Genomic DNA, 250,338 nt, shown 5'->3' on the forward strand with positions numbered 1-250,338 from the left:
CCATTTTCACAGAAATAGTAAGCAAGACACATAAACTCTGTGCCATTGTCGGTACGGACTGTCTTAACAGTTTTACCAAACTGTCGTTCAGTGTACTTCAAGAAGTTAGTGAGAACACCACGAACCTCTGATTTTTCGAGCAAGAGATAAGTCCACACTGCTCTCGAAAAATCATCAACAATTGTTAAAAAGTACACAACACCACAAGAGGATGGAACACGGTATGGTCCCCAAACATCACAATGAATCATTGAAAAACAATCTTGAGTTTTATTAAAACTATTGGGAAACACTTCTCTTGTCTGTTTAGCTCAAAAACACACGTCACAAGACGTAGAACTAACAGTAGAGGAAACACGGTTGAATTGAGGTAAAGCTGAAAGAACAGAAAAACTCGGATGACCTAAATGCCTATGCCACAAAGCTTGATCAGGGACCCCTTTAGCCATGTGAATCTTTGCAGTAGCGACATCCATCAAGTAATACACACCATCATGCTCTTCACCGCTTCCAATCAAAGTCTTCGAGAAACGGTCATGTAGAAAACAAATTGTGTCAGTAACCGTAGCAAGACACTTTGTTTGTTTCAGAATTTTAGAAACAGAGATCAAGGTGCAGTTTAACGACGGCACAAAGAGAACATTAGTCAACTTGACATTGTTTGAAAGTGGGAAAACGCCCACACTAACAGCAAAGGCTTGACTGCCATCAGGAAATCCCACCGGACTATGTTGGATAGGTACTACATCGGTTAAAAAGGATAGCGTCCCAGTTATATGATGAGACGCCCCTGTATCCAAGATGACATCGCCAAGGTTAAGCTTACCATACAATTTATCGGAAACCGCAGGACTTGAATGGCCATTGATGGACTTGTCTTGGAGAAGCTGAGTCAAGGCGCGCAAGTGATCTTGAGTGAATTCTGGGAAAACAAGGAGTTGGAGCTTGTTGCGTGAGCAGCAACAACCTGACCACGTCCACGACCACCACTTGCAGGACCATAACCACGACCACGTCTTCCTCGACCACCTGAACCACGACCACTGTTACTCTTCTCGTTCCGTTCTGTCCACCAGCCCGGAAAACCAACAAGTTGCCAACATTCGCGCTTCTCATGACCGGTATGCCCACAATGAGAACATGACAAACGACCCTTGCTTAAGAGAGAGTCTGGTCTGTTTCCACCAGAAACATCGGTACGGGCAAGAAAACCCACTGCCTCGTCCTTTTGTTCAAGAACACGAACAGAAGACAACCTATGTTCTTCACGTATCACTCTGCTATAAATTTCACCAAGGGAAGGGAGAGGATCCATAGCGACAAGGGTAGTACAAAGACCACCATATCTGGATTCATCAAGGCCTAACACAAAATGATGAATCTTTTCTTCTTCCCTTTCTTTCGTAGGTGCAGAGATTGCTCCATAGGTGCACAAGCCACAAGATCACACTGTGATCGGCTTGTAAAGTTGAAATTCCTCCCACAGCGAACACAATCTGCCATAATAATCTATGACAGACTGTCCTTCTTGACGACACGAGGTGAGTTGGGCTCTAAGCTGATGAACACGCACCTTGTTTTCCACTGAGAAATGTTGCTTCAAGTCGGTCCACAGCTGATGAGAATTAGCGATGAAAGTGACAGTAGATCTCACCTTTGGCTCAATAGAGGTTCGTATCCACCCAACAATCATCGAGTTTACCGTCAACCAATTCTCAAAGTTGGGATCATCACGAGCTGGTTGCAGAATTGCTCCATTGATGAAACCAGTTTTCCGTTTGGCTTGGAGAGCATTAAGCATCTTTGTTGCCCACTCATTGTAGTTACAGCCGGTTAACAGAACAGACGAGATCATAGCCCTTGGGTTGTCGGAACTAGACAAAGTATACGGGGACACCACCGGTGTTTTTGATTGCTGTACCACAGTTCCAGATTTGGGTGCGGAAGCACTGCTTTCTTCTTCGTTGACCATTGTAACTTTTCACGCAAGATACTGTTAAGCAAGAACAAGAGAAAGAACGAAAAAGAAAAGAAATTAAGTGTTGTTTTAAACAGATCTTAGCTCTGATACCATGTAGATTTTGATATCAAACCAACTTGTTTTATTAACATTCACGACTTGGGTATTTATACACGAGCCTCCTTGAATAGGATAAGCTCCAAGATACTAAACTATCGGACTACATGTCCTTATCAAAATACAAAGATAGAATCTACTTATACGATTATACGATCTTATACGCAATACTTTACAATGATAGAATCTATTTATACTAAGAAAGAGTTTGTTGCAGATATTTTGATAACTCAAAATATCTTCTTCTTCTTCAAGTAAGCTCCTCACATGCTCCTCACATGTTCTCTTTAGTCTCATATAGACTATGAGCTTATCATAAACGTAGACATAAATATATCTCTTGCAAACGAAGGTCGAATTTGCAAACGATCACACCGATCTGGAAAGGTTACAACTCTGCCCACTGATATGCTCAAATTTAACCCTGAGCTACTCTCTCAAATTAAGAGATCACTGTAATACTTAGGGGTCGAATTCCACAAGGACTCATGACTACACAATAAATTATAGAGTTTTTCAATTATGCTAAACAGATTAAATTGAATTAAAATAAACAATACAAAATATTAAATAAAAGCTGTGAAAATTCAGAAGATCAAAAAGCTAGGCCTAGGGAATTTCTCAGGAAATTATGAAATATTAAATCAGGAAATAAATAGGATTCAAGCAATTAAGAACAGATCTAGAACTCTAAACACTTTTGTAAATTAAATCAGTTCTCACTGCAAATAATATCTAAATTTAAAACCAGAAAATCCAAATCTCTTTGCAAAATTCTAGGTTAAAAATCAGCTTTAAAAACAAGTTTAGTTTGTTCACAAAATTATTAAATCAAATCTCTTTGCAAGAAATAATTTTGCTCATCAAAAGGTTTTATCAGGAAAATCAATTATATTCTCATATCAATTTATTTTCCTAAAGTATTAATTCTAGGTGATCAATCAAGAATTAATATAAAGAACAACCTAAGATAAAGATCTAGATAGATAAAGAATCCTAAATAAACAGATCTAATAATTCATAAAATCCCTGTGAAAAACCCTGAACCTAACAAGCAAACTACTCAGACATAATCAATGAAGAACAATACATGATTCTGAATAATAAGCAATAGATATTAAAAGAGTAAGAAGGAGTTCAAGAAATTCTTCTCTACAAAGCAGATCTCTCTCTCTCCAAAGCTCTCAAAATCTCACGGGGTTGCAGAAAAATAAAATTTGCTAGAATACAACTTAATGGTTTGGAAAACCTAAAAATACTATTTATATGTCCTAAAACACGTCAGGGACTTGTGTTGCAAATATGGAAAACTTTGGGGCAGATTAGTAAAACTTCCAAATTTGTGATTCTTCATCGCCTAAAGAGGGTGTCGATCGATGCTAAGGCAGTGTCGATCGACACTCCCTCTCTGTTCTGACTCCAAATTCTTTTCCTCCGAATTATTGCTCCAAACTGATCCTAATTGCTCCACTTTGCACCATTCATGCTAAAATTCTAGAAAACCTGCAAAGACTCCAAAACATCCTAGAAACACATCAAAAGACACTAAAAGACTCCTTATATCATGGCTAAAAACCACAAAAACCATGATATATCACCCACTGTTCCTGCAAGTAAATATTTATCGCTGGTCAAGAAAGAAATATACTTTTTGCACACTCTGTGCCTAGTTAGGAGTCTTAAGACAAACATGTAACCACTACAAAGGAAACATTGGTGAACATAACCTTTATCGGGAAAATGCAAAGAAAAAGAATGAGGGGAAGAGTGAATGCAGAAAAACAAAACAATTTTCACAGATGAACACAGAAATCATAACCGCAACTTTAGATTGTGAAAACTCTGGTAGTAGTTGTTGACACAAAAATTATCACCGCAACAACTCCGAAAGTGTTTTCTTCATCATAAAAATCAAATTAGTGACTCTCTTTCTCTTCAGCTCAAATTAGAAACATTAAACTCAAAATACTCCAAACATAAACATGCAAAGATTCAGTTTTTCATTTGGGGAAACACTAAGCCCAGTCCCCAAATCGATTCATAATCAAAATCAAGACATGCAAATTCAAAATCCAAAATTAAAAAAAATGGTAAGAAGTCAAATACCCAGTACTGGAGAACTCAAAGAGCTTGCCAGACATGGAGAAGACAATAACAACAATCTCCCGAGAAGAAAATGATCCTATTTGACCGCTGTACATTGCTAACATCAGGAAATGAAATAATCGGGAATCCCGAGTAACTGGAAAAGCCGCTAAAGTGGCTAAAGTAGTAATAAATCCCGTCAGTAAAATCGTTCCTATAGAAAGTCCATCTATTCCCATTCTCCAGTAAAAATCAAAAAAATTGATCCATTTATAATCTTCAAAAATTTATTTTAGTTTGGGGTGCCCCCTTTTTAAGTGTGAAAAGAAATGACAAAAAGATATTGGTCACATTTTATTCATGAAATGGGTTGGATTGGTATTAGTCTGGATACAGCAAAATAATTCTTAGGTTTTTTCATGTTGTCAAAGAGTTGAACAATGGTTTTTTCGTGTTGTCAAAGAGTTGAACTATGAAAATAGATGGCGAGTGCCTGATCGAATACCCAGTACTGGAGAACTCAAAGAGCTTGCCAGACTTGGAGAAGACAATAACAACAATCTCACTCTCACCGGCGTTTTCATCCGCCAAAGAGACGAAGAAGACGAAAGACACCGAAGAAGATCGACCAAAATTTTTTTCCTTTTTTTTTGTCTAATTTTTTTAACCAACCAGAAACGGACACGTAAGCGTCTCTAGAATTATTTTTAATATTTTTTTAGTCTTTTTTTTGTAAGAACACCTCTTTAAAAGCCAGCTTTGGCGCCAACCTTCGAACAACATGTCAACATGTAATGGCTTTTACAAAGGCTAAGAGTGATAATCACCGGAAAATCAACAAAAATTCCAAGAACCGCAGCAATCACAGCGCAAGAGTTGCGCTAGAAGCAGGCAGAAAATGATACCTAAACAAAGAAAGATGAATTAAGTAGAAAAAACATTTTATTCCCACGAAATTAGTAAACATTAAAACTAGTAAAAGAACCAAAAAAAAGTCATGGATTTGGTGGTGTTTCCTTCAATTAAAAAAAGGGCAGTTTATGATGGTATTGAAGAATCCTAATTAGACGTCGTTCATTCACCAGATGAAAGTGAAAATGCTAATTACATACATCATTCACTAACTTGGGAAGTACTTATGAATTACGAAACAATCAATTACTCGTAGATAAATCCTAAGCCACTGAACTAGGAGTAATATTTGTAAAACAGAACAAAATTCACGGATTAATTAGGGGTTTCCTTCAATTAAAGAAGAGCACTTTATGGTATTGAAGAAACCTAGCTAAAAACTAAACAAGACTCAACTGGATAACCAAATTGGCAGATTCGAAGGCCGACTAGTTTACTGGCTACTGGCAAATTTTGTTAGAAACATTACCATGTATGAATGAATGAACTGTAGCGAGAAAAGAGCAAGATCACATGAGCAAATTTGTTGGGAATTGATCTGAGAATCAACCTTGTGTTCAAAACCATATTTAATCTAATCAGTTCTAAGTTAACTGTGCAATATGAAAATAGCTTTTGTTACGCTGCTTACTCTTTATATATTTCATATACACTGTTAATCAATCAACTTTAATTGTTTTTGTGTGTCAAGTGATTGACATCGTCAGACGTTAGTGTTCTCTATGTTTCACGTTTGGAATTATTTTCGAGTATTGTCAAAAAAATTTAAATATCAAACTCTAATATCCCAAGATCTAATACAAAACATCGTATAATTTACACATCGCTCAAAAGGTGTGTATCAACCTTTCCAATCGAAATTGATCTTTCATGTTGACAACTAAACACAGAACTTACTAACTACTTGATGATGATTACAGTTAAATTACACAAGACTAAACCATGCTACATAAGCTCGACTAGTTAAACAACTAAACAAGCTAAGTAGTACCAAATAATCCTCTTTTATAAACATGATTTTATTTTTACATACAACAATTAGAGTAGTGCATAACGTGCTTGCATTAATATCACTCGTGTACTCTCTGCTTTAGATTTGTAAAATAACATTTTGTGTTACCTGTCGTATGATTCGTATCTAATTTGAGTCCTTTTCTGGAGTACAAAAAAAAAACTTTTATTTAAAGAAAATAAAAGTACTCTTTGAAACCTTTGGAATACGTATGTTAGTGAACCAAAAATAAAAGAAGAATAAGTATGTTTTTTTCCCCGTCATATGTTTTAGATTTTACGGTATGTTTAATTAACAAGTAATAGTTGAATTTTCTTGGTAATCGTATCAAATATATTGACATGCGTAGTGTATCTCTCGTCATATATGTCGGTTGACCAGCTAGAAGACTTTTAGATTTGAAAAAAAAAAAAAAAGAAAGAAGACTTTTAGATTTTTTATTCTTTTTATTTCTTTCGTGAGACTCAATTTCAAGTCCACAATTAGTTATGTTTACGCTCCATCATATAATTCTAAGTTATATAATGGGTTTGGTAACGTAGCCAAAGCTGTACAAAAAAGCTGTAAGCTGAAGCTGTAAGTTTTTACGGAATAGTGCAAAGCTGTAAGAAAGAGCTGTACATGAAAGCGGTACAAAAAAGCTGAGAGTAAAATTTTTAATAAAGTTTTTGGTAAAGTTTGTGTGATTGGTAAAATTCAAAGCTGTACAAATTTGTAATACTTTGTGTGTGTTCACCAATCAATACCAATATTGAACTGGTCTCTTGAGAACATCGCATGATATATGTGTATATAATTTCTACTACTATAGGGTATAAATTTTTTGGACATGGAGTTCATTAATATTAATTTTTATCAAAATTGTTTGGGAAAAAGGAGTATGGGGCATATACCCACCCTTTTCTTGTCTTAGATCATCCTCTGACTGCAAAGAAAACATTATTAAAAAATAAAAATAATGGTTGTAATATCACTTATATGATTGGTAATTATTAAAGTGGTATACTCCATACTACAACATTACAAAGTTACCAATCAAAGTCATAAGCAAACTATAAATGTAAGTTAGAAAAGAAAGAAAAAAAACATGATATAGTAACTTAAAGAATGCCATAGACCTAGAGGTTCCATGTTTTGGTTAGTTATGTTATTACACTGTGCCATAATTCTATAAATTATTTTTCCAAAAATCGTGGAACCGAATTGATTACTAATAAGAGATACTCGAGTTTATATTATGATTATAGTATGTACAATTAACATGACATGTCGTATAATTCAAATAGATTTTCCTTACACTTATATATAGAGACTTCAAATCGTTGTTGCGTGATTTGAAGGATATAGTTTTGTACATTGCAATGATTTAAGCAAAAGAAAATTATATCGTTGTTGTTTGAAATTTATGGAGACTTCAAATCAGTATATAACCAAAAACAAAAAAGTGATATCTATATGCCTTTTTCGACCCACGTGGGTTGATACCCTAAAGGATAACCAAACCGGCCTTCTCTATGCATAAAGTATGCCTCAAGGGACATCTTTAGAGGCAATATAAAAGATTTTATTCACCTAACTATAACCATATCTTATATAACTAACACAAAAATCCACACGCTTTGCGATGACATGACACAAATTAATGAATTATATAGGTTTAGAAAGTGTATGCAAAGTTGTGAAAATTAAGTTTTTCCCTTTGACAACGAATTTTTAGAAGAATACTCACAACCATTATAAAAAAGTATTTAAGCACATTTAAGTATGTGTTATGACTTATGAGATCTGATTTTTGTTTATTTTTGATTCAGATATTTCATTTGTAAAATATAAAGATGGAATAGCAATAGATTTGTAATAACAAACAAGTGTCACTTATAAGTTATGTATCATGAATATATCGAAACTTATGGAAATCCCCTATGTTTAGAAAAATAACTATTCAAATAAGTAATGAGATAATGAAAAATTGTACAGATCACCACAGACAAAGAGACAGTTTGGTAGTCATCATTATATTTAGACAGTTTGATTCTATTGTGGACATTAGACTAAAAAACAATCATTAAGATATTTGACTCCTAAATTTAAACAAAACCATGTTAAAAATGGACAAGGATAGGAAGTTCTATAATGGTTATCAAATTCCGAGAAAGAAACTTCTTAAATACTAAATTAAACTTCATAACCACTTGCTAGACTTTTGTTAAAAATTAGTTGACATTTTCTAATATTTATTCTTTTATTTACGAGAAATTGCACGACATATATCTATATATATAAAATTAACTTTTCTTTTTTTCTTTCATCCACACATACATCTAAGCAATGCTATATATTTATTTTTGCATTAGAAATATTTTTTAAATATTCATTTATTGTATATTTATTACTTATAATTATTAATAGTAAAAAATAAATAAAAAATAAATTAAGTAATATTAATTAAATTTTAAAATAGTAAAAACAGTTTAGTAAATAATAATAAAAAATAACTCTATAAAAATGAAGTAACATAAATGAAAATTTTAAAATAGTAAAATAATACTATGAATTTGTTTTAATAATAATGTTATTATACACATTTTAACTAAACAATGATCATATTCAAAAATTTAGAATGGGTTATTGAGGTTTAAAATGAAAGTAAGATTATAATGCATAGTGAAGTAAAAAATAATTTATGTAATTATATTTATAAAATTCTAAACACAAAAATAAAATTGAAGTGAAATATTAGTTTCTAAGTAACATATAATACAAAGATCTATTATGAAATTTCACTTAAAAAAATAAAAAATTAATTACGCAACTCAACTTAAAAGTTTTGATCTAAAATGTACATTTTTTTGGGAAAACTATGAAAAGAATCTTGAAAAAACAATCCATCTGGCCTATGGAGTCTCTGATGGCGGCTGGCGTTGATTGTTCCCTTTTCGAGACTGACTGTGCAGAGCTAGTGGCGATGGTGCAATCTCCGGATGAATGACCCACATTCTCCAACCTGCTGGATGACTTCAGTTTACTTAGATCTTTCATCCCCGGCTTCACCCTAAGCAGGATCCCGCGTTCAGCAAATGTGAGGTCAGATTGTCTTGCCCGTTCTTCGTGTTCTTTAGTCTCTGAAACTACATTTGTAAACTCTGTTCCTCCGGTTTGGGCAACCAACATTGGAGTTCTTTTCTAATTTAATGTTTGGTTGACAAAAAATAACAATCTATTTAAAAATATAAAATCAATGATCATAGAGTATAAAAAAAAATGATATGCAAGCCGTTACAAAAAATGACATGTGATGTAGCATATCTCATAAGATATATTATCAACTAGAGCTACAATTCTATAAAATGATATATATATATATATATATATATATATATATATTACAAGCTTAAGATTTCATCAATTTTATCAAAAGTTTTTAACCCAAAATATTGGCAGAAACAACATATTTAAAGTACGATATGTTTTTTTAAGAAGACGAAACTGGGATTGCATCACAAAATTGATATCTTAAAATAACATATGAATGTAACTTGAATTACTGAATGGATATTTATTGTCGGGTTTAACCGTTTTACCATTTACACATTCTTAACTTGGTCAAAAAAAATTTATGGCATATGATGCACTTGAATAACCCCGTTGTAACGACGCAGTACTAAAAATGTTCATAAAACTTTGTAGGGGTAAAGTTCAATTTCCATTACAAAAATATCGAATCATTTTACCACTAATCTACCACACTCTCGGCAAATTAGCAGAACATTTGTATTTAATTTTATCTATTTCTTTATTAACATAGAACTGTGCTTTTCAATATTAAAGAATTCTATTAATTTAATAGTAGAAAGTCCAGTAAGAAATTAGAGCTATTTCTTTTTTAACTTATAAACAAATTCTTTCTTTTTTATAGTAAATTAATAAAGAACTAAAATGATTATACACCCTAATTCCCTTTACTTGTTTACCTTTATTGTATACGATAATTTTGTTTAATAATAATTTATCATTATGTGTACCAAACCTCATTTTCTATAAATATAAGCCAGCACATTTCTCTTCTTCTTACAAGCAAAAAAAGAAAAAGAGAGAGAGAATGGGGAAGTTAATGGCAAAGAGTTTTTGCATTGGATTTGGATGTGGAAGAATTGGGACTACGGGTAGCAACAAAAGATCATCATCATCATCATCATCCTCATCATCATCTTCATCATTATCATCATCATCTTCATCATCGTCATGTAACAACAACAACATAAAATGGGAGATGAGGCCTGGAGGGATGCTGGTTCAGAAGAGATCAGAAGACTCCAACACTGAAGATTTAATCAGCCTTAGAGTCTCCACTGTTTCTCAACTTTCATATGAAATCTCCATAGATGCCAACTCTACTTTCGGTAATTACATAGCTTTTTTTCTCTTTTCTTTCTGATTGAATTCATAGCTTTTTCATATCTATAACTCCTCTGATTTTGATGAAGCACATATATAAATATTTACATTAGTATAGTTCATAAATTAGTATATATAGTAGGTGTATATGAATATAATTATGAAGAATGTTTTTTTTGTTATCATTGTTGAAACCAGCTTACAAAAACTAAGTACTCACTCATTTTACCATGGTAAATCTGGTTCTAGAAATTGATATATGTAAAAATTCATCCGTAATATATAATGTTATCACCGGTCAAAAAGTGCCAATATATAAAATTACTTCATCAAGATTTATGCATGCAACTATAAAGGATGGTTTGTGTATACTGTGTATATTTAATATAACGCGTTTGATATATTTATTCTAGTTTGGTTGGTTAATTACAGGACAACTAACTATATTAACATTTAAATATATATGGTTGGAACTTGGAACATCTTTTGATACAAAACGGTCACTAATATATAATTTCTCATTTGATGTATATTTTTTTCAGGTGAATTGAAGATGATGATAGCAATAGTGAGTGGAATTGAGGCAAAAGAGCAAAGACTCGTGTTCAGAGGAAAGGAAAGAGAAGACAGAGAATACTTACACATGATTGGTGTTGGAGATGGAGATAAGGTCTTTTTATTACAAGATCCTGCTTTTAAGGAGATGAAACCTACTCATCTCCCAATTACTGTCTAATTTTAATTCCTTACTTTATTAATTTGATTAAATCAACCGATTAGTTAGCTCTAATCCACCCTTAAAACACTTTCTAATCGAAGTGCTATAAGTTCTTGATTTTTTGCAAGAGTATTTTGGTTGCTATTGTATTGGCTGACATTTAGTTTGAGCCTGAGTAATTATGGTTATATATATTTTGCTAGTCATTTGATGGATGATTGAAGTTGGAATATTATGTCGATTATATTTCTGAGTGTAAAATTGTCTGCTATCCGGATACTATTTTTGAATTTCAGTTTTTAAATAATGTGATTTCGGGTCTGATTGGTAACGTAGCCAAAGCTGTACAGAAAAGCTGTAAGCTTAAGCTGTAAGCTTTTAATGAATAGTGCAAAGCTGTAAGAAAAAACTTTAAGTGAAAGCTGTACAAAAAAGCTGAGAGTAAAGCTTTTAATAAAGTTTTTGGTAAAGTTTTTGTGATTGGTAAACTTTAAAACTGTATGTTTGTACAGCTTTGTACCGCTTTGTAAAGTGGTTACCAATCAATACCTTCATTTAAGTGTCAAACTGTCAATGGAGTGTGTGTGGTGTAAACAATTATCCTATGTGAGTGTTCAAATATTGCTATAAAAAAAAAGTGGTTCGGGTTTAAGAAAGTAGCTGCAAAATAACGGATGGTTAGCTTAGAAAAATTAACTTCGAAGGTTACATCCTAAATTGCTACTAGTAACAGCCGTTTGCATGATTTGTAAAATGTTTAAAAGCGATGTTTTAGTTTTAGGCTTTTTTTTTTTTTTTTTGTTAGAGTGAAAACTGAAAACAAGCCATGTTTACATGTAGGTATAACAGTTGTAGCCTTGTAGGGTTAATTAGCTTTTACAACTAATTAATTAACTTTGTATGTGTTACAAACTTACAACTTATAATCATTTGCCTACTTTTTCATTATAATATAGGGATAATGACAAGTTATTAAAACGGTAATATCACTATATCGCACGCGTGCAAGCCGACAACACAAAAGCAAGTGGTGTTTAAAAGTGGTTGTTGAAGTACAAAAAGACAATTATAAATATTAATTAAAAAGTTATATACTCTTTATTTTAAGAAAAATAAGAAAAAGTGCACGACAAAAAGAAAAAGAAAAAAAAAAGAGAAACAAGAAAAAGTTATTGATGAAAGGTTTTTAGAAGGGTTTTGTGAAAAAAACCCTCCAATTAGTTTTTTTTTGCAAGATAACCTTCCATATCAAGGTATTGCAAGTAAATCCTACAAACTCGAAAGTCACTCGCAATACAACCCTCCCCGTGTTGATGACGTGGCATCCGTCTATACCGTTTAAAAACGTAACAGAAGTCAAAACGACACTGTTTTGTTACTCTTGAAAAATGACATAGACTTAAAAAATCATGTTGTTTTACACTCAAAAAAATGACACAAACTCAATCTTCTTCAACAAAAACCCGATAATCGATCTTTTCTTTTGTAAATCAAAATTAGGGTTCATAAAAAAGATTTGGGACAAACAGAGAGAGATGCTGCGAGATGTTAGAGTGTTCATCATTTTGATATAGATTTGTTGTAGTTTTCGGTTAGTTTTAGGGTTCATCATTCAATTTCGGAAATTAGGGTTCGTAATTGTTCGATTTGGGGAAATAGAGATTCATGAATTAGGAACCTTCAAACATATTCGGGATTCGGGAATTGGGGAATTCGTGAGAAATGTGAGACTTCATCGTTTTATAAGAGAGCATCGGGTTATTGTAAGAGGGCTAAAGATTCGTAATTGTGTTGGGTTCTATTCAATTGGAAGGGAAACGTGTTGAGGAGGAGGATTTGACTGTTGGAGAAGCATAAGAGGTCAACAATGAGGTAATAATCGAAGCTTCTATTACTTTGATTACCAAAAATCGAAGCTTCTATTACTTTGGTTATATTCAAAATTTGGAAAACTTAGGTTGTTTTTATTTTGTGTCCAGCTTCGATTTGTTTATACGTGCTGGAGGATATTGGTCTACTGATGACCAATATCTTGGAAGAGAGCCACATACAGTGGGTTTGGTATCAGCTGAATCATTCAAACTAAGTACGGTTTTAGTTCTCCTTGACCAATACCTCGGGTATGAAGAAAACATGAAGAAAGTGTCTTGGTTTCCATCGGAAACTTCTGAGAAGAAAGAAGATGTTGATAACGATGACGTCTTACAAAAGGTGATTCATTACGCAATTGGATCTGGGGCATTAACTTTGTTTGTTGTTAGGGAAGATGATCCTTACATAGATAGGCATATTGATTATCATGCAATGAGATACTTGTCAGAAGATGAGACTGAGGAAGTATTGGCAGCTGCTGAAGATGATGGTCGTAGTGGCTCTGAGTCAGATGATGATGGTGATGAGAATCAGTTGGAAGATGATGACTCAGATGATGGTGATGATTATGATGACAGTCGACATGTTGAGGTGGATGAGGGTAAGTACAAGAAGTTTTGTATAGGTGATCAATACAATACAATTGATTCACTTAAAAGAGCTATTAATAAGTATGCTGTGAAGAAGAGGAAGGACATCAAGTATGAGAAATCTGATGCGAAACGTGTAGTTGCTATATGTTCTGAGAAGAAATGCCCATGGAGGATTTCGGCATCCATCAACAACACCTGTAACCGAGTAGTCATCAGAAACTTAAATGATGAGCATAATTGCACTTGGCAAGGAAAAGTGTCATTGCTTACTAATGCTCGGATTGCTGATATCTACATAGAAGAATTCAGACTGAATCCAAATCTCTCAGCAAATCAGTTCCAACAGAGGCTTCTTAGACGCAACATCAATGTTCCATGGACAATTTGTGAGAGGACACGACTAAGATGTCTAAAGACATTTGATGAACAGCAAGAGGAGTCTTTTGCAAGGCTATTTGATTATGTCGCTGAGTTGAAGAGAAGTAACATAGGATTCACAGTTGAATGCGAGGTGAGGGAAGCCAGATTTCATAGATTTTATGTGTGCTTTGCTGCATTAAAAAATGGGTGGAAACGAGCATGTAGGAAGATTCTTCATCTAGATGGAACATTTCTCAAGTGGAGAATGACAGGTATTTTCTTAGTAGCATGTGGAACAGATCCGAATGATCAAATGTTTCCTGTTGCTTGGGCCATTGTAGATTGTGAGAATACTCCGAATTGGTTGTGGTTCCTCGAACACTTGGTGGATGACTTGGGGTTAGAGAGCGGCAATGGATTAACTCTAGGTAGTGATCAGCAGAAAGGATTGATTGCAGCAGTGAAGGTAGTGTTGCCTTTTGCTGAACATAGGATGTGTGCAAGGCATGTTTATGCAAGCTGGAAAAAGAAGTATGCTTCTGCAGAATATGAGGACATGTTCTGGGCTGCTGCAGATTCTTACTACCCACAACAATTCGATAGGCATATGCAAGTCCTAAAAGAGTACAATGAAAATGCTTTTAATGACCTGAAGATATCTATTTCTTGTCCATGGTCAAGGTATGTCTTCTTCCTTGTTTTGTATTTTATACTTGAAAAGTATACTTTTTTAGTTTTTTTTCTTTCTAATGTGGTGTATCTATTGCAGGGCTTATTTTACAGATTGGTCTAAGTGTGCTGCTGTAGAAAACAAACTTGGAGAGTCATTTAACGCAGAAATCCGGATTGCAAGAACCAAACCAGTTGTTGAGATGCTTGAAGAGATAAGGAAACGGGTTATGGTGAGCAATGACAAGAAAAGGGCTGAAGCTGAGAAAACAAAGGGAGAGTATACTCCAAAATCAGTAGCTTTGCTAGAGCAGCAAATTGATTTAGCAAAGAATTGCAGACCTTTAAGCTGTGGATTAGGAAATTATAAGGTTGGCTACTTTAACTACAAGACTAATACGACTGTTGAAGGATTTGTGGTGCAGATGCGAGGTGAGATCAAATGCAGTTGTAGGATGTATTTGATCAGTGGGATTCCATGTTGTCACATTGTCTCTTGTCTTAGACATGAAAAGAATACTGACCAAGACCCAAAGAAAATGATATCTCCATGGTTCAAGACTGAGAAGTTGAAGTTGAATTATGCTGATGGACTTTGTGGTGTGAATGGAATGAATTTGTGGGAGGTCACTACAAATGTTCGAGTCTTGCCGCCTCCTTACAAGAGACCCGGTGGAAGACCACCAGGAAAGAAGCGAAAGAGGGAGAAGGGTGAACCAAGAGAAGCGACCAAAGCTACCAAACTATCTAAAAGGGGAACCAAAATTGTAAGAACGCAGCAATCTCTCTCTGTTTTTTTTGTGTCTGTAGTTTCTCTGCATTTTTAATTTTTTGACTTTGTTGTCCCCATTTTATTAACAGCATTATAGCCTATGTGGACAAGAAGGCCATAACAAGCTGAAATGCAAGAATGGACCAATGCCTAAGCCGCCAAAGAAACCACCAGGTAGACCAAGAAAGAGAGCTGCTGCAAAAACACCATTTGCATCAGCCTCTACTTCTGAACTTCCCAGCCTTTCATCTGTTGTTTCAACACGTCCTGGTAGACCTCAGAAAACTCAGCCTTATGGTGCATCATCATCCCAACCACTTGCAAATACAGCTGAAGAAGATCTTCCAACCCTTTCATCTGCACTTCCAAAAAGACGTCCTGGAAGACCTCGTAAAAGTCAGCAAGATGATGCATCATCTTCTCAACCAACTCCTAAGAGACTGCCTTTGTATGACACAGGGCCCATTTATCTACCAAGAGTGAGATTTTCCAACTTTTTGTTTGTTGATTCTTAGTACTGGACTGTTTTGTTTGGCCAAAAAACGAAAAAAATTGATGTTGTCTTGTGATTGTTGCAGGAAGGTTATGGTGTATTCACCAGCCCTGTAACTGGTGACGACTACATTCAGGTAGGTGTTGTACCCACGATTCGCCATCTCGGATAAACAGGTAAAAGGCCTGGGCCGGGCACATTACACGGGCTAAGGATGCAGCTCGGGACGGCCCATCAGGCCCGTAGAAAAGAAGAGAGCGGAGATGTGACATATCAGTTAGCTCGCAGCTCGAGCTCGGTCAAAGATTCCCGCATTCAAGTGTATTAATTAGGACGTAAAAATCATGTAAAATTAATTACCCAATTAATGCGTAATTAATTTGTCTGTATAAATATGTAAGGGGGGAGTCATTTGGAAGGATCGAACAATTTTTTCTTGAAGCAATACAATACAAATTCTAGTACTCAAACACTCTCAATTCAGTTTGAAACTTTAAACGGTGTCAAGCTCCTCCACACTTGAATCACTTTGGAAAGAGAGAATTTATTTCAGTTCTCACATTTGGCGCTAGAAGGAGGGGGAGTTGTTCCCTAACTCTTGCTAGTTCCGACTTCGCAACCGAACCCATTTCATCCAACCACCGCTATGGCTACCGATTCTTCCAATCAGGTAACTCTAGAGGCTATCCAGAAACTGTTGCAGAACTTGTCTGAGAAGTCTGATCGCCAGCAAGCAGCCTCGGCCGCTCTTACCGAGCGTTTTGATAGCTTGGAGGGTCAGGTCTCCACCCGTCTGGAGGCAATCACTGCGTCGGTAACCGACCTCTCAGCCTCTCACCGTGCATATGCCGATCGGGTCGATCTCCTATCTTCCGATCAAAACCCTCGCCGACGCGCTCTGGACTTTACCGGCGTCATTCCGCCTCTCACCACGCAGCCTGCAGCAGCAAACTCCACTCCGGGGAATACCTTCCCACCCCAGCTGAGTGCTCAAGCAGCACCTCCGCCGGTCGGCGATAGTCATACTCCGGGGCAGCTCGACGTGGCCGGATCCTCTGATGCCCAAGTTTGTTTTCCTCCCCCCGTGGGCGGAAACACTTTGACTCCTGGTTACGTCACCAATCCCGAGATCTTCCGCATGCAGAGCGAAATCTGGGACATGCGGTCCGTGATGCATAGTGCAACCACCTCGGCTCCGGATATTTTCCGTGTGATCGAGGAGTCTAAGCAAACTCCTTTCTCCGACCAAGTAGCCCGAGTTTGCATCAAAGATACTGGCAAAGTTAAGTTCTCGAGCTACGAGAGAAAGGGAGACCCGACCAATCATCTCAAGACCTTCTTGTTAACAGCTAGCCGCGTGGACCTCGAGCCTCATGAAGCAGACGCAGGGTACTGCAAGTTGTTCGCATAAACATTTTGCGGACCGGTCCTACTTTGGTTCGCATCTTTAGCAGCCGGATCCATAAACAACTTCACCGAGCTGTCGACCTCATTCGTTAAGTAGTATTCTAGCTTAATCGAAACCGCAATGAGAGATGCTCAGCTTTGGAACTTGAGCCAGAATGCCGGGGAATCTCTCCGGTCTTATATAAAGAAGTTTAAGGAAATCCAGGTTCAGATTCCAGGACTCTCGGACTCAACTGCTCTGGCTACGCCAAAAAATGGCCTTTGGCATGAGTCTCGCTTCCGTGAAGAATTATCCGTAAATTGGTTCCCAACCATTCAGGACGCCTTACACCGGGCTTCGAACTGGATAATCGCTGAGGAAGATAAGGCTCCAGCCGCACTGAAGCATAAAGTTCCATCTGCGGGCAAACCCCGGTTCAAAGCACCCGCTAAAAAGACTCCGCCTGCGACTCCGAAGTCCGGACCTGGCACATTCGCAGTCAATCAATCTCCCAAGAAGAATTCTCTAAAGAGTTCGCCATCGAAACCGCCATTTTCACCACGTTCCAAGAGTGGAGTACTCCCAAGTAACAAATGGGTCCGAGATGAGGACACGTACTGCGAGCTCCACAAAACCAATAGCCACTCCACTCGTGACTGCAAGAAGCTGATGCACCTTCTCGCAGAAAAGTACATGGCCGGAGAGATGCCAAACGTAACAATCGAGGAGTTGGAGCAGAAAACAACCCACGAGGTGGACGAAGACGCTCCACCTTCGAAAAAACCGAAACAAACTGAAGGGAGCGAAGCCCCCAAGAAAAGAATAGACGTCATAATGGGGGGATCGCGCCTCTTTCGAAACTCCATCACTGCGATCAAAGACCATCAGCGGAAGCTCGCGAGCCCTCAGCCGAAGCGAGCTAAGGTCACAGTAAGCGATCTACCTGAAGTTACTTTCTCCGAAAAGGAAACTGAGGAGCTGGACACTCCGCACGACGACGCCCTCGTCATATCACTTGACGTGGCGAACCACGAAGTGTGCCGGATCTTAATCGAGACTGGGAGTTTGGTGGATTTGATTTTCCTCGAGACGCTTGCTCGGATGGGTATCGGGAGAGAGCACATCGTAGGACCACCCTCACCTTTGGTCTCGTTCACCAGCGAGACATCGATGTCGTTAGGCACAATCACACTACCGGTGTCCACTCAAAGAGTGGTAAAAATGGTGGAGTTCACGGTCTTCGACCGACCTGCGGCCTATAACGTAATTCTGGGAACCCTTGGCTTTACCAGATGAAGGCAGTGGCCTCCATTCACCATCAGTGCGTCAAATTTCCGACCCCACAAGGAGTTCGAGAGATTCTAGGAAGCCAAAGGACGGCGAGGAGCTGCTATCTCGCGAGTCACAAGCTCCTGGTTCAATAGCAACCACAGCTCGAGGTCCCGAAGAATCCGGTTCGTAAGCAATTAAAAGGCGACCTCACTGAGTCCATTTTTATCAATGATAAGTTTCCGGATCAGGAAATCAAGATCGGAATGGGTTTGGATAGCGAGCTCCGCGCCAGTCTGATAACCTTTCTGAAGGAAAATATGACCACCTTTGCGTGGTCCGTGGACGAAATGCCCGGTATCAGTCCGGAGGTAATCTCCCACGAGCTGAATGTGGACCCAATATTCAGACCAATAAAGCAGAAGCGAAGGAAGCTGGGTCCTGAGCGAGCTGAAATAGTTAACAAAGAAGTGGAACGTTTGCTAAAGGTAGGGCAGATACGCGAAGTGAAGTACCCTGAATGGCTCGCAAACACAGTGGTAGTCAAGAAGAAGAATGGAAAATCACGAGTTTGCGTCGATTTTACCGACCTGAATAAGGCGTGCCCCAAGGACAGTTTTCCACTTCCGCATATCGACAGGCTAGTTGAGTCCATGATAAGCTCAAATTAATCCGTAGAGCTACTCTCTCAAACAAGAGATCACTGCAGTACTTAGGGGTCGAATCCACAGAGACTCAAGTTCAAACACAATAGATTGTAAAGTTTTGTAAATTACGCTAAACAAGTTAAATTGAATTAAAATAAAGCAATGCAAATATTTAAATAAAAGTGTTGTGAATTCAGAAAATCAAAAGAGCTAAGCCTAGGGAATTTCTCAGGAAATTATGAAATATTAAATCAGATAAATTAATTAAGGTTCAAGCAATAAAGATCAGATCTAGAACTCTAAACTTTTGGGTAAATTAAATCAGTTATCACTGCAAATAATATCTAAATTTAAAACTAGAAAATCCAAATCTCTTTGTAAAATTCTAAGTAATAAATCAGCTTTAAAAACAGGTTTAGATAAGTTCACAGAATTATTAATTCAAATCTCTTTGGAATAAACAATTCTGCTCATTAATGGTTTAATCAGGAAAACAATTATATTCTCATATCAATTTATTTCCCTAAGATAACAATTCTAGGTGATCAATCAAGAATTATTGTGAAGAACAACCAAGGATGAAGATCATAAAAGATTAAGAACCCTAAAAATCTCAGATCTAATAAATCATAAAAACCCTATGAAAAACCCTAAACCTAACAAGCAAATTACTCAGACATGTTTAATGAAGAACAAATCATAATTCTGAATAACATGCAATAGATATTAAAAGTAAAAGAGGGAGTTCAAGAAATCTTCTCTCTACAAAGAACTCAGATCTATCTCTCCCAAAAGCTTTCAATATCCTTCTCTCAAAAACTGCTAGAAAATAACTTAAGGGTTTCTAAAACCCAAAAACAATATATATACATCCTAAAATACGTCCAGGGGCTTATGTTGCAAATATAGAAGACTTTGGGCAAATTTGTAGAACTTCCAAATTTGTTGTTCTCTCGTCGGGTAAACACTAGTGTCGATCGATTCCCTTTAAGTGGTGTCGATCGATGCTCGGTCTCTGATCCGACTCCAAATTGATTTCCTTCGGTAAAATGCTCCAAAATGATCCAAATTGTTCCATATTACTCCATCCGTGCCAAATTCCTAGATAACCTGTAAAGACTCAAAAATAACCTAGAAACAAATCAAAAGACTCAAAAAGCACACTTATATCATGGTTAAAAACCGTAAAAACCATGATATATCAAGTCCCCCAGACTTAGCTTTTGCTTGCCCTCAAGCAAAACAGAAACTTAAACCTGTGAAAGAGGTTTGAAAACATAGAATTCACTCAACTGCTGGTAACTGATCTTCGCACTCTTTATCGCCTTGACTCTCAAGAACTTACTTCATATACTTTGTCAATTGAAAAGCAATAACATTCCTTACTCAAATCCCACAATCCTCTGGAATCTCTAGTCTCACCATTACCATCTCATTACATAAATTAAAGCAAGTACAGGTGAGTTCTTACCTTGGTGTATTCAAACAGTGGCATATGGACTCTCTTCAGGCCAAGACATTCTTCTTACATCTCCTTTCCTCTCCCTTTTCTCACTTCCTTTTTTTTTTTTTTTTTTCTTTTCTTATTCTTTTTTTTTTTTTAAGCAAAGGTGTAAGCGAATACCGGGGTCATCGGTAATTTACCTACCCCTCGCTTCCAAGTTTTGTGTGATCATTTGACTCAAGAGTAGAATAATGAGGTCACTGGTAATTTACCTACCTCTCTAAACTGATCAAAATCATCTCATCTTTTATTTCTCTCTTTTTTCTGATTTTTCTTATCTTTTTTTCTTAAACGCTGAAGGGAAGAGAGAGGGGAGACATACTTTGAAAAATTGCACTGTCTTGTATGGCCTGAAGAAGAAGTCTAGTCCACTGATTTCCAACCCCAAAGTAAGAGATTAAGTCCGGTTAAAATCCTGATAAAAGTTGAGACAGCATTAGTTGAACTAGATATCCTTTGAATAAGGGCTTTCAGGATTGTTGATACAGCTCATAGTCTTTCCACACTTCAGTTCTGAGGTCAAGCTTAGTCAAGAATCATTAGAGTGTTAGCCAAAAAACAAGAACCATCAATTAGAGATCATAATTCAACAGAAATTTTTGAAAAATTTGACTCAATAAAAACAAAAATACAGTTTTGACACAAGACACAAAAACCAAGTAAGTAGTTAGTACTAACCTCCCCCAGACTTAAACAACACTGTCCCCAGTGTTATCAAAGAAGGGAAAGTCAAGAAACAAAAATGTGTTGAAAAATTGAATGAAAAATTTGAACAGATTCTCGGGTTACCCATTGGTGTCGATCGATACCATCAAGGCAGCATCGATCGACACCTTCGGCGAATGGTGAATTGTGGCCGAATCTCCTTGTTTGTTGCAGTTAGTTGTGTTTTGTTGGATCAATCTTTTGATGTTAATTCTGTTAAGAAGCACTCAAACACAAACACAGGTTAAAAGCAACATGATAGATAGATAGTTCATAAATCCAAGCAACTTTCAAACACAAACTGACTCAAAGCAAGAAGGAAAATGACTCAATCCTAAAAAGGGAAAAAGATAAAGAGAAACCATGATCAGAAGCTAAAATGTAACAGAAACATCATCAGGACCATCATCACCATCAGTATCCTCAGCATCCTCAGCATCCTCAGCAGCCTCAGCATCCTCAGCAGGTGGTGAAGATGGCGAAGGGGACATGCGCCTAGTACGCCTGGTAGGACGAATGCAGCCACACTGTGAGAGTCGAGCCATGCCATTCCAGATGGCACGCAAAGCAGAAACCACATAAGTCTGATGAGCTCCCTGGTCCATAGTAGCAGGATCCTTTGATGGCTCTGGAAACTCAAATGCCGCAGTCCCAGAGGAAGAACCAATCTCAAAACCCCCAGCAGGATTAGTAGCAGCTGCAGCATCAGAAATAGTCCGCGAAGTGCGATGGCGACGGGAAGGAGCATAAACAACATAGTCATCTGGTGAAGGACGAAAACGCAACTGCTCAGGATCATCACTGCGGAGTGCGATGGTGGTAAGATCAGGTCGTGGAAGGCGGACAAAGTGCTCTCCTGTCTCATCAACAAACCTCCACAACAAACCCGGTTTCAGCCAATGTGCACTCCTCAAATATGGCTCATCCATAAGCTGTCTCCTAGTGATAACACTATAACCAGTAATAGGAATCTTCTTGAACTGAAGGATAGCAGTAATAAGGCTCCCCACAGCCTCTCTCTTAGCTCCAGTACCCGAAAATGGTTTGGTCTGCAGCTCAACCAAGTGATGTGCGAAAATAGCTCCAAAGTTAAGGAGCTGAGGGTCGCGAGGCTCAGCAGAAGCCAAAGAAGGGATCATGGAACGCAAAGCAATGTTCAGAAAATAAAGCTCTGCTGCTCGCATCTTATTAGGCTCCATCTTACACTGAAAAGTGGTAGCAACAGCTCTAAGAACATACCGAAGTATAGGATGGCGGACCTCTGATTGAAGCATCCTCTTGGAATTATACGGACCAAGTCCTATGTAGGACCACAAAGGAGAGAGATCCTCATAATGCTTGGGCAAAGCAACGTTCTGAACAAAACGGACCCAACGAAATACATCACAAATGTGAACAAAAGTGATACTGTAAGGCATTCCGTTAATGAAGAAATGTAGCAGACCGTCTCTGGCCATTGGTGCCTGCTCATTCTCATAAGTGACCCTAACAGATGCCATGAACTGCCGCACTAAATCCGGGTACAAATCATACTGCCTAGTACAAACTGTTCCTAAATCCATCCTATGAATCAAATTCAAAACCTCATCATGAATTCCCAACCTACGAAGAATGATAGGATCAACAAACCTTGTAGGCTCAATCTCAACTCCCAACCATGCATTGTAAAGCATTGTTTCATACTCTCCCCAAACTCCCACTGATCTATTGATGAATTCAGGCTTGTTAAACTTAGGAAGCTTGTGTTCAGACCATTCTCTCTCTGTTGGAATTGGTACACCTTCTTCTTTTGGCCATGGGAACCTTGATGGAATGGGAGATGGAAGAGAGAGGTCTGGTAAAGTGGTGGGAGCCGTCGTCGACCGTCGTGGAGGCTGGGGAACACTCGCCGGAGCTGATGGTGGTGGACGGCGGCCGGATTGGCGAGGTGGGCGAGCTGAAGAAGAAGCTTCGCTGTCGTTCGTTCGAGTCCTCTTGTTGGCTGTCATCACTCCAAAACACAAAATTGACACTAGATCCAGGTAGAGGAGAGAAAATCGAGTGGATTAGAGCTTGGAATCACTCAAAACGGAGCTGTATTGAGAGAGTTATGAGCAATTTAGGGTTTAGTCGATTTGGGGGTGAAATGAGGAAGAAGACGAAGTCTCGCGATTTTAGCTTCCTCTCTCGGGTTTAAGTGGTATCGATCGATGCTCATATAAGGTAGCATCGATCGATGCTTCCTCTATCGGACCCGGCCCATTTTCGATCTCAAGCCCACTCAATTGAAACCCAGCAAAATTTAAACCCGATGGCCCGTTGTCTCGTTTCTGTCCATAAGAGCGTCGACCGATGCCCATTCTAGGCAGCATCGATCGATGCTCGCTCTGATCAATGGTATCCGAAAATTTTCCTGAAACAATGCAAACTCAAAACCAAAAATTAATATGTTAGTAATCCTAAAAGCAAAAATTCAAAAATAATTAAATCCTACCAGTGGGTTGCCTCCCACTCAGCGCTTGTTTTAAGTCATTAGCTTGACTTGGTAGTGGATTTAGGCAGAGGGTGCATCATCCAAACGCACAATGTGTCCGTCTGGTATCTCAGCTTTTGCCCAATAATGTTTCACCCTTTGGCCATTAACAGTAAATTTCTCCCCTTTTGAGTTCAACAGCACAATAGCTCCATATGGTCTGACTTCTTGAACAGTAAAAGGACCAGACCAGCGGGAACGCAGCTTTCCAGGAAACAGCTTCAAGCGGGAATTGTAAAGGAGAACCTGGTCATTTGGCTCAAATTGTCTAGAGATGATCTTCTTATCATGATAAGCCTTGGTCCTTTCCTTGTACAGCTTGGAATTCTCAAATGCATGAAATCTCAGCTCATCCAACTCATTCAACTGCACTAACCTTCTCTCTGAAGCTGTCTTGGCATCAAAATTCATCAACTTAACTGCCCAGGCTGCTTTGTGCTCTAACTCCACTGGAAGATGACAGGCTTTCCCATAAAGCAAATGGAAAGGAGTAGTCCCAAGTGGTGTTTTATAAGCAGTTCTATATGCCCAAAGTGCATCATCAAGCTTCATAGCCCAATCTTTCCTTGTAACACCCACTGTTTTCTCTAGAATCTCCTTAATCTGCCTGTTGGAAACTTCAACTTGTCCACTGGTCTGAGGATGATATGGACTAGCCACTCTATGTTGAACACCATACTTTTTCAGTAGCTTCTCAAACACTTTATTGATAAAGTGCTTACCTCCATCACTGATGACAATTCTAGGAACTCCAAACCTTGGAAAGATAATGGTCTTAAACAGCTTAAGAACCACAGCAGAATCATTGGTTGGACTTGCAATTGCTTCAACCCACTTGGAGACATAGTCAACAGCCACTAAGATGTATTCATTCTTGTAAGAGGAAGGGAATGGTCCCATAAAGTCAATGCCCCAGCAATCAAAAACTTCAACCTCAAGGATAAAGTTTTGTGGCATCTCATGCCTCTTACTAATCTGACCTTTCCGCTGACAAGCATCACATCTGGAAACAAACTCATTAGCATCCTTGAACATTGTTGGCCACCAAAACCCAGCTTGTAGAACCTTAGACATTGTCTTGAAAGTAGCAAAGTGTCCAGCATAATCTGATCCATGACAGTGAAAAAGAACATCAGGAACTTCTGTCTCAGCTAGACATCTTCTGTAAACACCATCACTGCAATGCTTATATAGATAAGGCTCATCCCAATAATATCTCCTTAGCTCTCTCAAGAACCTCTTCTTATGATAGCCTGTGAATTGATCAGGTTCTACCTCTGCAGCAAGATAATTGGCAATATCAGCATACCAAGGTTGATTGGAGCTAGCCACAACAGCTAAATCTCTATCATTCGACCAATCTGATTCGGGAAACATAGGGTGTCGATCGATGCTACCTGGTTGGTGTCGATCGACACCACATGCATCCGAAGACAAATTTGTGGAATCATCAGTCCGAAACCCAGTATCAACAAAATAAACATGCTCTTCAGGAAGACAATCACGAATTGGAACATCATCATCAATCCTAATCCTGGACAAGTGATCAGCAACACCATTCTCTATCCCCTTCTTGTCCCTCACTTCAATGTCAAACTCTTGAAGAAGAAGAATCCATCTCAAAAGTCTAGGCTTAGCATCCTTCTTCTGCATCAAGTACCTTAATGCAGCATGATCAGTATGAACAATGACTTTTGAACCAACCAGATAAGATCTAAACTTCTCAAAAGCAAACACCACAGCCAACAACTCCTTCTCTGTTGTTGCATAATTTCTTTGTGCCTCATCAAGTGTCCTGCTTGCATAGTAGATTGCATGAAGCTTCTTATCTTTTCTTTGTCCCAGCACTGCTCCCACTGCAAAGTCACTAGCATCACACATTACTTCAAAAGGAAGATCCCAATCTGGTGGCTGAACAATAGGTGCACTCACAAGCTCATGCTTAATCCTCTCAAAGGCTATGCGACATTCATCAGTGAATTCAAACTTGACATCTTTGCACAACAAAGCTGAAAGTGGTCTTGCTATCTTGCTGAAATCTTTGATAAAACGCCTATAGAACCCTGCATGTCCAAGAAAGCTCCTTACTGCCTTCACATTCTCTGGTAGTTGAAGACTTGTCATCACCTCTATCTTAGCGCGGTCAACTTCTATTCCAGCTTCTGAAACCTTGTGGCCAAGCACTATGCCATCTCTAACCATAAAATGACATTTTTCCCAGTTTAGCACCAAATGCTTCTCTTCACACCTTGCTAGCACCTTACAGAGATTATCCAAACAGCTTTTGAATGAAGATCCATAAACTGAAAAATCATCCATGAACACCTCCATATAATCCTCAATCATATCAGTGAAGATTGACATCATGCATCTCTGAAATGTTGCAGGAGCATTACAGAGACCAAAAGGCATCCTGCGGTAAGCGAAGGTACCATAGGGACAAGTGAAAGTGGTCTTTTCTTGGTCATCAGGATGAATGGGAATCTGGAAAAAGCCTGAGTAACCATCCAAAAAGCAGTAGTATGGATGATTAGCTAACCTCTCCAACATCTGGTCAATGAAAGGAAGTGGGAAGTGATCTTTCCTTGTTGCAGCATTCAGCTTCCTGTAATCGATGCACATCCTATGACCAGTAATTGTCCTTGTAGGGATCAGCTCATTCTTGTCATTCTTCACCACTGTAACTCCACCCTTCTTAGGAACAACATGTACCGGACTAACCCAATTGCTGTCAGATATTGGATAGATGATCCCAGCATTCAGCAGCTTCATGATCTCCTTCTTGACAACATCTTGCAGATTCGGATTCAGCCTCCTCTGATGCTTAATGGATGTCTTAGCTCCTTCCTCAAGATGAATCTTATGCATACACAAGTCTGGAGAGATTCCTGCAATATCATCAAGAGAATAGCCAAGAGCCTTGCGAAATTTGCGCAGCTTGCTTAGCAGTAAAGTGAGCTCTGCATTGTTTAAGGAAGCACTAACAATAACAGGATAAGAAGAGTTCTCACCTAGATATGCATACCTTAAACCTGCAGGAAGTGGCTTGAGATCAACCTTTGGAGCTTTTTCAAGACTCCAATCAGAAACCTTTGCAGCTGGTGGAGAAGTACAAACTAATTCCTCTTGTGCAACCAGCTTCTTCACTTGTTCATTAGAATCAAGCAGTTTGACATACCCAGCAGCAATGTCATCTAGATGCTCAGCTTCTTCAGCAGAAGCAACCAATGCTCTCTCTAAAGGATCCTCAGGATGCAGCTCCTGGAATATCTCTTCAGCCAGATTAGACAATGTGTCTACATAGAATGTCTGGCCATCAATGGTAGGCCTCTTAACCAGCTTCTCCATGTCAAAACGCATTTGTAAGTCACCAATGTTGAGACCAATCTGACCCTTCTTGACATCAATTATAGCTCCAGCAGTAGCTAAGAATGATCTTCCCAGAATAAGAGGGTCCTTGGGTTCCTCCTCATACTTTAACACCACAAAATCAGTAGGTATTGATATATCATGGTTTTTAGGTGTTTTTAGCCATGATATAAGTCTTAATTATAGAGTCTTTTTGGTGTTTTAGAGTCTTTTTGAGTCTTTTATAGGATTTAGCATGAATGGGAGCTTAATGGAGCTAAATTGGAGGATTTAGAGCTTAATCAAGCATTGAGGCTGAGATATGAAGTTGGGAGATGAAATTTAGAGAGTGCATCGATCGACACAGTATGTGCATCGATCGATGCTAGGCCAAAGTCAGAATTGGAAGTTTTCCCACAAGTTTTGAAGATTTACAAAGTTGCCCCAAAGTCTTCCATATTTGCATCATTGGTCCCTGGCCGTGTTTAGGAGTATAAATAGGATTTTTATGGTCATTGTTTAGACCTAAGCTTTATTTTTCCCTGCAACTTTTGAGAGCAAAACCCTGTGAGAGATTTTTGAGAGTTTTTGGAGAGAAGAATCAAGACTCCTTCAGAGAAGATTCAGAACTCCTTTACTTCTTCTTTAATCTCTTTCTTAATGCAATTTATTCAGAAGATGTTTTGTGTTTCATTGATTATGTCTGAGTAGATCTGCTTGTTAGGTTTAGGGTTTCTCATTAGGGATTTCATGGATTGTTAGATCTGTTAATTTAGGATTCATTATCTTTCTTGTTCTTCACCATAGGTTGTTTTTAATGCTAGATCTTTGATTAGTCATCTGGATTTAGATCTTAGGATTATTGATTGATATGAGAATATAATTGATTTTCCTGACAAAAACCTTTGGTGAACAAAATTACTTCTTGCAAAGAGATTTGATTTAGTAATTTTGTGAACTTATCTAAACCTGATTTTATTGCTGGTTTTTAACTTGAATTTTGCAAAGAGATTTGGATTTTTAGGTTTTAAAACTTAGATAATATTTGCAGTGAGAACTGATTTATTTTATAATTGTGTTTAGAGTTCAAGAACGGTGCTTAATTGTTGAATCCTGCTTACTTAATTAATTGATCTGATTTTCCATGATTTCCTGAAAATTTCCCTAGGCCTAGCGTTTATTCCTTCTGAATTTTACAACTCTTTTATTTTCTGTTTTGCATTGCTGTTTAAATTACAATTTCTGTTTAGCATAATTAAAAGGTTATTAAATCTATTGTGTGAATCTAGAGTTCTTGTGGATTCGATCCCTAAGTACTACAATTGATCTCTTAATTTGAGAGAGTAGCTCAGGGTTAAATTTGAGCATATCAAATTTTGGCGCCGTTGCCGGGGACTCTTTTGATTCACCATTAGATTAAAGTCTTTGATTTTGTCTAGATTTTTATTTTTCTGTTTTACTCACACGCTTTTGTTTCTTTTCTCTTGTGTGTTTCAGGTACATGCCTAAGCCTAGCACCAGGAAAAATCCTACTGGTCCGGTTGTTAAGCTTACAAACCAAGAGTTAGGACAACTAGAGCGTGATAACACAAAAGCAGCCAAATCAGCGAAGATGGCCAACATAATCATATTGAGACCTGATGAGGCTGGGGTTTTGAAGGATCAAGAGGGTAATGTGCGCAATGAACGTGGCCAAAAACTTGATGCTGAAGGCCAGGTTATTCAAGAAGAACTCGTCGTGGCCGATGGCAATGCACATGGTGTCGAGCGACGCAACGATGGCGTCGATCGACGCAACCAGGACGGCATCGATCGATGCAATGCTGGCATCGGTCGACGCAATGCCGGAGCCGGTGCGAATGGTGCAGATTTGGGTGGCAATGACCAGCAGATTGTTCAGCCTAGACGGGACAACAATGGAGAGCTTGTCAAGACTCTTGCGGACTTCAACAGACCAGACTTATTCTATGAGAACCGCTCCGCAATTGTCCCTCCTCCATTCCCAAGGAATGACTTTGAGTTGAAGCCTGCCTACTTCGCTCTTGTTGGACAGAGGCCATTCCAGAACCTGCCAAATGAGAAGCCTCTAGATCACATTGAACACTTTGAGGACATTGTCACTAGCATCAAGGCTAATGGAGTCACTGAAGACTACCTCTACTGCAAGCTTTTCCCCTACTCTCTTGCTGGGGAAGCTTCTCATTGGCTAAGGCAGCTGAAACCAGGATCCCTAACAACCTGGCATGACATCAAGGTGGCGTTCTTGAACTATTTCTATGATGATGCGAAGTCTGATGAGCTGAGGATCAAGATTTCCACCTTTAGACAAGGATCTGCTGAATCTTACAAAGCTGCTTGGGTAAGATTCAAAGCATACCAGAGGGACTGTCCACATCATGGGTTTTCAGAGGTGCAATTGATCAGTATTTTCTTTAGCGGGATTGACTGGAGGTATCAGATGGCTTTGGATGCTGCTAGTGATGGGAACTTCAAGACAAGGTACCCAGATGATGCTGAGAAGTTGATAGAAAGGCTAGCATCAAGCAACAGTACCAAGAATGCAGACTTAGAGCGGAAAAGAGCACATGAAGGGCATGATTCAAATCAGTTTGCTACGGTGAATGCTAAGTTGGATACAGTGCACAATCTTCTTATGGGAAAGAAGTCTGTTCATTTTGCTGAAGATGTTGAGACATTTGAGCCAAAGCCAGAGACAACAGAAGAAGATGTCAACTATGTGTATGGAGCTGGATATCAGGGTCAGAAGTTTGGAAATCAACAAAGCAATAGACCTTACAGTGGGAACTCTACAGGCTACATGCCTAAGCCAGACTACCAGAAGCAACAACAGAACACCGGCTTTACAAGGACCTATGGTAATTCTTCTTATCAGTCTCCACCTCCACAGACTTCTGAGAGTCGAATGGAGGCCATGCTTGATCAAATTCTTCAAGGACAAGAGCAGTTGACAGTGACATTCAATGGGAAGATTGATAATGTCTACAATGAACTGACTGGGAAGTTTGATGCATTAAACACTCATGTCAAGAAGCTGGAAAATCAAGTGATTCAGACTGCTGGGTCTGTTAAAAGACAAGAGGAACTTCTTTCTAGAAGAACTGAGAACTCCAAGCATGCTTGTAATGCGATTTTGGTGAAGGAAGAAGACAACCATCCGAGAGCAGATGTTGCATCGATCGACACTACACAGGAGCATCGATCGATGCAATCATCACCAAGTGTCGATCGACACAATGTCAGCATCGATCGACACCCCCCACAGACAGCTACGGTTTCTGTTCCAGTTCAACCATCCGATTCAGAGCAAGCCTACAAGCCTAAGGTTCCTTTTCCTAAGCCTAGGAGGTCTAAGCAGGAGATTGAAGAAGCTAGATGCAAAGCTATGATGGATAAGGTAATGATTGAGATGCCTTTGATTGATGCTGTCAAGTTTTCTCCTAGTATTAAGAGATATGTGAAGAGGATGGTCACCAATGGTTTGAGTCCTGAGGAAGGAGCACTGCTTACAAAGGATGTCAGTTCAATTCTGTTGAAGCAGCCTCCACAGAGGAAGAAGGATAAGAAGCAGGAGGTGGTTGTCTCTAAGGAAGTAAGTGCAGTGATTCAGAGTAGGATTGCAGAGAAGTTACCAGATCCTGGAAGTTTTGTACTTGATTGCTCTATCTCCACAGGAAGGTTTCCTCACTCTCTATGTGATCTTGGCTCTAGTATTAACTTGATGCCACATTCTGTTGCTGTGAGACTTGGGATGACAGATTTCAAGCCAACTAAGATCTCTCTTATCTTAGCTGATCGATCTAGAAGGATTCCTGAAGGTGTCTTAGAAGATGTTCCAATCAGGATTGGAGATTGCATGATTCCCACTGACTTTGTGGTGCTGAAATATGACCAAGAGCCTAATGATCCTCTCATCTTAGGACGCTCTTTCTTGGCTTCAGCTGGTGCCATCATTGATGTTAAGAAAGGACACATAGCTCTGAATGTAGAAGATTTGGTTATGAACTTTGAGATGGACAAGCTGAGAAGGGTTCCCACCATTGATGGTCAGACATTTTCTGTAGAGGTTGTTTCTGATGACAATCTGATCATAGAGCTTCAAGAAGACATTACTGCTGGGTGTGTCAAAGAGTTGGAGCCTGTTGAGAAATTGACTAAGCAAGCTGCTAAGCTTGAAGATTGGAGTGGAGATCATCTAATCAGTACCAGAGACCATGATGAGGTTCTAATGCATGACAAGTCTCTGGAAGATGACGTTTTTGTGATGGAAACACATATTGCTGAGGAAAGCTGCAAAAAAGTTGAAGAAACACGAATTGCAGACCGAGCATCGATCGATGCAGCTGTTGCATCGATCGACACTCCTTCCAGAGACGGCTCGGACTTGTCCACAACTACAGATTCTCGTGTTGGATCCTTAACTGCAAGTCCTAGACCAGTTGTAAAGCTGAAGTCTCACCATTCCACAGTTCAGAAGCCACAGGTAAGGCCAAGGTATGCATCTTCTTCACCCAAACCTTCTCCTATCATCAATAAGAATTTCAAAGGAACAAAAACTGTTGTGCAGTTAACCAAGCCGCGAGATTATCGTAGTGCGCTTGTTTCTTCTGTTGATGATTTTGCAGGACTTAAAAGAAAGCCACCCATACCTAAATCTCGCCCTGGTCCTGTTCCTCACATCCTTGGCAAACCTCATGTAGCTACAGCTTATACACCACCTTGGATGAAGAGGACATCCTCTCAGAAGCATTCACTGCAATGTTCTGATCCACCGGATGCCTGAGATCCGACACAGTCAAGCTAATGACTGAAAACAAGCGCTTAGTGGGAGGCAACCCACTGGTAGGTTTTTATTTTTCCTTGTTCTTTTGAATTATTTTTATTTTTATTTTTATTCGCCAAACTCTTACTTGATAACACTGGGGACAGTGTTGTTTAAGTCTGGGGGAGGCAGTTACTAACTACGTTTTTGTTTTTGAAAAAAAAAAAAAAAAAAAAAAAAAAATGGTTTTATTGAGTCAAAATTTTGTTGGGAACTATGACTTTTCTTTTTAGTGTACTGCCTTGGTTGATTAATGCTGCAGATTGAATCCACAAATCCGACTAATGAAAAATCCAATGGCTGACCATTGCACCAGAAACATCCAAATTTCCAACAGAATCCATAAAAGCTTGAGGTAACTTCTGTACTTTCTTTTTACCTCATCAAGGAGATTGATTTTCATAGAGCTTGACTCCTTGTTCATACCTGACAAGTAAGACTTCAGAAAGAAAATGGTACTCCTCTCCCTTGTTCAAGTTAAAAAAAATCCTGAGAGCTTTGTTAAAAAAAAAAAAGAATAAAAGATGAGATGATTTTGATCAGTTTAGAGAGGTAGGTAAATTACCTGTGACCTCATTATTCTACTCTTAAGTCAAATGATCATACAAAGCTTGGAAGCGAGGGGTAGGTAAATTACCGATGACCCCATTATTCGCCTACAACTTTGAGAAGAAAAAAAAAAAAAAAAAAAGAAACAAAGCAAAGCTCTGAGGAAGATGAAAAAGAATAAGTCTGGGGGAGAGAAAGAGTACTAAATGTGGTAAAAGATATGTCTTGCTTGTTATGGTATAGTACGGGAATGAGTCTAGAAGGTTCTTGATATTGATCAAATTGATGAGACTCCCGATGAAAGCTTAATGGAGGAAGTAGTGGAATTTGGTTTGAATTTGGGATGCTATGAAAGTCAACGGAGAAGTACATGGTGGTTCGATTTGGATTTATCTGCTAAGCATGTGGATTAAGGTTTGGATGATCATGACATTACTTTAAAAAGAAAATGAGTTCCTGTGTTTTCAAACCTCTTTCACAGATGAAGTTTATGTTTTGCTTGAGGGCAAGCAAAGGCTAAGTCTGGGGGAGTTGATATATCATGGTTTTTAGGTGTTTTTAGCCATGATATAAGTCTTAATTATAGAGTCTTTTTGGTGTTTTAGAGTCTTTTTGAGTCTTTTATAGGATTTAGCATGAATGGGAGCTTAATGGAGCTAAATTGGAGGATTTAGAGCTTAATCAAGCATTGAGGCTGAGATATGAAGTTGGGAGATGAAATTTAGAGAGTGCATCGATCGACACAGTATGTGCATCGATCGATGCTAGGCCAAAGTCAGAATTGGAAGTTTTCCCACAAGTTTTGAAGATTTACAAAGTTGCCCCAAAGTCTTCCATATTTGCATCATTGGTCCCTGGCCGTGTTTAGGAGTATAAATAGGATTTTTATGGTCATTGTTTAGACCTAAGCTTTATTTTTCCCTGCAACTTTTGAGAGCAAAACCCTGTGAGAGATTTTTGAGAGTTTTTGGAGAGAAGAATCAAGACTCCTTCAGAGAAGATTCAGAACTCCTTTACTTCTTCTTTAATCTCTTTCTTAATGCAATTTATTCAGAAGATGTTTTGTGTTTCATTGATTATGTCTGAGTAGATCTGCTTGTTAGGTTTAGGGTTTCTCATTAGGGATTTCATGGATTGTTAGATCTGTTAATTTAGGATTCATTATCTTTCTTGTTCTTCACCATAGGTTGTTTTTAATGCTAGATCTTTGATTAGTCATCTGGATTTAGATCTTAGGATTATTGATTGATATGAGAATATAATTGATTTTCCTGACAAAAACCTTTGGTGAACAAAATTACTTCTTGCAAAGAGATTTGATTTAGTAATTTTGTGAACTTATCTAAACCTGATTTTATTGCTGGTTTTTAACTTGAATTTTGCAAAGAGATTTGGATTTTTAGGTTTTAAAACTTAGATAATATTTGCAGTGAGAACTGATTTATTTTATAATTGTGTTTAGAGTTCAAGAACGGTGCTTAATTGTTGAATCCTGCTTACTTAATTAATTGATCTGATTTTCCATGATTTCCTGAGAATTTCCCTAGGCCTAGCGTTTATTCCTTCTGAATTTTACAACTCTTTTATTTTCTGTTTTGCATTGCTGTTTAAATTACAATTTCTGTTTAGCATAATTAAAAGGTTATTAAATCTATTGTGTGAATCTAGAGTTCTTGTGGATTCGATCCCTAAGTACTACAATTGATCTCTTAATTTGAGAGAGTAGCTCAGGGTTAAATTTGAGCATATCAGGTATCAAGCACTCACCAATCTTAATTGGAACATCTTCAAGAACACCATCTGGAATGCGAACAGACCGGTCAGCAAGGATGAGAGTGAGCTTAGTAGGCTGGAAATATGTCATTCCCAGGCTGAGTGCTACTGATCTTGGCATAAGATTGACACTAGAACCAAGATCACACAAAGATCTAGCAAATCTGTCAGTGAAGATAGTGCAATCAAGAACAAAGCTCCCTGGATCAGGAAGTTTTTCTGGGATCTTGTTCTGAATGATGGCACTGACTTGGGCTGATATCATCATAACTCCTTGCTCAGCATTAAAATCTTTGGTTACCATCCTCTTGACATATCTCCTAAGCATTGGAGAAGTCTTAACAGCATCAACCAAAGGCAACTCAAGAATAAGCTTATCCATCATAGCTTTGCACTTGGCATCATCTAGCTCTTGTTTAGACTTCCTTGGATTCTTGGGGAATGGAACCTTAGGTGTGTAAACTCTTTCTGCAACTGGAGTAGAAGACTTCACATTCGCATTTTCTGTCCGTGGTTGGTGTCGATCGATGCCACCTAGTTGGTGTCGATCGACGCTTTGTTCTGGGATTTTGTCCGAAACTTCGCATGGTTTGGGTGTCGACCGATGCCCATGTGTGTCGGTCGATACTGGCTCGGCAAAAACATCCTCTTCATCGTCTATATCAATCAGCTCCTGTAGATCATCAGTTTGATTCTTCTGGGGTATAGGATGGAGTTGTTTGCCACTTCTCAAAGTCACTGCATTGCAAGAATGTTTAGGATTTGATTCAGTTCTTGAAGGGAGATAACCTTCTTGCCTTTTCACAGACCCAGCAGTCTGCGCAACCTGACTTTCCAGCTTCTTGACATGGATGTTCAAAGCTTCAAACTTCCCATTAAGATCAGTGTAGACATTATCCAGCTTCCCATTGAAAGTCACTGTCATTTGTTCTTGGCCTTGCAAAAGCTGCTCAAGCATAGCTTCCATCTTACTAGTTTCAGCTGACTTAGGAGGTGGAGACTGATATGAGTTGTTGCCATAAGTCCTTGTGAATCCACTGTTTTGTTGCTGCTTCTGATATTCAGGTTTGGGTGTGAAACCAGAAGAATTTCCCTGAAAGTTACTGCGCTGACTGTTTCCACTATAAGGCCTACTACCTTGCTGATTTCCAAACCTCTGCCCCTGATTCCCATAGACATAGTTTACCTCTTCTTCCTCATAATTTCCTTGATCAGGTTCTGGCTCATATGTCTCAACTTCAGCAGCAAAATGAACAGATTTCTTACCCACAAGGAGATTATGCAAAGAATCCAGCTTAGCATTAACAGAAGCTAACTGGTGTGAGTCATATCCTCCATGTAATTGCTTCCTTTCAGCATCTGCTCTCTTAGTACTATTGCTAGCAGCTAAGTTCTCAATCAATAATTCAGCATCTACTGGCAATCTTGTCTTGAAATTCCCATGACTTGCAGCATCTAAAGCCAACTGATACTCCCAGTCACACCCTCTGAAGAAGATACTTAGCAATTGAACTCTTGAGAAACCATGGTGTGGACAGTCCCTTTGGTAAGCCTTGAATCTCACCCAAGCTGCTTTGAAAGCTTCATCTGGTCTCTGCTTGAAGGAAGACAGCTTGATTCTCAACTCATCTGACATTGCATCATCATAGAAGTGGTTGAGGAAGGCCACCTTGACATCACGCCAGCTTGTCAATGATCCAGCAGGCAGCTGTTTCAACCATTGAGATGCCTCTCCTGCAAGTGAGTAAGGGAAGAGTTTGCAGAAGATGTAGTCCTCAGTTACACCATTAGCCTTGATGCTAGTCACCAGATCCTCAAAATGCTCAATGTGATCCAAGGGCTTCTCATTGGGCAAAGCAGAGAAAGGTCTCTGCCCAACTAGTTGAAAGTATGCAGGTTTCAACTCAAAATCATTCCTCTGAAAAGGGGGAGGAACAATAGCAGACCGGTTCTCATACACCAGATCAGCCCTATTGTAGTCAGCAATGGTCCTGATCAGATCCTGGTTGTTCTCCTGTCGTCGAACAGGGTTCTGTACGTGGTTGGCAGCTCCACGCACGTCTGCAGGTGGATCGATGCCACCTGGTTGGTGTCGATCGACACCAAGGTCCGGATCATCAACGACACCACCTTGCTGGTTCACAACAGCCTGCTCGTTGACAACAGGTTCAGGAATCACGTTTCCTTCTGCATCAAGCTTTTGGCCATGCTCATTGCGCAAGTGGCCCTCTTGATCCCTCAAAACACCAGCCTCATCACGCATCAGAATGATTGTATTAACCATCTTCAGAGATTTAGCTGCCTTTCTGTTCTCACGTTCAAGCTTTCCCAACTCTTTGTTTGACAAATTCACAGTAGGACCAGACTTGTTGTTCCTTGTGTGAGGTTTAGGAGGCATGCACCTGAAACACCAAAGAGAAGAAAAACAAAAACGTGTAAGTAGAAAATAAAAAGTAAAGTTTAGACGAAATTAAAAACTTAAATCTAATGGTAGATCAGAGAATCCCCGGCAACGGCGCCAAAATTTGATAAGCTCAAATTAATCCCTAGAGCTACTCTCCCAAACAAGAGATCACTGCAGTACTTAGGGGTCGAATCCACAGAGACTCAAGATCAAACACAATAGATTGTAAAGTTTTGTAAATTACGCTAAACAAGTTAAATTGAATTAAAATAAAGCAATGCAAATATTTAAATAAAAGTGTTGTGAATTCAGAAAATCAAAAGAGCTAAGCCTAGAGAATTTCTCAGGAAATTATGAAATATTAAATCAGATAAATTAATTAAGGTTCAAGCAATAAAGATCAGATCTAGAACTCTAAACTTTTGGGTAAATTAAATCAGTTATCACTGCAAATAATATCTAAATTTAAAACTAGAAAATCCAAATCTCTTTGTAAAATTCTAAGTAATAAATCAGCTTTAAAAACAGGTTTAGATAAGTTCACAGAATTATTAATTCAAATCTCTTTGGAATAAACAATTCTGCTCATCAATGGTTTAATCAGGAAAACAATTATATTCTCATATCAATTTATTTCCCTAAGATAACAATTCTAGGTGATCAATCAAGAATTATTGTGAAGAACAACCAAGGATGAAGATCATAAAAGATTAAGAACCCTAAAAATCTCAGATCTAATAAATCATAAAAACCCTATGAAAAACCCTAAACCTAACAAGCAAATTACTCAGACATGTTTAATGAAGAACAAATCATAATTCTGAATAACATGCAATAGATATTAAAAGTAAAATAGGGAGTTCAAGAAATCTTCTCTCTACAAAGAACTCAGATCTATCTCTCCCAAAAGCTCTCAATATCCTTCTCTCAAAAACTGCTAGAAAATAACTTAAGGGTTTCTAAAACCCAAAAACAATATATATACATCCTAAAATACGTCCAGGGGCTTATGTTGCAAATATAGAAGACTTTGGGCAAATTTGTAGAACTTCCAAATTTGTTGTTCTCTCGTCGGGTAAACACTAGTGTCGATCGATTCCCTTTAAGTGGTGTCGATCGATGCTCGGTCTCTGATCCGACTCCAAATTGATTTCCTTCTGTAAAATGCTCCAAAATGATCCAAATTGTTCCATATTGCTCCATCCGTGCCAAATTCCTAGATAACCTGTAAAGACTCAAAAATAACCTAGAAACAAATCAAAAGACTCAAAAAGCACACTTATATCATGGTTAAAAACCGTAAAAACCATGATATATCAGTCCACTTCAGGCCACGAGCTGATGTCTTTCATGGACGCTTTCTCCGGTTACAATCAAATCCTGATGAACCCAGATGACCAGGAAAAGACCGCATTCATTACGGACCGCGGGATTTACTGTTACAAAGTGATGCCTTTCGGGTTGAAGAACGCCGGAGCAACTTACCAGAGACTTGTAAACCGAATGTTCGAGCAACAGCTTGGAAAAACCATGGAAGTTTACATTGACGACATGTTGGTGAAGTCTATGGAAGCAAGCTCGCACCTCGCAGATCTCAAAGTTTGCTTCGACATCCTGAACCAGTTCGGGATGAACCTTAACCCCACAAAATGCACCTTTGCAGTCCCATCCGGGGAGTTTCTGGGATACATCGTCACAGAAAGAGGAATTGAGGCAAACCCGAGGCAGATCAACGCTTTTTTGTCTATGAGTTCTCCTAGGACTTTACGCGAAGTACAACGTCTTAACGAACGGACCGCAGCCCTCAACCGCTTCATCTCTCGATCTACAGACAAGTGCCTCCCGTTCTACCAGTTGTTGAGGAAAGGGGGGAAGAACTTCCTCTGGGATGCGAAGTGCGAAGAGGCTTTCTCTCAGCTGAAAGCTTATCTATCTGAACCGCCGGTCTTGGCTAAGCCCGAGCTCGGAGAGCCACTTTTCCTTTACGTAGCTGTCTCGGACAGTGCAGTAAGCGGAGTCTTGGTTCGGGAAGAAAGGGAGGAGCAGCGACCAATTTTCTATGTCAGTAAGTCGTTTACTGGGGCAGAGTCCAGATATCCTATGATGGAAAAATTGGCTTTGGCGGTCGTTACTTCGGCAAGAAAACTGCGATCTTACTTTCAGTCCCATACAATCGTAATCCTAACGACGCAACCACTTCGGACGGTGTTGCATAGTCCGAGCCAGTCTGGGAGATTAGCTAAATGGTCTGTCGAGTTGAGTGAATATGATATCGAGTTCCGGACTCGAACCTGTGCTAAAGCGCAGGTGCTGGCAGATTTCCTGATCGAACTCCCACTAGCCTCTTCGGCCAGTGACAATGTTGAGGCCCCATGGACGTTGTATGTGGATGGAGCATCTTCCAAATCGGAAGCAGGAATAGGGGTCCGTCTCACTTCTCCTACTGGGGAAGTAATCGAGCAGTCGTTCCGCTTGGCTTTCAGTGCGTCAAACAACGAAGCCGAATATGAGTCATTCCTCGTTGGTTTGCGCCTCGCAGTAGGGATTGGTGTCCGAAAACTCCAAGCTTTCTGCGATTTGCAGCTGGTCACCAACCAGTTCTTGGGGGAGTACGAGACAAAGGACGGTCGTATGGAGGCTTATTTGTCCGCAGCTCGGGAATTAGTAACTAAGTTTGAGGATTTTGAAATCACTAAGATCCCACGAAGTGAAAACTCCGCGGCAGACGCTTTAGCAGCTTTAGCGTCCACTTCGGATCCCGCAATGACAAGAATTATCCCTGTTGAAGTCATCGAGTTTCCAAGCATCCACTGGAGAGCTCGAACGTGGTCACCCGAGCAATGAAAAAACAGTTGGCCGCTGAGGAGGCAGCTCGCAAGCAGGCTCCGGACTCTTTGCCACAGGAGGAGCCAATTCCCGTCATGCCTACTCCAATGGATATACATCCGTCTCTGGTCGAGCAAGACGCAAGTCAAACTCTGGAATCACCAAGCTCGCCGGTTCACGACCAAGCTGTTATCCTGCATTCCACCTCGAGCAGTGCGAACACTAACAATTGGGTGGCAGGAGATTGGCGGAGTCCGATCTGGGCTTACTTGGAAAAAGGGGAACTCCCAGCTGACAAGTGGGCAGCCAGGAAACTCAAAATTGTCAGTGCACGGTATTGCATCCACAACGGAGTACTCCTACGCCGAAGTGTATTTGGTCCCTATCTCACATGTGTTGCTGGTAAAGAGCCCGCGATGCTAATGCGAGCAGTTCACGACGGCCCCAATGGAAATCACTCCGGAAGACGGACGTTGGCTTTCAAGATCAAAAGGCAAGGATATTTTTGGCCTACTATGGTCACGGACTGCGAAAACTATTCTCGGACCTGTGAGAAATGTAAAAAGCATGCCCCGTCAATCCATCATCCTACCGAGCTCCTGTCATCGGTGTCCGCACCTTACCCATTCATGAGGTGGTCCATGGATATCATTGGCCCTTTACATCGGGGACCAGGAGGAGTTCAGTACATGCTCGCTCTTACTGACTATTTCTCTAAGTGGGTAGAAGCAGCGGCCTATGCGAAAGTAACGAGTGAAGAAGTGGAGCAGTTCGTGCTTAAAAGCATAATCTATCGCTACGGTGTCCCTCACGAAATAATCACCGACAATGGTCCACAGTTCATCTCTTCGCAGTTCGAAGGATTTTGCGCAAAATGGAAGATTCGACTCAATAAGTCAACTCCCCGTTACCCACAAGGTAATGGACAAGCCGAGGCGATGAATAAGGTCATACTGGCCAACTTGAAGAAACGGCTCGATTCTCGCAAAGGACGCTGGCCGGATGAACTGCAGGGCGTTCTTTGGGCTATCCGAACAACACCTCGTCGGGCCACTAATGAAACACCTTTTTCCCTTGTTTACGGAGTTGATGCCGTAGTCCCAACTGACATAGAGGTTCCTGGAGTCCGTACTTTGCTAAATCCACTCTGAGCTGGGGAGAATGAGGAATTTCTACAGGATACCCTCGATACAATCAATGAGCGTCGGGACCAGGCCTTAGTTTGGATCCAGAATTACCAGAACGCAGTAGCCCGGTACTATAACTCCAAAATCCGAGGCAGGCCCTTGGCAGTTGGTGATCTAGTCCTCCGAAAGGTCTAAGAGAACACCGAGGAACTCAACGTAGGGAAGCTGGGAATCAACTGGGAAGGACCGTACAGAATTACTCGCAAAGTCCGAAACGGAGTTTATCAGCTCGAGGATTCTGAGGGAAAACCAGTTCCGAGGTCCTGGAACTCTTTACACCTTAAACACTTTTACAGTTAATTATATTTGTATCGAACTACGTTTAGCTTGATCCCGATAAGGGTACGTAGGCAGTCCATTTCGGGTCCAGTTATCCATATTAATAAAATCTAAAGTTTTCTTAAACTTATTTATTAATAAGGGTTCAAAAAAAAAAAAAAAAAAAAAAACGCGGAAGTCTGACTTCGCACATATCATTTTTAAGCCGAGGTCCATCCTCGCAAATCCTAAACCGAAGTTTTCACTTCGTACCCAGCTTTACTTGTCAAATTAAAGTTGTTCTCTAAACCGAAGTATTCACTTCGTACTCAGCTTCATTTATCAAACTAAAAGTTGAGGTTCAATTTTACCCTTAAACCGAAGTATTCGCTTCGTACCCAGCTTTGTTTATCAATATTAAAGCTGAGGTTTAATTTCGCAAACTCTAACTTAAGCCGAGGTACACGCTTCGCATTCAGCTTTATTTATCAAATTAAAGTTGAGGTTTAATTTCGCAACTTCTGATTAAAACCGAAGTCCTCACTTCGTACAAATTCTTGCAAGTTAAAAACAAAGTTGTGTACTTCGCATTCTATCTCATTCTAAGTTAAACTAAGAGTTGTGGGAATTGAGTTCGCAGAAGGTGAAAATTCTTTGTTTCAAAATATGCGAATACGGAGTGGTCACCGCGACCAAAAAGCTCCGGAATAAGTTCAAACAAAAAACAAACGGGGGGCAACTTTTGCCAAAACAACCCCAGGGTAAAAACTATTGAGTTCGGGGAGCGGGGTCCGACGCCGCTTTGGAAAGGGCCAGTCCCATCTCTGCAAGCTCTCCTACCGACTTGGTGTTCGCCAGAAAGTCATCCATTCCTTGATTCAACATTTGCCCGAGATTAGTGCCGGACTCGTCGATTGTAACGCTCAAAGGGTGTTCGCTGCACAAAAGATCGGGCGTATCCGCCAAAAGGTCTGAAAATCCAGAGAGGTCGAAGTCACGGGGAGTTACCTTCGAAACCTTTTCGTCGGCCTCTTCCTCGTCGGCTTTCAGAAGTCCGAGCTCAGCTTCCATGTCTCGGATTTCTCCCCTCAAGATCTCCTCGATCAGCATCCGGTTAGCCCTGATCTCAGCGGCTCGGATCTTGGCCGGGGCCAGCTTCTCCCTCTCTTCGAAAGTGACCTTCACCTCCTCGACCAATGGACGGAGAGTTCGCCTCATTGCCTGCCTCTCTTCTCTCCGCACCCTCTCAATCTCGCAGCTGTTGCCAGCCTCGAGTAGCTGGTTGCGGAGCTCGATCTCGTGAAACCTGTTCTTTGCCGCCTTCGCGTCCTCTGCCGCCTTGAAGTAAAGGTCCCCTGCCTTCTTCAGTTTGTCTCGGAGGTCCTCGTTAGCAACCCCGAGGTCCAGTACCTTTATCTCGGCTTTTTTCATCCGAGCTCGGATTTGCTCGGCTTTCGCCACGGTGCTAGCGTTCTCAGCCTCCAGCTTGGCATACTCCTTTACCTCAGCTTCCAGGTCAGCAATCCTCTCTTCAAGAAGGCACACTTCGGAAGACGAGGGGGAGGCGAACAGCTGGTCCTCGTAGGACGCTACCGAGGAGTTAAACTCGATCATCAGCTGGAAAAGTTTAACTTGTTAAAAACGGGAAGGATGGTAACAAAATAGAGCGAATTCCGGAGTGATATTTACTACTAACCTCGCCAATCTTATTTGTGAAGCAGAAGAAGTTCACACGGTTAGTCTCGGACATATCGGCGAACGCCGGGATCCGGACTCCTGGTTGCGTGTAGCTCCTCATCAGATCAGTTGGGGAGGTAGGGGGAGCTGAGATATTTAAGCAGTGTTATTTTACTCGGTAACAATCTAAAATTTTTTCAAAGCAAAAAAAAAAACAACACTTTGGGTTATCGTTACGTCGGGAGGAAGGACGCTGTTCCTTTGAAGGCAACCTCCCAGAGGAGTCCCCGATCTCTTTCAAAGGGGGAACCTCCTTAGATCTCCTCTCCGAGGAGGGACCCCCATCTTTCAAGACAGACCTACTTCGGTCGTCCCCCGATGAACCAGTCCGAGCTCGACTCTTCTCGCGAGAAGACGAGGAAGTCTCTGGCTCCTTCCGTTTCTTAGATGAGTCGGCGCGCTGAGAGCTGACTTCTCCGGAAGACTTCCTTGTAGATTGAGGGGGAGCTGCAATCTCCCGTGGCTCATCACTAGAATCAACTAGGACAATCACGGGGGATTTGGTCGGACTAGTCGAAGGTCCGGAGGCGTTTGTGAGAGGCTCGGAAGGGCCATCAAGGAACTCAGGAGTCTCGTCGACCTCAGGGACGGACGAACTGGACTTCTTGGTAGGAAGGCGAGCTTTGCCCTCAGCAAGGGCCGCAGCCATGTTTAGCTTCGCCTCCTTCTCAGCAGCCCGGCACGCTCTTTCTTCTCGATAGTTCATCTCCGAAGTGCTTATAGGGTCGGAGCAGACGAGAGAGCGTCCTCTGAGCCTAACCGAGGACTCCCTAATCCTTTCACATGAGAAAGAATCCCAAGCGATCTGTTCCTGACTACAGAACCTCGAGAAAAACTCGGCAAACGTAGGACAGAGCAATCCGCGCTCGAAGTGATCTGAGAAGAGAATGACAAAGAGTGAGAAGCAAGAAAAGATATATATTACGGTTATACATAACAAAGAGCACTATTCTTCCAATTTTCGAAGTCCACTTCGATACGTGCGAACTCAAGAGGTGGCCAAAAGTGAGTTCGTTAAGCGGGAAGAAAAAGTAAGACTTCCGCCACTTCTCGTCCTTCTCGGTTAGGTCATCATAGACCTTCAGTCCGGAAAGCGGACTTACATAGAGCGTGCCCTTGGTGCAACATGTCTTCACCGTGTACACTTGAAGAAAGTCGGCCAGGGATAGTTTGTAGTTAAACTCCTCCCCCAGAGTTTGAAGGCACACAACAATTCGGACGAAGTTCGGGCACATCTGGGGGAGAGCAAAGCCCAGTTCGAACATCATCTTTACGATGAGTTCGGGGAGGGGAAACGACAGACCACACGCAGAGAAGAATATCTTGAACGCGCAACAGTACCCTGGAGGAGGGTTCTCCGGGGATTCGTGAGCCTCCGGGAACTTGATCTTGATCTCCGGCGGAATCCCAGTGGATCCTCTAATTTCAGCTATATTCTCCGCAGAGAGAATTGACAGCTGATGGGGACCATAAACGCCCGGAATCAAAGGTTTCGCAGTTTTACCCGACGAGGATTTCGGAGGAGACATGCTTTTCGAGTAATATCAGTAAAAAGTAGAGGAAAAACGAAGAAATTTCCGGCGAAAGCAAAGAAACTAACAGAAGAGAGAGAAATCGCAGAGCAAAACGAAAAGAAAACTGAAAATTAAGAGTAGAAGGGAGAAGTCGGGTGAGTTTACCTTTATACACGGAACCGGCTAGTAATGATTACCTGGGGAAGCGAAAGGTCTCGAACCGCTATTCCTCTCTCTTATAGCTTACACGCTACCCGGTGGGCCTCGAAGCTTGTTCGGGAAGGCAAATCTCATCGTTATCACGATCAAATCGTGGAGATATGGGGAATATTCAGTTTCCCGAAATTGCTCGGTTGGAGATCAGAAGTCCCCCGAACTGATCAGCTCGGGAGACTTGGGGGGCAACTGTTGTACCCACGATTCGCCATCTCGGATAAACAGGCAAAAGGCCTGGGCCGGGCACATTACACGGGCTAAGGATGCAGCTCGGGACGGCCCATCAGGCCCGTAGAAAAGAAGAGAGCGGAGAGGTGACATATCAGTTAGCTCGCAGCTCGAGCTCGGTCAAAGATTCCCGCATTCAAGCGTATTAATTAGGACGCAAAAATCATGTAAAATTAATTACCCAATTAATGCGTAATTAATTTGTCTGTATAAATATGTAAGGGGGGGAGTCATTTGGAAGGATCGAACAATTTTTTCTTGAAGCAATACAATAAAAATTCTAGTACTCAAACACTCTCAATTCAGTTCGCAACTTTAAACGGTGTCAAGCTCCTCCACACTTGAATCACTTCGGAAGGAGAGAATTTATTTCAGTTCTCACAGTAGGGAGGTCTGTGACTGATGCACGAGACAAAACTATATTACCAAGCAGTCTGTATCAAGCTAGAGAACGCAAGAAAATGGAGGTTTCACGTGGAAAGAAGAAATGAGTTAAGGCATCGTGTCTGTGTTTTTGTGTGTTTTAAGCATCGTGTGTTTTGAATATTTTCAGTTGACTTGTGTTTGACAAACCTTACTTTTGTGTGTTTTAAGCATTGTGTGTTTTAAACTTGAGTTTATTTCTTATTAATGCATTGTGTTTGTTGTCAAAATTGTCACAAAAATACAGTGTTTTTGTCATTGTCAACGACCAAAATATATGTCAACACCAAATTTCACAAACGAACACATTCTTCTACACCAACAATCAAAATACAAAACCATACACTTAAACTAGTTGAAGAGCCTTTCAAAAACAATCAAAATTGAAGGATCTCCATCCGCAATTACTTATTATTCTACTAAAACAAATAGATTATCATTGCAAGCAATTTAAAAGCCGCAACAAACACATTCTTCAACTCCATAGTTGTTCCATTGCTTTTATTTGCAATCAACACCTTAAGGCTATCCAACATCATCTGATTTTTCGATTGGAGATCATAGAGGTGAGCAATCTCATCTCTTTGGACCTGAAGCATTTGACGCATTTGATTCAAACTAGGACAGCCATGAGTTTCTTTCTTCAATGATCTTAGTTCTTCCATCATAGCTTCATCCCACCATTTCCAAATACGACATTCTCCATCCTACACATAAATATTTTTATTTAAACCATAATTCAAATAATATTTAACCATAACTCAACCAAATTCACAAAATATAACCACATTATAGAAAAACTTACATCTCTATTTTGACATGTGTAGAAGAGCCTTCCTGGGTTTGTCCTTGTAAAAGAAGGTTCAAGCTTTGGCCTTCCACCACAGTAACAAATAGTTGGAATCCCATACTCAGGTTCGTTATATTCAACTTGACTTGTGTTGGGTGAAGAGTATGAATCAGACATTGTGAAAGAGAAAAAAATCAAGGGGGAAACAAAAGACTAAACTTTGAACTCCTAAATATAATAGAATCCTCAACCCTAATCAAAATCTATAACCTAAATCTCTCTTTTCCCCAAATGTTACCCAAAGATGAACCCTAATCCCCAAATCAAATTTTATGCTTCACAATCTCGTTCTTTGAGACTTTAAAACAACGAAGATGTTAGAGTTTGTGTCGTTTTTCAAGAGTAACAAAACGGTGTCGTTTGACTTCTGTTACGTTTTTAAACGGTATAGACGGATGCCACGTCATCAATACGGGGGAGGGTTGTATTGCGAGTGACTTTCGAGTTTGTAGGATTGACTTGCAATATCTTGATATGGAGGGTTATCTTGCAAAAAAAACTAATTGGAGGGTTTTTTGCACAAAACCCTTTTTAGAATTATCAAAGAATATGATCGACCACACAATTTCATTATAAAAACCTAATTTTCTTTACACGCATTTTAAAAGAGAATTTAAGTTTTTTTTTTTCAGAAAAGAGAACTTAAGTTTGCATCTATAATAATACTAGATAACAACTCACACATATGTAAAATAAATATTAAATAATTTTACTATAATTGTTATTTATAAAATCTATTATACTTATCGATAATAAATATTATTTGAAATCTAAAATTTGTTTGTGTAATATATTATTTTTATTTTTATTTGAATATATAAAATTTCTGTATATTAATTGAGATTTAACCTGTATAAATTACTATAATATTAATTTTATATTATCATTCAATTTAAATCAGAAGTTCTTAAAATTTATTTAAAATTTTTATGAAAATGTAATTAAGGGATACAATTAAGTTAGAAATATTATACAAATATTTAATTTTGGGTGTTATTTACTTTTTTGGAAAAAAATAATGACATATAAATGTACATATTATTAAAAACTGAGAGCAAATTAAAAAATATTGTCTCAAACTCTCTACCGGTGAGACATCACTTTTTTTCTTTAGAAAACGATTCTTTACTAATATATCAGAATTACCTAATATAACAAAGTAGAGTTCTCTTTTAAAATTTGCTTCCAGAACTTGTGGCACTTCTAAAGTTGACATGTGTCCATGAAACAAATTAATGGTAGGCGTAATTATTTTATCTTCTCCAACTTTAGGGTAAATTGTATGTATTCCTAATTCTATTAATGAGACATTAATTTTATTAGATACAATGCTATAAATTAGAAACACAAAAATATTTCCTTCTATGAAAGTATTTTATTCAAAAAAATATTATCTAATATATTATTTGAAACAGAAACTGAAGCCCTTCCTCTCTCATATCCTACAGAATTTTTCTACTTACTCAAAATATATAGGCTCTTCAGTTATGCTCTTACGAAACATGAATAAAAAAATGACTTTGCAATAGAACCAGATTAGTTGTAACATGTTTGGGTGGTAGAGTCATTGAAGTAGAGATCTTAACTAGTACAGTAGTTGGAAATAAAGTTATCATCGCAAGGATAATACTCTCTCCACCTGATTCTAAGTAGCCGCTCAAATTAAGAAGACGTCAATTTCCCTTGCATTTGAGCTACGCAATGACTATTAATCAAAGTGAAGAAAAAAATCTTAGAAAAAGTTGTTTTATATAGTTGCCAAAACCAGATTTCAGTCATGGAGAATTGTATGCCACATCATCTAGAGTAACGTTAGAAGCAGGTTTGAAGGTTCTGAACATGGTGAACATGGACGAAGAAAGACATACAGTTATAGAGAAGTATTCAACAATGTCACCAAGTCTACGTAAAAGAAGGTATCCTCTCAATTAAAAATTAAATAGGATCATATCATAATCTCTACAACTTAATTGCAAAAAAAAAAAAATCTACAACTTATTAATAACATACACAATAGAAACATAAGAATTAGAAACTTCGTGTTTGTGCTGTGTTGATTAGGATAAGAATAAAAATAAAGATGCTTCATCAGCCTTCATAGTCTTCATATATTACTTAGCTTACAACTGAACGTTTGAATCTTTTTAGGATATGACGATGTCCGTATGCGGCAAAAATAGCACTAGACAATTTCTTTGCAGGAGAACCACGAGAAATGGAAAATAACAACACAAAGTTATTTATATAGTCAAATTGTATATTATTATTTTCAAGATAAAATCTCTAGATATTCAAGTAAATGAAAGACGAAAGAGTAAAGACAAGAAAATAAGAAAAAAAAAAATCAATCGAAAAGATAAATGACTCAAATATTTGGAAGTCACTTTGTCTCTAAGATAAAAGACGATAACAGACTAAGGCAATCATCTTGGTTACATATGAGATTACACATTCAAAATAACTTGGACCAATTTATACATATGCAAGAGACGGCTTAGTAATAAATGACTCTCTTCGTTCTTTTTCTAAAACTAATAAATCAGTATCTAATCAAATTTGTAATAATAGGCAAAATATCTCCATATCACTAACTTTTGGTCTCTCCCCAGACGTAGCGGTGAACTGGGTGAATAATATTTTTCCGTCTTTGCTTCTTTAAATAGATAAAATTAGGGATAAGTTCATAAGAACCAAATAAAACATTTCACCAAATACATACACTAGACTCTACATTTAAAAGAATACAACTACCTTTAAATTGGTAACAAAAAAAAAAACCCAAACAAGACAAATTAATATGTGGGCCGTAATCCGTAAGTTAATATTTTCAAATTGGACAACTAAAGCATAAATTATCCTATAATTTCAATGAACTTTTGACTATTTAAAATTCATTTACGTAACTTGCAAAGCTTTTATAGAAATTTTTTAGGTTAAAAAATGACCAATAGATATATACAAATATGAAAGTCTTTAATTTAGGGAAAAACGATGGCGGCGCTAGGGTTAGGTTTGGGCGATTGTCAAGGCGATTTTCAGTAAGCTTCTCCGATAAGGGTAGGACTTTGGGGTTTCCTCTAGTTTGGAGTGGCCTTTTCTTTCTAGCACACTGCTACGAGTTTCTAGTGTCGATTTTGTTCTTGCTATCGTTTTCGGGTCTTTGGTTTGGTGGTGGTACTGCTGATTTAGAGTCGATGTCTCGATCGGAGTTTGTAAGATGGAGTGGTAAAGAGCCGATGTTGGATCGGGATTGCGAGAAGGAGGAGAAAGGAGTGATTAGAATTTCAAAGTTTGATTTTTCAGATCTAATCGATAAATTCAAGACCTCTTTGGTGGGCAGAATGTTTCATACTGAAGGGAGGAGTACGGAGGCTCTCCTAGCATTCATGCCGAAAGAGCGCATTTGGGATGTTGAAGGAAGGGTGCACGGTACTGATCTTGGGAATGGAAAATTCCAGTTCGATTTCAATAACGAAGAGGACCTTTTAAAGGTCTTTCAACGGAGGCCGTGCCATTTTAACCGTTGGAGTTTCTCCCTGGAGAGATGGGAAGCAAATATCAAGGAAGATTTCCCAAATACTATGTTATTTTGGGTTCACATCAAGGGTATTCCTTTGATTTATAAAAAGGAACAAACTTTCAGAGGAATTGGTCAAGCTTTGGGATCTGTAACTGCTGTTGATGTTGAGGGTGCAAAAGTTCAGGTCTCAATAAATGGAGACAATCCTCTTCAATTCGAGAGTAAGGTGGTATTCGATAATGGGGGGAGTGTAAATGTAACTCTCAGATATGAAGGACTTCACCGTTATTGCTTTACTTGCAAAAGAATCTCACACGAAGAGAGGTCTTGTCCGAAATTATCTGATCTAGAGAGGTTGAGGAATAAAACCTTAAGAGCCTCACCTTCCCTCCCGGATTTCCCAAGAGAGAGGAGTCTCGGGACCTTGGATTCAAGTGAAGAACATGCGGAGTCTTCTGCTCAGGTTCGGAGAAACTTAGCAAGGGAGTTTGATCAGAGAGGTCAAAGACGGGATTCGGATCTTCGCCAAAACCTGAAGGAAAAGCAGGCTTATAGGAGCAAGGGTGTTTGGGATAGATTGGATCAGCATGATTTGCAAGGTATTCCCCGGTATCGGGAGAGATTCCATCCATACGCAAGGGATAGATATTCGGGGAGAACTCCTCAGGTTGATGATAACGGTAGAGTAATTGATGACAAGCAAAGGAGGCATTGGGACACTTATCCTGGGAGTCGTGCTTATGAGAGGCGAGATGACAGAGGAACTAACAGAGATTCGGTTGGCACGGTGGATTCTCAAAGGACGATCTCTGATATTCAGAAGACTGGCACTCAGTTCACGAAGCTAAGGAGTGATAGACATTCAGGACGGGAGGAGCGACAGTATGGCTCTTATGACACAAGGAGGAGAGACTACAATGTGAAACAGAGATACAGAGCAAAGGAGGCTAGGGAGAATGAACCAGAATGGCGAGAGAAGTCGCAGAACCTCAAGCGAACAAATCAAATTGCAAAGCCAGATACCCAGTCTAGGGGTCGAACGGAAGGCATTGTGGTTACTAGAACGCAGCAGATGGGAGACCAGGTGACACCGGAAAATGCTGGGGGGGTCCCAGAGGATACTAACAAAGAATTTGCATCGGTCGTAGATGACCAGCACATGGAAGACCCAAAGGTCAGTAGCCCAATGCGAACGGACCACAATGATGTCTCACTTTCACAGGAGTTAGATTTGGAGGCTGATCTGAGAATGGATGACGACATGATAGACAATGATGATCTGCTTGATGAGGAGGAACCTTCGGTGGATGAATATCTTCGCGAGGCAGGGATTCTTATTGACTCTGCAGAGCATGGTGAATGCCCGAAAGAGGATGCTGAGCAAATTGAAGCTATTTCGCAGATGTCCCCGGTTATTAAAACAAAGCCTCGGGTGAACACAAAGAAGACAAATACTAGAGGTAAGGTGAAGGAGAAGATCTGGAAGGATAAGAGTAAAGCTGAAGCTTCGTCTTCTCAGGGGGCTTCAGTTACTGAGCGTCCAAGACCTTCCTCGCGGGAGGAGGCTGAGGAGAGAAGAAGAGTTCCCAGAAGCCCTGATATCTCTGGAGTGGCTTCCAGGAAGCTGAACATACTGAAAGCTCGCCCATCACCAAAAAAGAAACCGGGCTTAGGACGTACAAGATCAAACAATGTCCCTCGTGCTGAGGTGTTCCCTTCTGCTCTACGCAAGAAGTCTACTGCTAAATCAGGTTCGGTGGTGTCCCAGAAACCACCCAGTACTCAGATATGAATACAATTGCATGGAACTGTCAAGGAGCGGGAGCTTTCTTGACCTCAGAGCATCTCAAGGAGCTCAGTAGATATTTTTTTCCTGCTTTTCTTTTTCTTTCAGAAACAAAAAATAATTATGCATTTATGCAAGACATTCAATTTTCTTTAGGTTTTGATAATCTTTTTACCGTGGATCCAGCTGGGAGAAGCGGTGGTTTAGCGCTGTTTTATATGAATTCTTCTAATGTGATCATTCTGTATTCTGATAATCGTTTGATAGACATTGAAACCACCATCGAAGGACACAAAGTCTACATGACCTTTGTGTATGGAGATCCGGTGGTTGCAAACCGTGAAAACGTTTGGGAAAGGTTGACGAGAATCAGTTTAACAAGGGAGGGTCCCTGGTTCATGATTGGAGACTTCAACGAAATCATTGGGAACCAGGAGAAACAAGGAGGTAAGAGACGAGCGGAGTCAACCTTCCTTCCCTTCCGCAATATGCTGGCTAACTGTGGTATGATAGATTTCCCTTATAGAGGTAATTCCCTATCCTGGGTTGGTAAAAGAAGAAACCGTAAGAGGGTACGCTGCAGACTTGATCGAGCCGTCGGTAATGAAGATTGGCACAACATATTTTCCCACACTAAGGTGGAGTATCTAAAGTTATGGGGATCGGATCATCGGCCTGTTTTGGCTAGAATTTCCTCCAATAACCGGAGAAGGCAAAAAAGCTTTAAATTTGATAAAAGATGTTTTGGGAAACAAGGTTTCAGGAATGTTGTGAAGGCAGGATGGGGAGAGTTGACTACGGATGGACCGGCTGATATTTATGCGAAGATTGTCGCTTGCCGCAAGGCAATATCTCTTTGGAACCGTGAGAATCCCAACAACGCAAGGCTCAATATCGAGACTTTGAAGGCAAAACTGGAAAGAGCTCAAGACGATGACTCTCTGACCACCGAGGAGGAACTGGAGATAAAGTGGCAGCTTTGTGCTGCTTTTCGGGATGAAGAACTTTATTGGAAGCAAAAAAGCCGAGCTAACTGGCTAAAAGAGGGTGACAGAAACACAAAGTTCTTTCATGCCACTACAAAGCAACGACGAGCAAGAAACCGGATCTGTAGCATTAAGAACAGCGGGGGTTTACTGGTGGAATCAGAAGACGGTATAGAACAGGTGGTAACTCAATACTTCCAAGATCTCTTTACTGCGTCGAATACCACAGGAACAGAGGAAGCTCTTCGCTTTGTTACGACAAAGGTTACGCCTGAGCTAAATGCATCTTTAGTCCGTCCCCCATCGGATGGGGAGATTAAAAAGGCTATTTTTGGTATCAACCCTGATAAAGCGCCTGGTCCTGACGGGATGACGAGTCTCTTTTTCCAGCGCTTTTGGAAGTCCATCGGTAAGGACATCATTCAGATGGTGAAAGGCTTTTTCGAGTCAGGTACTTTTGACCCAAGATTAAATGAAACAAACATCTGTATGATTCCCAAGACAGAGAGACCCAGAGAAATGGGGGAGTTCAGACCAATCAGCTTATGCAATGTAAGCTATAAAATCATCTCGAAGGTGCTCTCTAACAGACTAAGGAAAGCGCTCCCGAAGCTCATTTCGGAGACACAATCAGCCTTTGTGGCTAGACGTTTGATCACAGATAACATTCTACTTGCTCAGGAAAACTTCCATGCCCTCCGAACAAACACAACATGTCGCTCAAAGTTCCTTGCTATCAAGACAGACATGAGCAAGGCGTATGACCGAGTGGAATGGTCTTTCTTAGAGAAACTAATGCGTAAGCTGGGTTTTGACCCAAAATGGATCTCAATGATGATGTTCTGCATTTCATCAGTCTCCTATAAAGTGCTCATCAATGGAGAAGCAAAAGGAAATATAATCCCTACAAGAGGATTACGCCAAGGCGACCCGCTCTCCCCATTTTTGTTCATTATATGTACAGAGGCTTTGATTGCACAACTTCAAGGGGCGGAAACAGAGGGCCGTATTACATGACTGAAAATAGCACAAGGGAGTCCCCCGGTGTCACATCTTCTTTTTGCTGATGACAGTCTGTTCTTCTGTCGTGCGGAGATCCAGCAATGTGCTGAGTTATTAAAGATTATAAACAGCTACGGGGCAGCGTCGGGCCAACAATTGAATAAGGCAAAATCGGCTATTCTCTTTGGAAACAAAGTAGACCAGATTCTCAAAACGGATATAAAGAGAGCCATAGGAATATCCAAAGAAGGCGGAATGGAGACGTATCTGGGTCTTCCCGAGACGATCTGTGGTTCAAAGCAACAGGTTTTTGCCTTCGTTCAAGACAGACTGAATGCTAGAATAAACTCCTGGTCTGCAAAATTTTTATCAAAGGGTGGTAAAGAAGTTCTGATAAAGTCGGTTGCACAAGCTTTACCCACATATGTCATGTCCTGCTTTTTACTCCCGCAGCAAATCACCAACAAACTTAGAGGAGCTATAGCACGTTTTTGGTGGAGCACAAAAAACAATAATAAAGGAATGCACTGGGTGGCGTGGGATAAAATCAGTGTCCCTCTGGAGCAAGGGGGGCTTGGCTTTCGGGACCTCAAGGAATTCAACTTAGCTCTGCTTGCTAAACAGCTTTGGAGGCTCTTACGGTACCCTGATTCTCTTCTCTGTAGAGTGTTAAAGGGACGGTACTTTAGATACCAAAACCTTATGGATGTACAGAAAGTTAGTTCCCCATCTTTTGGGTGGCGCAGCATGATGGCAGCGAAAGATTTACTACATCAAGGACTGCGGAAAAACATTCGGTCCGGCTTTAACACTCGGGTTTGGTTTGATAATTGGATACCTACAATTCCTGCAAGAGCAGCGACGGCCCGAGATGCAACTAGGGACCCACACCTTTATGTGAACCACCTGATAGACTTTGATACAAAGAATTGGAAGCTGGACAAGCTAGCGGAACTGGTGGAACCAATGGATATACCTCTTATAACTTGCCTCAAACCTAGTAGGAGGTTTATGGTAGATGACTATGTTTGGAGTTTCACTAAATCTGGCCAATATACTGTAAGATCTGGTTACGCTATTGCTACTCAAGCAAGTTTGGATGCTGCGGAACCAAGCACGAAGAAACTGAAGAGCCAGGTGTGGAAATCGAAGACATCGCGTAAAATCAAACACTTTATGTGGCAAGCTCTATCCGGCAGTATAGCAGTAAACAGTAGGCTAGTAGAACGACACTGTAGCTCGGACATGTCGTGTCATCGATGTGGAGCAACTGAGGAAACAATTAATCACACATTATTTTGCTGTCCGCCTGCCTTGCAGGTGTGGGCTCTGTCCAATATCGCAACCCCTCCGGGTGTCTTCCCGAGTAACTCTATCTTCACAAACTTTGACTATTTACTAGGACAGGCTAAGGAACAAGGAATTTTATCAGAGCATCTCGAGGTCTTTCCATGGATCCTATGGTACATATGGAAATCACGAAACGAGAAGATGTTCAACAATAAGGACATTTCTCCAAAAGATACCCTTGATCTTGCATCCTCCGAGGCTTTGGCCTGGAAAGTAGCACAGGTGATTGAAGCTTTCGAAGAATCTGAAGACGGCCAGGAAGAGGAAATGGTGAATGAAGAGGTGTTCATGGGAGAGGTCAGATGTCAAATTGATGCTTCGTGGGAGACAAACGACCCGAATGCTGGTTTGGGTTTCGTCCTGTTAGGTCTCCCTATAATCTACGGTCTGAAATGCACACAGAGACATCTCTCGGTCCTTCATGCTGAGCTAGAGGCTTTAATCTGGGCAATGGAGTCGGCTCTACAACAAGGTTTGACATCAGTCCACTTTGAGACTGATTGTCACACTCTTACAAAACTCATAGAGGAGATTGATGAATGGCCTAATTTTTCCACGGAGTTAATTACCTTCTCTGATTTAAAATCAAAGTTTTCGGTTTTTTCAATTTCTTACTTTCCCAGAACTTTGAATGTCCGTGCCGATTGCCTTGCTAAAAGGGCTAGAGCACGAGGTTCTTTCTTTTCCCATGTAGACTTGACTGCTCCGGAGTGGTTGGCACTAGAAACCAACCTTTTCGAACATGAGTAATAATAATATGGGGTTTTGAGGTCAAAAAAAAAAAAAAAAGATATATACAAATATGTAACAACTGATAAGTCCAACGACTCAAAGAATAAAGAATACAACAACAATGAAAAACAAATAATAATGACAGTTATACTAACATACTAGATTAGGACTTGTGCTAGAATACAGGTTAAAATTTCTTTTATTTATATTATAATTTTAGAATAAAATATAATTTATATGATTGTTTTAAAAAGTTTGTTTTATATAACATTATGCATTAAAATCATATGCTAAATATGATGGCTTGCAAAAACATCTATTTTGTAAGTTTTATATTGTTATGTTTGTAATTTTATGTATGAGAAATTGTTATGTTTGTTGTTTGTTTTTATTTTAATTTTTGAACATGTTTGGTGAAAGGTTTTTTAATATGAACCGTGCTTAGGTAAGATTTTATTTTCAACTGTACAATAAAATCTTGGAAATCACGATTAAGTGTGATAAATTGCCAAGATTTTTTTTTTACGCCTAACAATATATTTTTATGCCTAAAAGTATATATTTTGTAACAATACATAAAATACTAAAGATTTTATTTTGAAAATTGTATAAATAGTTGGAAATTCTCTTTTTAAAAATTCTTTAGGATATTCTTAAGTGTATCCATATAGCCCACGAATTGACTAATTAATTTATAACTTTTCTTGTAACCAACATATTAATATATAACCTATTTTGTAACTAATTTATAAAAATTATATAGTTTACAAAAAAAGTTATGTACTTCCATTTTATTATATAGAGGATGTCTGAATATATGCATAGCACCAAGCATCAACAAACAATCACTCAAATCGCAAAAAACAACAACATTTCAAAAAAAGTACCGTAATATAAATAAGCTCTATACATTATAATATAAAAAAAGCTCAATAGCAACACTCACACAAAAAAGAAAACAACATCAACTATACAATCCCATATTCTCTAACAAGTAGATACTACAACCAAACAATACACATTTCAGAAAAATAAACTAATTGTCATTTACTCTAAACAAAAAAATAAAATAATAATATGAATAACCTCGTTAAATGCACAGGACTATTCCTAGTTTATATATAAAATAAAGAATAAATTAAAGGGAATGATAAAAATAAGAAACTATTATGATCCAAACAGTGATATTGGAATGAATGATGAGTTGTGTAGTAAAGCGTTTTTTTCTGTTGTCAAAATATTTAAGCGTTTAAGTGTCAACTAATTAACAGAATAAGCTGAGTAGAGCAAAATAATAATTAATCAAATTCTTAATAGTTTTTTTCTTTCTAGCATCTCATATGATCAAAACGATATGATTCCGATTTCTCAATTTAATATAATATTGCATAAAATTATGCAAGTGTAAATCGATTCGGGTACACATCTCTAAAGGAAGTCTTTTTTTTTTTCAACTAATAATCAAACGCAGTTCTATTGTGTTACATGCCGTATTTACGTAGTTGATCGATCAACGCCACCATACATAACGGAAAAATACGAAAGAAAGAAAAAAAAAACTCAATTAATTTACGTTGCATGAGCATGCATATACAATTAACGGATTATGAGCCGAAATAACATCGGGTTTATATAATTTATATCAAACCTCAAAACAAAAACAATCCAGCCGCAGCAACAATAAAGACGGCGAAGGAGGAAGAATAAGAAGAAGAAGAAGAAGAAGAAGAAGAAGAATCTGAGTCCTTAGGCTGATTTGTGTTCTTATCTGAGTCACCTTCAGGTTGAGCTAAAGCGTCTTCATCGTTACTTTCGTTTACGGTAATTGGCACGTAATCTTCCACGACTTCAACTCCATCCGGCGCTAGATCCATCGGGACTTCGTAGTCCGAGTAATCTTGACCGCTCGTCGTTGAGTTAAACCCGTCGAGAGTCGTGGCAGGAGATTTTTCTGTGGTATTTGACGATGTCGCCGGTGGAGAAGGTGAAGATGAACCGGCAGCATGAGCTCCACCGGCTAGAGCAAGACCTATGAGAAGAATTGCAAAAGAGAAATGTCGTCGAGCCATATACATATCTCTCTGTGTGTATAAATCGATGTCTTTCTAATTTAATAATGGATCTTGTGGTTATTTAGTATATATGTAAATGGCACAATTTTGTTTTTTTTGTACGATGATCTTGGAGATTAAGAGAGATAGAGAGAGATCGATAAAGAAAATTTGTGGAGGATGAATGAAAAAAGAAAAGAAAAATAAATTGGGAATTTAAACCTAAGAGAACATGGTGTGTTCGGTAAACGAGGTGTTTGTTTGTTTGTTATAAGTGTGTTTTTGTTGTGCTATCTAAAATTGAATCATAGGCTGTTCTATGTTATACTGTTTCACAGTTTTAGAATATGGTTTAATATTTCTTTTAGCGTCTGCTTTTGTTTTTCTTGACAACTTTGAATCGTAAGTTGTTCTTAGACTTGAAACAACTTTGAATTGTGAGTTGTTATTAGGCGTGTCCATTGTTAGAGACTTCTGATTTTTTTTTAGATATAAGTTTGTTGATTAGTGGTAATCTCGCAAAACCTCCCAAACAATTCTTTAAGTTTGACTATATTTTCATGATTTTATTTTATGAATAAAAATGCATAAAATTAACATAATAATTTAATTTATTAACAATCACAGATTCTTTGATTTTAGCTGAACAACACAATTTTTTTTTAATTGACTTTATTAACTTCTAAATCCAATAACTCTAGATTTAAAAAATTTTAGATAATTTTTTATAAAAACTAATAACATCAAACATTAATAGAGTTAATAAATTTTGATTGAATAACAACATAGTCTAGGTAACATTTAAATCACAAATCAATAACATCCCTAAAACGTTTTGATTAAAAAAAAATTATGTTACAAATTGACTTATGGAAAACTCATTAATCATTATCAGAAATTATTTATTTTTGGGTAAACAGATTAATTTTTTTTTTCACTGAACGGATTATATTTTTTTTAGTGACATATTAATTTCATAAAGTATTTTTGGAAGACATTAAAAAAATATAAAAGGAAAAATATATATATGAAAAAAAAAAAAAAAAAAAAAAAAAAAAAGAGAGAGAGGATCAGGAAGTAGTAGAAACATAGAGCAAATCGCCAAGATCCAACCATCCAAACATGGCGGCTTATAGAATTGATGAAGACATTACTCCTCCACGTACCATTCTCTCTCTCTCAACGTGTCCCCCCCCTTTCAAATCTCCTTCTTCCATGCGACTCCGATCATTCTTCTTCTCTTCTATCTTCTCCCTTTCACGTTCCCATTCTCCTTCTCCTTCCCTTCCTTCCTCTCGTTTATCCTCCTCTCTCTCTGCCGCTATGTCTCCTGCTCCTGAGAAATCCCGACAAGGCAATGGGGAATGTAATAATGATTTGAAATCTAAGGTTACGGTCGTTGGTAGTGGCAATTGGGGAAGTGTTGCTGCTAAGCTCATTGCTTCTAATGCCCTCAAGCTCTCTTCTTTCCATGGTAACGTCTCTCTGACGCTCCTCCTTGATTCATCAAAATCGAAAATTTGATGTGGCTTTCTCTTATATATATATGATACGATGAATAGGGTTCGTGTCATTATCATCTTCAATGCTTGTTTTTATTCGAAGAAAACTGTTAAAAATTGAAAATTTGGGAAAATTTTTGTACTTTCATATTGTTCAAGTGTTTGAATGGTTGAAGAAGAAATGGGTTTGTGATGTATGCTTTAAAGGTTTGTAATGGATCTTTTGATTGAAACCCAATAATTTCAGATGAAGTGAGGATGTGGGTGTTTGAGGAGCTTCTACCAAATGGTGAGAAGCTCACTGATGTAATCAACAAGACCAATGTAAGATCAGATGGATGATTTTGATATAGATGGATTTTTCAATTCTTTGAAACACTGTTTTATATTGGTTTCTTGAGTAGGAAAATGTTAAGTACCTTCCTGGGATTAAGCTAGGAAAAAATGTTGTTGCGGATCCTGACCTTGAAAATGCAGGTTTGTGACTCTCACTTATGAAATCTTTCTCCTTTACATTGATCTGGATTAGATTCTTGAAATTGATGGGTCTCACTGATGATGCAGTGAAGGAAGCAAACATGTTGGTTTTCGTTACACCGCATCAGTTCATGGATGGTATATGTAAGAAACTAGATGGAAAGATCACAGGAGATGTTGAGGCTATATCTCTTGTTAAGGGAATGGAAGTGAAGAAGGAAGGCCCTTGCATGATCTCAAGTCTCATCTCCAAACAACTCGGTATCAATTGTTGTGTTCTTATGGGCGCAAACATTGCAAACGAGGTTTTTTACATGATCCAGTTTCACTACTTTGGGTAATTTCTTCTGTTTTTACATTTCTCTGGCTAATAATGTAATACAGATAGCTGTGGAGAAGTTTAGTGAAGCAACAGTTGGATATAGAGAGAGTAGAGAAATAGCAGACACATGGGTTCAGTTGTTTAGTACTCCGTATTTTATGGTCACACCGGTAAGAAGTCTTGATGCTTCTTTTTAGTTTTGTTCCTGTTTGTTAAATGGCTAAGTCGTTACCATCTAGGATTGCAGAATTTGTTAAAAAAAAATCCTCATATAAAGAATCTTGTGTTAAAAACAGGTCCATGATGTGGAAGGAGTAGAATTGTGTGGGACATTGAAGAATGTAGTGGCTATTGCAGCGGGTTTCGTGGACGGTTTGGAAATGGGTAATAACACAAAGGTAAGTTAAAATGAATTTTTTTTATAGACATACATAGTTTCTAGAGATCTCCAGCTATTTTACTTTTAAATCTGTTTAGGCTGCAATCATGAGGATTGGTCTAAGAGAGATGAAAGCGCTCTCAAAGCTTCTGTTTCCATCTGTTAAAGATAGTACTTTCTTCGAGAGCTGTGGCGTAGCAGATGTCATTACAACTTGCTGTAAGAACTGAATAAAACCTGAGTTAGTTTCGCCCTTTTTGTCCATTGTTACAGTGATTCCAATTTGACTCTTCTTTTACTGACTATTACAGTAGGAGGAAGAAACCGAAGAGTTGCGGAAGCATTTGCGAAAAGCGGAGGAAAAAGGTATTACCTTTCGTATTCAATTTGATCTCCAGTTCACTTTAACTGCTTCTAGTTAGTGTTTTGATGGTTGTGTGGTGTAAATGTCGCAGGTCTTTTGATGAGCTTGAAGCAGAGATGCTACAAGGGCAAAAGCTACAGGTAAACCACCAAATATATATAGAGAAAATTTATGAAGAGACTGTACTCTTAGTTATGTCTGTTTAATCTTTCATTCTGCTTGTGATGATTCTAGTCCTAAATTCTCTGTGTCTATGTCTGATTTTGCTTATTAAAGGGGGTATCAACAGCAAGAGAGGTCTACGAGGTGTTGAACCACTGTGGATGGGTGGAGATGTTTCCGCTCTTTTCAACGGTTCACCAAATCTGCACTGGTCGCCTTCAGCCTGAAGCAATTGTCCATTACCGCGACCACAAAGCTTGATATATATCTATTGGTTGTCCTTCATCTTCAAAGATTTGATGAATTGATGTAGAGAGGTTAACGTTTTTTTGTGTGCGACTGTTTACTAGTCAGTGAACCTTCTAGTGAGGGTCGAATCCATACCACGGAGCTCATTCGTATATGTGTTCAATGATGTAAGCACAAGTACCGGTTTTTGTCTATCAAGAAATTGAATGTTTCCACATTGACTATTTTGGAGAAAAATTTTGGGAAGTTAGAATTTGATTTCAATTTGAAGTTTCTTATGGACTTAATAATTTAAAATGGATTTGTAATACAATGGCCTTCTTGGACAAAGTTGACTCAGTTACCAAGTTTTCGAATTTTTGAATATAATCATAATATTGTGATTTCAAATAATTGTGTCTTGCTCCTCTTTTTTCCTTGCTAATGAAGAATCTAAAGCTATAAGTTATAGCTATATTAGATGCTTCATTAGCAAGGAAAAAAGAGGAGCAAGACACAATTATTTGTAGTCTTTGGATTCAACTAAAGCTATAACTTAAGATATAAACTGATTTTCTGAAGTCATAATCACCTTCGAAGGGAATGAAAACACCAGGAAGATCTTCCCTAGAGCTTTTCACCCCTTGGCCCTTACGCGAAGCTCTTCTCTCTTGGCCAGTGGGAAGTACTTAAGACAAAAATAATCATATAGTGGTTACAACTTACAACAAAGAAATTGAACCAAGATGCTACGTACATCAGCCAAATAGTGAACATGTATAGCTAGACTACCAGCTCACAAACGCGGGAGATAGTGATTTCGATATCAGCAACTTTGAGCTTCCAGTCCACAGAGAATCATCTAATTTATTTTTGTGTGTGTACTTCATAATCATGTAAATTATTTTAAGGTCTTTAAATTCAAACCTAAACATTTTTTTTTATCATTTGCTTGTTATTATTTTATTCTTATGTTTTACTTATTTTGTTCTTCTTACTTTTCTCTCTTTTCTTTTTGCTTATTTTTTGTTTTTTTTGTTTTTCTTACTGTTTTGTCGTTTTATTATTATTTTTAAAAAAGTTATCATGAATTATCATAATTCTATGTTTTTTGAATTTTTCTCTCTACACTTGTTTAATTTTATTTCCCAATAATATATCTAGTTGGACACGTGTGAGTGTGATGTGCGTGTCTACACCAAAGACGGCATGTAGTTTCTTTACCATCAGTCATGAAAACGGCATGCATTTTAAAACCCGCAGCTAAAAAGAATAGAAAGATCACTGAGATTGGGAGAAGATTCCGTTGGAACTTTTGTTCCCTCTTCACTGTTCTATTTTCCGCTGTGGTGCATGATTCTAAATCTCCGGCGACTTCTCCGATTTCACACTCAGTGAGTTTTTTTTCCTACTCGCTCTTTCATTTCTTCTTCAGCATCTAGAAAGTAAACCTCGCTAATTAGACAATCTTGGGGTTTTGAAATCGCTCGTCTCGTCTCGTCTCGTCTCGTTTTCTTGGACCTAACCTAGTGTAGTTACGCCGATGCTCCTATAGGAAACGATTCCTATCTTTCTCTGTTGTGTTCATGGTGGATTCGATTTCTTTCGAGTTTTTTTTTTGCAGGTCTCTGTGATAAAAATTTCATCAATCTTTCGAAATCTTAGAGTGTTTTTACATCTGTGAAATTGATGGATGAATAGTGAAACACTTGCATGTTCTTATGTTATGGTCACAAATCTTGCTGCATTAGGCTTTCTGGGCTTCTTTTTCAACCTTAGGGCTTAGAATTTGGAATTTTACAGTCTTTCATGGTGTTTGTGTCAATCCCTAAAATCAGTGATTTTGATATATCTCGTAGGTTTTGTTTTAGGCTTTGAATTATCATATAGTTTGAACTGATCTTGTTGATCTCAGAACCAAGAATGTGGTTATAAATTAAATTGGGTTTTTAGGGAAGATTTGTGTGTTTGTTTTGTGATTAAACACAGAGACAATGTAGGTTTAGTGTTAGTATTTCTCAACATTGTGAGTTTGCTTTTTTTTCTACATGTGGTTTGTTTCTGAGATTTTCATTTGTAATATCTCCTGAACTGTCAACAGCTATGACTAAAAGAAGAGCAGAAGAAACGACGCCTCCTTCATTGGAGAGCAGCAGAACTGGACAAGACCTTTTTGGCTACTTTAGAGCTCAAGTAGAAGACCTCCTGTCTCAAGAAGAGATGATCCCTCATCATAAACATGGGGCTACTCACAAGTCTTCTACTGAAATTATAGGAGCTGAGTTGTCAGATCTCAAAAAGGAGAAGTTGAATGCCTTGTTAAGGCAGTGCGTGTCGGATTCCATTCCAGAGGTTGAGGAGGTACACTTACTCATTCTTGAAATCATATTTGGTTTGATGACGCTTTAGCTTTAGCTTTTAATTAAGAGACATTAATGTTAGTTACACAATTTTCGTTTGCAGATGCAGTCGCGTGTTGAATCAATGCATCTGATGTCTCAATTGAGTAACAAGAAACCGTCAATCTCACCAACAGAGTCTGTGATTCCTAAGGATCCTACGTTTAAAGAAGTGAGATAATATGGTTCTTGAATTCTTCGCCTGATAGATGTTTTATTAAACCCTTTCTGTTCCTCACATTTGGTTCCTTAGGTGGAAGATGATTTACAATTACTTATGAAGTCCGATCCTGATCTTGTCAAGGAAATAGTGAGCAAACATTCAAGTGATCTTCGTTCCAGAGTAATTCTCTACGAAAATTTCTTCTTCGATTAACAATTTCAAGCTCCCGAAACATCTCTAATGTCATGCTTTGATCTCTGCTTTGAATAGCTGAACGATACGCAGCAGCAACTTGAGAAAGTACTTGACAACGTGGTCACCACATGCAGGTATAATATAGTTTCTTATCTTTCTGTATCTTCTCTCTAACCATAAGTATAGTTAGACATTCTTCTTTCAACTGTTACTTATGTGTTTGTTTGTTAAGTCTTATCAACAGACCTATGAGCCGTGGAGAGAAGCGAAAACTTCAGAATTCAATCAAGGAGCTACCTGGACCAAATCTTGAACGCGTTGCTGAAATCATCAAAAACCACTATGTAGCTTTGGGGAGAGAAGTGCCTGATGATGTTACCGTCAACATGGAGGAGGAAGTAAGGCATTAGGAAATCTTTCGTGACATAGACTCCTGTCCAATACTTCATATGGAAAACTATAACACTGTTCAAAACAAATGTCTGTTTCAGGACAACATTTTGCTCTGGAGATTGCATTACTGTGTCGCCGCAATCGAGAGTGCGCGGAAACTTGCTAGCTAGATAGTACAGGTACAGGTACATAGATCCTTAAATCCTTGTCTCAAGTTGTGAGTATGTTAGGAAAGGAGAAGGAGATAAACATGGTAATTTTGATTAGAAAGATCCAACCGGTTTTGTTCAGTACATGGATTACAGGAAAGAAAAAAGGTTATTTGGTCTATTGTTTTGACCTTTGAGGATTAGCAAAGAAACTGCAAGATTGTGTAGTTTGCAATTTGGAGTTTTAGTTCTTTACTACCCTTTGCTTTCTACATTTTGAAATCCTAATAGTTTATTGCAATGTGAAGGAGTTAGAATTTATGATCCAAAAAATACTGTATTTTTCACAAATTAGCAGACACATATTCTACTTTAAGGGTATGTTTTCTCAAATTCATTGATAAATACTCTACTTTCTCATTAGACATACATAGATAAATAGGTGACAGAGATCGGAAAATATATGCATGCATCACTTGACTTAGAATCCCAAATGTGAACCATCTTAGTCCGATTGACGCAAATCATTCTCTTCATGGTTGCGCCAGTCTCGTTCTGGGCAAGATTCTTCATCATGGCGAAGGCTGAAACAAGAAGCACAGTAGCCGAAAAGCTTTTCGTACTCCATCTCCACCAGCACATCCTCACCACCCGTTTCAAACTGAACAGGCATTTCGAAGCACAATGGCATAGTACTATCGACAGTCACGTTGACCATGGCGTTCTCTTCATCAACTTCTTGAACAGTGCCCAGCTGATCCCCAATCATTCGGAAATTCTGATCAGTCCAGAGATCCTGAGGAAGACCAACAATTCTGACCCAAAATGTGATGGCCGACGGGTAGTCCTTGTGTATAATGGGTTCCCAGCGCACAATCGAAACCATCCAGTGATTGAAATTGAAAGGCTCCATCGTCATCACCTCCAGAAGATCTTCCTCTCTCTCAAAATCAAACCTGAACGTTCCTGATCCCAAGCCCATCCCTTTCACTCGGTCCTCTAGTTTCCAGAGTCTGGGTAACGTCATAACCAGTGAGTCAACATTCTGAACCTCGGGGTTCATAATCCTACCGATGAGCGTCGTCCTCTTTAACCTTGTGATTAAATCTGAGTTGTCTAACGCGGGAAGTCGAATTATATCTGAGTCGTCGTCGGACGCCATGAGCTTGATCTAGTCAAACATAAAGAGAGAGAGATACTAATCAACATTGGAAGGAACCTCATCAGCAACATTAACAAAAAAAGATTCAAGAAAGTAAGTAAAACGCGTGAAGCCGTTTCATATACCTCGCAAAAAGACTAGATCAAAAGAGAAGAGCCGAGAGATAGAATCTGACCAAACGTATGAGGATCCAGCGGTGAAGGATAGCTCGTGAGTTTTAGGGTTTTCAAAGTGAGTCGATGAGTGAATGAGTGAATGAGTGAATGAGTGAGTAAGTGAGAGAGAGATCTCGCCAATAAATTCCCGTGAGGGTCACCTCAATTGTTTGGTGGTTACTTCATGTATTTCTTTCTTTCTTTTTTAAAATTTTAGTTTGTGATATTTCTTATTTTAAATATTTTATCAAACGGAAAGACCACACGTAATTCACGATTGTTTTTTATATTTTATTTTAGTGCACTCGAAAATAAGTAAATGTTCATTTTAATAGACACAAATTAAAATGAATAAATAATATTCTTTGTTAGTTTCTTTTGAGAATTGTTTATTTTTAATACTATGATGTCGGTTTGAGACAATCTTTGGTTGTTTCAGTATAGATAGAGCCTAGAGGATATATAGTTACTTCACACAGTTCAAAAGAAAAGAAGATGATTGTCAAACAAAGTAACAAACATTTATAGTTTTTAGTCAAAGGTTTTTATTTCTCAAAATTATTAAAACTTTAAATACCCTGCTTTCTCATTAGAGATACAGTACATAATAAAAACTCGTGAATCGTTTTATGCATCTCTTGAGTTGACTCTTGACTCTTGATTCCAAATATCTTAGTTCGTTTCTTCATGCGCCATAACATGTTAGTGCAAGTCGCTTTGTGGGCAAGATTCTTTATCATGACGAAGACTAAAACAAGAACCACAGTAACCGAAAAGCTTCTCATACTCCATTTGCACCAACACCTCCTCACCACCATGTCCAAATCGAATCGATATTTCGAAGCACAATGGCATAGTGCTATCGATAGTCACTTTGACCATCGCGTTTTCTTCATCCACTTCTTGAACCGTGCCTAGCTCCGCCCCAATTCCCCGGAGAGTCTCACGGGTCGAGAAACGCAAAGGAACACCTACAATTCTAACCCAAAACGTGATGGCCGATGGGTAGTTCTTGTGTATGATTGGTTCCCACCTTACAATGGAAACCATCCATTGATTAAAATTGAACGGCTCCGTTTTCATCATTTCGATAATATCTTCCTCTCTCTCGAAATCAAACCTGAACGTTTCTAACCCCAAGTCCTTCCCAACCACTCGACCCTCTAGTTTCCAGAGTCTAGGCATCATCAAAACTAATGATCCCACACTCTGAACGTCAGGATTCATAACCCTACCGATAAGAGTCGTCCTCTTTAACCTTGTGATTAAATCCGAGTTGTCGAACGCGGGAATCCGAATTTTCCTTGTCATAACGCTCTTCCCATTGTTTCCTCCAACCTGCGACATGGTACCGTATGAAAATCGAGTTTGATCGTATGTAATGTAAGTGAAGGCCTTGTCTGGAAATTTCAATTTATACACAATAAGACCTATCGGTTATTATGATGTCTGAATCATGCAAAATATTCTACATAATAATGACATAAATTGACAAGTTATGATTGAGTTTCCATTCTTTTGTTCCTCAGTGATTCTAATCTCCATGGGCCAAATCAATCGAGGATTCTTTAACTAATTGTTTTTCCAAAACTGTAAATGATGATGACCATTTCTATTCCAGATCTTTTCATGATTCAACCCACATGAAGATTTCAAACTTGTGAACGTAACATAATCGAATCAATTACAAAGATATACTAAATTAAATAATTATTTCTATTTTTGGTTTTTCTCATAAGATGTTTTTAGCAAAATCTTTTGCATATTATTTGCATGATATGTATATTTTTTTTTTTTTTTTATCTCCACTGATTCTCTTACCATTTTTAGCATTTCTTATAAAAACTGTAATTCAATCACATTACAATTTTTCAATATTTATGTATTCCAAAAAATATTACTCCGTAATTAAGGAGTAGACGGTGGATATGGCCTTAGAGTCAAGGCATTGCAATTAGTTTGACATTAGCATCCGTCATTATGTCAACGTTATTGTATTTATCTCCAACTTGATAATAATAATCCAGTTTTTTAATATGTTAAAATTAAACTGGTATAATTAGCTAATTATAACATTTAACTAAAACTCAGATGCGTGAATGAGATCGGAAAATAGTTTCATGGATTATGCATTTCTTGACTTTGAATCCCAAATGTGAACTATCTTGGTACGTATATACTTGTATATTAACGTAGTTACATAGACCATGACTTTGTTCTCCTAATTATATAGTTAATCACTATAAACTACAACTTGTTATCATAGTCAAATCAAAATCAAGACCATTATCAATAAGTCTTGTCCATCTTTCGCTATAAATAGATTGAAAATCAAGGCTAATTACAATCACAAATACAAACAAAACCTCTCAAATAACTAGCTAAATCAATAACCTTGAATATTTGCAATGTCTTCACGACAAACAGTGAGGCACCCAAGTCACAACCATCCACTACGCGGTCACAAATGCGAAGCGAAAGACGAAATCATCTGCTCGGGTTGTGATCTCGATCTGGTTGGTGCAGCTTTCAAATGCACGAAGTCATCAGATTGTGATTACTTCTTGCACAAGTCATGCTTTGACCTTCCTCGTGAAACCAACCACAAGTCTCACCAATCCCACACTTTGACTTTGCTCTATTCTCCAAAGTCAACGTACACGTGCAATGCTTGCGGCGAGTACGGGTCAAGTTTCACGTACAACTGTTCGGCATGTCAGTACGATGTACATGTCGGATGTGTTTCAATGCCTGAGACAGTGAAGCGTGAAGATCACGCACATCCACTCACTCTTCTTTACCGTTCTCCTTATAACCAACCCGGTTTAGATTCCAAATGCGATGTTTGTGAAGATATTGTACCGGATAATATCTGGTCGTATTATTGCAAGGAATGTGATTACGCTACGCATTTACACTCATGTAAGAAAGAGGAAGAAGCAAAGAAAGAAGAAAAAGGAGGAGGAAGCAAAAGCTCGGTGAACTCAGAGCTAGCTGCAATGTTAGAGGCTCAAAGAGAAGTAGAGAGGATGCAGATTGAGATGCATATGGCGATGCAAAGTGCTTTGATTTCGAAAAAGGCGAATAAGGCGGCTCTCAATTGCATATAATTTCAACAAGTTGGGATTTATTGGGGTTCTTCAAAATTCTCTTCACTCGTATTTCTGTTTTTCTTTTTGTTGCTTTTTCCCATTCCTTGATTTGGTCATGTTGTTGTTGCTGCCAAGTTTTCATGTTGTTGTTGTTGTTTATTGTTCATTGAAATTGTTATCTCAAATAAAAGAATTATCAGTTGTTTGATTTTGAATCCATCATCCATGCTACTTTTATATATGCTTCAATAACTACAATTCATTTTATAAGTTACTTCCAAATACATAGGTAATGGAATAATGTGATTATTCGAGAAACTTGGCTCAAAAGATACATGTTGTTAGTGGTTTGTATTGGTGTTATTGATGTGTTAAAGATAGAATCTAAGTCCGCATATTAGATACTGATCAGTGATCATCACAAACAAAACTCTCAATTTTATAACTCGGAAAGCTATATATTAGGATTCTTCCGATAGTAAATTTTATAGTGAAGAAAAAAAACCAAAAAAAAAGCTAAACTTGGTTTGGTTTTAGGGGAAAATAACTAAAAACAGGGAAGAAAATTTCAAACAAAAAACAAATCAATCTCAAAACTGTATTAAAAGAAAACCTAACCACACCTTGCAAATAAAAATTACGAATGGGCTAGTTTTGACAGAAATAAAGCCCATTTAATAAAAATAGGCCCATCTATATGGTAGCCTAAAAAAAAAAGCAAAAGGGGATTAATTGAAGAAGAAGAAAACTCTGTTCTGTTAACTCTTTCTTCTTCTCCGAATCGAGCTTCCTTCCTCTCGCTACATCTTCAAGTCTAAGGTAACATCACCTCTTCTCTTTTTCTTCACTCTATCGTCTCCGTCGATTCTATCTTCTCAATTTTGGTGACGATTTAACCCATCCTCCACCGATCTCGATCCGAGCTATTTTGATTTGATTTGTTAACTTCACACTGAGTTTTCGTAAATTTGTTGTTAGTATGTGACTATTACCTTCCCCAATCTGTTCTTCTGATTTCGATTCATCATCATCTAGCTTTGGTTCTCGAATTCGAAATTTCACTTCGTTAATTAAAGACTCTTTTTCTTTTTTTTTTTTTTCTGGGCTGATAAATTTGATTTGTTCCGTGATTTGTGTAGAGTGGTGAGTCGGAAAATGTCGCAGGCTTTCGTGGAGTTACCACCAAAAGGTGGGTTCAGCTTCGATCTGTGCAAAAGGAATGATATGTTGACACAAAAGGGTCTTAAAGCTCCCTCGTTTCTCAAGACTGGAACAACTATTGTTGGGTTGATATTTGAGGTCTGTGTGTTTCTATCTCACATTCTCTATAAATGTATTAGCTTTTTGGTTTGCCTTCATAAGCTTTTGTGTGATTGTTGTATAGTGAGTACTCTCTTTTAGTTATGCAAGTTAAAAAGTGACCTAAAGGTTCAAGAATTGTGGGCTAAGGATGCAAATGTTAAAGAATAAGTTAGCTTAAAAGTTAGCGTTTAAGGTTATCTTAGATATTTGCTTTGATATTTCCCACAAAGAGTTATGCAAGTTAGTGTTGTGATCCTGTGTTCTTTACGTTCTCTTTCAGATTCTCAGTAGATGATTGCTGAAGATATACAATGCTGATTTCCTTTACTTGTTTGTATAGGATGGTGTGATACTTGGAGCTGATACACGGGCAACTGAAGGGCCCATTGTGGCTGATAAGAACTGTGAGAAGATTCACTATATGGCACCAAACATTTACTGTTGCGGTGCAGGAACTGCTGCTGACACTGAAGCAGTAACTGGTAATTCTCACCTACCAAATTTCTATACTGTTATGCCAGATCGAAGTTTATTCCTTTGAATCCCTGTTTAATTTAAACCAGAAGTTAACAAACACTTGCTCCATGAAACCCGCTGCGTAGTTAATTTGATTACCATTTCACTGTACAGATATGGTCAGCTCACAGCTGCGGTTGCATAGATACCAGACTGGCCGAGATTCTCGAGTCATTACTGCATTGACCCTTCTCAAAAAACATCTTTTCAGGTATTTTTTGCTTCACCATGCCAGAAACTCGTGTTATGTTAACTAAAATTGGTATATGTAATTGAACTTCTGAAGTATCATTCAGTTATCAAGGTCATGTCTCAGCTGCTCTTGTGCTTGGTGGAGTTGATATTACCGGGCCTCATCTTCATACGGTGAGTTTCTAACTCCTGGTCAAAGTTCTCAGCTGTAAAAAGCTTTTATAGTTCAGGTTCTTTCATTTTGTATTCACCTCTAACGTTCTGACTAAAATGAAGATATATCCTCACGGTTCCACTGATACTCTACCATTTGCTACAATGGGTTCTGGTTCCCTTGCTGCCATGTCAGTGTTTGAAGCAAAGTATAAAGAAGGTCTAACTGTAAGTAAAACAGAGGCATTTTTATCTTTATATTTTGTTGATTTCTTCTCGCCGTATGTTTGACGTTTTGACTCAAATCTTGCAGAGAGACGAAGGAATCAAGTTGGTTGCTGAAGCCATATGCTCTGGTATATTCAACGACCTTGGCAGTGGTAGCAATGTGGACATCTGTGTGATCACTAAGGTTTGTCATACTCCATCTTCCTCTCCTTTTTCATAAAAAAGATGTACTATCTAGAAATTTGTTTGTTTCATGACTGACAAACATATTAAGCTAAACAAAGGTGATTCGCTACAAAACCAATACTTTGTTACCTTTGATTTGAAACTTATTGTGTGAGTCGATTTTGTGATAGGGCCACAAGGAATACTTGAGGAATTACATGGAACCAAACCCAAGAACCTATGTTAGCAGCAAAGGCTATTCATTCACCAAGAAAACTGGTAAGAAGCTACTTGTTGCAACACTTCAAATCGTTTCTGGTATCTGTCCTGATTGTGGAAATGTGAGTTTGGTTTAATTAGATCTTTTTCGTCTTCTTCTTGCTGTTTTTGTTTCTCTGTAAAAACAGAGGTTCTACTCACCAAAATTACACCATTATCGGAGAAAGTCGAAATTGTAGAAGTGGCTGGTGAAGCTATGGAGGAATGAAATCATTGTGTGAGAGACACTTACGAGTGAATTCATTGTTCGACCTCACTTTTACATTTTCTACTTTGTTTAATTTTAAGTTTTAAAGATGTAGTTGACTCCATTTGATCTTTATAGATTTGGCTTTTGAATTTTAAGTTTTAATGATGTAGTTGCCTCCATTTCATCTTTAGACTATGGACGATTCGGTTTTGACATTTTGCTTTCAAAAGAGCTCTTTATTTTATATCCGCAACAACCTCTTAAGAGTTAAGACGAAAGCTTCTTAGTCCAATCTCTGTTGACATTCTCTTTGTTCTGTAGAAGAGACCAAATTGAGTTATTATTATGAGACACATTTCTCTATAGACCAAATTGACCGCTTGATCTTGCGCAATCAAATTTGTCAACATCAACACATTTGAAAGCCATGAATTACAGGCGCAAGACATATAAGACTTATAAACAGAGCAAACAATAATCTTTTCAAACTGGGGTCAAAAATAAACATCAACAATACTAATTCAAAATAACCAATAGATTATTATTATAAATATTATTTTATGTTCCACACCATAATCATTATATCATTAACCAAACCAAACCACACAGCATATCAGCTGTGATGTTATAGCACAGGATACATTATTATGTCTGCTTGAAATTACTTGGTAGGAACCATCGAGCTCTGGCGAGTTGTTGCTCGGAGGAACAAACAAACTTGTGGCCATCTCCTGTGTCTCGAGATTATAGACACAAATCTGAGTAGTCTTTTTTTCATACCAAATATCATTGAAGTAGATGGAGTTTCTCTTAAAACCCACAATGTCATCATTAGCGAGGACAGTGATGCCTAGATCAAGAAGCATTGCCTCGTCGCCCAAAGACTCAACTTTTTCATCATGCTTGTTACAGAAATCTGATGAGCAAACCTTGTAGACGCGGAAGGACCAGAGTTTTACATGTTGTTCCCACTTGAACAATTGTTCAACCTTGAGGACATCTCCGGTTACTGTGACTACAAGTTTTGTACGCCTTATTCGCCATGAATCGCTTGTTGTTGTTACTGGATGAAGTAGAGAAGGGTCGACAGCAACACCACAGTGAAAAGTCTCCTGCGGAATCTCTCTGGAGAAATCGAATATTTTGACACAACCACCAGTTCTACGATTTAGGAGGAGGTAGTAAAGCTTGTCATCTTTGTAAACCATCTGAGAAACATCAGCAAAATAACCTTGGGGAATTTGAATCTGACTCCAGAAGGTATCTCCTTTCTTGGAATAAACAGATTCAAAATGTAGAGATCAGACCAATGATCTGCCATAAGGAGCCAGTTTCCACATGTTGCTAAACAACAACTATTTGCGAATTCGAACACATCAGCTCGCATTCTGTAAAGCTTGCCATTCTCCTCGGGATTATACAGCGTGCACCAATGGTTTTCGATCTTGTCGTCTTCGTCTGGCAAGATTATCAGCCAAGGGGTCTGCTTTTTGGCCAAGCATCGTCTCGCAGCGGAGTACCAAGACCGACATACGGATCCAACTCTTCGAGAATCAGCAAAGCCAAGGCGTTCGAACACTGAATTCAACAGATCTGAAGGAATCTCCGACCATGGTTTCGATGAATCTCGTCGTCTCCGTAACTTGTTATGCTGCTGCTGCTTCATCTCCATGCCAAATTGACTAAGAAAAATACTTAGGGTAAAATACAAGGGTGCTATTGGATGACTTTTGATATCTTGTAAAATCTCCAAAACAATGTAAACTAGGGATTGGACCCGCACATACGTGCGGGGTTAATTTAAAAAAAAACTAAGTTTGCAATTCGGTTTGGACTATGCAGAGTTATTATTTGTTCAAAATATTATTAACATTCATAATCCAACTTTGTGCCAATTTATTTTTAGTTTGATTTAGAAAAGAGGATGATTAAATTTACGTACATTAAAAAGTAATAAAAGAAAGATAGTATGTCTGTTTCGGGAACCCGTCCCGTCTCATATACAGTATGTCATGTGTTTTGTTCTATCTTATAACCGTAGTTCTAATAAGATTTTATCAATTTGAGATTGTATATTTTAGTCCAACAAATAAGGAAGTAGGTAAATGATTCGCATCCACATACATTTTATTTGTAAATATAATTATTTGGTACAGCATTTATAACATAAACTTATATTGGTTTTCTTTCATCAAATTTCTAAATGTTTGAAATAGTAATCGCTTCACCATAAATTTTGGATTCACTTGAAATTTAATTTAACTATCCAAATTTTATAATCCCATCTTGATATATATATATATATATATATATATATATATATATATATTTCTTGTTCTTTTTTCTCTATAAAAATAGTTTATATAATGTTTTTCAAAAAAATTATTCGTTCCCGTCTCTTACTCGATCTTCCCTATACATTAGTATTTTTAATTAATTATGTATTAGTAAAACTCAAATTATTTGGGGTTAATTTCTATAAACTAAATCTATGGATCAACCCGCACTTTCGTGCAGGGTTTTTTTTTAATTGTTTGTATTTTATTAAAAATAGTGAGAAGACCTATTATACATAAATTTTGACAGAAAATATAACTTTGTCTAATTTAACTTTGTTTAATTTAATTTGAATATAACTTTGTCTAATTTAAATTGATAAAGATATGAGAAAGCCTCAGAACATCTTTGATATTTTTTAGTCTCATTAATCTTTTCATTTTGTATATTAGAAAGATAACAAAATTGATGATAAATGTTTTAATATAATTATTGTGTTTTGTTTTTGTATAGTTATATAAATTTTAAAATTATTTTTCATATTTTTCAAAATATTTAATTAATTTCAACTAATTAGCATCTCACATCAATTTAAGTTATCATTTTAAAAGAGATTTAATGTCATGTTTTAATTTGTAATCGTGTTTTTAAAAAATTGTATAAATCTCTAACTTTAATTATTAGAATATTTGTTAAAGATTGAGATCTCTTATACTTAATCATCAATATAGTTTCCTAAAATATTTGAACTTATTATTTATACTGAATATAATTTCATAAAATATAGGATGTATTATTTTTGTAGTTAATATAGCTTCCTAAAATACTGGAATAATTTGAATCAAATTTAACACACGAAGACTAACTGGATTTAGAAAACTATAAATGTTTAATATTTAATTTAGAAAACTATTTAGAAAACTTAATATTTTCGAAATTAATTATTTATGGGTTATTACCCTATCCAAAATTAGATTTGAAATCTAAGTATCCATCGTTTAACCAATTATGAAAAGATTTAATCATTTATTTCATTAAAAACTGTTACCATTAGTTTAGGATTTTTTTTTTAATTATGTAGGTAAATGGGTCTGTTTGGCAACATGGATATATATTATATTTTTGTCTTTTTTTTTTAAGCCTAAGTGTACTCCCCAATTAATAGTATAGATATACCCTATATAATAAAATGAAAGTACACAACTATTTTTTTTTTAAAACTATATAATTTTTATAATTTGGTTATAAAAAAAAAGTTATAGATTAATTGGTCATGTGCTATATGAATACATTTAAGAATATGCCAAAGAATCCTCTTAAATAGAAGGAATATTCCAATGATTTATACAATTTTTAAAATAAAATCTTTAGTATTCAATATATTGTTACAAAATATATATTCTGAGGCATAAAAATATACTGTTAGACATAAAATGGAATAAAATTTTAGCAATTTATCATATTTAATCGTGATTTCCGAGATCTTATTATGCAGTTGAAAATCAAATATTACCTAAGCACGGGTCATATGAAAAAAACTTTCACCAAACATATTCAAAAATTTAAATAAAAACAAACAACAAACAATATTTCTCATACATAAAATTACAAAATTAATAATATATAACTTACAAAATAGGTGTTTTTTCAAGCCATCATATTTAGCATATGATTTTATTGCATAATGTTTTATCCAAAAAACTTTTAAACAATCATATAAATTATATTTTATTTTAAAAATATAATATAAATAAAAAGAATTTCAATCCGTGCTATAGCACGGTTCTTAATCTAGTTTCAATTTTATTTTGTAAGGAAAATGTATAAAATCATAAACCAATAACAAAATAATTGAATTCATTAATAATCATAGATTCTTTTGTTTTAGTTGAATAACATAAACTTTTCATGACTTTATAACACAACTAGAATTTGTACCCGCGCAAGCGCGGGATTTTGATTTAAATTTTTTTATATATATTAATATCAATTCTTGAGCTCCAATATAATCATTCAAAGTTTTGAGGGAAAATCGTTATAAATATATGTCATGTGGTAATATTAGGATAAATAAACGATATTGATGACTACTTCAAGATCTTTTATCTTCTATCATTAAGAGATTTTATTTCTTATTTATATTTTATTAAAACATTTTTTAAAGATTTTGATGCTGATCCATTTGTTGATCTAATTGTATATATTATTTATGATTAGATGTTGATACTAACATAATATTATTCTGTATAAATTTGAATATACGGAATCTCATGAATATTGCTTAGCGTAAAGGTAAAATATAATATCATATCGTTATAACATCTTTACCGAGCTTGCTTTACCCATCGAAGTAATTGCAACGTCCCATAAACAACCAATTCATGAATGTGCCTATCTTATCCCACTTTTCATGATTATATGGTTAAACTGTTAAACCCGACTTGAAATGATAATCTATTTAATAATGTATGTCATTTATTTTTCTACAAACTCATTCGTTTCACACAATTAATGAGTTGTCAGAGATTTTAATTTAGTCATGTGTAGTTGTGTATTATTATCTTTTCAAGTTTTAATAATTTATTTTCAAACACTTTTAACTATAATTCTTTCGTCATTATTGATGATGCACTCCTTTTGAAATCTACTTTTTTTCTACCTTCTATCGGCTAACATATAACACATATTAGACTGTAAAATGATTTTCAAGATAAATTATAACTATTTTTTTTTAATTACTATCTTTCAATACTTCAATTTGGATTAAAAGCATTTGATTCAATTTATGAAATATCAAATTTGTTTTCCTTTTTGATCATGTTATAAAATAATATTTCACTTTTAATTTTATTTTTCCTGTTTAAAATCTTATAAATAAAATTACAGAATTTTTTTATTCTACCATAATTTTAAATTTTACTTCCATTCTAAAACTTAATAATATATAATTACATTAAAAAAATATTCTACCATAAATTTAAATTTTACTTTTATTCTAAAACTTAATAATATGAAATTACATAATTTTTTTATTATATCATAAATTTAAAATTTACTTCCATTCTAAAACTCAATAATACATTTGAAATTTTAAATTATGATGAGTTTAATAGAAAATTTAATTATATTATCACCGCTAATAAAAATTATAGTATTGTTTTCTTATTTTAACATTTTATTTATTTTACATAATTTTTTTATTATTTAAACTTTCTATTAATTATAATTAACATAAATATGCACTAAATAAATATTTTAAATTTATTTTAAAGTAAAAAAAGTATTGCTTAGGTGGATGTTTTTGTAGATAGAAATGATGATATATAATTACAAGATCAATGGAGATTCTAGTCATAGTTCTTGTCTTCTTGACCTAGGAAAATATTTTATTTGTCTCTTATAATTATGTGTCTTAACCATATGATGCATGCATATGTAAAAGAACTAAGCATAAACGATACATGAAAGAAAGTTAGATACAAATAGATAATAATATTATTCCAAATTCAGTGTTTTACTTCATATATATCGGGTATATGCTCTATTCTTTTTTACTTTTCTTTTTATGGTTGAATAATAAAATTAGAGTCTCGTTAATCGCTATTTTGTTTGCTCCTTGCTTAATGCTTTTTCGAATTATGATCGAGGGGTAGATGTTCTCTATAGATAGAATATTTGATTTTGGAACAATATAATTAGGCATTACAAACGAAGCCGTTGCACTGGTGACGGAAGACATGAAAGGATGTGTGGAAAGTTTAGAGGAGTGGAGAAATAAAAATTGAATGGTTAACATCGGATGGTGAAACTACATGGATCGAGGGTTAAGGAGGAGAGAAACGTGTGAAGGTGGACCGTCCTTCACACTGTCGTCGCTAAGCTTTATCAGGTTGAATCAATATGATTTAGATATAGTGTTGGGTATAGAGACTTTAGATGAAATAGTGTTGGACCTACAGAATTTGGATGAAATCTAATGGATCAGTTTATCATTTTTGTAATTGTTTAAAGGGCTTATTAAAATCTATAAAGTCTACAAAATTAAATAAGAAGTAGCTGATGTGGCAGCACCAGGAGTGAGTAAAGTTAACTATATATAGATATTCACTAAGTTTTTAAGAAGACTCATCCTTCTTACTCTTTTTCTTCCTAGAAGCAAAGCTACTTGGTCCAATCTCTATTGACATTCTCTTACGTAGAAGAGACCAAATTGAGTTATTATGAGACACAATCAAGAGGATTGTGTAACTGTTATTTACAGTTTCCAGAACTTGATTTAAGCATCCAAAAGTCGGGGGTTCTTGGTTTGGTTACTTATCGAGCTTCTCTTTGCACTTGCTCAATCAAATTTATTATCAGCATCAACACATTTGAAAGCCATGCATTACGACATGCGCAAGACATAAGATTTATAAACAGAGCAAAGGGTCAAAATACACCTCAACAACACTATTTCCAAATAACCAATAAATTATAATTATTACTATTATATTATGTTCCACACCATAACCATTAACATCATTAACCAAACCACACCGCACAGCATATCAGTTGTGTTGTTATAGCAGAGGAACCAAAAAAAAGAAGAAAAAACAAGCTAGATAAATTATTATGTCTGCTTGAAACTACTTGGTAGGAACCATCGAGCTCTGGCGAGTTGTTGCTCGGACGAACAAACAAACATGTGGAGTGGCTCCTCCATCTCCTGTGTCTCGAGATTAAAGACACAAATTTGAGTAGTGTTTTTCTCATGACAAATATCATTGAAGAAGATGGAGTTTCTCTTAAAACCCACAAAGTCATCATTAGCGAGGACAGTGATGCCTAGATCAAAAAGCATTGCCTCGTCGCCCAAAGAATCAACTTTTTCATCATACTTGTTCAAGAAACCTGCCTTGTAGACGCGGAAAGACCAGTGCTGTACCCGCTGTTCTGTCTTGACCCATTGTTCAACCTTGAGGACATCTCCGGTTACTGTGACTACAAGTTTTGTTCGCCGAATTCGCCAAATTCGCCATGGATCCCTTGGTGATGTTAATCGATTAATAGGAGAGGGGTCGGCAGCAAGACCACAGTGAAAAGTCTCTTGCGGAATCTCTGTGGAGAAATCGAATATTTTGATACAACCACCAGTTCTACGATTTAGGAGGAGGTAGCAAAGCTTGTCATCTTTGTAAACCATCTCAGAACGAGCCCTAGAAAAATCAGTAGAATAACCTCGGGGAGTTTGAATCTGACTCCAGAAGGTATCTCCTTTCTTGGAATAAACCAAACACCATTCGCCAAGTCCCCATACAACTACATACTCTTTAGTTTGCTCGTCAATCCAAAACACAGGGGAACGCATAATCGTATTAATACCTCTCAACTTGCTTGGGCAGTGCTGAGGTTGATAGTTTCCGTTTGAAATACAAAACCAACCTTCCGAGTTTCGCTCCAGCTTTGTCGTTCCAAGTTGTGACTCCACCGGAGGTAAAACGATCCTCTCGTGGGTAAACAGATTCAACATGTAGAGAACAGACCCATGATCTACCATAAGGAGCCAGTTTCCACATGTCGCTAAACAATAGCTCTTTGCGAATTCGAACACATCAGCTCGCATTCTGTAAAGCTTGCCATTCTCCTCGGGATTGAACAGCTTGCACCAATGGGTTTCGATCTCTTCGTCTTCGTCTGGCAAGAGAATCAGCCAAGGGATCTGTTTTTTGGCCACGCATCGTTTCGCAGCGGAGTGCCAAGAGGAACATACGGATCCAACTCGTCGAGAATCAGCAAATCCAAGGCGTTCAACCACTGAATTCAACAGATCTGAAGGAAGCTCCGACCAGGAATCTCCTCGTCTCCGTAACTTGTAAGAAGATTTAGGGTTATGCTGCTGCTGCTGCTTCATCTCCATGCCAAATTGACAACCCTCTCTCAAAGATCCCTAACCACCCAGTTGATATAGAAAAAAGAGGGTAATAAGAAGTAATAGACACGCGGAGGGTTACAGATTATAAATTAGAAGTTGAATCAATCAATGGCTGAGATCAGTTTGGAGTTCAAAGACGGTTCGGGGATTATAAATTTTATAGTAATATTAAATTTTGAAAATTGTTTGCTTAATTTTTCTTTTTGGAAACTGTAAAATTGTATGCCTCCAATGGTATACCCTAATTTTGGGTCTTTAAATACTTTAAAAAAAAAATATTCTGAAAATTATAATTTTAGAAGTAGAAATTATTTTGTATAAATTTGTAAACAGGTCAACACCATAAATTAACAAATTCATTCTTTATATATTAATTCTCTATATATTAATAGAGAAGCATTATAAAAAAATGTCGATGTGTCATCGTTAAAGAGCTCGAAAAACCATTGAATTTATTGTTCTCATTTTTATGGATATTTACACATAATTGCTATTGAATGATTAAGTAATATTTCTTTACAATTAATTAAAAAAAACATTTCAATTTGTGAAGTGACCTTAGTGCAGTGGCCAAAGGTAAGTCCTTAATGCACAAGGCACCATCACACCAGGGATCGAGTCTCGCTCCCTACAAATGTAGGGATTAGGCTAATGGGCCGGCCTGTTGTGGCCCAATGGTTGACAAAAAAAAAAAAAAAAACATTTCAATTTAAAATTTTATTTTAATCATTTTTATAACATATTAGATTAAGACCCGCCCGATATGCATTAAACAGTTCATCATACTAGAGATTGTGCATCAAATCTCTAGACAGTGCACATCAGATTTTAAAAACACTAGGTTGGTACCCGCACTACGCTGCGGGTTATAATTTTTCTTCTTTCTAAAAACTTATTTTTTGGGTTTTTTTAAACTAAATTGAAATTCAAACTGTTAAACATATATTTTTTGGTTTTTGTTTTCTAAAATTATAATTTTTGTACAATACAATAAAAGAAGAAAAACAAAAATTTGTACTCTGTACCTAAATTTGTTTTTTTAAACCCCACTTTAGTATGAACCCTATTTTGCAAGAAAACATGCTAAAATAATTGGAATTAATCAAACCACATCTAAAAAAGAAGACCACAAAAACTACACTAATCAAAAGAGAGTAAAATGATCAAACTATTGACTTATATAGTTTTATATAACAATGAGAACCCCAAAAAAAACAAAAAATTTTCTATATATAATCTGAGTAAAAACTGTAAGAGTTTTTTTTAATGTTGTAGTCTCTTTAGCTTTCCTCTGCACTAAACTTGGAATCACACTACTTCGTTTTAATCTCCGGTTATTGCCAATTCGATTCCGAGTTGATGAAGACCGGTCGACCCAATTCTTGTCTTCTGCAACAGCTTGGTTCCACCGTTCTTTAAAAGATCGAAGCTCCCATGTTGATTGCCTCCTTATCTGTTCCAGAAAACACACACAAATTACACTCCTGCGCTACGGGCAAAACCATTTTCATCATCGAGAAATAAACTCACTTCTGTTCTTGAATCAAAAGCCGGAGAACCTCGTTTCTGTTTATATAAGAAAAAAAGGTGATCAAAGTTGTGAGACGTCTGTTTATTTTACAGGCAGGAAATGAGTAACTGGATGTTAAAATAGTGCTTACCCGAGTTACACCACTGCGAGCTGAGTTCTGTAATAATTAGGAAGAGAGATAATTCAATATTTGGTATTTTACTAGGAGAAGATGGAGGGGGAATTGAAGTAGAGTAGCTGACCTTCTTATCAGGATCACCACTTCCACCTAGTGTTTGAATGCCTTGATGAAAGATATATTCGCTATCGACAATGCCTACTTTGTTGCTACGATCACCTATAACAACATTTAAAACCGATTCATCTAGAGAATGCAATCAGGTCACAATGCTAATAATGAATGCTAGCGCTGTTGTGAGGTCTTAATGACGAAGAAAACAAGAAATGGGGACTTTACCTGAGCACAGTACCCAAGTTTCATATCCATTCCCCAACCATGAACCAGATCATTCTGCAAACTGCAAAAAAATAACAATAAGTTGGATGCAATTTCATTTAAAAGTTAACAGATTATCTTGTGTATAAATGCAAGTGCAAAACCAGGCAGATCTCGAAAACACTGGAGCCATTCCTTCAACAGATCTGGAAAAACAGAGAAACAATGACATTAATGCCTGCCTCTTGTTATATAGAGAAATCTCCCCGTTAGCTTACGATATAAACCAAGTTAAAAGAACCAGTGGGTAGACAACAAACCCTCCCTATTTTTGCAGGCATTACAGAGCAAACGAAACCCTCCCTAAGACCAAATAAATTGACAGCCTTTAAATCTTCCTTAATCCCAAAAATAAAAAGATACATAAGCATATAGTTATGGTAATTGAAACATGAAAACTTATGTTAAATCTCCAAGGAACAAAACGCATGACAAGAAACGCTTCATAGTCTAATCCAAACGTTGAGAGATTCATGGAACTGTCGAACAAAGCAATACTCACCAACACTAAAAGCACGACTCACTAACAGCTCATATGAAAAAGCACAACTCAATTCAATAATCCGAGCCTTATTTAATGCCTGATTTCTTACAATGATCAATAGGAACCGGATGTGAAGAAACAAGATTTAATTCAATGAAATCCTCAATATAACACATTACAGAATCTTGATGAAACTAACAAACAAACAAATATCATGCACAGGAAGTATTCCCCAATATAACAAACTACAAAATTTTGATGATTCCAACAAAGACAACAAACAAATTGCAAATTCCAAGTACCAGAAGAAAGAAACCCGTCGTCTTCGATTCAGAAAAGAAGAAGTTGAGAATCAATACCAGAATGACACGTAAACTGTTTCTCTATCATTACCTCTCTGTTAACACAAACCAGATGAATCAAAGTCGAACTGAATCCGGAAAGAAAGATTTGAAGATTCACTTACCCAGAATCGGAGAGGAGAAATATACATTGAAGCATCTCTTCCTACGATGCACAAATCTAAGATTGCTTCGTGAAAAGTAGAAATCTAATTAGAAAGAAGAAGAAGAAATCAAGCATCGAAGAAGAGAATAAATCAGCTGACATGTAGATTCTGGTAGATCGAAGAAAAACAAAAGACCACGTCGAAGAAGAGAAAACAAAAACGACGACGGAGAAGAAGAACTCGAAGAATAGAAAAAAACACTCACACGTTCACTTCTATTTTCGTTAGTAGACGTATGACTAAATTTAGATGAGCTGTATTAATTAAAATGTTTTCATTGGTTACCTGTTTTTACTGATGTGTCAGCTTCTGGTGTCAACTGGAGAGAAACTCCCTAGTACTTTTATAGTATTGATTTTAATTTGTGTGCAAATCTCTATAATTACAAATAAAAAAAAAACCGGATGAAGTATATATTATACAGATAATATATTAGATATATGGTTAGAGTACTTAGTTAATTTTTGTTTTTTTCTTGGTTATTCTTGCCAATTCCTCATTAATATAAGTCTATGTTAAAAAAAAAAAATCATTCCTTCCACTCAAGTTCATTATCGGGAGGGTTAAACAAAACTCGAAAAACTCAGTTTTTTGTGATCAGCCTCACTGTCTTCAGATTTTAATTATAGGTTGTGATGAACTTCATTATGCTGCGGAAACCGACAATGGGCATATTTGGCGATCTAGCCGAAAGGAGATTTGACTTCTTTATCCCCGTGTTGATGTGTTGTGACATGTAATGCAGTTGTAACATGGGAGAAATTTGTCATGTTCAAAATTAATGTTAAATTAATGTTAAACTTGGGGAACCATGGGCTGAGCTTCTTCTTCTTAGATTGACTAGCTATCCATTTGTGTCTTTAGATGATTGCCTCCATTTCGTCTTTAAATTTGGCTTGAACTTGTGATTAATGGTTCGGTTTTGCAATTTAGCAGTCATGAGATTCTGACATAATTTTCAAAAGAGCTCTTCTTTTTACAAACAAAATTGTGCTCTTTCTTTTTTGTCCACATGAACTTCTTAAGAAGACCCATCCTTCAATTAAAGTTTGGATAGAAGATAACAAAAGGGTCTTAAAAGATGCGTCGTATCTCAAGACTGGAACAACTATTGTTTTGTTGATATTCAAGGTCTATGTGTTTCTATCTCACATTCCCTATAAATGTATTGGCTTTTTGGTTTGAGTTTTTGTGTGTGTAGTTTAGTGTGATTGTTGGATAGTGACTATTGAAGTTGAAAAGTTAGCTTTTAAGGCTATGTGCTTTGATATTCCACGAGGAGTTTTTTTTTTTTTTTTTTTTTTGGATTGAACGTTTGGAGCACGGCTTTGTACCTTGTGGCAGCTTCAAATGAAAATTGGATTGCTCTAATCATTGTGAAAAATATGTTCGGTAGGAAAATGAAAGTATGAAGTGTTGTTGCTTTCTAAACCCACTACAAGAAAAATCATTATTCATAGCACACGATAAACGCCATCATATGTGTTTAATAGCGTTTTCATAAACGTTATGTTCTCGACAGCTATCTTAGGTACCACCTATATTATAGCGTTTTTATTGTATGTTATTATTGGGTCTATCTACCATAGCAGTTTTGTTATACGGCACTATAATATATGTAACCCTATCATAGCGTTATTCACATGCCATAATTTGTTTTATCAATTATGCTCTCATTGCTAGAATTTGCATTATTATGACTCTTATTTTATGCAATTGTATAAAAGTTCACTTGAGCGGTTGAATCTAAAAGTTCTAAAATTATGCTCTCATTGCTATAATTTGCAAAATATCCAATTTATATATAATAAACATCCACAAGATACATATCATTTCACAAAACAAACATTATTCACCCATAACACAACTACATAAGTCTCGAAAAAATACTTAAAAACTATCATCCTTGGCATGATTCAAACTTTCTCAGAGAGCTTGGAACCCACTACTCCAAAAGCTGGAAGCTTCTTTTTTTGAGGAAATGGTTCTGAGTATCACAAACCGATCCATGTTGGAAACTCCAGATAGTCACGGTGGAGTCTGTGGCGGAGTCGAGAAGACCTAGATTTCAGTTTGGGGATTTTTTTTTTTTTTTTTTTTTTTTTTTTTTTTGTTGGTTCATCGTATAGAGAAGGGAAAGTATAGGGGCACTTAAAACTTTTAGATTCAACCGCTCAAGTGAACTTTTTTTTTTAAGTATTGACAGAATAAGTGGTTTTTAGATTTACTTTCTAATGAATTTTTATCATAGCTTTTTCCAGCGCTATTATATACTAACCAAAATCAAAAATCTATCATTTATAGCAGTTACGAAAATAGTGCTATCCTCTTTTACTTGTAGTGACCCTTGATGGTGTTGATGACTTTTTGCCTTTCTCTACACTTAAGTACACTGTGCGAAACGTGCGATGATGTGTGTTCTTGACGTTCTCTTTAAGATTCCCTAATAGATGATTGCTGAATATATACAATGCTGATTTCCTTTACTTGTTTGTATAGCATGCTGTGATACTTGGAGCTGATACACGGGAAACTGAAGGCCCTATTGTGGCTGATAAACTATGAGAAGATTCACTATATGGCACCAAACATTTACTGCTATGGTGCACGAACCGCTGAAGCAGTAAGTGGTAATTTTATTATATACCAAATTTCTCTACTGCCACCCAAGACCAAAGTTGGATTTCTCTGAACTTCTGTTAGCTCGATCAAATTTATATTTTGTAGATTTCTTCTTGCCCTATGTTTGACGTTGACTCAAATCTTGCAGGGAGACGAAGGAATCAAGTTGGTTTACATTTTTCTGAGAGACTGAGTGAAATCATTGTCCTACCTTAACCTCACATTTACATTTTCGACTTTGTTTAATTTTAAGTTTTAACGATGTAGTGGCTTCCAGATTTGGCTTCAAACTTGTGATTAATGATTATGGATGATTCCGTTTTGAAATTTTGCTTTCAAAAGAGCTCTTTCTTTTTTATCCGCAACAACTTCTTAACATTCTCTTACGTAGAAGAGACCAAATTGAGTTATTATGAGACACAATCAAGAGGATTGGGTAACTGTTATTTTACAGTTTCCAGAACTTGATTAAGCATCCAAAAGTCGGGGGTTCTTGGTTTGGTTACTTATCGAGCTTCTCTTTCCACTTGCTCAATCAAATTTATTATCAACATCAACACATTAAAGCCATGAATTACGACATGCGCAAGACATAAGATTTATAAACAGAGCAAACAATAATCTTTTCAAAGCCATGAAATACACATCAACAACACTAATTCAAAATAACCAATAGATTATATTATTATTATTATATGTTCCACACCATAACCATTATATCATTAACCAAACCACACCTCACAGCATATCAGTTGTGATGTTATATAGCGGACAAGATTAAAATAAACCAAAAAAAAAAACAAATATCATTATGTCCGCATATCAGGATTTTCATCAAATTAACCAAAAAAAAAAAAAAAAAAAAAAACAAGATAAATTATGTCTGCTTGAAATTACTTGGTAGGAACCATCGAGCCCTGGCGAGTTGTTGCTCGGAGGAACAAACAAACTTGTGGAGTGGATCCTCCATCTCCTGTGTCTCGAGATTAAAGACACAAATCTGAGTAGTCTTTTTTTCATACCAAATATCATTGAAGTAGATGGAGTTTCTCTTAAAACCCACAATGTCATCATTAGCCAGAACAGTGATGCCTAGATCAAGAAGCATTGCCTCGTCGCCCAAAGAATCAACTTTTTCATCATGCTTGTTATAGAAATCTGATGAGCAAACCTTGTAGACGCGGAAGGACCAGAGTTTTACACGTTGTTCGCACTTGAACAATTGTTCAACCTTGAGGACATCTCCGCTTACTGTGACTACAAGTTTTGTACGCCTTATTCGCCATGAATCGCTTGTTGTTGTTACTGGATGAAGTAGAGAAGGGTCGACAGCAACACCACAGTGAAAAGTCTCATGCGGAATCTCTCTGGAGAAATCGAATATTTTGATACAACCACCAGTTCTACGATTTAGGAGGAGGTAGTAAAGCTTGTCATCTTTGTAAACCATCTGAGAAACATCAGCAAAATAACCTTGGGGAATTTGAATCTGACTCCAGAAGGTATCTCCTTTCTTGGAATAAACCAAACACCATTTGCCAAGTCCCCATAGAACTACATACTCTTTGGTTTGCTCGTCAATCCAAAACGCAGGGGAATGCAGAACCATATTAATACCTTTGAACTTCCTTGGGCGGTGGTGAGGTTCATCGTTTTCGTTTGAAATACAAAACTGACCTCTCGAGGTGGTTCGCTCCACCTTTGTCGTACCAACTTGTGAATCCACCGGAGGTAAATAGATCCACTCGTGGGTAAACAGATTCAAAATGTAGAGATCAGACCAATGATCTGCCATAAGGAGCCAGTTTCCACATGTCGCTAAACAACAACTATTTGCGAATTCGAACACATCAGCTCGCATTCTGTAAAGCTTGCCATTCTCCTCGGGATTGAACAGCGTGCACCAATGGTTTTCGATCTTGTCGTCTTCGTCTGGCAAGATTATCAGCCATGGGTTCTGCTTTTTGGCCAAGCATCGTCTCGCAACGGAGTACCAAGACCGACATACGGATTCAACTCGTCGAGAATCAGCAAAGCCAAGGCGTTCGAACACTGAATTCAACAGATCTGAAGGAAGCTCCGACCATGGTTTCGATGAATCTCGTCGTCTCCGTAACTTGTTTGAAGATTTAGGGTTATGCTGCTGCTGCTGCTTCATCTCCATGCCAAATTGACAAGAAAATTACTTAGGTTGTTATTGGATCGTGATTTATAAAGAATTTTAATAAATTTAATAAAATGGGAATAAGTGAAAGATTTAGAAGAATTATTGGAGAGTTTTATGTAATTTTGTAAAATTTCCCAAACAATCTAAATATTTTAATTATACTTTCTTGATTTTATTTTATAAGAACAAATATATAAAATAACATAGCGTAAACCCCATTGGTCCAGTGGTTGGCAAATGGTTTATTAATGCTTCTACAATGAATCCAAGAGCATGTACAGTGAGAACAATTATTTGAGAATTTTCTGTATTTTTGTAAAATTTCTCAAACAATCTAAATATTTTAATTATATTTTCTTGACTTTATTTTGTATGAAAAAATATATAAAATCATAAACCAATAACGTACTGGAAGCCCCAAAAACATGTTCAAGTATGACATGAAAAACAAGTTCATTCACGTCAACAAACTTCCTAGACAACTAGTCTTTTAGGCTAGGAACGTAAGTCTCTGACACTAGTTGGTTAGACATTTCATCGAACACCTTTTAGGTGCGGAAATGTCTAAAACCTAGTTCCAATTGATCAAAGAGAAACAAGTATTTCTAACTCTAGTCCAGAAGGGAATCATACAAATCAAAGCTTATACACTCTACATCCTAAGACCCTCCACCTAATCTATCCCATCCCCAAGAACCCTAACACTACTCATATCCGAAAATCATCATCAAGGATGCAAACCCAAAAAACATTGAAACAAGCATTCTTAGATAGATTAAAAAGTGAAGAACAACTTTGTAGAAGAAATCAAATGAAAATACTGAATAAACCCAAAGGTGTCATATTACAAGTCTCAGAACGTTTTTGGTGGCTAAGTGAACCTTAAGTAAAAGAAACAATACGAGATAAAAGATGTCCTCAGCCAAGACTTAATAAAATGTATTTATGGTAAAAACATGTAAAATCCCTAAAACTTAATACGACTAGGGAATTGACTTAGATAATACCATTGATATAATATTTTAGAGGCGAAACATATTCTTACACAAAATAGAATTTTTTAAAAGAAAAATAAAAAATCTTGCATAGATTAAGAAAGAGCTGGTTATACATATATTTAATTGATACATAATCATTTGATTTAAACATATTTTCACGGGTTATATATATATTTTGTACACAAATAAATTTTAGATCCTAACAACTAAATTTACACATAATTCTAATTTTATTTATCATGTACTATGTGCGGGTTGTTACCTACTTGGTCTTTATATATTGATTTTGAAGCCCACGTTCGTTAATCGTTATCATGGTTGATAAAAAATATAAGTCCACACATAGTTTGTTATGTCCAATTAATACAAGTCTATGTAAAAAAAAAAAAAAAAAAAAAACATTCCTTCCACTCACGTTCATTATCGGGAGGTTAAACAAAACTCGAAAAACTCAGTTTGTTTGTGATCAGCCTCACTGTCTTCAGATTTTAATTATAGGTTATGATGAACTTCATTATGCTGCGGAAACCGACAATGGGCATATTTGGCGATCTAGCCGAAAGGAAAGTTGACTTCTTTATCCCCGTGTTGATGTGTTGTGACATGTAATGCAGTTGTAACATGGGAGAAATTTGTCATGTTCAATTAATGTTAAACTTGGGGAACCATGGGCTGAGCGAGCTTCTTCTTAGATTGACTAGCTATCCATTTGTGTCTTTAGATTGACTCGCTATCCATTTGTGATTTGTGTCTTTAGATGATTGCCTCCATTTCGTCTTTAGATTTGGCTTGAACTTGTGATTAATGGGTTATGGATGGTTCGGTTTTGCAATTTAGCAGTCATGAGATTCTGACATAATTTTCAAAAGAGCTCTTCTTTTTACAAACAAAAATTGTGCTCTTTCTTTTTGGTCCACATCAACTTCTTAAGAAGACTCATCCTTCTTATTCTTTTTTTTCCTAGAAGCAAAGCTACTTGGTCCAATATCTATTGACATTCTCTTTGTTCTGTAGAAGAGACCAAATTAAATTGAGTTATTTTGAGACAAAATCAAAAGGATTGTACCAAAAAAAAAAAAAAGAGAGAGAGAGAGAGAGAGGAAATGTACACAGTACATACCTTTCTGATAGCTCTTCAGATTCTTTGGCATCACAATGAGAACCTGTACTTAAATCAGATGCAAATCCAGTTAAAGTTTGGATAGGAGATAACAATGGAACCAACAAAAAAAGAAAAGAAAAGAGAACAACCTTTACAGTATCCTTCATCAATCTCTTCATCTGACTCTGAACCAGAACTTGACTTAAGCATCCAAAAGTCAGGTTCTTCGGAATCACTACTATCTTCCTTATCGCATCTTGGTTTGGTTACTTGTGTTTTCTCGGTCCTTCCACCTGATCCAGCCCCTCTTTCTACTTGCTCTATCAAATTTACCAACATCAAAACATTAAAAGCCATGAATAACATGAGCAAGATTCATTACAAAATGTCAATGAATTATCATGACCGGAAACCAATTTACTGAACCTAATTTGTTAAGAAATCTTCTCCCATTCACGTGTTTCCAGATATGTTCCTCGTTCTTGTTCACAGTATCCCCAGTAAGCTTGCACACAAGTTTCGAGCTGCGAACATAGCCAAAAAGCAAGAAGAAAAGCCTTATAACTTGTCATCATTTCCAATGCTGAGAACATAGCCAAAACCAGAATAAAGCTTTGAACTTTAACCATTTTGGATGCTGAGAAAAAAGCCAAAAGGCTCAAAATCAAAAAGAAAGATTATAACTTTTAACTATTTTCAATGCAATTCAAACTGACTAAATACAACAGAAATTAACAACCAATGCTCCTCAGTGATTCTAAAGAACAAAACTATAAAAACAGAGAGAAACATCATAAACAACTAAACAGATTCACCTTCTACTTCTTTTACATATCAAAAGTTAATAACCAATGATTTGTTTGAATCGCAATTCGTACAAATTTGTCAATTTGATAATACTGAAACCTGAAATTAGTAGAATTGGTGAATGATTTTTAATCTTTACACTCTTATGAACCCTAACCCCAACAACAACAATCTCGAAAATTTTGATTTTTTTCCCAGAAAACATAAAAAATTGAGAAACTTTTTTTTGTGACTAACCGAGAAAATGGGCATTGGGAGAACATGTTGAAAGGATACTTCCCCTGAGACAAAGCGTGATCGATGAGTCCTACACGACACCGTTTCTTTAGAGCGTAAGATTCTTCGTCTCCAGCTAAAACTTCGTGACCAGTCTCGACGCATCTGAGCCGTCCGTTCCCAAGATCAACGAACGTCGGTGAACCAAACAGATTCTTCCCTTCTTGAAGGTTTTTGTAGGTTTAGCCACTCTTAGCTTAAACTCTCATACTTCCTTATCTTGTTAATACCACAATCTTACATATTTATACTAGATGTTATCTTAACCTAATTGTTATCTCTTACCACAAAATAACCCATTAACATATATGGGCCTTTAAATAAAACAGCATGGCCCATAGGCCTTTTTCCTTTTTCTTCTTTTCCTTCTTCCTCTACGACACAACATACTTCTTCTCTTCTCTTCTCTCACGATCCTCTCATCGTCTTCACCACACCACTTCTCTTCATCACCTTCTTCCTCTGATATCATTAGTACCATGTTAGGCAAAGGATCAATTTCCAATACTTCTTCCGTCTTCTTCTGCATCATCGTCTCCGATTCACCTTCAAGCTTAAGCAAGCATAGACTTCTCTCTCTTTAGTTCGTGGACATAAAACCATAACCGAACCCAATTGTATTAAACCAAAACCAAATTTGTTGGTTTTGGTTTTGGCGGAAACGATAACTATACCAAATAAATTAACCGAACCAAACCAAAAAAAAATAATTTTACTTTGTTCGTTTAAATATTACAAAATAAATCTTAAGAAAATAAAATTTTTATACTGAGAATGGAAAATCTTTAAATTTCTTGTTTGTTTTGTATAAAATAATAGTATACAATAATTTGTAGAGAGAATCAATAAAACCAAAACCGAATTTAGTATAACCGGTATAGTATGAATAAACCGAAATTTAATTTTTATACCCTCGTACTCGAACATGTTGATTGACTAATCATGAGATCTTTGGACATTGTTATTAACTAATAAGAGTAATCATTTGATCACAAAGCCACAAACCTCAGAAATAATGACAATTTGATCACCGGCTTTTTTGGGCTTATTGTTGTTGTTGTTGTTATATGCTAGTTTTTGCATAGCGTTGGAACTTTTGATGTGTTGTTTACTGAGAGGCACAAAGACAAAACCAGCGAATATGTAATAACTTGAGTTGTTATCAACTAGCCGTTGCACCTTCATAGAGTAGATTGACCACAAATCATCCGTTAATTTAGACTAAAATGTGATCAAATGATTCAGTGATTCACAAATAAATGAATAATAGTATATGACTTACTGGCTTTAGAGTGATACTGAAATCATGCATTTTTCCCTCTCTTAAGACTTTAAGTAAGATTTTTTCACCTGATTGCTTCATAGAAACCAAATCATCCAATTTCATATCATAAGAACGGAGTTTTCTACATTCTCGGAAGCGAATGATACAAAGGCTTCTCTTTTGTTCTCTCATTCAACATCTCCTTAATTTGACACAAAGGTTACAGCTTTAACTTATATTGCACACACAAACATGAACGTTATCTTAATCTACCCCTCTGAAACTACATGAAAGAGACCGCGGTTTTTTCTGATTGGTCTTGCCATGGAGACTGATAACTGAATTCTTCGTGAATTTCTCGCTTTTCGGTTTATTTACAAGAGACTGATGTGATCAATGGATACCGCGAGTTGTTTTCTTTCACTGACGATGACCTTCTGGTAAAGCTACCACTTTGTGGAAAGGTACTGTTCTTTGAGGCAATGCTCCATCTTCCTCATCATCGTCGAATTCCAGCAAGTACCTAATCAGACGAACAGTTCTTGTTATACGATAGATAGATAAACATGAGTCCAGTTCAAGGGGACTACAAATTCAAGACAAAGCAAACTGAAAAAGGTTGAAGAACTTACTCGTCAGACTTCCTCTGATATTGCAGGAATTGACATCCATGTAAAATAGCTCGAGGTTAGTGTTTTTGTTCAGACAGAAAGACAAGTTATAAAGATAGATGCGTATGGTTGTGACAAAATACTAACCTTTCGTGGGGTACTTACTACAGTTGCTTTGTAGAGTGCAGTTGTCCCGGGATATACAGCTAAGACGTGTTTACCAGGTTGAAACTCTTGGGTGGTTAAAGGATCATTTCTTTTGGGAAATGGTAAAATGCATGACATTGGTAACTTATAGGTCCTAAAGATTCCAAGAGAATAAATCTCAGTATACTTCCCAAACGCCAAATCACAACTCAAAGTTTTCATATGAGTTTTTACCTCTGACCGCTTCCTTCTTCATCATCTCCTGGTTCTTCATCAAGTACTTCAACTCTGTGATTAAAGTTTGAAACATTTACAGACTCATTAATGAAACAGGACATAACTTATTAAACTTCAGATATGACCAGAAGAATGCATTTGTATGAGATTCAAAAATTAGGCATAATATTAGGCCATCGACAACTAACTTATGCAGAAGAAAGGTTAAAGCTTACTCTTTTGTTTCTCTGTCGAAGTGGATTACTTTAACCACAAACCATTCATCCTTATCAGCACTCTCTGCTGTAACTCTTGCAGCTACCTGCATAAATCAGACAGACATTGTGAGCATTGAACTGATCCAAATAAAAACAGATATGAGCATGGTACTGAAAAATGTAAATGTAGATGTAAAATAGTATTTACCTGTTCACCCTTTAGACTTGCATATGCTTCAATTTGATTCCTCATGGAAGGAGAAAGTCTTATGACATCAGAATCACCTTTCATCCTCTTCCTCTTCTGGTCATTGCCTTCTGCCACTTATGTGATATCATTACAAAGCATCGGTAAAAAATTCTTAATTCCTTTGTATCACACAAGCCTTGCCAGAGAATAATTAACATTACAGTTCAATTAAAGTAACTTGTTGTGTGTACCTCCTAATTTTCTCCTTTGCTGCCCGGTTGGTCCATACGGAAGCATCAAATCCAACTGAGTAAGCAAAATGTTCGACACGCTGCGTGTTTATACACAAAGCCAAAAGGGTCTTATTGTGTTAGATACAAATTTGGTCATTTAGAGATAGCATTAGTCCAAGAATCAATTCAAAGTCTTTAACTTCACAACTATGACTTACGTTACTTCATTTTCGGAGAGCTCTTTCGCTTGAATGTACAAATTTTTAAGCTTTGACAATGAGATATCACCAGGCTTTTCAACTATCTCAGGAGCTGCACACAAAACAAAGCTTTCACGATTTTGATTTCGTAGATCGCAGCAATCTAAATTAGAATTTAATCTGTAGATTCAATGGCATTGTATAACCCCTAATTCAGATTTAATTTCTCTAATTACTCCATGATCCAAAATCGAAACTTTTCACTGATACTAATAACTAGTCAAATCACAAAATTTTCCCCAGAAAAACAAAATTTTTTACTAGTCTCAGATCAGATCAGACACAAATTTTGTTAGAACAAAGAAAATAAATTACCAAAATTGTTCGAGGAGTATTAGTAGGAGTAAATGGGAAAAACACTTACAAGCTTGAAGCTTCTTATGCATCTTATTGATCTCAACCAACACTTCTTCTTGTTCTTTCCTTAACCGATCAAGCTCCTTCGTGTTTTCCAGAATTCCGACAATGTCCGGTGACGACATTTCCAAAAAAAAAAAAAGCAAAGTATGTAAGAAGGAGAGAACAGAGACCTAGTAGTAAATCTAAATTAGATGTCCGAACGTATTACAAAGTTTCAATCTCTGGAATCTGAGAGAATCCAACAAAAACAAAATTTCAGTTCTCAGATTTTTCCTTAAAATAAAAAGATTTTTAAGTTTTTTTTTTTTTCGAAAATGTAAATGTCATAGGTCATGAAAATACGACGTCGCTTTGAGACAAAGAAGGAACATCTCTTCCTAAATAATCTAATTTTAAATACTTTCACACATATTAAAAACTACTTATAAATGGGGAATGCATTATTCTTGTGTGATTTACAAGCCTAAAACTATAGTATTCAATTCTTTATTTTATTTTTAAGTTTACAATTCATCAATAATAATTAATAAATATTATATAGAAAATACTAAAAATCTAACTTTTGAAAAAAAAAAATCTCCTTGATATTGGATTAATAAGAATCATATGAAGTATTAAGAACATCTTTATTGCTACAAAGTATAAAATCTTTCAGCTTCTCAATATATACTATTTTAATAATTTTCTTATTTATTAAATTATAAAAATGAATTTAACCAATTATAATATGCCATATGTCAAAAAACTTAAAATTATATTAAAACTATAATAAAAATATTTAACCAATGATAGTGTATCATATGTAAGAACAAAGAGAACAAAGACAGAGTAATTCTAAATTAGATTGCGCGAATGAATCACCAGGTTTCAATCTATGCAGCTAGAGAGAATTCAAAAAAAACAAAATGGTTAGATTTTTTAGATTTTTTTTTTGAGTGAAATTGGAACCGTTGATGTATATATTTAATCCAACTAATCCATCTCTTCCTAATTCATCCAATTTTACATATTTTTACACATATTAAAAACTGTTTATAAATGGGGAATGCATTACTCTTGTGTAATTTACAAGCCTAGACCTATATAGTATTCAATTCTTTATTTTTTTAAAAAAGTTTACAATTCGTCAATTATAATTAACAAATATTGTACAAAAAAATTAAAAAATCTATCTTTAAAAAAAAATTCTTTGATATTGGATTAATAAAAAACAAATGAAAATTAAGAACATTTTTATCGCTGTAAACTCTTTCAGTTTCTCAGCATATTATTTAAATAATTTTTAATATAATTTTTTTATTTAATATAATAAAAATGGGTTTACTAATTATAGTTTGTCATATGTCCAAAAAAACGTAAAATGATAGTATTAAAATTTCTAATAAAAAAGAATTTAATCAATTATAGTATGTCATATGTCAAGACACGTAAAATTATATTAAAATAATAATAAAAAACTTAACCAATTATAGTATGTCATATATAAAAAAAAAATGTTTCTGATGAGTTCTCAACTGAAAACCGTTTCTCAACTTTTCTCTTACTTTAGTATATTTATTTTACTTTTTTATTAGTGAAAGTTCTTGTTAGAAACGATAAATTAAGATGCTCTAAGAAAATATTTAAGACATTATTACAACAGATGTTTTTAAAAAATGGTAGACTTTTGTGTCATTTGTTATATCATCTTGTAAAAAATGATGAATGCATTTTACTTTTTTCATTTTTTTGCTTTATTTTAACTGGAAATACAATAAATCAGAGAATTGTGTAACATAGATCTTTACATGTATAAAAATGGTTTTACATGTATGACATATGCAGGATTTTGAATGAGATCACTTTCAATATAAATGGTTTAACATGTATTTATGCTCGATTCTGAAAGTGTTCACAATAAGATCCCCTTCAAAATACATGGTTTAACATGTACCTATGCATGATATATAAGTTGCTCATGATGAGTGCACCTTGATAAAAGAAAAGTGTTTAAAACTTTATTACAATCACCTTGACAAAAGTGTTCTTGCTTCTTTTGACATGTGATTTTTTGTATTTGCACTAAATTTTGCTTCAACAAGGTCGTTGTAGTATAGTGGTAAGTATTCCCGCCTGTCACGCGGGTGACCCGGGTTCGATCCCCGGCAACGGCGTCTTTTTGTATACATTTTTTTTTTTTGGAATTTTAAGTTTAAAACACTTTCAACTCCCTTAATTTCGGTTAAATTCATTAGTTAAAAATAGAAGCTAATTAATATTGAAACTAATACATTATTAAATACATTACTTTTCAGTTTTTCACTCTATAAAGCAGCAGAAGAAAAAGCTTCCTCTAACTTGTTTCTGCTGCAAGTTTGCATCCGTAGGAATCTGATCTCCGTCTCTAACAGCCATCAATGAGCAAGTTCCAGGCGATTCTGGTGGCAATACCGCATTTTCGGACGAGAATACACGTTTAATGGACGGAGGAACAAGCTCAGGTGCTGAGAATGTGGAGAGGCAACGTAGAAGCATTTGAATAATCTCTGTGAAGTTTGGTCGATCGTTTGGATCTTCTTTCCAGCAAGATGTTACGATCATTGCTAAATCCCCTGGTAAATCGTCTGCGCTAGGCCTCAAGTTCTAACCGGCAATATGAAAGCATACAACAATTAGAATCAAACGGTTTGAAACTTAAAGAAACAAAATGGTTTGGATTTAAGATTCAAACGGTTAGAAAACAAGAATCAAAGTGTTTCAAAACACAAGAACTAAACGGTTAGAAATCAAGAATCAAACAATAAAATATCAAGAACCAAGAATAAAAATCAAGAATCAAATGGATGAAGTCTAGAACTAAACGTTTAAATTACTATCAAGGTTAAAACTTTGATCAAGAATCAAATGGTTGAGACTTGAAAATCAAGAATCACATGGTTGAGACTTCGAAATCAAGAATGAAACCTTAAATGCAGCAGCGTAAGCAGCTTGGAGATTTGACATGCCTTCAAAAGGTAACTTGTTGTGGATAAGCTCCCACAAGACGATGGCGAAGCTGTATGCATCTACCTTATGGTTATAGTGTTTTTTCTCGCCATGCCTCAATGTGACCGTACTATAAAGCTATTTAACCGTAACTTTTGGATTCAGCAAATTGTTGGAGCCAAAAGGCAAATGCAAAACACGAAAAATGATTTCATTGAGTATAGTATTAGTACCTCGGGAGCCATCCAACGATATGTACCAGTTTCTGCGGTCATCATCTCGGTTAATGATTCTTCTCTAGCTAAACCGAAATCTGCTAGCTTAACCGTCTTATAATCTGCAGTTAAGATTAAGTTCTCTGCAATCCAACAAAAAGATAGAAATAAGACCAAGATTGTAACTTTTAGAATGTCTTGACGTGTGATCGGTTAAACTGTCACCTGGTTTGAGATCACGGTGGATGACTCCATGAGAGTGTAAGCATTCCATGGCCCGAGCAATATCAAGAGCAAACCCAACAGCTAAACGCATGTCCAAACGCCCTGGACGCAAACTCACAAGGTATTTACGCAAGGTACCACCGAGTAAAAGCTCGGTGACTATAACCATGATTGGTTCTTTGCAAGCTCCAATGAACTACACAAAGTTACCGAATCAAAACGTTTAGCCTTGTCTCTAACCAAACTCTCTAGAAATATGAACCAGAGATTGGTAAAAGATAAGAAGCTGAACCTCGACCAAGTTTTTGTGTTGAACTCTAGACAACATAGAGACCTCTCTTGCGAATCTGCTCTCTCTTTTCGCAATCTCTTCCGGAGATTCTCCTCTTTTAACAATCTTAATAGCAACTGTTTTGTTTTTATACCTAAACAATTAAACAAAGAAACCACACATCTCCTTATCAATCTCACTACTCTTCATCAACAATAACACGTCACCAAACCAAAATTCTCACTTACACCAAAAACTGATTCACACTAAATTTCCAGTGGATGCGTTAGCAAATATTGATACAAAAACTACCCTTTTGATCCCTTAACTCATTGAACAACCCATTAAACTAAAAATTATATTGCTAAAGACTACATATTTTTCAGAAAAAACTTTCAATCTTTTCTTCACAATATGCAAAGTCTCAAGTTCAAGAACCAAGCAAGAACGATCCCCGAGAAAAAGGGAATCAATAATGGATTTAAGAATCATAAAGTAAAACTGAAGCAAAAATTAGAATTTTTATGATATTAATCTGATAAATGGAGCAAAATTGAATTAAGTAAACTTACTTTCCTTCATAAATTTTGGCATGAGCACCTTCACCAATCTTGGGACCAACAAAGAGATGTTGAGGATCAACGACCCATTTAGGATCTAATTCAAACACTTCATTAGAGTAACACTCAGTTACAGATCCCATTACCAAAAGGTTTAGATTTTGTTTGATTATAGAGACTTGTCAAATCAAAACCCTTTTGATGATCAATTAATCATTCTTGGTACCATCAAGAAAATATGCTTTTTGGGGATATAAAAGCGAAATCAAGAGACTTCCATAAATATAATAAAACAATAAACTCAGAAGAGACAACAATATCAACTTGTGAATAACAAAAAATACAAAAATAAGATATTCTGAAACTGAGTTGTGTGACACAAAAAAAAAAACAGTGAAGATAATTAAACCCAGATGGAGAAATGGTCAAAAATGTGATGATAAAGATGGTCGTACTGCTGGTAAAGATTTGAATTTAATGTATTTGTAAACTTTTTTGTTTTTTGGATTTTGAATTAGTAATAAGACAAAAAGTTCTGAATTATCAGAAAAGATGTTTGCTATATCCGCCGCGTAAGTAAAGTGACAAGAAAATTTCGTATCTCTCTCTCTGTTTTGTTCTGTCCTTTTTTGGTCGGCCAAAGTTACAGAAGCGTAAAATTGACTAAATAATACACAAACCGAATAAAATCAAATGAATAGAACCGGACATAACCGGAAAAAGTCAAAGTTATGAACAAAATATATTAAGGAAGTTTCCTAGAATGTAAAGATAGAACGGTGAAACAAATATATATTTAAAAATTAAAATAAATAAATAGTTATATAAATATTGAAAGAAAAAAACAAAGTCTTTTATTAATCTTTAACGAACAACACTCTTTTATTAATTGACATAAAGACAAAAAAATGTGCATGAATTTAAAATTTAGAGATCGTGGGCCAGAAAAAGAAAACTAAAAAAATCGTCGGTGCGGAGAGAAGGCGAACTGGCGAACCTTTTTATTACAAGATCAAGATCAGTACTTTTTAGTACTTTAATTTTGTGTACAATGTTTTTTTTTGTTTCATAACAATTTAGTATTGTATTTTGAATTTTAGTAAAATTTTTATAAATTTACAATTTAAATGTTATTTTATAAGTTTTTATAATTGTAATATGTTTAAAAATATTATATTATTAAATCTTATGATCTTAAACATGTTCTACAAATAACTAACTTCTTAACAAAAGATTTTAACTAGTGATCTTACATTATTTTCATAATATTTTTACTCTAAGAAAACCCAAAATAGTTTCCCCTATAAAGATGCCCTAAGTGAGATCATATGATTAATTAGTGTAAGAAAAGTAAAATATTGGCTCTAAAGCAGTAAAGTCTTTTGGTATTTTTTTTTTTTAATCAATTTGAATAATTCATTTCATTTAGTAGAACAAGTTTTTGCATCACTTAGCTCAGATCTTGATTTAGACTTCTTTTTTTTAGACATCAATATGTTCATGTTGTGTCCAATTTTTTTTATTCTATCCCAAGACTAAGAAATCAAGCAGAAGTAAGTAGATGTAGGCATGTAGCAAACCAAGTGAACAGAAGATAGTAACAAATGGAGTATAGGGATCAACTCATACAACGTATTGCTCTCAAATATTATGATTATATTAATCAAAGAGGTTTTGTAGTATATAAAGTGACAATAAGTTCCTAATCGAAAGTGAAAAAAAATTCTAATTGACTGAGATAAGTTCCTAAGGAAAACCAAACTTCATTAAGGGAGAAATTTGTTGAAACAAACCGAATTTTTTTTGGATATATGACAAGTTAAAACTAAAAGGGACGCATGACACATTCATGAACTAAACCTCTATGTTAACAAAAATCTGAAAACTTATCTTAACACTTCAAAGACCACAATGTAATTGATTTACTCGTACAAAATTTCATAAGCAAAGGGTGCAAAACTCTGACTTTTTTTTTCACCGAAGATAAAATATGCCTAAGTGATACAACATTGACAAACCATCATAAAGTCATCATCGACGTTTATATAAACATGCTTTCAACTCTGGCCACTTTATAGTCTTCTGATTTGAATCCAACTGCTCCTATACAATAACAAGATTAAATAAAAAGGTTATTGCTAACAACATTGAGATCCAAGTTCTGAGACTAACCAAACCTAATGGAAGCATTTATTCACTAACCTTTTTCTTGAAATGCAATAAGATGAACATCTTATTCGAGACGTCCTGCAAAAAGAACAAAATGAGTATCTTTCTCATAGGGGAAACTAAAAAAAAAAAAGAAGGAGAAGAGTATATAGAGACAAAAGATTTTACCTTTAGAACCGAAGTAAATCCAAGATCACAAACTGCTTTCACAAAGTCTATAGGGTCTGCTCCTCCATTGTTTGGATCAAACCTGCTTTTTACTTCCGCTATAAGAAGCATACCGCTGTTGAATACACACCCACAGGAACTGTTATTCAGAATCATGACAGAAACCAATATAACGAAGAAGAAACTGGCAATAGTAAACAAAAGCTGACCTTGGACGAAGAACTCGATGTGCCTCTTTGATGTAACTAGAATAGTTTGTTCCCATTAATGAAAGACAGAAAACAGCAACATCCACTGATGAAGACTCAAGTGAAGTCTACACAAAGTAAGCCCCAAAGATACCAGTTTAAGTCTGAGCGAACAAAGAAATCAACAAAGTAATATGAATGCAGTAAAGAGTCTGACGTACATACATTTGACATATCGCAGGCAATAACAGAAGGGTTCTTTGAGACAAGATCAAAGGAAAAAACTTTGTTCTTCACACTTTTAGCAATCCTTGCATCACCTGAAACAGATTTTATCATATCGGTAAAAGCTATTTCAGCGGGTAAGAAAAAAACACAGGGATAAAAGAAAAGCTCACCACAGCCAAAATCAGCCACAACTAAAGAAGAGCTTCTAGACAATAGCCAATCTATAATGGAATTAACAGGAAGCTCAGGCCAGTTTGACATTTGTTGCTGATACCCTGTATGATACTGAAAACAAAATTTAAACAATTCAACTCAAAAAAGAATCAAACTTAGAATTCTTGTTCTATAGCTAATGGTGTGAGTTTTAATTACCATATCAAACATTTCTGGATCTTCTTTAAAGTAGTCTAATGCTTCTTGTCCACTGAGAAAGCAAATATTTTTTTGAACTAAGCTCAAGATTAAAATCACCAGAAAGAATTTTTAGTAAATCAAAACTTACGAGCAAGTGTAGAGTTTCTCATTGAGCATCCTGAATTGCCCACCAGATAATCTCTCTCGAAGCTGTATAAATTGATCAAAACCTCCATAAAACTTCAATCATAAGACAGCAAAACAATATCAAAAATGTAATCGAGAGAGAGAGAGAGACCATATCGAGGAAATTGGAAGGTTTAGCTCGTTTCTTTGAAGCTGAAGAAGAAGAAGAAGAAGAAGAAGAACCTCCATGCTTATTGTTTTTGTTGATTTTGGTATCTTTTTGACTCTTCAGTTTCGACTCTATAGGTTCTTCTTTAGAAGAAGGTTTAGGATTCCTTTGTCTCTTCTTGTTCCTCTTCCTGTTTTTGCTGCTTGTACTTTCGTCTTTCATGGCGGTCGCCGTCATTGTCGCCGTCGTCTTTAACGTTCTTTCTCTCTGTGTTTAGGTTTTTTAGTTTCAGAAGTAGAAGATGATGGAGTTTCTTATCTTTTGGGCCATTAATGGGCTTTTTGTATTGACCTAATAAGCCGGTACACTAAAAAATAATAAAATCTTCGAAACCGGTTTAAGTTTTTTGGTAGTATGACTATGAACTAGTAAACGATGCAAAAAGAACCAAAATCGTCGTTCCCAATTCCTTTGAAGAACATCATCTGCTACTGCTATGGATGATGATGATGATGGTTTAGTGTTCTTCAGGAATGATTGTGCTTCGATACTTTCACAAATTAAGGATCAAGATGAGCAGATTCGTCTCAAAAGAAGGTTTCTTCTCTTTCTGGTTTTATATGTTTGTGTGTGAATTTTAGGAATATAATTTGTAACTTAGATGGAGGAAACAAATGTTTTGGTCTTGAAGCAATCTCTTTGCTTATTAGGCTCTGTCAAAGTTCCAACCTTTAATGTTCCGAGGAGAAAAGTTTTAGACTTTGTTTTGTCTTTTGCTGTCTTTGACACCCTGAAGTGAACGCTTTTTAGATGGCTGTTGGGGTTGTAACTTAGATGTAGGAAACGAGTGTTTTGATTTCGAATCAATCTCTCTGCTTATTAGGGCTTTGTGAAAGTTTCAACCTTTCATCTTCCTCTGAAAAAAAGTTTTAGACTTTGTTTTGTCTTTTGCTGTCTTTAGGACACTGTAAGTGAAACTTTTAAATCCTTGTAGGTGGCTATTGGGTTGTGATATGTCTGAATCCAAGGACCATACTCCGGGAAAGACTGAGTGAGTTCATTACCGAGTTTCTATTTTGTTATTCCCTTTGGTTTAGCTGATTGATTGACTCTTGTTCTTGGTAAAACAGATTCGTCCCTGAATCTTTGCTCAGGAGAGATGATGTATGTCTCTCTCATTCACCCTCTTTTTTTTATAGAAGTATTCATAGTTCCTTTCAGTGAGATCTCTTTTGTGATTCCAGATATTCTACGAGACCATTAAGTCGCGAGTAGAGGAAGCATTTGGAATGTGCAAGAATGAACAAGTATGCAATGATGTTCCACAAAAGGAGTTAAAGTTCAGCAGTCTCGAAGTTGCCAGAAAGCTTGATTTCATGACGAATAAAGGTCTTTATCTTATTGCAATGATACTCACAGGAGGCTCTACTGTTTTTGACAAGACTCGATGGAAAATGAAAGAGATTATCAGAGATTCAATCAGTAGAGATTTCGGAAAAGGAAAAGACGGTATTGGTAAAGAAGACATTATTAATCAGCTGCATCAAGTTCTGAGTGATCCCGCAAATTTCCGGGAAGATTGCATGATGAATTTGGCGAGAACATCCACTTTGCAGTCCCATCGTGATGCTGCAATGAAGGTACTTAATGAGCTAGATGGTTTGTCAACGCAGACTCTACGTGCAATGAAAAGAAAACTTAAAGGTTCAAGAGTGATACCTCAACTGAAAACCAGTAGATTTGGTCAGAGTCGAAGTGATCTGATAAACCAAGTGCGGCAAACTATCGAGAAGATGCTCTCAGAACTTTCTGCAGGGGATAAACTGCAGGAGCGATTGGCTAAAGCGTTGTCGTTGGTAGATTTGTCACTTAAGCTAAGTCCTGGCTACAAAACGACTGCTGCCACAGATTTTTTTCGGTTCTCACCAGAAACAAAGAACCTGCAGAACGAGATAGTGAAGGCAGTCTGGTTACTCCGTAAGGTCAGGTTTCCTGAGCTGAAAAGATTGCATCTTTGTTTAGACCCGGAAGCTGAAGTATCAAATGACAGCTTAAGATCAGCGGTTAGAAAAATGTTGATTGAGTATCTGTTTGAGTGCAGTGATATGGACACCGTTCCAAAGTCTTTGATGGAAGCTCTTTCATTGGTCAACAGGAGGACGCGGAATGTAGAGCATAAGGTTTTTCCAAGGGAAGCAATTGAGGAAGAGACAGAGTGTGTATTAAATGTGAGTGCTCAAGTGAAACAAATATTTTGCCACTGTATTCCAAATTATGAGCTTGATGAGGACTTTGATGATGCTTATATGGAGGACTTAGAAGACAGTGATGATGATGATGATGATGATTTTGAGAGTTGTAGTTTATTTGATAACGAGAGTAGATGCCGAAACATAAAGCTTGAAGTCAAAGACACTCAAGAAGATGCAATGGGGTCCGCTGATTCGGATCATGAAGAAAGTGGTGCAGAATGCTTGGTTTTGGACCCGACTGATTCTACACACGCAACCAACCAGCATGATTTCAGCTCTTCTGTCAATAGGATTGTTATAAGAGACCTGACAGAGAGTATTACTAGAGATCATCCTAGGTCTCTTTATTTCACTCCCACGTCCAATAAATCAACACTTAGGAGTGATAAACATGACATAGGTACGAGCAATATCCGAGTCAAGGTTGAGAGGGATATTGAGATGGAAGGAGATCACCAGTTCAGCTCTCGGTCTTTGTTTTCTGTTGAAAATATAAAGTCTGATGATCATGGTGAGCAGAAGCCACGCAGAAGAAACAAAAACCAGTACCTCGCAGTCCAAGATATATCTGATGAGACAAGCTTGGTTGCACATAACCTGATCGGCTGCTTACTAGAGAAATTTGCAGACCGTCAAGGTCTAGACTTAGAAGCGGATGAACGTTCATATCTTGGAGGCGAGTCGAGGCTTCAAGAAGATATAGAAGGTGAGGATAAAAACGTTTAGAATCTTGTACAAATTCACTCTTTAAAGCTTTCTTTTACTGTTAACCAGACTGTGTTCCCAAGAGTCATCTTCTTACTGAATTTCCACTTGTGTGTTGCAGTGAGTGAAGAAAAGCAAGCTTCATCGCAACAGAAGTCAGATGAGTCGATCATTGTTTCTGCTGTCAAAGAGCTAATGCCATCCCTTGAAGAGAGGTATACATTTATTTGCATCTGTTTTTGTTTTCGGTATGAAAGTTTCATGTTGCCTACTAAGCGTAAGGATATCAAATCTCTAATTACCGGATATCTGATTTTAACAGTGTCTTCATGAAATTAAAAGAGTTGATGAATGTGAGCTAGCATCAGTAATCTCAGTAATCTTGTCATCTTTCCAACCAAAGTGAAGTAGCAATGGAATGGAAAGAGAAACAACAGAGCACATTGGGATGAGCACAACAAAGAATACGATTTTGCATAGCACTGTAACCCCTGGCTAATGTAAGAACTTAAACTGTTCTCCTTATTTTTCTTTCATATGAAAGATTATATTTGCCCTACAGAACAGTACAACGATCGCCAACTAACTTTTGTTACAATCTATCGACAGTAATTGATTTCAAACATAAATATAACTGAACCAAAATAACAAACCAAAATCAACGTTTAGTTAATGCATCAAAGCGAGAGAGCTTAGACCAATCACAAAAGATATGGCCATTACAACAAAAGCACATAATGTGAGAACATAAAACGCAAAAACGCTCACAGAAACCAAAAAGTTTTTATGTTTCTTCAATGGTAGAATCAATCAATGACAAAAACAAGAACATAATTCCTCGATTCTGTTTTGTGGTCGAATCAATGGATGTTTTCTTTGTCTATTGTCTTGTGGCAATCTCCAAGAAAACTTCTATATGAATCAAATTGGTAAGTAAGTAAGGTTAGGTTCTTATCCTGACCTCCTGAAAAAGGTACAAGCCATGGCTATAGTTGCAATGGCTCCAACCACAGCAGCTCCAATGTAGAACTCTTCTTTGTCAAGACGCTGGAACCATATGGTGCACTTTCTTCCTTCTTTCTTAATTGGCTCTGGCTTTGGGGTTTCTTCTTGGCAACACGAAACGCCTTTTGTTCCCTTACAACATCCTCCTGTGAACCCCTTGCTCTCCTCTTTGTTACCGTTTGTTATCATTTTCTCAGCTTCAGCTTCAGATAAGCCCATTTGGCCCCTGAAACAGAAGTAACTTAGCTAAGTCCGAGGCATATACAAGCTAGAAACATGAGTCTTTGAAATCTAATACCTCCAAATTCTTTGTATGATTTCTCCTTTTGCAATATGCTGGTCAAGCAATTCAGGCACATCATCAGGAGTCACATAGCCATACCTACATTTAAACCAGCACTGTTACTCGGCAATGCCATAAACTATATAACATATCCAGTTATTGATCCAACCAGTGACTTACCAATTGCCAGAAATCTTTCCAGCAGAATCAGGACTGAAGATGATCAAATTACCAGCATACTTGTGTTGTCCAACGTGAGAACATCGTTTCAGAGTAATCTGGTCGGAAAGTCCACGAGAGCCAATCTCCTTTTGGAACCTCTCTAAGATCACTGGTCCACAAACTCCACATCTCTTGTCTCGACTAGTATGAGTACACACAAATACAAATGTTCCAGATATCTCTTCTTGTGTCCCAGAGCTCCATGCCTTCCCATTTACAAGAACATCTTCAACAAAACCTTCTACATCCGTATCCTTAACCCCCCTTTAGTCAAAACCAACACAAGAACAGAGTTTTATATAAGTCACTAAACTCAAGATCTCCAGATTCAGATCTGAATCTCAGGTTCAACAAGCTCATCTAGAGTGTAATATCTAAAGTTTCTAAAGTTAGCTTATACAACACTCTCTAGAAACCTATAACTACAAGTCAACCATGTTCTAGTCAACTTGTATCATCAAAACATAGACGAACTCACTTGTATCGGATCATATCTGGAAAAACCAACACATCACCATCAGATCCACCACCTTCACATACATTAAGCTTCGTCTATAACAACACCAACAAGCACACAAACAGACAAAAAATGTCAGCGTAATGGTTTTAAGAATAAACTTTCATAAGAAAGAGATACAACGTAAGAAAATGTATAACCTGAACAAGAAGATCAGATTTGCGATCTTTGAGCAAGGTAGCGAAACGCTGAGGTAAACCTTGTTCTTCGACATGTGAGGGCCAAGCTTCAGGTGTTTTGTAAAGAACAAAAACATGACGACCGTACGAAGTAATGGAATTGGCTATGTTGGTGCTGTACATCTCCGGCCGTTTAAATCCATACTCTGTGTCTTCCGACGCCGGAACAGAGTTCATGTTCTCAACTTCAGCCATTTGACGTGTTAGCGACGGTTTCTTCTCAGATTCAAATTGAGAGAAAGAGAGAAAGAGTTCTGACTTTTTGAAAGAAGAGTGCAAAAATATTTTATGTTTCATAAACACGTCGTGAGGCGTCCACACGAATGTGACAAAGCGGTGACGCAAAATTAATCTCACAGACGGATTCGTTTCGAGATGTCTACAAATCTACTTGACCGTCTTGCTGTTTTTTGGTGACAGGCAGTGGTTTTTAGTTAATCAGGGCACGTTGGTCAACTAAACTTATATATTATGTGAGTGATCGAATTTTAATTGCCTGAAGATGACTCAAATATTAGTTTATAGATCATAAGTAAGAAGAAGAAGAAATTTTTTATGTATTTGGCTTCAATTCTTTGCCACATACATTTTGCTTAAACGTGTAGTTTAACGAAGTCGTCAATTTAATTTTATACAGTATTTGATTCATCCGTTCAATGTAGACATGTCAAAAAGCATACTAAAACTAATTTGTAAGCATTTTATACGGATTATATGAAAAAACTATACTCAACTAGAAGTGTTATTAATGTGGTGTGTCAGATTAACAAGTGCATGATACAATCAACTAACTTACAAAGGAGAAAATAAAGACACAGTATGTTGCCTAATCTACACAACATCCGGGTCAAACTACACAACAAAGTAAATAAGAAGCATGAAAGCTAATAGCATCAACTAGTGATCTACCAAGGGTAAGAAAGATACTCACGGGCTGCACAGACATGAACAACACGCAACACCCGGCTATTAAACTACAACTAGAGTAAAGATAGAGGGATCGAAAGATCCTGAGGATAACGCAAACCACCGCGGAGGTAAGCCTCTCGATAAAACCCGAAACTAGTCGATGACACGAAGTTGCCCCCAAGAGATAAATTTCCTCACTAGACAAACAACTCTATAAAAATTATATCATAAAGTTATTGCTGTTTGAGTTGTGTTCTTTTTTGCTTTTGCTCTGTTTTTTTCAGTGCTTGACCTATTGCTCTTGTTCAACTCACTTTGTTTACTTAATAAAATGATGGCAAAAACAAAACAATACAAAATTAAAGAGAAGCACAAATCCTTGATTACAAAAAATTCACAAGAATTCACGGATATAACTAAAATATCTAGACCAAACATTTGGTTAAAAACAGATCAAGAGTTTTGAAGTAAATTGTCGAAGTAAAGGTTTAAGACGTATCTAGCGGCGGAGAGAACATCAAGCCTCCTCTCACTCGGCTCGTACTTGCCTTTCCTGAGCTGATACCGATGAGTCACTGCAGAGATTGTGTACGTTTGCCCTTCTATCATAACGTTCTCACCGCACTGAAGGTTCTGCCAAAATCAAAGAGCTTTTCATCAAAACTCATCTACATATTGATAAGGCCTTATACTTGTCTTCTGAAACATTCATTTCCTATCAAAAAGTTAAAAGGAAAAGAAGAAGAAGAGTTGAGACTGACATGAGGAAGACAACGAACGCCAAGAGACTTGGGAGGAGGAGTGATTTCAATGACTTTGTAAGGGTAATTGCTCTGATCTCTTCCTTTCTCTTTCTTTCTGCAAATTATCTCCAACCTCCCTCCTCCTACCTGCAAAATCAACTCTTTATACCATCCTTTTGGGAGAAAACTCAAAAAAAAAAAAAAATATCTGTGATTTGACTTCGCTCTAAAAATCGTTACTTTTCCGATACAGGCGAGATCTGATGCAAGTGTTGCCATTTCCACTAGTCAGATTATCAACCCAGAATTTTTGATATGAGAGAGAGGGACAATAACTTAAGAACCCAGTGTTAAAAGTTTCTCTTAATTTTGTGAAAAGGAACACGAGATACAGAGCAGAATCTAAAGAATTGAGACAGATGATTGACCACCAGATATCTTTTTTGGTCTATTTGTGGCTCTCACTTAAGGGAGAAAGAAGACAATCAAACCTTCGGGCACATAAAGAGGCTTCTAATGATAATGTTACAAACAAGACTACATAAGAGTCTATAACAAGATTCGAGTCAAAAACTCAAAATCGATGTGATACAAGCTAAGTCTAAAGTTGCCAGACGAGTTCTACGTAAAAAAAAATAATAATCTGGCACACTGTTACGCCGAGATAATTTTCTAAAAATGTATGTAAACTACTCAGGGGGGGAACCAAAAGCCCTAAAAGCCTCCTCTCTCTCAGAATACAATATCTAGCTATCATCAATCTTGATAACCATTACACAAACTAAGCATGACGGAACAAGTAAGAAGAAGATTGGAGCTTTTATCAAAAAACTCTCTACCTTCCATAAGGATGGTACCGTCCGCTGCCACCGCCTCCATATCCACCTCTACTTCCTCCTCCTCCATAAAATGAGCCTCCCCCGCTTCCTCCACCTCCATTGTAACCTCCTCCGCCTCCACCTCCAAGTCCACCCATGTCATAGCCACCACCTCTATAGCCTCCGCCACCAGCAGCACCCATTCCACCCCCATATCCACCAATACCGCTACTACCATAACCGCCACCATAACTGCCACTTGGTCCACCATACCCACCTCCAGGTTCACCGTATGGCGGGCCATACATATCACCAGGTCCACCACCGTACCCAGCGCCTCCTCCCATACCGTAACCACCTCTGTTGTAACCACCACCGCCACCTCCTCCATAACGACCAGAATATCCAAGTGCTGGTTCTCCTCTATAAGGTCCCACGCCACCACCGTATCCACCACCACCATACCCACCGAATTCTCCTCCATATCCTCCATAACCACCAGACCGGCCACCTCCATAGCCGGCACCACCTGATTTGTAAGGACCACCTGGACCACCATATCCGCCACCATGTCCGCCACCATAACCATCTCCATAACCTCCACCAAAGTTAGAGCGAGAGTCACCAAACCGCTTTGACGGGGTTGTAACTGAGTTCGGTTTTTTTGGCTCAGCCTTCTTTATCTCAACCTATACGAGAAAATTTCCACAGACAATTCAGCAAAGTTACAGGGCAGATGAGAGTGTCCTGATTATAGCTACAAATTCTTAGAATATCAATAATATTTGTAAGAGCGTGCAGTTACCTGAGTCCCTGAGAGCTCAATTCTGTTCCCTTTGGCCAAGAGATGATCTACCATATCTTCACTTTCATATGTAACAAACCCAAAGCCACGTGATCTTCCAGTTGAATGATCACGCATAATCTGATGTTCCTTCAGCTCTCCAAATTGCATAAAGAATTCCTTGAACTCATCTATTCAAACACCAATCAGCAGATTAATATCTAAGTCTAACATGTCTCTGAAACAAAAAGCATATGATAGAGATAAAAATGGGAAAGTTCTTACCATCATCCACAGATGAAGGAATCCCACCAACAAATATCTTCTTGGTTTTGAAATCATTAGAGCTCACGGATCCTCTTGGTATTGTCCGCTTAATTTCAACCTGAAGAGCCAAAAAAAAAAACATAGAGTGAATATTATCACACTGTAAGGCACAACACAAACTTTACAAAGTAAGGAACAGCTCAATGTCACCTGCTTCCCAATGATAATGTGATTGTCCTCCATAACTTTGTCGACCACAGAGACATCAGCATATGTGACAAACCCAAACCCACGAGGCTGTCCAGTTTTCCTATCCTTCATAATGACAGAATCAGTGATCTCTCCATACTTCTCAAAATGCTTGACGAATTCAGCTGCATAAGCAAATCGAAAGCCAGAGTTAATTAAAGTATTGAACTTTACACGATAACGAGAGCGCTAACCTCATACAATGTTGCAACCAGACACAAGAGCTAACCTGAAGTTGTCTCCCTGGCTAAACCTCCAACAAATATCTTTCTACAAATTCCACAAAACATCGTATAAGTACACTAAACACTAAGTATTAAGAAACCAGAGAAGAGCACTAATCTTATCCTCCTCCACTCTATAAATCACTTTTATGCTAATTCGTAAGAAAAGCTATGACAAGTCTGAATCTTTCTATAGCAAAAGACCCTAACAAGCCATAAATCTCACAGAGCTTAACGAAAAAGATTAGTAATTTAGAAAACCCTAAGAGATTCGAAACAAAAAAGATTCTTCCTTTTATCAAAATTTTCATGAAATAGAGAAAAGAACCAAACCCTAATTCCTGAATCTAGAATCTTTTCGGAAGAAAGCGAAGAAACGTACCCAGCACTATCGACGCCGCCACTAGAGTGAGGCTGAGATTTGTCGTCATCGTCTTCAACATCATCGGATGGTTTAGGATCCTGGATTTCATCTTCGATAACTGTTTCCGTTCCATAAGGATCCATGACGGCACAAGCGAAACCCTAAAACCCTTGGGAGAACGAAGAAGAAGAAGAAGAAGCGGCAGACGCCTAAAAGCGTGCAGTGAACAATCCCTAAAACCCTTAGAGAAGAGAAAGGGGGTGGGGGGATACTTATTGTACTCTGCGTAGCACTCGATCTTAATCTTGTTTCTTGTGTTTAGAAATAAGGACGGTTGATCTCACTTTTCTTTGTTTTGTAATGAGTGAATCTTACCCGTTAGATTGTCTTTTGGTTTCTTTTGGCAATTTATGAATAAAAAATGGATTTTATCAACCAAAAAAACAAAAAAAAATAATATACATCAAAGTAAAGTTTAACTCTCTCCTTATTAGTACATTTAAGATTCTGGTGGAGCTCTGATGAACACAAACAGGGGATGCACTGGTTGTCATGGGAGAGATTGGGATATCCTAAAAATTTAGGGGGCCTTGGATTCAGAGATCTGGAACTTTTCAATTACGCTTTACTTGGAAAGCAAGCGTGGAGATTGTTACAACAGCCCCAAAGTCTAATGGCAAGAGTAATCAAAGGGAAGTACTATCCGGATACCAATATTCTCCATGCAACAAGAAAAAGAAAAGAATCATATTTTTGGCGATCAGTCCTCCATGGAAGAGATTTACTGAAACAAGGTTTGAGACCTTTAGTTGGCAATGGACAGTCGATAGATGCTTGGAATGATCCTTGGCTCCCAACAAACCCACCAAGAGCCCCAATTCCGAGAGGTAACCCCACACCAACAACGCTAAACAATTGGATTGGGTCTGAGCCAACAGCATGGGATGAGGAGAAACTAACAGAACAGGTACATCAAGATGACATTGAAATAATAAAGAAAATCAAGCTATATTCGAACCAGGGTGCAGATCTTATGGGATGGCATTATTCAAAGAGTGGTTTCTACACAGTCAAGTCAGCATACTATCTTGCAACACAATTACGGGATCACACCAACCATTAATACCAGGCAACATTGAGATCAAGAAGAAAATCTGGAAACTGAAGACAACCCCAAAAATTAAGCATTTTTTATGGAAAATGGTGTCACGAATCTTACCCACAGGAGAAAATTTAAGAAGGAGACACATAACTAACCAGAGTATATGTCGAAGATGTTGCCAATCAGAAGAAACAGCAAACCATTTGTTTTTCACCTGTTATCATGCACAATACATATGGCGAGCCTTGGGACACCCGATTACTGGTTTACTAAATGCAAATTCATCTTTGGAGGAAAATCTTGATAAAGTATTGAGTTGCAGTCTGTCTAACACCACTGATTACAGCCACCAACTTCCTATCTGGATCGTTTGGCGAATCTGGAAAAGTCGTAACCTTCTAGTTTTCCAACAAAGACATCAAGCATGGACTCACACAATCAAAGCAGCAAGACAAGATACTGAAGAATGGATAAATGCAGAGGCATATTTATCATCGCTAAATCCTACATTCACAACAGCTTCATCAGCAACAACAAAGAACTGGGAAAAACCTGAGATGTTATGGCTCAAGTGTAACTATGATGCCTCATTTGTTAGTTCAGATAGGGAACCACAAGCTGGATGGATCATAAGAGATTCTACTGGAACTTACATGGGAGCAAGCCAGGCAAAAGGGAAAAAAGTTCAGAATGCTCTAGAGAGTGAATGTCAAAGCTTAATTCAAGCAATGCAACATTGTTGGATAAAAGGTCTGCGCAAAGTCATATTTGAAGGAGACTGTCTCGAGCTTACAAAGTTACTACACAGACAATCTTTCAATTTTGGAATGCATAACTGGATCAGAGAAGTATTACATTGGAAGGAAAAGTTTGAAGAAATCAAGTTCACATGGATTGGAAGAGAGGGCAACAAAGCAGCAAATCAATTAGCAAGAGACCCTCTAATCAATAATAATTCCTTCAAGTTTCATTATTATGTTCCGAACAATCTAATAAGGTTCCTCCATGAGGATCATTGTAATATACACGTTTAATAATAATTACAATCAGATGTTACAAAAAAAAAACTAATATTTATATATAATTAAATAAAAATATAATAATTTACATTAGTCTATACTTTAAATCCACACTTTACTACTAAACTAGATGAGGATCTGCCTGATGTGCGGGTTTAAAGTCTTATAAATTAAATTAAATTTAACAAAAATATATTAAAATTTGTATACGTTATTTATAATTTTTATTTTTGTTATAACACACTGATTTATATCGATTTACAAATCTTTTATGTATGTTACTATTAAAAGTGTATTCTTTTTATACCTAAATATACTCTATGTTACAAATATATTCTTTATCACCACCTACAAAATGTCTATATGAACACATTAAGCCAACTATTTTACTTTCACTTCTGCATAGTTTTTTAATTACTAAAACTATTGGCTCAAAAACTATTTTGAATAAAAAATATATTACATAATATACTAATCAGTGATGTACCATCACAATAATGTATGATCACCATGGAGAAAACCTCGGCTCCGCCCTCATCCCTTATGGAAATAACCTTGCGTCCAATCTCCTCCACCATGGAGAGAACCTTGGCTCCACCTTCTTCCCTTAGGGAGAAAACCTTGCGTCCAACCTCCTCCACCTTCCACCCTTGGGAAGATAATTAACCTTGTGTTCAACCTTCTCCACCATAGAAAGAACCTCGGCTCTGTCCTCCTCCTGTTTGGAGAGAACATGTTCACGTCTTTTTGCTATCTCAAATGGCTTTCTCCGAGCCTCTGAGAACCAATGAAAGTAAAAACTTTTTTCTAACGTCACAAAGTCTTTTGATAGTAACTAATGTTAAATTTCCCAATGTATTCGTGGAAAGGTCTTTGACACACCATGATGTAGCCTCTATCGCTGTAATGCCTCAACCACCACCTTGATTAGTGAGCATATGTCCACTCTCAGTCTATGGACCCACCTTTCTATAAGTGAGCCCTACATCTATTCCTGGCCCGTGGACCCATCCATATTTGATGGCAGGTTTTTTACGTCTGGGAGGCTTTAAGAACTTGCACAGTTCCAACAATCACTTCTATGAAGGTCACCCATCATGAAGTTCTCTCAAGACTCTTGACCAAAAATAATTGCATTTTGGTGACATATGTGGTCAAATCAATTCTTTTAAATCTTTCCGCAAACCAGGGTGTCACAGTCTTTGAGCTCCTATGGATCTATCAACAACGATTTATGTTTTTCCAATCTATCTATCTATGTTTGTTGTAAGCGTGTGTTTGATTAGTCTATTTTATCCATCCATTAGGTTGATGAGCTTCTACTCGTTATCTTTCTTTGGGATTGAATTAATAATAGTAAAAATTATGTTTGCAAAAAAAATAGAAGGGTTTATGACCAACCAATCAAGGTTGATAAATTAAAAAAAAATTAATTTGAGATAATTAAAAAAACAATAGAAAATTATAAACACGTTAATACATGAATCTCAAATAATTCAAAGATGAAAATAGAAATTAAATAAAACAAGAGGCATTTTCAAAAATGTCCCTTTTTCCATACCCCTTTTTAAAAATAACCTTTCATGTTGACCATTTTTAAAACTATCCCTCTTTATATACAAAATGACTAAATTACTCTTTTGTGAGTGACAGCAAAAATGTACAGTCATCAAAATCGAAAATATTTTCCCGCCAAAAATAAAAAAAATTGCCTGCCTAATTTTTTTTTTCCCGCCAAAATCAAAATTTTTTCCCGTGAAAAGTTATTTTTTCCGCAAAAAAAAATTTCCGCCAAAAATATTGAAATACCTTATAAAAACATTGTAAACACTTTTAAAAACCTTTTAAAAGCGTTTACAATGTGTTTAAAAACCTTGTAAACGCTTTTAAACACCTTGGTAAAACATATTTTTAATGGTAACATATTTTGGGCGTAAGAACATATTTTTAATGGTAAAACATATAGTAAAATTGTACGTGGTTACTTATTAGATATTGATTTGATGAATTTGTTGCATGTAAAATATTTTGTGAATAAGTTGTGAAACGTTTTTGAAATTTGACAATAATAATATTTGTAATGATGAGTATTTGGCAAAAGTTTTAGTGGGATGTAATTTAGCTGTAAATTATTTTAATAATTGTTATAATATATTAAAATATATAAATATAAATAAATGTATGAAGGTAAATACAAATATTCTCTAATTTAAATTATTTATATATTTATTTTAGGAAATAAATTTTTTTATATATTTTTTAAAAAATATTTAAGGTTTAGGATTTTGTTTTTTTTCATCAATTTTTAAATCCGTACATCGTGCGGGCCCTTACTTAGTAAACTATAAAGTCCAATATCCAATAGAATCCCTATATTAGTAAAAGAGAAATACAAAATTGATTATGGATCGGGTCAAAATTAAAAAATGACCCGAAATCAAGGTACTCGGATTATATGTGGACGGATGCTTCATCTTTAATGGATTTAATCCAGGATTAATAATACGCAATCGAATTGGAAATATTAGGAAAATATTAGGGGGGTTATTGGTTTAGGATTTAGAAAGAATTTTAATGACTTTAAAAGTTATGTAAAATATGTTGTTATTCAATCAAGACTTTTTAAAACTCTTTAAAAATTTGGTGTTATTGGTTGTGGATTTGTAAAAAGTTATCAAAAATCTTGATAAATCTAGTGTTATTGGATTAAGAGTCTTATAAAGCCGTTAAAAGTTTTATGTTATTTAATTAAAACAAAAGAATCTTGGATTGTTAATGAATTCAAATTTTGTGTTATTGGTTTAGAATTTTATATCATTTCCTTCATAACAAAACTCATGAAAACTCTTTCATCAAATAGAAAGATTTTATGAAAGATTTTACAAGATTAGGAAACATAAATCAGCAAGATTTAAAATAACTTCCTAAACAATCTCTTATAGAATCTTTCATTTTTACTTTCTAATTTTCTATAATTTTAAAAATCAGCAAGATTTTTAAAAACACAAAGTTATTAAAATTCTTTCTAAATCTTAAACCAATACCCCCTAATATTTAAGGAATATTTTGTATAGTTAGTTTACGTAAATATCAATCATTAATAATATAAATATTAGGTAACCAATAATGTTAGTTTAAGAAATCTAAAATTCGTTTAGATATTTTAACTAATTCAGATTCGAAATCTTTTGAATAATTAAATCATATATAAGTTACAGATATGTTAATCGTCTAAGCGAATATATGGAGCATATTCCCAAAACTAAACTAATTTACTATAATATTGATTGTTTGAAAGATTGTGTATCAAATTCAAACCTAAAGACTTATTTGTAGTGTAAATATATCCTGCATCGTTCTGATTTCTGAAAAATCTAATAAACGTAAGAAACCTGATTACAAAAAAAAATGGATCAAGCTTTTCAACGCAACTTTGCGCATCTTAGTCAAAATCCTCCATTCCTAGAAGCAATACACTTCACAAACTGGGGAAACATTGAGTGATATGTAAGTTGCTCCACCAATTCCATAGTCATATATATGAGTATCTTATTCATATTTTTATTTTACATGTATAAAATTTTGTTTAATATTTAAGTTTCCAAAGTATTACAAGCTTGACCAATTTTGACATATTGTACCTAATATTTTCATTGGAAAATTTGCAGCTGAGTTTGATGCAAACTAGAATTCAGCTACTGACGATGTAGTCATTTATGTTTCAAAAACATTTGCTTTACGGTAATTCCATTTTTACTGAATTCAAGTGTTGGTTCAAAGTTATTTTATAATCATTTTTAATGGATACATAATTTCAAAATTGTTACAGGTTGCATAAAGGTTAAAAGAGAAGGTTCTCAATTTATCTTCGATCCATAAATTCCAAAATATTACTGAGTTTACGCAGAGGTAAATGTATTATGTCTAATGATATTTGTTATGGAATTTAAATTGATCATTTTTTTTTCCAGTTTTCCACTATCAAGAGATCATCCGGAATTTGTACTGTGAGGTTAATGCATTTTTGTTTTCAATTTATCTATTGTCGGACTCAGTGGCGGATCTAGAAAAATTGTTTGATGGGTTCAAAATGGATTCAAACTCATAATTGGTTGGGTTCAAACTGATTTCTATTGAAAAAATTGGTGTAAATTAGAAGAATTTTAAAATTTTATTGGTGTCAATTGCACCCATAAGCTTCAATGTGCCTCCGCCACTGGTCGGACTATAAATCATCTTAGCGTTTATTTAAGTTATTCTCGACTTTCTATATATTTTGTTTATGCGTAGCAGTGTGCACAATTTTGTTTTGAATGAACCATTGGCTTTAATAATTTTCTATATTTTGATTATTATGTGTACAATTCAATTTATTAGCTTTGTTTAATATATTTCCAGGTCTATGAAAGTCAAGTAATGGCACAATATAGAAATGATTGATTTACTCATATGCTCTTCGATTTCCGGATATTATCGCATGAATCGGGCATCAGATTACTTGTGCTCGACTTTTTTTTTGTTGCTTTTATCTGTTCTAGAAAACTCATTTAATGTCATGATTTTTTAAAGAGTAGGCTGGTTGATGCACGAAACTCACAATCATATGTTAAAACGGGTTAAAATTAGTATATTTTTACAAATGCAATCGTGAATGTGTAATTTTTATAAATGCATCTTTTATAATTTTAACATATATTCCTACTTGCCACAAATAATGTTTAACAAGTATATAATGATAATTATTCTCCGTAGCGCGGGTCCGATCTTTATATAATAATGTAAGAGAATATAATTCAAAAGAATCTATATTAATATGTTTGGAATTAGAATCACTGTAACTATGAGGTCGTGCGAAGGACTAGAATTCTTTTTCTTTAAAGTCATTCCTTACTTTTTCGTATCAAATAGGTAATCTGATGTTCCAACTCAAGTATTATAAAATCCAACATCCATCGATGAGAAAAAATAATTTATATATTTCTCTGATTTTTCGTTTTAATATACAAATATCCTGCAAAAGAAGAAGACAAAGGCGTAAAGGCGTAAAGTCGTGATGGGTTTCCTTGTGTGTGTCTACAGTGTAGTTTCATCATCCATAGATATTGCACCCAGTTGCCACGTGTTATACGTATCAACCGTCATGAACATCGTGTCTCTCATACTTATTCTCTTGGTCCTGGAGATTGGGTATGCGGGGTTTGTCACAAATGCATTAATAGACTTTATGGGGCTTACTCCTGCTCCATTTGTCGCTATGCCGTTCATTCAAAATGCGTGAAACGAGACAATGTGTGGGATGGGTTCGAATTAGAAGATGAACCTGAAGATGATTATGAAGATCTTGATCCATTCAAGGTGGTTGGTGAAGGGGTGATCATCCATTTCAGCCACAAGCATCATCTTAGACTTACTGACAACAATCATGAAAGTGTTAATGATGGAAACAGACACTGCTACGCATGCACATTCCCCATCTATTATGATCCTTGCTACACGTGTGAAAAATGTCATTTCGTTCTACATGAAACGTGTGCTAATTTACCCAAGAGAAAACAACATGAGGTCCACAATCGCGAACTCATTTTGAACGGCAATCCTAACGGACTTTGGTTCCATTGTGAAGCATGTAGGCGAATATGCACTGGTTTCAGTTATAGGAGAGAAGGAGCGGAAATAGATGTTTGTTGCGCCATGGTTTCTAAGACATTCAATCACGAAAGTCATCAACATCCATTGTTCTTCCTTTCAAATATTTTTTTCAATAGTTGTGGAGCTTGTGACGAAATACTGCTGCCTTATCTGATGAGATGCATTGAATGTGATTATGAATTGTGCTTTAAATGCGCTACTCTGCCAAAGAAGGTTATAAGACACAAGCATGATCGACATCCTCTTTCTTTGTGTTATGGCAAAAATGCTAGTGGGTTGTATTGGTGTGAGATTTGTGAGGCAACCATAAATCCGAAAGGGTGGTTCTATGTGTGCAATGATTGTGCCTCAACTCTTCATGTTTGGTGTATACTTGGAAACTTCATACAAGTTAGACCCGGGCACATTTTCATCACAATAACCGGCGAGCATTTTGAAGTGGTTGACAACATTCATCACAGTCGACCCTTTTGTAGCGTGGACGAATGCAGACGGCGTTGCATATATGAATATGTTTTAGAAAGTAAGGACAACAAAAATACATATGCTTGCGATCCAAGATGTTTGATGTTCAACAAGCGGTAATCGTAGTATGATTGTATGAGCATTGTGGATGTCGGATTCCATACTCAATGATTTTAGTGGTAAAAAAGAAATTGAATCTCTTGAAAATATCAAATAGTGAAATTACTCGAAATATAAATTAAAATAGAAAGTAAACAATAATTGTTTGAGAAATGAACTATATTAATCATATAATATGTGTAAGAATATATGAAAATATGGAGAGAAAATGTAATTTATTGGAAAAGGGAAGAAACAATGCTTAACATGATCATTGGAAACAACTATGTTTGTGTATAAAATGGTGCTGAAAAATGTAAAAGAAGAGTCCATCTTCTTGGTGTCTTCACCTCCTCTTTTATAATGTCATCCTTCTTCTATGGTGTCTTTATTTGGCCATTTAATCATTTGACTCTCAGTTAATGCTTATGTTTTGATGTCACATTCATTCTGTAACGTCTTGACTTTGTATTGAATTGGTCTCCTTCTCGGCCTTCCTTCAGCAGGCCCATATGCGAATTATATCGTTGTCCCCCTCAACTTCCCGAGCTCCTTCGTTGTTCACCTTTCTTTCCCGAGCTCCTAGGGAGTTTTTGTTCTTCTCAAACTCTTGAGGTGTTCTGCTAGCTAGATCACTCCGGTACCGAACTGTCATTTATTTACCTTGAACTCTTATAAAGGTCCTCGAGATGAATCCCTTGGCATCGAATTGCTCTTCTTCGGGTACCAAAAATGGCACGTATTTTTCGGGTAATGAGTCCAACAGTTGACTTACAAAATAACTCCCATAATCAATTCATAGATTTGAAAGACAAAATTTACTCCTTTTTTCGTAGGGGACAGGGAGACAATGTCTCCTTTAGTTTATTAAAACAAAAAATTAAAGACAAACACGGCGTAAACTAGCCATGCCCTGAGTATCACTCGACAACAAGAACTCAATACAACTCGAAACAACATCTAAAGCATGAAAAACTAACTCCAACGAAAAGGCATAGTTCGCTAAACCGTCCGCAAGACGATTTGTTTCCCTATACACATGTGAAATGGACGCACCAGTCCCTAGAAATGAAGCCATGGCACAAGCATATCAGGAAAGATAGAAGATGAGCCTCGCTAACACCTGTCTTGAGAAAGCCAACCACCACTTTCGAATCAATCTCCAACTCCAGCCTAGTCGCTTGCTTCTCCCAAGCCATTACAAGGCCATAATAGACTCCCCACAGCTCCGCCAGAGGAGCTGAACAGATCCCTATCTGGAGAGCAAAGCCTCCTATCCAAGCCCCGGAGCTATCATGTAGAACCCCACCTGCCGTCGCCATACCAGGATTCCCTCGAGCTGCTTCATTCAACCATCCGGAGGAGCAGTCCAAGCAATCATTCAGTCCACTCGTGCAGGCAATGATCTGAGACTACCATTTATCTGGTATGCACATCTATAACTTCTTTTGCAAGATCCTTGATAAATTTAACTCTATCCCCACACTTACCGATGCTGCCAAAGACATTACCACAACTCCACTTCCATCCCCACCCAAAAAAATTACTCCTTTAAACATCGCATTAATTCATAAGTTCAGTTACACATTAATGGACAACCTTTTTTTTATGCAACATGAACATTCTTAGAGTAAACAATGATCTGGTACAACAAACATCCTTATCTCTCTAATTTCAATCATAAACTAAATCAAATAATAACTATTGAAATTATTTTATGTTGACGTGCGAAAAAAACAAGAATTTGGCTGAAAAATAATCGAATCCTTCATCTCGTCAAGATCTTAGAGTATAGTATATTTTAGAAATGTCTATTTTCATTTACATATCTTCGAATTGTATTTTATTTTGTGTCAAAACTGAAATTTTGAGATGAACTAGGTAATACCCCGCGCATATGCGCGGGTTGTTGTATTAGTTTTTTAGTTTATGTAATAATCATAAAACTATAAAAAATTTATGAGAAGATTTTTTAATAAAGTTTTTTTAATAATATTTCTGAAAAGTGGTATTTAAAAAGATGTTTTTTTGAAATTCTCCCCAAAAATACATATATAACAAACAAAATTTTCTAAATGTCAATAATATACTTTATTTATTCAAATCATACAATATTAAAATATACCACTTATTTAAAAAAATATTGTTAATGATAAAAAATAATATTTAATATAATATTCAAAATTTACCTTAAACATTTAATAATCAAATTCCAAAATTATTTTTGAAGTATCAATGAAATATATTTCTTATAAAATCATATTAAATATAAGATAAATCTAACAAAATATAAAATCACACTCTTACCATGAGTTTTGAAGCCATGCAAGAACATAAACAAAACAACGAATTTGAGATATGGTGGATGATGTGAAAATGTTTATTTATAAGATTTCAAGGGATGCAAGTTACATTTCTAAAATAATTTTATTAGAAGAGTTACAATTATAATTTATAGTGTAAATGAAAAAAATAGTCAATTCATAATTAATGTAATTTCATTTACAATTTAGTAGTAAAGTGTGGATTTAAAGTATAGATTAATGTACATTATTAAATTTTTATTTAATTAAAAATAAATATTATTTTTTAGAAATTAAATGCTAAATGGACAAATAAGGAGAGAGTGACACCTTATAAAATCATATGAAATGCAATAAAAATATCAAAAATTAATTTAATTTTTAATCTCTTTTATATTCACCTTAATTTAAGCTATATTGCTAGGTTAAATTCTAATGATTTCCTCTTTGTAGTAAAATTTTGGAAATGAAATATCAAAATTTTTTTTTATATAGAATATCATTAAATTACAAATTTTGAATTGAATAAAAATTATAATGATCTTTCTATAATTATATTTTGGATCACAAGAACTAAATATAATGATGAGTATACAAAAAAATGTATTACAAACTTTTTGGAGGTAAGAGAAAGTTAAAAAATTGATTTAATAATTTATGATAATAGTTTATTTTGTTAAAACATTACATACTTTTTAAAAATAATAAAATAAATATACATGAATGAAGATGATTTCTTTAGCTTGATTCCTTTATTGGGATTTGATAGAGAATTAGTATTGTTGAATCTGTATCGATAATTGTTTTTTACAATCACCAAAATTTTATTATACATATGTTATTGAAAATTAAAAATAATAAGAAGACAAAGAAGGAAGGAAGAAATGGATGAAGACAAAGAAGGAAGGAAGAAATGGATAAAAACAAAGAAATAAAATTGAACAAAATATAAGATAAATCTAACAAAATATATAATCACATTCTTACCATGAGTTTTGAACCCACACAAGAACATAAACAAAACAAATAAAATATTTAAAATTTGAGATATGGTGGATAATGATGTGAGAATAGTTATTTATAGGATTTCAAGGGATGAAAGTTACGTTTCTAAAATATTTTATTATACAAATGTAATTGAAAATTGAAAATAATAAGAAGACAAAGAAAGAAGGAAGAAATACATAAAAAAAAATTAACAAAATATAAGATAAATATAACAAAATATATAATCACACTATTACCATGAGTTTTGAACCCATGCAAGAACATAAACAAAACAAAGGAAATATTTAGAATTTGACATATGGTTGATGATGATGTGAGAATGGGTTATTTATAGGATTTCAAGGGATGAAAGTTACATTTCTAAAATAAATTAATTAGAGGAGTCACAATTGTAATTTCTAGTGTATTTGAATGAAAATGAATGAAAAAAATAGTCAATTCATAATTAATGTAATTTCAGTTACAATCTTATTATATAAAGTTGGATTTTGAAAGTTAGTCATTAACAAGATTTTGACATGTGTCAAGTTATCAATCTCAGATTTTGACATGTGTAAAAATTAATATTTAATAGGAGAAATTTGATTAAAACAAAGATAAATCTTTTTGTTTTAAAAAATATTAAAAATGTGAAAATATAATTATCAAAAATTACATAATTTATATAAAATACAAAGTTTTTTAAAATAATTATAAGGAGATTATATATATATATGATAAAATTCGAAATTTTAATATTATTTACTTATTTCTAATTTTAAGTTATTATTTCTACAAAAAATTAGAAAAAGGGATTAAGGAAAATATACAGTTAATTATTAATTCTAAATTTTGTAAATACACACTTCTATAAAAACACTGGATAAGGACCTGCCCGATGTGCAGGTTTAAAGTTTTGTAAATAAAATTAAATTTTTAAAAATATATTAAAATTTATTGAACATTATTTATAAATTTTCTTTTTGCTATAATACTCTGAATTATATTCATATACAAAACTTTTATGTATGTTACCATTAAAAGTGTATTTTTTATACTTACGTATATTGTATGTTACAAATATATTATTTACCACCGCCTAGAAAATGTCTATATGAACAAATTAAGCCAACTATTATATGTCTCTTTACTTTCACTTTTGCATAGTTTCTTTAATCACTCGAATAAAAAATAAATTACATCACAATAGTATATGATCAACCATTGAGAGAACATTGGTTTTGCCCTCCTTTCTCATGGAGAGAACCTTGCGTCCAATCTCATCCACCATGGAAAGAACCTTGACTCCGCCTTCCTCTCTTGAGAAGATAATCTTGCGTCCAACCTCCCCCACCTTCCTCCTTTGGGGAGATAACCTTGCGTCCAACCTCCTCCACCATAGAGAGAACCTCGGCTCTGTCCTTCTCCTGTGTGGAGAAAACATGTTCACGTCTTTTAGCTATCTCAAAGTGGCTTGCTCCAGCAACCAATGAAACTAAAGATCATTTTCCAACGTCACAAAATCTTTTGATAATAACTAATGTTAAATTTCCCAATATATTCGGAGAAGTTTCTTTGACACACCATTATGTAGCCTCTATTTCTGAGCTCCTATGGATCTATCAACAACGATATATGTTTTCCAATCTATCAATGTTAGTTATAATCTTGTGTTTGATTAGCCTATATTATCCAACCATTAGGTTGATGACCTTCTCCTCTTTATCTCCTTTTGGGATTTGAACGAATGGTAACAATTATGTTTGCACAAAAAAATATTTATATGACTAACCCATTAAGGTTGAGAAATTAGAAGAAAATTAATTTTATATAATTAAAGAAATAATCGAAAGTTATAAGCATGATAATATATAAACCTCAAATTATTCAAATATGAAAATATAAATTAAATAAAACAATCTAAAACTACTCCGATAAATTTTAAAATACAGTATTAGAAAAAGAAGATGCATATATTAATCTTCCATTTTTTGGGTCAAAATATTAATTTTACCAATTCCAAACTGAAAAAGGAGAAAGTAGGAGTATATTTTAGTTTTAAAAAATAGGAATATTTGCTTTCCCATTAAAAAAAGTTTCACCAATATTCAAAAATAGAACAATGTTAAAAGCAATATTTTTGAATAAATTATTTTGTTAGAAGAAAAATATGAGACGATATATGTTTATATAGAAGTGAGTATTTATATTTTTTAGAATTAATAATTTACTGTATGTTTTCCTTAGTTTCTTTTCTATCTTTTTTTGTTAAATTCATAACTTAAAATTAAAATAAGTAAATAATGTTATAATTTCGAATTTTATGAATTATATATATATATATAATCTCCTTACAATTATTATTTTTTTAAAAATTACATAATTATCTTTTTACATTATTATTATTGTTTAAAACAATTTTTTTTTGTCGTAGTCTTAAATCACCTATCAAATATTAACTTTTACACATGTCAAAATCTCAGATTTATAATTTGACACGTGTCACGATCTGGTGAGTTACTAACTTTTGAAACTATACTTTATATAATAAGATGGATCGTCTCATATTTAAATTATTTATTCAAAAACATTGCTTTCAACTTTGTTTAATTGGGCAGTTTTCTTTAATGGAAAGGTAATTTTTTATTTTATTTTTTTAAACCAAAATTTTCTCCTACTTTTTCCTTTCTCAGTTGGGAATATGTAAGATTAATATGTTGACCCGAAAAAAGATTAATATATGCGTCTTCTTTTCCTAATACTGTATTTTAAAATTTATTGTAGCATTACTAGATTGTTTTATGAGAATTTGTTAAAAATACCCTTTTTGGTATACCCCTTTTCAAAAATATCCTCTTTTTGGCTATTTTTATTTTTGCCATCCTTTAATTTTTAATAACCATTTTACCCTTAGATGAAAAATATTTTAATCAATAAAAAGAGGAATATATTTTAAATATATAAATAAAAGGCAAAACAGAAAACTTAATAGTTTTCTTAATTTTTGTACAAAAACCTTAAACGACAATTAAAAAAAATTAGAGGGATATTTGATACTAAAAACGTAAGGAACAACTTTAAAGAAAAGTAAAAGAGAAACAAGATCAGTATATGTGAATTATTCTCTTACATTATACTAGCTAAATCTATAAGACATTGTATTTTATATTTTAATTTTACTTGAATTAGAACATTAGTTTAGGTATTTGATACCTTTTTTTTTTGGGTATGAATGTAAATTTTATTTAAACCAAAAACATTGTGTTACATTAAATGGATCCTTTTGTGTAGAATGTTTATAGAGTTTGAAAAACGGAGTGTAGAAAACAAAAAAGCCAGAGCATCACAAATCTTGAATTCAGTCTTTAAGCTCGTGAGTGAAACCAGATGCGGAAGCCGTCATCTAGCTTCATCGATCCGAGCTGTCTATTGAAGAATTTTTGTTGTAAACAGTACGGTCTATTCCTATTTCATACTTAAAAGTAAGGAATATCTTTAAACGAAAAGATAATATATTCCATTTATGGACACAAAGAACAGATTAGAACACTCATAGTTATAAAGACTCTTAGTTTAAAGATATGAATATTGTTCTCATGTTTACATGGATGGAAACTGATCTTTAAAATATGAAAATCTATATATACATTTTTGAAGTACATTTTGGGTTCTACCCTTTTAGTTTTGCTTATTTACAAAATTAATCCCTAAAAGATTTCCAAAAATAACATTAATTTAGATTTTGTTTCCTAAATAATTTACATTCTATAAAATAACATCAATCAATATAAAACATAAACTATGATATATTTAATCACACTTTCTATTGTGTTTTGAAGATATTCTATCTCCGAATCATGTACAAACAAACAACAAAATTTAATTCCCATTTTGTTTTCTAAAACCTGTGAGCTTTAATTCTTAACGTAAGAAAAACTTTGATTGATATTTATTTAAATATAATAATTAACAGATATCTATATATACATTTTTGAAGTACATTTTGGGTTCTACCCTTTTAGTTTTGCTTATTTACAAAATTAATCCCTAAAAGATTTCCAAAAATAACATTAATTCAGATTTTGTTTCCTAAATAATTTACATTCTATAAAATAACATCAATCAATATAGAAACATAAAATATGATATATTTAATCACACTTTCTATTGTGTTTTGAAGATATTCTATCTCTGAATCATGTACAAACAAACAACAAAATTTGATTCCCATTTTGTTTCTAAAACCTGTGAGCTTTAATTCTTAACGTAAGAAAAACTTTGATTGATATTTATTTCAATATTATAATTAACAGATATAAACTTAATAAAATTTTAAAATATTACGAATATGTAAAATTAAAAATTTTAAAATATTATATAATGTGGTTATATAACAGATGATTTATAAAGAGGACATGTTGAAATTAATAAAATATTATTAAATTTATGCTAACACGGGTTAAATCCTTATTTTATTATTTGTCAATACTACTAATATTAGAGTATTTGATATATAAAATCAAGTTGATTTAACTAAGAATATGTAAAATAATTAAATCATTAGGATCAATGTGACTTAATCACAGCGTATAAATTACTTATTATGCATTTGGATCCTTTATTTTTTGTTATAATAGATTAAAAATCAAAATAGAATCTCAAACACTAAATAAAAAAAACTAAATATAACAAACAAATGGTCATGAAGTGTATTACGGGTGAAAAAAATTAATATAAACATTTAACCGCATAAAGACCAAAAATTTAGCTATTCCTCTATTTGCAAAACATTTAATATTTAACAAATAAATACAACATAAAATAAAAATTATAATAAAAATTATATGCCTGCGGTGTACTGCGGATTAAAATCAAGTGATAATAATATTGAAGTAATAGTAGATACAATGTAGAAGTACTCAAAATTATTAAAATCATATAAAAACTCATTAAAAATTAAATCATATAAAATACTATATTCAATACACCCATACAACTCAAATCATTCAAAATACTAAATTCAATATACTCCCCGAAATTAAGTTTACCACTCATAGCATTGGTAACTTTTATCACCAATTAGTATTTTCACTTGAGTAGTGAGAATTTACAATCATTGAGCATAGCCAGGTGTGTATAAAACTATAATATTTACCTCATTATTTTTCGATTATAAATTAATGTGTTGCATTCTTGTCACAAGAGAATTGAGACAGTCTAATTGTAAAGTAACTTAAATATCCTTATTTTATAATACATCATGTTACTTAAGTGAGTACAATATTTTATGTTTATAAATTAATTACAAGAGACATAAAAGTATGTATTTACAAACTATAAATTAATTTTCAAATAAAAATTCATAACTAAAACCACAAGAACAGCATATGAATATATTTGAATCTGCTTTTTTGTTGAGAACAAAATCACCCATACAACGGTTCTTGCATAAATAGCAAATCGGCCGAGAGAGACGATTATTTGGAAGCAAATCAAATGACCCCTTGTTAGCCATCACCAAACTGTATCCTGGTCTTGAGTGTATTAAATCTTTAAATACACATTTAGTATGAAGAGTGGAGCCACATTCATTGCATTTGTAAAACCAAAACTTTGAATATACTTCCTCTTCGCATATCTCGCAACAATATGTCACATTCACATTTTTCTCACCATAGCATAAGGAGAGAGGATGATCATCATATTTGTGTCTTACAGATGTGGGTAAAGTTGCGCATGTGAAGCATAAAATGTAGCCACCACAATCATATGTATGCTTGCAACGTAGAAAAAAACGACAATCCGAGTTACAACTTTCACACGTCGAGTAAAACAAATCAAAATATAAAAATAACCAGTGGGGATGACTTTCATGTTTAAATGCGTCAGAAATTGACGCACATCGCACATCAATGCTGAAGAACGTGGGGTTTTCAGTAAAATATGAGAAATCTGTGTAAAAACGCTGAACACCTTCAATGCTGAGGAACGTGGGGTCCTTTTCAGGAAAATATGAGAAACCGGTGCAATGACGCAGACAAGCAACACAAAAAAACAGGTTGTTAGGGTTTGCGCCATGCTGGCTTTTGGCACACAACGTAAGTTTTTGTGTGCTTATCTCGTGTCTTTTCTTCAGAGGGAGATTAGCGCATTCATTATGCAGAATAAAATCACATTGTGTACATTTGTAGCACAATTCAGAATAAAAAGGAAGAGTGCATGCATCGCAGTGTTCTCTTGGTTCTTCGAGTCTTGATGATGATAATGAAGCCTTAAGATGGTGTTCATGGCTAAAATGTTTTATTAGCTCTTCATTAATCACTTCAAACGGTTTGCTTTCTTCTTTTTCATCTTCGTCGGGTACGCCTTCAAGTTCTCTCCCATCCCAAACTTTTTTATTTGTTGCACATATTGAATGAACAACGTAAGAGCAAACTGAGCAAGAATATGCTCCATAGTCTCCATTAACATGCTCATAGCATACCCCACAAATCCACTGCCCATTGGCAAGAGAATAAACATGAGAGATACGATGGTCATGGCGGTTGATGTATATGACCCGTGGTAAGAAGATGCATGCTCGATGGGTTATGAAACAACATTGAAGACAAATGCACGGGTATTCAGTACTACTCAACCCACATGCATCACAAGTGAAGGGGAGTTTTATAGTTACTTGGAGGAGTGCATGGTCATGCACCTTTGTTTGGTCAAAGATCAGAGGTGTTCTCGCACAAGGGATACATATATTAAAAGAACACTGTGAACAGTGATAAAGTATCTGAGGATACCTTGGGGTTTCACAAAGACGACATAACTCTTTGTAATAGTCACAATTTATGACCTTGAGAGGGTGTTTATGACGAGAAGGCAGGTTGGCGATGAGGCATTCCTCGTGGATACAAAACGAGCAGCAATCACACTTGTAGCCTTGCTTGTTCTCATGGTCATCTTCGTAGCACGCATAACATTTCGATGAGAATTTTGTATATTTTAGAGGAGATTTACATTCGTGGCATTTTCTTAGATCCATTATTGCGATGTTGGAAATTTCTTCTTACCTTTTTTGGAACAAAGTTTCATCTTTTCTTTTCACTGTGGTCTTTTTCTTTTGCGGGATCTTTTCGTATACTAAAAAGAAAAATGAGAGAAACAAGATCAACTAATGAATGATTCTCTTACATTATTATACTAATTCTATTAGATATTTATAGTTTTACTTGAGTTGGAATATTAGATTACCTATATGATACTAAAACGTAAGGAATATACTTTGTAGAAAGAAAAAAAAAAGATCAATATATGAATTATTCTCGTACATTATAATAGCTAAATCTATTGAACATTGGATTTTATAGTTTAGTTTTATTTGAGAACATTAGTTTTAGAGGAGATTTACATTCGTGGCATTTTCTTAGATCCATTATTGCGATGTTGGAAATTTCTTCTTACCTTTTTTGGAACAAAGTTTCGTCTTTTTCTTTTGCGGGATCTTTTTGTATACTAAGGTGTCGACTGGCTCTCCCGGTACCTTCCGCAAACGTTGCGTTTGCCGGTGGTAGCAGTTGCTAGAGATTGGTGCCAATCACACAAACCGCTTTCAATCGTTCCCAGCCGCTCCCAATCGCTCCCAACCACTGGATTCCAAAAGCTGCTTCCCGCAAGCGTTTGCGGTTGCGGGCATTTGCGTTTGGATTTCTTTATTTTTAAAAAAACTTGAAAAAAATCAATGATAATGAAATATTTTTTATATATATCTTTTACCTAACTATTTTATTCATTAAGGATGGGAGAAAATGAACTACGGATATGATTGAGAATATTAAAAAATAAACAATTGAAAAAAAATAAGATTTCAATTAACAATAACCCGGAAAACTTGATGTAAATTTAATGGCACACCGCAAATAAGTTCAAAAAAATATAAATAAATATAATATTTCATCAGAAATTTAAGAAAATAAGATTATTTGTGAAAAATATAAAAACAAATCACGAGTGACTCTTCTCAATTCTCGCTTGATCATTACTATAGATGCAAATACTGCCCCACAGAACTTATTGAGTGTGTGAGATTTAAGAAAGAAGATCTACGATCTAAAACATATGTTAGTTTTTTTTATCAAATTACTTGATTAAAGTTTTGGTAAAAAGTCAAATGCATAAAGTAATAAGTATTTCACTATGAAATTTATTTGTTTTTTAAATAATTATTTTAGTATTTTTAATGAATTTTAATTATAAATCAAGTTTAATAAAGTTTTTGATATTTTAAAACATTTATATAATTATATATCACATTTATTTATGTTCCAACCGCTATTGCACCCGCTGGTCAACCAGTCGTAAACCTTCTGCAAACGCACCAATTTTAAACCGCTAATCCAGTCGTTCAAAACGCTTAATAACACTTGAAACCGCAGTCACCCGCTTCCGCAATCTCCCGCAACCGCAACCGCAACCGCAGCGTTTGAACCAGTCAAGCCAAAAAAAATGAGAGAAACAAGATCGGTTTTACTGTATGTTCCACTTGGGCTTTTACATTATATTATTATACTAATTCTATTGGATATTTATAGTTTTACTTGAGTTAGAATATTAGACTACCTATTTGATACTAAAACGTAAGGAATATACTTTGTAGAAAAAAAAAAAAAAAAACAAGATCAATATATGAATTATTCTCGTACATTATAATAGCTAAATCTATTGAACATTGGATTTTATAGTTTAGTTTTACTTGAATTAGAACATTAAATTACCTATTTGATTCTTTTTTTGGTATGAATTTAAATTTTATTCAAACAAAATTAAAACCTTGTGTTAGATTAAATGCATCCTTTTGTAGGTTTATAGTGTTTGAAAAACAGTGGGTAGAAAGCAAAAATAAAATAAATAAAAAGAATAAGGCTATTACAGGTAACTATTAGAAGGCTAATATGAACTGTCTAATTGAACTATTAGAAGGCTCACATCTATATGAACTGTCTAATTGAAGGCTATTACAGGTAACTATTAGAAGAACAAAAAGAAAATAAATAAAAAGAATAAGGCGGAACGGAATAAAAAAATTTTAAGAAATGAAAAGAAAATATGTAGAGAGAAACAAAAATATAAATGGTAACCAACACCAATAACTTTTAAAATATATTAAATATTAAATAAATCAAACTTCTACTTCAATGAAAATAATAATACTATTTTTAATGTCTATATAATAGATTTTACATTTGATTTTAAAATAAAATTTATGAATTAAATCTATATATGCCATGTTAAATATTAATTTAATATTAACTTACAATAAAATTTTAAGAGTAATTTAAACAAAAATTAGGTTTATTTACTATATAAACATTATTTTACTATTCATACAATTTTCAAATAAAACCTTCAAATTAATTTAACATGAAATTCATCTTAATTTTCTTTTGTGAATACATTGTGGAAATAGAAAATTTTTATATTAGAAAATTGAAATATTATTCATAAACATAATTTTTTACTTATGTTAAAATAAAAATGAATTTTAATATTATTATTTTTTTGTTTCATTTGTTCCTTGTCAATTTTGGAGAGGAACATTTTTGTTCTATTGTTCTTCATTTTGTTAGGATTGAGATGGAAAAATTATTACTTTTAAATGATAAAAATTTTGAGAAATGAAGAGGAAATCATATTTCTCTTTGTTCTTTTCCTAAATCATTGTTACCAATTGGAGCCGAAGAGTTCTGTTGCGAACTGTACGGTCTATGCCTATTTGATAGTTAAAAGTAAGGAATAGCTTTGAAGAAAAAGAGAATCTATTTCGTTTACGGAAACAAATAATAGATTAGAGCGTTCATAGTTTATAAAAACTCTGATTTCAAAGATATCAACTAGGTTCGGACCCGCACGTACGTGCGGAGTTATTTTTGTCTTATTTTTTAAAAAATAAAATTGTCAAGCGATCAAACTCGTCTAATATGTCTGATTTCAACGTTTAAATTTTTTTGACTCGAAAAAACCCTATTTCTCGTAATTCAAATGAGTAAATAGTATGTCCGTATATGTTCTGCTTGAATTCTTGTTCTCAAAATTTGTGTCCCGTATTTTGTCATACATGAATATACCCACACAAAATTCTCATAACCTGATTACTATGGAACTAATTTGAACGATTCCCTAAAATATAATAAATCTGTTGTTTAATTTTTTTTTCTTCTTAATATGTAAAATGGGTCAGTTTGGCAACATGGATATTTGATATGATTTTTTTTTTAACCCTTAAATGTATTCCCTAATTAATAGTATAGATTTTCTTCAATTATTGAATGAAATATTCCTTAGTTATACTAATGACAATTTAATGTAAATAATATAGTAAGAGAAGGGCAAATAATAAAACAGGATAGAAAGTGTGAGTATTTTATATAGGAGATACAATAAGATATTTTATTAAGGAGAATTCTATTAATTTGGATATTATTAGTTTTTTAAGTAATATATGTGTCCGTAATTGATGGAGAAATAAAATTACAAAATTGTTTCGTGAGGGGGAAGACTATAATTGGTCATTAGATCCCTTATATAATTGGTCTTAGTTATGGTATTATATCACTGAATTTTATAAATTTTAACTGGTAATTAGATCCCTATATATCTCAGCTATTAGTATAATATTATTACTTGTTTTCATTTTTATTTGACTGGATTATCTAAATTTTAAGATTTTTGTAAAAACACTATAACTACATATTTATATATAATGTTTAACTACATAGTTATCCAATTTAAAGTATCTATTCATGTCATTTTAATTGGTGATCATATGTTTTTTGGGCAAATATAGTTATTGTTTTTAGCAAAAGAATAAACATTGAGCCAGTTTCAAATGATCTTCGATTATTTTACCATTAGAGCTTTATAATATTATTAGAAAGATAACATTATTTATATTTCTGAAGATATGATTTTAAATATATATTTTTACATCTCATAATATAGTTATATTATTATATTACAATACATAGTGAAATTAATTTAATTTTGAAAATATGTAGGGGATAATATTTATCAAATTTTGAATAATATTTACCAATTTTAGAATTTATAGGAGTAAAATATTGTGTATATAAATAAATGGAATAGCAGTGGCAATTGACCAAAAATATATATATATATATATATATAGCAGTGGCAGTTTTATGTAATTTTATGGAATACTAAGAGTAAACAATAAATTGGCTACGGAGCGCTATGGTGACGACACATCAGCTTTTTCTCTAGAATGCTTCTCTTTTAATATATAGGGGATATTCTTTTAATGTTACATATGGAAATTGATCCTTTTTTCTTTTCTTCAAACAACTTGTTTCCAGTCATTTATCCAAGAGAAAACAAATTTCAAAGAAGCCATGTGTACAAAAGATAATAAGACTTGAAACAAAGTAGAAATACCATACAATTGCAAAGACAAAAGCTACACAAAGATAGCTAAAGTAGTTCGACGAGGGATCCATGAGAGCTTGGAGACCGCGGTTCAACGAAGAATCATCCACGGAGAAAGCAGTAGATGAAGCAATGGTCACGGTCAATAGACTAAGTGACGTTGAAGAGGGTTCCAAGGCCAAGGTTCTCGTTGCATGAGAAGGCTGAGCTGGATTTGTTCAATGGCAAGGAGGGTTAGAGTGGTGTTGCCGTCAATCGGGGTTGGAGTTAAAAGGTTGAGGAGATCACAATGCCGATAACCTTCCATCCATTAACATACCTAGGATCTAGATAGAACAATAAAAATAGCCTAAAGCTTAGATTAAAAGATGAAGTACTAGGGGATTTGCAATCGACCAAGGTTCGGGAAAGACAATTGCAAACCCATCACAATGAACACGATGTAAGACTTAGCTGGAGTCTTTGACCAGTCAAGTCGTTGTATCAGTAAATTAAAGATAATGGGCAAAGCAAAGGTTCAAGAAGGAGTTGGATTGCAACTTTTTTTGTTGAGCCAAAAGATAGAGGCCACTAGGCCCAAATGAAACCATCCTAATAAGAAAAAACCTAGGTTTTTTTTGGTTTGAGTAGATATGTCGTACACTATAGTCAACATTATCAGACGAGAAAAAGAAACATTCGTCGACATTTGTTTGTGTGTGGAAGCTACTCGGAAGTTTTATACAGGGTAAGATCTAGGATTGTTTGGCAAAGCAAGGAAACAAGGCTCCGATTTTTTAAGATAGAGCACCTTTTGGAATGCATAGCTTCTTTCTTCAATTTTGACTTTGATTTGAGAAGAGGGTAAGGCTGGATGAAGGTCGTCGGAGAATCATCGAAAGATTAGGTTTTAGGAATGATTGAGAGGCTGGGCAAATACGGAAAAAAAAGATAGAGAGTAGCGGAAGAAACAATATCTCGACGCCGGCAAACAAGAGCTTAGCTGGTCTCAAAAGGGTCAAACTTTTTCCTCGATATTCGTGTCTTGAAGCGTTTTCAGATTTTATAAACGGGTTTCCTGTCCCATCATGAAATCTATCTTTAAAATCTTAAAATTATAACAATATTGAAGTAATGTATTGTACGATGCCGAACATTAGATATATTGATTGAAAAATTATATGTTGATGAAAAAATGTATTACAATAGATATATCTAATGCAATTGTTACATCTAATGCAATTGTAACTAGTGCAATTGTAACAATTGGATGAAAAATATATCTAATGCTAACTAGTGCAATTGTTACAACCAATATATATCAACCCTTTTATGTGGAGAAAATTAGTTAATAATCAACAACAACGGTAACATATGAACAAGAAAGAACTAAGTCGCTTTGTAATTGAGCATTGAAACAGATGAAAGCTATAAAGTGAATCACAAGAGGTACTACTTATGATCTATATCGATCTTTCCATATTCTTAATTTTTAAAGTCGTTGGTGTATTTACAAGTTAAAAATTATTATTTATGTTATGCTCTCATAGATATAAGGTCTATTTGGTAAAGCTTCCCAAATTGATGAATCAATGCGTAGAGCATCGATTAAACTTATAGTATGTAGCTGTCAAGCTTTGACAGTGGGCCTGATCTAGACACACAGGGAGAAATTGAAAGCAGAGACATTTAGCAATACCACTCAACTATACTAAATAAAAAGATGGGGAGAATGTTAATGGATCTTGAAGAAAAATCCTAGCATCAAGATAATTAAAAGAGGCAAAAAAGAAGATGTTAATGTAGATTTAACACAGGAGATCACAAGGCTGAAGGATGTGATTGAGATCTTGACATTTGAATTGGACGAGAAGAGAAAATTAAGTATGGAAGCCGAGGCATCTTTGTGAGAGGAGTTTATGGGAATCAAAGAAGAAATAGAAGCACTCATTACAGTTTTAAATTCAGAACTAGATCCGCAATAGCACAACGTGATAATCTAAAGCATTATTTATCCAAGAATGTAGAACTTGAGAAAGCAAACTGAAGAAGCAAGAAGAAGAAATGGCATCTCAAAAGAATAAAGAAGCAGCTTTTACAGTTACGATCTTCAAGATTTGGTTAATGAATTAGCGTTGCTAAAAGAGCGAAATTGATTTTCAGAAGCTTAAAGTAAGAGACAATATGATACACGCTTTGGTATTATGTACCAGAGAAGGAAGTCACGAGCTTGAAGAAGCTTCTCAATGACTCTTTGATTTCTATTCTATTTTTAAGAATTCCTTTAGTTGAAGTTTACTTTTATTAGTTGGGTTAGGTTTTAACTAAACGCTTGAGAGTCGGTTTGTAACCTCGTGATTTCAATAAGAACTCATCTTCCAAACAATTAACCCGATTCTCTAGAAAGAGGCTTGGGTTAAAAGGAAGTTAGTTTTTTGAGCATAAACTGTAGGGGTTACTACTAGGGCTAATGCTAAGGTTTTGGCTCATAACAATTTGGTATCAGAGCCTTCTCATTCAATGGGTGAGAAAGATTGGTTGTGGCACAACTTGCAAAGTTTACTGCACAGATGGAGCTTATGAATACGAAGATAGATTATGCTAAGAGGGACATCTATGAGAGGCTTGACCCGATGAGCGAGACAATGGAATCTCTCTAGAAGGCTGTCACGATTCAACAAGCGGCGATAGCCAACAAAGTGGCCACTTAAGAAGAGCTGCAAGAGCAGAACCAAACCATGGAAGATTTAGTCCAAAGAGAATAGAGGAAGTCGAGGAGGGGCTTTGAGGGGCATACATCTCCTAGGCCTGTGACGGGTGATAAGCTAACTACAACTTTTCAGGAAGGGAAAGGAAAGGAAGGAGTCGGTTCAATGCCCAAGAGGATTGTTAACCATGGCCAGCAACATACCTACTTAGGGAGACTGGGTCACGACCTACAGTGGGAGGAGAACGAGGTCACCGAAGGACTGATGGGGGAGGAGATTGGAATGTGCATCCAGTTGGGGGAGTAGCTGGAGATTCTTATTATGACTTTCCGCATGGAGATCACCGGGAAATAGAGGAATTGGAAACCAGAGGAGAAATTGAGCCATGGAAGGGCTTAAAAAGACAAGTCTGGTTCTGTTGGATATACGATAACGCCTTCCAAGATCGAATTTCCACCATATGATGGCTCCACCAACGCCATGGAGTGGATACAAAAGTGTGAGGATTACTTTGAGGACCAGAGGATTTACAACAAAGATGCTAAAGTGAGGCAAGCGACTTTTGTGTTGACAGGAAAAGCCTATCATTGGCATCAAAATCTGTAGAGGCTGATCCAACATCGTCTTGGTTGGACTGAGTTCAAACGAATCTGTAAAAGCAGGTGTGGAGAAGCGGATTTGGTGAGTCCAGTGGTAAAATTGTGTAACCTCAAACACAAAGGAATAGTGGATGAATACTGTAATCAATTTGAAGAATGTTTGGGTTGGTAAACGCAATTGTCGGGAGATCAACAACTGTGGCAATTATGTGTTAGTTTGACGGACAGCCTGCAGAAAGAGGTGGATTATCTTCTCCCAGAAAAAGATCTTCGAAGCTCTGGAGTATGCAAGGGACAATGAGTGTAAGATTGAGGGGGAAAACAAGACTAGAATCTTTGGCAGACATCTTGTTCCACCCACACGCTACACAAAAACCATGGCTAGACCTAATACTATGGGAAGTCATGGACCTTCAGTAGATAAAGATGCAGAGATTGCAGTCTTGAAGCAGGAAGGACCAAAGAACTTCCCGAAAAAGATACAAACGGTTGACGAGTTTGGAAATAGCAGGGAGAGGAGGGAAGGGACTCTTTTTAATTGTGACAAGATTTTCATCCTAGGACAAAAGTGTCAACCAATTTTATTTCACATCAAGATCACATCAAGACGATTGAAGATGATGAGGATCTGAAAGACACATCGGGTGAGGATGAGAATATGGAAGTCTCACTCCACGCAATGAAGGGGGAGAAAACAGGGAGCACATTCCATGTGAATGCTGTTTTGGCAAAGGGAACCGGTTGGGTGTTATTAGGCACATAAAGCACCCATAACTTTATCAAAAGCAGTGCGGCTGAAAATCTAGGTATACCAATACATAGGAGACCAGGCCGCTCTGTATCTATGCCTGATGGAGGAAAATGTCATGTGGATGGGGTTTGTAAAGGGCTTCAAATGGTGGTACAAGTTCATAGTTTCACGACAGATTGTTTTGCAATTCCTTTGGGTGGGTTAGATGTGGTACTTGTTGGAATCTCATCTTTGATTAATCTGTTACAAAGAATCAAGTACAAGAAGAAGAGAGTTAGAAGAAGAAGTTGCAGAAGGAAAAAGGAAGAAGAAGAATCGTTGAATACATGAAGAGTCAAAGGGGAAGAGAAAGTCTTATGTTTTGTGATGTCAAAGAAGGCAAGAGGCCAACTGGGCCAGAAGCATGTCAAGGCCCAAACTAATTGGGTTATGTTGATTAAGGCTTACAAAAGCCATTGTCTAAGTGAAGTAATGTTGTGTACTGTTTAAGTAGGTTAAACCTCAACTGCTATAAATATGTTGTTGTAATGATGTTATCAATTAAGGAGAATGAGAGGTTAAGCAAGTGGCTGACCAAAATCCTACATGGTATCAGAGCTCCAAGGTCTTGGTGGCCTGGACGTTTGAAGAATCTGCACAAGAAACAAAGGAAAGTCAGAGGAAGCTGGTTCGTTTCAACACAGTAGAAGAAAACAAAGAAAGCAAAAAAAAAAAAAAACAGGTACAAATCTGAGATTTAAACTTGTTGTTGGGTGAAAATGCAGAATCAACAAGTAATTTCGGTGTTTGACGGGAAGAAATTTAACTTGTGGGTTATAAAGACCAGAGTTCTACTTAAGTCTAGAGGGTTATGGAAAGTAGTAATTGAAGGAATCCAAGATGAGCATAAAAAGAATACAAATTGGGAGGAGTTAAAAGAGAAAGATCAGGCAGCCTTACAGTTGTTGTGTAGTGCTGTCTCAGAAGAAATTCTTAGTGATTATTTGTCTGATACTAAGACCTCAAAGGATGCATGGGACGTGTTAAAGCTGAGATTCGAAGAAGATTCAAAAGGATCAGTGACACAAGCTGCAAAGACAAATAATCAACAAGAAAGTTCATTCACTGCCACACATGATCAAGATGAAATTGATAAAGATATTTGGGTGATAGATAGTAGAGCTACAAGTCACATGGTCAATGACAAAAGCTGGTTCACTGAATTAGGCACTAATACAAGAGCCTGGTTAAATCTGGGAAGTGGTGAGATAGTTCAGGCACAAGGAAAAGGTACTGTCTCTGTAATAACAGAATCGGGAAAGAGGAACATGAAGGATGTCCTTCTGGTACCTAGTCTAACTCACAACTACCTAAGCGTGCAACACATGATGGAAAATGGTTGCAAAGTCATGTTCAAAGAGCTAAGTTGTTTAATTACGAATCAAGAAGGAAAACAGATACTGGAAGCTCCTATGTCTGATGGATGGTATTGCATTAAGTTCGAGAAACCAAAAGAAGAAGGGCACAAAGAGCAGAAAAAGATAACAAGACCTGAAGTTGTTGATAAAGATTGTGAAGATGTTGAATCTGTAAAACTGCAAAAGAAAGAAAAAGAACAGTCACTAAGGTGTGTGACTGTGGGACTAAATGATCTTACAGAGAATCATGAAACTCAAGGAAATGATACGCATAAGCAGAAGACAGGCAATGAAACAAAGAAGCAAGAAGTCATGAATGACTTACTAAAATACACTTATGAGGGAGAATCAGCCAATGTGCCACAAAAGAAACATCAACCTTTGATGGAAGACTGCCTGAAACCAAAATTCATAAATCAACAAGTTCTCAATCCAAGCGAAGGTTTTGAAAAGAAGGTCTACAAACTTGTTGGTCATCAAACCAAGAGGGAGAAGTCTGAGATAAAAGGATACATCCATGATGAAGCCAAGGTTAGAAAAGAGAAAAGTTCAGTCACTATCAAGAGAGAAACTGAGCTTATTGATGGAGAATGTGATGACACAAGTCAGAGAATTGAGAAGCACAAGACGGGGGTTAAAGAAGATACCAAACAGAGAGACAAAAACTTAGCTAAGAAGGAACAATGGTTTTTTGAAGATGCAGCTGATATGGGCGTAAAGAAAGGTAATGAGAAACAAGAAGCAGATGTGGGGAAGGCTCACGAAACTGCAAGGCAAGAGAACAACAATGGTTCTCAGAATCGAACAAAGTCAATGAATACAAGAGTCGCAGAGAATCATAAACAAATTGAGGAAAAAGAGGTCGAGTTACCGTTGAGAGTAGAGGAGAAAACAGACTTTAGCAAGAGTGAGAATCAATACTTTGATCCAACCAAATGCCTATCGCATAAGACTGTTCAGAGAGGAGAGATTCAACGATCAGACCAAATCAAGCAAAACCAGAATGAAAGCAAGAAAGAGGTAAGGAATTTACCTTTATTGATTGAGCTGAAAAGCATCGAGAGAGAGCTCGAAGATAAGAATTCTACACAAAACAATCTGCAAGAAAAAGACCCTGAGAAATCAGTTGAGGTTGAAGAGAGACAGAGGGAAGGTATTAAGTGCAAGAGGGAGATTGAGATAAGGAAACTACCTTGGTGGGATGAGCAGAAAATCACAGAGAAAGAGATTGACATGAATCTCGCACGAAAGCACCTGCACAAAAGGGAGGTTCAAGTCTTAGCTGAGATTGATATAAATCAGAGACAAATCGACATGGGAATCAAACAAGAGGAACGGTTGATTTTGAAAGAAAATGGAGAAGATATGAAGAGAAAACAGATTGAAGAGAAAGCTAGAAAGAAGAATCAAGAGGGAGATCAATTCCTTAAGAACAAGAGGATGAGTGAGAGGAAGATAAAGAACTCACACGCATGGGGCAAGCTGGATTTCGTCAAAGAGGAAATTAAAGACATAAACTTCGCACAAAAGAACTTGTATAAGAAGAAGTGTCAAAAATCAGCTGTGATGGAAGAGAGGCAGCAGAAAATTAAGAAGAAACACATGCTAGTGAAATCTAGAAAGAGGAACAAAGAAAAATCCGAGATTAAAAAGAACAAGAAAATGAGGGAGAAGAAGAAAAAGAATTTACTTGTGTGTAATGATTTGAACTATCTTGGAGAAGAGACTGATGGTCGGATTCATGCTCCTGGGTATATGCAGAGGAAGAAGCCCCATGGTTCTGTCAAGGTTGGTGAAGAAGAAGAGAAATCTGAGATGAATAACAAATTTAAGAAAAAGATGGTTTTGCAGGAACTGAGAGGATCTACAGAATTTGGAATGATGAGGGAGCTAGTGATGTTACCAGCAAGGATAACAAATATTGTGAAACAAATTTGTTCATGGAGCAAAAGGTTCTTAGGAGAAGTACAAGGTGAAAAAGGGATCAAATCCCTGGATTGGAATTTGGTAATTTTGGGGATTAATCAAAAGATGAGAGAGGGAGTGTTGGAATCTCATCTTTGATTAATCTGTTACAAAGAATCAAGTACAAGAAGAAGAGAGTTAGAAGAAGAAGTTGCAGAAGGAAAAAGGAAGAAGAAGAATCGTTGAATACATGAAGAGTCAAAGGGGAAGAGAAAGTCTTATGTTTTGTGATGTCAAAGAAGGCAAGAGGCCAACTGGGCCAGAAGCATGTCAAGGCCCAAACTAATTGGGTTATGTTGATTAAGGCTTACAAAAGCCATTGTCTAAGTGAAGTAATGTTGTGTAATGTTTAAGTAGGTTAAACCTCAACTGCTATAAATATGTTGTTGTAATGATGTTATCAATTAAGGAGAATGAGAGGTTAAGCAAGTGGCTGACCAAAATCCTACAGTACTCAGTAATCAATGGTTAAATGTGCTAGGGCGTGTCATCTGGGATGTACCAGCCTGAACATAAGAGTTTAAGCATGATTAAAATTTGATTAAATGGCAAGGAGAAGTGCCTGACGTGACAAAACACGGGGAACCGTGCATGCTATTGGCGATGGATAGGGTACCCTAGAGAACTGGTTTGAAGAAGACAAAGAAATATTTACAACGGAGGGTCGTCTTACGGTTGAGAGACTTCCACAGGAGGGTGCGCATCACGAGAGAATACAAGCTTAGTGTCTCAGACTACGTTGGTTGAGCTCATAAAGTTACTACAGGAGTATGTGGATTTGTTTGCAACCCCTACTGGCTTACCACCACGAAGACGGTGTGATCATCGGATCCATCTCATTTAGGGAGCAAACCCAGTTGCTGTTTGGCCATATCGATACCTACACTTGTTGAAAGATGAAATTAAGCGGCAATGTTCGGAGATGCTTTGGAATGGTGTCATTTGACCTAGCACCTCACCTTTTTCTTTACTTGTATTGCTAGTTAAGAAGTCTGATAAAATATGATGATTCTGTGTTGATTACCGAGATCTTAACAAAGTAATCGTGAAAGACATGGCGGTCCGTGTGGTTGTTGAGCTCTTGGATGAGTTACATGGAGTTTGCTTCTATACCAAACTTGTTCTGGCTTCAGGGTATCACCAGGTCCGGATGTTAAAAGATGACATCGAGAAAACGGCGTTTCTCACTCACCATGGCCATCATGAATTTTTAGTTATGCATTTTGGACTCTCCAATGCACCATCCACGTTTCAGAGTCTTATGAATTCCGTGTTTTAGGCGGATCTTCGAAAGTTTGTGCTTGTTTTTTTGATGACATTCTCACTTATAGCAAGACAAGGGCTGACCATGTGGAGCATGTAAGATTGGTATTTGAGCTTATACAATGCCATTGGTTGTTGTTAAAACAGGCTAAGTGCTTGTTTGGACAGAAAGAGGTGAGTTATCTTTGGCATGTCATTTCAGGCGAAGAGGTGAAGGTTGAAGAAGCGAAGATCAAGGCTGTTAGTGAGTGGCCAAAACCAGCATCGGTTAGGGCATTCCGCGGATTTATGGAATTTTCTGGGTATCTTGGCTTCTCCTCTCACAAATTTCCTACGTCGGAATGGGTTTGTTTGGGATAACGTCGCAGAAGCAGCATTTCTATCTTTAAAGAAAGCTCTCTCTGAATCACCGGTATTAGCTCTACCAGATTTTCCAAGGAATTTGTAGTTGAGTGTGACGCTTCCAGGAGTGGGATTGGTGTTGTACTACAACAACAAGATCACCCAATTGCTTTTTTTAATCAATAATTATTAGAGAAACACTTGAAGTTGGCTGCATATGAACGAGAGCTGATTGGGTTGGCTAAAGCGGTGCTGCACTGGAGACTCTATCTATGGGGATATCATTTTTTAATTTGCACTGACCATTATAGTCTTAAGTTTATATTGGAGCAGCGCCTCTCAACGACACCGCAGATTCCTTGGGTTAGCAAGTTATTAGGATTTGATTTTCGTGTGGGGTTTATTCAAGGAGAAATGTCTGATGCATGGGAGGTACTTGAGAGACTGATTTCCATAAGAAACGTGCTCACTTATATTCCGACTCAGAATTCTTCAAGAGGTGGTCTCAGGACTTCACAATTTTGGCCATGAAGGTGTTCAAAAGACAATGGATAGGATTCGCCAAAATTTTTATTGGAAAAGGTGGAGGAAGACAATACAAGACTTTATGGGAAGTTTTCAAGTGTGCCAGAAAAACAAATGGGAAACGTTGCAGCCCGCTGGTTTACATCAACCGCTACCAGTTCCTACGCAAGTAGGGTATGATATTTCGATGGATTTCATGGAAGCTTTGCTGAGCGTCTTAGGCAAAACCGTTAGTTCAGCTATGCTCATTTCATTGCACTTGGTCACCCTTACAACGCTTGTACTATCGCACAAGCTTTCTTCCGGGACATCGTTCGTCTTCATGGGATACCGAAAACAATAGTGACAGACAGGGATGAATTTTCCAAAGTTTGTTTCGGTGAGAATTTTTTAGGCTGCTGGGTACAAACCTTTGTTTCACCACGGCTTATCGACCTCAGTTGGACGGGAAACCAGAGAAATCAATAGAACACAGGAAATGTATCTTCGGTGCCTCACCGGCGACTCTCCACGTCAATGGCTCAATTGGATACCTTGGGTAGAATATTGCTAAATCTTTGTTTCACACAAGTCTAAATGCTACACCATTTCGCGTGGTATGTGGGAGGGAACCTCCAAGAATCTTGGATTATACAACTAGCAATTTGCAGGTTGACGCAGTGGATGTGATGTTGGAACAGCGAGATGAGTTTCTGGAGAGAACTTGAGGAAGACTCTTAGAAGTTCAACAACACATGAAGCTTACTTATGATGATAACCATCGACTTGTGGAGCTTAATGTAGGCGATTGGGTTTGGTTGCGGATTCAAAAATACTGTCAGCTAATGGTGTCTAAGGAAGCTTTCAATAAGTTGTCACCCAAGTATTATGGACCTTTTGAGGTGCTTGAACACATTGGAACGGTTTTGTATCGACTGCGGCTGCCCGCAGGAACTAAGACTCACAATGTGTTCCATGTTTCTTTACTTAAGCGGCACAAAGGCGATCTTCATGGTGACAGCCCCACTTTTCCACCATTGTTACATGGCAGAGCAGTTCTTACGTCACCTTTGGAACTCCTCAAGGAAAGAATGTGGGGAACGACTCGACATGTGTTAGTCCAGTGGGCGGAAGATGCCACTGAAGACTCAACATGGGAAGAACCAGCAAAACTGTACGAGGCATATCTGGAATTGGAGCTTAAGGACAAACTCCTCATCGAGGAGGGGTGTAATGATACACGCTTTGGTATTACGTACCAGAGAAGGAAGTCACGGGCTTGAAGAAGCTTCTCGATGATTCTTTGATTTCTATTCTATTTTTAATAATTTCTTTTCTTGAAGTTTCTTTTTATTAGTTGGGTTAGGTTTTAACTAAACGCTTGATAGTCGGTTTGTGAGGAGCTATATATATAGCCTCGTGATTTCAATAAAAACTCATCTTCCAAACAATTAACTTAATTCTCTAGAAAGAGGCTTAGGTTAAAAGGTAGTTAGCTTTCAAGCTCTTTGTTCACTTTGTTTTATGAGCATAATTTACGAGGGTTACTACAAGGGCTAAGGCTAAGGCTTTGGCTCATAACACAATAACATGTTATGATTGTACGTTATCTTAGAAATGCCAAGAAGTTGTAAAAAACAATATTCTGAGAAGTCATAAGAACCAATTCCTCTAAAAAGATTCCCTTGTTGTGCATTTTTTTTCCTCCACATCTTCTTAGTCCATCTTCAAGGTAACTAGTACGATGATACCCATGAGTGAGAATTGACGCCAAAGGATTAATTTCCAAAATGATTCACTTAACTTCAGGCTTATGAAAAAACTAGATAGATTTTCCCCCAAGTATCTAAGATCACTGATGTATTCAGTGATCTTGCAACATACCATGATCTCAAAACTGGCTTTAACTCTCTCAAATAACAGCAAAAAAAGAGCAGAATTCTGATTTACTTTAGTAGCTCTTGATTCCTTTTCCATACCCAATACTCCACATTCTTTGCTAGATTGATGATTGAATAACTCAAGTGCGAGACTTTAATCTGCTTCTAAAAGCATAATTGGGTAAGATAAAGATGTGTGTCATTGTGGTCGTCACTCGTCATACTAACTCTTGTTCTTGCCTTGTATATATATATATATATATATATATATATATATATATATATATATATATTAAAAGGTTAATTCTTGCCTTGTATTTTTACTTGTATTCTTCACAGTTTCCACCAACGGCTCTAAGTTCGTCACATATACACAAAATAAACCAACACATCCAAATGGTTTACATAAACGATTTAAGCTAAACCATGATATTAGGAGGAATGAACCATTTTAGGTATTATTATTATTATTTTATTTTTGATAAAATGTGAATTCTATTACTAAAATGGAACATTGTTATAAAAAAAAAAGCTCGGGGCAATTAACCTTTGTGACAAAAAATAAAGGTGAAAAAACTGTAGTAAACTACAAGAACTAAGCCAAAACGATAATTAGAAGAAAATAGGCATGGGTGAACCATTGAGTGAGGAGACAACTAACCTGAACCATTTTAGGTGTTATCGACTTATTGGTATTTTCGAGATTGAGCAACCGAGCCACGAGGGATCTGCGGATCAAATCCAATTATTTTATACATTATATTTTTTTTTTGGAACAAACAACGCTTATATTGAAAACGTCTTTTAGGCTTCCATAAAAGAGAGAATATTCCTCGCAAGCTCATCGGCTTGGCGATTGCAATCTCGAGGGATGAAAGTAAAAGAACAAGAGCTAAAAGTTCTAGATATAAACAGGATATCTTGGTGAATCCTATGAAGTTCCTTTAGTTGGAACTTCAAATTGAGGGCCTTAACTAACGATAGAGAGTCGGAGGCGAACAAGATCTGGTTGAAACCCGATGCGATGGCAATTTCCACGGCTGTGAGATTTGCTAAGACTTCGGCCATCAGCGGGGATCCGACGACGGTGGCCAGATCTGACCCTTGTCAGATGATTTGAGCTTGTCGGTTTTTGAAGATTCAGCCAAGACCAGCTTTCACATCATTAACCCAAGCGGCATTGGTATAACAAGTAATTAGGTAACTTGCATGTTGTTCTTGGACTCTAAATGAATGTATCAGTTGTTGTGCCCTTGGTGGTTTTATGATTTATGCTTTTTGCCATTCCTTAGCCCTTAACACTGCTAACATCAAGGCTTTTTCCTGTTTCTTACTGAACACTAGATTACTCCACGAAGTCTAATTGGTCTAGAAACTCCATGTGAACAATGGTCCTCCACCAATACCAGTCAGAGGGAGACACGTCAAGATTCCTGATTGTGTTGTACACACTTGCTATGGATCAAAAGTCTCCTTAAAGGTGGCTTGTTTTCAAATTTGTCTCGCAAAGGGGCAGTGGACGAAAAGGTGAAGCTCAGATTCATTGGCTTGGCAGTGTGGGCAGATAATTGACTCATTGACTACCCGATGCGAAAGATTATCACCCATTGGTAAGGCTTTATGAGATGCCTTCTAGAGTAGCATCTTTGTTTTTGGGGATGATTTAAGAGATGAAATGTGAGTTTCCATTTAAAAGGAGATGGACTAGGCTGAATAGCTCTTTTACTGCAGCGTCCTCTTTTGATTGCGCTTCAAAGTAGCCAGATTTTATTGAGTATACATCATCCTGGGTAGGTAACTATGCCCATCTGTCTGTAGCACCCTGCTTACTAGGTTTCAGGCTAAATATCTCTTTCTCATACGCCGGAAAAACTTTTTGAATAAGTTCTCTGTTCCAAGAACGGGAATTAGGGTGAAGGAGTTCATCTACGATCCAATCTTTGGATTCTTCCTTGGGGGGGGGGAACCATTGGGGCTGATGGTGAGCTCAAAGAGAGCCATAGGTTTCTCCATACATCAAAAGTCGACAGAACTCCACGTCCAGCTCCCGCACTGACCGAGTCCCCTGAGATAACTGTAGGAACTGCACCTCCAATCAGTCCAATGCTTCTCTAGGAAAGTACTTGTGGTTGAACTCCTCCACGAAGTCAGCCCAAGTCATCTCCCTCTGCGATCTCCTAGCGGCAACTGATCTCCACCACACATGAGCATCACTAACTAGGTTGTGGACCCTTATGTCCACCCAAAACTCCTGAGGACATCTGAGAGACAGGAAGTTACGCTCCACTCCCGTCCTCCATGCATCTGCAACAGTAGGGTCTGAACCTCCCACAAACCAGTCAGTACCAATGTTGCGCATCTCTCTCAACATACTAACATAACGGAGATGAGCTCCTCCATCCGCAGCCACTGGCTGCTGCTCTCCCGCCACCACTGGCGGTACTACCTGAGCCTGAGCCGGACCCACTCCTGGTATCCGCTCCAACAGTTATGTCAACAAGCTCGCCAGGTCAACACCTCCTACAGGGACTCCACCCGCTGGGACTCCCGCACCCGGAACCCTAGCATCACCAGCCACTCGAGGGCCAACAATGCCCCCACCGGCCACACTTGTGGATCCCTCCTGAAGGCCCTGCGCCTCGCCAACACCCTCAGCTGTCACACTCTGTTCCACAGTATCACTAACTGACGGGCTTCTGCCCCTAACACGACCACGTCCGCATCCACGACCAGCAACAGCATCCTCTCTAACCATCTACACTACCATGAACAGAAGGCTAAGCAAGCAATTTAAACATAACACAAAAACATAAACTCACCATGAAATCACACTGTAGGCTCGAAGAGGATGTTCTAGGACTCCATGCCACACACAATTGACTAACTCACATAATCAATCAAGACATGCCAATCCCAAACATCTACAGCACAAAGCCTAGTGAACCCAAACCTAGAACCGTAAGGGCTCTGATACCAAACTGAAACGACCCGACCATTTTTCTAAAAAAATAATAAATAATAATAATAATTAATAATAAATACTCTAAACTAGTGGTCCCATATCCACTAGCCACCTAACCACAACCAAACCCAACAGCGGAAAATAATCAATACCATTAAACCAATTAATTACCAATAAACCAATATTAAATTCCATAATAAAAATAGTCTAATAATCCAATCATCATAAAACAAAGAACCAACAATCCTAAACAACACTCTAGGACCCAACTCTAGCAACCTAACAGAAGCCAGACATCAACCAAGTGAGCCACTAGAACATCCTCCTCTTCATTGCCTTGATTCCACGATCACACTTTACCTTTACCTGCACCACAAACACAAATTAAGATGCATGAGTATTTTATAAACACTCAGTGAGGCAATCCTCTCATCTGCTGGGCTAAACACACAAGAAATTGAGATACTCTAACCATCAAACAACAATCAACAAATAAACCAGGCACTGCATCGACCGACACCAACCATGCATCGACCGAGACCAACAGGAGATGCATCGACCAACACAAACTTGCGTCGACCAATGCAAGATACTCACACTGCATTGGCCGACGCATGCTCGACATTTCACAAAAAAACCCTAGTTGCATCGGCCGACGCCTCCTCATGGCATCGAACAATGCTCCTAGGTCAAATCACGCCGTTCTCGCATTTGTATTGACCGACGCACAAAGTGCATCGACCGATGCACATGTCGAGCATCGTTTTTCCCCGAAGCTTCTCGCTGGATCTTCGTTCCTACAACTATCAAACTCGATCCCAAGCCACAAGAAAGCTTCACAAAACCTCAAATAACGTTCTAACAAGCCACACAACACATAAACAAACAAATCAGAGAAATCTCAAGCTTAGATAAGTCATGGTCATGCACTCACATTTGCCAAGAAGATTCTGAACCTCAAACAAGCAAAACAACGCTCCTAGGAAGCTCTACAACGATCCCAGCTACAGATCTCTACAGGAACAACCTCAAACTCCCAAAATCTCACCAAGAACTCTTAGAACTCTTTCTCTCTTTTCTTTTCTCTCAAAAACAGCCAATCTCGTCGAATGAGGACAAAACTCGAGTTAAGAGTTTTTCCCCAACCCAAAACGCACCGTTTAGCTTATTCGCTTCCCGACCAAACTGGCCTTGCATCGACCGATGCAACACCAGCATCGATCGATGCACATTCCAAACCGGGATTCTGGTTTGCGGATGTTACAACTATAACGTAGATCTGTTGGCTTGAGTTATATTACTCGTGTGCTAGAGTAATAGTTCGTGATCGGTTTTATCCTGGAATTCATAAATCGTGATTTTCTGAAAGTACTTACGGCCAATTTCTTGAATTAAGAAAAAAAATATAATATATTGTCTGCGTAATTTATATTATGATTTTATATTATGTTGTTGTAATTTTTTCTGATTTCTTTTTTTTTTTAAATATAATTTGCATCTTTTCTCAATTCGGTTTTTTGGGCTCGTAATTAACAGCATTCTCATCATAAGACATTTGAGACAGTCTAATTGAGAAGATAGACATGATCTATATTTCAATCTCATCCTTGCACTTTAAAAGAAAAGCATCTTCCTCGCATCAGGAAGAGTGCACTTAGAATATTTATCACTACAAGAAAACACGCTCTTTGCGACGGAAAACTGCGACGGAGAAATTCTCTCGCAAATTTGCTATGGATTTGCGAGTCATTTGCTACGAAATCGAAGAACCTTGCAGATGTCCCTCGCAAATTTGCGAGAAATGTGCGATGAATTTGCGAGGAGGAAACACTCCCTCGCAAATACCTCGCAAATTTGCGACACATTAGCGAGTAATACTATCCATAGCAAATTTGCGAGGAAGAGGTGAGGAATTTGTGAGGGCATCATGGGTTTAAGGTTTGAGCTTAGGTTTAATTCTGAAGTGAAGTTCCAAGTAAACATCAAAGAGACAAAAAAAAACTTTTGAGTTGTTGACATGTGTAAAGAAACTTTGACGTGAAGACACGGAAGATATATATATATATATATATATATATATATATATATAAATCAAGATGTGATTTACTTTCATTATAAACCAGGTGTTAAAGTGTTTTGATCAATAGTTGCAATGAAGAATTATATTCGTTGCAAATATTGTGACGGAAGTGCTACGTTATTAATTTGCAAGATGCAAATAGCGAAGAACGTAAGTTCCTCGCAAATCCATTACTATAACCGTTTTGCAAGGGATGAGCGACAAATATTGCCGTCGCAAAAGTCGTGTTTTCTTGTAATATATTTACGCAATAGCGTAGATAAAGTAAAATGTTTGTCGTGCTTATGGTAAACATGGTTTGGTTAAGGTACCGCAATTGAAGCACATGAAAAATCAGAACATTCATCACAACTCGATAACTGTTACACAATTTGATCGCAAGGCGAGGAAACCTCAATAAAGAAATAAAAAGAGAATGAATTAGGAATGATCTCTATGGCCAAACTTATATAAAGAAATAAAAAGAGTATGATAAGGAAGGTATAGTCTTCCAGACAGTGATATAGTTCGAGTAAATTTAACATAGTTTCACTTGTGACAAATAAAAAACCAATTTTCTATGTGCATATATTGTAGAAATTTCTCTTTTTTCCACTTATACATATAGTTTCTCCTTTAATCTATATAATTTGTATGAGAGAAAAAGTGAAATTTTTAGTTTTTACTTCTTTTTTGGGTGTGCATTTACTATTTGTAATACATATCATGGATATCGAATTAGTTATGTTAGTTTGCATATTATCATCAGATAAATATTAATATTTCAATCTTGACCAGAAATGAAAATCCTATCTAAAAAATTGTTTATAGCACTCCAACTACCAAAGAGTGTAACACAATGAAAACAAAATTTAAATACCATATGCTCACACTAGTGTAATTGTTACACAGAGTAATTAGTCAACGTATCAAATGAAGAAAATTAGTTTATAATCTACAGCAAATGTAACAGATGAACAAGAAAGAACTAATTAAGCAGTTTTGTAACTGAGCATTGAAACAGATGAAAGCCATTAAAGTGATTCACAAGAGGTCACGCTTTCTCTGGATTATGAGATAGCGGGAAAATCACGGTATCTGATACAAGCTAGAGCAAAGCCAGGTCCAAGAACAGTTGGAGAATGGAGATGCAATATGAATATACACGATGGTGGTGTATGTATATAATTATGTATATTCTTTATTTGTATTATTAAGTTATTAACTAACAGCATTATGGCAAGTGGCGACGGCTAACTACGCAAATTATTTTACTGACAATGTTTTTGCTAAATAAACGATTTTTATTGTTATTAATTTAAAAGCTTGTAAAATGCCATAAATAGCTTTATTTTATAATAAATTATGTTATTTTAATCAATACAATTTTTATTAGATTTTAACTTGCGGTATACCGCGGGATAATATTTTTTAATAATATATTTTGATTGATATTTAGATTCTATAATTTTTATGATTTTTATTTTTTTGTGTTAGGTTTGGTTAGGATTAGCCTAACACCTATCGTTAACTCAATTGATTCAAACTAAAATATTTTGTGTATTTTTCTAGATCACGTAAAAACTATAAATTGTATTTATGTAAACTCTAACCCGTTATATAACATGATCCTCAAGAATTTAAATTTTAGCAAGTTAAAGTATCTAGAATATTTAAATTATGGATACTAATTTCTTTTAAAATTATTTAAGGTATGTCTTTTATATATTACAAATTATAACTTCAAATTTTGATATTTATTCAATTGGCAAGGGTTTTATTATGTAAATTTTACAAATAAAAGGTTACTTTACCAAATGTATTTCCAAATTAATAATTGGAGGATGTTTTAAAAGAAATTACAAAAGAGAGGATGAAAGTTACAAATTATAAAATAATTTCAGTACTAATAATCTAATATTCCCAATACACTTGTGGCATGTACCTATCACTTAAGTCTTCAACACCCCGAAACAAAATCTTTATAATTAAAGTCACGACAAATCTTGCATACAACAAAATATTTTATATGACTATACTTGTATCTGCTTTTCTGTGGAGAACAAAATCACCCATACAACAAATCTTGCATATATATAGCAAATCGCCCGAGAGAGATAATCTAGTCATCTGGACCTCCTCCGTTTTATCTTTTAGGAGTATTATATAAATACAAATGGCCTTAACACACGTAAAACAAACGTGGGTCACTGTCTTGTGCAGAAAACTAAAGAGATTGGTGACACTAAACGTTGATCTTCTTTCACATGATATGTTAAGTAACTTGGCATTATACGTATGATTCAGTTCTTGTCATATGTGATTTGCGTATACTTTGTTTAGTTTGCAGAAGAGGACCTTTCCTATTGTTGCCCCTCATACCAATAATTTGACTAGTCACATTTTTATTTCAATTGTGGTATGTCAAGATCATATAATATTTTTACTAGTCACACATTTTTATTTCAAGATCTATTTGTTTGGTCAAACATTGTTTAGTCAAGCATTAAAAATTTTCAATTTTAATTCAAACTTTGATAGTTTAATTCCAATAATGTGTCAAACTTAGAATGAAATTACACTAAAATAAATGTTATTAAAAATACAGAATATCTTAGCTACCTAAAACACACACACACTTTCCTATTGCAAAATAATACTCCATATATATTACTATATATATAGATTCACAATCCTAATTAAACAAATCTCATAATCAATATTCATACATTTTCTAATTAAAATATGTATATATATATATATATATATATATATATTAAAAATACAGAATATTTGATACCTAAAACACACACACTTTCCTATTGCAAAATAATACTCCCATCTAATATATATAGCTTCACCATCCTAATTAAACAAATCTCATAATCAATATTCATACATTTTCTTATCAAAAAAAAAAAAAAAATATATATATATATATATATTAGAATTAGATAGAAAGAGATACTAAGAGCTCAAGTAATGAAGATGAAGTTAACTGCATTGGTTTTCATCGCGTTTGTTCTGCTCTCTCTGGCTCTTTCCAAAGCAGAGGCGGCATGTGACATCCAAGATATTAAAGTATGTCTACCAGCAGTTATAGGAGGATCCCCACCGTCGACGGAGTGTTGCACCAAATTAAACCATAATCATTCATGTTTTTGTGATTACTTGAAAAATCCATTGGTTGTTCCATATAAGACATCTGTTAAACAAGTTTTAGAAGCTTGTGGTATACCTGTTCCTGTTTGTTAAAACTTAGAATATTTATAAAATAATAATTACTATTATAATTATTAGGGTATTTCTCATCATATATTGAGAGTTTATAATTATTTCTTCGCCATAGATTTCCAGTCTAAACAAATTATATTTATTTAATTATAAACAACTTTCATGTAGTTCTTCACGGTGGGATATGGGTGTTTATTAGTTTTACTAATTAATTTGTTCAATGGATCCAAATTCTAATAATCAAGCTACCATAAGTGTAACTAGCTATTATCTCCCTTCTATTCTCCATCCTACAATAGTCAAAATATTATATTCTCCGGTGTGCTGGAGAGGCGGATAAGAGGTGTGTAAGGTATCATGGGAATTTGGTTTTGATTGGGGAGATTGGGATCATCATGGCTTAATCAATAGGAGATTTTGCGAGAAGATGGTGGTCCGAATCTCTTTTTCCATGGGATTTTTCGGATTGGCAAATATTTGCAGAGGTTTAATTCCGGAAGGAGTTTATCTGAGTCTCCGATTCGAATCAGAGCTGATTATCTCACATTCCTGGATGGTACGATTTTGGTTTCCTTTCTTTGAACATTCGCTGGTGGTTTCGGATCCCTCACAACTTAATATGGATCTATCTTATCTCTATTTTGTAAGAGCTGTGGAGAGTGTGATTAGCTTTGTTTAAATTACAAAGTGTAAAAGTGTACTAGAGCGATGCGATTAAGATTAATAAAAGATTAATGTAAAAGTCCACTTTTAAAATTATTTTGAGGACGTTTTGACGTTTTCAATGTTTTAAAACTTACCTCGAGTTTAAATTTTTAACTGTATTTATTCACAACTAACATTACATTTTTAAAATCTAATTACACAAAACCTCGAAATAATTTGAAATGGTCCTGAACTGAAAGATTGATCTAGCGTAAAAGATTTTTCGTCGGACCACGAAATTAAATATCATTTATGTTGTGGGGTTTTGGGGATTCATTTTCTAGTCGATGTGACGTGTTATGCTGCGTGTCATTTACTTATTGGATGCGATTTTAATGTTGTTTTGTCTCACATCTTCTGTCTAATCACATTTTTACGGAAAACACAAAATTCTGTTTTTGGCGGGGAAAAAATAGTGTGAAACCAATAATGTTAAGTAATATTCTTTTAAGTACTTTTGTCATCTAATCGCACACGAATTCATTCGAAATATAGAATAACGGATCGTTGTCTATTATCCATAAATTTGATGGGTCACATAGCAACCAAACACATCGCTCACTCACACAAATTGGAGTCACATCTAAGTAGGAGTGTCATTCTGAGCCTTTGTAAGAGTTATCAAGCTTGAAGCTAGCTACCATAAGTGTAACTAGCTATTATCTCCCTTCTATTTTCAATTGTTCCTACTTCTAAGGAAAAGCTTCTCCCACTGCTGGATCAATGAAGGGTTTAGCCATCCAAATTCTAACCGGAAGATGGTTCATGTTCTTCGCGAGTATCTTAATCATGTCGACGGCTGGAGCCACTTACATGTTCGGTATCTACTCAGACGATATCAAGAGAACCTTAGGCTACGACCAAACCACTCTTAATCTCATTAGTTTCTTCAAAGATCTCGGAGCCAACGTCGGAGTCCTCACGGGTCTACTCAACGAGGTGACTCCCCCGTGGTTCATCCTCTTGATCGGAGCCATCCTTAACTTCTTTGGATACTTCATGATTTGGCTCGCTGTCACAAAACGGATCTCGAAACCTCAAGTTTGGCACATGTGTCTCTACATCTGCGTCGGAGCCAACTCTCTTGTATTCGCTAACACTGGATCTGTCGTCACGTGCGTTAAGAACTTCCCGGAGTCACGTGGGGTTGTCTTGGGGATTCTCAAGGGCTACATTGGTCTTAGTGGTGCCATTATTACACAGCTGTACCACGCCTTCTATGGTGAAGACACAAAAGAACTTATTTTAATGATCGGTAAGCTCAATTTATAAAATTTATTGGTCATGAGACTGTATGGTTAATGACATGAAACAGAGCAAAAACAGAGGTCAATGGTAATGATGTGAATCTTGAATCATTCGTAGTCATTAAATTGTATTTAGTATTATCTCAAATATAAAGATTTATGACTTTTTTTTTTTCATTTTTTTGTAACTAAAAATTAATGACTTGTTCTACACTTCTACTAATTATATGAGTGATTGTATTTGTAGGTTGGTTGCCCGCAGTAGTATCATTTGCGTTTTTGAGAACGATAAGAATAATGAAAGTGACAAGACAGACAAACGAGCTAAAGGTGCTGTATAACTTCCTCTACATATCGCTAGGGCTCGCCACGTTTCTCATGGTGGTCATCATCATCAACAAGCTCTCCGGCTTCACACAAAGTGAGTTTGGAGGTAGCGTCGCCGTGATGCTCGTCTTGCTTCTTTTGCCCATTATAGTTGTTGTCTTGGAAGAGAAGAAACTCTGGACGGAGAAACAAGTCGCCTTAAACAATCCATCACCGGTCAACATCGTCACCGAGGAATCCAGTATAGATTCATCAGAGATTAAAGATGAAGAGTCAGACAAGGAGAAGGAGGAGGAGGAGAGGGAGAGGGTGAAAACGGCGTCGTGTTGGACGACTATGTTTAACCCACCGGAGAGAGGAGATGACTATACGATCTTGCAAGCGTTGTTTAGCATAGACATGTTGATCTTGTTCTTAGCTACAATCTGTGGTGTAGGAGGGACTTTGACGGCGATAGACAACTTGGGACAAATCGGAAGCTCGTTTGGTTACCCAAAGAGAAGCGTTAGCACGTTTGTGTCACTCGTAAGCATATGGAATTACTATGGTCGTGTGGTTTCAGGTGTGGTCTCTGAGATCTTCTTGATCAAATACAAATTCCCAAGACCTCTAATGCTCACAATGGTCCTCCTCTTGTCCTGCGCCGGTTACCTACTCATCGCTTTTAATGTCCCTGGTGGACTCTACCTTGCATCAGTCATCATAGGGTTTTGTTGCGGTGCGCAATGGCCGCTTCTACTTGCTATAATTTCCGAGATTTTTGGTCTTAAGTACTACGCAACGTTGTATAACTTTGGGGCAGTAGCGACCCCGATCGGGTCTTACTTGCTAAAGGTTTGGGTCGCAGGGTATTTGTACGACGTGGAAGCGAATAAGCAAAATAAGGCATCAGGGAACACGAGTAGGGATGGGGAAGATTTGAATTGCATAGGCACGTCTTGTTTTAAGTTGTCTTTTATAATAATTACTGCGATAACTTTGTTTGGTGTATTGGTCTCGATGGTTTTGGTGGTCCGAACCAAGAAGTTTTACAAGAGCGATATCAAGAAAAAGTTTAGAGAGAAAGCCCGGGCGGCCGAGATGGAGATGGCAGCGCCGGTTCGAGCCAGATCCACCACGGCGGAGGAAGACAAGGATGATGTAAAGGCAAACTAGTAGGCAAAGGAAGAGGTAAAGTTGTTGGCGATGGTTAAAAAGATACTTGATATGTAAAAAGATGGTCAACTATTTAAAAATTAAACACTTTTATATATCTCCCTAGTCCATCAGTCATGTTTTTAATAGCTATTTTAAGCAATATTTTAATATTTGATGTTGTAATCGTAAATTGTAACATTTAATACCTTTAATACACAAACATTTATAATTTATTAGCTTATCCAAAATGAAAATAACAAAAGAAGAGCAGTAGAGGGTAATATAATTGAAGTCATTTTATCAAATGCAAAACCAAAACTTATTTATATTTAAAGGGGATAGTTGTTAAAAAATGCCACTTTTTGAAGAAATCTTTTGGATATACCATTTTTACAAAAGTTTATGGATTTTACCACTTTTGAGAAGAAAAAAAATACATATTTTCAGTTTTTTTCAAAATAAAATACGTACTTAATACCAAATACTAAACCCTAAAAACAAATAGAAGCAACTAAACCGAAACATAACAAATAAAACGCATATTTAATCAAATTTTTGTAACTTAAAAAGTGATAAAATACACAAACTATTCAAAAAGTGGTAAAATCAACAAAAACCACTCCAAAAAATGCTTTTCTCATAATTGATTCTATTTAAAGACTACCAAAACCAAAAATGGTAAATAGCACAGCTCGAGAATAAGAGACTATTATTAACGGACCATAATGTTTCCATAGAATGACTCTTCCCTGGCTACTTTTTGGAAACTTCGGTCTTGATCTTTCTATGCATAGTTTCAAACTTTGTATCGAATAATCTCCCTTAATTCAAAAACCTAAATAACTTGCTTATATCTGACAAATACGGATCCTTTGATGACAATTCAATTGACAAATTCTATAAACATTGCTGGCCTCGGGTTTGGTGGTTTACAAACAAAAAGATGTTCTAATCTCTAATTAACAAAGTTTCCAACTAGCAACAAAACCATCACCATCTTAGATTTTACATAGTGTTTTGAGGATTGAACCTTCTTCTTCCTTCTCTTTTGTAATAAGGAGTTTCGTCCACTGTTCTCTTCACATACTCCATAAAAGGTGACGGTGTTCTTGGAGATTCCTCGTGGTAAGTAACCACACCGCTTCTTCTTTCTGGTGTTCCCGGTGCTGCAGCTCCACCGTTTGTTGCACTTCTAGTAGCTCCTGTTGGACCTGGTCTATCTATCACTTTCAACAAGATGATCGCTGATACAGTCAACACCAAAACGCTCCATAGTATCTTGAACAAAATAGAGTATCCATCTTTAGAGAGGGGCTCGCCCGTGTTATAGGATACATCGATTTCTACACTTTGGCCTGTAGAAAAATTTTTATCACATGGTAAGTTGAAGAACTAGAGCCTAGTCTATAACCGGTGTAATAAGAAGTAGCTCACCAGTAGCAGGGAGAGTGATGAGGATTCTATCTGTGAATTGCTCTGATCTTAACACTTCCACCTGAAAAATGTGAATGAATATCGATAGCTTACTAAATTGTTAATCTTTTACTAGTATAGATGGATTAGATTACTGAACTTCTAGATAGGGTTTGAAGTGAGAAATTACCTTGTATAGTGCACGCCCTGCGATACCAAAATCTTCCCTTTTGATCAAGCTAATCGATAACCTACCTTTGTTACGCCAGTGAATTTGAACATCTGCAAGGAGTAATATTACGTATCATTTGCATTTCTTTATAAAAAAAGAGCGAAAGAAAAAAGTAACGACCAATGGATATACGGGATTTACCGGTGTTCCCCAGTATTGAAATGATGGTCGTGTTTGAATTCGCATCTATATTCAGCTGCAAAATATTTACAGGTCAAACTCACATAAAGCACATATAGGCTTTGCTTAACGATACTTTGGCAGATGCAAAGAAATTAAGAAACTTGATAACCTTGTTTGGCCCCGTTACAGAAAACCCTCCAATAAGAAGTGCAGATGCAGATCCCGAAACATGATGAGCTTCTTTGAGTGAAGCACTAATGGAGAAGGACACATGAGGTTTCATGTCTTTTGCTATAGTCATGGAGTGAACCAGATGCTCTGGTGAGTATGGGAAGAAAAGACAATAAGTGTTGCCAGTATCAAGATCCATCGATGGCTTTGCGTACCTTCAATGCAAGATAAATAAGAGTCAAAGCAAGAACGAGCATATACACACACACATACATAAATTACTGCAACTATAGTTGAAATAAGCATCAATACCCTATAAACGGAGGGTCTACTTGGCAGTTAAACATGGCCTTATTTCCATATTCAGAGACTTCAAACTTGTTCTCCCTGTTGCAGTTATATCATCATCAGTGACTAGTTTCATTTATAAATGTTTTTTTTTTTTTGGTCAAAATTTATAAATGTTTTTACAATGCAACATTAAGAGATTACAGACCTGAATTTAACTGGAAAGTTATACCCTTCTGCAGGGACGTCTACATTTGTCAGTGTTTCTCTTGGAGAGTCAACATATATGGTGTTTCCAAGTAGCACTGTGACTTTTGTTTGTAATTTCAAACCATGACCTTCAAATGCAACTGTGCAGACGCAACAACGATCAGCAGCAAGATAAAGAATATATATTATTGTCCTTCAAAAATCCAACTAAATGCACAGAAAAAAAGCATGAAAATATTTACCATGAGCTGAGCCTTGGCTGATCGCTTTAGCTTGTCCAGATGCCACATTGACGGATAGGACACTTCTGTTTGATGTAACCCATTGACCAGAGACTTGATGATCTGCCCCTAAATCACATTGCAAGTGCATTAGATTTTAAGAAATCTGTATTTTTTAACAGAATGGGGCATTAGAATGGCTTTATCATGTAGATTTCATCTGACATTTTACCTGCTATGCTGAAATTTAATAAATTTCCAGTGTGAATGACCGGGTTTTGAGGACAGATACGCGCCCCAACTGAAACCTGACAAAAGAAAACACCTGTGATATAGCCAATTGCGAAACAGACGCATAAACTACACGACATTAAGTTATTTTTTTACAGAGAATACATATAAAGCTAGGTAACTCGATTCAAGATATTAGTCCTTACCAAAACGTAGTCTGATTTCCTGGGATTACCGCCAATGGAAACCCGAATGAGAGCTTTGCCATGTTTTATTCCCTTTATTATATACAGAAGATAGATTGTACGTCAAAAATCTTAACTATTTAACTAAGTATGTTATATAAGCACAACATGTCTCAATTGATAATAAGGATCAACACACCTTAATGTAGGCACTTGGTTGGTCATTGACAGTCTTAATAGATACAACATCACGATGATTAGTTTCGACATTGTATGTAGTAACTCCATGTGCTTCGAGAAAATGAATCCCTTTTCAAAACAAAATCAAAGATTAAGGAAACAAAACAAATACACAAAAAATGAAGCATACACATAAAAGTGTTAGAGGGTTACCTAAACTGTCATAGTAATTTATTGGAAGTTCAAGTTCATCGCCAACAGCTAGATCTATCACGTGGAAAGGGATCCCCTCACTCTTCATTCTTATTTGAGCAACCTGACAGAATTCTATGTTACAAACACCGTAGACAAATAGAAGATAAATGGAGCAAGAAAATAATAGAATAATGAATCGAGTGGCTATGCACTAGAGCAGACAACGATCATCTACTATAACATTGCCTACTGAAAGATAGTCTATATACACTTCCACATTTATAATACCTCTGCAACCCTCACACAAGCAGCAATCTCAATTCTTCCACTTGTGCGGTCTTTGGCTTGAATACATGCAACATTGTTGCTACCTGTTGTTTTGATACTTCCGCCATTAACTGATATGGTGTCTCGTTCAAAATCAGCCCGAGAACTACAGTCTTTCAATATGGAATAGACTATATTGCCTCTGTGACTTTGACCATCCCTATGCTTCTGTGGCTCTAAAGATGAAGGTAATAGACTAGATGATGTATAAAAAGGCGGAAGAACCCAAGTCATAGGCGTCCCCAGAGAAAGTGGGAGATCAGGCACAACAGATAAAATCATCGACGCTTCATACGTTCTAGATTCAGAGTACAAGCCCGGAGACACGAAATCACATGAGAAGGCAATTGTGACTCTGGTTTTGCCAGCTGATCTGTAAGAGAAAAGATAAGCTGCTCTTTAGAATATGTTGAGTTGTATAGATGGACGGTCAAAGTTTATTAATCTGCATAAACCTTAGCTGAACAAAATACAGGAATGCTAAGCTCAAGTTATAACTAACAAACTGTGTCTTTGGCTTCTAAGCTTGAGTAAATAATTGTTCGAACAATGTTTTACGTGCAAGCTAATTGCACTAGCTAAGCCTACTTCAAAAAAGTTGTATGATGTTGAGCATGATGATGCCTTGTAAGGATATTTTAGACTAGTGAAAAGCAACTTCCCTATAGGGAAAAGTTGTTAATTAGCCTTACCTGAAAATAAATAATAACCATATTTGGACAACGGTTTGCATCTTATTAATCTATAGTGTATAAAAATGCAAGAGCACATGCGATAATCTTATGTTACCTTCCTTGGACGACATTCACAAAACCAGCATTCTCTTCCGCATTAATGGATGATGCAATGAAAATCAACACCTTAACAAGAAAAAACAGAGCTTTATGTCATGAACATGGGAGTCGGAAAAATAACTAATTATTTATACTGTAATGGTGAACACTGAATTGGACCTCCTCATCTTCAATAGTCCACTTGTATGCTCTGCAGAGCTCATAGAAAGACAAAAGGTCTCCCTGATAATACCAAGAATCAGATTTTTGCAAGTGAGAACTCCAGACGAATTAACTTAAGCAGCGAGTTATTTCTGGCTAATGATTCTCACCTCAGGAAATGATGGGGACATAGGCATTTCATGTCCAACGGCCACAGTGTCACTTTGAGCTACCAGCATTGCAGCAGCAGGAAGCCCAACTTCAGCATTGCCTTTTGCCTGACAAACTACAGTACCTTCACTCCCGTAAATAGTTGCATAGATTGTCTGGTCACAAAAGAAACAAGGTCAAAATTTCATATCTTCAAGTCCATATCTTTCCATAAAGCGTAGCTAGAATTTTCAGCCAAATTTTGTTCTGCTTTATTGGATTTGAGTATTGAAAAAAAAAAGAGTAGATTTCAAAGCATTTTGCCCCTACCGTGTTGCCGGGTGATGTTGCGTACAGGCGTCCTGATTTTTCAATCTTTGCAACTTCGTTATCCACAGTGGTGTAGTCAACAGAAACATTCATGGTCGGGCCTCCTTCAACAGTGAGCTATAAGTACAAACAAAAAAAGATTATCAGACAAAAAAAAAATTGTTATGTGGACTACACAGTGACCCAAATCTCAGAGATTAAAAGGAAAATATTAAATACTCCATATATCATACCACGTACGAAGCACCGGGAACAAGAAATATTCCTTCTGGTTGAAGTCTTGGTGGGGAATAAACTTCGACTTTAATAGTTTGGCTTACTACTTTATCTCCTGACTGTTGTCTTGCGCTGACCTATTAAAAAAGTTTGCTTCAGATGTACCTAAATATCCTAGTTCTAGAAGAAAATCATAACAGCAAGGAAAGAGTCAAGAAGAAAACCCACATATAGGGTTGTTATTCCCAGTCGTCTAGCAGCAACTTTAAAAGAGGAAGTTGCTACGTGTTCACCAACAGAAAGTAAATCATCATCAACAACATGCTCCACGAGATCATCCTCGATATGCACCATAATGTCCATAAGTGGGTACTGCACTTATTGACAGTTCAGCAATCAATAACTTGTATGAAGAGCTAGTAAAAAAATAAGTCATAAAGAGACATCGTAGTACAAAATATCTTTTTTTTTTAATGTTGATAATTTTTATATATAGAATTTAGATATATTAGATTGATGTAGCTAGATAGACAATGCTTATTTTCATAACATGTTAGAGAAACGAAAACAAGAACATGTGAATCAAATTATCTACAAAAATTATGTCTTAAACCTGGGAAGAATCAAAGGTCATCCCATCGTCAATGCCAGTCAAGAGATCAATGGAGTATGTACTTCCTTCCTGCCACATTCAAATTAAGCATGAGACTACCATACTAGATATCACAAAAAGCAATGTGGAACCAAAAAAGAACTAAAAACAGACGGGAAGGGAATAGCACAATACTAAAGAAAGTGATAGACCTGCTAAACATACCATTATACTTATCTGATCCGCAGATGCAATCTTTATCCAGTCCACATCTGCAACTTTAATCTGTATGATAAGAATGGCATGAAAGATTCAGGGTTCATGAAAATCGAGAGTGACAATCCAGACACTGATCTCCACACAACAGTCCCCAAAATATTCTCCGTTAGAAGTCATAGTCATTTTCCTCATACATTAACAAATCAATAAAATCCCACAATTCTCCAAAATTAGCTTATCATGTTTAGAGCACACGCTTACCAACGCAAGAGCTGAAAGTGGAGGGGAAACCCCAATGTCGTATACTGTCACGAGTGTAGTCCCTAACCCTTTTGGAGACAGCATCATTTGCGAGCATTGCAGGCCAGATGGGGGCCGTATAACTTCTGCTACACGAGAATTATTCACAACTGCTTCCCACAAACAGCTCCCTCCAGTCATTGACAAATTTACCTTTGGTTGGAAAACTATTGAATTAGTACTACAGACCTAGTTCTGGTTTTCTCAAAAATTGTATAACCACAGACCAATAAAGATACAGGGAAATGCATATACTCAAACCATCAAATGCTTCCAGTGTATCAATGTATGCACCAAACTAGACGCTTGCTAATGAGTAGGAGTTACCTTGGCATTAGGATTAAAGAAGACCAGGTTGAACTCTGGTGTGACTCTTAGTGTGGAAACCAACTGCATATGCAACCAATTTACAGAAATAAGAAACAACTACAGCCGTATCTGTGATAGTAACAAGTTAATTCAGATAACTGAAGAAAAAAACTAATTGGAACCTTCGCGGGAATACATGATAAAAAAAATGTGGGAGTAATGAATAACATCGAATCTTCCAACATGCATACCTGTAAGCGTACAGCATCAGTGAGAGTACTTTCCGAACCTTGTGGAAGCAGAGTTGAGTATTGGCTTTTAACAGAATAATCAATACCAGAAACCGTGGCTCGAACAGTGCACTGTCAAAACAGTATATGGTCAAAGATTTCTAATTTAACATCGGAAGAATGAAATAGACGAGGGAATTGGTTAACATCTTTACCAATCCTGATTCATTGCGAAGAGCCAGAAATCTTTCCCAGCTAGACTTTGTCATTTTTGAGTTATAATCATCATCCCAGTACGCCAAATTTTTGCAACTGCTCAGTTCCCACCTGAGAGAAAGAGTTGACGAGTTTGAAAAAGCATCTCCAAATTCGCTAATACCAACAGCAGCCACACGGATTATCTGCCCATTTGCCACAGTCACAGGAGTTACACGAAGTCTTCCTGGTGCCCTGTCAGCTTGACTAGCAGCTCTAATCACATCAAGCTTGTTAACTGTAAAATGACATGTATAACCTCAAGTCATGAGCTAATCATGGCATTCTTAAACAGTGGAGGTAAATTTTAGAGCAACTCTGAAAGATCCAACCTATGGAAGAGGAAATATTGAACATACCAGGTTCATCAACAATGAGCACAACAGAGGATGGTAAGCTGCAATGAACAGACAATACAGCTTCTGCCACTGCAGGTAAAGGATGGTCTATACCCACCAGATTCCCACGCAAGAAGACCAGTTTCTGGATGAATTCAAGCAGGGAAGAGGTGACAGCGTCATCTTTCACTTTAGATATCAAAAGTATTTGCAACAAATATCCATAAAATAATCACATAAAATGTCAGCAACTTACATAGGAGCCAAGCTTCTGGCATGAAATTTTATACATATTAGCGTGGCGGTCAAACTCATGATGGACGTTAACTCTGCTTGTACGATCCTCCTCATCTTCATACAGTGTCTTCACAGTCTCGGTGAATTCAACATTGCCATCCCACCTTTCAGGTCCCCCAAGAAGCATGACATCAACATATGTCCCAGGTACAAGATATAGCTTACTAACACCAAATTCAGTTTCTTCTTGTGCTTTATCAAACCAGTATCCACCATGATGATTCCCATCACTATCTTGTCTGACAGAAAGTGGCAGATAAGATCCGATACTCAAAGTTGCTTTCAAATCTATTGATTCACTTAAAGACTTATCAAAATAATGAAACTCTTTTGCCAGAGTTGCTTGTAGAACTGTGCGACCAGGAGACGAAGAATATATATAGGCCCGTGAACAAGGAGGACTGGAGTCTATGCTTATTAATTCGTCCAACATCATCATGTCAGATGTTGCATTAACAATAACAAAAGAGTCACTCCCCGCCTTCCACTTTATCAATGAATTAAAAGCATCACATTTAGAGAACGAGGCACCTGATATATAAGATCTCCAAGTTAACAATTTAAAAGAAAATAAAGCACAACAAAAAGAGATATGATAAATAAACAGCAGAAGTAACAAATGATAGTTCCGGTTATAACCATTCAAAGCCTTCATTGTGACAGCTGCTTGCAGGTATGATCCAACAACTCTCTCTACTGGAAACTTTTGCAACATAACCATAGAGGATGGAATGGAAACTTCAACAATAACCTATGAAGAATAAAATAATCAGCACCGTAACAAAGAGTTTGAGCATATGAATTTATTTATGATCTATTTGTTGAAATAACAACAAATGGAAAATATGCAAACAAGTTAACATACCTCATCAAAATTTTGTGAATCAAAAGTCGACACCACCTTTACAGTGGCTATTCCAGGCCTCTTTGCCTGGATAGTTCCATAAGCTGACACAGACAAAATGCTCATATCTGAAGTGAACCACTTGTAGTCACTCGATGCTTTTGCACAACCTACATTAAGGAGAATAATCATCAAGTCACTATGGTTGTCAAACAGGAAAAAAAATATGTCATGAGAACCTTAGATTGGAAACTGACCTCCTGTCACAATTAGCTCCATCTCCTGATAAACAGCAGGGGTCCAAGGGAGTAGGATCTTAGGTATGTCATCTTCACTGTTTAATGTGAACTGCACTTTTTCGCAAACCATAATTTCTTGAACAACCTTGAGAACCTGCTAAAGACAAAAATATTGAACCTGCAGTGCCAACAAATGAAACGAGACAAAAAGGGTTCCAAAGATATCTAATTTTCTCACCTCTTTTGAGTCCTTATGCCCATTGAAGTAAGTCAATGTAGCTGTTATCTCTCCTAATCCTGGTGAGATTGCGTTCAAAATTCTAGAATTTCGCTGACTATATTCAGAGGGAAGTTCATCTGGCAGTGAGAGAATTTTCCAATAATCGGAATCGTTTCCATACAGTTTTATGTCATCCGTCTGCAATCAACACAAAGAAAATTATTATGTTGAACATACATGCAGTATTATCTACGATAAATCATTTGGACAACTCAGCAAAGAAAAGAGAAACTTCAAAGCAATCAAATGAACAGCAGTGAGAAAAATAAACAGCCACAAAAGACACGTCATCAGGCTTTTCTTCAGTATTAAAGATTTGAATACTGTGTAGCCAGCCACCAGCACTTTCCTCTCCAAGGAAAAAACGCATGCTCAGTATAAAGAGACTCATGACCAAAGACATAGTGGTTACCCTTACAAGCTTATGGACGATTGATTGACAACCTAAAGATAAAGAAACTAAGCACCACGTCCTATTGTTAGAAAATACAGAAGCAACGTAACATTGTCACACAAATAACTGATGCAAACTACGTGTGGGCATGCTAAAAAAGGTAAAAGAAAAGAGCAATACCTCAGTTATATAGATTTCATGTGCATCAGGTCTTCCAGAGAAAAACTTCATTTGAATTAGATATTGACGACCAGACACCACATACCAATGCATGGATGATGGAAAAGGTTTTGATTCTATAATAAGATCCTCTGACATTGACCAAGGTGATATGTACAGGATAAGAGTATCTGGAGTGACAACATTAATAGATGATCCTTGAATGTGGCCAGCGACCCGGGTATCCTCAACAACAACTGTTGTTACCCCCAAGCTTAATGCTTTAGTCAGACCTAGCAAAGAATCTACTTGAGCAACAGAAGAGTTCAATGCAGACCATCTATGATGTGATGATGGTAGATGCACGGCTGCAAATAAAATAAACAATAGACCAATCAAGAACAAGACTGGAAAGCAACATAACATAGAGTCACAGACACAATCGAGCTACAGTTAAAAGTATTTAAAATATGAATCAACACCACTGAAATATCCTAAAACGAATAATCCTGCCAGCTTGATATAAAAATGTACTAAGGGTGCTCTATACATTGTTTTCATTTGACATATGTATCAAGGAAACTCAGCTTTAAAGACACAAGGTTATCGAATAACTCAAACATTGCTAAATAAATAATCTCCAAGATGCAGACAAACCTTGAGGAACATTTCCACGCATGACCTTTAACGTGTAACGAAAAGAAGCTCCCATCAGGACAAAGACTGGTGAACGAGGCTCAAGAGACATGGCCTCTGCTACCGTTAGTACTATTTCATCCGCTATATGTGTAAGAGGAGCCTCAAGCAGATGAACTGAAACCTTCTCATGTCCAATTTTGGTTCCCTTCACGACAAACAAATCTGCAAATACACCCTGCAGTTACCATGTCACATTAGATCTCTCATCCATCATAATTCTCAATTCAATAATTCACAATCAATAGATATACATACACTATCTTCAAGCTTTTTCTGGATATCCAAGTAGCCACACAGTCCTCCACAGTCAGTCAACGGAGATTCCTTCAAAGGCACATGAGCAAGGTGATGCGTTGTTCCACCACTTTCAGGCATCAGTTTCCACATGAATTGTAGACCCACCAGTGAAGAGAACTCGTTTTCTACAGATAGATTTCAGAAGAGCAAAAAATATTACAGCAAAAACTGAAGAAAAACAGTACATTATATCAAAACGTTAGGCTATAGTCTATTAAGAATGTCAATGATAATACTAAAACCCAATTATCAAGCCGGAACGAAGAAAAAGGCTGTGAAACGACACAGTTAATCCATCGAAAGCACTAACCTTCATTGTCAAAAGCGCGGACTCTAAGCATGGAAAGTCCATCAAGATCAAGCTTGATAGAATTATGAAAAATTTGAATCCGTGAGAAGTTGTCAATAAACACTTTGCAGCGAATCACCATCCCGGTCTGTAAATCAGTGGCATAAACTGCAGTCTCCTTTCTACCACTATACGAGGCAATCGATTTCACACGCGCGCTGGTCGAGCAATGACTACTCGAATTAAACTCAGGTGTAACTGACAGAATATCATGATGATCCCATGACCTGCAAAAATTTAAAACAAAAACAAACAAAAGTATCTCAAGATTTGTAATCACTTTATTCGCAGATTTCTAAATTGAACAATACACAATGCATAAACAAAATCAGCTAAGTATTCACAAGAAAACAGAACCTTAATCTCTAATATATCATCCCACGTGAGAGCTTTCATAAACGCAGTAGACACAATCAAACAGTACAGCTTGAAAAGAAAGAAAAAAACTTCCATACTAATAGTACAGAGAAAATCTAAAATCCAGTATCTCTACCATTAGCTAGTATCTCTTGAACTAAGTTCCTAACACTAAAGAACACCCACTTAGGAGATCTATATATAAAAACTAAGCAGCAAACATTCATTACCATTGCCGCAGAATCCCGAAAATAAATCAAGTAAACATGAAACTATATCACAAATTAAGCATTCCTTAAATAATCATCATGTTCTGAGGAACTTCGTAGCTCTAATACAAAAACCCAGTTAAGAAAAAGCAATCATTCCTCTAATCAAGCTCGTTCTAATCACAGTTTAGCAAATATATAAGCTGAGCTACATTGAACATGATAAGAGAGTTGGGGTTTTGAAGGGTAAAGGTACCATTTGAAGCAGCCATCACTTCCTTGAAGGCGATACTCAACTGGGTTCTTCATCTTCGGAGGTAAGAGTATGTTCACATCGGTAAGGTGTGGACCAGAACCCAACTGCGATGAAATCTCTCCAGCCGATAGCAACAGAACGAGAAAGAAGAAGCAGAACGAGAAACGAACCATTCTTTGTTTTTTGCTTGTTTTGCTACATCAACGCGAACAAAAGAGAGTAGTTGAAGAAGAAGCCTGTAGCTTTATCGAAGCTTTATTGAATGAACAGTGGTTTTAAAAAATATCAGTGAGAGAGATTGAAGAAGATGGATGAGATTGATTGAAACAAACCCTAAAAGAAAGGGTTTTTAGAGGGGTTTATGGGAAAAGGGAAAGAAGAAGGTGACGTGGCAGAATTATATTGGTGGTGAGGGGAGATTCGGTGTCGTTTTAGCATTGTTCTGGATTTTGCCAAAGAGGAGACTGTTGTTCACGCTCCGATGATAGATTTAAGATTTTTTCAGGTGCTCGGGAGAGACAAATATGAACAGCGCTTTTGTTGTTTTTTTAGCTTTTGGGATTTTTTTTTTTTTTTGAGTGAGGTCTTTAAAACAAGCTTGGTCCCTAGATTCTCACGCTTTTTTAAATTCAGCATAAGACTTTTTTTTTTTAAGTACAATTTGTAATTAAGTACTACAGGAAATTTTAAGGTGATAACATATAACTAGTAGTAGTACAATTAGAAGTTATTTACTTGATCATATTTTTGTTGTGTATGTCTCTCTTCAAAACCAAAAAAAAAAATATGTTTTATCAAAGCCTAATTTTTTAAATCTGGATTAGAACTTATATATCCCATAACAAATCTCAATTCCCTTCATATTTTCCTAAAAGATTTGGATTCTTGTAACTTCTCAATTATCTAATAGCAATGACCATAAATTATTTTGGTTAAAAATACATAACTATCTTTAAAAAATTGTAAAATAACATAAAAAACATTATTTTATAAATGATGGTTGTGAATGGTAATTTTCTAGAAAATTAAGAGGTCACAGATTTGTATATGATCAGGAATAATACACAAGACATTTATAAACCATTTTCACAAATATTCATTTTAAAAATACCTCTTAATTTGACTTGTTTAAGCTAATTCTTTATAGTTGTTGATCAAATAAGTTAAAAAAACCTCTTAAGTGCTCTTTTCCATATTGATATGCTTTCTTTCTTCAAGTTCGTTTTATTCACCTTCAAGCCATCTTGATCCCCATGGAAAAGAAACTATCAAAAGAGTTGTTCATACAAATTAGAGCAATACAACCTCAAAAATCATATTTTTTTGTGGAAGCTATGCACACAGACATAAAAAAAAGCTAGTTCATCAATTCATACGATGATTTATCGAAAAATCTCATTTAAATAAAAAAAATTGACATAAAAGTTAAAAATGGTGTAACATATTGGTTTCGAAATCGGATTTAAAAAAATGGTTTTATTCATAGATTAATTTAAAGTTAAAAATAGTTCTTTATCCCCAAAAATGATATCAGCATTTGTGATGATTTCTAGACTATCATTCATAATCTAAAAATCCTTTGATTTCCTAAAGACTCAGTCCCGACGCACATCACAAGCTACCCAAACAATGACTTAGGACATCCAATTTTAAGGGACATAGTTTTAAAAAATTTGGTTTTTTATGTAAAAAGAAAAATATCAAAGGACTTTTTATTATGAGTAATTTTTATTGGACTTTTTTTTACCATGTTTGTGGACTTTAAGTTAACCAAATATTTATTAAGTTAAAGTTATATTGTATGTTGGTAATAAATTTATTAGTGATATTTCGGTTTCCTAAAAAGATTATACAACTAAAAAAAATTCAAGATAAGTTAGTATTATTGTATGGGGAATTGCCAGAAATAACACACAAAAAACTATAATTAATTGAGTAACCATTATAACCATGTGAAGGTTATATTTGCTGTATTAATGACACTTTTTACCCCTCCATCCACCATTAACACCACCATCAGCCACTTATCTCCAGCGACCTCTTCCAGCCACCGGCCACCACCTCCAACCAACAACCTCCGGCCACCTTCTCCGGCGACCTCCAGCCACCTTTCTTGGCGATCGCCGGCCATCTTTTCTCAGCGACTTCTGACCACCTTTTCCGGCAACTTCTGGCCACCTTTTCCGGCAACCTCCGACCACCTTTTCCGGCGATCTCCGACCACCTTCTCCGGTGACCTCTTTCGGCCATCGGCTACCTCCTCTGACCACCGGCCACCACCTCCGACCAACAGCCTCCTCCACTGCCCTCTACTACCACAAACACTAAATTGGTAATTTTATTCCATCCTCATCTTGTTTTTCTAATTTTTAAAATTATATTGCTATATTCTTCTATGATTTTTTTGTTTTGATCATTCACCTAATTCACCTTTGTTGTATTTTCTACAAACAGTATATGTATTTGGTATTTTTATGATTTTTAACATAGCATTTTATTTTATTTGTATATAAAAAATAGAATGGATTCATTTTTTTGTATAGGTACTTGAATATATCAGATCGGCTCTGGAAAGACCGATATAGCAAATAATAAAACAACAAATACAAACGTAATACATTTTTCTAATTAAAAAATAGGTTACTATATTTCATACACGAACTTGACATAAAGCGTTTTAAATATTTTATTTGTTGATGATGTCACCAAGTTTTTGTTTGAGGTTTATTTTATCAAACAAAATTTGCGAGGTTTTAATTAAACACATTAAAGAAGTATTGAGTCATTTTCGTTACTTATAGAAGTTGACAACAAAATTGTTTACTTACACACAAACACACGTAAAATTACTTATCAATTCACGCACTTGTCCTCGTATTTAAGTAAGAAAGGTAGCTTTATCTTTTCTTTAACGACATTTCCATTTTATCTTTAACGACAACTCAACCCTTAAACAAAAAAACACCTAACTCCTTATATTTCACCTCTAACCTAATTTTGTAAAACTGAAGAAAATAAATTATTAATTTCACAAAGTAATAAACATATTTTTGACTTAAGTGAAAAGTTGGTTCTTCTCAGTTGATAAAGACCCATAGATTCCCTTTTTCTTTAGTTATTTATATAGCTAAATTATTATATTTGATTCTTTACAATGTCAAAAAAAAAACTACTTTATCTGATATTCTGATTGGATAATTAAATATGCTAACGTTAAAGAAAAAAAAACCTAACTAAATGCTATATTGAAGACTTTACGTTATTATAAATCTTTTTTTTTTGTTAAAATATAAATGTGATTATAAATATATTAAAAATTTAATGCTATTAAATGTAAGAATTTTTCATACGACAAACACAACTCAACTTATCAAATTCTTTTTTCTTTTGCCGTCTCTTGCGTGACTCAAGAATCAAAAAACAACACAAGTGTCAAGAACCAAAGCCACGAAGAAGAATAACTCAAGAAAAGTCTCATCGTCTTCTTCTTCTTTCAATTCCGATTTCTCCAAAAAATAAAAATGGATGAAGTTTTATTCGATGAGATACTCGGCGAGATATTTACAAGACTGCCATCGTCTTCTTCCTCTTTCTCATCGTTACCTTCTTTCGAATCGGTTCCTCTTGTCTCAAAGCGATGGCTCCGTCTCTACAGAGCAACAAAGACTTCCATGTCTTTACAATTCAGTCCTCAAGACGGCTCTGTGATTACCCTTTTGCCCTCTATCCTCCGTAACCATCCTTGTCTCTCTTCCCTCTCTCTCTGTTTCCCTGTCACCATCAAAACCACAATCACTAACCCAATTTGTTCTTATGATGAGTATCTCACGAGTTTCAACGATGAGCTCATCTCAATCATATCTTCTTGCTGCTTCAACCTCAGAGATTTCAGTTTCTTGTTCGGTCCGATCTCTTCATCATCTTTGATTCCTCTCTCTACTTCTTTATCTCTCACTTCTCTATCCATCAAACTTTGGAAACAACAGAACTCAGATTTCACCTGGATTGCTCTGTTTTCATCTCTCAAGAAGTTATCAATCGATGTTCACACAAGAGATCCTTCAGCTTCCGGGTCTAATACTAACCCGGAAGTTGTAGAATTGGGTTTGGAATCGATTTCTTTATCCGGAATCCAATCTGATGATGATGGAGTTAACTGGTTATGGAAGAGTTGCAGAAAGTTAAAGAAACTGAAACTGAAACGTTGCGGAAGCATTGGAGAAACAGAGTTTTTAGGGTTGTGTTTGATGAATGTGGAAGAGATTGAGTTAATAACGTGTAGGAGTGTGGTTGATGTGGTCTTGCTGAAAGTTACAGAGATTTGTGAGTCTTTGAAGTCTCTGTTGATACATGATGGTGGAAGCAAAGATGGGTTGGTTCATTTCATGAACAATGCTAGGTGTTATGATACTTTGGAAAGACTCGATTTGCGTCTACCGATGGATTTGACCGATGATCATCTCGTCTCTCTCGCAACCAATTTCAAGTCTCTGTCTAGTATTAGGCTTACAAGCGGCACTTTTGTGTCTGGTTTGAGTCTAAAGATGTTGGCTTTAAGCTTTAGTTCGAGTCTTGAAGAGCTTTCATTGCTTAGCTGCAACGCGATTGAACGGGAGCGTGGTTTGTTGGCGACGTTAGGACAGCATTTGAGAAGGTTGAGGAAACTGGATCTGACTCGGAACGAGTGGTTGTTGGACAAAGAAGTTGTTTCGATGCTGGCTTCTTGCAACTGTTTGGTTGAGTTGAATCTGAGAGATTGTAAGCATTTGACAGATGCAGTGTTGGTTGCTTTGAACAAACACTGTGTGAAGTTGAAGACTTTAGACATCGTAGGTTGTCGGTTGATGGAGCCTGGTAATGTAGAGGCTTTTGTGATGAACTCGTCACAATGGTTGAAGAAGCTTGTGGTTGAAGAGAACCAAATTACAGAGGCTACACGCAACTTGGCTGCGAGTAAGTTAATTGAAACTGTTGTGTTCCCTTCTCTCGTTTGGTAGTCGTCAGTTGGATTTGTGTTTGAATAAAGGAAAGGCCCAATGATGTGGCATTCTAATAGATTAGGGGATTTATTTAAGTTATCGTCTTTATGGAATAATGCAAAAGGAAAGTTGTAATAAACTCTTATGGAATTGCAAAAGGAAAATAATTTATTTGTGTTTTACAATATTTTAAAGACCGTTTTATAAGCATACGATTTGATAATGCAAAAATACAAAAACTGTATACAAAATCGAGTTCCTAACTAAAATTATATGTGCGGGTCTGTCCAAATTAAACGCTTATAAGATTTATTTTGAATTCAACAAAAGGCAAATGATTCTCTTAAATTTTAGAACGAAGCTCTTTGATTTTTGTATGTATGTAAGCAGTTGTAATTACTCAAATTGGGCTCTATGATTATATTGGGATTTTGGCCATGAAGAAAGATAAGTTCAAACCAATATATATGAAGAATTTGAATTTTACAGGCTACATTTTATATACTTTTCTCATAGAAAACGTTATATAATTCAAAGTCGGAAAAAAGATACTATGTAACATGAATAAAATGGAAGCACAGTGATGTAATAGATTGTGTTTTTTTATCTCTTTTGTAAAGTTGTAAACTCTTATGGGATATGCAAAAAGGAAAATGATTTAATGTTGGCTTACTTGGTTTAATGTTGTGACAGATAAGACCCCAGCATAAGATCTTCTATTTAATGTTGTGACAGATAAGACCCCATTTCTCAAGATATATTGAACAAGTGTTGTTAATTTTTACTCCCATTGTTTCATATTAAATGTCATTTTAGACTGATTATTTTGTTACAAAATAAGTGTCACTTTATATATCCAATGTAGATGTTTGATAAATTTTCCAATTTTATCCCTACTAATTTAATATATACACCAATAAAAAAAATTGATTAATATATTAATAAGAGGTGAAGAAAAATGGAGTTCGCCTTAATTCTCTCTCAGACCCGATAATCGAGGCGCCGCTACCTTCACTTTCCTCCGACGCCGGTAGAGCTCCGGTTCACCGGCGTCGGGAGCTCTCGTCCTCTCCGCTGCTCTGCTTCGTTCTCTGCTCTCTTAGTTTCGTTTTTTCAAGCTTTTTCCCCTTTTGCTTTTTACTTTTGTTCCCCAACCAAACCTCAACACCCACCCTAGTGCTAGACGAAGGCCGGATTATGTGCCCTTACAGAAGGATCTGGAGTCCGGCGAACCCCATCCTCATATATCCTTGCCCAACCTTACCGTCGACTGTACCAAAGTCTATGTGCTTCTCTTTCCCCCGATCCGGATTGGGTTTCGCCAGTGAAGCCTCTTCTTCCTCAACGATACTTGTATCGTCATGCGGCGAGAATTCTTCCAGTGTTGCGAACCGTCTCTGTTTATGGACTCCCATCCCTAAGATCTGTCACACGATGAGCTCGACAGACCCTTGTCAACTCCCCTGGCCATCCCCAAAGTCTCTTAGATCTCTGCGGATGAGCTCAGGACTTGTAATTGGTTTGCTATCATCCCAATTGGTCTCTCCAAACCTCCGAAACCCTAGGTTCCTTCTATATATCCCTATGTTGTCTAGTAAACAATTCTTTTGTTTGTTGGTTGAACTCGATGTCCGAAGACTGCATCTGAGAATCCAATTACTTAGAATGTTTGGTAGTAACAAAGTGTATGGTCGATACCTGGTCCTTGCTCATGTGTCGAATTTGTCTGTTAACTGGAAAAACCAAAACCTCTTTATCCCTATGCTAACTAGCGTTTCCAGTTCTCAACACCATCCCACCAACCGAACCTGTTTGGTTCAATCAACCACCTATCCGACCAAACCTCACTCACTTGTATCATTGCCAAACCGCTTGCATACTTTGTGCGGATCTCTTGATCTCTTTGGCAAAAGGAGCCATATGAGAGAGATTCCACCTGTACTGCTACGCTTTGACATACCCATAAGGCTCGTTTTGGTCTTTACCTCCCTTGTTTGTGCTATTGTGAAGTTCTGCTGCTCTATGGTCCATTGCCCTGTACCTCAATGCTGACATCCGACGACCTGCAGCAAACCACTCGCAGCACCATCACCACCAACCGGGCAAAAGCCCATCGAATCCCAGCCATAGCATTGCTTCTGCTAGTGCTCCTTGCTTCGGTAGTTTCTTTGGCTCTGATTCCTCTACCAACGTCACTATGTCTTAAGACCGTGACCACCTTATCATCTGTCGAGATCTTCGATGATGACCAGTCTAGCAACCGTGATCTTGCCTGTCACAATTCGCTTTTCAGCGGATGTTTCACAGCTCTCTCGGACCCTTGCTTGATTTCATATGTATATTTATCTATGGCTTTGGGGAAAGCCTTTGTTTGTAACCTTTTAAACCTTGGGGATTTGTTTCTCAACCTCTGTAATGTTTCTCTTTGATTGAATGGAAACTTCAGTTTGTTCAAAAAAAAAAAAAATATTAATAAGGGATAAAATAGAAAATTTAATGATTTTCTTAATATGTGTGAGAAACTCTAAAATGACACTTAGGCCTTGAATGTTTTGTAGATTTTGAGAGAGATTTTGGTTTTTGTTTTTCAAAATCTCATTTTTATACCAATCAAGATTTTAAAATTTTGGTTTTCCTAAAATTTAGGGAAACTATTTTGTTATAGTCTTCCATTCACGATTCTAGATTTTCAATTGTACTATAATTTAGGAAATCTAGTTTTTGATTCTTTACGTTAATTTTTCTCAAAAACCAAAAACCATTTTTTTGAGATTTTGCATTTAAAAAACTAATACCAAAATCTAAAACTAAAATCTAAAATCTAAAAACTAAAAACTAAATCCAAAAACTGAATTTAAAAGCAGTGTCCATTCATGGCCTTAATATGAAACAGAGGGAATACCATTTTACCAAAAGATTTGGTGGCTTACTTGTTAATTTCTTTGAACTTTTTTGATTTGTCGAGTCTTAGGTGGCAATTGTTAAAGTCTAAGGAGTCTTATGGTAGTGGGAGTATATAATCTTAGTGCTAAGAGTTTGTTAGTTGTTATGTTTTCTTCAGCAGTTTTATATATTTGAGTCTATTTCTGTAAGGCTTTTATATAAGCACATTATGAATAAATCAGAGTTTTGTTCAATACAAAACGCTTGCTTATCGATTTTTTTTCAGAGTGGTATCAGAGGTACGAATGGGAGATGATTATGAAAATATCAGTGACGGTATCAGAGCTTCTGGTGTGCTGTATAATAAACACTTGATGCATCCTAATCTTTTTCTCAAAGTCCAGATATTGGACAGATGTGTGGTTAGGGTTATGAAGGACAAGGACAGCTTGGATTGGGATCCCGTGCACGCTTAGTCTCCTCTCCTCAGGTATTCTTTTCACATTGCTTTGTGGTTAGTCATCTGTATTTGATGAGTGTTTAATTTCATAACTGAAAACATTGTGATTCAACCTTATATTCAAAAATCTTTTTACTCTGTCTCCAAAATATTTTGAAATTTTCATTTGCTATGAACAAACCCTATCTCGACCCTTTGATTTGATATGTTATCTGAATTTTTTTCAGAGGAACAAAGTTGTAACTGTAGAAGAGAGAAAAATAGAAATAACTTTGTTTTCTTATTTCTTCAACCTTGAGTTTCTCTTACAAAGACATAGTGTTTATATAGGGGTACAATGTTAAAACCCTAAAGTCTAGATCCTTCTACACTTGTCCAGCTGGTGTTAGTTGTCTTCAATCCCACATGATCCTAGAAGCTCAAACCTATTTTGTAATGTCACTGTCGGACCCTCTGCAGCTTCTGTTGATTCTCTGTTTCCTCTGTTTTTGTCTTCTGCAACATTTACCAAACCTCTGACTTGTTCTGTTCTGTCTTTGTCTTGTATTGCAGGTTTACGTTAGTGTGAGTTGGGTACAGAAGCTGATGGGCTTGAGCTTGTTCTGGGCTTAATTGCTTGGAAGCCTAAGCCTGTTGCAAGAACGTTGCTGTTTTGAGGTTTAGTCTTCATACTCCCCCGCAAAATTGGAGTAGGTGGAACAACGATGCCAAGTTTGGAACACAGAGCTTCAAAAGGACCTTGCGGAAGCGACTTGGTGAAGACATCTGCAATCTGATAGTCTGCGGAGATGTGATTGACGATGAGATTGCCAAAAGCCACTTGTTCACGAACATAGTGATAGTGGTTAGCAAAATGTTTAGTACGAGCATGAAAACTTGGATTAGCAGTGAGGTACACGGTAGAGAGATTGTCACAAAACAACTCTGGTGTGTCAAACTGAGGAATACCAAGACTGCGAAGGAGATTCACAAGCCAAGTGATCTCAGAGGTAGCTTCGGACATGGCTCGGTACTCTGCCTCTGTAGAGCTTTTTGAGACTGTAGGTTGTTTACGAGAGGACCAAGAGATGATGTTATCACCAAGGAGCGTGCAGAAACCGCCGGTAGAACGACTTGTATTGTTACAGCCACTGTAATCGCTATCACTAAACACACGCAGCTTGCAGTTTGTGGTGTTGCTGAAAGAGAGTCCCATTGTAGTAGTTCCTTTGACGTAGCGAAGGATGCGTTTGAGATGTTGAAAATCAGAGATAGTGGGAGCATGCATCTTGTGGCACACATAGTTGACAGAGAATTGAATATCTGGCCTTGTAAGAGTCAGATATTGTAGTTTTCCATCAAGACTGCGAAAGTACTTAGGATTCTCAAAAAGGCAATCTTGATTTGGAGTTTTCTTTAGTTGTTGTGGTAACGGTGGAGCAACTGCAGAGCAATTTGACATAGCTGCAGCAATAAGAAGGTCTTCAGCGTACTTTTGTTGAGAAAGAAACAAGCCACCTGAGTGAAATTGAGCCTGAATCCCCAAAAAATAATGCAGTTGACCCAAATCCTTCATTCGAAAACGTTTATTTAGCTTGTCAAGTAGGCTATTGAGAAGATTGAAGGAGTTTCCTGTAATCACCATGTCATCAACATAAAGCAACAGGAAGATAACATCACCGTTTTTAGCACAAATAAAAAGAGAAGGATCAGGAATACTGCAAAAGAAGCCAATTCAAGCAAAAAATTGCTGAACTTATCAAACCAGGCCCTTGGAGCTTGCTTAAGGCCATAGAGTGATTTGTGCAGTAACCAGACATAATCAGGATGTTCTTCATCCACAAAGCCTGCAGGTTGTTTCATGTAAACAGTTTCTGTAAGATCTCCATGAAGAAAAGCATTGCAGACATTCATTTGCTTAAGTTCCCAATTAGGAAGAGTAGCAATGAGGAGAACAGCTTGAACTGTAGGAGTGCGCACAACCGGACTATACGTTTCAAGATAATCAATGCCTTCTTCTTGGTTGTAGCCTTGAGCCACGAGTCTGGCTTTGTATTTGTCTAAGGAACCATCATCGTGGAGTTTGACTCAAAAAACCCATTTTTAGCCAAGGACATTCACATCAGATGGAGGAGGGACAAGAGAAAAAGTTTTTGTTGCTTTACAATTTCCCATTTCTTCTCCCATAGCAGCTGTCCAATGTTCATCCTTGAGAGCCTCAGTAACCGTTTTAGGCATGGGATAAGATACTTTGTGAGAGAGAAGAGCATATCTTTGATTTGGCTTGCTAATGCCTGATTTGAGTCGTGTGATCATAGGATGTGTGGAAGCAAGTTGAAGCTCGACTGTTGATGTTTCAAGTGGAACGGTAGCACCATATGTAGTGAGCTGAAGTGGTGATGAAAGAACGTTGTTGCCTATAGGAACAAGATCTAAGCTTGCCGTACACTCAGTACATTCTTCATCACTTTCAGCTGAGCTATGAGGTGAACCGTTGTTAGAATGAGGAGAATCAACATGAACAACCGACGTCGCAGGAGGTATAGTGTCAACAGTATCGTCAGCTTCGATCGGAGTTGCAGAGTCTTCAGTTTCGATAGGAGTAGCAGAGTCTTCAGCTTCGATCAAAGTTGCAGAGTCTTGAGTTGAGTGTGAAGTCGCAGACTTGACAGGCATTAAGATTTCACTCGGAGAGAGTTGATCAGAAACCACAGAAGAAGTGAGTTCACTGGAGGAGCTTTTAAGCCATGTTGTGTACAGTGGTGTAGGCACAAAGTGTTGCAGAGAGGTATAAGTGTCTGCAAATGGGAATGATTTTTCATCAAAGAGAACATGCCGACTCAAGTATACACGACCACTTGGAGGGTGATAACAGCGATAGCCTTTTTTCTGTATAACCAAGGAAAATACACTTGAGAGACCTTGGATCAAACTTATTTTGAGCATATGGTCGAAGAGTTGGGTAGCAGGCACATCCAAAGGTGCGTAAGGCTGAATATTCTGGAGCTTTGCCGTGTAAGACCTCAAAAGGACTGTGATGATTAGCAAGAGAAGTCGTTGGTAAGAGGTTGCAGAGGAAGTTTGCAGTGAAAAACGCTTCTACCCAATAACTTTGAGGTGTCTTGCTCTGGAACATGAGAGTGAGACCCATTTCTGTAAGTTGTCGATGTTTTCTCTCAGCCAACCCATTTTGTTGAGGCGTGTGTGGACAGGAAATGTAATGTTGAATGTCAGACTCTTGTAAATGAGTTAAGAATCTTTTACTTGTGAATTCACCCCCACCATCAGACTGAAAAATCCCAATTTTGTTTTGTAGAAGATTCTCAACAAAGAGCTGATACTGAATGAATATAGAACAAAAGTCTGACTTTCTCTTAAGAGGGTAGAACCAGCAATATCTTGAAAAATTGTCAATAAAGACTACATAGAACTTGAATCCCTGAATAGAAGAAACAAGTGATAGGCGATTCATTTGGACGATACAAGAGCAGCAGAAGCAAGGCATGGTAGCAACAACAAATGGTCTACATGATGAGCCTTCATCCTCTTGGAGTATGCCAAGGCCAAGGGCATTGTGGATGAAACTCTTTCTTTACTAACAAGGGTAAAAATCTAAACCAATTAGAGTCTATAGAAAGTGAGTCTTTTCTCACGATGGATACATCACTATAAGAGTCGATAGAAAGTTAGTCTTCTTCCTATTGTATAGTTTAGTTGACAAAAGAGTAAATCATATACTCCTGCTTTAAAGAACAAAATTTAAGTGTGTAAAGTTTTTGTATACCATTGATTTTATCAAAAAATTTCATGGAATGAAGTGAACTAACCCATCTGATGGATGAGGTGTCAATTTATCTTGGGAGTGAGTCAATGCAGACAGACAGACACACACGTGTTGTTGACGACAACGTGGAAAGACCAAACTCCCACAACTCACAAACACAGCCGCCACTACAAAACCCCGCTTTCTCCGGACTGATGACTCTTTCCCGCCAACTTCTCATTTTTTTCACTTTTCTTCTCTAATCAATCTTTTTTTCCCTCTCTCAATTTTCCCGCCACAATTAACCGGGCAAGACGGGCAGAAGAAGTCAAAACCGCGTTAAAAGTGAAGGAGAATGGGCGAAATGGTCATTTGATTTTCTCAAACCCTGAACTCTAGTAACCAAAATACTCGGTTTAGTTTGGCACTGAGACATGTACCCCTTCCTAATTTGGTCACCCGTACCCGTTACAACTTACAAGGGTACCTCGAACGATCAGATCTGTAACAATTTTCCTCGGACTGCTACGAAAACTTAAATTCGTTACATCTTAAGGGAAAAGTGGCTGGTGTCTGAGTCTCGTTGTTTCGGGATATCCCAACATTATGTTAAGACTCTGCAACGCTTGTCCCGAAGCTCCTTTCACCAGATTATCAATCTGCAACACACCACCACAAAGAGCTTTTTAATATACGAATTTGGCTTTGTGGATAAGTTAAAGATGAGTTTATAACAGAATATGGAATGGTTATATTTACCACTGAGATTATGATAGCTCTTCCGGGGATTCGATCAGGATAGACATTTATATGACAATAGAACCAAATTTTTTACTCATTGTAATGACCAAATTGTGACATACCATGGCGATGTGGTGTGACACCATAAGAAGAAATGCCTTGAGCTATCTCAGAGTAAAGATTCCCCTCCTTAGCACGACGTCTGATGATTATTTTCATATCATGTCAAGAAACTAGAAACATTCTCCCTGCATCATTGTTCATGAATAATGATCACGGAGTAAGCTCAAACCTGCTCCACTAACATCATCAATCACTATACACCATCACAAAGTAACATTGAACAGATTCATCACTTGGAATATCAATATATATCACTTATACTTGAGTTCTCAGGTGTGGGAAAACGCTTTCCATTGACTGGCCAGCTTTTCTATCAGCAGTCATCAGAGTGAGTAATTTAATTTGGAAATGCTGATGATTTGCAAGAAGACTGACGATCTGCCATTCAATAAAATCATTGTTCAAATGAAAACTTACTACCTTATGCATTTGAAACAACGCTTAGATACATTCCTTCCCCTGAAATTTTAAAGAACCTTAAAAAATCCAAATGACTACTAGGCTATACTAAACTAAGCATATGTTTTTATTGCTTTAGCTAAATAAGGAGGACAATACCCCAAAAAAAGCCACATACTTTGCAACAAACAAGATACACACCACTTAAGCTCTGATTCATTTCAAAACTAAAAGAGATCACCAAAACAAACATTGCACAAACCTCAGCGCCAGTGTAGCCACTAGCACCAAGAAGACCAATCCGAATATCCTTCTCTGAAGCTCTTTGAAGATAAAGAAGAAGCCACATGGGATCACAAAGCAAGCTTATTGACTCGCTTATCTGCTAGACTGCTACACGAATCTTCCTTTCCCCCCCTTTCAAAACTGAGAAAACCCACATTTTTTAATAATGATCAGATTACAAGAAAGAAAAGAAGAAGAAAAAAATAAACAAAAACAAGCTACAGTGAGCATAAAAACCTTGAACCAGGATCCTCGTTCGAAGCAAAAGCGGACGCAGTAGTACTCATTCTTGAATTGGATGCTGCAACAATTCAAAAAGTCTGGAAACAAAAATAAAGTTTTATTAATCTTTTTGATCTCAGTATAAATTGAGATTGAGACATGTTATGAATGCAAAGATTGCTCTCAATGTACCGATCCAACCAATCTTTAACCGGATCGGTCCACTGAACCAACTAAATTTTGGATCCCACCCAATTTAACCTAACTTTAATTAGGCTAATCTTGAATTGGAGATAGTGATGAATCCATCTAAAAACAATAAACATGGGACTAGAAGGACACAACTCTGGTTTTGATTTAGGAATTTTAGTGTTTAGGTTTGGTGAAAAATCGATTAAAGGAGGAGAAAGCTCAAAAGTTTGGGTAATATACCGATTTTAGTTTGGTTCTTGTTCGGATTTGGGTATTTCTTCTCCAACAAATTGTTGCGATCATTTTTCTTTTGAATGTACTAAACTGGTGTCTCTGATTTTTTTTTTTTTTTTTTTTTACACTTTTTCAGATGTATACCATTTGTTTACACACACAGAATAAAGATGAATATTGCAATTTGCAACAAATAAATAATATATGTAATATATAAACTTTTTCTTATTTGTTTGATCACCAAAATTTTATAGATTATTATTGGTCCCCTACATAATAAGCACATGTATTGTAGAGGAGAGCTACTATCGTATATAATATAGACAGAGAGCAAACCACATATGCATGTCTCTGTCCAAACAAAAGAGAACCAAAATTTCGACAGTACAAAAGAATGATAAAACCAAAAAATATATAGAAATTTGTCAATTAATTAATATGTAAGCACATCATATGATCATGTTCACACAATAGACAATACGAAAGTATCTAAAACACGGCATGAGAATCATGAAGAGTATATATTGCTTAAAACAATGTATTGAGAAGAAACAAACGTGTAAACCCAAAAGAAAAAAGGAAAGAAAGAATCAAAGAAATTTACCTTTTAGAACTGAATTATGCATGTGTAATTGTGATCACGTTATCAATATATATACATATATTATATAATAATTAAATAACAATTCTAAAGCCTCAAAACATACGATATTCTAAATCGCGACCATGCCTAGTCCAAAACTGTTATAAAAAAAGTTATCATATTTCGGACTTCACATTTTTATACGATATTCAAAATCGTTGGACCGTCTCTGACTACTCAGAATGGTGTAAATTGAACATGAGATATCAGATTCAACCCCTATCTTTCTTACTTAGCTCATGCTAAGATAGTAAGATTCACTGTATAGATATATAGTATCAAAAGAGGCCTTTGCGTCTAAAAGCAAACACAAATGCTACTATATTTGTACGGTAATTTACAATAATATAGCAAAAAAAAAAAAAATTGTCAGCTTCATAACTATAACATAGAAGTGAGGGTTACAAGATAAATTAAGTAACAAAAAAATGCTGCTTCAAACCTTTAAGCTTTATCAAATATATTAGTGACAGTATACTGACAAATGTAAGATATTTTTTCTTTGTCTGTTCAAGATAAAAGTGTGGTCTGACTTCTTTAAAATGGAAGGGTGTGGATACTTTTTTTTTTTTTTTTTTATAACATAACACTGTTCTGAAAATTAAATAATATAGTATTTAAAAATATATTCTAAAATACTAATATATTACTTGTTTGATTGATTTCAAGTAAAAATTATATTTTTTTTCCCCTCTTTATTTTTCTTCCATAAGGTACAACCACTCAGAATTATATCAAAAAGAAGTAAAAACAAGTTCTAGTTTTGATATAATTTTTTTTCCCAAAACTAAAAACATCAGTATAAACAATAAAACCTGCTTTTAAAGTGAAAACTACACAGTTTGGATAGATGCTTAGAATTTAATTTTTAAAGTTTCCCGAAATGGAAAGATTCGGATGTCATAGGTTGTGTGTGACACTGAAAGCTATTGTTTTGCAATTGCTACATAATACGAGAAAGAACAAATTTACAGACTTGTCACTTGTGAAACCTAATCCGCAAACTTGGGATTCTATTTTTGAATTGGTAACACCTTTGGCTGACGTTATAAATTTTCTTGAAGTCATGACGGTGAAATAAACTCGTTCACAAGAATGATCCAAACTCGTCAAATCCATCGTCATACTCTCCTTCTATTCAAATATTTCTTCTTATAATTTGGCATTTCAAAAAAAAATGAAAAGAAAAGAAAAACACGAGTTTGGTCGTTGTCTCTTAAAGGAACCAAACAAGGCCTTAAGTCCCACATTGGATTCTCACATCGCACCGCTATTCTCTGAACACTATTTTGTCCTTTTTCATGACTCAAATCCACAAGAACACAAAGCGAGATAAAGTGAGAATTAGTGATTTACATGCAACACATGTATTTAATATGCAATAGGGTATTGAGTATATTACAACAACTACTACTGATTTACATGCAAAAAAGTTTGGATTATAAATGTTAATAACATTTATTAAAAATATGTTTACAAACATAATCCGCATGTACGTAATAAATTATAAATATGTTAGTAAATTTAGTTTTTAAAATCAACCCCGCACGTATGTACGGGTCTGAATCTAGTTGAGTATATTACAACAACTACTACTGGTGCGTAGCATGAGTAGTTTACTAATCATAATGTTTTTTTTTCTTGGCGTTTATAAAATTGATTTATTACAATACAAAGTAGCGGTCAATGAAATAAAAGAGACTAGTGAGTGTGCAATTGTTCACGCAAAAAGCTCTTTAACCTGAAAAAAGAAGAATCATATAGAGGCCTCCTTAAAAGAGTCATCTGCATTGAAATTCTTTAGAATCCTTTTAAATCATAGAAAAAAAGATTACATGTGTGCATTATAAAATGATTCATATCTTCTTTTTTAAAAAAATTGTATGATTTATCTCTTTTCATTTGAAATTAAAGATATATGATACTAGATCCCACCATATTATTTGTTAATGAAAACTATATTGCCCCACATTTAGAGAATACTGAATAAAGTAACTTAATACATTGTATAAACCTCAAAATAATATAAAATCAGAACCGAAACTTCAACCTATGTTATGTAAGAAATAGTTTACTACGATATAAAACATTATTACGTGTGGAAACAACATAAATATATCTACAAACGAGTAATATATCCGTAGAGTAGAGTCAAAGGCTTGACGTGTGGACTTCTCATAAATTACTTGTACAATATTATTATATTTTGGTGGATGAGCTAAATTGGTAAGATTTGCTCACGTCACTTCCTCACTAGTCTCCGTCGGCTGAATCTTAAGGTTTAGACTTTAGAGACTGTAAATATTCTACATTCACATTAGTGTTAACCTAAATATTAAGAAAACAAAATGTGATGAACACATAATGGAATAAGGCTAATTTAAAAGATACGCATAATCATCATTAGTTTCACAATCTTTGTACAACAAACTTTCTTTTATAACAAGGAAAAAAATAAAAACTTAAAAGCTAAGATTACAAAGGGGGAACAAACTGATATTTGAAATCCAAACACTAAATATTACAAAAATCTAACTCTTAAGTCTTAATTAATAAACTATAATATATATGATTAGAGAAACTATATTTTTAAAAACGGTTCACTAACGTCGGCGTATGAACACAGCCTCTAAATCAGAAGGAGGCGTAAAGAACTCTCTAACTGCGTTACTCCGACATTTTGACACCGGCCGACGTTTCCTCGGCGCCGGTGGACATTTAAGTATCTCCGGTATCTTCGCTTCTTTAGCCGTCGGTGTCGTCGAACATTCTTCATCTTTTTCCTTGTAGCAATCTTCTTCAACTTCGGCTTTAATCTCCGGCGGCGCTCTGAGTTGTTTCGTCTTCACCGGTTTCAACGTCGCCCGAATCGAAATTCCGGCGATAACCCATTTCTTCCCGTCGGATTCTAAACCTCCGTCGAATTGAGACTTCTTCGAAAACCCCATCTTTCTCTTCAACTTAACTCCAAAAACAGAGTAAAACCCAAAAAAAAAAGAAGAAGGCAGAGAGACAAAAACAGAGACTTGTGGTTATAGAGAATAAAATGAAAGTGGGAAAAAGATTAAACTAGTGGTCGTTGGTCAATTTTTTTTATTTTTGGGTGTGTGAAAGGGAGACAGATTTGGTTTTTTTTTTTGGAGAGGAAGGAGAAAAAAATGGGAATAAAAATGTGAGAAAGAAAGGATTAAATAGTCAAAACAGAGTATTCTGTGTATGCCGACTCTCAGGAGAAAGAAAAAATAAAGGAGATGAAGAAAGGAAGGGGTGAATTTGGAAATTTAAAAGGAATTAAATTTAGTTGCCCGAGAGAAATTTACGGGCAGTGTCTCTCAACCACCGTCTTTTTTTTTTGGCGCGATAGTTTGAGAGTTTCACAACGGCTCTTTTTCCCGCCTTTTGATGTATTCTTCCCGCGAGATTTTATAAACCGAAGAAGAGGAGAACAATCGGTTTATTTATACCCTCTTTGGTTCTAACCGGTTTATTTTTTAAAAAATTGTTTTACCTCGGTTTAGGATAAAGTCGGTTGAATTTCGGTTCAGATGAAAATCGATTTGGTTTAATCATAATTCATAGGTTTTCTTATTTGCCTTCGTGGCTAACCAGTTTCACAATTTTAAAATCCATATGATCGGGATGGGTGGTGCGATGATCAGTTTAAGTCACAGCCTATGGTTCTTGTACTATACACTCTTTTTCGATCATATGATCGGGTGGGTGGCGTCAAAAGTGTTGATGACCCGGCCAATAATTAGTGCCATCAACGGCTGAGTAACGCGGTTAGCCGTGACGGCGATAGTTCCTAATCTTCCTATGCACGAGGCATCATCTTGTTAAAGAATGATTGACACCATCAATTTATTTTTGTTTTTCTTCCTAATTATATTTTCCAAGAGAAAGAAACTCTTACAACCTTTTTTTTTTTAATTTATAGGTTTTTTTTTTGAAACTTTCACCAAATCAATAAAGAATGAGAGGGAAAATATTGTTTCTAAATAGGGTTATTGCATAGAAAGAAGCCTCCTCGACTGCTCTCTTCCCCCTATGTCCGTCCCATCTATCACCAGCATCAGTACCAACAACCCGTTTGAGGTGCTATCTGCATTGCATCAACCCTTGCCAGTCTCTCCCAAGCAAACCCCCTCACACCACCCTCCAGCTACTCATACCACATTAGCTTCAATTCTCTATGTCCCTGAGCCACAAAGTAATCCTACCATCTCCATCTCTGTGCATTACTCTCCTAACCCTAAGACTCTCCCTTTATCGGGGAGGCTCTAAATTGATTTTTTATCTGCCTGTTTTACCATGTATATACAACTATTTTTTTGAAATGTTCGAGTTCTGAATGACACGGACAAGCATCGGTTTTTTGCTAACTGGCTCTCTCTTAAGAAGCCTCTTTTTGGTGCCATTCTTGAAACCCATATAAAAGAACCAAACCTAAACCGAGTAATGAACCTTATCTGTCCTGGTTGGCAATACACTTCAAACCACAACTCTGATGAAGATGGCAGGATTGTACTCATTTGGAAGTCACCTGCATCAATCCAAGTTCTGCATCAGTCTCGTCACATGATTACAAGTGAAGTCACGATTCAAGGTCACAAATTCTGCTTTACAGCCGTATATGCCCCTAACCTCAGTGATGATCGTACGGACCTCTGGTGCGAATTAATAAGTCTCCAGCAACGCTATCACTTGGACACTCCCCTGGATGGTGGGTGGAGACTTTAACCAGATTATTCATCCAACGGAGCACTCTAGTGACCTTGTCAATCACTTAACTTCCATGATGGTTGAGTTCCGAGAATGTCTATTTCAGTTGGAGCTCTTTGATGTGCGTTACCATGGCCCTCTCTTCACCTGGTCAAACAAGACCCCATTAAACCCTATAGCAAAAAAAACTTGACAGATTACTAGTAAACAACCCCTGGCTTGCTTCTTACCCAAATTCCTCTGCTACTTTCCTTGCGCCTGAGTTCTCAGATCACTTGCCCTGCCTTTTTAACCTTGATGCCTCTCTTCCATCCTCTAGGACAACCCCTTTCAAATTCTTCAACTTCCTCACTGACCACCATCTCTTTACCCAAATGGTTGACACTTCTTGGATTTTGGCTGGAAATACAAATCCTGGGGAAATAAGTTTTTCAACTTTTAGTGCAAAACAGAAAATGCTCAAAAGAGATTTGAAAACACTTTCCAGAGAGAACTATTCGGATATACAAAACAGTGTGAGAGAGACTAACCTTTTGCTTCAATCTGTGCAGATAAAAGCCATTACAAACCTTACCCCGGCTCTTTATCAACAAGAGAGAGAATTGCACCAAAAATGGGATATGCTGCGAAAAGTAGAAGAAGCTTACTTCAAGCAGAGATCACATATTAACTGGCTAAGGGAAGGAGATTTAAACACTGCTTACTTCCATCGCATCACCCAGCTCCGAAACGCTTTCAATGCAATTCAGTCCTTCTCTACTCCGTTTGGCGTACTCGTTGATGACCCCTCTGAAATGAGTAGAATGGCAGTAAATCACTTTTTCTCTATCCTTGGGCCTGGTGTTTTGCCTCCTCTAACAGTTACACCATCGTGCATCCAAAGTCTCATAAGCTACCGCTGTCCCTCGGTCTTAAAAGCCTCAATGATCAGAATTCCCTCTCACAAAGAGATTACAAGGGTATTGTTCAAACTCAATGCAAACAAGGCATCTGGGCCTGATGGTTTTACCTCTGCTTTCTATAAAGCTGCCTGGGGAATACTAGGCTCCGAAGTTACAGCCAGCATTCTCAAATTCTTCCACACCTCGTTCCTCCCTTTGTCAGTCAATGCCACCACTCTCGCTTTGATCCCAAAAGTTCCTGGTGCTTCTGTCGTCTCTGATTTCAGGCCTATTTCTTGCTTAAACACTCTTTACAAGGTTATAGCTAAGTTGCTAGTAGCAAGATTAAAGCCAGTACTCCCAGAGTTGATCCAGCGAAACCAGTCTGCATTCATAAAAGGAAGGCTGTTAGTGGAGAATACCCTTCTTGCAGCGGAATTAGTTAATGGCTATCACAAAGAAAAAGGACCTAAGCGTATCACTATTAAAGTGGACATAGCCAAAGCTTTCGACACTATCAGATGGGAGTACATATTCAGCTGTTTGCGGGGAATTGAAATCCCAAAACTATACCTCTGGTGGCTTCAAGCTTGCATATGCCTCTTTCACTGTCGGTTTCAACGGTCAGGTACATGGCTACTTCAAAAGTCGGCGAGGACTTAGGCAAGGAGACCCTCTTTCCCCATATCTCTTTGTCCTTGCTCTCAATTGCCTCTCACTTATGCTAGACAAAGCTGCAGAAGAAGGAAAATTTCAATACCATCACAAGTGCCAAAGTTTAAAACTTACTCACTTATGCTTTGCGGATGACCTCTTGATTTTCATTGATGGTTCCTTATCCTTAGTGCAATCGGTTCTTCAGGTTCTAAAGGACTTTGAAATTGTCTCTGGTTTGGCAATCAGTCTCCCAAAGACAAGCTTCTTCTCCTCGGGACTCACTCCAGCTGAAATAGATAAAATCCAATAGAATCAGGCATAAATCATGGTCAACTTCCAATTCGTTATCTAGGTGTCCCTTTATGCACAAAAAAGCTTACCTTACTGGACTGTGCTCCACTGATTCAGAAAGTCAAGAGTAAGTTCAATGCCTGGTCCACCAAATCCCTCTCATTCGTAGGTCGGCTACAACTTTTAAACACGGTTATTGCTGGACTTACAAACTTTTGGTGTTCCGCTTTTGTCTTACCGAAGAAATGCATCCAAACCTTGAATTCTTTGTCTGGAGCTTTTCTTTGGAAAGGAACTACAGAAGGTCATCACTCAGCTTGTGTGGCATGGGAAACAATTACCACAGCTAAATCAGAAGGAGGGTTGGGTATAAGGGATCTACAACTATGGAATAAGGCTTGTATGATAAAACTTATCTGGCTTTTACTTTTTCGCTCCGGATCAGTTTGGGTTGCCTGGTTCAAGGGAGCGGTTCTCTCTGGTAAGCTTAGCAATTTCTGGACTCGAAAGCCAAGCACTAGGTACTCATGGTTAGCAAACAAGCTCTTCAAACTGAGGGACGAGGTTTACCCTTGGATAAAGCTAAAAGTTGGAGATGGCAAGAACTGTCAGTTCTGGAGCGATAACTGGTGGAAACTGGGGAAACTATCGACTTACCTACAAGGTGAAGACCCCCTGGGAATCCCCCGTGGCTCAACGCTTGCAGATCTCTGGAGGGAAGGCACTTGGAGAATTCCTCCGGCTCGCTCAGAGGCACATGTCAACTACCACATCGAACTAGCATCTATCCAACTATCAAAAGATGCAGATCAGTATGTTTGGTGGCTGAATGATCAATTGCAAGATAGCCACGAAACAGGAAAAATCTGCCTAGCTTATAAAGGAAACTTACCTCGAGTTTCATGGCACAAAGTAGTTTGGTTCTCCAGAGGAATCCTGAAGCACTGCTTTCTCACCTGGTTGTTTGTACTGAACAGAAGCCCCACTCGAGATAGGCTTCGATCTTGGGGACTCCATGTGGATCCGGCTTGTCTATTTTGTGCAACGGGAGAAGAAAGCAGGGATCATCTATTCTTTGACTGCCCATTCAGCTGGACTTTATGGAATCTCATCTCCAACCGATGCTCTCCCTCTCCGACGCGTTCTTGGACTGGATCACTGCAAAATCTCATCAACTATCAGGGACCTAGAGAAGCCAAGATCCTTCTTCTTACTGCCTGACAACCCACGATCTACACCTTATGGACTGAAAGGAATTATCGTCTCCACAGGAACACATTCAAATCGACGGATCACCTTCTGAACCAGATCGAATCGTTCATGTGCAACAGAGCCCTCAGCTTTCGAAGATCAAACCCTACACTTACGACGAATTTGCTTCTTCTATGGTTTGCCGGATCTGGTGGTTAAGAAACCCTAATCGCCTCAAGGTTCCTCTCACTTTCTCTCTCGACAAAGTTTTGTCTTTGTCGTCTTCCACTCATTGATTGCATGGAGATGGTTTGAAGTGGTTTTGCCTCCCAACCGTTTATTATCCTGGTTCAATCTCAACTACTTGGTTCAGATATGGTTCTATTTTAACTATGGGTTTTTTTTTCTCATAATGGTTTTTATTTCTTCTTTCCTTTCTAATTCTCTTTAATTGGGCTTTCAGTATTGGGCTTTTATGCTCTGTAAACTTTTTGGTTTCCTGCTTTTAATTTGAATGCCTTTTAACAAAAAAAAAAAAAAACAATTTGATGCTTGTTCTTGAAGAAAAAGAAAGAACAGTTTTGGTGTAATCTCTCGGTACGGTGGTCCTCAAAACGATGTTGGTTTTGTCGGCGAATGAGAACAGTTTGTAAAATGACACTTAATTTCTGATATTTCAACATACCCTAGATATGCCTGCGGGAAGTGAGGTTTCAAAATGAGGCAGCCTATAAATGAGATAGTAAGAGGTCACGAATTTTTATCCACACTGCTTATTCATCTTAAAACTATATGCTATACAATCCAATAAATAACAACTTTTGAAAACATAGTCAGCGTCGGTGATTAGAGTCTTCGAAATTGTAAAAATTTCCAGAATAGTCGGTTTTATATTAATGTTACAATATAATCATATAGAGGTTTATGTTCAACATGATGATAATCGCCGAGTCGGTTCTAGCATGTCGACGATATTGTTCTTAACACAAAGATAACTTCAACGATTAAGAACTCAAGAATTAAGAATCACTCTCTTTATTAACTTTAGGAAAATCACTCAAAACCTAAAGCTCTCTTGGTTTTCTCACAAAACCTTACAAGTTATGTCATGTCTCGACCTCTCTATTTATAATAGCTCACCTATCCTAATCCTATTAGGAAATCTCCCTAAGTTTAGATATCTCCTAAACTTACTTGATCCTTATCTCTTCGAATCATAATACTAATAGGATTTGTACAACTTATTTCTCAAGTTATCTTTAAGCTTAAACCAACATTGTCCCTCCTAAGCTTAAAGTCATTTCTGGCCAAGTCTCTCACTCCAAGAAGCTCTCTCATCTCTTTAAACTTGATCCTCCCAAGAGCCTTTGTTAGAATGTCTGCCTTTTGTTCACTACCTGGTACATGCTCCACTTCAATGAGTCCATTCTCTACACACTCTCTAATAAAGTGATATCTTGTATGAATGTGCTTGCTTCTTTCATGGAACACCGGATTTTTGGTTAGTGCGATAGCTGACTGGTTATCAATTCGAATAACCACCTTCTCACATGATGTCTCTGTAATCTCCTCGAGTAAGTCCTGAAGCCATATTGCTTGACGAGCCGCTTCTGTTCCTGCCATGAATTCAGCTTCACAGGAGGATAAAGCCACTGTTTCCTGCTTTTGTGAGCACCATGTAATTAAACTTCCACCAAGATAGAACACATGCCCAGTCGTACTCTTACCGTCATCCGGATCCACATTATAACTACTATCACTGTAACCGATCAATCCTCTAGTTGGTGTGACTGTCCTGCAAAAATTAAGTCCAAACAAAGTGGTTCCTTTTAAATACCTCAAACACTGCTTCATTGCAGCACCATGTGACACCTTGGGAGACTGCATATAGCGACTTAGTACACAAACACAGAAAGACAAGTCCGGCCTTGTGTGTAGGAAATAGCGGAGACATCCAACTATCTTTCTATACCTTGTTGCATCAATATCCCTTTCCTTCTCAGATTTAGACAGTTTCAACCCTTCTTCCATTGGCGTATGAACCAAATTACAGTCCTTCATACCCGCTTCTTCTAAAATCCTCAACGCATAACGTCTTTGGTTTAAGGTTATCATCCCATCATGTTGACACACTTCAATGCCAAGATAGTAGGTTAATTTTCCTAAATCACTCAGCTCAAACTTAGATCCCATCTCCCTTTTAAAACCGTCTATGAGACCTCTATCTGTTCCAGTCACAAATAAATTGTCAACATAAACTGCAACAACAATAACACCTTGATTCACCCTTTTCCGATAGACTGAGGATTCCTTGGAGCATCGTTTGAACTGAAGATTCTTAAGAAAACAATTCAGTTTGTCATTCCTTGCTCTTGGTGCCTGTTTTAAACCATACAGAGCTTTGTATAACTTATACACTTTATCCTCTGGTCCTTGTTTTATAAAACCTTCAGGCTGTGCAAAAAACACTGTTTCCTTTAAATCCCCATGAAGAAAGGCTGTCTTTACATCTAGATGGTGGATCTCCCACCCATTTGTTGCTGCAAGACTAATAAGAAGCCGAATTGTTTCTAACCTTGCCACTGGAGCAAATACCTCTTCAAAGTCGATACCATATCTATGAACATATCCTTTAGCAACAAGCCTAGCCTTGTACTTATTTATACTCCCATCTGAGTTCTTCTTTAGTTTAAAAACCCATTTTAGACCTATAGGCTTTGCTCCATGTGGTAGATCAACAAGGCTCCAAGTCTGGTTTTTAACAATCGAGTTCATCTCATCTTGACATGCTTGCATCCATCTTCCAGACTCCTTTGCTTCATTGAAATCTCTTGGTTCATCATTCAAGCACATCAGCAACCACTCACCTTCTTCTTCGGCAAGCAAAGAATAATTATCGAGATGTTTTGGTAGAACATAGCTTGAAAGATGCTCTAGTTTCCTCCTAGGTCTCACTGATCTTCTTAGCTCTACTTGTTCGTCTTGATTATTTTGAACCCCATCATCATCGAGAATCTCATCTTCTTCTCCACTATTGTCGTTGATTTCATTATCGTTGTTATCATAATGCTCTGTTTCGCCGGTTTCATCAATTTGCTCTGTTTCACTAATACCATGATTGCCATAAGTCCCAAATTTGATCATAAAATCTCCGGCTAAGTCTTGCTCTGAACTCTTTTTATCCCAGTTCCAGCCTTTATCTTCATCAAAAATAACATTACGGCTAACCACAATCTTACGAGTTTTAGGATCTAGTAAACGATATGCTTTTGATCCTGGTTCAGTACCCAAATGAACCAACATTCGTGATCTATCATCAAGCTTCTTTAAATGAGGTTGCTCAACCTTTGAGAAGCTAAGACATCCGAACACCCGAAGATGACTAATGTTTGGCTTCTTCCCTTGCAAAGCCTCATACGGAGTCTTATCGCTAAGTGATCTGGTAGCAACTCTATTTATCAAATATGTAGCATGTCGCACTGCTTTTCCCCATAGGTAATTAGGAACAGACATATGTTTTAGAACACTTCTCGTCATCTCCATTAGTGTCCTGTTTCGTCTCTCAACTACACCGTTCTGTTGAGGTGTGTAAGGAGCAGTGAGATGCCTTTTAATTCCATTGTCTCCATAGAAATCAGCAAATTCTTGTGACACAAACTCACCTCCTCTATCTGTTCTGAAGGTTTGCATTCTCATCCCTGTTTCTTGTTCAACCACTGTTTTAAATCTCTTGAATTTGCTAAGAGCATCACTCTTTTCTTTTAAAAGAATTGTCCACATATACCTGGAATGATCATCAATGAGGACAAACACATATCTATTTCCAGCCGAGGTGCTTGGCGTTATAGGACCACACAAATCACCATGAATTAGTTCTAACACCTTTGATGCTTGATATGTTGCTGCTTGTGGAAAAACTTGTCTTGTCTATTTTCCCAATAAACAAGAACTACATATACTCTTTTCAATCTGAATATGTGGAATCCCTCTCACAAGTTCCTTTTGAATCATCCTCTTAATTGTTTCAAGACCGACATGCCCCAACCTTGAATGCCACTTGCTCGAGTCGTTTATTACAGCTGATTGTAAACACTTATTGTTCTTTATCCCCATGCGAACTTTGTAGAGTCTATTTCTGGATTTCATCGTTCTAACAAGCAGCTTTCCTTCATGATCATGTACTGTTTAATATTCACCTCGCATCCTTACATCACATCCTGACTCCGTAGCTTGTCCAAGGCTAATAATATTGCTCTTAAGTTCTGGAATGAAATAAACATTAGTCAAAATTCGCTGCTCACCGTTCTCATCAGTGAACCGTATAGTGCCTTTTCCTTTTATATCTATCCGAGAATCATCACCAAACTTTACTTTTCCAGTAATGGAGTAATCAACTTCTGAAAAATACCGTAGATCACCTGTCATGTGATTGCTTGCTCCGTTATCGAGATACCACATTTCTTCTTCACCAGTACGAATCTGATACTTGCTTGGCACGATTTTCTTTTCATTCAAAAATACCACCTCATGCATCATAAGCTCATCTGCAGTCTCTGTTTCATTATTTTCTTTCTCTTGTGTTTCTTGTAACTTGAGCAGGCGGTCTGGACACCGTGAAGCAAAGTGTCCATGTTTATCACATCTGAAACACACAACCTCTGACATGTCTCTACCTTCATATGACCTTCCGCGACCTCGTCCTCTATAGCCAAATCGTCCCCCTCTACCTCTGCCTCTGTATCCACCATTAAACTTGCAATTAGGCTGCAATGGTAGAAAAGTCGATTGGTTATCATTGTTCGCATATAAGAGTTTTCCAGGATCTTCGTGAGTTTCTTCTTCCTCCTAACTAATGCGTTCTTCATATGCTTTAAGACGTCCGATGATATCCACAAAGGTGGTGGTGTTAAGACTCAGAAACTGCTCCAGAGACGCAACAATAGCTATATATTTCTTTCGTGATAAACACTTGAGAAATTTTTTCACTATTTTAGACTCTTCTATGATTTCTCCAAGAGCTGCTGATTTAGAGGTTATCTCTGATAATCTTCCAACAAAATCATCAATCTTTTCCGTATCCTTCATCTTGAGTCGATCAAACTCAACCATTAGTGTCTGCAATCTTGCCTCTTTAACTCGCTCAGCTCCTACATGTCTTGATTGTATAGCCTCCCACACTTTCTTTGCTGAATCGAGATCTCCAACTTGCAGAATAAGAGATTCTGGAATTGATTGAAACAGTAGGGCCATAGCCATGTCATTCATATCGTTATCGTTACCTGGTGCCTCGATGATAGGCCAAACTTTATGAACTCTGAGTAGTATCTTCATCTTCATAGCCCATACTGTGTAATTGGTGGAGTTTAGCATTGGACACTTGAGCGTTGATGATCCTCCTTCTTTAACTTTCTCGGATGCAGCTTCTACTATGTCTCCCATAGCTCTGATACCAATTATTGTTCTTAACACAAAGATAACTTTAATGATTAAGAACTCAAGAATTAAGAATCACTCTCTTTATTAACTTTAGGAAAATCACTCAAAACCTAAAGCTCTCTTGGTTTTCTCACAGAACCTTACAAGTTATGTCATGTCTCGACCTCTCTATTTATAATAGCTCACATATCCTAATCCTATTAGAAAATCTCCCTAAGTTTAGATATCTCCTAAACTTATTTGATCCTTATCTCTTTGAATCATAATACTAATAGGATTAGTACAACTTATTTCTCAAGTTATCTTTAAGCTTAAACCAACAGACGACGACTATGTTTCTAGCATATTAATGTTACATTTTAAAACATAGTCGGTTTTATATTAATGTTACAATCCAAAAAATAATAAAATGTTGGACTTGATGATTAGAGTCCTCGAAATCGCAAATTAGTTATTTCTCATATGTGGGATACAAATTAAAAAGATATAATATAAGATGTCATAGTCTTTTTTTTTCTGATACAAAAATGATGTGATGTTTTCTTATTCGACGAAGAGATTTTAGATAAAGATGCATCCCAATTTTTTTTTTAGACAAAATAATGATGTAATCATATCTATCTTTTAGTTCAGGTTTGCAATTTGCTATTTTAAAAAAATAGATTTGATATTGCGTATATTCTAAGATTTGAAATTTGGCTGAGAATTGATTGCAGTTCGCCCTAATATTTCCTCTCAGGCACTATTACCGAGGTGCCGCTACCATCTCCCCTCCCCGACGCCGGTAGAGCTCCGGCTCACCGGCGTCGGGCTCTCTCAGTCCTATCAAGCTCTGCTCTCTTCTACTGCATCCTCTGTTTCTTTGTTCCATGGTCACTTGTCCCTCCCAGAGTCCACTCAAGATTTTGGATCTCGACTCCGAGCATGTTTCAGCTTCTTTATCCCCTTCCCTTACCTCAGCCTCTGGTGAATCGTCTCGATGTGCCTGCTCCGTCGTGGTCCCAGCCACGAGACGTTCCCTCTGAGACCAATGAACACCCCAACTGCCTTGGCTTCCGCCAGTCTTACTGCTTCTTAACACTATCAACCGCAACAACTCTCCGATCCTTGGAATCTTTTCCCTTCACCAAGTGGTTTGCTTGGCTGAAGCTGGACGGGAGCTCTGTTTTGACACTAGAGCCGACAAAGACTTTTACGGTGAAACCCACATCCTTGGCGCTCTCTAACACACCATTGATTCCGTTCTGTTCCAGGTTCGCTTCTCACTCTTTATCCAACTCCCTGGTGCTTAGGTTATCTTGGTCATTTGTGTTGCCCCTGAACTGGAAGATGTTTAGATCCGCTAAAGCTGTTTTGAACCCAACCCATTTAGACCTGTGTGTCAATTGGTTGCTTGGTTGTACTCGACAAGAAGTCTCTGAGTGTAGAGTCTGCATCCTCAGAACTGGTTGTATTAAAGCTATCTCAAGCTCAAAATGTTTAGCATCGAGTTTCTCTACTTGGTCAAGTCGGGGTCTCCTCGGTAGTAGAGCCTCGATCTCTTCGGATTGGCTTGACATCTATTTGTGTCGAGGAAAGTTGAGTACTATGGTATGGAGGACTGCATTACAGAGCTCTATCTTTAACCATGACCCGTCTCTCTGGCGATTTATAATGCTTCCATCTAATGCTCCTATTTGTTGCATATCACCAATCCCTCAACTCTTTCAGCTCCAGCGTATAACCAGGCTTAAACTCGGCATTATGATTCCACCTCTGCGGAGAGGGGATTACCGATGTTTAGCCAGTTTGATTTCTCCATCATTTCCGTGTTCTAAGCTCTCCAAAATGTATAGCATCTACTTATTGAAGTTCCCTCATATTGACTTGAAGAGTAGTGGCATTATGATCACCATTCCACGGAGTGGTGGTTACCACAACCTCTTCACGCTTCTCCCTTTCAGACTTAAAACGCAACCACCCTTGCAGTGATCGGTTTTCAGAGCATTCTTAACCCTGCTCACACCTTTGACAAAGCACTACGTCGTGTAGATTGTCTCACTTTGATGAGATCCTCCGCTTTGCTTGCTTCATCGCCATCAAGTCTTCGAATCAAGACCCTGGCCACCTTCCCTTCCAATGATCTACTCTTGGAAGCTGCATTGATATGTTTTGATCTCACATGCTCCAGCTTGCTATTCAGCACTTGGTCCATAGCTCTCAAGACCCATATATCTCTTGCTCTTATCTATCTTTGTACTTCTACTATCTTTGAATTTGGGGTATGCCCTTTTAGGCTACTTAAGCTTTTCAACTTGATTTGTATGTTACACTCTATCTAATGGAATGGAAACATATGTGTATTCAAAAAAAAAAAAAAAAAAAAAATAGATTTGATATATTTTTTATTTCTTTATGTAAAAAATGTGATTAATATTCAATTATTAGGATGAATGGACCCTTGAGAGATATGAATGGTGAGAGAGACAAGTTGAAGGTCGGTTCTAGCTAGGGCTGACACACAGTGTCACATATTCATTAGATTTACTCACATTCGAAACGTTATTAAATCAGAGTAACAATGAAGAACAATTTGAAATATTTTAAACTCAAACTGAAATTGAAAGTAACGTCGATTATGAAGGACCAACAAAAGAGCCGACCCTTATCTATTTTATTAGATTTCACATTTTCAAAAAAAAAAAAAAAAAAATTGGGATCCTTTTTAATTCTAATACTTAGTGTTCAGATTCCCTCCAATCAATTAACAAGCATAAAAGGTTTAGCCATATATATAGATACTAGATTAAGACCATGCTAGAGCATATGTTGAAATTCATTTTATTTATATTGCATTTTTATATAAAATATAATTTATGTTATTATTTTTAAAATTGTTTTTTGGATAAATCATTATGCAATAAAATCATATGCTAAATATGAAGGTTTGAAAAAACACATATTTTATAAGTTTTATATTGTTAATGATTATAGATAAGTATTCGTGCTGGTTAAATTTTATTTCTTAATCAATCTTGTAACCCACTATTTAACTTGTAACCAATCAATCTATCGATTTCGTAATCTATCTTTTGTTAACGTTGTGGTCTATCGATAAAATCTGTAGAAAAATAATTTTGTAATATTGTGTTTAAAATTTTTTGGAAACAACCTGATATAGGACTAGAATCTTCCAAAAATACAGTTTGGAATATCCATGATTTTATTTGTTACCATTAATATATCAATTATCAATTTGGAATATCCCTAATATTTAGGTGTAACCATTAATATTAATATATGAATTAATCTATAACCTATCTATAACCTATTTGTAACCATTTATAACTATTTATTAAAAATATAAAGTCTACAAAAACTATGTTGTGTACTTCCCTTTTATTAGAAAGGGATACAACATACTACTACATAACTTGGTAATGAATCTTCACCTGTTTACCAAAAAAAAAAAAAAGGGATACAACATACTACTACATAACTCCCCATTCTCAAACATCTCTCGTCTAATATTGTACTCAATTCAGTTATTTTGATATATGAGGATTCTCATTTTAATAAGATTTACAAATTAAACTGAATCTCTCATCTAATATTGTACTCAATTCGGTTGTTAATTACTATACTTAAAAGAGTTATTCTAAAAGAGTTTATATAGAGATAACTACATAATATATCTTGTTGTAATCTATCTAATATTTAGGCTTATCATATATTCATGATACTTAAGATCTCCATTGTATAAATACCTCTGTTCATCTATCAATAATACACAACTGATTCTTCCATTCATAACATGGTATCAGAGCCTAAAAACGATCTTTGATCTAAGTTTTTCGTTTCTGGTTCTTTCTTGCTTCCGCTTCTCTACATATTTTTTTTACTTCTATCATGTCTACTACTTCTCCTATGTCTATGACTACCTCTACTTCTACTTCTTCGACCACTATGGACCAATCTTCCTCGGAGACTCCATACACTCTGCATCCATCTGACAATCTGGTTCCCTAATCACCCCGGTCTTACTTCGTGGTGATAATTATTCTGAATGGGCCACCGAGCTTTGGAATTCTCTTCAAGCTAAGCAGAAGATAGGGTTTATTGATGGTTCGATCCCCAAACCAACCTCTAACCCCGACCTTGCTCGATGGATCTCTACTAATTCTATGATTGTGGGTTGGATACGTACTGCTATTGATCCACAAGTTCGTTCTACTGTTTCTCATGTTCCCGAAGCTTTCAAACTCTGGGAATCTCTCAAACGTCGGTTCTCTGTCAAAAACGATGTTCGAAAACATCTTTTGGAGGACGAGATTAACAACTGCAAACAAAACGGTCAGTCTGTTCTTGAGTTCTATGGCCGTCTATCCAAACTCTGGGAAGAGTTACAGACTTTTACCTCTACTACTCCCTGCACCTGCGCTGCTGCTCCTGAATTTGACAAGGAACGTGAAGACAGACGGGTTCACAAATTTATCTTTGGACTTGATGAATCTCGCTTCAGCACTATTAGGTCTCAGATCATTGATGAAGATCCATTGCCGGACTTGAATAGTGTTTATTCTCGCGGAACAACATCTCAACAACATGCGTGCTTCTGAAGTCAAGCAAGATGCTGTCGGCTTCTCCGTCAAAACAGAGTTTGCTCCTCACTCTGTTTCTCCTGCTGTTGCTGCTGTTACCACTCGCAGTCGTGATCCTAATCGTTCCTGCAGTCACTGCAAACGTACGGGTCATGAAGCTTCAGAGTGCTTTCTTCTACATGGTTATCCTGATTGGTTCTTTGAACAACAACGTTCTTCCTCTGGTCGTGGTGGTCGCGGTGGCGGTCGTTCATCCTTCTCTGGTGGTCGAGGTCGTGGCCGTGTAAATGCAGCATCAGCTACTGTCAGCAATACACTTCTTCTGTTCCGACTGATCAAATCTCTGCCCTTATTACGTTGCTTCAAAACCAGCAGAGTCAACTGTCTACGGAGAAATTGTCTGGTAAAACCGCTCTCACTGATGTCATTATAGACACTGGTGCTTCGCATCACATGACAGGCAATTTGTCTTTGTTGCGTAATACTCTTGATATACTACCTTCTGCGGTTACTTTTCCAGATGGCACTGCCTCTCGTGCTACGAAAATAGGCACTTTGCAACTGAATGGGGACTATTACTTGTCCAATGTTTTATATGTTCCCGACTTCACTTGTACTTTGATTTCGGTGTCTCGTCTTCTTAAACAGACCGGTTGCATTGCTATTTTCGCTGATACTCTATGTGTTTTACAGGACCGTTTTACGAGGACCCTGATTGGCGCCGGTGAAGAGCGAGAGGGGGTCTACTATTTCAAGGGTGTCAAGGTTGCACATGTTCATCAAGCTGGCAAGGGCAACATCTCTCCTTCGGTTTTATGGCATCGTCGTCTTGGCCATCCTTCATACAACATTCTTTCTCAATTACCGGTTTTAGATAGTTTGAAAGTTGATTTTGGTGATAAACATTCATGTGATATTTGTTTCCGTGCTAAACAAACACGGACTGTTTTTCATGAAAGTATTAATAAAGCTTCGACTCCTTTTGGTTTGATACACTGCGATGTTTGGGGACCCTATTGCACTCTTTCTTCTTGTGGAGCTGCTTATTTCTTAACTATTGTTGATGACTACTCAAGAGCTGTCTGGATCTATCTTATGTTAGCTAAGTCTGAAGTCAAAAATTTGATACATAACTTTTGTGCCATGAGTGACAAACAGTTTGGCTGCCCTGTCAAAGCTGTCCGTACGGTCAATGGGACTGAGTTTATGGCTCTCTCTTCCTTCTTTCGTCAACATGGCATTGAACATCAGACATCATGCGTCGATACACCACAGCAGAACGGCCGAGTGGAACGCAAACACCGTCACATTCTCAACGTTTCTCGTGCCCTTCTCTTTTAAGCTCAGCTTCCTGTTCGGTTCTGGGGTGAGAGTGTGTTGACTGCGGCTCATCTAATTAATCGTACCCCTACTCCTCTGCTTCATGGGAAGACACCGTATGACATGCTGTATGGAACTTCTCCTTCTTATGACTCACTTCGCACGTTTGGCTGTCTGTGTTACTTTCATCGACGTCCGCGTGACAAGGAAAAGTTTAGTGATGGCAGCAGGAAATGCATATTCGTGGGCTATCCTTATGGTAAGAAAGCTTGGCGGCTCTACGACATTGAGAGACGAGAATTCTTTACAAGTCGTGATGTTATTTTTCTTGAAGAACAGTTTCCCGGTGTCTCCGATTCTGCTCATGACCCGCCTCTAATGACTCCTCCGTCCTGTGTCATTGATGACTGGTCTCCTACATTACCTTCCTCTGCTCCGTTGTTGACACCGGTTCCGACTCTGCAATCTATATCAGACTCTGTTCCACCGTGTCCTTCGTCTCCTACTTCCCCTGTTCCTGATACTATTACTTCATCTCCGGCTTCTCCTACTACTGATCAGGCTATTACTCCAGTTGATTCTCCACCTCTCTCTCCTAGGCCGGCTGATTCACCAATAGTCGAGTCTCCGGTTGTGTCTTCTGATACATCTGATCCTACATCACCTGGTCTTCCTGAGCTACTAGGTCATGGTCATCGGGTACGACAACCCTCTGTTCTACTTAAGGACTATGTTGTCAAGACTTCACATGTGCATGCTTCCCCCTCTCTCGCTTCATCGTCTTCTAATCCTGGTTCTCCTCATTCGGTTCCAGGTAACACACCTTATCCCATTGTTAATTATCTTTCGCAAGCTAATTTTTCCACTGGTCACAAGGCTTTCATGGCTGCGATTACTTCTGCTGTTGAACCTACAAGTTATAAACAAGCCATTTTGGACGATGTTTGGAATGATTCTATGAAGGATGAGTATTCTTCTCTTACTATGCAACACACGTGGGATGAGACTACTCTTCCTCCAGGCAAAACAGCGATTGGTAGTAAATGGGTTTATAAGATCAAACATCATGCCAATGGTACGATTGCTCGCTACAAATCATGCTTGGTGGCTCTTGGGAATCGTCAACGTGAAGGTGTTGATTACAAGGATACATTTGCTCCGGTTGTTAAGCTTACTACTGTGCGAGTTCTACTTGAGATTGCGGCTGCCAAACGATGGGAGGTACACCAAATGGATGTGCAGAATGCGTTTTTGCATGGTGACTTACATGAGGAGGTGTACATGAAGTTCCCTCCTGGCTTTGAAAATCCGGATCCTACTAAGGTGTGTCGGCTGCGTAAGGCCATCTACGGGCTTAAGCAAGCGCCTCGGTGTTGGTTTGCTAAGTTAAGTACTGCATTGAAGTCTTATGGTTTTAAGCAGAGCCGGCCTGATTACTCTCATTTTTCTTACATTAAAGGGAAGGTTTGTCTACATATCTTGGTATATGTTGATGATTTTGTTATTTCTGGCAATGATCTCTCTACTATACAGAAGTTTAAGAACTACCTCAGTCAGTGTTTTCACATGAAAGACTTAGGGAAACTCAAGTACTTTCTTGGTATTGAGGTGGCTCGAAATACAGAAGGCATTTTTATTTCTCAACGTAAATATGCCTTAGATATCATTGTTGAGACTGGTCTTCTTGGTTCCAAACCTGTGCCTACTCCTATGGAGGTTAATCATATGCTTCTCCGCAATGATAGTCAGTTCTATGACAATCCCGCGGCTTATCGGCGTTTGGTGGGACGCCTTATTTACTTGACCTTCACGAGACCGGAGCTGTGTTATTCTGTTCACATTCTGTCCCAGTTTATGAAAGCACCTCGTCAAGATCATTGGGATGCTGCTATTCGTACGGTCCACTACCTTAAGGGTTCTCCGGGTCATGGAATTCTTCTTCGTTCTGATTCTGATCTGCGACTCACCGCCTATTGTGATGCTGATTGGAATGGTTGTGCTTTGTCTCGTCGCTCTGTTAGTGCCTACATTGTTCTTCTTGGTCCTTCTCCGATTTCATGGAAGACAAAGAAACAGGATATTGTGTCTCAGTCTTATGCTGAATCGGAATATCATGCTATGGCGTACACGTTGAAGGAACTTAAGTGGCTTAAGCAGTTGTTGTCTACGTTTGGTGTCAGTCATCCTCAACCTATGCGGATGTTTTGTGACAGTCAGTCTGCCTTGTATATTGCTGCTAACCCTGTTTTTCATGAGCGGACTAAACATGTTGAGTCAGATTGCCATTTCGTCCGTGATGCGGTTCAAGACAAGCTTATCACTACAGATCATATCACTACTAAGGAGCAGCCTGCGGACATTCTTACAAAAGCTCTACCTGCTCCAACATTTGAATATTTGCTGTCCAAGTTGGAGATTCAAGATCTTTCCCCTCCAACTTGAAGGGGGGTATAGAGATAACTACATAATATATCTTGTTGTAATCTATCTAATATTTAGGCTTATCATATATTCATGATACTTAGGATCTCCATTGTATAAATACCTCTGTTCATCTATCAATAATACACAACTGATTCTTCCATTCATAACAGTTTACAAAAGCAACATACCAAATTTTTTTTTTTAGTTTTCTTGCATGCACCACAATTTCAAGAGTGTGTTAGCTCATAGTGTTTCACTTTCACTCTTATCCCTATTGATTAATCTTCATATCGCTTTAAAACGTTTTGACCCCTTTTATTGTAACTTCACAGTTCACACAGTTTTCTACATGACAAACTTTTTTACATGCACCACATTTTTAACGTTATTCCGAGAGTGTGGATCTTACTGTGTCACTCTGTAACAATCTTGGGGCTTTTGTTTATATAACTCTCACGTGTTTAGTATGAAATGTACACTATTTAGTCAAATCAATTTTTTTATTTACATTAATCATAACTTTAAATGTAAAATATACTTTTTTAATAAAAAAAAGTTTTTATTTATATGCGAAAGATTTTAGAAATGAAAAGAAAGTCTGGCTCGGACCGTTCGGTATGTTTTCTTCCGTTGATCATGTTTTTCTATGCCGTTAACAACTTTGGTGAGCTTCTAACTTCGAAGTTTTGATCCTATCTGAACCAATACGGATCTTTCTCTTTTAGAAAAATTATTATGCTAAATAAGTGATCCAATCGTCCACGCAATCAGTTTACACGATAAGATAGATACATCACACACCAAAGCTAGCATATTGCTTTTATGATCGATCCCAATTGTTATCATTACCTTAAATTTAATATTGGGAGGCAAAAGCAAAATTGGAATTATCTTCGATAATCTAGTTTGGGACGGCGACGTAAGGACAATAATTTTCGGTTTGGTCGGTTTGATTGGAGCCTCCTTTTTTATCAATTTGCATACATTATAATTCAGTTTTTAGTCATAAGTCATAACATGTATATAGGTTACTTTTATAATACGGATACGACTTATATGCACCACAGAACAGAGTAAGACCCACATTGATGCAGATTACAATTCAACAATAATTTTAGTTCTAATATTTTACATAAAATCTAAACAAAATGATAATCGAAGAGAAAACCCTAACCTAAACATGCGGTAACGAAGAAGATGAGGAAAACCTGAAAGGATATAATTAAGGAAAATCGGTAATTTCATACCCCAACTAAAGGGGTATGTTCAATTCCTTCACCATATTTCACACTGTGGAAATTCATACATTAAGTTAAATAAAATTCAAATTAACTGTCTCAGCTTATAGAACAGTGTTGTTTCATATATAAGCCGTGACAGTGATAACAGACAGTTAACGGTTGATTACGTGGACGCCATGTATGAAACGACGTCGTTTTGAGAAACAAAAGAAAAAAAAAATTTGGTTAAACGACGTCGTTTTACTTGTTTACCACCAAGCAATCTCGCCGGGTTTCCAAGAGCCGTTGTACGCGGCAGCACATCCTTCAACACAACCGATCCAACACCAATCTTAGTTCCTTCCCCAATCGTGATATTACCCAAAATACAAGTCCCATCTCCAATATTGGGTGTCTATCTCCACACTGTATCCCAGTTCCTCCAAGCGTAACATTGTGGAGAATCGAAACATTATTCCCAACAACCGCCGTTCATCGAATACTCAACTCAGAGGAGAAACAAGAGAAAAAAATTAATAGAGAAAAGAGAAGATGGTGAGTATCGTTGTACACAAACCAAGCTTCTCTTATCCATTTTTTTCGTCTTCTTCAATGAAATAGAAACCCAGGCATCACCAACAGTTGAAGCAACAAAGACAAAACCAATACAACAACAACGGATTTGCTTCCCTCTCTATCAACAAACCATCTCCCACTCCTCTCTTGATCGGAAAACAATCAGTTCAAAGGACCCTTAAAGAGAGAATCATCACCTTTTGCTTGGAACTCTCTTATCTCAGGCTACGCAGAATTGGGTCAGTATGAAGATACCATGGCTCTCTACGTTCAAATGGTTGAAGACGGTGTTAAACCGGACCGGTTCACTTTCCCACGCGTCCTTAAAGCCTGTGGAGGAATTGGGTCTGTTCAGATTGGAGAAGCGATTCGTTGTGATTTGGTTAAGGCAGGTTTCAGATTCATCGTGATTTTGTGAAAATCAATGGCGAAGGCTCTCTCTCGATGTCAGATTTAGCTTCATCACAAATCTTGGCCCAAACACGTCGATCTCAGCATCTCGGTCGAGGTCTCCAACCAAAGGACGGGTGTGGAGGGTTCTGGTGTGGGTTCCATTGAAGGAAGCTCGATCGGAGTACCCCAAATCAATTAGATAATCACTACAAGAAAACAAGCAATTAGCGACTGCACTATTAGTCACTATTTAGTCGCTAAACGGTATATTACGACTAAATAGTGACTAAAACTAATAGTCGTAAATCGAGAGTCGCTAAAATAAATAGTCGTAAAATTAGTCGCCAAATAGCGACTACATTACGACTATTTTGCATAGTCGTAAATTTAGTCGTAATGTAGTCACTAAATTTAGCGACTACGCTACGACTATTTTGCGACTACACAAAATAGTCATAATATAGTCACTAAATTTAGTGACTAATTGACGACTAATTTAAAAAATATTGTATTTATACAGCAATTTATATATACTATTTTAATATATATATATATATATATTAATTATTTTTAAACATATATAAGTTATTGAATAACGGTTTGTTTTTGGAATGAATTGATGTTAAAAATAAATACTATATTTATTATTATGAAACCATGATATTAAAAAAACTGTATTACAAAATAAAACTAAAAACATAATTAAATATAAGAATACATCATACTACTAAAAAAGAAAGTAAATATTGGAGGTATCTTGGGGTAATGCAGAAACATCAAGGAGGTTACTTTGCTTTCCCATATGAGAAGTCTTTTGCTTTTGAGATGAATGTTAAAGATTTTGACCTGAAGCAAACTGCAGAGACGAGACAAGGAGAAAGGAAGCTGAGCTGATGGAAGCATCTCTTAAGGAACTTAAGGCGAGGGAGAATGAGCTCAGGTTGCTTAATGACACCATCAGAGAGAAATCAGCTGAACTGGAGAAAAAAGAAGTTTGCTTACATATACCTAAACTGGATTTAACAAACACAAACGAGGGAGAATGAGCTCAGGCTGCTTACATACCTTGAAGCGAGGGAGAATGAGCTCAGGTTGCTAACATATACCTCCTAAACTGGATTCAACAAACCCAAACAACTTTGAGTCTATATGGTCACATGAATTCTCTTATGAACTGGATTCTCTTGGACTTAGCTCAAGCAAATATACCTTAGCCTTGGAGCCAACATGAGAAGGACGGAATATAAATTGCCTATTCAGGTTACTGACTTGAATAGTGTCCATGTCAATCTGTAACACAAGGGAATCCAAACTGTTAGATGCGAAAATTGATCTTTGTAGATTCTTGACAGGTTGAATACAACGAAGGGTGCTGCATTGGTTTAAACATGAGAGCCCTATGATAAACGGAAGAAAATAGTTTGGTCCTCATCCTGACGCGAATGCTCTTCCACGTTAAGCCTTATAAGTTAAAAAAACGCCCATAAGAGCTCATAGAAATCTGGGTAACTGTTTGCAAAAAAGGCAGTGTTTTACCCTACTTACAGTTCTTCTCTATGCAATGGTACAGACAGGAACTGCAGGAGGACTTTAAATAGTAGATCATCCTACAATTAAATATAGAGAAGATATAATAGAGATCTACTGTATGGTGTTAAACTAAAGCCCCAAAAACGAATGACAGATACAGAAGGATAAACTAAAACCTCATGCATGAACAACCGGACGAAGGATGTGGAAAAGACAACACTCTTCTTGGTAAGAACCTCCACCAAAGGCTTGTTGACCTTATCCGCTCATACTTTCCATCTCCATTGACCTAAATAAGAACTAGTTTGAGTAAGTAACATCGCTGATGTAGTTGCAAACAAAAACCATAGTTATATAATCAACAATGTTAAAAAAAATCTCATGACCCACAATATTAAGACATCTGACCTTGGCTTGGCTTGATTGTGAATTTTAGTCTTTGAAGAGAATGAGAGCTGAGGAACGGCGATTGAGGAAGGAGGAGAAGAAGATTGTGAATGTTAGTCATCACACCTCCATTAGAATTCGTCACATCACCAACCAACTCACACAGCTCCCCATCGTTTCTCACCGCAAGCTGAAAGTGAAGTGACACAATCATAGTCTTCTTGTTATCCCTCTCTGTGTTTCCAGTCAATTCCATAACTTACACAGATCTAATTTACAAAAAAAAAAAAAAAAACCCCTTTCAAATTAGGGTTTTATGAAACCCCGTTCAAATTAGGGTTTTATGAATTTGAAGGTCAAAATAACTGAGAGAGAAGGGGTAATTACCTCGGCGGCTAGCTAAATCCAAGCTACGACACCAACACGTTCGGCGTACTCGTCCTTCTTACGAAATCGAGCTAATCGGCCAATGGGGAACAGGAGACCGGCTGTACTGCTTTTTAGTTGTCGCCTTCTTAGCAAGGCGAGATCCAATCATCGCCGATCTCGAACCCACCAGCAACAAGCTCGCTCATAGTCGGAATTTCAAAGGGTGAATTTGGATTCTGTGAGAGAGAGAGAGAGAGAGAGAGAGAGAGAGAGAGAGATGAATTACGGCAGAAGAAGAAGCACAAAAATAGAAAAGGCTTTGAAGAATTTTAGGCCCATATTTCATTTTCCCTCTATATTATAAATCTTTCAATGTAAATTTTAGATTATTTTCAATTTTGAAGTATGAGTATAAAGTTCAAGGTTTAGAGTTTATAACATGGTTTGGGATTTAAGTTTTAGAAATTTGGAACTAGAAAATTATATATATATATATATATATTGAATTGTTGGTTAAAGATTTAAATTTATAAGTTAGTAGGTTTTTTAAAACTTATTTTTTGTAAAGAAAATATGTAAATAGTTTTAAATATTAGTTTTATGGTTTATGAATTAATTTCTATGATCAAGAATTTAAAGTTCAAGATTTAGAGTTTATGATTTAGGTTTTGGAGTTTGGTTAATGGTTTTGGGTATAGGGTTTAGGGTTAAGATTTAAGATTTGTGATAGATTAATTTTCTTATAAGTTCTAAAGCTTGGTTTATGTATATATAATAATAATTATGTTTTAGTTTTATGGTTTATGAATTAATTTCTAAGATTAAAAATTGAAAGTTAAAAATTTAGAGTTTATGATTTAAGTTTTGGAGTTTGGTTAAAGTTTAAAACTAAATTTTAAATTTTTTAATTTTCTTAAATAGCGACTGATATGCAACTTTTTACCAACCTTTACCTTGAGTCACATATTAGTCGCTAAATTGGTGACTATTTAGTGACTACTTGTTCTGGTATGCGATATAGTCATAAAATAGTCGCTAAATTGGTGACTATTTGTTTCGATATGCAATATAGTCATAAAATAGTCGCTAAATTACGACTAATATACCGACTATTATATGTAGTCACAAAAAGGCGACTAATATACGACCAAATATTTATAGTCGTAAAATAGTCACCCAATAGTCATTAGATAGTCACCAAAAATAACGACTACATATGTAGTCACCAATTGTAGTCGTAAAAACCATGTTTTCTTGTAGTGAATTTTAAAAAAAATCCCAGATCAATTGAACAAAGAAATGCGACTCGGGAAAGAAGGAGGAAGAAAAAAGAAAGAAGAAAAGAGAAAGAAGGAAGAAACGACGTCGTTTTGACTAAAGGAAAAAACGACGTCGTTTCATACGTGGCGTCCACGTAATCAACCGTTAACTGTCTGTTATCATCGTCACGACTTATGTATGAAACAACACTGTTTTACAAGTTGAGACAGTGAATTTGAATTTTATTTAACTTAATGTGTGAATTTACACAGTGTGAAATATGGTGTAGGAATTGAAGATACCCTTTTAGCTAGGGTATGAAATTACCGATTTTCCATATAATTAATCAATATTGAACATAAAATTTAACTAGCTATTTTTCCCACCAACATATCATCTAATAGAAATGTTAATGGCTCGACCAAAACACAGCCTATACATTTTTTTCCCCAAGTAGATGAAAATACACATAAACATTTTTTTAAATAATTTATTTTGTTTTCATCCAGTTTTTACATACTTGTTATACTTATGTAATATGATTTTTTTTTGAATATATGTAATATGATTATTTAAAGTTTCGTAGATGATATGAAACTTAAACAAATTGGAATTTAAACTCTGCACAAATAATTAAGAATTAACAACCACATATAGATAATTAATTACAATCGAGAATATAAACCTCACCATATAATCAATGTTGTATGTTGATATTTGTATCCATCGATTTTCATTAGTGCAAAACGGAACTCAACGACTCTTTTTTGTTATCTAAAAATTTAATAAGTACTTTTCTTAAAAAAATAATCTTAAATATAGGGTGAATACTGAAAAGATATACATTATTAAAAGAATAATGACTATGACGATTGGATGACATTTATTAATTTATATATATATATATATATTTTATTTTTATATAATATATTGATATTTATGATAACTAGAAAATAGGTTTTGATTGGTATTTTTATATCGCTATGATATAAGATGTACCATTTTGACAACTACCAATCATCAAATAATAATGAAAATGTTATTATCAGTTTTCTGTACCATTTTATATTATGATCGTACCAGTTTACCACTCCAGTTTATAACTAAATATTTTTATACAATATTGTGTTATTAATCAGATCCATAATAAAATTGGTAGCTAACTTCAAATAATAAGATGATTAGCTAACTTCATATATATATATATATGTATATATATTTAGTTTGGCTGGACCATCCGAATTTTTTTAATTAGATTAATTGTTGAAAAGGAAAATAAACTTATAACTAATATAAGTAATTTAGGTATGTGTTGCCAAACCAAAAATACAAATGTGGTGTCATTACTTTTATTAAAATAATAATTACAAGGTACTAGCCAAACAAACATAAAATGACAAAAATAAACAGAACATTGCATAAATCATGATTCTTTAGACTGAACGGAATTTGTCTGATTGCACCAATCCAACAATGATCCAGATATTCCATTTTTAGTTTATCATCAAAGTTATTTTTTTTTTCTTTTGTAGAAATTAGAAAGCAAAAGCACAAAACTATAAGTTTTAAAAAGACCAGGGGATTCAATTTTCAATACCTGTTGAATCAGTTTTGTACGAGCAATTGCCTTCTCAAAATAAAAATTAAACGTTAAAAAGTTAAAGATGAGAACAACAAACACAAAAAAGATGAGAGACATTTTTTTTTTTTGATGCTTTTAGTTTTTGGATTTATTTACATATTGTTACATAATTATATATACCAAAGAATTTGTATATATATGGTACATAGTTATTACTTTTACTTCTTTTGAAACTTTTGAAAACTATTTTTTGTCATTTGTGATGATTACAACAATTTCATTAACATCCAAAATCAAATTATTTCTATATAATTAATTATACTTTATAATTCTTCTAAACATACGTTAAATTTGGATTTTTTGCTTTAAATTTCAGTTTCTAAAAGACTTAAAATAACTATCTATTTTATTTAATAAATTCGAAATAAATATTTTAAGAAATATGAATTATTATAAATTTGGAATTAGCTCTGGTTATATCAAAAGAAACCGTGAGATAGTAAGTAAACCAACCAATTCGATTTCAGAATCATTGTTTATAAATCAAAATAAAGATTTTCTAAAAACTTACCAAAAAAAAGGTAGACATTATGAAGCATATCTATCCCAATCGGCATCGGCTATATCGTTTGTTCTTTGTTGTAGATTTCAATATTTCTTAACAACATAACCGGTTTTAAATAGTGATATCGGTTGTCCTAGTTTTCAAACTCCCTTAATAACATAACCGGTATTAATGGCGCAATCTTTTTTCGACGGTCCTTTAGTAGCATAATAATCAGTTTTTTTTTGTTTGTCGGCAAATTATAATTTTTAGTATTACAACGAATTGATTAGTAGTGATCTTAAAAGAATTGATGAATAATATATAGTAGTGATTAGTGAACATATATAATAAAATAGAGAAAGCATATAGTATTATACAAGTTGGGGATGATTTTTATAATTTTTAGCTACATGTTAAATTTTTGTATGGATCTTAAAAGAATTGATGAATAATATATAGTAGTGATTAGTGAACATATATAATAAAATAGAGAAAGCATATAGTATTATACAAGTTGGGGATGATGGGTCGGTCCTCGTAATGGCGGCCAGCTTTTTGTTTGAAATTGAAATGGACGATGTCTTACTAACATTTGCAGAAAATTCCACTAACGTTGCGATCAATGATGATGATGTGATTTAAAATTTATATTTATTGCTAATTTATATTTTCTTTTGCAAAACAAAACATGATCATAACCCCTAATCTGAATTTTTATTATTACCATAGAGAATATATATATATGCAAAAGTTGACGGTGTAAAAAAGAAAGAAAGAGCAGACGGCTCAATCACATCCCTCAAACTTCTAATTTTGAATTGATTGCGTTTAGACTAATCACAAGATAAAAATACATTTTAAACTATTTTTTAACTGTTGAGGAAACAATTTTTTACTAATATCTTTAGTACCTTTAAGGGCATGTCCATCGAACTTATTTCACATTGATTCAGAAGAATTAAAAAAAAATGAGAAAAGTTGGAAAAATAAAAAAGAGTATCTCTGCCGAGAGTAATCAAGACACTGAATCTATGGGGAGTCTATTGAAACCATGATTTTAGAGAATTTGATGGGATTTAGAAATTTTGAAATTTTGATAGATTTTAGTGAAGTTGATATGATTTCTGGTGAAATTGTTTCAAATCCCACCTGAAACCATGAGATTTGGATTTCTGTATTTTTAACTAAACAAATCTTCTCAAATTCTCCAGAATCCCTAAGTGGGGTGTATTGAAACAATGATTTTGGAGAGTTCTATGGGATTTAAGAAATTTAGAATTTTGATAGATTTTAGGGAAGTTGATATGATTTATGGTAAAATTCTTTCAAATCCCACCTAAAACCATGAGATTTGGATTTCTGTATTTTTAACTAAGGGGCTGTTATTGGAGAGATGATTTCTAAATCCATATGGAATTGTAAATTTTAGAAATCAAAACAGATGGATTTCGAAATAACATGTTTTATTCTTGGATTTCAATCATTCTATTTTACACTATCAAATCCATTCAAATCCATATAAAACATAATGTGGATTTTGAAATCCAAAAACAAATCATTAAATGAATAACAGAGGATTTTAAAAAGTATTTGTAAATCATGGAACCAATAACACATGATTTTGATAAGTATTTTAAAATCAATGATTGAATAACACATGATTTTTGTTCGGATTTCCAAATCCATCAAAATCATACATCCAATAACCCCCCCTAAACAAATCCTCTCAAATCCTCCAGAATCCCTAAAACTTATTAAAATCCAAATCCACAAACTGTTTTGAATAACAGTGGATTTTAAAGTATATTTTTAAATCATCAGTTCAATAACAGTGGATTTCAGGAGACTTTTTAAAATCCTTGATTGAATAACATAAGATTTGTAACTTTTATACAAATCACCTAAAATGTTAAGTTGAATACACCCCCCTAAAACTTATTAAAATCCAAATCCACAAACTGTTTTGAATAACAGTGGATTTTTAAGTAGATTTTTAAATCATCATTTCAATAACAGTGGATTTCATGAGACTTTTTAAAATCCACGATTGAATAACATAGAATTTGTAAATTTTACACAAATCACTTAAAATGTCAAGTTGAATACAACCCCCTATATATATCATCATTTGACTGGCTAGGTAAACAAAAAATAAATAAATAATTAAATTAAAACAAAATATTATTATTTAATTTTTTTGACACCCAAATGGCAGTATCACCAATGAAATTGCTCTAACATTAGAATTATACAACATGGTATCTACCGAAAGAAATCAGAATAATTTGTACTCAACGAATAGTAGGTCTCGTTATTTGTATTTGATTCAAACTTAACACATTAATATCTATTTTTATTTATTTATTTATATTTTGTAATTTTGTTCTAAAATTCACAATGTTAAGTTAACTATGATAAAAATAGTTGACAAAAAAAACTATGATAAAAATAATTCGAAAACTGTTAATGATTTTGTTCTATTTTGGTGATTACCTTTAAGAGAATAATAAAGCTGGAAATGAGGATCCTACCAGTTGCATGTGGAATGATCAATTCAAAAGGCCCACAAAAGATTAATCTAAAAGCCAACTCAGCCAACCCATTTGAACAAATGTGCTAAGTTTTGTCACTATACATCATCTACCTGTCTTCTCAATGACTTCAAATCTTTTTTATATGTCAAGTGATCATATATCACATATATATGGTTTTATATGTCTCTAATGATCTGGGTGATTCAGAATTAGTACGCTCAGTAGGTTTCTTGCAGAGAAAACAACTATTCAAACCCTAAACCTCCAAATAATTGCTTCCCTGCATGAAAGATGGAAACTGGAGTTGTCAACATCCAAGAACCAGTCTCCACGAAGGTATGATGATGATGCTACATAGATACTAAGTTACATATGTGTATATCTATGTATATCCCTCTCCCTCTTTAAGAATTTTTGATTTTGCTAGTAGACTAGATTGCTTAATTTAATTTAAATGAAAAAGTATGTTTTTTTTCCCTACCTTTTACTTTTTTTTTTTTTTTACTTTTGCAGTCTTATGATTACAATATTTTAAAGTTTTTTTACTCTCTAGTTATAGATTCTGTGTTTTAGAACCTCTTTTTTTCTTAACCAAGATCTTTCAAAGACTTGTCTAGTTGTCTGTTTGAGACTTCCATCTGAAGTAGATAAGTTTCAATCCAAATAACTTTGAACTGTATGATGATATCTATAGAATTCTGTGACTTGAGACGAGTCTGCAATTTTTAATATGTAAGGATCATATTTATTATTTTAGTTTTCGGGTTAAGGCTCTGCATCAGATCTATGAAATGAAACGTTTTGAGATTACTAACATGTTTTTTATACACAGACAAATGTTGGAGAAGCTCCTGCAGGAGTGATACTTGACAACTCATCCATGGAAGTACAAAAGGTAAACCTGAGTACTATTCTTGATGATGAGATCACAAGTGGTGATAGCAGAAACAGTATTATTCCAGGAGAGACAGATGTTTCAGATATTGTAAATGGTTCAGGTATGCAAAAAACTGGCAGCCTTTTTTTTTTCTTTCCAAGTTTTCCAGAATTTGTACTCAATACTGTTCTATATGAACGATCAGGGAATATAGAAACCGAAGAATTAAAACACGAAAAAGGAGAAGCGACGAAGACTAGTTCGGTTGTAGAAGACAGTAAGATCGTTAGTGAGACAGAAAAGGATGAACACGGCTCTATCTTTGTTCATAAACCTGAAAGTTTGAACAAAGACATAGAAGATGCCAAGACAATCTCAAGTGATGTGACCTTAGAGAAGGAGAAAGAAACCGGAAAACCAGAAGAGGTAGATTTTAAGTTCCTTGAAGCTTAAAACATGAGAGATGCTTAAAATTTACTGAGATAGGGTGTATAATTTAAGAAAAGTTCTCTGTTTTACGCAGGTAAGTGTCCAAAAACCGGTAATAGAAGAAGATCATACAGAAACAAAAGACTTACCAAAACAAGAGGATGAAATTGGTAGTATCTCTAAGGTATTGATTGATACTGCACCTGTAAAACACGATGAAAACAACATAGCGTAGAGCTAGAACTCGATACGTTTGCTTATGATCTTTCCATGCTCTATCAGCAGTACTAAGAAACAGTACTCTATTGCAGGCCAGTGAAGAGATACCTATAAAGACTGATGAAGTAAAAGAGGAAAAGGATTCAAGAGATTTGGAGACCACTGTAAATGGAAGAGAGGCTGAGCACAATGCAACGGTCTCAGTAGAAGAAATATCGAGAAATGGTGACAACATTGTCAATGAAACAGTTCCAGAAAAAGAAACCGCAACAGTGATTGAAACTACAGAAAGAGTTATTCCTGAACTGGAAAAAGAAGAAGAGACGAAAATAGTTGAAGAACCGAGGCTGGATGTGATGGAGAAAGTGGAAACAGAGATTGTAAAGACAGTTATAGAAGACCCTGAGATTGTTTATAAAGAAGAAACTGCAGTTCTTGAACCTGTAAGCTTGAAGGAAATTGCAGAACCAGTGGAATCAATCAAAACCTCAGATGATGCAGAGAAAATCTCAAGTGAAGTGACTGTAGACAAAGGAAAAGAAGAGGACATAATCCAAAACACAGAAGAGGTTTTGTTTAATTCCTCAAAGCTAAATATCAGATTTGAGTAAAATATGTTTCAGACTACTTTGTTAACACAATTTGATCCTTTTACTCTGCAGGTGCAAGAAAGTCCTAGGGTAATCGAAACACCAACAATACAAGGCGAGGACATCGAATCAAAAGCTTCATTAGACCATGAGGTCAAATCAAAGGAGATAGTTCCAGAAAAAGAAACTGCAATAGATGGTGAATCATTACATGAAACTGAAACTACAAAAAGAGTTCTTCCTGAAGCAGAAAAAGAAGAAGACAAGGAAGAGATGAAAACTGCCGATGAACCGAGCCTGAATGTGATAGAGGAAGTGGAAACAGCGAATGTAAAGACAGTTACAGATGACCCTGAGATTGTAAATAATGAAGAAACTACAGTTCATGATACTAAAAGCTTGAAGGAGAATGCAGAACCAGTAGAAGCGATAAAAAGCTCAGAAGAAATAACCCAAAACACAGAAGAGGTTTGTCTTAATTACTCAAAGCTAAAGATCAAATTTTGGAAAATCATTTTTTCAGGAAACTTTATTAACAGTTTAACACTATTTATCATTCACTGCAGATTCAAGTTAATCCTAGCTTAATTGGAACGTCGAAAATACAAGGAGAGGACAATGAATCAAAAGTCTCACTTAATACTAAGGAAGAGGTAGATCATAGCTCAAATGAGACAGAGGAACATGAACATATGTTGGGGAGAGACTTACCACAGTGTGAGACCCTTGAAGTTGAGGCTGTAGAGTCAAAAGAAGAAAGAAAACCGAGTCTGGACCTGAAAGAGGATAAAGAAAAAGAGGAAACAGAGACAGTCAAGACCGTCATTTCGTCTAATGAGGTAAGGATATGATTTGCATAGACATTCATTATCTCGTTTGTTGTGTGATATTGATGATGACATTAGAAAACTACTTTTGTCACTATAGAGCTATATCAAGTTTTACTTTACAAGGTTCTGATTCTGTTAATTTGATTATTTCAATCAACAGGTAAGTTCTTCTACTGTTCAAGAAGAATTTGGTGAACATACTGAACCTGGTAGCTCGGAGATCAAAGATGAGAGCCATGGAAGAGAAGAATCTGTAGAGGTCAAATCTAAAGAGACCGTTCAAGACGAAAACACTGCAGAGAAGCATAAGGATCTTCTTGATGTATCACCTACAGAAACAGAGAAGTATCAAGAAAACGAACCCGAGACAACTATAGTCGCTGATACAAAAAGCCATGAGAAATTTGAAGAAAGTCCATCAGATCTTGCGTTAAATGTAGATAAAGAGGAGCAAAACGATGAGAAGATAAAGGTAGATCAATTTGATGGAACTCAAGTTATGGAGGAACAGAGAGGCCTAGACTCTAACGGGGTAGAGGCAGATCGAAACGGAACTGATGAAACAGAGGAATGCTCAGTTGCAAAGCAGGTTTCTCTTCCGGATGTGGAACCAGTTGAGCAGATGCAGAAGTCATCACTTGATTCTCCTTCTCAAGTATCGGAAGAAACCGTGGATGCAAAGATTGATGAAAAACCAGAAGAAGAAAAAGGAAAACTGCATCAAGAAGATCAAGAGGAAGGTTCCTATGGATTAGATACAAAAAGAGAGACAGTTTCAGTACCAGAGAGTATTGAGATTGGAGAAAAATCTCTGGAAGAAAGGAATGTGATTGATCTGACTCCTCTTCAAGAAGAATCATCCCAAACAAATGAGAAAAAAGAAGAAACAAAGTTAGAGAAGCATGAACTAACAAATGAAGAATTTAAATCTGATGAAGTCATAGAAGTTTCATCTACATTACTTCCAAAGGAACTGGAAGGTGAGACCGTTGTTGAAGCTGAGAAGATTGAAAACAACAAAGAGAATGAGGAAGAAGCAGCAGCAGTAGACAATCTTGAATCTCATAATTCATTGCCATCTTCTTCAGAGGAGCAAGAACATGGGACTGTTTCTGAGAAGATAGAAGACGAAAAAGTGGAGGAAGAACCGATGGTCCAAATAAAAAGTCATGAGAGACAAGAGGAGGTTTCTAAGGCTGTAGAGGAGCAGACAATAGATATGGAACCTTCTTTGACTGAAAAATGCTCTAGGGATCAGAATCAGCCGGAGGAACAAGTCAAAGAGGCATGCTCCAGAGATGAACAAGAAAAGGAAATCTCGAGTAACAGTGAGACCATTGTGAATGAAACATATGATTTGCATAGCGCAGAAGCTGAAGAAGAAGAAACTGCAACAAATGGTGAATCATTACATGATCTTGAAACTACCAGAAGAGTTCTTCTTGAAGTGGAAAAAGAAGAGGAAGAGGCAGAGACAAAGACAGATGCAGAACCGATGTTGGATGTGACAGAGAAAAAGGAATTAGAGACTGCAAAGACAGTTGTAGAAGACATTGAGATCGTCAATAATGAGGAAGCTACATCGCATGAATCTGAAACCTTGAAAGGAGATGATCATCAGGGTGAGAATGCAGAATCACTGGAAGCAATCAAAAACTCAGACGGTGCGGAGAAACTCTCAAGAGAAGTGACTGGAGATAGAGAAAAGGACCAGGACATAACCCAAAAGGCAGAAGAGGTCTTAAAATCGAAAAACTAAATTTGAGCAAAAAATTATTCTAACCAACTTTGTTAACACTACTAAATCTTAAGTCTTAACATTATTTCTATGCAGGTACAAGAACGTCCTAGGGTAATCGAAATACCGACAATACAAGGAGAGGAAAATGAATTTGAATCCTCGCTAGAACTCAAGGAAGAGGTATATCAAAGCTCAAAGGATACAGAGCAACATCAACATGTGTCGGAGAGAGACATACCACAATGTGAGACCCTTGAAGCTGAGGCTGCACATACTTCAACAGTCCAAGAAGCTGCGATCTTAAATACTTTGGAGACCAATATTAGTGAATCAGAGGCAGTGCATAGTGAAATGGGTGGAGCAGAAGAAGGCCAAGAGAAAAAGGTAGACACAGAAACGAGTCTGGACCTGAAAGTGGATATAGAACAAAAGGAAGCAGAGACAGTAAAGACTGTCATTTTTTCTGATGAGGTAAAGATATGATCTTCATAGATATTGATTTTCTCTTATGATGCTTTTTGTGTGTGAGACGTTGATAATTAGGTTAGAACTAAGACACAATGACAAGCCTGCAATTTTAAAGTAAATAACGAGTTAGAACCAAAATTACTTATCAGTATAAATCTAATTCAAGTTTTTGACTATGTTGGTTCTACCTATGAAAGTTTTCACATGTGCCCATCTTTGGATTGTCTGCAGTCCTTAAGAGATTGATTCTTTCCATCAACAGGTGAAATCTTCTGATCAAGCAGAAGAACATACTAAACCTTATACCTTAGAGATCAAAACTGAAAGCCAGGGAAGAGAAGAATCTGTTGAGATAAAATCTAAGGATACTGTTCAAGACGAAAGCAGTGAGGAGAAGGATGTGAATCTGCCTGATGTACGATCTGGAGAATCAGAGAAGTATAAAGAAAACGAACCTGTTACATCTCTAGTCTCGAAGACCGAAAGCGTGGATAAATTTGAGGAAATTCCATCTTCTGTGGAAGGTGCTGGATTAAATGAGAGCGCACACAACCAAACTCTTGTGGACGTAGAATCAATTGAGAAAGTTCAGAACCCATCTCTTGAGACTCCTCATGAACTATCTGAGCAAACAAGCGAAACCGTAGATGAGGTAACATTGCATCAAGAAGGTCAAGAGGAAGGTTATAATGGCGTAGAGACAAAAGAAGAGACAGTTTCAGTACCAGAAAGTAGGCAGCTTGGAGAAAAAGCCCAGGAAGAAGAATCATGCCTGCAAAACGAGCAAAAGAAAGAAGTAAAGTTGCAGGAAGAACAAATGTACAAGCATGAACCAACAAAGGAAGAAGTTTCTAGTGACCAGCAGAGTCCTGTGGAAGAAAAATCTGATGACGTTATACAAGTTTCATCTGCTTCACCTTCAGAGGGTCCAGAAGATGAGACCGTTGTTAAAGCTGAAAAGATTGGGGAAGAACAAGTAGCAGACAAGATGACCGTTGAAACAAGTTCATTGCTATCATCTTCGGAGGAGCAAGAACATGCGGCTGTTCCCGAGAAGACAGACGGTGAAGAAGTGAAGGAGGCAGAACCAATAGGAGATATGAGGGAGAAAGGTCTTGAAATTGCTGAAACTACACATCTGAGTCTTCCAACCATTGATCAGAAAGAGGATGTCAAAGCTTTTGATGAGGAAATAATTCAGATTCCAACTGCTACATTGCCATTGGAAGATCAGGAAAAGGTTACTTCAACAGAAAAAGGAGAAACAAAAGCAAATGAAACTGAAGATGATAAACCGGATGAACATGTCGCGTCTTCAACCTTGCCAATGTTCTCAGAGAAACATGATGATGAAACTCAGATTGCAGAGGCAGAGAAAAGAGATGAAGAGATAACAGTGGGAACCTCAAAGACATCTGAAAATGTATGCATCCAACAAGATGAGTTTGAGAAGCCTGAAGCTACAAAGCTAGAGGAGTTAAAAGAAGACAAGAGCCAAGAAATTGCAGAGACAATCAAAGAAATTGAAGATACGAGTGATCAGACTCTTCCCTCACAGGCAGACAATACTCCGTCCTCTGAGTTAGTGTCAGAACAGGAAGACCAAACTCCAAAGCAGTTTAAGGATATTTATGAGGAAGAACACAAGGTAGAAGCTATGGATTATCAAAATCTTCCGGTTGAAACATTACATGCATATCAGACTCAGTCCGCTGATTTAATCTCAGCACTAAATGACCAGACTCCAAAGCATATTGGAGAAACTCATGAAGAAGAAACAAAGGAAGAACACAAGTTACAGGCTGAAGAAATCCTTCCTACCGAAACATTACAGGTCTATCAGACTCAGTCCGCTGATTTAATCTCAGCTCTAAATGACCAGACTCCAAAGCATGTTGAAGAAACTCATGAAGAAGAAACAAAGGAAGAACACAAGTTACAGGCTTACGGAATCCTTCCTACCGAAACTATTCCAAGAGAATCATCTGATGACGCTCTAGTTTCCATGTTGGCTTCTAAGGACACACAAGAGGAACAACCTGTTTCTGTGGAAAGAGCAGAGAGTGTAGGAGAAACAAAACCAAAAGAACCTGAAGATGAAATACGGGATGAACATGTCGAGACTCCGTCAATAATCTTGGAGAAAAACGATAACGAGACACTAATTGCAGAGGCAAAGAAAGGAGATGAAGACATAGATGAAACAGAAAATATGTCCCTCAAACAAGAAGACTTTGGGAACCCTGAAGCTCCAAAGCTAGAGGAGTCAAAAGAACAGAAGTTCCAAGAAATCCCTGAGACCGACAAAGCAATAGATGCTACGGGTGATCAGAGTCTACCATTTGAGACATCACAAGAATATAAGACTTCATCTTCTGATTTAGCTTTAAAGCAGGTTGAGGAGGTTCATGAAGAAGAAACAAAGGAAGAACAGAAGTTACAAGTTGCGGTCGATCAGATTCTTCTAGTTGAAACATCACAAGCAGATCAGATTCCATCCTTAGCTTCAGAACAAGATGACCAGATTCCAAAGCATATTGAGGAAATTCTTGAAGAAGAAACAAAGGAAGCACGAAAGGTACAAGCAGACGATATTCTCTCTACCAAAACTGTAGAATCATTCAGTGAATCTCCACTTTCCATGTTGGCTTCTGGGGAAGACGAACCAGTGACTCCACAAGAAGGTAATTGTGCTGGTGACACACTTGAGGAGAAGGTAGGAGAAACAAAGCCAAAAGAATCAGAAGCAGAAGGAACAGAAAAATCAGATGATCTGGTTGAGACTTCAACTAAACTCACTAAGGTAGAAGATGCTGCAAGTACAAAGAAAACAGATGTTGAAGTGGCAGAGTTAACAAATGATTATCCTACAGAGGAGGCAGAGAATGGAGATGAGGCTTATTCAACTCTTCCAGTTGTTGGAATCTTGACAGAACTCCAAAATACATTGGAGACAGAGAGAACCATCAATGATTCTGCATCAAAGGGAGACAACATGACAAAAGAGCCTGCTGGCGTTGAATCAAATGAAAAAGACTCTGCTACTGGGATCATAGAAGCCAACAAGTTACAACAAGATGAAAGTGGAGAAAGTGAAAAAATCCAGGAAGAAAACGGTCTTCCAGAGGAATCTCTTCCAATAGAAGAAGTCAATTTGCAAGAGGAACATAAAGAAGAGGTAAAGGTACAAGATAGAATCAGCAGAGATTTTGAAGTCAACAACGAAGAGAAATTACAAGAAGGAACTAGGGAGGTTGCAGAGTATAAGGAAGAAATTCCATCTGAACAGTCAATAACAGAATTACCTGGTGAGAAAAGTCTGATTTCATCTTCTGTGTTGCCTTCTGAGGAACCAGAGGATGTGATTTCTCCTGAAAAGCAAGAAGAATGCGAGCCACAAGAAGATATCAACGCTTCAAAATCAGAGAAGATAAGTGTACAAGAAGAGCAGAAGGACGAGACTCATGAAACTGTTGAAGAAGAAGATCAAGTTGTGGATATTAAAGATGAAAAGAAGGATGACGAGGAACAAGAAATTGTTTCATCAGAAGTGAATAGGGATAAAGAAGATGCCAGTGAGCTTGGCGTTGGTAATGATTTTGTTTCGCGGGATGTAGAAAAAGAGGAAGTACCTCACGGTGTCCTGGAGAATGAAGAAGAGATCAACGAGGTAGTCAAATCAGAGAAGCAAATTACAGATCCAGTGGGTATCATAACGAAAGATAGTGAAGCTGAGCCTGAATCAAATCAAGAACCTGTTGAAACTCAAGCAATATCAGATGATACAAAGAGAAACGATAATAGGGATTTGTCAACAGAAGAAGCACAAAAGGTGCAAAGAGAAGAGGTTAGTGCTGATAAATATCTCACAAAAGAAGTACTAAGTGAGCAACTTCAGGTTCCGTCCTCAACAGCACTAGATGATCTCAAAGATAACAATACCTCTGAAGCTGACTGCGATCTTTCAGTACAGAAATCAAGTGAACTCATTCAGTCTCATCAATCTCACAATCTGCCACTAGAAGAGAACGTTGAAGAAGCTTCATTTGGAGTCAAGAATGCACAAGATGAAGAAAATGGTAATGCTTTGATAACAAACGAAAACTTGCAAGTGCAAGAACAGCCCAAGGATTTTGAAGCTCCTGCAATAGAGAAAGAGATATCAGAACAAGAGCTGAAGTCGAACGATCCCACACATGTACAGGAAGATATTGGTACAGACGTTAAACCGGAAATTCATGATGAGGAAATAAGAGCTGATAGCCATGATTCAGTTGTGATGCCAAAGGAAGAAACTGGCTTATTAGAGGAGAAGAGGGAGGTTGAACATGTGAAGACAGAGCCCGAAGATGCAATCAAACATGAAGTTGCCGTGGAAGAGGTAATATATAAATGAAAGAAACATAAGTATTTTAGTTAATTTAGATACTATGCATGGTTCTGCTAATTACCTTTTGTTGCTAAACGAAATTTTTGATGCGATATTGGCAATGCAGAAGAACAAAACGTCTGAAAATATTGATCGTCAAACTGCAAAAGAGAACTATCAACAGGAGAGTAAACCAACATATACCATCAAAGAAGATATCAGAAAAGAAGAGGTATGAAACAGAACATTATTCAGTAGCTCTATTTGTTTTTGTTTCCACAATCATTTCAATATCTCAATCAAAGAAACCATGCTTTTGGCAGAAGGAATCAGATCAAGAAAGTTTCGAAAATGTGAAGAAAACCGATGATGCAATAGAAAAAATACAACCCGAGATTCAAGATATCGAAAGCTTGTCTTCTGTCAGCAAAACACAAGACAACGCAGAGGTAAAAGCTACGTTTGTATCACCATCTTGCTTTCTGCATAAGCAGCAATGGAAACAAATTATTTCAAAGTCACAAGTTAGTCCTACAAACAAAAGCTTATTTTCATTTTTGCAGCAAAAAGATGAAGTTCCAAACCAACAGGAAATGGAAATACCTGATGAAGTTCCAAACCAACAGGAAAGGGAAATAGCTGATGAAGTTCCAAACCAACAGAAAAGGGAAATAGCTGATGAAGTTCCAAAGCTGGAGAATCAAAAGATTTCAGAAGAAGTTCAGCAAAAAGATGGAGAACCAGAGAACACCAAAGATTTGTTTTCAGAAGTAAAAGAAACTGAACCAACGTTGAAAGAACCGGCAAGGAAATCGCTATCAGACCTCATCCAAAAAGTGAAAGGAACAAATAAGACTGAAGATGTAACAACAGAACCTCATATCGAAGAAGAGCCTAAAACAGTAGAAGAAGATGAGAATGACAATGGAGATCACGAACATGATAAAGATGATAAAACAAGTCCAGATTCTATAGTGATGGTTGAAGCTAAAGATACAGTAAGCATTATCAAGACTCATAAGAAATCACAAGGCATTCTCTCTGGTGTTGGTTCAAAGGTAAAGCATTCAATTTCCAAGGTTAAGAAAGTACTCACTGGCAAATCTTCTCACACAACAAAGCCTTCATCACCTAAATGAGTGAAGAAACAAGAAAAACACACAATCAGTCTCCTCTACAAAGGCTTTTATTTTTGGGTTTGTTCATTATTTTGATTGGTTTTTTTCTTCTTATGTGAATATTACAGATTTGTTTGTGGGTTTCATCATTTTCACAATGTTCAATAAACTGCAGAATGAATTGGTTTGGTTACTTTGTTTTTACCTGATCATTGATTAATTCTCTCCGGCATTTTTTATGAAACCTAAACACACAAAATTACATACATGTTAATAATAAAACAAGTTAACAAGTTACAACATGATACAGTAGAAAACAAAAGTTTTCTCATTTTGTGTTTCTCTAATCTAAGTTTGTAATATAAAGCTCCTGCTTAGTAATAAAATACTTTCCAATAAGATCACCAGATTCAACCACAAACTGTTCTTGAAATCGACCCACCCGTCTACTTGCGACATCGAATCCGAGATCTTTGAAACTCGGAAGCCCTTCTGCTTGAACTCCATCACCACAAATTAGAAACTGATTTCCTACAATAAACGATCCAATGGCACGAATCATTACTCCACCATTGTTGTGTGGCTTGCAATGAAGCTTCTCAACGACATGGACGAGTTTCTCACTCGGTAAATCTCCTGTTAATGTGTTACGAATGTCTGATAATGCTGAGAAGATTGCAGATGATCCTCTGTAATGTTTCCCAGAGAAACTGAGACAAAAAAAAAACACAGGAAAACTGAATGTTCTGATACCTGACATGGACACCCCTAAAGAATTGTAGAAGTATGGTTACCTGAAAACTGAAGTTTCAGTGTAGAGTGATTTTGTGTGGTGCCAAAGGTCATCAAATCCATCAAAGAGGGAGTAATAATGTATGGTGAGCATCTGAAAAAACATCATTAATGTTAAAGTTTAATTTGGTATTTTCTAATTAAGCGAAGTACTAAACAATCATGCACTTACATCAGCTAAATCTTTCAATCTCTGAGTTGGATCGAAGATGCTTTGAACAAAAGTAGCCAAATCCACTCTTTCCTTCTCGTGTTTTGTAATAAATGGGTGTGATAGAAGCTGTTCATGAAACACCATCAGACTCGAGTCTTTAGTTGAAGGGAAACTTTAAAAGCACCAAATCTTTACCAAACATTGATTTAAAAAACAGAAGAGTACTGAACTTTTAACCAAATCTTGCTTAAAACAGGAAAATACGAAGAGAAGCACCAAACTTAAAACAAATGTTCCCCTAAAATGGACTATTTCGGTAAAGTAGTGAGCTTCTAAAGGTATGAGATTTCAATATACTAACCTGTTCAGCTATTGGTCTAGCATCTGGATCCTTCTGAAGGCAAGCATCAATGAAGGAACAGAACTCTGGTGAAAATTCTTGTTTTGGTGGTGTTGGTGATGGCTCCTCCATGATCTTCCAATCCCATGGTCATAAAAAGACAGAAAGTTAGTGTAAATTATAAAATAGTATTTTGGATAATAGGATTCGGGGACAAGTTGATTCACCTGTAACATAAGATTAACAGGCCCTTCATTAGCTATATACGGAAACTCTCCAGTGCCGCATTCAAAAAGAGCGAGACCAAGGCTCCATATATCAGCTGGATAAGAATAACTGTCATTCCTAATCCGCTCCGGGGACATGTAAGTGACAGTTCCAACAAAAGTAGCACACTTTGCAACCACCATTTTCAGATTAAGTTAGAAATTAGTCCAAAAAGAATTATTGAATTCAAATGGTGAAAGAGTGAGATTCCATCACTAACCATAGCCATTGAATTCTCGAGACCAGCACTTATGCCAAAATCAGTAATCTTTGGTTCCCCTTTGAGATTTATAAGCAAATTTGCAGGTTTAATGTCTCTATGAACAAGATGTCTAACTCCATGTAAGTAGCTCAATCCCTTGGAAAACGAAGCCACACCAAGAATGAATTAATATAACACTAAACATAAACACACAAATGTTTGCACATTGGAGAGAGTTTAAGTATCTTTACTTGCAAAAGTCTGTGGAACATTGATGAAAGAACCGGTTCAGGTATCTTCTTTGTTACTTTTAAGATATCTGCAAGAGATCCTCCATCCATATATTCAAGAGCTATGCTGATTTGTCCCGAGTCTGGACTATAGAAGGCTCCGTGAAAGTCCACAAGTCCTTCATGACAAGGAGCTTCACACAATGTCCGTATCTCAGTAAGCAGTTGCTGTCTTTTCTCCTGCTCGCCCAAATCAGTAAATACTCAAAATGACACAAACTAAATGGAATCATATCTTCTCTTGAATCAAAGGAGGAGGTTAACATTACCCTTTCAAAGATATTAATTTTCTTCAAAGCCAGAATTCTGTGATTGGGGATATGAATAGCTCGTTGAACAACGCTGCTAGCTCCACTTCCTATAGCTCCGAAGACGCGCATTTCATGGGAAGCACATTGATAAGTCGTCTCACAACTTTCAGACTCATCCACATGAGAAGATGTACATTTTTGTAACCCGAGCTCGTTGAAGTTGTAAACTCCATATGATCTACTAAGCAAATTAACAGTTCCACCATCTGATAACTTCACATTCAAAACAAGAAGATAATTTAAAACACAATAATAGCAAAAACTTATTCACTATGGGAATCACAAGAATCATACTAAATACGAATCGTTGGGATCTAAGGATGAGGATGAAGAAAAACCCTTCTCAGCATCAAACAATGGAGAAAGCTTCTTCTTTAGCTCCTCCAATGCCGCCATGGAAACTATTTTTTTTTTTTTTTTTTTTTTTTCTGTAATACAGAAGGGTCAATGAGAAAAAAGCAAACTTTTTTTTGGGGTAAAAGTTTTCAAAATCATAACTTTACGAGTCTTTCTAATTAGAAGAAACTATTTAGCCGACAAAGACGATTCCTGTATACTCAACAAACTCGTTTCTATGAAATCAATTTCACTTTCTAATAGCCCGTTAAAAGGATTGGATCAAACTCATGATGAATCAACTAAATTAAAACAAAGCACGAAACTAATCGTAGAACAATCAAATTACAAAAAGATCGAGCAAACAATCCAAATTTGCAGTTAAAACCCAGCACAAATCAAGCAATTATCTCACTCTTAGAATCACAATTATGAATTATCTCTACAGAAAGAAAAAGAAAAGCTTACTTTTTGTTACTCAAATTTGTTGCTTTTTCGATGTGGAAGATGAACTAACCCAACGTTTCTCTCTGAAGAAGCAAACCCAACTGTAACAATGTGTTGTTCTATGATTTGAAAACTGGACTACCTGCCGTTTTTATAAATATAAAACAGTACGAAATTTACATTTTAAATTCGGAAACGAGAGTGATTGTAGCCCTGAGACCTATTATCCAGGATTCGGTATCCGGTATTCGATCCGGGATCTGCTCATATCCGCTCTGGAAAACTGGATATCCGGATGGAGTGGATCTAGATTCGGATGGTGAAATTATGTAACCGGGCGGATCCGGATCCGGGTGGGGCGGTTATTGGAGACTTTAACCAAATTCTTAGGAGTGAACATCATTCTGGTTTCTCAACTGCTGACATCATTCTTAGGAGTAAGTGATTTTGAGTTTGCTCTGCAGGAAGCAAATCTTTTTGAAGCTCCTTCGAAAGGTCTTAATTTCACATGGTGGAACCATAGGGAGGAGGATCCAATCTCTAAGCGTATTGATTATGCTTTGATTAACGAGCATTGAGCTAGGGCATTTCCATATGCTTATTCAGAATTTCTAGAGCCCGGTCAGTCTGATCATGCGCCTTGTTTGTTATTCGTTCCCCATATACATCATGTGGTGAATAGACCATTCAAGTTCTTTTGCCATCTAGTGGAGCACCCGGATTACGAGGACGTGATTGCTTCTGAATGGGCAACTAACTCTATCATCAGGTCATGCCAATTTAAGTTAGTCAGGGGCTTAAGTTGTTGAAGCCTTGCCCTTGACAATTGAATAATCAACATTTCAGTGGGGGTTTCTATCAGAGATAAATAGAAAGAGGCGGAAATTACGGAGATTCAGAAAAAAATTCTAATTTCTCCTTCTATTGAGCTGGCTAGGGATGAGAATATTGCCACTGAGGCATTGAATTTGCTTCTGTCTGCAGAGGAGGTTTTCTATATGTAGAAATCTCTTATTAAATGGTTGGCTCTTGGGAAAAGAACACAACATTTTTCCATAACATGGTGTTGTAGAGGTAGTAAAATCACATCCCATGATGAGATTAATTGCCATGTTGTTGATGATTTCAAGTCTATTTTTGGAACTACAAGCATGCCAGTTTCTCCGGTCTGTGTTGAACTCTTGCAGGAACTTCTCCCTTTCAGATGCTCAAAATTGCAAGCTCATGGGCTGCTGAGAGATGTATTTTCAGAGGACATAAGAGACATTCTCTTTGCCGTGCCAAAAAGCAAAAGTCTTGGTCCAGATGGCTATCTAGTTGAATTCTACATCTTGGTCTACAGTTGGCCCAGATCTTATATGTGATGTACAAGAGTTCTTACGCAATGGACGTGTAACGCCTACAAACATGATTTTTGGTTCGTGCATCAGTCCAAAGATGGGCATCGATCGATGCAGCTATGCGGTTTGCACTCGGGATATTTTCAATGTCTCCGGTTCTAAACGGTTCAGCAGGACAACTCTAGGGTTCAATATAAGGTGATATCGACGCCTTAAAGCCATTGGTTGGCCGTTTTTTGTCCATATAGAAAAGAGAAAGAAAAATCTCGGAGAGATCGATTTTGTGGGCAAAAGAGAAGGTTTCTGTACCTGTTTGGAATGTGGGGAAGAAGGTCTGAGCGTAGAGTACATGGGAAGGCTTGGATCTTGCTATTCTTTATCAGTTTCAACTAAAACAAGAGGTGAGTGTATGACTATAGCTTATCTAAGTGTTTAGATATGTGTTTTGTGTATTTTTGCGTGATTGATTGCCTGTTTGCTTGTGTGTGCATGGTGGTTATGGCCTGTCGAGGTCGGATTCAGCATCATGGACCCGATAGGAGACGGAGGAGATCTCATTCGGCGATGCAAAGACGTTGCATCGGTCGATGCAAATACGTTGCATCGGTCGACGCAAGGAGTGCGTCTGTAGCACCCCCGACCCGTTCTAGACCAAGAACAGACCAAGAGCATCACGTTTAAGACTCCCGCAGCCGGTCAACCGAGATTCCTAGAACGCATCCGATCGCCTAAACCGTCCAACCACAGATGCCCGCTCCTCATGAATCATGGCCTAAGGCTTTGCAACCCGTACCGTGATGCACGAGTTGTGATTAGTCTGGACTAGACTAATAAATATCATTGGGAGACACGGAGTTTTAAGAAAACATCGCTTGATTAATAATGTTAAATCGAGTAATACATAATATATACAAAAACTATATCTTACAAAGGCAAGAAAATCTACACCGGTTGGCCTAACGTCCTTTGCTACCCCTAAGGTCTCCCACTAAGGTTACCTGAAAATGAGAGTTTGGGATGAGCGCTAAGCTCTCAGTGAATTCGGGCTCCCCTAAACATGTAATCAATCCCATCCCCAAAACCCAAAATAACAATCAACACGCAGCAAGCAATGCAAGCAACAACCAAAGTATACTTTAATGAGTATACGCAAAACAATATAACTAAATATGCATGCAATCATCTACTCAGTCATTCCACCTAGGGCCCTGCGTATTGACCTTCCCTTCCCATCATTCGTGAACACCTATACGAGTAGCCACAAAGGCTAAACAAGTATAGAACATCACTTGTTCCATGTTGTGGTGGTAACTCAGGCTACATCATCATGCAGCACACAACCATAGGTTGCGGTCCCATCATCTCCGAGTCTTCGTATCGTTCGTATGTAAGGATTAACCACTATGCACACACTACCAGCGTACGACCTTTGGGAAACATCAAGTACGCTACTATACTATCATTCACAATCTACTATTCATGCAACAATAGTATCCACAAGGCAAGCAATCAATGATATAGCAACTGGACAGCATAACGACAATGCAACCTAATGTCCAGCATCACGGCTATACCATCGCGATGCTATATCAACAAACAATCACACAACAATGCAAGCATAACAACAATACAACACTACAATAATTAGACCAAGTATAATTACCTAACCTCAATATAACTTATAACAAATAAATAAGTAAATCCACAAACAACCAATTGCATAATTAAATCCCTATTTAATTCTAGTTTGCATTAAACAATTAAACAAACAAGCTGGTTAACATACGTTCTTTGAACAACATACAACCACATGCAACACGCATAATCTGAACTCACCTTGGCCTAATGTCGAGAATACGACATTCTACCCTTGAAACCTACGCTAGCCCCGATCCAACCAAGCTTTCGCCGACGCGATAAATCTAAGCTTGGACCAAACTAAAACCCTTATAAAAATATTCTAAAAATAAAATAAAACTAAGGGTGGAACTAACTAACGGAGCTACCCGACTACCTGACTCAAACTCCTATGGCCTAGCGCTTACCGGGACGGTTGTAGTTGGTTTTTGGTGTGAGGAAACAAATGAAAGGGGGGGGCTATTTATAGTGGTACTAGGGTTGATACGACCTGGACAACCGGACCGGACACGCACATGGACACGGACGCAGACATAGACACGTACGCGGACACATTTGAGGCCAGTTCAGGACGAGGCACCAGGAAGACTGTTCAATTGCCGCGGATCGTTCCAGGAGCCACGACAAGGAGCAAGAGCGCAAGTCGGAACCTCCGTACCAAGTGAAACCTTTTCACCAAATGGTTCCTCCAAGTTCACGTTCCAGCCGGCCAAGAACAACGACCGGATGATCCGTCCCACCTGTCCGAGGTTGTCCAGACAGTCTTCACTATTACCTAAGGGTGAAGACACTAAGACGTTATGAGGTATAGTACTCTTTTTCCTTACTCGGGTTTGTCCCAATGGGTTTACCGAGAAGGTTTTAACGAGGCTATGCGCTCTAACGCATTGCCGCCAAGTGACGTGGCAATTCGATCCTTCTTTAAATTTGCGGACCGTTAGATATTTTATCTTTCTTGTCTTTTTTCTTTTAGCTTTAAGGTCATGTGTAAGGCTCGACGCTTAGCCACGTCTCTTTAGGGTTAAGTGTTCCCTTTGTAGTCTAGCCTATTTAAAGGCCATAAACCCTCTTGTAAAAGCAGCTTACCTTGAATGAAGTAAAAGTTGTTCTTTATCTCTTTGTTTTCTCTCATGACAACGAAAACCCTTAAACAATCTTGAACCGGGTTCAGATCATTTAAGTTAGCCGTATTGCGAGTCCTACCATCCCTCGTGTGCTACTAATTTGTTCCACCGTCCATCCCTTGAGAGCTGTTCGGGTCGAGTTACTTACTGAGCTGTTCTTCTGCCGTTCCTCGCATCTGGAGCTTGTCGAGTCAAGTTACTCATCGATCAAGTTCCTCATCCAATGTTCCGTAACCAGATTCCCACGTTTGTCCGCACGAATTGTCTGTCTGTCCGTTCGCAGCGTCCGTCCATCGCCGTGACCGTCCATCCGTCCGAGCGTCCGTCCGTCCATACGTTTCTGAAAACAACCGCGACTCGGGATCCCATCATTTTGGTATCAGAGCTAAAAGGTTCTAACCAGAAGGTTCCCCACAAGGTTGTAACTATCCTTGCTATCCCTTTGTTATTTACAATTCAGCTTTAATGTCAAAAAAAAAAAAAAATTTGGATCTTGTTCATCGTCGTTCTTTGTTTTGTTGTTTGTGTGTTCTTCGTTAGAATCGCCTTGCTAGGTTGTGTAGATCGTTAAAGTTCCTTGTTTTTGTCTTGCGTTGTGTTTGTTTATGGTCCTAAAGACACGTGTGAGTCCTAGGATAGATGCGTTGTTGGAAAGACTATTTTGTCTGTTTGTAGGACTGCTTTTGCTTTTTGTTTCAATCACTGGGATTTTTGTTTCAATCATCACATATTCATTTTGTGTATTGGAATATTCGCTACACTAAAGCACAAACCGCGTTGTACTGTGGACAGGTGTGCACGAGTAGCTCGTTCCATAAAATACACGTGTCAAGGCGTAGAAGCAACCGTGGACCAAGAACCAGCCGTACTGCAACTACTGACCATCGCACCAGACCGTGCCCTCTCACCGCCCGTATGCCGACCACCGTCCGTACGATCGCCTTTTCTGACGACCAACAACCGCTGGTACCATTTTTCTGGACATCCTAACCGGAGACCACCGTTTGTCCAGCCAGCCATCGCCGTCCGTATGATCATCGATTGTACGGACACGGAATGAAGAATGGCCGAGCCACCACCGCCTGATGAACCATTACCAGCGTCCAAGATTGGAGCTGTCTTGATGGACATCCAAGCCCAGATCACCCAACTAGGTGAATGCCTACAACGGATGGAGCCTGGTAAGCCGCCGCCCACCTCTCCCATATGCCACGTCTGTAACTGGCCGATAAACCACGGACATGATATGGGAGACATGACCGAGTAAGAGCATGACTACCTCGAAGCCAGAGGAGGCATGAACCAGAACCAAGATCGGCGAGCCAGATCTGACAACAATCTGCTCGAACCAGCGCACAAGCTCACGGTTCCTACCTTTGCCGGTAAAGTTGATCCGGAAGCTTATCTCGACTGGGAAGGATGCATGGATCACGTTTTCTCTTGCTACCAGTACACGGACCAAAGGCAAGTCACCTATGCTGCAGTCCAACTCATGGATCACGCCCTTACCTGGTGGGAACGAGATGTGGCCGACCGAAGGCGAAACCATGAGCGACCTATCCCTACTTGGGACACCATGAAAGCTATCATGCGGCGTCAATATGTCCCTCCTCATTACAGCCGAGAATTGCAACACCGGTTCAGGAGACTTGGTCAAGGGAACAACAGCGTGGAGGAATATTACAAAGAGTTCGAGCATTTGCGGAACCGACTCCAAATTGACAAAACCGAGGAAGCTCTTATGGCTCAGTTCCTAGACGGGTTGCAAGACAGGATTGTGCGGAAGGTCGAAAGACTTTCATATGATGGTTTCGATGAACTGTTACACTTGGCCATCCAGGTGGAACAGCAAATCAAGAGGAAATCCGCCATCCTTAGTCGCACGAGAAACAGGGACTCTCAAGTTGGTCACCGAACGCTGCACCCTCTAATGCGGTTAAAGATAAGGGCATGACGGCCAGGTTTGACACTTGTTTCAGACCCAAGGAACCGGCCAAAGATATACGCACTGACCCACATCCGCCGCCGAACGAAGCAAGGAGCCGGGACATCGTTTGTTTCAAGTGTCAAGGAAGAGGTCACTATGCGTGGGACTGTCCAAACCCGAGAGCCATGATCACTACGCCAGCCGGAGACATTGAATCCCAAGACGAGGAAGAAGGAGAGCCGGACGATCATGCGGAACCGGTTGAGTTAGAAGAAGCCATTGCCGAACCCGATGTCGGAGAGCTGCTCATGATTAGGTGGATGCTTAGTACCAGTCTTGCCTTAGACGATTTAAACCAAAGGAACAACATTTTCCACACGCGATGCACTGTAAGTGGAAAAGTTTGTGGCTTGATCATTGATGGTGGTTCATGCACTAATGTTGCAAGCTCTTATATGGTCAAGAAATTATCCCTTCCAACCACAAACCACCCTAAACCTTATAAGCTTAAGTGGTTAAATGACAAGGTCGTGATCCAAGTATCGCAACAGGTCACGGTCCCTTTTAGTGTTGGCCGATATGAAGACCAAGTCTTATGTGATGTCGTCCCTATGCAAGCGAGCCACCTCCTTTTGGGGCGTCCATGGCAGTTTGACAAACGGACATCACATTGTGGCCATACCGACCAGTATACGCTTGTTCATGATAGTAAACGCGTTTGTTTAAAATCGTTATCACCAACTCAAGTGAGTGAAATGCAATCTAAACTGGTTAAGGATCCGAACTCTAAAATGAATTTTTTGATAATTGCCAATGATGTTAGGAGATCACTTAGTGACTCCACTTGTCAAGTGTTATTGATGGTGTTCAAAGATGTTTTGACCGTAGGAGACAATGGGGATCACATACCGGATGCGATCAAGGCCCTTCTCAAGACGTTCCAGGATGTATTTCCTGAAGAACTACCATACGGCCTTCCACTAGTACGTGGTATCAAACACCAAACTTACCTCATACCCGGAGCTCAATTACCGAATAGACCAGCGTACCGAGTCAATCCCACCGAGGCCAAGGAGTTAGAACGACAAGTGGGTGACCTGATGAGACAAGGATACGTCCGGCAAAGTCTCAGCCCATGCGCAGTACCAGTCTTGCTAGTCCCAAAGAAATATGGTACATGGAGGATGTGTGTAGACTGCCGAGCTGTGAACAACATCACCGTCAAGTACCAGCACCCGATCCCACGCCTCGACGACATGCTTGATGAGTTGAGCGGTTCTACCATCTTCTCCAAGATAGACCTTAAAAGTGGCTATCATCAAGTGAGGATGAAAGAGGGAGATGAGTGGAAGATCGCCTTCAAAACCAAGCAAGGTTTGTATGAATGGTTGGTAATGCCATTCGGACTTTCCAATGCACCTTCTACCTTTATGCGACTTATGAATCATGTTCTACGTGCTTACATTAATAAGTTTGTGGTAGTTTATTTTGATGATATCCTTGTGTATAGTCAAAACTTAGAAGACCACCTAATTCACCTTGAACATGTCTTGAAAACGCTTAGGGAAGAGAAACTTTATGCTAACCTTAAGAAGTGTGTATTTGGAGCTGTTGAACTTGTCTTTTTAGGGTTTGTGGTGAGTTCACAAGGACTTAAGGTGGATCATTAGAAGATCAAGGCCATAGAAGAATAGCCAACCCCTACCAATGTCAGCCAAGTTTGGAGTTTCCATGGGCTTGCAAGTTTTTACCGGCGGTTCGTGAAGGATTTCAGCTCCATAGCCGCACCGCTCATAGCCGTGACCAAGAAGAACAAGGAGTTTTAGTGGGGACTGGCGCAAGAGGCATCCTTCCAAGAGCTAAAGAACCGGCTGACCCAAGCACCGCTTTTGGTCCTACCCGATTTCAACAAAACGTTCGAAGTGGAGTGTGATGCATCCGGCATAGACATCGGAGCCGTCCTGACTCAAGGTGGCTGACCAGTGGCGTATTTCAGTGAAAAACTACATGGATTAAGCCTCAATTACTCCACCTACGACAAGGAGTTGTATTCGTTGGTCCGAGCTATGGAGACATGGCAGCACTACCTGTTGGCCCGAGAGTTCGTGATTCACCCCGACCATGAGACGCTGAAGCATCTTCGCGGCCAGACCAACCTGAAGAGAAGACACACCAAATGGTTGGAGTTCATTGAGTCTTTTCCCTACGTGATCAAATACAAGAAAGGCAAAGACAATGTGGTAGCCGATGCCCTCTCAAGGTGACATTCCCTCAGCACTACCATGGAGGCGAGAGTATTAGGTTTTGAATGGATCAAGGACGCCTATGCAACTGATCCGGAGTTTGAAGAGTGCTACTGCGAACATGGAAAAGGGATCTACAAGCTGTTCTTCATCCATGATGGGTTCCTATTCAAGGACAGGCGCCTGTGCATACCAGCCGGATCGATCCGCAGGTTGCTGCTGCATGAAGCTCACGAAAGACGTTTAACCGGTCATTTTGGAGTGGCCAAAACTTTGGAAGTTTTGACGACGCATTTCTACTGGCCAAAGATGAAAAGTATGGTGGAAAAGTTATGTGGTCGATGCGTCACTTTCCGTGCAGCCAAGTCCACCTAACAGCCTTACGACCTATACACACCATTACCAGTACCGGAGAGTCCTTGGGTAGATCTATCAATGGACTTTGTCCTCGGCCTGCCCATCAAGAACCATAAGGATTCTATCTTCGTTGTGGTGGACAGATTTTCGAAGATGGCCCATTTTATCCCATGTAGTAGGGTCAATGATGCCGTGTCCATCGCCAACCTTTTCTTCCAAGAAGTTGTGCGTCTACACGGCCTACCTCGGAGCATCGTGTTCGATCGAGATCCGTGTTTTCTCGGTCACTTTTGGCGAACTCTTTGGAGGAAGCTGGGAACAAGATTACTCTATTCAACGGCCTGCCATCCTCAGAGCGACGGTCAAACCAAAGTTATAAACAGAACGCTTGGTGCTCTACTCTGCACAACTGTCGCTAGCAACACCGGCAAATGGGTGGAGTTGCTGCCGCTCATCGATTTCGCCTACAATCAGTCTGTGCATTCAGCTAGCAAGAAGTCGTCATTTGAGGTTGCATATGGATTCAAGCCCTTGACTTAACTACACTTGCTGCCTCTACCTCCAGGAGAAACTGAATGTCAAGACGGTGCTGCTAAGGCTGAACTGGTCAAGAAGCTACATGCCGAGGTCCGAGCCAACTTAGAGAAACGAACTGAGCAGTATACCTGGAGGGCCAACCACGGCCAGAAGGCATTGCTATTTAAGCCAGGCGATTGGGTATGGGTCCACCTTAGACCAGATCGATTCCCGCATCAAAGGAAGGACAAGTTGAGTTCTCGTGGAGATGGACCTTTGCGAGTCACCGAAAAGATCAATGACAACATCTACCGACTCGAGCTACCAAGTAAGTATTTTACGTCTTCCGCTTTCAACGCCGCTGAGTTGGCCCCGTTCGATGCAGGTGAGGACAATGATGTTTTGAGGACAAAAACTTTGCAAGGGGGAGGGGATGATACGACCTGGCCAACCGGACCGGACACGCACATGGACACGAACGCAGACATAGACACGTACGCGGACACATTCGAAGCCAGTTCGGGACAAGGCACCCGGAAGATTGTTCAAGTGCCGCGGATTGTTCCAGTAGCCAACAAGGAGCAAGAGTGCAAGTCGGAACCTCCGTACCAAGTGCAACCTTTTCACCGAATGGTTCCTCCAAGTTCATGTTCCAGCCGGCCAAGAACCACGACCGGATGACCCGTTCCACATGTCCGAGGTTGTCCGGACAGTCTTCACTATTACCAAAGGGTGAAGACACTAAGACGTTATGAGGCATAGTACTCTTTTTTCTTACTCGGGTTTGTCCCAATGGGTTTACCGAGAAGGTTTTAATGAGGCTATGCGCTCTAACACATTGCCACCAAGTGACGTGGCAATCCTATCCTTCTTTAAATTTACGGACCGTTAGATATTTTTTCTTTCTTGTCTTTTCTGTTTTAGCTTTAAGGCCATGTGTAAGGCTCGGCGCTTGGCCACGTCTCTTTAGGTTAAGTGTTCCCTTTGTAGTTTCGCCTATTTAAAGGCCATAAACCCTCTTGTAAAAGTAGCTTACCTTGAATGAAGTAAAAGGTGTTCTTTATCTCTTCGTTTTCTCTCATGACAACAAAAACCCTTAAACAATCTTGAACCGGGTTCAGATCGTTTAAATTACTGGTATCGCGAGTCCTACCATCCCTCGTGTGTCGCTACTTTGTTCCACTATCCATCCCTTGAGATCCGTTCAGGTTGAGTTACTTACCGAGTTGTTCTTCCGCCGTTCCTCTCGTCCGGAGCTTGTCGAGTCGAGTTACTCATCGATCAAGTTTCTCCATCCAATGTTCCGTAACCAGATTCCCACGTTCATCCGCACGAATCATCCGTCCGTCCGTTCGCAGCGTCCGTCCGTCGCCGTGACCATCCGTCCGTCCGAGCGTTTGTCTGTCTGTACGTTTCTGTAAACGACCGCGACTCGGGATCTCATCAAGGGTGGTGGTGGAAGCACGAGGTGGCGGATAAGCATCACCGGAGCGCGACACATGGGCGGACACTAACCCTGCTCCGGGCGGCGATACATGGTGGATAGGGACGGTTGAGCTTATCCACAACGCTATCCTCTTATACCGGATAAACATCACCTCCAATCAATCGTGGCCGTCCATTTTAGCAGTGTGCCTAGCAGCTATCGTACGCGGATGGTACGGTACGCTGGCAGTCACGTCCGACCATTAGCCAAATACTTTACCACCGTACCAACTCCGATTTACTCTGTTCATTTCCGAATTTTCTTCGACCAAAATCTTTATAGTTTTCTAACAATATTTTGGCTCAGCTCCAAAATCCAATTTCCCAATGTCATAATCGATTCTTGCATGATAGCCGTTCCTCGGCTATTCTGCATAAATTTTAGACCCCGGGGAGGGGTATTACAGCGTCAGTCGACGCAATCGTGCATAGTAGATTTGTGTGTTCAGACTTATTTGGTTTGCTTGGTTTTGGGAATTGCATGTGTTTGTCTATTTACTTGTGTGTATCGCCAGTAGATGGGAGGATCGCCTCATAGAATATTTGTGATAACACTCACGCATCTCAATTGTTGTTTGTGGTGCAGGTAAAGGCAAAGTGTGATCATGGAATCAAGGCGATGAAGAGGAGAATATTCTAGAGGCTTGATAGTTTTATTCTATATTGGTTAGGTTGCTAGAATGGAATGATGTGGTCTAGAACGATTTTTTAAGTTACTGGTTCATTGTTCTATGACTTGGTTTATGTTATTGGCGTTGTTGGGTAGATGTTATTGTTTTATTCGTTATTGATTATTTAATTTACTGGTTGACTGTTGCTTATTTCCGCTGTTTGATTTGAATGTTGTTAGGTGGTTAGTGAGTATTGGAGCACTATAGAATTATTATATTAAAAAGGAAAAAAATGGGTTGGGTCATTTCAGTTTGGTATTAGAGCCCTTACGGTTCTAGGTACGAGTTCAATGTGTTTTCCATTGTTTGATGTTTGGATTTGCATGCCTTGTTGGTTATGTGTGTTAGTTGATTGTATGTGGCATGGGGTCCTAGAACATCATCTTCGAGCCTTCAATGAGATTCCACGTTAAGTTGTGTGTATGTATAGGCGGTTTGAATTGTGTGCTTAGCTTTCTAACTTTGGTAGTGTAGATGGTTAGAGGTGGTGCTGTTGCAGGTCGTGGACACAGACGTGGTCGTAGTAGGGGCAGAGGCCCAGTTGCACCGTGGACCAGAATGTGAAGATTGAGGGTGACGGTGAGTCGCATGTATTCCAGGAGGGGCCAGTGAGTGTGGCCGGTAGTGGTACCAATAAGGCCGTAGGCGCTGGTGGAGGTGGTGTGGGAGGTGTTGGTGCTGGGCTTCCAGGTGCGGGGATCGTAGCAGGTAGACCCCTTGGTGGAGATTTTAACCTAGTGGGCTTGTTCGCATAGTTGTTAAAGCGGTTGCAGGGAGTTGTAATAGCGTAGGCTCCGGTGGTGTCGCCTGTGATGGCGGAGGGGAAGCATTCATTGGCTGCAGGTGCATGAGCTCATTCTCATTATGTCAGCATTCAGTGGCTGCAGGTGCAAGAGCTCATTCTCAGTACCACCAAGATATGGATAGGATCGGTACGGATCATTTCTTGGTGGTAACGAATTTTTTGTGGATGAACCATGGAGGACGAGCTGGAATGCAACTTCCAGTCTCTCAGATCATCTCTAATATCTTGGCTAATCGGTTAAAGACCCTTTTTACGGATTTTATTTCTCCTATCCAAGCTGCTATTCTCAGTGGGAGGAGTTTAGGAGAAAATGTTCTTGTTAATTCAGAGCTAATCAAGAAATATGATAATTCATCTTGTCTTAAGAGCTCCTTGCTTAAAGTGGACATCAGGAATGCTTTTGAAACAGTGTGCTGGAACTTTGTTCTCAAGATCTTGGAGGCTCAGCATTTTCCTCCTCTTTTAATATCTTGGATTAAAGAATGCATCTCTTCTTCGTGGTTCTCTATATCTATCAATGGTGAGTTTGTGGGTTTATTTGAAGGGAAGCAAGGATTAGGACAAGGCGAATGTATATCTCCATACCTATTAATCATATGGTGATTGGAGTTTCTATCACGGATGCTGGATACAGGGCTTTTAGAAGGCGAGTTTTTTGTGCATCCTCTCTTCAGTTCTCCATAGCTCACTCATCTCGCTTTTGCAGATGATTTGCTAGTTTTTTCCGATGGCTCACATAACTCTTTGCTTGACATCACATCAATTCTTTAGAGGTTTCACTCTTACGCTGGTTTGGACATAAATCTGATGAAGTCTGAGCTATTCCTTGGGGGCTATGATGATTCATAATCTGCAATTATCTCAAGCTTTAATTGGGGTCAGACTTGGAGCGCTTCCCACTCGTTATCTAGGCCTCCCTTTCATCTCGACCAAGCTCTTTATGGCATCTCTCCAATCCTTTATCCAGAAGATTACTAGCCAACTTCACTATTGGACAGAATATATTTCTTATGAGGGGAAATTCGTCTTATTGTCTTTGTCATTGATAAGCGAATTTTCACCCAGGGTATCAATTCCCTATGCATTTGTAGTACAAAGGGTTATCAATTCAAATGGTTGTTTATGCTAGCAGGAAGGATGCAATCAAAACAATGCAAGTCAAGCCAAGCAATTAAGGGTTTTGTCTATCAATCCTAAATTAATAAAAGAAAAGAATATAAACAAAGAACCACACGACCTAAGCACTCGATGAAAGCATTCGAGTACAGGATCGGGTGGGGTGATCGAGTAAGCAAATGAAGTATGAACAAATCGAGGGGTTACTCGAAGCAGGTGATCGTGTACCTGTTCGGGTAAGGGATCGAGTGATGAATGAAAATGCAAGCAATTAAGATACAGAAGCTTCTAAGGATGGGGTAATCGAATCCTAAGTAATCCTGACCAGTACAGATGTCTTACATGCCTCAAGCAAATATTTCCTAGACAATGAATCTCTAAAATCTTGTTAAAACACTCTCGTGATAGAAACAATCAACCTTGATCACTCCCCTACCTAACTCTCGTTGGAGAAACATGACCAAGCATGCATTAAGATCCGATTCATTATTGTCAGTAAACACCTTACTCATCTAATCTCTTAGGCTAAGTGAGTAAACCTCTAGCATTGGTTGATTCAAGCATTTCATCTACACCTCTCGGTGGTAAAATAGCTTAGATCTAATCTCACCTTCTAAGAACACCAATCTAGAAGGAAATCTATTAAACATATACAATCAAACTAAGACATCCTAACCGATCAAGAACACAAAATCATCTATCCCATCCCTGGAAACTTTACTACACTACTCGGAAATCATAGCAAGAAACATCAAAGCATATATGAATGAAAATTGCATTATAATAAACGGTAGAGTAGAGAAGTAAGAATACAAGATAGAAATCTAAAGAAATGATAAAAAAGATATGAAACAAATCCTAACAAAAAGTGAAAAGAGTTTTGAATCGCTCAGTTCTCTCTCAGAAGCTCTCGCTCTCTGGTTTGAGGGTCTGCGGTGTGCTCGTTTGCGAGGAAGGAAAACCCTTTGACCTAGCTTCCCAGTCCTGCCCGAGGGTCTACTCGATGGGGTACACGAGGATAAGGTCGAGTTACTCCTCGGGTAGATCTTCGGGTTGTTCTTCCTGCTCTCGGATCCTCCTCGATCATGTTGGGGTTCGGACTGTTCTTGCAGCTCGATGGCTCCTTCGGGTACATGCTCGAGTTTGTCCTTGTTTTTCCCCATTTTAGGCTCTTAGACCAACTCCACTAGAGAACTTGGATCAAGTTTCTCTTAATTAAACTAATCATATTATAAATATTAAACTAATCAAATCTATTCATTAACAACTTTAAACAAAATCACTCTTCCACTAGAGAACCTTTATCAAAATTGTTTAAACATTAAAATAATTTTTATTAAACAATTTTTTATTAATTATCAAATTTTAATAAATTATGAAATAATCCAAAACAAGAAAAAGTTATTTTAATTACTTATATTACATGAAAAAGAAAACATAAGTATTTTACATAATTCAGAAATTTGGATCATATTTTACATAATCCAACGATTCAAGGTCGCCGATGAATTCACCATTTATTTAGGGAGAGATAGAAAGAGATAACGTTGTGACGAGAAAGAAGAAAGTAAAGAAAAAAGGTTTTTTTTTTTATTATTTTACCCCTGACCAATCATAACTCGCCACGTAGGGGTTCTCATCCGATTCCTCAGTTCCCTATTGTGGAAACGATTCTCTTCTTTTCTCATTTCTTTTTGGGTTTTTTCTTTATTTTTGGCCCAGAGAATCCCACAGAAAAACACCAGTGGACTTGCTCTTAAGCAGCTGTTTTCATCCAAAATATGCAAATGCAAAAATGCAACACCCTAAATGGCCTAAAAGTGGATTCCTACAGTTAATGACCTAAAAATGCTAAGTTAAGGTTATGAACAATGCAAAATATGGACAAAAAAGGATGCTAAAAACATGCAAATTAGAGAGTTATCAGTCATCTATGGCAAATTTAATTTCTGGAGCCAAGTCTTTATCTTGCCAAAAGGCTTCTAGAGAAAAGTAGACTCATTATGCTCCGCTTTTCTTTGGAAAAATGCAACAGATTCAGCTAGAGGGGCTAGGGTTGTCTGGAAAGATCTGTGCAAAACAAAGGAGGAAACAGGTCTTGGTATACGGTGTCTTGAAAAGTTCACCACTGTTTTCTGCTTAAAACAGGTTTGGCATATGTTTACACTAGCCAGTTCCCTATGAGTTAAATGATTGGATCATAACATCTTTGGGAGGAGAAATTTATTGGTTCATGGAAAGCTCCTCTCGGCTTTCCTGGAAATTGAGAAGATGGTTGAGGTTAAATCTATATTCAAGGCCTTGATAAGGTGTCAAGTAAGGGATGGCCTGAAAGCTTTATTCTAATATGATTCTTGGGATTCTTTTTCATGGGATGTGGAACATAGCATACGTGCCTATGTTTGTTTCTAAATGGTTGATCCTGTGATTGAAGAACCACAACCAAATGATCATTATTCATTGATTGTCGTACCTTTGGAGAACTCAGAATAAGAATGGATCTAACAACAATATCTACTATTGCATGAGACCTCCAAATAAGCTAGAAAAAGAATGAATATTGTGCTGAGATGGGTTAAGCCGGCTGTATTTCTCACAAATTTTCTCTAAAAAAACAATATAATAGTTTATTATGAGATTTTTTCATAAAAGTTGTTGAGAATGTTTTTCAAATAAACTTTCTCCCTTGTTTTCAGAAATTCTCACAACAAAAACTTATTCTTTTATATTTTGTTAAATTTTTTGTTAACGAAAACTTTGGTGAGAACTAACCAATGCACATGATCTTATAATCAAGCGCGTTAAAATTTTCTCAAAATTTCTATAAAAATAATATTTCAATAGCTTTTTCATTTATTATATTAATTTAATAAATATAAGGTGGTGTCGAGCGACACTAAGGTGGTGTCGGTCGACACCAGTATGTTGTTGTGTGTTTGGGTAGCTGGATTTATGTTTGGATGAGGAGAGATCAATGGAAGTGATGTCATGGGCATCGGGGGCACTAGAGGAGTCGATAGTGAATTGGAGTATTTGTGGGGAATTGTTGTCCGTGGCTGGACGGAATCAAATATTCCAGCCCACCTATCTTGTTACTCGGTGGCTAGGGGTGGTTGGTTGTGCAACTCAGTAACAAGATGAGGTGGTGTATGGTGTATTTGTGGGAGTTTTTGTAAAAAGCGATTTCTATGCCGGTTGTCTCGTCGGAATTATGGGGTTCTGTGAGATCGTTTCCCGTGGATCCTGTGCAAAGATTGGGAATCCGGGTGCGGTCTTTCAAACTGTATAATCTAAACCCAAATTCTCCTTTATAAATTCAAAAAGACCTATATAGCCTTGTTTAATTGTGAAATATAAACCTTAATCCATCTTTATAAACTCAGACCGACATATAACCTTGTTTAACTATAAAATATAAACTCTACTCCTCCATTATAAATCTAAACCAACAAATAATCTCATTTAATTATATATTTAAACTCTAAATCTTTATTTATTAACCCAAACGAACATAAAACATCATTAGTTATAAACTTTAAACCTTCTACCATAATCTACAAACCTAAACAGACATATAACGTTGTAAAATAAAAATCCAAATTTATGTGGATAATTTCAAAAATTTCTTTTGAAGACTTTTATTAGGTGGCAGACTCTTACTGGCTAAAACAAAAAAAAAGGTGAAATATATCAAAAAATTTTAAACACACAAACTTTCTCTTTGGTCACTAAAATGTTTTTATTATTGTTTATTATAAGATGAATTTTGTTACATTATAACCTATTCAATATTTGGAAGCACTTTAGATTAAATTATGCTGGAGAAATTACAATGTAGTTTTTTTTAATTAAAAAATTTACTTTCACATTGTGACACCTCAGTTTACCGAGAATTTTAAAAGAATTGATTTGACCACCTATATCACCAAAGTGTAATTATTTTTTCGGTTAAAGATCCTGAGAGAACTTCACAATTAAGCGTGCTTGTACTAGAGTAGTTTTAGGATGGGTGAACTTTCCGGAAGTGATTCTCGGAAATGTGTGAGTGAGAACAAACACAAGGAAATATCATGTGGTGATATGTAGGACCGGTAAACAAGTCTTTGAAGCCTCTCGGACGTGGCAAAACTATCGTTGAATATGAGTGACCCCACGGGCTGGGAGTGGACAGCCCACTGAGAAAAGTGGGTCCATGGCACATGAATGGACATGGGACCCACCAAGAAGGGCAGGTTCACACTGTCGGGGGTGACGGTCTTGATATGCAATGAAGATATTGCAGTCTGTTAGTGGGGGTGAATTGTGACACCTCGGTTTACGAAGAGTTTTAAAAGAATTGATTTGACCACTTATGCCACCCAAATACACTTATTTTTTTGGTCAAAGGTATTTAGAAAACTCCATAGTGAAGCATACTTATGCTCGAGTAGTTTCAGAATATGTGACTTTCCATGAAGTGATTGTCAAAACTGTGCAAGTAAGGATAAAACACAAGAAAATATGATGTGGTGATTTCTAAGGTCTGTAAACAAGTCTTTAAAACCTCACAAACGTAGCAAACTGGCCATCAAATATGGGTGAGCCCACGGGCCGAGAGTGGATGTGAGGCCCACTAAAAATATGGGTCAATAGAAAGAGAATGAACATGGGGCCCAATAAAAAGTGGCGAGACATGTAGTTTTTTATTTGACTACCTTATAATATCTATGAAAAGCGCAAAACATATATTTACAAAAAATAATTATAGCTTAATTTAATAACTTGACCAGATATTTGACAGCCATAATCCCATCTTATAGACGCTTACTAATCAATACATTTTTAGCCTTTAAATTATTTTTCTTTCAAGAAAAAGTTGCTTTTACATTTTCCATTGTTAGTTAATCATATCTAAAGACTTTACTCTTTTCTACCACTCATGTGTAATCTTCTTCTCTGAGTTTTGATAAATTCTTTTAAGGAGATTGTATATTTTCGAGTGGTTTTCAGTATCTTTTTGATCATAATATTTCTTTATTTTATACTCATATACAATTTTTTTTTTTTTTATAGTTTGATTTTCTCAAAATTGGTGTAAACATCGTTCGAATTCGGTGGTGTTATGATGAAATTTTTACATAATATCACCAATGAAGATTTCATCTTAAATGAAGCCCACCAAAGTCTCGTTACTAGTGATGCATCTTATATACCGTTTAACAATTTTTAAACTCTTTCTTTGGTTGAATACACTTTCTACATTCAATAAAAAATCATAAACTTACGTTAAGGAAAAAGAACAATACTTGGGTGGTGTCGTGGTGAACCCTTCTATTCAACCCCTTGCACCATGTCAAATTACATTTAAACAAATGTTAAAAAAATATAAAAATAAAACATATTAAAAAGTAAAACCATTGACAAAAATATTAGCTTTGTTAAATCCAAACCAACACATATTCTCGTTTAATTGTAAAATATAAACTCTAATTACTCTATATTAAGTCAAACAGATATATAACTTCATTTAATAATAAAATTTTACCATAGTCCTCTTTTATAAACTCAAACAGATATATAACTTCGTTTAATTATAAAATCTCAACATTAATTCTCCTCTATAAAATCAAACAGGGATATATAACCTCGTTTAATTGTAAAATATAAACCTTAATCCATTTTTATAAACTCAGACTGACATATAACCTCGTTTAACTGTAAAATCTAAACTCTAATCCTTCATTGTAAATCCGAACCGACATATAATCTTGTTTAGTTATATATTTAAACTTTAAATCCTCCTTTATTAACCCAAACTGACATATAACATCATTTAGTCATAAAATTTAAACTTTTGATCATATTATATAAACTCAAACCGATATATAACCTTGTAAAATCAAGACCCAATCTTATGTGGGTAGTTTTAAAATTTTATTTTATTTATTAGGTGGCAGATTCTTATTGGCTAAAACAAAAAAAAAGTTGAAATATATAAAAAAATCTAGACACACAAACTTTCTCTTTGGTCAGTAAACTTTTATTATTATTGTTTATTATAAGATGACATGTGTTACATTATAACCTATTCAATATTTGCAAGCACTTTAGATTAAATTGTGATGGAGCAATTACAATGTTTTTTTTTTTTTAGATGTAACTTTCACATTGTGACACTTCGGTTTGCGCAGATTTTTAAAATAACTGATTTGGCCACCTATGTCACCAAAGTGTACTTATCTTTTCGGTCAAAGGCCCTCAGATAACTCCACAGTTAAGCGAGCTTGTGTTGAAGTGGTTTCAGAATGGGTGACCTCCCAGGAAGTGATTCTTGGTATTGTACGAGTGAGCACAAAAAACAGGGAAATATCATGTGGTTAATTGTAGGGACGGAAAACAAGTTTACAAAGCCTCTAAACGTAGCAAACTGGCCGTCAGATATGGTTGGGCCATGGGCTGGGAGTGGACATGGGTCCCACAAAAAGGTGGTAGAGCGTTACAAATTGTGACACCCCGGTTTTAGGGACATGTAGAGAGATTTAAAAGAATTGATTTGACCATCTATGTAAATAAAGTGCACCTATTCTTCATTGTCAAAGGTCATGAGAGAACTCCAGAGTTAAACATGCTTATGCTGGAGTACTTTAAGGATGAGTAACCTTCGAGGAAATGATTGTCGGAACTGTGTGAGTAAGGACAGAACTCAAGGAAAGCTAAGGTGATGATTTGTAGGCTCGCTAAACAAGTATATAAAGCCTCCCGGACATAGTTAACTAACAGTCGGATATGGATGGGCCCACAGGCCTTAAGTCGATGTGGGTCCCACTAAGAAAAGTGGGGCCCTGG

At 36.8% G+C, this 250,338-nt stretch overlaps 31 protein-coding genes, 3 long non-coding RNA genes, 3 other non-coding genes and 6 pseudogenes across 81 annotated transcripts; 18 read left to right on the forward strand and 25 right to left on the reverse strand.

Moving 5' to 3' along the window:
• Positions 1-10,162: 10,162 nt before the first annotated feature.
• Positions 10,163-11,489, forward strand: LOC104773628 (BAG family molecular chaperone regulator 2-like). Its single transcript, XM_010498277.2, has 2 exons — positions 10,163-10,486; positions 11,024-11,489. Exons 1-2 carry the CDS (start codon positions 10,186-10,188, stop codon positions 11,215-11,217), a joined length of 495 nt encoding a protein of 164 aa, XP_010496579.2. The 5' UTR covers positions 10,163-10,185; the 3' UTR covers positions 11,218-11,489.
• A 1,195-nt stretch (positions 11,490-12,684) lies between these two features.
• LOC147933318 (uncharacterized) lies at positions 12,685-16,428 on the forward strand. The gene is made up of 5 exons (XM_087477567.1): positions 12,685-13,071; positions 13,179-14,705; positions 14,794-15,460; positions 15,555-15,944; positions 16,044-16,428. Exons 1-5 carry the CDS (start codon positions 13,067-13,069, stop codon positions 16,128-16,130), a joined length of 2,676 nt encoding a protein of 891 aa, XP_087333693.1. The 5' UTR covers positions 12,685-13,066; the 3' UTR covers positions 16,131-16,428.
• A 1,058-nt stretch (positions 16,429-17,486) lies between these two features.
• Positions 17,487-18,641, forward strand: LOC147933319 (uncharacterized). Its single transcript, XM_087477401.1, has one exon. It carries the CDS (start codon positions 17,487-17,489, stop codon positions 18,639-18,641), a length of 1,155 nt encoding a protein of 384 aa, XP_087333527.1.
• A 10,985-nt stretch (positions 18,642-29,626) lies between these two features.
• LOC147933320 (small nucleolar RNA R71) lies at positions 29,627-29,733 on the reverse strand. The gene has a single exon (XR_015576915.1). It is a non-coding gene; the product is annotated as a small nucleolar RNA R71 (small nucleolar RNA).
• Positions 29,734-33,396: 3,663 nt separating this feature from the next.
• On the reverse strand, positions 33,397-35,671 carry LOC147933321 (uncharacterized). The gene is made up of 3 exons (XM_087477402.1): positions 35,465-35,671; positions 34,487-35,333; positions 33,397-33,413 (listed from the first exon to the last, which is right to left on the reverse strand). The coding sequence occupies exons 1-3, from the start codon at positions 35,669-35,671 to the stop codon at positions 33,397-33,399; spliced, it is 1,071 nt and encodes a 356-aa protein (XP_087333528.1).
• Positions 35,672-36,012: 341 nt separating this feature from the next.
• Positions 36,013-36,113, forward strand: LOC147933322 (small nucleolar RNA R71; annotated as a pseudogene).
• A 5,822-nt stretch (positions 36,114-41,935) lies between these two features.
• LOC109128015 (uncharacterized) lies at positions 41,936-44,433 on the reverse strand. Its single transcript, XM_087477403.1, has 4 exons — positions 44,208-44,433; positions 43,082-43,780; positions 42,864-42,991; positions 41,936-42,784 (listed from the first exon to the last, which is right to left on the reverse strand). The coding sequence occupies exons 1-4, from the start codon at positions 44,431-44,433 to the stop codon at positions 41,936-41,938; spliced, it is 1,902 nt and encodes a 633-aa protein (XP_087333529.1).
• A 12,710-nt stretch (positions 44,434-57,143) lies between these two features.
• On the reverse strand, positions 57,144-57,996 carry LOC104732756 (uncharacterized). Its single transcript, XM_010452334.2, has one exon. The coding sequence runs from the start codon at positions 57,584-57,586 to the stop codon at positions 57,161-57,163; it is 426 nt and encodes a 141-aa protein (XP_010450636.2). The 5' UTR covers positions 57,587-57,996; the 3' UTR covers positions 57,144-57,160.
• A 573-nt stretch (positions 57,997-58,569) lies between these two features.
• LOC104732757 (glycerol-3-phosphate dehydrogenase [NAD(+)] 1, chloroplastic) lies at positions 58,570-61,234 on the forward strand. 2 transcript variants are annotated; one of them, XM_010452335.3, is made up of 10 exons: positions 58,570-59,036; positions 59,312-59,388; positions 59,469-59,541; positions 59,629-59,846; positions 59,926-60,033; positions 60,160-60,261; positions 60,341-60,461; positions 60,554-60,608; positions 60,698-60,746; positions 60,883-61,234. In XM_010452335.3, the coding sequence occupies exons 1-10, from the start codon at positions 58,685-58,687 to the stop codon at positions 61,027-61,029; spliced, it is 1,302 nt and encodes a 433-aa protein (XP_010450637.2). In that variant the 5' UTR covers positions 58,570-58,684; the 3' UTR covers positions 61,030-61,234. The 2 variants fall into 2 exon arrangements, 1 of the variants encoding a protein (XP_010450637.2); XR_015574695.1 differs by having other exon boundaries at positions 58,629-59,036; positions 59,629-59,802.
• A 1,024-nt stretch (positions 61,235-62,258) lies between these two features.
• LOC104733940 (uncharacterized) lies at positions 62,259-65,899 on the forward strand. Of its 6 annotated transcripts, none has more exons than XM_087476751.1 (8): positions 62,259-62,390; positions 63,098-63,357; positions 63,460-63,567; positions 63,649-63,738; positions 63,829-63,887; positions 63,986-64,151; positions 64,245-64,331; positions 64,844-65,899. In XM_087476751.1, exons 2-7 carry the CDS (start codon positions 63,100-63,102, stop codon positions 64,314-64,316), a joined length of 753 nt encoding a protein of 250 aa, XP_087332877.1. In that variant the 5' UTR covers positions 62,259-62,390; positions 63,098-63,099; the 3' UTR covers positions 64,317-64,331; positions 64,844-65,899. The 6 variants fall into 6 exon arrangements, with proteins under 6 accessions (XP_087332877.1, XP_087332878.1, XP_087332880.1 ...); XM_087476752.1 differs by having other exon boundaries at positions 64,245-64,325; XM_087476754.1 differs by having other exon boundaries at positions 63,998-64,151.
• LOC104732758 (uncharacterized protein At4g02000-like) lies at positions 64,613-65,457 on the reverse strand. Its single transcript, XM_010452336.3, has one exon. The coding sequence runs from the start codon at positions 65,455-65,457 to the stop codon at positions 64,801-64,803; it is 657 nt and encodes a 218-aa protein (XP_010450638.1). The 3' UTR covers positions 64,613-64,800.
• A 333-nt stretch (positions 65,900-66,232) lies between the features above and the next one.
• Positions 66,233-66,973, reverse strand: LOC147933323 (uncharacterized protein At4g02000-like). The gene has a single exon (XM_087478250.1). It carries the CDS (start codon positions 66,957-66,959, stop codon positions 66,315-66,317), a length of 645 nt encoding a protein of 214 aa, XP_087334376.1. The 5' UTR covers positions 66,960-66,973; the 3' UTR covers positions 66,233-66,314.
• A 988-nt stretch (positions 66,974-67,961) lies between these two features.
• On the forward strand, positions 67,962-68,919 carry LOC104732759 (protein VACUOLELESS GAMETOPHYTES pseudogene; annotated as a pseudogene). Its single transcript, XR_015574416.1, has one exon. The product of XR_015574416.1 is annotated as a protein VACUOLELESS GAMETOPHYTES pseudogene (transcript).
• A 507-nt stretch (positions 68,920-69,426) lies between these two features.
• LOC104732760 (proteasome subunit beta type-7-B) lies at positions 69,427-71,975 on the forward strand. The gene is made up of 9 exons (XM_010452339.2): positions 69,427-69,523; positions 69,844-70,003; positions 70,347-70,488; positions 70,637-70,733; positions 70,819-70,888; positions 70,991-71,095; positions 71,181-71,279; positions 71,452-71,539; positions 71,668-71,975. Exons 2-9 carry the CDS (start codon positions 69,860-69,862, stop codon positions 71,745-71,747), a joined length of 825 nt encoding a protein of 274 aa, XP_010450641.1. The 5' UTR covers positions 69,427-69,523; positions 69,844-69,859; the 3' UTR covers positions 71,748-71,975.
• A 274-nt stretch (positions 71,976-72,249) lies between these two features.
• LOC147933324 (putative F-box protein At4g22180) lies at positions 72,250-73,401 on the reverse strand (annotated as a pseudogene).
• Positions 73,402-78,458: 5,057 nt separating this feature from the next.
• Positions 78,459-80,032, reverse strand: LOC104732761 (putative F-box protein At4g22165). The gene has a single exon (XM_010452340.3). The coding sequence runs from the start codon at positions 79,900-79,902 to the stop codon at positions 78,616-78,618; it is 1,287 nt and encodes a 428-aa protein (XP_010450642.1). The 5' UTR covers positions 79,903-80,032; the 3' UTR covers positions 78,459-78,615.
• A 966-nt stretch (positions 80,033-80,998) lies between these two features.
• LOC104733941 (uncharacterized) lies at positions 80,999-81,954 on the reverse strand (the record flags this gene model as incomplete). Its single annotated transcript, XM_010453466.2, has 5 exons — positions 80,999-81,370; positions 81,448-81,483; positions 81,579-81,605; positions 81,691-81,785; positions 81,906-81,954. Coding segments are annotated over 5 exons (474 nt in total), but the record flags the coding sequence as incomplete, so codon positions are not given.
• A 23-nt stretch (positions 81,955-81,977) lies between these two features.
• Positions 81,978-83,031, reverse strand: LOC147933325 (uncharacterized). The gene is made up of 3 exons (XR_015573819.1): positions 82,895-83,031; positions 82,205-82,282; positions 81,978-82,090 (listed from the first exon to the last, which is right to left on the reverse strand). It is a non-coding gene; the product is annotated as an uncharacterized LOC147933325 (long non-coding RNA).
• A 3,186-nt stretch (positions 83,032-86,217) lies between these two features.
• Positions 86,218-87,818, reverse strand: LOC104732763 (putative F-box protein At4g22165 pseudogene; annotated as a pseudogene). The gene has a single exon (XR_015574183.1). The product of XR_015574183.1 is annotated as a putative F-box protein At4g22165 pseudogene (transcript).
• A 1,675-nt stretch (positions 87,819-89,493) lies between these two features.
• LOC104732764 (uncharacterized) lies at positions 89,494-91,155 on the reverse strand. The gene is made up of 5 exons (XM_010452342.3): positions 90,870-91,155; positions 90,252-90,349; positions 89,975-90,145; positions 89,844-89,886; positions 89,494-89,731 (listed from the first exon to the last, which is right to left on the reverse strand). Exons 1-5 carry the CDS (start codon positions 90,893-90,895, stop codon positions 89,650-89,652), a joined length of 420 nt encoding a protein of 139 aa, XP_010450644.2. The 5' UTR covers positions 90,896-91,155; the 3' UTR covers positions 89,494-89,649.
• A 1,117-nt stretch (positions 91,156-92,272) lies between these two features.
• LOC104732765 (SAGA-associated factor 29 homolog B-like) lies at positions 92,273-94,805 on the reverse strand. Of its 6 annotated transcripts, none has more exons than XM_010452346.3 (9): positions 94,412-94,760; positions 94,006-94,099; positions 93,806-93,885; positions 93,573-93,679; positions 93,383-93,468; positions 93,165-93,218; positions 92,931-93,084; positions 92,805-92,818; positions 92,273-92,695 (listed from the first exon to the last, which is right to left on the reverse strand). In XM_010452346.3, the coding sequence occupies exons 1-9, from the start codon at positions 94,527-94,529 to the stop codon at positions 92,593-92,595; spliced, it is 810 nt and encodes a 269-aa protein (XP_010450648.1). In that variant the 5' UTR covers positions 94,530-94,760; the 3' UTR covers positions 92,273-92,592. The 6 variants fall into 6 exon arrangements, with proteins under 6 accessions (XP_010450648.1, XP_010450647.1, XP_010450645.1 ...); XM_010452345.3 differs by having other exon boundaries at positions 93,573-93,682; XM_010452343.3 differs by having other exon boundaries at positions 93,573-93,688.
• A 1,683-nt stretch (positions 94,806-96,488) lies between these two features.
• On the forward strand, positions 96,489-96,560 carry TRNAD-GUC (transfer RNA aspartic acid (anticodon GUC)). The gene has a single exon. It is a non-coding gene; the product is annotated as a tRNA-Asp (tRNA).
• A 62-nt stretch (positions 96,561-96,622) lies between these two features.
• Positions 96,623-99,281, reverse strand: LOC104732766 (serine/threonine-protein kinase STY13). 2 transcript variants are annotated; one of them, XM_010452347.3, is made up of 6 exons: positions 98,655-99,281; positions 98,104-98,236; positions 97,812-98,007; positions 97,605-97,729; positions 97,351-97,509; positions 96,623-97,029 (listed from the first exon to the last, which is right to left on the reverse strand). In XM_010452347.3, exons 1-6 carry the CDS (start codon positions 98,783-98,785, stop codon positions 96,706-96,708), a joined length of 1,068 nt encoding a protein of 355 aa, XP_010450649.2. In that variant the 5' UTR covers positions 98,786-99,281; the 3' UTR covers positions 96,623-96,705. The 2 variants fall into 2 exon arrangements, with proteins under 2 accessions (XP_010450649.2, XP_010450650.2); XM_010452348.3 differs by lacking the exon at positions 97,351-97,509.
• Positions 99,282-100,509: 1,228 nt separating this feature from the next.
• Positions 100,510-102,360, reverse strand: LOC104732767 (ribosomal RNA-processing protein 8). 2 transcript variants are annotated; one of them, XM_010452350.3, is made up of 9 exons: positions 102,048-102,360; positions 101,898-101,959; positions 101,768-101,819; positions 101,566-101,680; positions 101,393-101,487; positions 101,189-101,295; positions 100,980-101,094; positions 100,845-100,889; positions 100,510-100,745 (listed from the first exon to the last, which is right to left on the reverse strand). In XM_010452350.3, the coding sequence occupies exons 1-9, from the start codon at positions 102,279-102,281 to the stop codon at positions 100,674-100,676; spliced, it is 897 nt and encodes a 298-aa protein (XP_010450652.1). In that variant the 5' UTR covers positions 102,282-102,360; the 3' UTR covers positions 100,510-100,673. The 2 variants fall into 2 exon arrangements, with proteins under 2 accessions (XP_010450652.1, XP_019089303.1); XM_019233758.2 differs by having other exon boundaries at positions 100,845-101,094.
• Positions 102,361-102,426: 66 nt separating this feature from the next.
• Positions 102,427-105,560, forward strand: LOC104732768 (uncharacterized). Its single transcript, XM_010452351.3, has 6 exons — positions 102,427-102,641; positions 103,039-103,095; positions 103,175-103,208; positions 103,289-105,002; positions 105,123-105,216; positions 105,324-105,560. Exons 1-6 carry the CDS (start codon positions 102,541-102,543, stop codon positions 105,361-105,363), a joined length of 2,040 nt encoding a protein of 679 aa, XP_010450653.1. The 5' UTR covers positions 102,427-102,540; the 3' UTR covers positions 105,364-105,560.
• A 45-nt stretch (positions 105,561-105,605) lies between these two features.
• On the reverse strand, positions 105,606-107,614 carry LOC104732769 (altered inheritance of mitochondria protein 32-like). Its single transcript, XM_010452352.3, has 5 exons — positions 107,169-107,614; positions 106,990-107,063; positions 106,470-106,775; positions 106,305-106,388; positions 105,606-106,232 (listed from the first exon to the last, which is right to left on the reverse strand). Exons 1-5 carry the CDS (start codon positions 107,502-107,504, stop codon positions 105,953-105,955), a joined length of 1,080 nt encoding a protein of 359 aa, XP_010450654.1. The 5' UTR covers positions 107,505-107,614; the 3' UTR covers positions 105,606-105,952.
• Positions 107,615-108,417: 803 nt separating this feature from the next.
• On the reverse strand, positions 108,418-109,517 carry LOC104732772 (uncharacterized). Of its 2 annotated transcripts, XM_010452355.3 has the most exons (3): positions 109,100-109,517; positions 108,878-109,006; positions 108,418-108,749 (listed from the first exon to the last, which is right to left on the reverse strand). In XM_010452355.3, the coding sequence occupies exons 1-3, from the start codon at positions 109,136-109,138 to the stop codon at positions 108,570-108,572; spliced, it is 348 nt and encodes a 115-aa protein (XP_010450657.1). In that variant the 5' UTR covers positions 109,139-109,517; the 3' UTR covers positions 108,418-108,569. The 2 variants fall into 2 exon arrangements, with proteins under 2 accessions (XP_010450657.1, XP_087335501.1); XM_087479375.1 differs by having other exon boundaries at positions 108,878-109,280.
• A 10-nt stretch (positions 109,518-109,527) lies between these two features.
• Positions 109,528-111,891, reverse strand: LOC104732771 (uncharacterized). 2 transcript variants are annotated; one of them, XM_010452353.3, is made up of 6 exons: positions 111,584-111,891; positions 111,207-111,247; positions 110,939-111,102; positions 110,747-110,846; positions 110,483-110,652; positions 109,528-110,366 (listed from the first exon to the last, which is right to left on the reverse strand). In XM_010452353.3, exons 1-6 carry the CDS (start codon positions 111,706-111,708, stop codon positions 109,695-109,697), a joined length of 1,272 nt encoding a protein of 423 aa, XP_010450655.1. In that variant the 5' UTR covers positions 111,709-111,891; the 3' UTR covers positions 109,528-109,694. The 2 variants fall into 2 exon arrangements, with proteins under 2 accessions (XP_010450655.1, XP_010450656.1); XM_010452354.3 differs by lacking the exon at positions 111,207-111,247 and having other exon boundaries at positions 111,584-111,851.
• Positions 111,892-112,765: 874 nt separating this feature from the next.
• Positions 112,766-113,701, forward strand: LOC147933326 (uncharacterized). The gene has a single exon (XM_087477404.1). It carries the CDS (start codon positions 112,766-112,768, stop codon positions 113,699-113,701), a length of 936 nt encoding a protein of 311 aa, XP_087333530.1.
• Positions 113,702-118,526: 4,825 nt separating this feature from the next.
• LOC104733942 (uncharacterized) lies at positions 118,527-120,286 on the forward strand. The gene is made up of 2 exons (XM_010453467.2): positions 118,527-118,594; positions 118,735-120,286. Exons 1-2 carry the CDS (start codon positions 118,527-118,529, stop codon positions 119,918-119,920), a joined length of 1,254 nt encoding a protein of 417 aa, XP_010451769.2. The 3' UTR covers positions 119,921-120,286.
• A 416-nt stretch (positions 120,287-120,702) lies between these two features.
• On the reverse strand, positions 120,703-122,327 carry LOC104733943 (uncharacterized). Its single transcript, XR_015574418.1, has 2 exons — positions 122,207-122,327; positions 120,703-121,448 (listed from the first exon to the last, which is right to left on the reverse strand). It is a non-coding gene; the product is annotated as an uncharacterized LOC104733943 (transcript).
• A 6,083-nt stretch (positions 122,328-128,410) lies between these two features.
• On the reverse strand, positions 128,411-130,363 carry LOC109128098 (uncharacterized). Its single transcript, XM_087479748.1, has one exon. It carries the CDS (start codon positions 130,220-130,222, stop codon positions 128,531-128,533), a length of 1,692 nt encoding a protein of 563 aa, XP_087335874.1. The 5' UTR covers positions 130,223-130,363; the 3' UTR covers positions 128,411-128,530.
• Positions 130,364-144,882: 14,519 nt separating this feature from the next.
• Positions 144,883-145,410, forward strand: LOC147933327 (uncharacterized). The gene has a single exon (XM_087477405.1). It carries the CDS (start codon positions 144,883-144,885, stop codon positions 145,408-145,410), a length of 528 nt encoding a protein of 175 aa, XP_087333531.1.
• Positions 145,411-153,920: 8,510 nt separating this feature from the next.
• Positions 153,921-154,324, forward strand: LOC104732776 (non-specific lipid-transfer protein 2P-like). The gene has a single exon (XM_010452358.3). It carries the CDS (start codon positions 154,011-154,013, stop codon positions 154,281-154,283), a length of 273 nt encoding a protein of 90 aa, XP_010450660.1. The 5' UTR covers positions 153,921-154,010; the 3' UTR covers positions 154,284-154,324.
• A 1,341-nt stretch (positions 154,325-155,665) lies between these two features.
• Positions 155,666-157,911, forward strand: LOC104732777 (protein NUCLEAR FUSION DEFECTIVE 4-like; annotated as a pseudogene). Its single transcript, XR_015575251.1, has 2 exons — positions 155,666-156,222; positions 156,462-157,911. The product of XR_015575251.1 is annotated as a protein NUCLEAR FUSION DEFECTIVE 4-like (transcript).
• A 638-nt stretch (positions 157,912-158,549) lies between these two features.
• Positions 158,550-170,294, reverse strand: LOC104733946 (nuclear pore complex protein GP210). 2 transcript variants are annotated; one of them, XM_087479496.1, is made up of 36 exons: positions 169,709-170,294; positions 168,848-169,113; positions 168,496-168,662; positions 168,199-168,415; positions 167,563-167,909; positions 166,947-167,126; positions 166,727-166,862; positions 166,491-166,639; positions 166,265-166,376; positions 165,585-166,156; positions 165,350-165,473; positions 164,951-165,228; positions 164,757-164,867; positions 164,524-164,586; positions 164,158-164,349; positions 163,903-163,962; positions 163,699-163,767; positions 163,314-163,457; positions 163,103-163,222; positions 162,870-162,986; positions 162,560-162,715; positions 162,408-162,470; positions 162,244-162,314; positions 161,416-161,827; positions 161,146-161,248; positions 160,952-161,061; positions 160,774-160,845; positions 160,569-160,644; positions 160,358-160,465; positions 160,114-160,255; positions 159,930-160,004; positions 159,616-159,832; positions 159,465-159,519; positions 159,282-159,373; positions 159,113-159,173; positions 158,550-159,033 (listed from the first exon to the last, which is right to left on the reverse strand). In XM_087479496.1, the coding sequence occupies exons 1-36, from the start codon at positions 169,879-169,881 to the stop codon at positions 158,684-158,686; spliced, it is 5,760 nt and encodes a 1,919-aa protein (XP_087335622.1). In that variant the 5' UTR covers positions 169,882-170,294; the 3' UTR covers positions 158,550-158,683. The 2 variants fall into 2 exon arrangements, with proteins under 2 accessions (XP_087335622.1, XP_087335623.1); XM_087479497.1 differs by having other exon boundaries at positions 160,358-160,459; positions 169,709-170,268.
• A 2,740-nt stretch (positions 170,295-173,034) lies between these two features.
• On the forward strand, positions 173,035-174,874 carry LOC104732778 (uncharacterized). Its single transcript, XM_010452360.3, has one exon. The coding sequence runs from the start codon at positions 173,230-173,232 to the stop codon at positions 174,703-174,705; it is 1,476 nt and encodes a 491-aa protein (XP_010450662.2). The 5' UTR covers positions 173,035-173,229; the 3' UTR covers positions 174,706-174,874.
• An 8,141-nt stretch (positions 174,875-183,015) lies between these two features.
• Positions 183,016-184,111, reverse strand: LOC104732779 (uncharacterized). The gene is made up of 3 exons (XR_758974.3): positions 183,975-184,111; positions 183,558-183,640; positions 183,016-183,461 (listed from the first exon to the last, which is right to left on the reverse strand). It is a non-coding gene; the product is annotated as an uncharacterized LOC104732779 (long non-coding RNA).
• Positions 184,112-186,987: 2,876 nt separating this feature from the next.
• LOC104732781 (cyclin-dependent protein kinase inhibitor SMR6) lies at positions 186,988-187,849 on the reverse strand. Its single transcript, XM_010452361.2, has one exon. It carries the CDS (start codon positions 187,557-187,559, stop codon positions 187,215-187,217), a length of 345 nt encoding a protein of 114 aa, XP_010450663.1. The 5' UTR covers positions 187,560-187,849; the 3' UTR covers positions 186,988-187,214.
• Positions 187,850-201,675: 13,826 nt separating this feature from the next.
• LOC147933328 (uncharacterized) lies at positions 201,676-203,710 on the forward strand (annotated as a pseudogene).
• Positions 203,711-208,942: 5,232 nt separating this feature from the next.
• Positions 208,943-210,995, reverse strand: LOC147933329 (uncharacterized). Of its 16 annotated transcripts, none has more exons than XR_015575189.1 (7): positions 210,607-210,995; positions 210,241-210,488; positions 210,009-210,121; positions 209,848-209,909; positions 209,512-209,763; positions 209,368-209,416; positions 208,943-209,274 (listed from the first exon to the last, which is right to left on the reverse strand). It is a non-coding gene; the product is annotated as an uncharacterized LOC147933329 (long non-coding RNA). The 16 variants fall into 16 exon arrangements; XR_015575186.1 differs by having other exon boundaries at positions 208,943-209,279; XR_015575200.1 differs by having other exon boundaries at positions 209,512-209,592; positions 210,607-210,926.
• A 5,511-nt stretch (positions 210,996-216,506) lies between these two features.
• LOC104732785 (uncharacterized) lies at positions 216,507-227,345 on the forward strand. 2 transcript variants are annotated; one of them, XM_087479499.1, is made up of 13 exons: positions 216,507-216,847; positions 217,344-217,509; positions 217,594-217,814; positions 217,912-218,001; positions 218,129-218,605; positions 218,699-219,094; positions 219,193-219,465; positions 219,617-221,194; positions 221,291-221,668; positions 221,928-226,046; positions 226,162-226,266; positions 226,358-226,483; positions 226,598-227,345. In XM_087479499.1, the coding sequence occupies exons 1-13, from the start codon at positions 216,803-216,805 to the stop codon at positions 227,171-227,173; spliced, it is 8,550 nt and encodes a 2,849-aa protein (XP_087335625.1). In that variant the 5' UTR covers positions 216,507-216,802; the 3' UTR covers positions 227,174-227,345. The 2 variants fall into 2 exon arrangements, with proteins under 2 accessions (XP_087335625.1, XP_087335626.1); XM_087479500.1 differs by lacking the exon at positions 216,507-216,847 and adding an exon at positions 216,886-217,243.
• Positions 227,346-227,364: 19 nt separating this feature from the next.
• On the reverse strand, positions 227,365-230,414 carry LOC104732783 (mitogen-activated protein kinase kinase 3). 10 transcript variants are annotated; one of them, XM_087479503.1, is made up of 11 exons: positions 230,313-230,414; positions 229,803-229,936; positions 229,467-229,721; positions 229,159-229,377; positions 228,926-229,063; positions 228,666-228,833; positions 228,460-228,573; positions 228,117-228,224; positions 227,947-228,038; positions 227,595-227,862; positions 227,365-227,397 (listed from the first exon to the last, which is right to left on the reverse strand). In XM_087479503.1, the coding sequence occupies exons 2-11, from the start codon at positions 229,902-229,904 to the stop codon at positions 227,389-227,391; spliced, it is 1,473 nt and encodes a 490-aa protein (XP_087335629.1). In that variant the 5' UTR covers positions 229,905-229,936; positions 230,313-230,414; the 3' UTR covers positions 227,365-227,388. The 10 variants fall into 10 exon arrangements, with proteins under 10 accessions (XP_087335629.1, XP_087335634.1, XP_087335631.1 ...); XM_087479508.1 differs by lacking the exon at positions 229,803-229,936 and having other exon boundaries at positions 227,595-227,683; positions 227,777-227,862; positions 230,313-230,406; XM_087479505.1 differs by lacking the exon at positions 230,313-230,414 and having other exon boundaries at positions 227,595-227,683; positions 227,777-227,862; positions 229,803-230,304.
• Between the last annotated feature and the right edge of the window lie 19,924 nt (positions 230,415-250,338).

This window comes from Camelina sativa, chromosome 12, assembly GCF_030686135.1.
Source record: "Camelina sativa cultivar CO46 ecotype springtype chromosome 12, ASM3068613v1".
Lineage (NCBI taxonomy): Eukaryota > Viridiplantae > Streptophyta > Magnoliopsida > Brassicales > Brassicaceae > Camelina > Camelina sativa.

Bases quoted from the DNA above. Each gene is read 5' to 3' on its own strand.
- LOC104773628 (XM_010498277.2), top strand. From the start codon at position 10,186: ATGGGGAAGTTAATGGCAAAGAGTTTTTGCATTGGATTTGGATGTGGA. The intron at 10,487-11,023 runs GTAATTACATAG...TATTTTTTTCAG, and splicing joins AGATGCCAACTCTACTTTCG to GTGAATTGAAGATGATGATA.
- LOC147933318 (XM_087477567.1), top strand. The intron at 14,706-14,793 runs GTATGTCTTCTT...TATCTATTGCAG, and splicing joins ATTTCTTGTCCATGGTCAAG to GGCTTATTTTACAGATTGGT. The intron at 15,945-16,043 runs GTGAGATTTTCC...TGATTGTTGCAG, and splicing joins GGCCCATTTATCTACCAAGA to GAAGGTTATGGTGTATTCAC.
- LOC147933319 (XM_087477401.1), top strand. From the start codon at position 17,487: ATGAGAGATGCTCAGCTTTGGAACTTGAGCCAGAATGCCGGGGAATCT.
- LOC147933321 (XM_087477402.1), bottom strand. From the start codon at position 35,671: ATGTCTATGGGAATCAGGGGCAGAGGTTTGGAAATCAGCAAGGTAGTA. The intron at 35,334-35,464 runs GTAAGATGGAAG...ATCCATGTCAAG, and splicing joins TCCTAAGTCAGCTGAAACTA to AAGCTGGAAAGTCAGGTTGC.
- LOC109128015 (XM_087477403.1), bottom strand. From the start codon at position 44,433: ATGTCTCCTCCGAAATCCTCGTCGGGTAAAACTGCGAAACCTTTGATT. The intron at 43,781-44,207 runs GTCTGTCGTTTC...TTCTCTTCTCAG, and splicing joins GATATTCTTCTCTGCGTGTG to ATCACTTCGAGCGCGGATTG. The intron at 42,992-43,081 runs GTAACGATAACC...TAAATATCTCAG, and splicing joins ACAGCGTCCTTCCTCCCGAC to CTCCCCCTACCTCCCCAACT.
- LOC104732756 (XM_010452334.2), bottom strand. From the start codon at position 57,586: ATGTATATGGCTCGACGACATTTCTCTTTTGCAATTCTTCTCATAGGT.
- LOC104732757 (XM_010452335.3), top strand. From the start codon at position 58,685: ATGGCGGCTTATAGAATTGATGAAGACATTACTCCTCCACGTACCATT. The intron at 59,037-59,311 runs GTAACGTCTCTC...CAATAATTTCAG, and splicing joins CAAGCTCTCTTCTTTCCATG to ATGAAGTGAGGATGTGGGTG. The intron at 60,462-60,553 runs GTAAGAACTGAA...TGACTATTACAG, and splicing joins AGATGTCATTACAACTTGCT to TAGGAGGAAGAAACCGAAGA.
- LOC104733940 (XM_087476751.1), top strand. From the start codon at position 63,100: ATGACTAAAAGAAGAGCAGAAGAAACGACGCCTCCTTCATTGGAGAGC. The intron at 63,358-63,459 runs GTACACTTACTC...TTTCGTTTGCAG, and splicing joins CCATTCCAGAGGTTGAGGAG to ATGCAGTCGCGTGTTGAATC. The intron at 63,568-63,648 runs GTGAGATAATAT...TTGGTTCCTTAG, and splicing joins AGGATCCTACGTTTAAAGAA to GTGGAAGATGATTTACAATT.
- LOC104732758 (XM_010452336.3), bottom strand. From the start codon at position 65,457: ATGGCGTCCGACGACGACTCAGATATAATTCGACTTCCCGCGTTAGAC.
- LOC147933323 (XM_087478250.1), bottom strand. From the start codon at position 66,959: ATGTCGCAGGTTGGAGGAAACAATGGGAAGAGCGTTATGACAAGGAAA.
- LOC104732760 (XM_010452339.2), top strand. From the start codon at position 69,860: ATGTCGCAGGCTTTCGTGGAGTTACCACCAAAAGGTGGGTTCAGCTTC. The intron at 70,489-70,636 runs GTAATTCTCACC...TTCACTGTACAG, and splicing joins TGACACTGAAGCAGTAACTG to ATATGGTCAGCTCACAGCTG. The intron at 71,280-71,451 runs GTTTGTCATACT...ATTTTGTGATAG, and splicing joins ACATCTGTGTGATCACTAAG to GGCCACAAGGAATACTTGAG.
- LOC104732761 (XM_010452340.3), bottom strand. From the start codon at position 79,902: ATGGAGATGAAGCAGCAGCAGCAGCATAACCCTAAATCTTCTTACAAG.
- LOC104732764 (XM_010452342.3), bottom strand. From the start codon at position 90,895: ATGTTCTCCCAATGCCCATTTTCTCG. The intron at 90,146-90,251 runs GTTCAGTAAATT...TAAATTTGATAG, and splicing joins AAGATTTCTTAACAAATTAG to AGCAAGTAGAAAGAGGGGCT. The intron at 89,732-89,843 runs GTATGTACTGTG...TCTCTTCTACAG, and splicing joins TCTGAAGAGCTATCAGAAAG to AACAAAGAGAATGTCAATAG.
- LOC104732765 (XM_010452343.3), bottom strand. From the start codon at position 94,529: ATGTCGTCACCGGACATTGTCGGAATTCTGGAAAACACGAAGGAGCTT. The intron at 93,469-93,572 runs GTAAATACTATT...TGATTTATGCAG, and splicing joins CAAGTCTAAAGGGTGAACAG to GTAGCTGCAAGAGTTACAGC. The intron at 93,219-93,382 runs GTAAGCTTTAAC...CTTTAATCACAG, and splicing joins TTCGACAGAGAAACAAAAGA to AGTTGAAGTACTTGATGAAG.
- LOC104732766 (XM_010452347.3), bottom strand. From the start codon at position 98,785: ATGGGATCTGTAACTGAGTGTTACTCTAATGAAGTGTTTGAATTAGAT. The intron at 98,237-98,654 runs GTAAGTTTACTT...TTAATTGTTTAG, and splicing joins GCCAAAATTTATGAAGGAAA to GTATAAAAACAAAACAGTTG. The intron at 98,008-98,103 runs GTTCAGCTTCTT...AACTTTGTGTAG, and splicing joins AACACAAAAACTTGGTCGAG to TTCATTGGAGCTTGCAAAGA.
- LOC104732767 (XM_019233758.2), bottom strand. From the start codon at position 102,281: ATGACGGCGACCGCCATGAAAGACGAAAGTACAAGCAGCAAAAACAGG. The intron at 101,296-101,392 runs GTATGTACGTCA...TACTTTGTGTAG, and splicing joins TTGCCTGCGATATGTCAAAT to ACTTCACTTGAGTCTTCATC. The intron at 100,746-100,844 runs GTTAGTGAATAA...GTTATTGTATAG, and splicing joins TATTGCATTTCAAGAAAAAG to GAGCAGTTGGATTCAAATCA.
- LOC104732768 (XM_010452351.3), top strand. From the start codon at position 102,541: ATGGATGATGATGATGATGGTTTAGTGTTCTTCAGGAATGATTGTGCT. The intron at 103,209-103,288 runs GTATGTCTCTCT...TTGTGATTCCAG, and splicing joins CTTTGCTCAGGAGAGATGAT to ATATTCTACGAGACCATTAA. The intron at 105,003-105,122 runs GTGAGGATAAAA...TGTGTGTTGCAG, and splicing joins GCTTCAAGAAGATATAGAAG to TGAGTGAAGAAAAGCAAGCT.
- LOC104732769 (XM_010452352.3), bottom strand. From the start codon at position 107,504: ATGAAACATAAAATATTTTTGCACTCTTCTTTCAAAAAGTCAGAACTC. The intron at 106,776-106,989 runs GTGAGTTCGTCT...TTTTGACTAAAG, and splicing joins CCAGATATGATCCGATACAA to GGGGGTTAAGGATACGGATG. The intron at 106,389-106,469 runs GTAAGTCACTGG...GTTTAAATGTAG, and splicing joins GGAAAGATTTCTGGCAATTG to GTATGGCTATGTGACTCCTG.
- LOC104732772 (XM_087479375.1), bottom strand. From the start codon at position 109,138: ATGGCAACACTTGCATCAGATCTCGCCTGTATCGGAAAAGTAACGATT. The intron at 108,750-108,877 runs GTCAGTCTCAAC...TGATTTTGGCAG, and splicing joins GCGTTCGTTGTCTTCCTCAT to AACCTTCAGTGCGGTGAGAA.
- LOC104732771 (XM_010452353.3), bottom strand. From the start codon at position 111,708: ATGGATCCTTATGGAACGGAAACAGTTATCGAAGATGAAATCCAGGAT. The intron at 111,248-111,583 runs GTACGTTTCTTC...TGGAATTTGTAG, and splicing joins GGCGGCGTCGATAGTGCTGG to AAAGATATTTGTTGGAGGTT. The intron at 110,367-110,482 runs GTAACTGCACGC...TTTCTCGTATAG, and splicing joins TTGAGCTCTCAGGGACTCAG to GTTGAGATAAAGAAGGCTGA.
- LOC147933326 (XM_087477404.1), top strand. From the start codon at position 112,766: ATGGTGTCACGAATCTTACCCACAGGAGAAAATTTAAGAAGGAGACAC.
- LOC104733942 (XM_010453467.2), top strand. From the start codon at position 118,527: ATGAGGTCGTGCGAAGGACTAGAATTCTTTTTCTTTAAAGTCATTCCT. The intron at 118,595-118,734 runs GTAATCTGATGT...AAAGGCGTAAAG, and splicing joins TACTTTTTCGTATCAAATAG to TCGTGATGGGTTTCCTTGTG.
- LOC109128098 (XM_087479748.1), bottom strand. From the start codon at position 130,222: ATGGATCTAAGAAAATGCCACGAATGTAAATCTCCTCTAAAATATACA.
- LOC147933327 (XM_087477405.1), top strand. From the start codon at position 144,883: ATGAAGCTTACTTATGATGATAACCATCGACTTGTGGAGCTTAATGTA.
- LOC104732776 (XM_010452358.3), top strand. From the start codon at position 154,011: ATGAAGATGAAGTTAACTGCATTGGTTTTCATCGCGTTTGTTCTGCTC.
- LOC104733946 (XM_087479496.1), bottom strand. From the start codon at position 169,881: ATGGTTCGTTTCTCGTTCTGCTTCTTCTTTCTCGTTCTGTTGCTATCG. The intron at 166,157-166,264 runs GTTATAACCGGA...CTTATATATCAG, and splicing joins CACAATGAAGGCTTTGAATG to GTGCCTCGTTCTCTAAATGT. The intron at 159,174-159,281 runs GTAATTTCTCAC...CACATTTTTCAG, and splicing joins CAGGGCGTGCACTATACAAG to GTGGAAGTGTTAAGATCAGA.
- LOC104732778 (XM_010452360.3), top strand. From the start codon at position 173,230: ATGGATGAAGTTTTATTCGATGAGATACTCGGCGAGATATTTACAAGA.
- LOC104732781 (XM_010452361.2), bottom strand. From the start codon at position 187,559: ATGGGGTTTTCGAAGAAGTCTCAATTCGACGGAGGTTTAGAATCCGAC.
- LOC104732785 (XM_087479499.1), top strand. From the start codon at position 216,803: ATGGAAACTGGAGTTGTCAACATCCAAGAACCAGTCTCCACGAAG. The intron at 216,848-217,343 runs GTATGATGATGA...TTTTATACACAG, and splicing joins AAGAACCAGTCTCCACGAAG to ACAAATGTTGGAGAAGCTCC. The intron at 226,047-226,161 runs GTAATATATAAA...TTGGCAATGCAG, and splicing joins ATGAAGTTGCCGTGGAAGAG to AAGAACAAAACGTCTGAAAA.
- LOC104732783 (XM_087479502.1), bottom strand. From the start codon at position 229,904: ATGGCGGCATTGGAGGAGCTAAAGAAGAAGCTTTCTCCATTGTTTGAT. The intron at 229,064-229,158 runs GTAAAGATACTT...TCGTTTTCCAAG, and splicing joins TGTTCCACAGACTTTTGCAA to GGATTGAGCTACTTACATGG. The intron at 227,863-227,946 runs GTAACCATACTT...TTTTTGTCTCAG, and splicing joins ACTGAAACTTCAGTTTTCAG to TTTCTCTGGGAAACATTACA.